Here is a 288,358-nt window from a genome sequence, read left to right as displayed (position 1 = left end):
ACTACCTCCTCAACTGGCCCTCACAGGTACAAAACCAAGTCCTCCAGGGCAACCCCAGGAGCAAACCCCAGTGGACAATTCACATGCAGAGGTGGAAATAAAACCATAAATGAAGCCCGGGGTAAGTGTGGCTAAGGAAGAAGACCCAAAACATTACCACCAGCTATACAAGCTACAGATTAAATCCACATGATCAACTAGCCAGACTCTGTGTCTATGGAATGTATAAAAGGCCATGGAGAGCTCCCCAAAATGAAAACTCACTAGTTCTGATAACTGTGGACATTGGAGGCAAGAATACACAGAAGTAGGACCAGACTAGAATATGAGCTACCCCCACAGCAGGTCCAGAGATCAGCACAGTGTTGGAGGACATCCTAGAGAGGTGAGGTGGACTGTGACTCCCAGCGAGGGAAAGAACTCTGACAGCAGTGACTCAAGGAAAACATTTATTATTCTTATGTTTTGACTTGTTCTGTAGATTCTTTGGAATTATTCCTCCCCCTCCCCCATTGTAGTTGTTGATTTTATTGGCACTATGAAATCTAATTAAGTTATTGAGCTTTTTTTTTCTCCATCACATTTTTTATTGTTATAAACCTCTGCCGCTACATTGGGCTTTTGCAGTTCTGTGGAGTTTCCTTTTGTTTTATTTTCCTTTTGTCTTTTTTTTTGTTTTAATTTTTAAACCTATTACTTTTTCTACATTTTTTCCTTTGCTTGCTTTTCCTACTGTCCTTTTCCCCTTGCGTTTAATCTTTAAGGTATATAAATCTTCATCTACCTCTATTTCACTTTGCATATCTATTCTTTCTTTATTGTCTCTCTTTCCTTTCCTCTCAATATATTTGTTAGTTTTATTTTCATTGCTTTATTCCCCAACTGGCAGCTTGCTTTAGTTCTGTTTTCCAGTTTGTGCTTTAGTTAGCTTTGTTCTGGTAGATATAATTTTTGGTTTCCTTTCTTCTCCAGGTCAATCTATTGTACTTTATTTTTGTTGGGCTGTTTTTATTTTGCTTATGGGTGTGTATTTATATGGGTATATTCAGTCACACTTTTTATTGTTGTTAAAAACTTCTGTCTCTACGTTGGGCTTTTACAGTTCTGTGGAGTTTTCCTGTTTTTTTTTCCCTCTTTTCTTGCTTCCATTTTTTTTCTTTTCTCTTTTTATAATTTTAATTTCTTAAAAACCTATTACATTCTTTCTATGATTATTCATTTGTTTGCCTTCCCTACTGTACTTTTCCCCTTAGAGTTAATCTTTAATGTATATAAATCTTCTTCATCTACCTCTATTTAACTTTGCATATCTATTCTTTTTTTCCTTTCGTTCTTTCCTTTCCTCTAAACATATTTGTCAGTTTTGTTTTCATTGATTTATTTCCCACTTGGCACCTTGTTCTAGGTTCATTTTCCACTTCATGCTTTTGTTAGTTTAGTTCTTAACTGTTAAATATAATTTTTTACTTCCTTTGTTTGCAGGGCCAATCTGCTGTATTTTATTTTTGTTAGATAGTTATGACTTTGCTCATGGGTGTATATGTGCATATTCCATTATTTTAATTACTATTTGCCTGATTTTATAACTGCCATTTGTCTGGGATTCATCTTTGGCTTCCCATTTTTGGATATTTGTTTTCATCTCCCTTAATGCCAGAACAAACCACTTGTTGAATCTTTGTTCCTGACCAGAGATCAAGCCCTGTGCCTTTGGAGTAGGAGCACTGGCTCCAAGAGTCTAGACTACCAAAGAACTAACCCTTGGGAGTATGAAATAGTGAGAAGAAACACAAAGGAAAACAGTTGAATGCAAGACCCAGCATCACCCATCCATCAGTAGGACCCTGTGTAGGACACCTCGTCTAAACAACAAGAAAACAAAAATACAAACCCAATCATCAACAGATAGGATTACCACCTCACTCAGCCTTGCTCATAAGAGGAAAAACAAACAAACAAACAAAACTCAGTACAAATCTCACCCTATAAGAAGCTTACACAAACCACTGGACCAACCTTCAGTTCAGTTCACTTCGGTCACTCAGTCCTGTCCGACTCTTTGCGACCCCATGAATCGCAGCATGCCTGGCCTCCCTGTCCATTGCTAACTCCTGGAGTTTACTTAAACTCATGTCCATCGAGTCAGTGATGCCATCCAGCCATCTCATCCTCTGTCGTCCCCTTCTCCTCCTGCCCCCAATCCCTCCCAGCATCAGGGTCTCTTCCAATGAGTCAACTCTTCTCATGAGATGGCCAAAGTATTGGAGTTTCAGCTTCAGCATCAGTCCTGTCAATGAACACCCAGGACTGATCTCCTTTAGGATGAACTGGTTGGATCCCTTGCAGTCCAAGGGACTCTCATGAGTCTTCTCCAACACCACACTTCAAAACCATCAATTTTTCAGCGCTCAGCTTTCTTCATAGTCCAACTCTCACATCCATACATGACCACTGGAAAAGCCATAGCCTTGACTAGACGGACTTTGTTGGCAAAGTAATGTCTCTGCTTTTTAATATGCTGTCTAGGTTGGTCATAACTTTGCTTCCAAGGAGTAAGTATCTTTTAATTTGATGGCTGCAGTCACCATCTGCAGTGATTTTGGAGTCCAAAAAAATACAGTCTGACACTGTTTCCACTCTTTCCCCATCTATTTCCCATGAAGTGATGGGACAAGATCCATGATCTTAGTTTTCTGAACGTTGAGCTTTAAGCCAACTTTTTCACTCTCCTCTCTCACTTTCATCAAGAGGCTTTTTAGTTCCTCTTCACTTTCCACCATAAGGGTGGTGTCATCTGCATATCTGAGGTTATTGATATTTCTCCTGGCAATCTTGATTCCAGCTTGTGCTTCTTCGAGCCCAACGTTTCTCATGATGTACTCTGCACATAAGTTAAATAAGCAGGCTGACAATATACAGCCTTGACGTACTCCTTTTCCTATTTGGAACCAGTCTGTTGTTCCATGTCCAGTTCTAACTGTTGCTTCCTGACCTGCATACAGGTTTCTCAACAGGCATGTCAGGTGGTCTGGTATTCCCATCTCTTTCAGAATTTTCCACACTTTATTGTGATCCACAAAGTCGAAGGCTTTGGCATAGTCAATAAAGCAGAAATAGATATTTTTCTGGAACTGTCTTGCTTTTTTGATGATCCAGCGGATGTTGGCAATTTGATCTCTGGTTCCTCTGCCTTTCCTAAAACCAGCTTGAACATCTGGAAGTTCACGGTTCACATATCACTGAAGCCTGGCTTGGAGAATTTTGAGCATTACTTAACTAGTGTGTGAGATGAGTGCAGTTGTGCGGTAGTTTGAGCATTCTTTGGGATTGGAATGAAAATGAACCTTTTCCAGTCCTGTGGCCACTGCTGAGTTTTCCAAATTTGCTGGCATATTGAGTGCAGCAGTTTCACAGCATCATCTTTTAGGATTTAAATTAGCTCAACTGGAATTCCATAACCTCCACTGGCTTTGTTCGTGGTGATGCTTCCTAAGGCCCACTTGACTTCACATTCCAGGATGTCTGGCTCTAGCTGAGTGTGAGTGATCACACCATCATGATTATCTGGGTCATGAAGATGTTTTTTATACAGTTCTTCTGTGTATTCTTGCCACCTCTTCTTAATATCATCTGCTTCTGTTAGGTCCATACCATTTCTTTCCTTTATTGAGCCCATCTTTGCATGAAATGTTCCCTTGGTATCTCTAATTTTCTTGAAAAGGTCTCTAGTCTTTCCCATTCTGTGGTTTTCCTCTATTTCTTTGCATTGATCGCTGAGGAAGGCTTTCTTATCTCTCCTTGCTATTCTTTGGAACTCTACATTCAAATGGAATATCTTTCATTTTCTCCTTTGCTTTTCATTTCCCTTCTTTTCACAGCTATTTGTAAGGCCTCTTCAGAGAGCTATTTTGCTTTTTTTCATTTCTTTTCCATGGGGATGGTCTTGATCCCTGTCTCCTATACAGTGTCATGAACCTCTGTCCATAGTTCTTCAGGCATCCTGTCTATCAGATCTAATCCCTTGAATCTATCTGTCACTTCCACTGTATAATCATAAGGGATTTGATTTAGGTCATACCTGAATGGTTTAGTGGTTTTCCCTACTTTCTTCAATTTAAGTCTAAATTGTGCAATAAGGAGTTCATGATCTGATCCACAGTCAGCTTCCAGTCTTGTTTTTGCTGACTGTATAGAGCGTCTCCATCTTTGGGTGGCTCAGATGGAAAGTGTCTGCTTGCAATATAGGAGACCCAGGTTTGATCCTTGGGTCAGGAAAATTCCCTGGAGCAGGAAATGGCAAACCACTTCAGTAATCTTGCCTGGAAAATTCCATGGACTGAGGAGCCTGGTAGGCTCCAGTTCATGGGGTCACAAAGAGTCGGACATGAATGAGTGACTTCACTTTCACTTTCTTTCTTTTTTCCATCCTTGGCAACAAAGTTGATAATCCATCTGATTTTGGTATTGACCATGTGCTGATGTCCATGTGTAGGGTCTTCTCTTGTGTTATTGGGAAAGGGTATTTGATATGACCAGTGAATTTTCTTGGCAAAACTCTGTTAGCCTTTGCCCTGCTTCGTTTTGTATTCTAAGTCCAAATTTGCCTGTTACTCCAGGTGTTTCTTGACTTCCTACTTTTGCATTCCAGTCCCCTATAATGAAAAGGACATGTTTTTTGGGTGTTAGTTCTAGAAGGTCTTGTAGGTTCATAGAACCATTCAACTTCAGTTTCTTCTGCATTACTGGTCCAGGCACAGACTTGGATTATTCTGATATTGAATGGTTTGCCATGGAAACAAAGAGAGTTCATTCAGTTGTTTTTGAGATTGCATCCAAGTACTACATTTCAGACTTTTTTGTTGACTATGAGGGCTACTTCATTTCTTCTAAGGAAGTCTTTGCACACAGGAGTAGATATAATGGTCATCTGAGTTAAGTTCACTCATTCCAGTCCATTTTAGTTCCTTGATTCCTAAAATGTCAATGCTCCCTCTTGCTATCTCCTGTTTGACCACTTCCAATTTACTTTGATTCATGGACCTAACATTCCAGGTCCTATGCAATATTGCTCTTGCAGCATCGGACTTTACTTTCATCACCAGCCACATCCACAACTGGGTGTTGTTTTTGCTTTGGCTCCATCTCTTCATTCTTTCTGGTGTTATTTTTCCACCAATCACCAGTAGCATACTGGGCACCTACCAACCTGGGTAGTTCATCCTCAGAGTCCTATGTTTTTGCCTTTTCATACTGTTCATTGGGTTCTCAAGGCAAGAATATTGAAGTGGTTTGCCGTTCCCTTTTCCAGTGGAGCATGTTTTGTCATAACTCTCCACCATGGCCTGCCATCTTGGGTGACACTACATGGCATGGCTCATAGTTTCATTGAGTTAGACAAGGTTGTGGTCCATGTGATCAGATTGGTTAGGTTTCTGTGGTTGTGGTTTTCTGTCTGTCTGCCCTCTGATGGAGAAGGATAAGAGGCTTATGGAAGTTTCCTGATGAGAAAGACTGATTGAGGGGAAACTGAGTCTTGTTCTGATGGGCAGGGTCATGCTCAGTAAATCTTTAATCCAATTTTCTGTTAATGGGTGGGGCTATGTTCCCTCCCTGTTGTTTGACTTGAGGCCAAACTATGGTGGAGGTAGTGAAGATAATGGTGACCTCCTTCAAAAGGTCCCATGCAGGCACTGCAGCACTTAGTGCCCCCTAGCCTGCAGCAGGCCACTGCTGACCCACATCTCCACCAGAGACTCCTGGATACTCACAGGCAAGTCTGGGTCAGTCTCTTGTGGGGTCACTGCTCCTTTCTCCTGGTCCTGGTGCACACAAGGTTTTGTCTGTGCCCTCCAAGAGTCTATTTCCTCAGTTCTTTTTAAGTTCTCCATTAATATCCTCACCTTATTCCTAAGGATAAGAAGCTGTATTTGGTGGTTTGAAATGGATAAACAGTAATACTTTAAAATTAGTATAATGCATAGTGGTTAGGGCTTCCCTGGTGGCTCAGAGGGTAAAGCATCTGCCCGCAATGTGGGAGACCCGGGTTCAATCCCTGGGTCAGGAAGATCCCCTGGAGAAGGACATGGCAACTCCACTCCAGTATTCCTGCCTGGAGAATCCCATGGACGGAGGAGCCTGGTGGGTTATATATATAGTCCATGGGCTCACATAAAGTTGGACACGACTGAGTGACTACTTTTAGTGGTTAAGGGTACCAATTTCAGAGTTAGGTTTAAATCCAGGCTCCTCCACTTATTAGGCATGTGACATCTAGCAATTTTCTTATAACTTTTGTGCCTATGGAGGATAAGACCTATTTCAGAGGGTTATTATGAAGACTAACTGGATTAATATTTGCAAAGCAATTAAAATAGTGTCTGGTATAGACTAAGTGTTCAATGGAGGACAAATTCTAAATATTAATTAAATAAATAAACAGAAGTATGATACTTTTGCCTTTGACATTTTGCCTTTTGTCTTTGACACCCGAAAATTAATTACTTATTAGGGTTTGGGCCTGAAAACCTGAAATTTTGTCTCCTTATCCAATTTTCATATCCAACAGTTTTATGACACTTAGTCAACAATATAGGTAAGGCCCTACCTATAACATGCAATCCAATGCTTTCCATCTCTTCAACTTATACCTGGCATGTTATGCCATATTTTTAAAATTTATTATTTCTGTTTATTTTGCTTTAAACCAAGACGACAGTCAGCATTATACTCCTAAATGGGTGAACTGCTTTCAAAATAATGTTCTTGGGAATATATCAAATTTTCATCTAAGGTTATTTATTGAGACAGGGAGTAAATTGAAAGCCCAAGAGACATAAAGTGAGGAAAAGATGAAACAACCTAATATATACTATACTTTCTCTCTTTACAGTTTTAAAATCTGTATGCATGAATAGGGTACACTTGGACTCTAAAATCTAGTCTGAGTGCATTTAAACTGTTGATATACAATAAATGTTTACAATACAATAAATTCAATTTAACCTAAGCTCTTCTAAAGTGTCAGTATCTCTCTAGAGTCAGTTTCTGAGCATGTCTTTTCTACATATTTATCATTAGATATAATTTAATTCTAAAGTTAAAATTAGCTAATGAAAGGCAAATGTACAACATTGTCTTCAATGTATAAATAAAGCTATACCATTTTCTTTCTGAGATGATGTGGCACCTGACCATCAGTTATATGTATGTGGAGAATGTGCAAAAGGTAAAAAAACAAAAACAAAAACAAAAAAAAACAAAACAAAATCCATAAAGCCAGTGAATGAGAGTTAGGAAAACTCAAAAAATAACAGAATAACAGTAATCTTCATAGTCTCTAAATGTATAGTTTGTGAAGGCAAAATCATTACAACACTGTATCATTAGGGTAGACCACAAAGGCCAGCTTGAACCAAAGAAAATCTTTCTGATGAGACATAATAGCTTCTCTAAGAACATGTGCAGGTTGGATTTAGAACTGCTACACCAAATTCTCTAGCTGCTGCAAATTCGTGGCTGGAGTCAACCTGTCTAATCATATTGCTTGTCAGATAAACCTCCTTCCTGCAGCTATTCCACAACTGCATGGCAGTATGAATATACTTGCCTCAAATGTTCTGAAAGCAGAAGAGTATCTTATTTCTATCCTCCCTACTCTATAGTCTACAATAAATAGGAAACACAGTAATTTATAATTAGATTACTCTGTTCTATCTCAAATCCTGTATGTCAGAACACACCTTTCTTTATTTAAAAATGTAAGAAAAATTTCAAGATCTGATTGGTGGCAAAAGAGCACCTTCTAACATGTGCTAGGTACTGGTAATTTCACTGATCATGTATAGCTGACACACAAAAAAGTGTAATTACCCATTTCTGTTAATCTTGGCAATTTATTTAGATTTTTTCCTGAACCAATTTTTCCTGAACCAATTTCCTCATGTTCATGAGAATTACTGTTTGATTTTATTTTATTTTTTTAGGTCTTTGTGGGGGCACTAGAGAATCTGATTTTTGTTTGGTGTTTTGCTTAACCCTGCTTTTCTGTCTTTGAGAAACTATAGAACACAGTAAGTCCAAGACTTACAAAGGTTAAAGTTTTATACTATACAATGAGGAATACAGAAGAAGTCAAAAGAATAGCCCTTGAGCTAAGCAAGTTCAGTTGTAAAGACTTTTATATATAAAGCATAACCATAGGGAAGACACAAGGACATAAAGATCATGGATCATTTCACTCATGTATCCATATCACTTAGTACTGGGCTCAGCACATAACTTAACACATATTTGTTGAATGGATTAATTACTATCAGAATGTAAAGAAGAGGTACATTTGACATAGAGGATGTAACATCAGATATAACATTGAATAATTACCCACATGGTACTTAATTTTGTCTTGTGAAATTTTCATGCAAGCTGTGTCAGCTTATCTAAAAGTGAAAGCAGAATGATAAAAAGTAGCATTCTTCAATGTTTTTAAAGGCTTTTAATAAATGTAAAATTTCATCTCTCTGCTTGAAAATTCTGAAATTCATTTCCCTTATGTATACATAGACAATCTTTGCTATTTTTGGCATATTTCCAGTAGCCAAGGAAGTTGTTAAGCTTTGTTTTCCATAGCATTTATGAAAACAATATTTCTATTCAGTCTCCAAAGATAAAATTGTATCAGAGTTTTGAATATGTATTTTGAAATGTCACCACAGGAGTTCATATTCTATATACCTCCTCACCACACACCTTGAGAACTCTAGTAACTGGATCTGTAATCAAGAAATGTATCCAGGTTAAATGCCACTAAATGCAAAGTGAATAACATTTCCTTTGAAAAATATGGAAAGTTCAATAGGAGGCAGTTAACTGTGATCTAATAGAAAAGGCTCTGGACTAGAGTAAGACAGTCTTGAGTTTAAATCTCAGCTCTACAACTTACCAGTTGTTTGATTTTGATGACTAGTTGTTTGATCTATGACTAATTGTTTGATTAAACTGCTTAATCTTTTTAAGTCCATGTATCTATAAAATATAGATAATAATGTTAATTTTCTGTATAAATTACCCGATATTTAGAAGGCACTCAGTAAATAATATTTGAAATTGAATAAAAGAACTGTGCCTCATCAGTGCTTACCCTGGTTCAGCTCTGTAACAAACTATGTAATTCTGACCATGTAAGTTCACTTCTCAAGGTTTAAATTTGTAATAAAACTAACATTTTTTCCATATTGCCTCACAGGGTTATTGCAAGAACTACATGAAATAATTACTCATGATGCATTAGCTTTCCTCTCCTGTATTTCCTGTTTAAATAGAAGTAGCATATCATCTTATCTCTCTTGATTTATAATTACTCTCTCTGTTACAGGCTGACTTTCTTCGGAAGCAGATTATAAACAGTGTTATATGTTATAAAGCATAAGGCAAGATTTAGGGAATGCTTTTAAGATCAACTACCTACAGAAAGGATGAGAAGCAGGAGTGGGCAGTGGGAGAGGTTGAGCAGCCTAGATGGAAGTCATAGCTGACTCCAAAGAGCTCTATGGAGATGCAATGACAAAACAGAAACAGACTCATAGACTTTGAGAATGAACCTGTGGTTCCTGAGGGGAAGGACGGAGGGAAAGGATAGTTAGGGAGTTTTGGATCAATGTGAACACACTTCTGTATTTAAAACGGATCACCAAGGACCTACTGTATAGCACATGGAACTCTGTCTGCTCAGTGTTATGTAACAGCCTGGATGGGAGAGGGATTTGCAGGAGAATGGATGCATGTACATGAATGGCTGAGTCCCTTTGCTATTCATCTGAAACTATCACAATGCTGTTTGTTAATCAATTCTACCACAATACAAAACAAAAAAATTAACCATAACAAAGAAAAACAATAAAAAGTTAATAGATTTTTAACTTTTTATTAAAAAAAAAAAAAGATAGGATGACCTTCCAGAGCCAATCAAAGGTAGGACGGGAGGGTCAGCAGTCATTAGATGTTAACTGCTCAGGAAGAAGATGTGACCTCAAGGAGGGCAACCCACTTCAGCTGAGACAATCCTAAAAGGTAGGTGATAACTGGTAGCTGTCTGCTAAAGGCATTCCCAGCAGCTGGAGTAATAAGATCTTCATTCCCAAAGGGGGATCTAGGTGGTGAATCATGGTGTCTACCACAGTCTATTCCCTGAACTCAGAGCTTTTTCTTGTCAAACTCATAGCTTATAGTTCAATGGAGCTTTTATTGTGTCCCCTAGCAGAGACATTCTCTTTTAGGTAACAGGACCTCTAAACCCCCAGATCCCTGGATTTCATGGATGGGAGGCATAAATTCCCCAAACTGTCCCCTAAGTCTGATGGTAATTGTGCCCAATTGTACTTTCTGACCTTGGTTCCATGACCCAAGTATTCTTCCAGTTGTAACACAGTATCATATAAAGGTATTTCTGCCACAATACCTTTGCTGTAAAATTGATCAGTTGGTCCAATGCAGTTGTTATGTGGTATCTCATGGTGGATCAAACTTTCTGTAAGCCCTTGCATAACAATGATGGTTGAGGCCCTGCAGGCAGGAGAGGCAAATTTATGCCTAAAATATGTATTTATTCCTGTTCCCTTTCTCCTTCACTAGGTCTGTCACATTCTTAACTAGCTTAAGTTGCAACATAACCCAAGTCATAAGTTTAGTGGTCAGGATGAAATGTGGGAGAAGATGAAAGGAACACACATTGTCTTGTAAGGCAGAGGCTTCTGCACTGTCTCCAAACAAGAAGGGAATACCAGGCCTTCGTGGGAAGGAGTGGCCCTCTTCTACATGCTTAAAGGATTCGGGGAAGTCTGTAGATTCAAGACTTTCAGGAGCTTCAATCCAGATCTTCCCATCCCGTGTGTCAAAGTCCCATTCTTTCCCAGTCACAGTCCTTAACTTTTTTTTTTTTTCATTTATTTTTATTAGTTGGAGGCTAATTACTTTACAATATTGTAGTGGTTTTTGTCATACACTGACATGAATCAGCCATGGATGTAGAAGCAGACCTGCCTTGGTTGAAACTTTAACTTCTCTGAAACTCTGTTATTCTTACAATTAAGTCCTAAGCCTGATTCTGAGCTTTCTCTACCCTTCTGCTTAAGGAGAACAGTGTGTCTTTAAACACTGTCAAGGAGGCCTTCTGGCATTCACACTTAGCCTATGATGTTCAATTAATCATGTTAAACTTTTTCTTGTATTTTTCCCCAAAGTATAAATTGAGCTTAACTAAATAACCAAATTTCAATACTCGTCAGTTAGTATCTCCTCCCACTATTCTCAAATACCTGATATATCCCATTAAATCATTTTCTAATAGCATACCATCCCAATTTATCACATGAAAAAGTTTTTAACAATTATATCATTAGCCTGTGCCAGGAGTCACCTGAGCTCCATCTATTATCACTGATAGAGGTCTCATTGCCAGCCAGACAGCAGGTGATACAGTACTAAAATCCCATCCCAGAATTTGCTTTCTAAGACTACTCCTGGCCTTAGCTATACCAGGTTAGCTCTCCAGGAACCAGATGCTTGAAAAACTAGAACCTAGCAGACTTATTAGGGAACGATACTGGGGACAAAAACTGTGGAAGTGAAGGTAAAGAATAAGGATTTGCCAAAAGAAAAAGGTTGAGCTGTGAAACAGCCTCAGTGGAAGCCCCAACCAATCCAGCTGGATGTTGTGAAGATGAAATGGTCCTCTGTAGCTGTTTTGAGCTGGGGCAGGATGATCAAGTCATGATATCTACATCAGTCATTGGAGGCAGGCCACCTAAGGAAGGGAAGATGGTCTTGGGAAAGGTAACCAAAGAAGTTCCCAAAGATGGCTGAAAGCTGAGGGCTGTCATTACCAAAGGGAACTTCGCGGGAGTACGTCACAGCATTTTCTAAACATCCTCATTCCTATCTTTGGATATTTTAAAGAAAACTATTCATGTCAACTTTGCTTTATTACCTACTTCAGTGCCCACTAAATCTAGTCTAAATCTGGTAGAAATCTCTATTTCTAGATAAGTATACCCCTCTGTCTGGAGCAAAACATTTATCTGTAGACCTCCTTGTATGCTTATCTTTGGAGCAAATCTCAGACTGGAGCTTGAGGCAAAAAGAAAGCTCTGAAAACAAGTAAATGAGCTGACACACTTAAGCAGATGGAAGTCCGTTTTTACAAATTCATGAGGATATAGAGGAAATTAGAGGAAAAGAGAAAACTAATTTTGCAGCTACTTTTTGCTTCTGAGCTGACTGGAGAAGCTTCTCTCTGACATTTGAAAAGGATTCAAGCCTCTGCTACATAAACCAAATGGAGGTAGTACTATCTGCCTTGCTTAGGTACATAGGCTTATTGTGAAAATCAAATGAACAAATGAGATAACGTACATAAAAGCACTTCAAAAAGAATAAAGCACAGGGAATTCTGAGTTGTATTATTTAAAATGCACTGTCTAAAACTAAGTTTCATTACAAGTGCCTTTTCAGTTCTCCATCAGGAAACTTCCTTTTGTTCTCTTCCCATCACACTGCATAATTCTCTTTTTGAGACATTATATAAGTGTTAGTTTGACTGACTAACACTGACATGAATTATGAGTCTATGAATTTGAAACATCCATATCATTATTGACAACCCAGATTCTGACCATTCACTTCTATATCCCCTGTCACAAAAACGATGTGCTATGCAATCACATGTTACTGGAAATGAAAGGTAACTGCAGTAATTGCTACTCTGGTAGGTATGCAATAACTATTAATTGACTGAATGCATGAATTTCTAAACCTATAGCCAACTTTAAGATGTATTTTAGGATGTCCACATTGTATGACTTGGTTTGTGGCTATGAGAAATCACTAAGTTTTGCAATTTAGGCTAATTGTTCTTAATCTAATCAGTGCAGACCTTGCAACACTTTGTGAACTTGATGAAAAAGAAATACCTATATGTACAATCTCACACAAGTTTGCATATGATTTCAAGAAAGGTTACAGAGTTCCCAACGTCTATTCACAAGTTCTAAGTTAAAAATTCAGAGTCTAGTCTAATGTGTTATGATTTTCTATCCCAATTCTATCCAGTAATAATGTGACTCATACAGTAAAACAATGTGCTTATTTATTGATATATTAAATAATTAAATTATCTAATTATATCAAGCATCCTAAATAAAATCTATCAGTAAGTATAATAAATGATAATTTCAGTTTAGTGATATAAAAATATTTCAAGATATTTGCAGTATGTATTAATATGAGTTTGACTATTTTACATAACATATGTAGGTAGAATCATGCAGTATCTGTCCTGTAACTGGCTTTTTTCACTTAGCATAATGCCCTCCAGGTTTACTCTTGTCACAATTGTCAGGATTTCCTTCACTTACGAGACTGAATAAGATTCCATTGTGTGTATATAGCACATTTTCTTTATCTGTTCATCTGTTGATGGACCCTTGGTTTGTTTCCATATCATGCTAGCTAGCCACATTTCAGGTGTTCAGTAACCACATGGAGCTAGTGGCTACTGTATTAGACAGCATAAGTCTAGCTCCAACCTCAAATTGCAACAATTAAATAAATAGCTTGAGTATTTAAAATATAGTATTATTTAGTGATCTACAGATACCATTCTAATATTTAATAGATTTCAGGTATACATCTTTGAACATGACTCAGACTGATAACTCAGAGGACTGCCATAAAAATTTTGCTGGTCTCTATTTTCACTATATGTAATAGGATGCAGTAGACAAGAGCTTTGTAAAGAGCCTCTTGATGAAAGTGAAAGAGGAGAGTGAAAAAGTTGGCTTAAAGCTCAACATTCAGAAAACTAACATCATGGCATCCGGTCCCATCACTTCATGCAAAAAGATGGGGAAACAGTGGAAACGTGACTGGCTTTATTTTTTGGGAGCTCCAAAATCACTGCAGATGGTGATTGCAGGCATGAAATTAAAAGACGCTTACTCCTTAGAAGCAAAGTTATGACCAACCTAGACAGCATATTAAAAAACAGAGACATTTCTTTGTCAACAAAGGTCTGTCTAGTCAAGGTTATGGTTTTTCCAGTAGTCATGTATGGATGTGAGAGTTAGACTATAAAGAAAGCTGAGTGCAGAAGAATTGATGCTTTTGAACTGTGATGTTGGAGAAGACTCTTGAGAGTCCCTTGGACTGCAAGGAGATCCAACCAGTCCATCCTAAAGGATATCAGTCCTGGGTGTTCATTGGAAGGACTGATGTTGAAGCTGAAACTCCAATACTTTGTCCACCTGATGCGAAGAGCTGACTCATTTGAAAAGACCCTGATGCTGGGAAAGATTGAAGGCAGGAGGAGAAGGGGATGACAGAGGATGAGATGGTTAGATGGTATCACCGACTCATTGGACATGAGTTTGGATAAACTCTTGGAGTTGGTGATGGACAGGGAGGCCTGGCATGCTGCGGTTGATGGGGTTGCAAAGAGTCAGACACGATTGAGTGATTGAACTGAATTGAACTGAAGGCAAGGGGTGGAACACAGGGAAAGCAGAGCACACATGGAATCCATGGGCTAGCTCATAAATGCAACATTGGTGATGGACTTCTATATTGAGAAGATTTTTACACTGCTTCCAACTTAAGAAGTACCATAACAGATTTAAAATGCCTCCTATGGGCATACACTTTAAGAAAGTAGCTTATTTAGATCATTACTAAAGTCAAAAGTCTAGCAAGAACATCTGCTTCTGGAAAAATACCAAATAAGATATTCTAAATACTACATTTGTATACTAGGTAAATTAAAACAAATGCGTATTATTTAAATATATTTTTGAACCTGAACTAAATGAAATCACCATGGGCCAAACAAACTATAAAAGAAAGAGAAGACCAGTGAGCTAAAATTTGAGAGGTGAATAATAATAGAACATAAAATCTCAGGATGTCCTGGGTATAGATACTGATGCCAAGAGCTAAAATTTGGGAGATGACAAGGATAATAGTAAACTGAGGCATACTAGGAAATACTAACCAAAGGAAAGCTGGAGTAGCTATGTTAATATCAAAATTATAGAGGTGAAAGACATTATTATTAGGGCCAAAGAATACTCATAATGATAACAAGTTTTATTCATCAGGGAGATATAACAAATCTAAACTTGTAATGCCTAATAATATAGCCTTGAATGTATAAAGCCATAATTGATAGAACTAAAGAAAAAATGATACTTGTTTTATCACAGTAGGAGATATCAATAAAACTCTCTCAAATATCAATAGACCAAGAGATGAAATTAAAATAGCAAAAATATAGAAGATTTAAATGACACAATTAATGCACTTAACATATAGAATCCTGTCCCCAACAGTTTCAAACACACCATCTTCTAAATACACATGAAATATTTGGAAAATTGATCATATCACATAGCACACAAAACACTTTAAGATTTTGTATCATACAGATCATGTTCTATAACCACAATGAAATGGTCAAAACCTTATACATTTGGAAATTAAAAAACACGTTGCTAAAATTCTACCAAAGAAGAATTCATAATAAGAATTTTAAAATAAAGCTATAATAAAAATTTTTGCATATGAAAACTTGTGGAATACATCTAAACAGATACTTACAAAAACACTTTAGGTATGATTGGCATGTGAAAACTAAACATAATTAATGTATACAACTCAGTGAATTTGTAGATAAGTATATACCTATGAAACTATTACCACAATGAAGGCCGTAAGCATATCCATCACCACCTATCCACTTTTTAATTTTTTTCATTTGTGATAAGAGCACTTAACATAAAATCTACCTTGACAGAAACATTTTTAAAGTAAATAATACAGTTTCATTAATTATAGGTACCTTTCTTTAGTGATAACAGAAAGCATATTTCCAGGGTATATTAGGTAGTATTTCATTGATAACGAATTGAGGTTTAGAGAAATGAAAGAATAATTAAGGTCAAACTGCGAAAAATGCAGCTAGAAAGAACAAAATCTTTTTCACTGAATCTGTAAAATATTGGTGAGAAACTATAATTTGTCCAAGGCCAAATAGCAATTTAAATGAAGAGATAACATTTGTATTGCAGCAATATAGCTTTAGAATCCATATCTTTTAACAAATATATAATGCTGCTTTCTCTCTTTTTCCTTCCATTGTTTATTTCATTTCTTCTCCGAAAGAGACTTACATGGAAGCTATCTTATGAATCTGTCTGTCAACATCTCTACTTGCAGCAGAAAGAACTGAGGACAGTTGAGATGATGGATCTGAGACTAGTAGGCATAGAACTGTACCAGAGCTGCCATAAATGTTGTCATAGGTTAAAAATTACAAGTGGGCTACTTTTGTTGTTGTTCTATTTAAAAATTAAAGGAAAACAATGTCTTTTAATGTGTTAAATGTGTCATTCAACTGAATGTTCTGTTTCATTTAAAGTATATTTCTAGAGATTAAAGGAGTCCTCTTTTAAATAGCTAATACCTTGACGTAGGCCACTGTTCCAGAAAAACATCTATTTCTGCTTTAATGACTATGCCAAAGCCTTCGACTGTGTGGATCACAATAAACTGTGGAAAATTCTGAAAGAGATGGGAATACAGGACCACCTGACCTACCTCTTGAGAAACCTGTATGCAGGTCGGGAAGCAACAGTTAGAACTGGACATGGAACAACAGACTGGTTCCAAATACGAAAAGTAGTCAAGGCTGTATATTGTCAGCCTGCTTATTTAACTTATGTGCAGAGTACATCATGAGAAACGCTGGGCTGAAGGAAGCACAAGCTGGAATCAAGATTGCCAGGAGAAATATCAATAACCTCAGATATGCAGATGACACCACCCTTATGGCAGAGAGTGAAGAGGAACTAAAAAGCCTCTTGACAAAAGTGAAAGAGGAGAGTGAAAAAGTTGGCTTAAAGCTTAACATTCAGAAAACTAAGATCATGGCATCTGGTCCTGTCACCTCATGGGAAATAGATGGGGAGACAGTGGAAACAGTGGCTGACTTTATTTTGGGGGACTCCAAAATCACTGCAGATGGTGATTGCAGGCATGAAATTAAAAGACGCTTACTCCTTGGAAGGAAAGTTATGACCAACCTAGACAGCATATTAAAAAGCAGAGACATTACTTTGCCAACAAAGGTCCGTCTGGTCAAGGCTATGGCTTTTCCAGTGGTCATGTATGGATATGAAAGTTGGACTGTGAAGAAAGCTGAGCGCCAAAGAATTAATGCTTTTGAACTATGGTGTTGGAGAAGACTCTTGAGCGTCCCTTGGACTGCAAGGAGATCCAACCAGTCCATCCTAAAGGAGATCAGTCCTGTGCGTTCATTGGAAGGACTGATGTTGAAGCTGAAACTCCAATACTTTGGCCACCTCATGCAAAGAGTTGACTCATTGGAAAAGATCCTGATACTGGGAGGGATTGGGGGCAGGAGGAGAAGGGGACGACAGAAGATGAGATGGCTGGATGGCATCACCGACTCAATGGGCATGAGTTTGAGTAAACTCTGGGAGTTGGTGATGGACAGGGAGGCCTGGTGTGCTGCAGTTCATGGGGTCGCAAAGAGTCGGACATGACTGAGCGACTGAACTGAACTGAACTGAACTGATGGACCGCACAGAAGCACGCTGGCTGCGACCGACCGCACAGGAGCATGACCATGAGGAGCTACCCCTCGCCTAAGGTCAGGGGCAGCAGCTGAGAGGAGCTACCTCATGTCCGAGGTCAGGGGTGGCGGCCAAGAGGAGCTATCCCATGCCTGAGACTGGGAAAAGCGATGTATGTTAAGCAGTTAACATCCAAAATATATGAAAAACACATACAAGTCAACATCACAACAACAACAACAACAAACTGACTTAAAAATGAGCAGTGGACCTGAATAAACATTTTTCCAAAGAAGATATACAGATGGCCTACAGGCACGTAAAAAAATGTTCAACATCACTAATTATAAGGGAAATGCAAAACAAAACCACATGAAAAATCACCTTACACCTGTCAGAAAGGCTATCATGGAAAGGAAGGAAATAACAAGTACTAGCAAGGATGTGGAGAAGATGAAATTACAGTACATTATTTCTGAGAATTAAATTAGTACAGCCACTGTGGAAAACAATACAAAGATGCCTCAAAATATTAAAAATAGAACAACCCTATGATCCAGAACTTTCACTCCTGGGTATACATCTGAAGAAAACAAAAACACTAATTTGAAAAAAATATATGCACCCTAATGTTCACAGTAGCATGATTTGCAATGGGTTAGATATGGACGCAACTTAGGTGTCTAGCAACAGATGAGCAGATAAATAAAATGTGATATATGTGATATGTATTGTACATATGTATAAACTGGAATAATGGGTTAATACTCAGACATAAAGAAGAATGAAATTTTTATTCATTATCTGCAATAACATGGATAATTGTAATATTTACTCAATTTTTAACATATCTACTGGATTGTTATTAGATTAGTATTTAGATATTCCTTTACTTTTCTTTTGGTATTTACCCCAAAGATACCAAAATGTATCCTTCACTTATGGGAGTATGATATAAATTAGTACTGTTACTGCTTCTCAACCGTAGAAGGTCCTTTTTTCCTCTCCCACCTCTTATGTTATCATTGTCTTGTACTTTAGATCATTCTGTTTTTCCAACATCACAGAACATTTTTGTTTTTCTCATTTCATAGTCAATATTTGTTAATATTCACTCCAGCTTATTATAAAGAAAATTGCTATTTAATAACTATAGGCAATTTCTCATCTCATTCAGAATAATTTTCACATGGATCTCAGATTTCTCTAGCAAAAAACAACATTTGTGGACCCAAAACTGTTTAAAATCACAAGTAGACAGAAGATGAGTAGCCTTTGTTTTACTCTCATGAAGTTGCAAGTGTGCTTGCTTATGCATTTCCACCCATGAAATATTAAGAAACAAAGCACTTAGAACAACTAGTACATAACACAACATGAAATCCACTGTAATCTCTGTGGTGACATCTGGACATTATAGGATGAAAGTGAATCATGTTGATATACTTGATCTCTCTTGATTATGTTGATCTCCTTATATCTTCCAGCATATTTTGACATATATAATTCTTCCTGCTGTTTGTGCATTAACTGATTCAATTAGGCTCCCTATTTATCTGCTTATGGCACTTTAGTTTATCTAGGCATTATACCTGGACCTCTTTTTATCTGCCAGAGATGATGCCTCATACACCTTAGCTGGGGAAACGGAGCTTATGAGAAAGATAAACATGTGGGACTATAAAAATACATATGTTTTCATACATTATTTACTAAAACCATATAAATATTGTATATATTCAAAAATAGTTAAATAAAGCCATAAACTCTAAAACAAGCCAAGATAAACAAATCTAACTGCATATCAAATTGGTAAAATAACCACATAAAAATAATTGTTTCCAGGGAATTTTGAATATAGTGTTGAGACTATACATATTTAGTAGGAAATATTTTAAGGAAAAAGATAAAGGCAGAGAAAATTAAAAATCCCCTTAGTAACCTCACTCTTAGTAGCAATATTGGCATTGCAATTTTGAAGCTATTGTGTATATTGTGGGGTAAGAAATGGCACAGATGTACAATTTTAAAAATTAAATTGATTTATGTTTAATTTTAATTGAGCTTTCTCCTTGGAAGGAAAGTTATGACCAACCTAGAAAGCATATTAAAAAGCAGAGACATTACTTTGTCAAAAAAGGTCCATCTAGTCAAGGCTATGGTTTTTCCAGTAGTCATGTATGGATGTGAGAGTTAGGCTATAGAGAAAGCTGAGCACAGAAGAATTGATGCTTTTGAACTGTGGTGTTGGAGAAGACTCTTGAGAGTCTCTTGGACTGCAAGGAGATCCAACCAGTCCATCCTAAAGGAAATCAGTCCTGGATGCTCATTGGAAGGACTGATGTTGAAGCTGAAACTCCAATATTTTGTCCACCTGATGCGAAGCGCTGACTCATTTGAAAAGACCCTGATGTTGGGAAAGATTGAAGGCAGGAGGAAGAAAGGACAACAGAGGATGAGATGGTTAGACGGCATCACTGACTCATTGGACATAAGTTTGGGTCAACTCTGGGAGTTTGTGATGAACAGGGAGGCCTGGCATGCTGTAGTTCATGGGGTTGCACAGAGTTGGACACGACTGAGCAACTGAACTGAACTGATATACATGAGAATTTATTTATTTATTTTTCTCTCAAATATATGTCCTAGCTCGCTCCACTGAAGGTGTAGAGGCAATGACATCAGTAACAATGAAATACCTAGCCCCTAGATCTTGGTTTCTAAATAACTATTGCCAATCAAAAAGGACCATCACTCCTTGTTGAAATGGTTTATTCCAGGGCTAGAATAGAGAAGTAAAGATTAGCCATGGACAGCATGTTAGAGCAGAATGCAAGGAGGAGGATCAATAATTTACAAACAACAAGAACTGGCATTTTTTAATTGAGCTGTAATTTGATAACAAAATACAGATTTCAGAGTTGTGGCACCAAATTAAAATAGAGGCAAAGTATAATGTTTCACTTCTGTACTATATGGGGCTTTTTTTCCCCTAGTGATATTTTATTGTGAATCAACTTTCATTATGCTCTTAATGTGTCTCATAACTCCAACATGGTGATTATCTGATCCACCAAGGCATTCATTTAATAGTACTTTTGATATGAGATCTATATTTCCACATTATTGTTGCAGTAACTGTTTATTTAAAGTTGGTAACTCAGAAACATATTACTAATGCTTTAATTAATGTTTTGAATGGTTCTGAGTAATCATATGGTATGCATTACATCCCTCAATTATCCCCTGAATGGTGTAATGGGTGTATTATAAAATCTGTTGATTTCTAATTGCAGAGTAGCATGCACATGCACATATGTAAAAATATGTATTTTAAATAGATAATGCTGCAACTTGTTTTTCTGAAAGCTGGTGCTACTTTATAGTATTTATTTGCCAGTGAATATATCCTGTGCATGAACAAAGTCCCTTTAGTGTAATTTAGTACCACACTAGTATTTCATAAAATTATCTCAGCCGTAAGGGATTGATCTGGTTGAAACTGCATTATTAATTTGTTAAAACATTAACCTTAAAAGAGAATTATACATAACCTTTGCCTTACTTTCACTAATGCCTGCTTTTATGCAATCCATTTTAATAAAGCACATTGACTATTCACTTCATTATTTTATAATATTTTATTGATATATAGTTTACAAAACATAACATTCAACATTTTTAAAGAGTACAATCCAATGGCTTTTAGTATATTCATAAACTTGTGTGACCTCACCACTTTCTAAATTCAGAACTTTTTCATCACTCATAAAGAAACCTCACCAATTATAATCACTCCTTATTCCCTCTGTCTCCAGCCCGTGGCATGTATTAATCTGCTTTCTGTCTCTGAGTATAGTCTTATTCTGGACATTTCATATAAAAGGAATTATACAATAGGCAGTCTTATTTTTTATGAGCTTCTTCCACTTACCATAAGTTCTCAAGGCTTGCCCATGTTATACCATTTTTGCTTGATTTCTTTTTATGAGTGAAAAATATTCCATTGTGCAGATATATCACACTATATCTATCCATTTATCAACTGATAAACATTTGAGTAGTTTCCACTTTTGGGCTACTATGAATATCCATGTACAAAGATTTGTTAGTATATGTTTTCAATTCTCTTGGGTATAATACCATCTGATTTTAACATGAGAAACCGTCAGTTTTCCAAAGTGGTTGCATTATTTTATAATCTCACCAGTGATGCATGAGGGTTCCAATTTCTCATCATCATCACCAACACTTGTTACTATATCTTTTCAATTATAATCATTCTAATGGATATGCAGTGCTATCTCACTGTGGGTATGATTTACATTATTTAATAATTAATGACGCTGAGCATCTTTTCATGTGCTTCTTGGCTATATGTAAATTTTTGAAGAGATGTCTGTTCAGATCTCTGCATGTTTCATTGTCATTCATTGTTGTTCAGTCGCTCAGTCGTGTCTGACTCTGTGACCCCATGGACTACAGTACACCAAGCTTCCCTGTCCTTCACTATCTCCCGGAGTTTGCTCAAACTCATGTCCATTGAGTCGATGATGCCATCCAACTATCCTATCTTCTATTGCCCCCTTCTCCTCCTACCCTTAATATTTCCCAGCATCAGGGTCTTTTCCAGTGAGTCGGGTCTTCACATCAGGTGGCCAAAGTATTGGAGCTTCAGCTTCAGCATCAGTCCTTCCAATGAATATTTAGGGTTGATTTGCTTTAGGACTGACTGGTTTGATTTCCTCACTGTCCAAGGAACTCTCAAGAGTTTTCTACAGCACCACAGTTTGAAAGCATCCGTTATTCGGTTCTCAGCCTTCTTTATGGTCCAGCTCTCACATCTCTCTCCACATGTTTAAAGGGTCTATTCATCTTGTTATCATACAGTTATAAGAGTACTTTACATATACTAATACAAGGTCCTCATCAGATGTAGTATTAACATACTTGTCTCTCATTCTGTATCTTTTTAATTTATAAATGTTGCTCTTTGAAGTATGATCTTAATGTTGGTGCAGTACAATTTATTTATTTTTTATTTGGCTGCATTTGTTTATGATATTGTATGGAAAAATTCATTGCCTTACCCAAGGCCACAAAAATGTACTCCTATGTTCCCTTCTAATAGTTTACAAGCTTTTGTTCTTAAATTTAGATTTATCATCCACTTCAAACTAATGTTATTACATAGTGTGAGGTAAAGGTCCAACTTCATTCTTTTGCATGTGTATATCAGTTGTCACAGCATCAGTTGTTGAAAGATCTATATTCTTCTCCATTGAATTGTTTTGGTAACATTGTCAAAAATCAATTAATGGTAAATGTATTTATTTCTGTATGCTAAACTCTATTCCACTTACCTATATGTTTATCTTTACGCCAGTTCCACATTGTAATTATTTCTGTACTTTCGTAGTCAGTTTTGAAATTGGGAAGTCTTTCAACTTTGTTCTTCTTTTTCAAAATATGTTGCTATTCAGAGGCCTTTATTTTTCTGTATTAATTTGGGGAGCAGCCTGTCAATTTTCTGGGGGAAAAAGCTAGAATTTTGATAAGGTTGCATTGAAATTATGATTCAATACGGGAACTCTTTGCATCTTAACAGTATATTTTCTGGTACATGAACAAGAAGTATTTTCATTTGCTTAATTTATTTAAATGATATTTTGAAGCTTTCAATTTAAAAATACAGTACTTCTTATATTAAGTTTATCCCTGAATATTTTGTTCTTTTTGGTTCTTTGGTAAAGTACAATTTATTTTTTAATTTCACTTCTGATTGTTCACTATCAGGACACAGAAATGCAAATTATTATTTTGAGATATTGATCTGTGTACTGCAATATTGTTGTACCTGTTTATCAGTTCTAATAGTTCTTCTGCGAAATCCCTTTGGATTTTCTACATGTAAGATCATCTCATCAGTAAATACAGATATATTTACTTCTTTTCAAATCTGAATGGATTTATTTCCTTTTCTTGCCCAACTGCCTTGGCTAGAACATCCAGTATAATGCTGAGTAGAAGTGATGAGAGCAGACATCCCTGACTTATCATTTATTCATAATTAATTTTTAGTAAATATTTTGCCAAGCTTAATAACCATTATCTGATACTAGAGATGGATGTGACAGTACATCTCTATTGTCTATATTTGCAATGTTTTTACTGGTAGTGGTGACAGGAAAAAAATATCTGTCTTTTCTTTAAAACATTAATTCTTTGGTGCTCAGGTTTCTTTATGGTCCAAATCTCACATCCATACATGACTACTGGAAAAACCATAGCTTTGACTAGACAGACCTTTGTCCTCAAAGTAATGTCTCTGCTTTTTAATATGCTATCTAGGTTGATCATAGCATTTCTTCTAAGGAACAAGTGTCTTTTAAGTTTATGGCTGCAGTCACCATCTGCAGTGATTTTGGAGCCCAAGAAAATAAAGTCTGTCACTATTTCCATTGTTTCCCCATCTATGTACCATGAACTGATGGGACTGGATGCTATGATCTTAGTTTTTTGAATGTTGAGTTTTAAGCCAACTTTTTCACTCTCTTCTTTCACTTTCATCAAGAGGCTCTTTAGTTCCTCTCCACTTTCTGCCATAAGGGTGGTGGCATCTGCTTATCTGAGGTTATGATATTTTTTCAGGCAATCTTGATTCTAGCTTGTGCTTCATCCAGCCCAAGATTTCACATGATGTACTCTGCATATAAGTTAAATAAACATGGTGACAATATACATCCCTGATATACTCCTTTCCCTATTTGGAACCAGTCCATTGTTCCATGTCTGGTTCTAACTGTTGCTTCTTGATCTGCATACAGATTTCTCAGCAGGTAGATCAAGTGGTCTGGTATTCCCATGTTTAAGAATTTTCCACAGTTTGTTGTGATCCATACAGTCAAAGGCCTTGGCATAGTCAGTAAAGCAAAAGTAGATGTTTTTCTGGAACTCTTGGTTTTTCTATGATCCAACAGATGTTGGCAATTTGATCTCTCATTCCTATTCCTTTTCTAAATCCAGCCTGAACATCTGGAAATTCTTGGTTCACTTACTGTTAAAGTCTAGCTTGAGGAATTTTGAGCATTACTTTGCTAGCGTGTCAGATGAGTATAGTTGTGCAGTTATTTGAACGTTCTTTGGCATTACCTTTCTTTGGGATTGGACTGAAAACTGACCTTTTCCAGTTCTGTGACTACAGCTGAGTATTCCAAATTTGCTGGCCTATTGGGTGCAGCACTTTAACAGCATCATCTTTTAGGATTTGAAATAGTTCAACTGGAATTCTATCACCTCCACTAATTTTGTTTGTAGTGATGCTTCCTAAGGCACATTTGACTTCTCATTCCAGGATGTCTGGCTCTAAGTGAGTGATCACACCATCGTCGTTATCTGGGTCATAAAGATCTTTTTTGTATAGTTCTGTGTATTCTTGCCACCTCTTCTTAATATCTTCTGCTTCTGTTAGGTCCATGCATTTTCTCTCCTTTATTGTGCCCATGTTTACATGAAATGTTCCCTTGGTATCTCTAATTTTCTTGAAGAGATCTCTAGTCTTTCCCATTCTATTGTTTTTGTCTGTTTCTTTGCATTGCTCACTGAGGAAGACTTTCTTATCTCTCCTCACTTTTCTTTGCAACTCTGCCTTCAGATGGATATGTCTTTCCTTTTCTCCTTTGCCTTTAGCTTCTCTTCTTTTCTCAGCTATTTGTAAGGCCTCCTCAGAAAACCATTTTTCTATTTTGCATTCCGTTTTCTTGGGGATGGTCTTGATCCCTGTCTCCTGTACAGTGTCATGAACCTCCATCCATAGTTCTTCAGTCATTCTGTTTATCAGATCTAATCCCTTGAATCTATTTGTTACTTCCACTGTATAATCATAAGGGATATTATTTAGGTCATACCTGAATGGTCTAGTCATTTCCCCTACTTTCTTCAATGTACGTCTGAATTTTGCCATAAGGATCATAAAGAAAGCTGAGAGGCTAAGAACTGATGTGTTTGAACTGTGGTGTTGGAGAAGACTCTTGAGCATCCCTTGGACTGCAAGATCAAACCACTCAATCTTAAAGGAAGTCAGCCCTGAATGTTCACTGGAAGGACTGATGAGGAAGCTGAGGCTCCAATGATGAGAAGAGCTGATTCATTGGAAAAGGCCCTGAAGTTGGGAAAGATTAAGGGTAGGAGGAGAAGGGGGCAACAGAGGATGAGATGGTTGGATGGCATCACAGACTCGATGGACATGAGTTTGAGCAATCTCCGGGATTTGGTGATTGACAGGGAAGCCTGGCGTGCTGCAGTCCATTGGGTCGGGAAAAGTGAGACGCAACTGAGTGACTGAACTTTCTTTTTAAAAAATTTTGGTCAGGACTTCCTTGGATGTCTAGTGGTTAGAACTCTGCATTTCTACAGCAGCAAGCACGAGTTCAATCACTGGTTGGGGAATAGTATGCCACATGTCATGCAATGCAGCCAATAAAGGAAAAGAAAAAAATAAAAAGAATTTTTAAAGTTTGCTCTCTGAGGAGGAAATGATAGTCTAATAAGATGCATAACCTCCATGCTTATTAGTGTTTCCTGTATTTGTCAGGCACAGCTGTTAGTGAAAAGAAAATATTAAAAATTCTTTTTATTCAATCTCTTTCTACATATGTGGTTAAGTTTGAGGGAGGGATAACAGAATACTCACAATATACTAATTTTTGGAACAAAATTTAAACATTTCTATATCCAATATGTAAAGCATTTAATATCCATTTTCTAATAGCTATTTTTGCAAAAAAGCTTATATGGTGGTGCATTTTATTTCAAGGCTTACTTTTCCTATTCTTTCCTTAGTTTGTATGGCTATAAAAATTCAGAATTCAGTTTTAATCCAGCTGCAAATGACTCTTCTCAGTAACATGCTATGGCAGAGATTTCACAGGTCAACTATATCTATTGCAAAGAGTCGGTTCCTTTTATTCATTTCAAATTAACTGCCTTTTAGTTCCATCAACTGTCTCCTGATTTTCAGGAATATGTTCAAGCCACTGAGCAGTGGTGGAAGCCGACATTCACTATGTCCATAATTATTTAGGGAGTTTCAATCAAGGTCTTTTTTTTCAGTCTTAAAAGAATAATTTTCATGCATGCCCTTCTTAGGACTCAGCCAAGGAGCTAGTGTTGCAGTACAGTATGTATATTTTGGAACCTTTTTATGTACAGAGTATTTTCAATACTCTGTATTTGTCAATATAAATTTTCAACAATCAATGTTGGTTCCTTTTTTAAAAGACTTTTTCAAACTTATACATTAAAAATACATTTTTCAACCAAATAGTATGTTTTAATCAAAGAAAAGAGAAAGATTTATTATTAAAACAATCCTAGGCTCTATTCTTCCATGGAGGGAACCATTCTCAAATATTTTAACTTATTATACTTGTCACTTTCATGGCTCTAAATAATATGCTTACACTGTTAAATCTCTACCAATCAATTTTGCACATTATCTTTTGGCTTCCTGATATAGGTTAGGGTTAATATTACTTATATCCTATAAAATTAATACCATGAAAATACAATGACATATCTATTTTCAGTACCTCTATGTAAATAATACACTTATGCCCTAGTATCTTGTTCCATCAAATATAAACAAAGTCTCTCAATTTGCACTTTGTAAGAAAATTTACTACCACTTGTATTTTCACTTCAATTATCCTACCTCTTCCCATTACATTTGCTGTCTATACCTATACTTTGTCATGGCAACTGAAAACATTTGTATAATTTTTAGTAACAGAGTTGAAGTTGTCCAAACTTTGCCTACAGATTATTTGAAAAGTTTAAAGAGAGCTCGTGTTTATATTAGTATGAGAATATAAAGAATATGAACAAAGTTGTATGCTATGATTGCATTTCTTATTTTGTTACAACCTTTTTGCTTGTGCTGGGATTTCTTCTTAAATAGTATTTATTGAGGTACAAATCATACACCATAAAACTCACCCTTTTAAAGTGTACAATTCAGGATTTTAGTATGTTCACAGAGTTTTTGCTGCCATCACCACAATCTAAGATTAGGAAACTTTTATAACTTCAAAAAGAAACCTTGTATTCATCAACACTTGCTCCCAACACTTGACTCCAAGTTCTAAGTAATGAAAAATCTACTTCCTATCTCTTTGGAACTGTCTGTCTTGGGCATTTCACGTTGGTCAAAGGGTATAAACTTGTAGTTAGAAAAAGAATAAGCTCTGGAGATCTAATGCAGAGCACTGTGAGTATAGTTAGTAATACTATATTATATATTTCAAAGTTGCTAAGAGATCAGATCATAGATGTCCTCTCTACAAAATGAAAGGATAATTATGTGACATGATGGAATTGTTAGATAACACCATGGTGATAATCATATTGAAACATATGTGTATCAAATCAACAAGCTGTACGCCTCATACTTACAATAGGTTAATGTCAATTATATTTCAAAAAAAGTAATCATAAAATTTGTGACCTTTTTGACTGGTTTCTTTCACTTAGCATAATGTTTTCAAATTCAGTCAACATTTTATCAAGCTTCAGTACTTCATTCCTGTCTATGGCCAAAGAATAATATTACACTGTATGGATGTATCACATTTTAGTTATCCATTCATCAATTGATGGGTATATAAATTATTCCTATATTTTGGTTATTGTGAATAACATTTCAACAAATATTTGTGTACACATTTCTGTGTGTGCATTTGTATTCACTAATTTGGATATATAGCTAGTAGCCAAACTGCTGGGTCATATGGTAACTCTATGCTTAATTTTACTACTAGTTATATCCAAGAAAAATTGAAGCAAATGTCTACACAAAAAAGTATACACAAATGTTTGTTGCAATGCTATTCGTAAGAGTCAAAATAGAGAAACAACTTATATATGCAAAAATAAACTCAAGATGGATTAAGGACCTAAATGTAAGACTAGAAATCCTAGAACTCCTAGAAGAAAATATAGTCAGAACACTCTTTGAAATAAAATATGGCCCTATTTTTTTGGATCTGCCTCCTAAGCCAAAGAAAACAAAAGCAAAAATAAAGAAATGAAACCTAATTGAGCTTAGAAACTTTTGCACAGCAAAGATAAACCACTGACAAAACAAAAAGACAAACTACTGAATGGGAAAAAATTTGCAAGTGACATAATCAATAAGCAGTTAATATCCAAAATATATAAACAGCTAACACAACTCAATATCAAACAATCAAATTTGAAAATAGAAGACCTGAATAGATATTTTTCCAGTGAAGATACACAAATAGTCAACAGAAACATGAAAAGATATTCAAAACGACTAATCATCAGAGGAATACAAATTAAAACCACAATGAGGTATCATCTCACACCTGTTAGAATGGCTAGCATTAGAAAGATCAAAAATAACAAATGTTGGCAAAATTGTGGAGAAAAGGGAACCCTAGAATATTATTGTTGGGTATGTTACTGGTACAGTCACTGTGGAAAACAGTATGGACATTTCTCAAAAAATTGAAAATAGAACTACCATATGATCCAGCAATTCTGCTCTTGGATATATATCTAAAGAAAATGAAAAAACTAATGCAAAAATATACATGCTCCCCAATGCTCACAGCAGCATTACTTACAATAACCAAGATAGGGAAGCAACCTAAGTATCCATCAACAGATGAATAGATAAAGAAGAGGTGTATATATGTATGTATGTATACGCAATGGAATACTACTCAGCCATAAAAAGAATGAAATTTTGCCATTTGCAACAACATGAATGGGCCTGGAGGGTATTACACTCAGTCAAAAGTCAAAGAAGAAAAAAAAATTAAGTTACCACTTATATGTGGAATCTAAAAAATAAGACAGAATAATGAATATAAGAAACAGAAACAAACTCACAGACAAAGAGAACAAACTAGTGGTTACCAGGCATGAGAGGAAGAGTGGGAAGGACAAGATAGAGGTAAAAGATTGTTGTTGTTGTTGTTGTTGTTGAATAGCTAAGACATGTCCTAGTCTTAGCAACCCCATGAACTGTAGCCCACCAGGCTCCTCTGCTCATGGAATTCCCCAGGCAAGAATATTGGAGTGAATTGCCTTTCCTTTCTCCAAGAGGATTAAGGGGCACCAGCTATTGTATAGAAAATAAGCTACAAGGATATATTGTGTAGCACAGGGAATACAGCCAGTATTTTATAATAACTTGAAATGTGACAAAATTTTTTAAAATGTAGAATCACTATGTTGCAGACCTGAAACTAATGTAATCATGTAAATCAACTATACTTAACAGAAAACAAAAAAAAAACAAACATTTTTTTTGAGGAATTGCCAGATTGTTTTCCAAAGAGCATACCCTATTCACATTTTCATCAGCAGTATAGGAGAGATCCAATTTCTCCACATCCTCTTCAACAAAAATTATTATCTATTTTTTATAGTCACCCAAACTCTTGTTAGTAGTAGTAGTTTAGTCGCTAAGTCATGCCTGACTCTTGCGACCCCATGGACAGAGGAGCCTGGCAGGCTACAGTCCATGGGATTCTCTAGGCAAGAATACTAGAGTGAGTGCATTTCCTTCTCCAGGGGATCTTCCTGACCCAGGAATTGAAACCGGGTCTCCTGCATTGCAGGCAGATTCTTTACCAACTGAGCTATGAGGGAAGCCCAAAAAACTCTTGTTATTACCTATGATTTTATAGTCACCTTAGTAAATGTGAAGTTAAAGCTCATGAAGGTGCTGATATCCATTTCCTGGTTGACCAGTCAAGTTAAGCATCATTTCAAATACTTATTTTCCATTTCTGTATCTTTTTTAGAGAATTGTCAAAGTGCATCATTTGCCCATACATACATAGGTTATTTGTCATCATTTGGTAGAGTTGTGAGAGTTTTTGAGGTAGTCTGTGTACAGGTCTGTTACCAAATTTATGATATGCAACTGTTTTCTCCCATTATGAAGGCTTTCTTCACACTTTTTGATCATGTCATTTGCAACAGAAAAGTTTTTAATTGTGATGCAGTACAATCTGCAAGATTCGTGGCAAGAATGCACAGAAGAACTATACAAAAAAGTTCTTAATGACCCAGATAACCATGATGGTGTGATTACTTACCTAGAGCCAGACATCCTGGATTGTGAAGTCAAGTGGGACTTAGGAAGCATGACTATGAACAAAGCTAGTGGAGGTGATGGAATTCCAGGTGACCTACTTTAAATCCTAAAAGATGGTGCTGTTAACATGCTATACTCAATATGCCAGCATATTTGGAAAACTCAGCTGTACCCACAAGACTGGAAAAGGTCAGTTTTCATTCCAAAAACAAAGAAGGGCAATGCCAAAGAATGTTCAAACTACCACACAATTGCACTCCTTTCACATGCTAGCAAGGTAATGCTCAAAATCCTTCAAGTTAGGCTGCAACAGTATATGAACTGAGAACTTCCAGATGTATGAGCTGGATTTAGAAAAGGCAGAGGAACCAGAGATCAAATTGTCAACATCCATTGGATCATACAAAAAGCAAGAGAATCAAGAAACATCTACTTCTGCTTTATTGACTATGCCAAGCCTTTGACAGTGTAGATCACAACAAACTCTGGAAAATTCTTAAAGAGACGGGAATACCAAACCACCTTACCTACTTCCTGTGAAACCTGTATGCAGGTCAAGAAGCAGCAGTTAGAACCAAACACGGAACAAAAGACTGGTCCAAAATTGGTAAAGGACTATGTCAAGGCTCTATATTGTCACCCTGCTTATTTAACTTATATGCAAAGTACATCATATGAAATGCTGGGCTGGATGAAGCTCAAGATGGAATTAAGATTGCCAAGAGAAATATCAATAACCTCAGATATGCAGATGACACCACCCTTATGGCAGAAAGCTAAGAGGAACTAAAGAGCCTCTTAATGAAAGTGAAAGAGGAGAATGAGAAAGCTGGCTCAAAACTCAACATTCCAAAAACTAAGGTCATGGCATCCAGTTCCACTAGTTCATGGCAAATAGATGGGGAGAAAATGGAAACAGTGACAAACTTTATTTTCTTGGGCTCTAAAATCAGTGCAGATGTTGACTGAAGCCATGAAATTAAAAGACACTTGCTCCTTAGAAGAAAAGCTATGACAAACCTAGACAGTATATCTAAAAGCAGAGACATTACTTTGGTGACAAAAGTCCATATAGTCAAAGCTATGGTTTTTCCAGTAGTCATGTACAGATGTGAAAGCTGGACCATAAAGTAGGCTGAGCACTGAAGAATTGATTCTTTCGAACTCTGGTGCTGTAGAAGACTCTTGAGAGTCCCTTGTACAGCAAGGAGATCAAGCCATTCAATCCTAAAGGAAATCGATATTGAATATTCATTGGAAGGACTGATGCTGAAGCTGAAGCTCCAATATTTTGGCCACCTGATGCGAAGAGCAGACTCATTGGAAAAGACCCTAATGCCCAGAAAGACTGAAGGCAGGAAGAGAAGGAGGCGATAGAGGTTGAGATGTTTGGGTGGCATCATTGACTCAATTGATATGAGTTTGAGCAAACTCCAGGAGATGGGGAAGGACACGGAAGCATGGCAAGCTGCAGTCCATGGGACGGCAAAGAGTTGGACACGACTGAATGACTGAACAACAACAACCTCTAACAATTATATCTATTGTTCTATTCTGTGATGTATATGAAGTGAAGTGAAGTGAAGTCGCTCAGTCGTGTCCGACTCTTTGCAACCCCATGGACTGGAGCATACCAGGTTCCTCCATTCATGGAATTTTCCAGGCAAGAGTACTGGAGTGGGTTGCCATTCCTTTCTCCAGGGGATCTTCCCAACCCAGGGATCGAACCTGGGTCTCCCACATTGCAGGCAGATGCTTTACCATCTGAGCCACCAGGGAATAGATGTGGCTATATCTTTGGTTATTTTAGTTGGAGTTTTCTGTACTTCTTGGAAGTGTATATAAGTATTTTTCATTTCAAACTTGTCAAGTTTTGGTCGTCATTTCTTCAAATATTCTTCCTGGTTCTTTCTCGAAATTCTCTCCTCTCCTTGTATCCCCACTATGCATTCATTGTTGTTTAATCACTCAGTCGTGTCTGACTCTTTGTGATCCTGTGGATTGGAGCATGCCAGGCTTCCCTGTCCCTCACCATCTCCTGGAGTTTGCTCAAACTCATGTCCATTGAATTGGTGATTTCATCCAATCATCTCATCCTCTGTTGCCCCTTTCTCTTCTTGCCCTCAATCTTTCCCAGCATCTGGGTCTTTTCCAATGAATCAGCTCTTCATATCAGGTGGCCCAAGTATTGGAGCTTCAGCTTCAGCATCAGTCCTTCCTCTATGCATATGTCCCACATTTCTTTGAGACCATTTTTTTCATTGTTTTCACACTCAATATTACAGACACTCTTTCTTATGATTTAGTGGATTTTCTTGACTGTTTCACCATTTGTTGTTTGCCTTCAGGACAATTTACAGAGATGTTAAATGATGTTTATAGATATATAAGAGACACAGGTTCAGTCCCTCAGTCAGAAAGATCCACTGCAGTAGGAAATGGCAATCCGCTCCAGTATTCTTGCCTGGAAAATCCTATGGACAGAGGAGCCTGGTGAACTACAGTCCATGTGGTCACAAAGAGTCAGGCACAACTGAGTTTGCACACACAGCACAGCACATATATACACCCATAATTTGCATGTATTATATATGTATGTATTTTCTTCACTTAAATGTTTGTTTCTTGAAAGGGAGAGATTCTACTACACTCCCACACTAGTGACCCCTGCCTGAGATTTTTAATTGCCTTTTTAAAATTTAGGTTTTAAATTAATGGTCCCTCAAAGGTGGTCCCTCAAAGATGTCCTTGTCCTAATAATTTGTGAATGTGATAGGTTCCAGAGAAAAGGGGATTTGAGTTTGCAAACAGAATTAAGTTTACTAATCTGAAGACTTTGAAATAAGGGCATTATCCTGGATTATCTGTTGAAATCAATGTAATCAAAAGGGTCCTTAAAAGTGAAAGTATAAAGCAGAGGAGGAGTCAGTGTCAGATTGTTACAATGTGAGGATTTAACCAGTTATTCCTAGCTTTGAAAATGGAGGAATGGACTATGATCCAAGGAATGTGGGCAGCCCCTACCAGCTGGAAAAAGAAAACAAAATGGATTCTTCCTTAAAGCTTCTAAAAAGGAATATGGTTCTGTATTGATTGACACACTGATTTCAGCCCAGTGTAACCACATCAGACTTCTACACTACAGAACTGAAATATATTAGATTTGTGTCACTTTAAGCAATTGTATTTGTGTTAATTTGACAAAGCAGCAGTAGGAACCAATGAACTTACCAACATGCCATTTATCCCTCTTTGCCTTCCACAGATCTCTATCCAGTTGCTCCAAGCTTTACTAGTTGCAATGTAGGTCTGCCACACATCCACACATAGATCACCTGAAAAAGTAGAGGTAAGATTATAATCCATTTTAGTATATCTTATGTTTTATTAGTTATACATTTGCTGTTACTGTTAAGTCAATAAGTCAAGCCTGACTCTTTGCAACACCATAGTCTGAGCATGCCAGGCTTCTCCACCCTTCACTATCTCCTGGAGTTTGCTCAAACTCATATCCTTTAAATTGGTGATGCCATCCAACCATCTCATCCTCTGTTGACCCTTGCTTTCCTGCCCTCAATCTTACCAAGCATCAGGGTCTTAGTTATGAATAAGTCACCTTAAGTTTTCAATTGTTGAAACAACTAATAGGATTTAACACTGTTTATATTCATCAAATAATTCATAAGCAAAGGATATGATACGGCATCAGAAAAAGAAGGATGTGCATTGACAAATGTCCAAATGTCTCAGATGCCATCTTATTTCTTTCCATCTCTTATATCATGCAGTGATGCACTTTGGCTTCAGATCTCAAATGATTACCAGTGTGGATGCAGTGTTTGGGTACCAGGAAGCTCAAAGTCTATTCATTGAGGAGATATTTTATAATAAACTGATCACATAAGCATACACTGCCTTAATCATTGAAATTTCCCAAGTCTCACAAAAACCCATTGAAAATCATCAATTCAATTATTATTATACAGAGTTGACAAAATGTTAATCTCTGTCCACGAAAGAACTCATGGGCCCATGGTTCAGTTCAGTCGCTCAGTCGTGTCCGACTTTTTGCAACCCCATGAACCACAGCACGCCAGGCCTCCCTGTCCATCACCAACTCCCGGAGTCCACCCAAACCCGTGTCCATGGAGTCAGTGATGCCATCCAACCATCTCATCCTCTGTCGTCCCCTTCTCCTCCTGTCTTCAATCTTTCCCAGCATCAGGGTCTTTTCAAATGAGTCAGCTCTTCCCATCAGGTGGCCAAAGTATTGGAGTTTCAGCTTCAACATCAGTCCTACCAATGAACACCTAGGACTGATCTCCTTTAGGATGGACTGGTTGGATCTCCTTGCAGTCCAAGGGACTCTCAAGAGTCTTCTCCAACACCACAGTTCAAAAGCATCAATTCTTCGGTGCTCAGCTTTCTTTATAATTCAACTCTCACATCCATACATGACCACTGGGAAAACCATAGCCTTGACTAGACTGACCTTTGTTGACAGAGTAATGTCTCTGCTTTTATTTTTTTTCCATTTATTTTTATTAGTTGGAGGCTAATTACTTTACAATATTGTAGTGGTTTTTGCCATACATTGACATGAATCAGCCATGGATTTACATGTGTTCCCCATCCTGATCCCCCCTCCCACCTCCCTCCCCATCCCATCCCTCTGGGTCTTCCCAGTTATGCTGTCTAGGTCGGTCTTAACTTTCCTTCCAAGGGCCCCATGGTTACAGAGCATCATTTATCTTTACTTAATACATTTCGTAGTATTGGCCATTAGTCAATACCATGAAATAAGCAAAAAATCAAATTAGACTAGATGAGATTAATCCATGTGATGTGTGCTTCTGTGTTTGCTCTTTTGTCTAATATACTGTTGTATATTTGAAACTATTTTAATATATTGAATATATATATATTTTTATATATATTGAAACTTTTTTTAATCTTTGCAGCTCCAAATTTTCAGAGCTGTGCTCAGGTATAGATCTTTTGTTTGTTTATATTTGTTTTGCAGTTACTCATTTCTTTCATTTATTATGCTGGGTACACAATGAGCCCTTAATTCATGTTCTTTAGCTTCAAAAAATATTATGATTTTTATAGTTTCCTCTTTTCTATATTATACATTCTCTGTTTTTGGACTCCCATTAGATATTTGGTCATGTGAACTGATACTCTGATCCTCTTAATATTTTCACTTATTTTCTTCTTGAGCTTGTTTAAGTAGTGTGTGTCCTTCTAGAAATTTGTCTTTCATCTACTTAACTGGGTTTTTGACATACAATTGTTCCTAGCATTCTCTTATAATTGTCTTTATTTTCATAAAGTCAGCATCCCATTTGTAGCTGGAGAATATATTTTATATGATTTAAATCATTTAAAATTTGAGTTATGTCTTAATATATCTTCTATCCTAGAGAATATTATATCTTTACTTGAAAAGAATATTTATTCTGCTGTTATTGGATCAAGTGTTTTACAGAGGTCTAGCTGGTTTACAGTGTTGCTCAAGTCTCCTTTTATCTTGTGTCTAGCTGTCTTATCCATTGATCAAAGTTGGTGATTTATAGGCCCTACTATTATTATTGAATTGTCTATTTCTCCCTTAAATTATTTCAGTTTCAACTTTTATTGTGGATTTATGTGATTAGGTAAAGTGGCATTTATAATTGTTATGTCTGTTAGAATAGCCCCCTTATCACTACAAAATTGCCTTTTTTGTCTTTAGAAACATTTTTGCCTTCAAGTCTATTTTATCTCCATTAGTATGCCCACTCCACTGTCTTCTGGTTATTTCTTGCATGATATACTTCTCTACATCCTTTTAGATTAAAACAATTTGTGACTTTAAATCTAAAATGTATCTCCTATAGACAACAAATATTTGGATCATTGTTTTATCTAGTGACAAAAATTCTAAATAAAATTCTAGCAATTGAATCCTGATATATGCAAAAATATGACACATCATAACCAAGTGAGGTTTGTCCTAGGAATACAAGATAGGTTTAACATTTAAAATTCAACAATTATTCAGTAAAACAATCAACAATTACAATCTCTTACACTAGCAAGAAAAAGAAAAACAACACTATAACAAATGCAACTGAAGCAGAACAAATATTTGATAAAATTCAACCTTTATTCATAATAAAAATTATTCAGATAGAGATTGAAGAAAACTTTCTTAAACCTAAAAATTCTGTAAAATTAGCTGCAGGAAACATTAAATTTAGTAATGAGTAATTGAATTCAATTTCCCTAAGAAGAGAAATATTGCATGCATGCTAACTCTTACCACTTCTAGTAATCATTTTACTGAAGATCCTAGTTTGTGTTACTAGGCAAGAAGAAAAACTAAAAGTCACCAGAATTAGAAGGGGAGAAATAAAACTTTCCTTAATTGTATGATTAATTTTACATGGTTGTGTCTGTAGACAATCCAAAATAATTTACAATTACTATTAATAAGTCAATTGAGCCACATAGCTTGTTACAAGGTCAGAACTTTAAAAACTGTATTTATATAACAACTACAAATAGAAAATGAAGTTTAATATAAATAATTTTTAATAACATAAGAATTATTCAATCCCTAAGGTGTGCAAGACCTTTAAAATAAAAATATTTTTGAAAGAAATTAAAGACCCAAATAGAGGAATTTATCATATTCACAAACAGAAAGACATAATATTTTAATCACTTTACCCACAAATTGATCAGTTCAATGAATCAAAATAATAATCCTAGAGGTTTTACTTTTTTGTAAAAGCTGACAATCTGATTATAAATCTACATGGAAATGCATCGGGACAAGAATAGCCAACACAATCCTGAAGAAGAACAAAGCTGGAAGACTTATTTAGACATAAAAATTATTATAAGGCTATAATAATTAAGACAGTACGTTATTAGTAATTTAGAAGTGTGGAACAACATACCAAGTCCAGAAACAGAGCCATGTATACATGGATTGCTGTTGTTGTTTAGTCGCTAAGTCATGTCTGACTGTGACTTTTGTAATCCCATGGACTGAAGCCTGCCAGGCTCCTCTGCCCATGGGAGTTCCCAGGCAAGAAAACTGGAGTGGGTTCACATTTCTTTCTCCAGGGGATCTTTCTGACCCAGGGATCAAATTCACATTTCCTGGTTGGCAGCCAAATTCTTTACCACTGAGCCACCTGGGAAAGTGCAGAAGTGTACACTGGTACAATCACTTTGAAAAACCAATTGGATCCAGTAAGTATGTATACACACACATATTTATATATATACACACACACACTCTATGACACAATTCCATTCTTATGCATATACTCAACAGAAATGCAAATGCATGTTATACAAAAGTTATGCAAGGATGTTCACAGCACTACTCTTCAACCTAACCCAGAGTTGAAAAAGATTCAAATGTCCAAAAGAGTAAAATTGGGAAACAAATTGTGGAATATTCATGCAATGGAATATTACACAACAATAAAAATATACAAACCTTTTGTAACAACATGGATGGATCTCGTAAACATAATGTTGAGTGAAAGAAGCCATACACAAGAGTCCATAATATATTGTTTTATTTCAGTAAAGTTCAAAATTATGTAAAATTCATATGTTTATAGCAGTCATTATAATGATTACTGAGGTGAAGGTGGCAACAACTAGAAATGAACATGAAAGGGGTTTCTGATATGTTGTCAATATTCTGGGGTTTTTAAAATCTGGATTATGACTATAAGGTGTAATCACTTTAAAAATGTACCAGTATATCCTTATTAATTATGCAATTTTCTGTGCTTATTTTAGGTTTTTCTTTAATGAAGCCACAGAAGACTAAGAGGAGGAAATGTCTCAAAATTTGGAGCCACTAACATAGTAAATATTTTAAAACATCCAGAATCAGTCCATTTGTCTCCATCCCAATGATAATGACCTATTACTAGCATTCTCTCTCTTCTGGATTAGTGGTAAACTTCTGCTTCTACCTTTGTCCTCTTCTCATGTGTTCTGCTAAATGCAATTCAGTTCATATCACTTCTCAAAGTCTTAAAAATAAAAGACACAGTCCTTAAAATGGCTTAGAGGGCTGTACATAATATGGATCACTTTATCTTTATGAGCTTGTCTTATACTACTCTTTTCCAAATGACTTCCATTCTTGCCAAAATGGCATTCTTGTTTCTCCTCCAGGCATAGATATGCTTCAGGGCTATCACATTTATTGTTCACTTAGATTGAAGCAGAGTTCTGTCAGATATCCATATAGCTCATTCATTTGCTCCCTTCTTATCTTTGTAGCCTGGGCTTCCCGGGTGGCTCAGATGGTAAAGTGTCTGCATACAATGAGGGATACCCAGGTTCAATCCCTGGGTCCGGAAGATCTCCTGGAGAAGGAAATGGCAACCCACTCCAGTACTTGGGCCTGGAAAATCCCATGGATGGAGGAGCCTGTTAGGCTACAGTCCATGGGGTCGCAAAGAGTAGGACACGACTGAGCAACTTCACTTTCACTTTCACTTTCATTGAGATCTTCTCTGATTCTCTTACTAAAAGTTGCAACAATCTCCTTAACTTCTCAACAGCCTCTATTATTTTGCAACTTACTTTCCTCTGTGGCCCTTAATATCATTTCCTGTATAGCCATTTAATGCCTTTACATGTTTCCTTATACTACAATGGAGAGGGAACTGGCAACCCACTCCAGTTCTCTTGCCTGGAAAATTCCATGGACTGAGGAGCCTGGTAGGCTACAGTCCATGGGGTCGCAAAGAGTTGGGCACGGCTGAGTGACTTTTTACATTTACTTACTAATATACCATTATGGAGAAGGAACTGGCAACCCACTCCAGTATTCTTGCCTAGAGAAACCTGTGCTTGACGGTGCCTGGTGGGCTGCTGTCCATAGGGTTGCACAGAGTCGGACACAACTGAAGCGACTTAGCGTGTATGCATGCGTATACTACAATATATGCTCAAGTAGAAGACAGATTTATGAGGATTTTTTACAACATTTTATTTATTTACTTTCAGCTGTACTGGATCTTCATTGCTGCACAGGATTTCTCTAGTTGTGGTGAGAGGGAGCTACTCTCTAGTAGAGGTATGTGGACTTCTCATTCCAGTGGCTTCCCTTGTTGTGGAGCACAGGCTCTAGGGCAGGTGGGCCTCAGTACCTGGAACACGTGGGCTCAGTAGTTGTGGGTGCATGCTCTAGAACACAGGCTCAATAGTGGTAGTGCATGGGCTTAATTGCTCCATGGTATGTGGGGTCTTCTCAGATCAGGGATAAAACCCGTGTCTCCTGCAGTTGACAGTTGGATTCTTAACCACTGAGGCACCAGTGGTATGAGGACTTTGTGTTGTTATTGACCACTGTATATGTACTTAGATATAAAAGTACAAATAAATGCATTTGAATGAATTAATGTATGGGATTACTTAAAATTAATATAATTTAGTTAAATTAGATTTAAATTAATGTGCAATACTTTTCAGTGCTTTCCCACATCTACTGTCTCATTCATTTCTCTCAGCAACCCCATCAGAGATGTAAGAGTGAGTACATATTACTATCCTATTTTACGGGTGAGGAGTTAGATCTGGAACTCATTAATAGCACAGCCAAGATTGCACTGCTAGTATATGATTAGATTAGAGCCAAGAATTTGACTCTTCTGACTCTTAGTCCTGTGCTCTTCTTACCACATTAATACAGGTATATATCTAAACTTTTAAAATGTAACATCTGATAACTTTTCAGGTACCAGTTAGAGAAAAAAATCAGTCTTGCAAAATTAGAAGCATCCTTCACTTTCTCAGTTTCCTTTGTTTAATATCTTGTTTTTATCATTCAAGAGGAGAGAAATGGTAGGTTACATTATGTCTTGAAATAATTGAATTAGACTTAAGTGCCTATTATTTACATATTTTTCATATTCTTTATAATACAATTTCTTTTTAAAGACATTACAAGCATTAGTCAAAAGAACACCCAGTTTTCTCATTTCAGTGGAATCTTGGTCTTTGCATTAAAAAAAAGAGAAATAGCAGATGTCAGAGGTTTAATTATACATTTTAAAATTTTTTAGAAATCTAAGCTATTGAATCCTGTTGTCATAGATGTCTTTCAATGATTCAGTTGAAAATTTAAAATTCTACATGGAAAAATACTAAAACATTTTAAGACTGTCATTTAATAACAAATTATGAAAAGCCTAACTTAGCAGATGGGGAGAAAAATTTTTGTGGCCTGAAACAATTATATTAACTAGGTATATAAACATTTCAAAGAAAGGAAATGCTGAATGTCTTCTTGAGAGTCAGGGCTTTCAGAACTGAATATGTGTACATCTTACTCAAAAATGTCAAGTAATTGTGTACATGTGTGCATGCATATAGATTTTTATAATTTTTTCTTTGAATATTTCCTCTGCTCCTTTCTATATTTATGGAACTTACTTTTTTTAATTATTCCATGTCAGAACATTTCATTCTTACTTCTCATCTCTTTATCCTTCTGTACTATCATCTTGAAAAATACCTGACTTTGTTGTCCAGGTCATTAAATAATTATAGCCATGTTAATTTTATTAATTATTGTCACTTTACCTGTCATTTTCAAAAACTGTGATTTATTTGGTTGGGGGGAAGAGTGTAGAAGTTTCTCTCCAAGCTACCTCTTCCTATGCTACCATTACCCTATCACATTAAGTTGTATTCTCTAGAGCTTTACATAAATGGAATCATAAAGTATGCAGCCTTTTTGTGTCTGACTATTTTTAATCAGTAGTTTGAGATTCATCCATTTTGTTAAGAATATCAACAGCTTGTGCTTTTTTATTTTGCTGAGTAGTATCCCAATGTATGAATATACTACTTACCAATTGAACTGTTCAATTGTTGGTGGAAATTTGGATTGTTTCCAGTTTAGGGATATTATAAGTAAAGCTTCTGTCAACACTGTATGTGTACAGTGTACAAACCATTGTATGGATATATATACTTTTATTTCTATTTTATAAATATTTAGACTAGGAATATCTGGATATATGATAGTTGTATTTTTTTTTAACTGTAAACTGCACATATGTCAAGTGTGCAATTTGATGTTTTGACATATGTCTCCTCCTAGGTAACCAGGAGATAGTAAAGGACATGGAAGCCTGACGGGCTACAGTCCATGGGGTTGCAAAGAGTCAAACATGACTTAGTGACTAAACAACAACAAAGTAATCATCACCACTATCAAAGCAATGAACATATCTATCATCCTCAAAAGCTTTTTTATACTCCTTTGTAATCTCGCCCTTCTGTACTTACACATATTTCTATCTGAAATATATTTTCTTCTTCCTAAACAACTTTGCTTAATTCTTGTAGTTCAGGTTGGCAATGATAAATTATTATAGATTACATATGAGTTTTTTTCCCCCTTCATTATTTTCAAGTTGTTGCTCCACTGACTTTTCACTTGCGTTGTTTCTGATGAGAAATTTGATGTCATCCTTATATCTGTTCTTTTGCACATATTGTATCTTTTCCCCCCATCTGGTGAATTTTAGGATTTTTCTCTTTATTGTTGATTTTGATTAACTAATTTTGATGTATCTTAGTATGTTTACCTTCATGTTCCTTGCACTTGACTGTCATTGAACTTCTTGGGTATTTGGACATTTTTCAGCCACTTTTCTTTACTTTTTTCCTGTTTCTTCTTCCATTTTTGAAGACTCTAAATACATATACACTAGGCCAGTTGAAGTTGTCCCATAGTTCATCAACACTTTGCTTAACTGTAAAAATTATTTTTTTTCTGAGTTACTTTTAGAATTTCCTATTTCTATTTCCTCAGGTTCACTAATCTGCTAAATTTAACCTGCCATTAATCCCATTCAATATATTTTTCATCTAATATATTGTAGTTTTTATTGCTATAAATTCAATCTGGTATTTTTTTGTATCTTTGATGCAGTAGCTTTATTTTTTTCATTTTTTAAAAATAAACTCTGATTTTAAAATGATTTTACATTTACAGAAAAATATAAAGATAATACAGACTTTTCATACCTCCCCAGCCAATCTCCTGTATTAAGTAACATGTATGTTAGTATATTTGCCATAGTAAGAACCAATATTAATGCATTATTACCAACTAAAATATATATTTTATTAAGATTTCCACATTTTTTACCTAATGTCCTTTTAATAGGCTTCCCTGTTAGCTGAGGCAGTAATGAATCTGTCTGCAATGCAGGAGACCCTGGTTTGATCCCTGGGTCAGGAAGATCCCCTGGAGAAGGGAATGGCCACCCACTCTAGTATTCTTGCTTAGAGAATTCCATGGACAGACCATGGAGTCACAAAGACTCCATGACTGAGCAATTCTCAGATCTCATCCAAGATATCACATTACCTTTAGTAATCATGTGTTTTTTTTTTTTTTTAATTTCCTATAGGCTGTGGCATTTTTTCAGGCTTTCCTAGTTTTTGATGACTTTGTAGTTCCTAGGAGTACTGGTCAGGTATTTTGTAGAATATCCCTCAACTGGGGTTTGTCTGATGTTTCCTCGTGCTTCTGACGGTTAGACTGGGGTTATAGGTTTTTGGTAAGAAGATCACAAAGGCAAATTGCCATTCTCATTTCATCTCATCAAGGTTACATGGCTTATCACTATTGATGTTAATCTTGTTCACCTGGATGAGCTAGTGTTTGTTAGGTTTTCTTCATCCTTTAACACTGGACTCTTTGGAAGGAGGTCACTGTATATAGACTATCACTCCACTGAGGAGTTATGCTCTACTTCCTTGAGGTTGGATTATCTACCTAAATTATTTTAAATTCCTCAGAATGGAATATTTGTCTCTTCTCTCTCATTTATCTAGCATTATATCACTTATTTACATCAGTGTGGACTCAAGGATATCTATTTCATACTTTTGGATATAAGCTAATATTACTTTACTTTATTATTCAAATTTTTCTGCCTTTGGCCATTGGGAGCCCTTAAAGATGGCCTTTGTGTCCTTTTGACAACTTTCATCTTTTCTTTTTCATTTAGCTCTTATTTTCTGGAACTAAAAATTCTCCAGGCTCCTTTTATATATCTCCAGCTCCAGCCCCAGAATCAGCTACTTTTCCAAAGAGCCTTGGTTCCTTTTGTTGCATAATGATATTAGAAACCAAGATCAGGGTGCTAGAAGTGCTTTTATTACTGGGCTACCATTGCTTCCAGGTTCTTTAAGCTGACACAGCAAAGAAATATATGTGTGTATACTAACCCATGGACACACACATAAATACATCTAACCCATGTACATGCACATTTTATATATATATATAAATATATATATATTTATAATGTGTGTGTATAATGCACATGAGTACTCACAAATATAATCTCCATTTGAACATTAAGCTAAATGTGTTCATACTCCTGTATTCAATTCTAATCCATTATCACATGAATCATAGCTTATTCCCACTGCTTATCTTTAACCTCAAACTCCAACAGTAAGAAATCTGGCTCCCAACATCTACCATCAGTTAACTTAACTGTTCAAAGCTTATATGCCTATATGATGGTTTCAGATTATTAACTCATACTCCCATGGGAAACAACTTTACCAACTTCAGTGCACTACTTCTGTACATTTTCCTTTAACTTTAGTCTTACAGACTCATTTCCTAAGTGACTCAAGTCAGTAGCTTATTCTCCCATCCTCTTCAGTGAGATTGTTTCATACACTTGTGGTTCAATTAGATTCTTTTGTCAGTCTGAATTCTTTCCTGGGATTCCTCAACCTCCTAAATGATTTTTAAACTACATTAATACATTAAAGTTTACTCTTTGTGTTATAGTTCTACAGGTTTTGACAAATGCATAATGTCATGAATCCACCATTGCTGTATCATATAGAATAGTTTCACTGCCCTAATGCTTAACATTTTTGAGAAAACAGGATACAATGCTTACATTCCTTACAAGTAATGTCTGGGAAATAATATATTTTTATACTATTTGTTTGCTTTTGCTTAATTTTATTGTTCTAATAGCAACAATGACATTAATCCATTAAAATGCTTCAAATTCTCTATAACACTTTTTCAAGTTTTCAATGATATCCTACATTTTAAAATGTTTGTTATTACATCTGGAGGTCTTTTTTATGTGACCATATCTCATATTTTGACATGTATGTTGGCATAGAAATGGTTTCAATATAGGGATTTTCTTATATTTCAGTTGTGCAATATCTCTTCAATACAGTGAGACAATCAAATTGTTAACTCTCCCTTTAAAGGCATCAATTTTCCTCAAACACTTATATAGAAAATGACAACATTGATAATCAAAAAAAGTATGGGTTTAAGCAAGAAACCCAAATCAACAGGTAATGTGCTCCCCAAAAAATGTTGATTAAACACTTGAGTGAATCAGATGTAGACTATTAGAACATACTAAATGACTCAAGTACTGTATCCTTATATAGTCTAAAGGGCTACAACATTACTTTAAAAACAATCAAATACTTTGAATAAAGCTCAAGAAACATTTTGTTCACTTTATAATCATACAACATGGAATGGTGAAGCTGTTGCACTGAATTAGGAGACATTATTAGCCAGAATATGGTACAATGCTATTTTTTGCCAAGCTATGAATCTGCCCTCAGTTGGAATGTTAATTTTTTCATATAAATATATACACAATGCAGTTTTTTAAAAAATCTGGTAATTAATTATATCACTATTCTATTTGTTTTAGAATGATGTGTTCTGTTGATAGTGAATAAAAATAATATGCATTATCCAAATTATTTCCGTGCACTGAAATAAACTGTGCTAGTATTTGCATATAGCCCCTCTAATATGTTTTCCATAGAAAGCAATCATTTCTAGTAGAGAACATGGCACTTATTAGACTTGATAATAAACACTGAAAAGTGTTTTATTTGCAAATCCACCCATTTCCCATAGTAAATTTCAATTTGCTTTTCACAAAGTACTTTTTAATTTTTTTTACAAACCGTTAATATTGGTGTACACATCATTAGAAAGAAGCAGAAACAGAACTAAACTACAAGAATAATCCATAACAAATTAGATGAATGATATAGAGATCAAATGAATGTATTTGGCAAAGAGATATAAAGTGTTAGAAATAATAATTCATAAATAGTACATTAAATATATAGTCAATGTATTATAAAAAATGTGTGTGGTGACAGATGGTAAGTAGACTTATTATGGTGATCATTTCATAATGTATAAAAGTGCTGAATCACTACAATGTACACTTGAAACTAATTTGATAGTGTAAGTCAATTATACTTCAATAAAATTGTTTAAAAGAATAAATAAAATAGAAAAATCTATTAATTTATGAAGGCCATTATATGGACTTTATGTGTTAAAAGAGAATTAAGATGACAGATTCCAGGTAAAGTGGTTATGTAATCAGAAGTGTTAATTTCTCTCCATCCCATACTCTTCTTCAAACAAATTTGCAAAATATTTTTTAAAAAAGTAAAAACCTATCAGTATCAGTTCAGTCACTCAGTCATGTCTGACTCCATGGACTGCCACATGCCAGGCTTCCCTGTCCACCACCAACTCCCAGAGCTTGCTCATGTCCATCTCGGTGATGCCACCCAACCATCTTATCCTCTGTCATCCCATTCTCCTCCTACCTTCAATCTTTCCTAGCATCAGGGTCTTTTCCAGGGAGTCAGTTCTTCACATCAGGTGGCCAAAATATCGGAGTTTCAGCTTCATCATCAGTCCTTCCAATGAATATACAGGACTGAATTTCCTTTAAGATTGACTGGCTGGATCTCCTTGCTGTCCAAGGGACTCTCAAGAGTCTTCTTCAACACCACAGTTCAAAAGCATCAATTATTCGGTGCTCAGCTTTCTTTATAGTCCACTCTCACATCCATACATGACTACTGGAAAAACCATAGCTTTGACTAGACGGACCTTTTTGACAAAGTAATGTCTCTGCTTTTAAATACATTGTCTAGGCTGGTCACAGCTTTTCTTCCAAGGAGCAAATGTCCTTTAATTTCATGGCTGCAGCCACCATCTGCAGTGATTTTGGAGCCCAAAAAAATAAAGTCTCTCCCTGTTTCCATTGTTTCCCTACCTATTTGCCATGAAGTGATGGAACAGATAATGGCACTGAAATATAGAAAAAGTATCTCAACAAATATAAGAAGATAATCAGAGTTTTTTGCTCTATGAAAGAACATGTTTGGCAAGTAATTGAAGGAGACCCTGATAAATCCTCTAATTCACTGAGGGCAAGTGAAAACAAGATGAAGAAAGTTAATGTGGACACTATCCTTCCTGACAAGTCATATTTCCTTCAAGACGAGAGTGTAGTGAGGGAAAGAGGATAAATAGGCACAACAAACGAAAGCAGGTATACCTGTGTATTTCTCCAACGTGAGAAAATTTTCAATATGGTTGAATTTATGAAGAGATATTGTAGATCAGAAGAAAGGGGCCACTTTAAGAATCAAAGAAAAGGTATTTCTTCTAGCTTTATAATGAGAAACATAAGAATATGTCTAACTTGTTTTTTTAAAGAGATTAGAAAGAATCCTGCATTTATGAAACCAAAGCAAGTAGTTGTGAAAAGAGTAATCTGAGATCAAGAAACACAGCATAGATAAGATTGCTAAATAAAAGCAATAGAGAATAAACTGGAATTTCTGATTTTAAAATCTTTTTTAAAATAAAAGCAAAATATTTCATGCATTACATGATACAATTCTTTATTTCAAAACAACAACCAACTTCATGTATAATGGTGCAAAGCAAAAGCAGTGGTCTTCAAACTTGGTTGTACATTAGAAGCACACAGAGAGATTTAAAAAGAAACATTTTTGATTCCTGAGTCTCACTAGAGATCAATTAACTCAGAATCTTCAGAGGTAGGCTCCAGACGAGTGTTTTTTAAGTACCATGGGTGATTTTATGTGCATCCAATATTGAGAAACACTGTACTCTAGCATCATTTTTCAAAGTGCTTCTTTAATATACTAATATGAATTGTAACTCTGCTGGAGGATGTGATATGTAGCACTTCCACAGAAACTATTTAATTTGAAGCATCTGGTTGGACCACTGTTCTACGATATAATTTGGGAAATACTGAACCAGAGGTATAGTCATTCAAAACAGGAATGATATGAAGGTGTTTTCAGGATCGTTATTTACTATTCTGGGCACACTGGCAACTACAATGAGATAAGAGATGAAATCAGATTCAAATATTGGAGGAAGGGAATAGATTACAATTACAGTATTTTAGTATATATGAGGAAATTCAAGATAATCTAAGAGGAAAAAAAGAAAATTGGATGGGGAACACATGTAAATCCATGACTGATTCATGTCAATGTAGGGCAAAAACCACTACAATATTATAAAGTAATTAGCCTCCAACTAATAAAAATAAATGAAAAAAAAAAGAAAGTTCAGTAAGCTTGCAGTTACAAAATTAATATATTTAAGAAAAAAAAAGCTTTATCTTATACCAAGCTTTCTCAATCTTAATGCAACTGGCATTTTGGATCAGATAATTCTTTGCTATGGAGGGCTGTCCTGTATGTTGTAGGATGTTTGGCAGCACTCCTGGTTTCTACCAATTAGCCAGCATTAGCAACACCCTAATTCTCAAATTTGGGACAATGAATATGTCTCAGTCAGTGCCAATACTCCTTATGACACAAAATCACCTCTGGTTGAGAAGCACTACCTTATGGCAATAATACTGAGGCTATACAACAGAAAACATGAATTCATCAATAAAAGTATCAACAAATACAAAGCAGTTATGAATGAACTTGGCAAGATACCTTCAAGAAAACTATAAGCTTAATCAAAGGATATAAAAGAGGATGTAAATACATGAAAAGATAAATTACATTCTTATATAAAAAATATCAATACTATATAATAATGTGAACTCTCCTCAAATGAATTTATGCATTTAATGCAATTTTAATCAATATCCCAGGGGACTTCATTGTATATCAATATAAAATTGTTTTTAATCTATATGTAAAAGTAGGCCAAAATAGCAAGATATATATTTTTGAAAGGTTACTAATGAATATAAAGATGCACTTTCTGATAATAAGAACTGTTTTATTTAAATTCTTCCTATCTTTATTGGTACTTTGACATATAACATTTTGTAAATTTAAAGTGTATGTATGATGATTTGATATACATATATGGTGAAATCATTACCACATTAGGATTGGCTTAACACATTCCTCACTTCACATAGTCACTGTTTTGTGTATGTGGTGAGAACTTTCAAGATTTACTCTCTTACTAATTTTTAAATATGCATGAATGCATGCATGCACAGTTGGGTCCAACTCTTTTGTGACCCCATGGACTATAACTCGCCAGGCTTCTCTGTCCACGGGATTTCCGAGGCAAGAATACTGGAATGAGTTGCCATTTTCTCCTCCAGGGGATCTTCCCCACCCATGGATCAAACCTGCATCTCCTGCATTGCAAGTGGATTCTTCACCATCTGAGCCACCAGGGAAGCCCAAAAAGCATTATTTTTCTGGAAGGAAAAAAATTTGAAAAGAAAAGGAAACCCCCAAAATGGTTACTATAATGAATGCAGAAGAAATACAGTTTCATATTTAGAAAGCAAAAGTTGTAAAGGAATTTGTATATTTGTCTTTCCAAGTATGTAACAGACTTGGCTATGTCTCTAGTTTCCATTTACATTTCCACGTATCAGCCTTTGAAGCTGCATGTTCCTAACTATAAGAAAATTTCATAGCTCATTTCCTCAAGAATATTCCAAAAATTGTATTTAATAATTGACTTTTTGACAATTGAAACTATGGTAGCTCAGCTGGTAAAAAAACTACCTGCAATGCAGGAGACCCTGGTTTGATTCCTAGAGAAGGAATAGGCTATTCACTCCAGTATTCTGGCCTGGAGAACTCCATGGACTGGATAGTCAGTCCATGAGGTTGCAGAGTTGGACATGACAGAGCGACTTTCACTTTCTTTCACTAAATTATATTCATTACTCAAAAACAAAAAAATAAAAATAGGACTAGCATGACTCAGAAATTCCACTTCTATAGTCACAGAAATTGAAAGCAGAGTATCAAAAAAAGATTTACACACCTTACATTCATAGTATTCACAATTGCCAAAAGATGGAAGCAATCCAAAGTCCATCAGCTGACTAAAATACTGACATACACAAACTACGGAATATCACTCACTCTTTATTTTTTTAATATAAATTTATTTATTTTAATTGGAGGCTAATTACTTTACAATATTGTATTGACTTTGCCATACATTGACATGAGTCTGCCACGGGTGTACTTGTGTTCCCCACTCTCAGCCCTCCTCCCTTCTCCTTCCCCATCCCATTCCTCTGGGTCATCCCCGGGCACCAGCCCCGAGCACCGCATATTATGCATTGAACCTGGACTGGCGAATCATTTCACATATGATAATATACATGTTTCAATGCCGTTTTCCCAAATCATCCCACCCTCGCCCTCTCCCACAAAGTCCAAAAGACTGTTCTATACATCTGTGTCTCTTTTGCTGGCTCGCATACAGGGTTATCGTTACCATCTTTCTAAATTCCATATACATGTGTTAGTATACTGTATTGGTGTTTTTCTTTCTGGCTTACTTCACTCTGTACAATAGGCCTCAGTTTCATCCATCTCATTAGAACTGATTCGAATGTATTCTTTTTAATGGCTGAGTAATACTCCATTGTGTATATGTACCACAGCTTTCTTATCCATTCATCTGCTGATGGGCATGTAGGTTGCTTCCATGTCCTGGCTATTATAAACAGTGCTGTGATGAACATTGGGGTACACGTGTCTCTTTCAATTCTGGTTTCCTCGGGGTGTATCCTCAGCAGTGGTATTGCTGGATCATATGGCATTTCTATTTCCAGATTTTTAAGGAATTGCCACACTGTTTTCCATAGTGGCTGTACTAGTTTGCATTCCCACCAACAGTGTAAGAGGGTTCCCTTTTCTCCACACCCTCTCCAGTATTTATTGCTTGTAGACTTTTGGATAGCAGCCATTCTGACTGCCATGAAATGGTACGTCATTGTAGTTTTGATTTGCATTTCTCTGATGATGAGTGATGTTGAGCATCTTTTCATGTGTTTGTTAGCCATCGGTATGCCTTCTTTGGAGAAATGTCTGTTTAGTTCTTTGGCTTATTTTTTGATTGGGTCGTTTATTTTTCAGGAATTGAGCTGCATGTGTTGCTTGTATATTTTCGAGATTAATTCCTTATCAGTTGCTTCATTTGCCATTATTTTCTCCCATTCTGAAGGCTGTCTTTTCACCTTACTTATAGTTTTCTTTGTTGTGCAGAAGCTTTTAGTTTTAATTAGGTCCCATTTGTTTTTGTTTTTTGCTTTTATTTCCAATATCCTGGGAGGTGGGTCATAGAGGATTCTGCTGCGATTTATGTCGGAGAGTGTTTTGCCTATGTTCTCCTCTAGGAGTTTTATAGTTTCTGATCTTACATTTAGATCTTTAATCCCTTTTGAGTTTATTTTTGTGTATGGTGTTAGAAAGTGTTCTAGTTTCATTCTTTTACAAGTGGTTGACCAGTTCTCCCAGCACCACTTGTTAAAGAGGTTGTCTTTCCTCCATTGTATATTCTTGCCTCCTTTGTCAAAGATAAGGTGTCCATAGGTGTGTGAATTTATCTCTGGACTTTCTATTTTGTTCCAGTGATCTATATTTCTGTATTTGTGCCAGTACCATACTGTCTTGATGACTGTGACTCTGTAGTAGAGGCTGAAGTCACACAGGTTGATTCCCCAGTTCCATTCTTCTTTCTCAAGATTACTTTGGCTATTCGAGGTTTTTTGTATTTCCATACAAATTGTGAAATTATTTCTTCTAGCTCTGTGAAAAATACCATTGGTAGCTTGATAGGGATTGCATTGAGTCTATAGATTCCTTTGAGTAGTATACTCATTTTCACTATATTGATTCTTCTGATCCATGTACACGGTATATTTCTCCATCTGTTTGTGTCCTCTTTGATTTCTTTCACCAGTGTTTTATAGTTTTCTATATATAGGCCTTTTGTTTCTTTAGGTAGATATATTCCTAACTATTGTACTCTTTTCGTTGCAATGGTGAATGAAGTTGTTTCCTTAATTTCTCTTTCTATTTTCTCATAGTTGGTGTATAGGAATGTAAGGGATCTCTGTGTGTTAATTTTATATCCTGCAACTTAATATATTCATTGATTAGCTCTAGTAATTGTCTGGTGGAGTCTTTAGGGTTTTCTATGTAGAGGACCATGCCATCTGCAAACAGTGAGAGTTTTACTTCTTCTTTTCCAATCTTGATTCCTTGTATTTCCTTTACTGCTCTGATTGCTGTGGCAAAAATTTCCAAATCTATATTGTATAGTAGTGGTGAGAGTGGGCACCCTTGTCTTGTTCCTAACTTTAGGGGAAATGCTTTCAATTTTTCACCATTGAGGATAATGTTTTCTGTGGGTTTGTCACATATAGCTTTTATTGTGTTGAGGTATGTTCCTTCTATGCCTGCTTTCTACAGGGGTTTTATTTTTTATCATAAACGGATGTTGAATCTTGTCAAAGGCTTTCTCTGCATCTATTGAGATAATCATATGGTTTTTATTTTTCAACTTATTAATGTGGTGTATTACATTGCTGATTTGTGGATATTGAAGAATCCTTGCATCCCTTGTATAAAGCCCACATGGTCATGATGTGTGATCTTTTTAATATGTTGTTGGATTCTGTTTGCTAGAATTTTGTTAACAATTTTTGCATCTATGTTCATCAGTGATACTGTCCTGTAGCTTTATTTTTTGTGTGTGGCATCTTTGTCTGGTTTTGGTATTAGGGTGATGGTGGCCTCATAGAATGAGTTCAGAAGTTTGCCTTCCTCTGCAATTTTCTGGAAGAGCTTGAATAAGATAGGTGTTGGCTCTTCTCTAAATTTTTGGTAGAATTCAGCTGTGAAGTTGTCTGGTCATGGGCTTTTGCTTGCTAGAAGATTTCTGATTACAGTTTAAATCTCCATGCTTGTGATGGGTCTGTTAAGATTTTCTATTTCTTCCTGATTCAGTTTTGGAAAGTTGTACTTTTCTAGGAATTTGTCCATTTCTTCCAAGTTGTCCATTTTATTGGCATATAGTTGCTGATGGTAGTCTCTTATGATCCTTTGTATTTCTGTATTGTCTGTTGTGATCTCTCCATTTTCTTTTCTAATTTTATTGATTTGATTTTTCTCCCTTCACTTTCATTCTGTATGTGTCCCTTGTTTTGAGGCGGGTCTCTTGTAGACAACATATATAAGGGTCTTGTTTTTGTATCCATTCAGCCAGTCTTTGTCTTTTGGTTGGGGCATTCAACCCATTTACATTTAAGGTAAATATTGATAAGTATGATCCCATTGCCATTTACTTTGTTATTTTGGGTTCCAGTTTATACACCCTTCATGTGTTTCCTGTCTAGAGAAGATCCTTTAGCATTTGTTGGAGAGTTGGTTTGGTGGTGCTGAATTCTCTCAGCTTTTGCTTGTCTGTAGAGCTTTTGATTTCTCCTTCATATTTGAATGAGATCCTTGACTGGGTACAGTAATCTGGGCTATAGTTTATTTTCTTACATCATTTTAAGTATGTCCTGCCATTCCGTTCTGGCCTGAAGAGTTTCTGTTGAAAGATCAGCTGTTATCCTTATGGGAATCCCCTTGTGTGTTATTTGTTGTTTTTCCCTTGCTGCTTTTAATATTTTTTCTTTGTGTTTGACCTTTGTTAATTTGATTAATATGTGTCATGGGGTATTTAGTCTTGGATTTATCTTATTTGGGACTCTCTGGGTTTCTTGGACTTGTGTGATTATTTCCTAGCCCATTTTAGGGAAGTTTTCAACTGTTATCTCCTCAAGTATTTTCTCATGGTCTTTCTTTTTGTCTTCTTCTTCTGGGACTCCTATGATTCAAATGTTGGGGCATTTAACATTGTCCCAGAGGTCTCTGAGGTTGTCCTCATGTCTTTTAATTTTTCTTTTTCCTCTCTATTTCATTTATTTCTACCATTCTATCTTCTACCTCACTTATCCTATCTTCTGCCTCCTTTATTCTACTGTTGGTTCCCTCCAGAGTGTTCTTGATCTCATTTACTGCATTATTCATTATATATTGACTCTTTTTTATTTCTTCTAGGTCCTTGTTACACCTTTCTTGCATCTTCTCAATCCTTGTCTCCAGGCTATTAATCTGTAACGCCATTTTGTTTTCAAGATTTTGGATCATTTTCACTATCATTATTCTGAATTCTTTTTCAGGTAGATTCCCTATCTCTTCGTCTTTTGTTTGGTTTGATGGGCATTTATCCTGTTCCTTTACCTGCTGGGTATTTCTCTGCCTTTTCATCTTGTTTATATTGCCGTCTTTGGGTTGGCCTTTCTGTATTCTGGCAGTTTGTGGTTACGCTTTATTGTAGAGGTTACTCCCTGTGGGTGGGGTTGGACCAGTGTCTTGTCAAGGTTTCCTGGTTAAGAAAGCTTGTGTCAGTGTTCTCATGGGTGGAGCCGGATTTCTTCTCTCTGGAGTGCAATGAAGTGCCCAGTAATGAGTTTTGAGATGTCAATGGGTTTGGTGTGACTTTGGGCAGCCTGTATTTTAATGCTCAGGGTTATGTTCCTGTGTTCCTGGAGAATTTGCATGGTATGTCTTGCTCTGGAGCTTGTTGGCCCTTGGGTGATGCTTGGTTTCAGTGTAGGTATGGAGTCGTTTGATAAGCTCCTATCAATTAATACTCCCTGGAGTCAGGAGTTCTCTGCCATTCTCAGAATTTGGACTTAAACCTCCTGCCTCTGGTTTTCAGTCTTATTCTTACAGTAGCCTCAAGAGTTCTCCATCTGTACAGCACCAATGATAAAACATCTAGGTTAAAGATGAAAAGTTTCTCCACAGTGAGGTACACCCAGAGAGGTACACAGAGTTACATGGAGAAGAGAAGATGGAGGAGGGAGATAGAGGTGACCAGGAGGAGAAGAGGGGGAATCAAAAGGGGAGAGAGCAAGCTAGCCATTAATCACTTCCCTATGTGCTCTTCACAGTCTGGATCCCTCAGTGATGTTCACGGAGTTACACAGAGAAGAGAAGAGGGAGGAAGGAGACAGACGTGACCAGAAGGATAAAAGAGGGAATCAAAAGGAGAGAGACAGATCTAGCCAGTAAGCAGTTCCCTAAGTGTTACTCACAGCTCAGAACACACAAAGAGATTCAGAGTTGGGCAGAGAAGAGAAGGGGGAGGGAGGAGATAGAGGCGACCTGGTGGAGAAGGAGAGTCCAAAGTGGGAAAGAGCAGACAAGCCAGTAATCTTGCTCCCAAGTAAAAATGGGTACTGAAGATTGGGGTCTTAAAGGTACAAAATTGATAACAAATACAAAAAAGCAAAGATTAAAAATCTACAGTAGAGGTTGGATTCTCAAAAATACAATATTAAAGAAAAAAACAAAGTCACAAAAATTATAAAATATATATATTTGAAGCTTGCTTTAAAAAATATGGTGTTTTTTTGAAAGTAATAGTAGGTTATAAAAATGAAAATTAAAGGAGTAATAGAGGACTTAAAAATATTTTTTAATTTAAAAAATGATAATAGTAAAAATATATTTAGGACTTTCTCTGGTGTTATTGTGGACAGTGTGGGGTCAGTTCATTTTCAGATAGTTCCTTGACCTGGCTTATACTTCTCAAGATCTATAGGCCCCTTCCTATGTAGTCAGTGCTAACTACAGGGTTTTAATCTATTGCACATGTCACTTCCAATGCAGTTCCTTGTTTGTTTTAGCTTCTTCTGTTTGCTGGTCTCTTCAGTGTCTATAAACTGTGGAAAATTCTGAAAGAGATGGGAATACCAGACCACCTGATCTGCCTCTTGAGAAACCTGTATGCAGGTCAGGAAGCAACAGTTAGAACTGGACATGGGACAACAGACTGGTTCCAAATAGGAAAAGGTATACATCAAGGCTGTATATTGTCATCCTGCTTATTTAACTTACATGCAGAGTACATCATGAGAAATGCTGGGCTGGAGGAAGCACAAGCTGGAATCAAGATTGCAGGGAGAAATATCAATAACCTCAGATATGCAGATGACACCACCCTTATGGCAGCAAGTGAAGAGGAACTAAAAAGCCTCTTGATGAAAGTGAAAGAGGAGAGTGAAAAAGTTGGTTTGAAGCTCAATATTCAGAAAACTAAGATCATGGCATCTTGTCCCATCACTTCATGGGAAATAGATGGGGAGACAGTGGAAACAATGTCAGACTTTATTTTTTTGGGCTCCACAATCACTGCAGATGGTGACTGCAGCCATGAAATTAAAAGACGCTTACTTCTTGGAAGGGAAGTTATGACCAACCTAGACAGCATATTAAAAAGCAGAGACATTACTTTGCCAACAAAGCTCCGTCTAGTCAAGGCTATGGTTTTTCCAGTGGTCATGTATGGATGTGAGAGTTGGACTGTGAAGACAGCTGAGCACCGAAAAATTGATGCTTTTCAACTGTGGTGTTGGAGAAGACTCGAGAGTCCCTTGGACTGCAAGGAGATCCAACCAGTCCATCCTGAAGAAGATAAGTCCTGGGTGTTCATTGGAAGGACTGATGCTGAAGCTGAAACTCCAATACTTTGGCCACCTCATGCGAAGAGCTGACTCATTGGAAAAGACCCTGATGTTGGGAAAGATTGAAGGCAGGAGGAGAAGGGGACGACAGAGGATGAGATGGCTGGATGGCATCACCAATTTGATGGGCATGAGTTAGAGCAAACTCCGGGAGTTTGTGATGGACAGGGAGGCCTGGCGTGCTGCGATTCATGGGGTCGCAAAGAATTTGACACGACTGAGCGACTGAACTGAACTGAACTCAGTGTCTAATTTCCGCCTTGACACAAGGGGGTGGTGGTGGGCACTTTTTTAGGCTCACTTGTTCAGTCGTGCCCTGAGGAGGGAGGAATACTGCAAAGAAATATCACTGGTGTGTGCTTGCAGTGTCTCAGCCACACTGGTATTGCCCCTGCTCACTGCGTGTGTGCTTTCCCAGTCTACACTGTTTAGGCTCTAGGTTCCTCTGCTGGGAACTGTCTGAGGCAGGCCCTGAGTTGTATCCACTTCCCAGGTCTAAGCCGCTCAGGTTCAGGTTCTTGGGTACTCCACAGAGGTGCAGACTTAGTTGGGCCTGCGTTTTGTGCCCTTCCCAGGTCCAAGCAGCTCAGGTGACCAGATGCTTGGCGAGCACAGTCGCCCCAAGGTAGGGGCTGCGGCTTATCACCTCCTATGTCCCTGCCGCTCGGTTTTCTGGGTGTACAACCGCGGGGACTTCTCAGGTGTGCCGTCTGTCTCTTCTGGGGAGCTGATCTCTGGCTCAACCCTCCTGGCAGATGTCGACAGTCCAGAATCCCAAGAAGTCTTGGTTAGCAATGAAGCCTGCTTGCAGTTTGGTAGAGGATGCCTCTCTTGGGCCACGATTGCCCCCTTCCAGCTCTGGCTGCCCTCGCCTGCCTGTCTCTAGCAGGGGATGGGCCAGTCTTCAGTTGGCTAGCTCTGCTCAGTCCTTTGTTCTGTGAGTGGGCCTGGCAGTGTCTTTTGTTAGGGCTTTTTGCGGGATAGCTATCCCACAGTCTGGATTGCTATCTCAGGTTAGTTCCCTCAGATTGCCCTCAGGGCATTCAGGCCTGGTCCTTACCCTAAGCAATGCAGCCCACACCTCCCTGTCCGGCCCCCACTTGCTAGTGGCGAATGCGAGTGTCTGCATTGCTTCTCCACTGGGAGATGCCATTAGGCATGTAATCTATGAGTTTTAATTATTTATTTATTTTCCCTCCAGGTTATGTTGCCCTCTGAATTTCCAAGGCTCACCACAGACTCGCCAGTGAGAGTGTTTCCTGGTGTTTGGAAACTTCTCTCTTTTTTAAGACTCCCTTCTCAGGATGGATCTCCATCCCTACCTCTTTTGTTTCTCTTTTTATCTTTTATATTTTGTCCTACCTCCTTTTGAAGACAATTGATTGCCTTTCTGGATGCCTGATGTCCTCTGCCAGCATTCAGAAGTTGTTTTGTGGAATTTGCTCAGCGTTCAAATGTTCTTTCGATGAATTTGTGGGGGAGAAAGTGGTCTCCCCGTCCTATTCCTCTGCCATCTTAGGACCGCCCCTCTCACTATGTCTTTAATAAGAAGGAAATCTTGTTTCATGCTACTATGTGGATGTACCTTGAAGACGCGATGTTAAGTGAGATAAGCCAGTCACAAAAAGTCAATTACTATATGATTCCACCCATATGAAGTATCTAAAGTAGTCAGATTAATGGAAACAGAAAAAATGGTGGCTACCTGGAGCTGTGAAGAGGTGAAAGTGGGAAGTTTTCAGTAGGTATAATAAAACTTCAATTTTGCAAGATGGGAAAGGACTGGAGATCTAATGCACAACAAAATGAATACACTTAAGAGTGTTACCCTGGAGAAGGAAATGGCAACCCACCCCAGTATTCTTTCCTGGGAAATCCCATGGAGAGAAGAGCCTGGCAGGCTACAGTGCATGGGGTTGCAAAAGTTGGACAGAACTTAGCGACTAAACCACCACCACCACCAGGAGTACTGAACTATGCATTTTAAAATGGTTAAGATGGTAAATTTTACTTTTTGTGTTTTTGCAACGATTTTGAAAATTTTTAAAAGTATAAAATATAAATATAGATGTATCCAATTGTGATGAGTTGTCATATTTTATAGTAAATCAGGATGATTTCTACCCAAAGGGGTTACTGGGATCAGGAGAAAAAGAACAAGTTAGGTGTACTATTATAATTCTTGGCAGAATTAGCTTGTTTGGCTAACATGAGTTCTGAAAAACAGAATAAATATCTGTTGACTGGAGTTGAGGATGAAATGCTTTCCTTAAAATTATCTACTATATTAATATAATAATGCATATAAGCATTAATAAATAAGACAAATATATAGATACTACTATTGGGATAAGAGTTAATTTATGTAGGGTACACTAATCCTATCAGTAATTTAGTAAGTAGAAACTTGCAGCACATACTAGCTGAAAATATGTCACAAATATGGTAGTCTAGTATAGTTTATGACAGTAAACCAGAAAAGTTATAGACTGATTTTAAAATAAAAACACAGTGCTCTATTCTATAAATAATGCCTTCAGTACTTCAAACACATTTTTAAAGTGAATTTTCTTCTTTTGGAAGAATAATATCAGTTGCATTGAGAATCACTATATTCATTTCATTTTGACAGATCCAGTGTTTGATTTGTGTTTTATATTATATTTGATTTGTTGTGTTATAAGAAAGAGACACATACGACCCTTTCATTGAATCTTCCTATTCTCCCCATATGAGTAATATCCTTGCAATGAGTATGTCAGAAACTGAGAAAGATTTCAAGTTAGTCTTTGCCAGTCATCTATTGAAATGAAATCCAAATATAAGTATGGTCTCATTTTTTAAAAAATTAATAAACAGAAATATAGGTTTATATGACAGGTCAGTAAATCAGTGACTGCTCACTTCACAAAAGGATTCTTCTTAAATTATATAAATTATATACTTCCCATAGAAAAGTTTAAGTGGAATTAAGATTTTTTTACTATAAATTCTCAGTAACAGGTTTGCTATGTGCTAACACACTTGAGCCAAAGCTCACCAGAAACATACTTGTAAGTGAACAAGTTGGTTTTATTACTCATTTAAGTGTCTTCAGTAAGAAAATGGTATTGTTACTGTTCAGTCACTAAGTCATGTCTGACACTTTGAGACCCCATGGACTGCAGCACGCCAGGCTTCCCTGTCCTTCACTATCTCCCAGAGTTTGCTCAAACTTATGTCCATAGCGTCCATGATGCCATATGAACCATCTCATCTTCTGTCACCCCTTTCCTTCCTGGCCTCAATCTTTCTCAGCATCAGGGTTTTGTCCAGTGAGTAGACTCTTTCATTTAGGTGGCAAACGTATTGGGGCTTCAGCTTCAGCATCAGTCCCTCCAATGAATATTCACAGTTAACTTCTTATAGGATTGACTGCTTTGATCTCGCTGCAGTCCAAGGGACTCTCAAGAGTCTTCTCCAGCACCACAGTTTGAAAGCATCAGTTCTTCAGTGCTCAGTCTACTTTATGGTCCAATTCTCACATCCTTACATGATTACTAAAAATACCATAGCTTTGAATATATGGACTTTTGTCAGCAAAGTGATGTCTCTGCTTTTCGATACACTCTCTAGATTTGTCATAATTTCTCTTCCAAGGAGCAAGCGTCTTTTAATTTCATGTCTACAGTAACTGTCCACAGTGATTTTGGAGCCCAAGAAAATAAAATCTGTCATTGTTTTCACTTTTTCCCCATCTATTTGCCATGAAATGATGGAACTGGATGCCATGATTTTAGTTTTTTTAATATTGAAGTTTAAGCCAGCTTTCACTATCCTCTTTCACTTTCATCAAGAGACTCTTTAATTACTCTTTGCTTTCTGCCATATCATCTGCATATCTGAGGCTGTTGATATTTTTCCCAGCAATCTTGATTCCAGCCTGTGGTTCATCCAGCCCAGCATATTGCATGAGATATTTGGCATAGAAGTTAAAGGAGCAGGGTGACAATATACAAACTTGACGTACTCTTTTCCCAATTTTGAACCAATCCATTGTTCCATGTCTAGTTCTAACAGTTGCTTCTTGACTTGCATACAGGTTTCCCAGGAGGCAGATAATGCTGTCTGGTATTCCCATCTCTTTAAGAATTTTCCATAGTTTGTTATGATCCACACAGTCAAAGACTTTAGCATAGTCAATGAAACAGATGATTTTCTGGAATTCCCTTGGTTTTTCTATGATCCAATGGATGAAGGCAATTTGACCTCTGGTTCCTCTGCCTTTTCTAAATCCCAGCTTGCACATCTGGAAATTCTCGATTCACATACTGCTGAAGATTAGCTTGAAGGATCTTGAGCATTACCTTGCAGGTATGTGAACGCATGCAACTGTATGGTAGTTTGAATAACCTTTGACAGTGTCGTTCTTTGGGATTGGAATGAAAACTGACCTTTCCATTCCAATCTAAAAGAAAGTGTTACGAAGAATTTATCATAGGATTTGGCCTTTGGTTGGGTGATATTGTGGAGGGTCAAAGGAAGCAAGGCTTTGCTTTGTGTTGAGTCCTGTTAGGAGGTTGAGACAAATCTATGACTGGGCATCTTAACAAATTTTATCTATAATGAGGGTATACTAGAGTAAGAATAAAGCTGCAATTGCTTAAGAAATAGCAGTCACTCACAGTGGTTTATTTAGAACATGCAAGTTTTGTATAGAAGGTTAAAACCCTTGTATTTTATATTTAAAATGAAGTGTAATTGAAAAGAATTTTAAATAAAGAATGGTATGACCAGATTTTCATTTAAGAAAGATAGTGCTTAGTTGCTCAGTCATGCCTGACTCTTTGCAATGCCATGGACTGTAACCTGCCAGGATTCTCTGTCCATGGGGATTCTCCAGGCAAGAATACTGGAGTGGGTTGCATTCTCTCCTCCAGAGGATCTTCCCAACCCAGGGATCAAACCCAGGTCTCCCACACTGCAGACAGAGTCTTTACCATCTGAGCCACCAGGGAAAGCCAAGAATACTGGAGTGGGTAGCCTATCCCTTCTCCAGAGGAACTTCCCAACCCAGGAATCAAACTGGGGTCTCCTGCATTGCAGGCAGGTTCTTTACCAGCTGAGAGAGGGGATAAATAATAGACACAACAACAGATAAGCATATATCTGTATTAATTCAGATTTTGATGCTCAAATTGACCATAAAGATGAAAAGATACAGATCTGAGAATGATTTTAGAGGTAGAATCTACTAGTTTTGATCAAGAGGTAGAAATACTTGATTTCTAACTGTGTATAGGCATGGAGAGAAGAAAATAAAGGAAAAACCTAAGATTTCTGAACCATTACCTAAAATGAGAATATGATCAAAGGTGCAGGGTTTTTGAAGGAGGGTGGATGGGTAGCGGGATGGAGAAGTTGAGTTAGTTAGAAGTTGAGCATAATTCATGTCCTAGAAGACATCCAAATGGAGATATCTAGATAGAAATTGAAATGTGAGATTCAAGCTATAAATAAGCAAATAAATAAATTGATAAATAAAGGTTTTCCCTGAAGGTAATATTTCAAAGTCATTTCATTGTATAATGTAATGGTTAGTTTCATGTGCCTATTTGGCTGGGCTATAGGATTCTTGTTAAGTCACTTCAGCCATGTCCGACTCTGTGTGACCCCATAGATGGCAGCCCACCAGGCTCCACTGTCCCTGGGATTCTCCAGGCAAGAACACTGGAGTGCGTTGCCATTTCCTTCTCCGATGCGTGAAAGTGAAGTCGCTCAGTCGTGTCCGACTCTTCGTGACCCCATGGACTGTAGCCTACCAGGCTCCTCCATCCACGGGATTTCCCAGGCAAGAGTACTGGAGTGGGGTGCCATTGCCTTCTCTGATAGGATTCTTAGATATTTGAATAAATGTCATTCTGAATGTGTGAAGGTGTTTTGGGATAAGAAAGAAAGTGAAAGTGCTAGTCACTCAGTCGTGTCTGACTTCTTGTGACTCCATGGACTGTATGGACTTTAGCCTGCCAGACTCCTCTGCCCATGGAATTCTCCAGGCAAGAATACTGGAGTGGCTTGCCATTCCCTTCTCCAGGGGGATCTTTCTGACCCAGGGATCAAATCCAGGTCTCCTGCATTGTAGTCCATTTTTTTTTTTTTTTTTTTTTTTACTGTCTGAGCCACCAGGGAAGTCCCAGAGAGTTCATCTTTGGGACAAGATTAATGTTCAAATCAGTGGACTTTGAGTAAAGGAGATTGCCCTGCATAATGTGGGTCAGTGTCATGCAACCAACTGAAGACTTAAGTAGAACAAAAAGACCTCCTCTGAGCAAGAGAGAATCTCCAGCAGATTGCCTTCAGACCTCATCTGCAACATTGGCTCTTACTGGTTGTATGGCAGATGGCCTTCAGACTGGAACTGAAGCATCAGCTTTCTTGGGTCTCCAACCTTCTGGCCCACCCTGCAGATTTGGTCTTGTCAGTCTCCATTATCATGTGAGCCAATTCCTTATAATAAATGTCTTCATTTATTTATATATATATACATACATCCTGTTAGTTCTGTTTCTCTAGAGGACCCTGACTAATGCATATTACATACACACACACACACACACACACACACACACACACTTACATACATACAATGGTTTGCCATCATATAGGGGCAAAATATAAAATAACCAAGAAAAGTAAAAATATCTGGAGCTTGCATGGAGCAAGAAGAGGGATGGAAACAGACTGAGAAGGGGTATTAAGAAATACAGGGAGGGAAGTAGCCAAAAATAGTGTCCAAGAAAAGCTGACAAGAGTTGACAGCTCCTGTCAGGTGAATGGTGAACGGGGTCAAGTGCTGCAAGGTAGTACAGGAAGATAAGGATTAAAAAGTGCCCATGTGGATTCTGTAAGGATGAGGTAGAAGTTAGACCAGTCAGAGCATCATCCTGTCTTTTATGAGATGCTGTGACAGCAGAATATGAGAACAATACCTTATATTTGTAGAGTACTTCATCATCTACACAGCCCCTTCACACATTTATTTATTTGATTTAATCTTCATAACAGCACACTGTGAGAGAATATAGTTATTCTCATTTTAAATTCATGGAACTGAAAACTTAAACTGCTCAAAGGTTTAACATTTAAAAGTCAAAATTGGTAGTAAAAAATCTAGACCTGCTAATTCTTAGTGTAATTCAATTACACTATACTACAAGGGTCTTCTACCAACCTATATAAAATTCTATAGAACCTTGATACAGAGTAGCAAGAAACTTGGTTATCCTTGACATCAACATCAGAAGTTAGATTTCCCAAGCATTCCTGGTATTAGTAAGCCATTATGGAGGTTTCATTCTTTAAACCTCACTTGGGGGTCTCCTCACTTTTTTGTTCTCTACTACCTTATAAGTTAATCGCATTCCATATGTTGATTACTATTTTTCATCTAGTCACACTCTCTTTTAAAATAGTAATAACAATAGCTAATATTTGCATAGTAATTACCATGTTCTGAACAGTCTTCCAAACATCTTGCATATATTAAATCATTTAATACTCACAACAAACTTATGAGGTATGTCTTATTATTATTACTCTGATTTTGTAAAGAAGAAAACAGAGGTACTGATTACTTAAATGACTTGATTAAGGCAATACTGCTAAGAAATGGTGAGACTGGGATTTAAACTTATTCCTTTCCAGTATTTGTTGTTCTTCAGTTGCTCAGTCCTTTCTGACTCTTTGCAACCCCATAGACTGCAGCACACCAGGCTTCCTTGTCCTTCAGTTCCTGGAGCTTGCTCAAACTCATTTCCATTTGAGTCGGTGATGTCATCCAACCACTTTGACCTCTGTCGCCCCCTTCTCCTCCTGTCTGCAGTCTTTCCCAGCATCAGGGTAGTTTCTAATGAGTCAGTTCTTCACATCAGGTGGCCAAAGTACTGGAGCTTCAGCTTCAGCATCAGTCCTCCCAATGAATATTCAGGATTGATTTCCTTTAGGATTGACTGGTTTGATTTCCTTGCAATTCAAGGGACTCTCCAGAGTCTTCTCCAACACTACAGTTCAAAAGCATCAATTTTTTGGCACTCAGCCTTCTTTATGGTCCAACTCTCACATCCATACTATATGGACCTTTGTCAACAAAATGATGTCTCTACTTTTTAATATGCTGTCTAGCTTTGTCATAGTTTTTCTTCCAAGGACCAAGCATATTTTAATTTCATGGCTACAGTCACCATCTGATCCATGTGATTATGGAGCCCAAGAAAATAAAATCTGTCACTGTTTCCATTGTTTCCCCATCTATTTGTCATGAAATGATGGGACCGGATGCCATGATCTCAGTTTTTGAATGTTGAGTTTTAAGCCAGCTTTTTCACTCTCCTCTTTTGTATTTATCAAAGAGGCTCTTTAGTTCCTCTTTGCTTTCTGCCAAAAGGGTGGTGTCATCTGCATATCTGAGGTTATTGATCTTTCTCCCGGAAATCATGATTCCAGCTTACGCTTTATCCACCCAGCATTTCTCATGATATAATCTGCATAGAATTTAAATAAGCAAGGTGACAATATACAGCTTTGATGTACTCCTTTCCCAATTTGGAACCAGTCCATTGTTCCATGCCTGGTTGTAACTGTTGCTTCTTGACCTGCATACAGGTTTCTCAGGAGGCAGGTAAGGTGTTATTGTCTTCTAACTTCAAAGAGACGCATTAACTCTGATATTCTTTTTGTTGGGGGGGAGGGTAACTCTGATATTCTAATATAGGGTTAACAAATTCACATATCTTCAACTTGTCCCCTTATTATCTTACAGACTTAGATTTCAGCTTCTGAGTTTAAAGATGAAATTTTAGTCATCTTAGTCTGTACTCATGTGGCAGCCCCTCTAGTTCTCCTTGTATGGCCCTCTCTTTATCTCTTGTAGGCTTTTTTGGTGCTTTTCTGCATGCTATTCGACACTTTAGCCTCTTTCTTCAAATATAGTACCTGAATCCCAATCAAGTTTTTATAAGTTACAGAGTCTTGTGTTTTCACATAGGCTAAAGATAAAAGTATCAAATGCTCTTAGCAATGTTGTCATAAAATTATATTACCATGTTTATCTTTTGGACTGTGAGTAAAAATTTTTCATTTCTAAAGTCAGTAGGCTTATGAAAATCTATTTCATCTGTTTTAAAATTAAGTAGTATGACAAGAGCAGTGTGCTTATCCAGCTTTTGAAAGGATAATACTCTCTATCTTTGCCTCTTCTCTGCCCCAAAGGAAGATTGCAATATAGTATTTTCATCAATCTTCATTCCAGAATGTTAAAGTCATTAATTCCCTTAATCCATAGAACTAGTAATTAGAGCTGTAGAAAAGACTGTCCTGGACTGTACAGTTTAAGTAGTTTACATAGACACAAGGTGGATAGGTTTTTGAAACCTCTAGCTGCTTAAAGCACATCTTCTACTCCATCATTAATCGACTGGCATTCTTTTGACTGTTTGCTCTACAGTAACAGAGAAAACTTCATTACACATTTCAATGACACTTTAGATAGAATGAATACTGGAGAGACAGTAGATTGCCTGAACTAGAAGAGAGAAGATAAGTAGATTTACAATCTTTTTTTTTTTTTTTTTGCAACTCTGCAAAAACACAAACAGAATTATATAGCCAATCATTAAAACTCCTTTATTTTATTACATAGGCCTAGATCAAGATAATTTATTTTTAACACAACAGTGATGATGTTGCAGTGTTTCTCAAAGCAGTTCTCTTCCTAATGTTTCATTAGCTTTTTAAACTTCTTGCTTTGATCCAGAGTACTTTTTCTTTATTTCATTTGTAAAGCAAGTAAATGTAATAAGCTCCCCTTTGGAAAATCAGCCTGGCTTAAATCATGCATTCTTTATACAATGTTAGGAGGAGAATGGTTAACATTTGTAGCCTCATGACTTGCAAATGAAAGAAAATAATAACGCTTAGCAAGACATTAGAAGAACACATTCACCATGAATCATACTGCCCTTGAAGGTCCAGCTTAAAAAAGCAGAGAAATAGATTTGACACCACTTGGACTTGCAGCTCGGACATGCTGCATTAAACTGTTCAAAATTAATTTAATCTGAGCAAGGAGAATAATAGCCTCTCAGTTCAAGGCTTCTGATAGCAGCAATTTGCACTCGAAAGTACTTCCAAAGGGAAAGAATAAATGAAGGGCGACTCTCCAAAACTGAGTGAGCAAATGTATTCACTAAAATGAAAGCCTCTTGATCACCCTATAAAGATCATGCAAAAAAAAAAAAAAAAAGAGAGAGACACATTCTATATCATTCTCTTGGGTAAGGATTTTCTCTTGCAACTGTTTAGTTGCTCTGCTTTGGGGATAGACTTATCCTTTTTTGAACTGTTGATGGCTCTGGAGGAAGTGTCTAGCTTCAGATGCTACATTAATTTAGTGACCCAAAATCAGTTTGACAAAAGATCATGCAGTTGTGGGCTTTGAGCCAATATTCTCCTTTATGCTCTTGGGGAAGGCATTCCTTGGTGAGTAGGCAAACAAGAGTCATAGCAAGTATTTAGGGTTTGAGACAATTCATGTTACTTTCTTTGGTGTAGGAAATGGCAACCCACTCCAGTATTCTTGCCTGGGAAATCCCATGGACAGAGGAACTTGGTGGGCTACAGTCCACAGGGTCACAAAGAGCTGGGCATAACTGAGTACACATGCCACTTTCTTACAGTCATGAAATTACTCTCACCAAAGCCAGGTGCCAAGGAGCTGAGCAAGGGAAGGACATGTACCCAAAAAAGTGTGTTCACACTAAAAGGCCTGATTCATCAAACCAATCAATGGAGTAACTTGGTGGGGGCAAACTGGTATATGGTCTAATTTGAGGAGAAACACTAGGGTCTCCTTGCTCAAAATTTTCTCTTTCATTGACTTATCACAGAGTCAAAATTTCTGCCCATGTGTCACTCACCTGGGGATAATGCCTTCAGGAATAACTAACATATTTATTTACTGTTTTAGAAATCATCTAGCACTTTCCAGAAATCTGAGAAATTGGGACACCACACAGGCATTGAGAAAATTGGCTTCAATGGTTTTAGACAGGTGAGTCTCTTTGGAAGTAGATGGAAGAGGACTCCTGATAAATGCTTCTTATTTATAACTAGTAAAAAAAAAATAAACACAGACAAAAATAGTGATGCTAAGTACTCTAATAATTACATGCACAGAAAGACAAAACTAACTTCATTTTTGACAATTTTTTCTCCATGATGTTAATCAAGTAGTTTTCTGCATACACTGGGGGAAATTATTTTTCCCTTGATTTGAGATCTAATGACGGTGAGAAAGAACATGCAAGAAAATACAAAGAATGAGTTTTTCCAAATAGCATGAGAATAAATAATATATTAGTATTCAAGTTTCATTTCCACTTCCTTAGTTGCTTTTCTTTTGCAAATTTAGAGGAAGGAAAACCGAAAGGTCTTTTAAAATTCTCTGGTAACACTTAATTTCTCCTGAATAATTTACCTGCCAGTAGTTATTTGTTCTATAATAATTCAAAGAATGCGGGTTATGCCAAAGGCCTTTAAAAAAAAGAAAAAAAAGAACATCTGTAGAATATGTTAAAGGTTTAAAATATATTGAGGACTTTCAGGACATTAAACAACATACTCAGTTCCTGTTGATCTCTGTTACCAATTAAAATGTCATCCTACTCCTGACCCTCACACAAACAAACAAAACAGGAAGGAATATCATTTAAAAGTTGCACACAGTGAGTTGTATACTTTTCTGGTCTTTAATGAACACAAATGAAATTTCTTCCCACAGTTGTATCATTTTCATTGAGTTAGATTGATATTACCAGATTAGTAATTTAAAAACATCTTTAGTTAACAGAAAATTTCAGAAATGGCTAAAATTCTGTTAATCTCTTTATTTAGCCAGTTTCTTCTTTTCACTTCAGAAGAAACAAAGAATTCCACATAATACTATTTGAAAGTGAGCCTGTGAACCATTTATACCAGAATCACTTGTGGTATTAAGAGAATATGAATTCAGGCTCCATCCCTGAGACTCCCACCGTAATCAATTGATTTTTTTTTTTTCATTCTGAAGTTTGAGAGCCACTGTTTTCCATATTTCAGATCAACTATCCAATGCAGGATAGGTTTATAGCCTCTGTTTTAAAATTCGAGTGAAATGGAACTTATGAGGTCACACACATCATTCATTATTAAACAGCCTTAATAGTCAGAAAGTATTCCTTGTACTAAGTCAAAATAGATCATGAAACTTCTACCTGTTGGTTTTAGTTCTTCCCTCTGCAACAACACAAAATAAATGCAATCCATTTTCCACATGACAATTCTTCAAATATTTGGAGACAAGTACTATATTCCCTCTGTTTTTTATCCTGGCCTAAATATCTTCGGTCTCCACAACCATTCCTTCTCTGATCCATTTCCATGTGCTTTACCACTCTTGTTGCCAACCTTAGACACATTCCAGTTTGTCAGTGTTAGTCTTAAAATATGATACCTAGAGCTGAACATAATATAGATGTGATTTGACCATTGTAAAGTGTTGTGACACTATTTTTTCTGTGACATATTTAGAACACTAGACATTAATAAAATACCCTAAACTCGTGCAAGTTTCTGCATCTATGTGTGATTTGTTTTAACATTCATATGTCACTGAAGCAGAATATTGTGCTTATAATGAACAAAAACTTCTAGGTCTTTGTCATGTAGAAGGCTATGAAGCGAGTCCTGCTTCATACTCCATGAATACAGTTGACATTCTCATCTAAGTCCAGGACTTAAATTTATTTCCTTTACATAGACTATATTAACAGTGAAACATCATTGAAGCATATTGATTTTTTGTTATCAAACATAATTTGGTAATATCCATTTCAACCAGCTTTTGTTAATCTGTTAATTTTGAGAAGTCTTATTTCTTACGCCTTCATTCAAGTCACCAACCCAAATATTGAAATTCAAGACAATGCTTATAATCCTGTTATTAAGTCCCTAATGATCTCCTACCAGGCTGATTTAAATCCATTAATTAAAACTTTAATTTTTTTTACTTATATTTGTGAATAAGTTTCTTTCATGCATTTGGTATTTTTATTTAGTTTTTGGTTATGAATTCATACCATTTACCCTTTATCTATTCATCAGTTGCTGTACATTTGAATTGTTTCTAAATTTTGACTCTTATGAATAATATTTCTATGGACATTCCTGTACAAGTTTTTGCATGGACATGTTTTCATTTTCCTTGAGTATACATCCAGGTGTGGAATTCATAGGTCAGATCTTAACCCTATCTTTAATCATTTGATTAATTGTCAGATTGTTTTTAAACATGGCTGCATGATTTTATATTAGCACCAGCAGTGTATAAGGGTTCTAATTTCTCCATATGGTCAGCCACATTTGCTGTTATCTGTTTCTTTTTTTATAGCCATTCTAGTGGATAAGTGGTATCTCATTGTGATTTTTACTTCCATTTTCCTCATATCTAATGTTGTTGAGTCTAGTTTCATGAGTGTATTGTCTACCTTATTTGAAGAAATATTTATTCAGATAATTTGCCCATTTTTTGAAGTTTTTTGTCTTTTCATCAAGTTGTAAGAGTTCTTTATATAATATGGATTATAAGTATGTTCATTATCAGATATCTGATTGACAAATATTTTCACTCATTCTACAGGTTGGCCATGCACTTTCTTGATGATGTCCAATGACATGCACTTTTTTTTTTAAATTTTGATATTGTCCAGTTAATCTATTTTTTCCTTGGCTATTGTATTTTGGGTGTGTGTGCTTAGTTGCTCAGTTGTGTCCAACTTTTTTCATATCTTTATAAAAACACTGTATAATCTAAGGGCATGCTGATTCACACCTATGTCTTCTACTAAGAATCTTATACCTTTAGCTCTTATATTTACATCTGTAATTTTTATAAATAAATGAGTTAGGGATTCACTTTTATTTTTAATTTATTTTTTAATTGAAGGGTGATTGCTTTACAGAATTTTGCTTTCTGTCAGTTTTCTTTTTATGCAGGTAGATTACCAGTTGCTCCAATGCCATTTATTGAAAAGACTATTCTTTCTGTTTTGAATTGTCTTGATATCCTTGGTGAAAATCACTGACCATGGATAAATAGGTTTATTTCTATACTGTCTATTCTACTCAGCTGATATCTATGTTTGTCCTTATGCCAATACTGTCTTGATTACTGCAGCTTTGTAGTAAGTTTTGAAATCAGTAAATGTGAATCCATCAATTTTGTTGTCTGTTTTCAAGATCATTTGGCTGTTGTGAATTCCTTGAGTTTCCATGTGAATATGAGGGTCAGCTTGTCAGATTCTGTAGCAGAGGCAATTGTGGTTCTGATAAGGATTGCACTGAATCTGTAGATCAATTTGGGGAGTATTGCCATCCTAACAATATTAAGTATTCCAATCCACGAACATAGGATATCTTTCAATTTATTTAGATCTTTAATTTCTTCAATGATGCTTCATAGTTTCCAGGTATATGTCTTGCACTTCTTTTTTTAACTTCAGTTCCATATATACCTTGCAAATGCAACTGTTTTCTCAGTTTTAATTTTGGTTTGTTTCTTACTCTATAGGAACACAATTGATTTTTCTATATTAACCATGAATCCTGCAACCTTGCTAAAATTCCGTATTAGTTCTAATTGTTTTTAAATGATTCCTAAGGATTATCTATATACAAAGTCATGTCATTTTCAAGTAAAGATTTTTTTCATTTATTTCCAATATGAAATTCTGTTTCCCTATTTTCCATGACTAGGACGTCAAGCACACTTTCGAATAGAAGTGGTAAAAGTGGATATCCTAGTCTTGTTTTTGATACTAGGGGGTAAGCATTCAATCTTTCACCATTACTTCTGATATTATCTGTGGATTTTTCATAAGAACTCATTAAAAATTCAGGAAGTTTCCTATGATTCCTTGTTTATCCAGTGTCTTCATGATGAAATGGTGTTAAATTTTGCAAAAGCATTTTCTGCATCTGTTGAGATGATCATGTGTTTTTTGTCCCTTCTTCTATTAATGTTGTCTACAGTCATTAAATCATGTCCAACTTTTTGTGACCCCATGCACTACAGCACACCAGGCTTCCCTGTCCTTCACTATCTCCTAGAGTGTGCTCAAACTCATGGTCATTGAGCCAGTGATGCCATTCAACCATCTCATCCTGTCAGCCCATTCTCCCCATGCCCTTAACCCTTCCCAGCATTGGAGTCTTTCCCAATGAGTCAGCTTTTCCATTCAGGTGGCCAAATTATTGGAGCTTGAGCTTCAGCATCAGTCCTTCCATGAATATTTAGGGTTGGTTTCCTTTAAGATTGACTGGTTTGATCTCCTTGCTGTCCAAAGGATTCTCAAGAGTCTTCTCCAGCACAGTTCAAAAGCGTCAGTTCTTTGGTGCTCATCCTTCTTTATGCTCTCTCACATCTGTACTTGACTACTGGAAAAACCACAGCTTTGACTTATATGGACCTTTGTTGGCAAACTGATGTCTCTGCCTTTTTTTTTAATAGTGAAAAGTTTCATATTTGAAATTAGCCAGCTGGACTCAGTTTAGATGATCCCAATTTTATTGGCAACATCCAAAGCATGATCATAGTCAGGAGCCAGTCAAACATATGTCTTCTTTCCATCAGGCCTGATCATGGTATTAACCTTAGCCATGTCAATGTCATAGAGTTTCTTCACAGCCTGTTTAATTTGATGCTTGTTGGCCTTGACAGCCACAATGAATGCCAATGTATTGTTGTCTCCTATTTTATCCATGGCTGACTTGGTGATAAGGGGGAATTTGATGATGGCATAGTGGTCAAGTTTGTTTCTCCTAGGGTTGCTCATTCGAGAATATTGGGGCTGCCTCCTGAGCCACAGTGTTTTCAGCCACCAGAAGGTGGGTGACATATGGAGATATATATATATATATATATATATATATATATATATATATTCTTTTGGTGGCTGTGGACATCTTTCAACACTGCCTTCTTGGCCTTCAATGTCTTCACTTTGTCTTCAGGTTTACAAGGGGCTGTGGCTTCCTTCTTCACGTTCAGTTCCATCGTCATAAAAAGGCATCCCATCTTCATGAAAAGGCTCTGCTTTTCAATCCACTGCCTAAGTGTGTCATAGCTTTTGTTCCATGGAGCAAACATCTTTTAATTTTGTGGCTGCAGTCACCATCCACAGTGCTTTTGGAGCCCAAGAAAATAAAGTCTGTCTCTGTTTCCACTTTTTCCCCAATTATTTGCCATGAAGTGATGGGACCTGATGCCATGATCTTAGATTTTGATTTCTTTTATTTTTAATTAATGTATTTATTTCAATTGGAGGCTAATTACTTTACGATATTGTAGTGGTTTTTGCCATACATTGACATGAATCAGTCATGGTTGTAAATGTGTTCCACATCCTGAACCTCTCTCCCACCTCCCACCTCATCCAATCCCTCAGGGTCATCCCAGTGCACCAGCCCTGAGCACCCTGTCTCATGCATTGAACCTGGACTCATGATCTGTTTCACATATGATAATATACATGTTTCAATGCTATTTTCTCAAATCATCCCACCCAAATATTCTCCCACAGAGTCCAAAAGACTGTTCTATACATCTGTGTCTCTTTTGCTGTCTCGCATATATGGTCATCATTACCATCTTTCTAAATTCCATATATATGCATTAATACACTGTATTGATATTTTTCTTTCTGACTTACTTCACTTTGTATAATAGGCTTCAGTTTCATCCACCTCATTAGAACTGATTCAAATGCATTCTTTTTAATATCTGAGTAATACTCCATTGTGTATATGTACCACTTCTTTCTTACCCATTCATCTGCAGATGGACATCTAGGTTGCTTCCATGTCCTGACTCTTGTCAACAGTGCTGCAATTAACAATGGGGTACATGTGTCTCCTTCAATTTTGGTTTCCTTGGTGAGTATGCCCAGCACTGGGATTGCTGGAACATATGGCAGTTCTATTTCCAGTTTTTCAAGGAATCTCCACACTGTTCTCCATAGGGGCTGTACTAGCTTGCATTCCCATCAATAGTGTAAGAGGATTCCCTTTTCTCCCCACCTTCTCCAACATTTATTGTTTGTAGACTTTTTGATAGCAGCCATTCTGACTGGCATGAGATAGTACCTCATTGTGGTTTTGATTTGCATTTCTTTGATGAGTGATGTTGAGTATCTTTTCATGGGTTTGTTAGCCATCTGATGGCTTCTTTGGAGAAATGTCTGTTTAGTTCTTTGGCCCATTTTTTGCTTAGTTCATTTATTTTTCTGGAATTGAGCTGCATGAGCTGCTTGTATATTTTGGAGATTGATTCTTTGTCAGTTCCTTCTGTTTCTATTATTTTCTCCCATTCTGAAGGCTGTCTTTTCACTTTGCTTATAGTTTCCTTCATTGTGCAAAAGCATGTAAGTTTAATTAGGCCCCATTTGTTTATTTTTATTCATTTCCATTACTCTGGGAGGTGGGTCATAGAGGATCCTGCTGTGGTTTATGTCAGAGAGTGTTTTGCCTATTTTTTCCTCTAAAAGTTTATAGTTTCTGGTCTTACGTTTAGATATTTATTCCATTTTGAGTTTATTTTTATGTATGGTGTTACAAATTGTTCTAGGTTCATTCTTTTACAAGTGGTTGACTAGTTTTCCAAGCACCACTCATTAAGATATTATCTTTTCGCCATTGTATATTCTTCCCTCCTTTGTCAAAGATAAGGTGAGTGAATTTATCTCTGGGCTTTCTATTTTGTTCCGTTGATCTATATTTCTGCCTTTGTGCAAGTACCATACTGTCTTGATGACTGTGGCTTTGTAGTATACTCTGAAGTCAGGCAGATTGATTCCTCCAGTTCCATTCTTCTTTCTTAAGATTGCTTTGGCTATTCGAGTTTTTGGTATTCCTATACAAATTGTGAAATTATTTGTTCTAGTTCTCTGAAAAATACTGTTGGTAGCTTGATAGGGATTGGAATGAATCTATAGATTGCTTTGGGTAGTATACTTATTTTCACTCTATTGATTCTTCTGATTCATAAACATGGCATATTTCTCTATCTATTTGTGTCATCTTTGATTTATTTCATCTGTTTTATAGTTTTCTATATATAGGTCTTTTCTTTCTTTAGGTAGATATATTCCTAAGTATTTTATTCTTTTCGTTGCAATGGTGAATGGAATTGTTTCCTTAATTTCTCTTTCTGTTTTCTCATTGTTAGTGTATAGGAATGTAAGGGATTTCTGTGTGTTAATTTTATATCTTGCAACTTAATATATTCATTGATTAACTCTAGTAATTTTCTGATGGAGTCTTTAGGTTTTTCTGTGTGAGGATCGTGTCATCCGCAAACAGTGAGAGTTTTACTTCTTCTTTTCCAATCTGGATTCCTTTTATTTCTTTTTCTAATCTGATTGCTGTGGCTAAAACTTCCAAAACTATGTTGAATAGTAGTGGTGAGAGTGGGCACCCTTGCCTTGTTCCTGACTTTAGGAGAAATGTTTTCAATGTTCCACCATTGAGGATAATGTTTGCTGTGAGTTTATCATATATGGCTTTTATTATGTTGAGGTATGTTCCTTCTATGCCTGTTTTATGGAAGGTTTTAATCATAAGTGGATGTTGAATTTTGTCAGTCTATCTCTGCATCTATTGAGATAATCATTAGGTTTTTACCTTTAAATTTGTTAATGTGGTGTATCACATTGATTGATTTCCAAATATTAAAGAATCCTTGCATCCTTGGGATAAAGCCCACTTGGTCATGATGTATGATCTTTGAAATATGTTGTTGGATTCTGTTTGCTAGAATTTTGTTAAGGATTTTTGCATCTATGTTCTTTAGTGATGCTGACCTGTAGTTTTCTTTTTTGTGTGTGGCATCTTTGTCTTGTTTTGGTATTAGGGTGATGGTGGCCTCATAGAATGAGTTTGGAAGTTTACCTTCCTCTGCAATTTTCTGGAAGAGTTTGAGTAGGATAGGTGTTAGCTCTTCTCTAAATTTTTGGTAGAATTCAGCTGTGAAGCCGTCTGATCCTGGGCTTTTGTTTGTTGGAAGATTTCTGATTACAGTTTCGATTTTGTGCTTGTGATGAGTCTGTTAAGATTTTCAATTTCTTACTGGTTCAGTTTTGGAAAGTTATACTTTTCTAGTAATTTGTCCATTTCTTCTAAGTTGTCCATTTTACTGGCATATAGTTGCTGATAGTAGTCACTTATGATCCTTTGTATTTCTGTGTTGTCTGTTGTGATCTCTCCATTTTCTTTTTTTTTTTTTTTATTTTTTTCCAGTGGCTTTTGTCATACATTGATATGAATCAGCCATGGATTTACATGTATTCCCCATCCCGATCCCCCCTCCCACCTCCCTCTCCACCCGATTCCTCTGGGTCTTCCCAGTGCACCAGGCCGGAGCACTTGTCTCATGCATCCCACCTGGGCTGGTGATCTGTTTCACCATAGATAGTATACATGCTGTTCTTTTGAAATATCCCACCCTCACATTCTCCCACAAAGTTCAAAAGTCTGTTCTGTATTTCTGTGTCTCTTTTTCTGTTTTGCATATAGGGTTATCGTTATCACCTTTCTAAATTCCATATATATGTGTTAGTATGCTGTAATGTTCTTTATCTTTCTGGCTTACTTCACTCTGTATAATGGGCTCCAGCTTCATCCATCTCATTAGGACTGGTTCAAATGAATTCTTTTTAATGGCTGAGTAATATTCCATGGTGTATATGTACCACAGCTTCCTTATCCATTCATCTGCTGATGGGCATCTAAGTTGCTTCCATGTCCTGGCTATTATAAACAGTGCTGCGATGAACATTGGGGTGCACGTGTCTCTTTCAGATCTGGTTTCCTCAGTGTGTATGCCCAGAAGTGGGATTGCTGGGTCATATGGCAGTTCTATTTCCAGTTTTTTAAGAAATCTCCACACTGTTTTCCATAGCGGCTGTACTAGTTTGCATTCCCACCAACAGTGTAAGAGGGTTCCCTTTTCTCCACACCCTCTCCAGCATTTATTGCTTGTAGACTTTTGGATAGCAGCCATCCTGACTGGCGTGTAATGGTACCTCATTGTGGTTTTGATTTGCATTTCTCTAATAATGAGTGATGTTGAGCATCTTTTCATGTGTTTGTTAGCCATCTGTATGTCTTCTTTGGAGAAATGTCTGTTTAGTTCTTTGGCCCATTTTTTGATTGGGTCATTTATTTTTCTGGAATTGAGCTGTAGGAGTTGCTTGTATATTTTTGAGATTAATCCTTTGTCTGTTTCTTCATTTGCTATTATTTTCTCCCAATCTGAAGGCTGTCTTTTCACCTTGCTTATAGTTTCCTTTGTAGTGCAAAAGCTTTTAAGTTTCATTAGATCCCATTTGTTTAGTTTTGCTTTTATTTCCAATATTCTGGGAGGTGGGTCATAGAGGATCTTGCTGTGATTTATGTCGGAGACTGTTTTGCCTATGTTCTCCTCTAGGAGTTTTATAGTTTCTGGTCTTACATTTAGATCTTTAATCCATTTTGAGTTTATTTTTGTGTATGGTGTTAGAAAGTGTTCTAGTTTCATTCTTTTACAAGTGGTTGACCAGTTTTCCCAGCACCACTTGTTAAAGAGGTTGTCTTTTTTCCATTGTATATCCTTGCCTCCTTTGTCAAAGATAAGGTGTCCATAGGTTCGTGGATTTATCTCTGGGCTTTCTATTCTGTTCCATTGATCTATATTTCTGTCTTTGTGCCAGTACCATACTGTCTTGATGACTGTGGCTTTGTAGTAGAGTCTGAAGTCAGGCAGGTTGATTCCTCCAGTTCCATTCTTCTTTCTCAAGATTACTTTGGCTATTCGAGGTTTTTTGTATTTCCATACAAATTGTGAAATTCTTTGGTCTAGTTCTGTGAAAAATACCGTTGGTAGCTTGATAGGGATTGCATTGAATCTATAGACTGCTTTGGGTAGAATAGCCATTTTGGCAATATTGATTCTTCCAATCCATGAACACGGTATGTTTCGCCATCTGTTTGTGTCCTCTTTGATTTCTTTCATCAGTGTTTTATAGTTTTCTATGTATAGGTCCTTTGTTTCTTTAGGTAGATATACTCCTAAGTATTTTATTCTTTTTGTTGCAATGGTGAATGGTATTGTTTCCTTAATTTCTCTTTCTGTTTTTTCATTGTTAGTATATAGGAATGCAAGGGATTTCTGTGTGTTAATTTTATATCCTGCAACTTTACTATATTCATTGATTAGCTCTAGTAATTTTCTGGTAGAGTCTTTAGGGTTTTCTATATAGAGGATCATGTCATCTGCAAACAGTGAGAGTTTTACTTCTTCTTTTCCTATCTGGATTCCTTTTACTTCTTTTTCTGCTCTGATTGCTGTGGCCAGAACTTCCAACACTATGTTGAATAGTAGTGGTGAGAGTGGGCACCCTTGTCTTGTTCCTGATTTCAGGGGAAATGCCTTCAGTTTTTCACCATTGAGGGTGATGCTTGCTGTGGGTTTGTCATATATAGCTTTTATTATGTTGAGGTATGTTCCTTCTATTCCTGCTTTTTGGAGAGTTTTAATCATAAATGAGTGTTGAATTTTGTCAAAGGCTTTCTCTGCATCTATTGAGATAATCATATGGTTTTTATCTTTCAATTTGTTAATGTGGTGTATTACATTGATTGATTTGCGGATATTAAAGAATCCTTGCATTCCTGGGATAAAGCCCACTTGGTCGTGGTGTATGATTTTTTTAATATGTTGTTGGATTCTGTTTGCTAGAATTTTGTTAAGGATTTTTGCATCTATGTTCATCAGTGATATTGGCCTGCAGTTTTCTTTTTTTGTGGCATCTTTGTCTGGTTTTGGAATTAGGGTGATGGTGGCCTCATAGAATGAGTTTGGAAGCTTACCTTCATCTGCAATTTTCTGGAAGAGTTTGAGTAAGATAGGTGTTAGATCTTCTCTAAATTTTTGGTAGAATTCAGCTGTGAAGCCATCTGGTCCTGGGCTTTTGTTTGCTGGAAGATTTCTGATTACAGTTTCGACTTCCTTGCTTGTGATGGGTCTGTTAAGATCTTTTATTTCTTCCTGGTTCAGTTTTGGAAAGTTATACTTTTCTAAGAATTTGTCCATTTCATCCAAGTTGTCCATTTTATTGGCATAGTGCTGCTGGTAGTAGTCTCTTATGATCCTTTGTATTTCAGTGTTGTCTGTTGTGATCTCTCCATTTTCATTTCTAATTTTGTTAATTTGGTTCTTCTCCCTTTGTTTCTTAATGAGTCTTGCTAATGGTTTGTCAATTTTGTTTATTTTTTCAAAAAACCAGCTTTTAGCTTTGTTGATTTTTGCTATGGTCTCTTTAGTTTCTTTTGCATTTATTTCTGCCCTGATTTTTAAGATTTCTTTCCTTCTGCTAACTCTGGGGTTCTTCATTTCTTCCTTCTCTAATTGCTTTAGGTGTAGAGTTAGGTTATTTATTTGGTTTTTTTCTTGTTTCTTGATGTAAGCCTGTAATGCCATGAACCTTCCCCTTAGCACTGCTTTTACAGTGTCCCATAGGTTTTGGGTTGTTGTGTTTTCATTTTCATTCATTTCTATACATATTTTGATTTCTTTTTTGATTTCTTCTATGATTTGTTGGTTATTCAGAAGCGTGTTATTTAGCCTCCATATGTTTGAAGTTTTAACAATTTTTTTCCTATAATTGAGATCTAATCTTACTGCACTGTGGTCAGAAAAGATGCTTGGAATGATTTCAATTTTTTTGAATTTTCCAAGACCAGATTTATGGCCCAGGATGTGATCTATTCTGGAGAATGTTCCGTGTGCACTTGAGAAAAAGGTGAAGTTGATTGTTTTGGGGTGAAATGTCCTATAGATATCAATTAGGTCTAGCTGGTCCATTGTGTCATTTAAGGTTTGTGTTTCCTTGTTAATTTTCTGTTTAGTTGATCTATCCATAGTTGTGAGTGGGGTATTAAAGTCTCCCACTATTATTGTGTTACTATTAATTTCCTCTTTCATACTCGTTAGTGTTTGCCGTACATATTGCGGTGCTCCTATGTTGGGTGCATATATATTTATAATTGTTATATCTTCTTCTTTGATTGATCCTTTGATCATTATGTAGTGTCCTTCTTTGTCTCTTTTCACATCCTTTATTTGAAAGTCTATTTTATCTGATATGAGTATTGCGACTCCTGCTTTCTTTTGGTCTCCGTTTGCATGAAATATTTTTTTCCAGCCCTTCACTTTTAGTCTGTATGTGTCTCTTGTTTTGAGGTGGGTCTCTTGTAGACAGCATATATAGGGGTCTTGTTTTTGTATCCATTCAGCCAATCTTTGTCTTTTGGTTGGGGCATTCAACCCATTTACATTTAGGGTAATTATTGATAGGTGTGGTCCCGTTGCCATCTACTTTGTTGTTTTCGGTTCACGTTTATACAGCCTTTCTGTATTTCCTGTCTAGAGAAGATCCTTTAGCATTTGTTGAAGAGCTGGTTTGGTGGTGCTGAATTCTCTCAGCTTTTCCTTATCTGTAAAGCTTTTGAATTCTCCTTCATATCTGAATGAGATCCTTGCTGGATACAGTAATCTAGGTTGTAGGTTATTCTCTTTCATTACTTTCAGTACGTCCTGCCATTCCCTTCTGGCCTGGAGGGTTTCTATTGATAGATCAGCTATTTTCCTTATGGGAATCCCTTTGTGTGTTATTTGTTGTTTTTCCCTTGCTGCTTTTAATATTTGTTCTTTGTGTTTGATCTTTGTTAATTTGATTAATATGTGTCTTGGGGTGTTTCGCCTTGGGTTTATCCTGTTTGGGACTCTCTGGGTTTCTTGGATTTGGGTGGCTATTTCCTTCCCCATTTTAGGGAAGTTTTCAGCTATTATCTCCTCGAGTATTTTCTCATGGCCTTTCTTTTTGTCTTCTTCTTCTGGAACTCCTATGATTCGAATGTTGGGGCGTTTCACAGTGTCCCAGAGGTCCCTGAGGTTGTCCTCATTTCTTTTGATCCTTTTTTCTTTTTTCCTCTTTGCTTCATTTATTTCCACCATTTTATCTTCTACCTCACTTATCCTATCTTCTGCCTCCGTTATTCTACTCTTGGTTCCCTCCAAAGTGTTTTTGATCTCATTCATTGCATTATTCATTTTTAATTGACTCTTTTATTTCTTCTAGGTCTTTATTAAACATTTCTTGCATCTTTTCAATCTTTGTTTCCAGGCTATTTATCTGTAACTCCATTTTGTTTTCAAGATTTTGGATCATTTTTATTATCATTATTCTAAATTCTTTTTCAGGTAGATTCCCTATCTCCTCCTCTTTTGTTTGACTTGGTGGGCATTTTTCATGTTCCTTTACCTGTTGGGTATTTCTTTGCCTTTTCATCTTGTTTAGATTGCTGTATCTGGAGTGGGCTTTCTGTATTCTGGAGGTCTGTGGTTCCTTTTTATTGTGGAGGATTAACCCAGTGGGTGGGGTTAGACAATTGGCTTGTCAAGATTTCCTGGTTAGGGGAGCTTGCATCAGTGTTCTGGTGCGTGGAACTTGATTTCTTCTCTTTGGAGAGCAAAGGAGTGCCCAGTAATGAGTTTTGAGATGGGTCTATGTGTTAGGTGTGTCCTTGGGCAGCCTGTATGTTGATGTTCAGGGCTATGTTCCTGCGTTGCTGGAGAATTTGCGTGGTATGTCTTGCTCTAAAACTTATTGGCTCTTGGGTGGTGGTTGGTTTCAGTGTAGGTATGGAGGCTTTTGGACGGTCACTTATTACTTAAAGTTCCATGTAGTCAGGAGTTTTCTGGTGTTCTCAGGTTTTGGGCTTAAGTCTCCTGCCTCTGGATTTCAGTTTTATTCTTCCTGTAGTGTCAGGACTTCTCCAACTATACAGCCCTGATAAGAAAACTTCTAGGTTAATGGCTAAAAGATTCTCCCCCGTTAGGGACACCCAGAGAGATTCACAGAGTTATGTGAAGAAGAGGAGAGGGAGGAGGGAGATAGAGATGAACAGGAGGAGAAAAAGGGGGACTCAAGAGGAGAGAGACAGATCTACGCAGCTGTCTGTTCCCAGAGTGTTCTCCGTAGCCCAGTCACCTACAAGGATTCACAGAATTGGATTGGGAAGAGAAGGGGAAAGGAGGAAATAGAGGTGTTCTGAGGTAGAAAACAGAGAGTCAAGATTGGGAGAGAATAATCTTCGGTTTAAAAATAGGGCTTCTCTTCTTTTTTTTTTTTTGTAAGGTTATAGTGTATTGAAAATGAAAATTAAGGAGTAGTAGAGGAGTACTAGAGGACTTTAAAAGGAATAAGAGAAAAAGAAAAATAGAAAATAGAAGAGAAAAAGGAAAGAAAAAAAGAAAAAAAAAGAAAGAAAAAGAAAAAAAAAAAAAAAAAAAAAAAAATTTTATTTTTTTTCCCCCTAATTAAAAAATCGTAAAAGTCTGTGGAAATGAAAGTTAAGGAGCAATGGGGGAGTAATAGGGGATTTTAAAGGAAAATAAAAGAGAAGAAAGAAAAAAGAAAAAAAAGAAAAAAATAAAAAAAATTAAAAAAATAAAAAATAAAAAAAAAAAAGAGAAAAAAGTAAAATTATATCTAGGAGTTTCTCTGGAGCTGTTGCGGTCAGTGTGGGTTCGGCTCCGTTTCAGATAGCTCCTCGTTCCAGCTTACGCTTCTCGATATCTACAGGCCCCTCCGGTGTAGTCAGTGTTTCCTAGAGGGATTTTAATCTGTTGCACCAGTCCCTTCTGAAGCGGTTCCCTTTGTTTATTTGGCTTCTGTTTTCCGGTCTCTTCAGAGCCTCATTTCCGCCCTGACACAGGCGGGCGGAGGTGGACTCTTATTCAGGTAGCTAGTTCCGTCGCTCTGCGGCGCAGGGAGGGGCTTGCGCTGCAGGGAGAGGCTGGCGCTGTGGGGACAGGCTTGCGCCGCGGGGATGGGCTGGGGCTGCCAGGAGGGGCTGACGCTGCTTTCTCCGTCTGTGCTGCTCAGGCTCCCGCTGTTCTATATGGAGCGCGCCCCGCGCTGCGCGAGGTTCCAGCCCTCGGGTGTTCCACAAAAGCGCGGAAGGAAAAGCTGCGCCTGCTCTCTGTGCCTTCCCCGTCAGAGCGGTCCAGGCAGCCAGGGGCTTGGTGGGCGCACTCTACCCAGGTGTGGCGCGCCCCCTCCCTTCCGCGGACCCAGTCTCAGTTTCCGCTGGCGCCAGTCCGGTGCGTGCGCCTTCTGCCCTCCGCGTCCCCAGCCCCAGTCCCCGCCCGCGCCGGTAGGGTGCCTGTGCCCTGTGTCTCGCCGCGACCTTCCCCTCCCCCCTGCCTCCTGCCTCCGGCGGGGCTGGGCCGGTCCGCAGCCTGCGAGCTCCTCTCTGGACCCTCTCGGTCTCTTTGTTCTGCGAACGGCCGGCAGTGTGTTCGGGCCGGTTAATTTACTCTCTCTCTTTTGGTCTCCCACAGTTCAAGTTGGCAACTCACAGAAGTTCCCTCCGATTGTCCTCAGGGCACTCAGGCCCGGACCCTACCCCAAGCAATGCCGCCTAAGAGCTCCCGGGACGGATCTCGGTCCTTAGCTCTTTTGTCTCACTTTTTATCTTTTATATTTTGTCCTACCTCCTTTCGAAGACAATGGGCTGCTTTTCTGGGCGCCTGATGACCTCAGCTAGCGATCCGAACTTGTTTTGCGAAGTTTGCTCTGCGTTCAGTTATTCTTTTGATGAATTTGTAGGAGAGAAAGTGGTCTCCCCGTCCTACTCCTCCGCCATCTTGGCTCCTCCCCCCTAACTCTTGCTTCTTGAACTGCATATAGGTTTCTCAGGAGACAGGTAAGGTGGTCTAGTATTTCCGTCTCTTTCAGAATTTTGCAGTTTGTTGTGATCCACACAGTCAAAAGTTTTAGTGTAGTCAATGAAGCAGAAGCAGATGTTTTTATGGAATCCTCTTGCTTTCTCTGTTATCTAATGAACGTTGGCAATTTGATCTCTGGTTCCTCTGTCTTTTCTAAATCAAGCTTGTACATCTGTAAGTTCTCGGTTCACATACTGCTGAAGTCTAGCTTGAAGAATTCTAGTATATGAAATAAGTGTGATTGTACAGTAGTTTGAAATCATTGGCATTGCCTTTCTTTGGGATTGGAATGAAAACTTACCTTTTCATGTTCTGTGCCTGATTAGTTTAGTGGTTAACTAATAATTAGAAATTTAAGATTTCCTTAAATACATAGAACCAATATATTTCTCAGTCTTCACCAAAGAGCTCTCTGTATATTTGTTGAGGCCTGCCTTCAGCACTCAAACAAACAATTAAAAACTCTGCCTTAGATCCACGATTGCAGGTGGTGGGATGCAGGGCAGAAGTGCTGCACTAAGCCTTCCCCAACTCGGTCCCTACTCCCTGCTGAAAGCGTGTGTTCAGCAGGCGTGGGTTTCAGCAGGGTTAGGATATGGCTGTGTGTGGAAAAAGATACTAACCTAGAAACAGGCTACCATCAACAACTATAACTGTAGAGATCATCGTCGTGAAGTCGCTCAGTCGTGTCTGACTCTTCGTGACTCCATGGACTATCACCTACCAGGCTCCTCAGGAGACAGTCCATGTAGGTGACAGTCCATGTAGGCGACAGTCCATGGAGTTTTTCAGGCAAGAGTACTGGAGTGGGTTGCCATTTCCTTCTCCAGGGGATCTGTGTCTCTTAACTCCCAGCTTTAAAAGATGAAGACAACAGCATCTATATATGCCCAGCTGGAAAAGTCAGTTTGTGAGTCACTTACATGACTGTGGTCTTGGAAGACAGGACAGATTACAGGAGAGAAAATACAGGGAAGAAGGGAAGTATTAGGACTAAGCTCTGAAGTGCCCCAACATCTAAAGAGGGATCAAACCCTGAGCTTTTGGAGTAGAAGCACTGACTCCAAGACCCTAGACTACCAGAGAACTAACCCTAGGGACTATCAAATAGTGAGAACTCACACAAAGGAAAACACTTGAATATAAGACCCAGCATCACCCAACCACCTGTGCAGGTTGCACACTGCAGGATGCCTCATCTAAACAACAAACAAAACAAAAATACAAGCCCAATCTCCAGCAGAGAGGATTAGCACCTCACTCAGCCTTGCTCATCAGAGGAAAAACAAAGAAACAAAAAAAACAGTACAAGTCACACCTTATAAGAAGCTTACAAAAACCACTGTACCAACCTTAGGAGGGCAGAAACCAAGAGGAAGAAAGAATTCAACCTTGAAGCCTGGGAAAAGGAGACTTCAAAAACAGTAAGTTTAAAAAATTGAAAAGGCAGAGAAATACTACACAAATGAAGGAACAAATTGGAAACACAGAAATCCAAATAAATGAAGAGGAAACAGGCAAACTACCTGAAAAAGATTTCAGAATAATGATAGTAAAGATGATAAAAAAAAACCTTGAAAAAAAAATGGAGAAAATGCAAGAATCAATTAACAAAGACCTAGAAGAATTAAAGAATAAACATACACAGACAAACAACACAGTTACTGAAAGTTAAAATACTCTAGAAGGAATCAATAGCAGAATCTGAAGCAGAAGAACAAACCAGTGAACTGGAAGATAAAATGGTGGAAATAATTTCTGAAGAGCAGAATAAAGTAAAAGGAATGCAAAGAACTGAGGATAGTCTCAGAGACCTCTGGGACAATATCAAATGCACCAACATTCGAATTATAGCGGTCCCAGATGAAGAAGAGAAAAAGAAAAGGTTTGAGAAAATTTTTGAAAAGAATATAGATGAAAATTTTCCCTGCATAGAAAAGGAAATAATCAATCAAGCCCACGAGTCACAATGAGTCCCATACAGGACAACCCCAAGGAGAAACACGCCAAGACATATACTAATCAAACTAACAAAGACTAAACACAAAGAAAGAATATTAAAAGCAACAAGGGAAAAGCAACAAGTAGAATACAAGGGAAGCCTCATATGCTTAACAGCTGATCTTTCAGCAGAAACTCTGCAGTGCAAAAGGGAATGGCAGGATATATTTAAAGTACTGAAAGGGAAAAATCCACAGTCAAGATTACTGTACCTGGCAAGGATCTCATTCAAAATTGATGGAGAAATAAAAAGCTTTTCAGAAAATAAAAGGTTAAGAGAATTCAGTACCACCAAACCAACTTTATAACAAATGTTTAAGGGAATTATATAGTCAAGAAATACAAGAGAAGAAAAAAGATCTACAAAAGCAACCCGAAACAATTAAGAAAGTGACAATAGGAACATATATTTCAACAATTACTTTAAATGTAAATAGACTAAATGCTCCAACCAAAAGACACAAACTGGCTGAATGGATACAAAAACAAGACCCATATATATGTTGTCTACAAGAAACCCACTTCAGACCTCAAGACACATATAGACTGAAAGTGAGAGGATGGAATAATATATTCCCTGCAAATGGGAAGCAAAAGAAAGCTGGAGTACCAATCCTCATATCAGACAAAATAGACCTGAAAATAAAGACGATTACAAGAGATAAGGAAGGACACTACATAATGATCAAGGGATCAGTCCAAGAGGATGACATAACAATTGTAAATATCTATGCACCCAACATAGAAGCACCTCAATACATAAGACAAACACAAACAGACATAAAAGGAGAAATTGACAGTGACACAATAGTAGTAGGAGACTTTAACACCCCACTCACACCAATGGACAGATCATCAAAACAGAAAATTAATAAGGAAACACAAGTCTTATATGACACATTAGATGAGATGAATCTCATTGATATCTTCAGGACATTCCATCCAAATGCAGAAGAAGACACTTTCTTCTCAAGTGCACATGGAACATTCTCCAGGATAGACCACATCTTGGGTCACAAATCAAACCTCAGTAAATTTAAGAAAATTGAAATAGTTTCAAGCATCTTCTCTGACCACAGTGCTATGAGACTAGATATCAATTACAAGGAAAAAAAAAAACATAAGAAACACAAACACATGGAGATTAAGCAGCACATTTCTAAATAACCAACATGTTACTGAAGAGATCAAAAGGGAAATAAAAAAATTTATAGAAACAAGTGACAATAAAAACAAGACAACTCAAAACCTATGTTACTCAGCAAAAGCAGTTCTAAGAGGGAAGTTTATAGCAATACAATCCTACCTCAGGAAACAAGAAAAATATCAAATAAACAACCTAACTTTACACCTAAAAGAAGAACAAAAAATTCCCAAAGTTAGTAGAAGGAAATAAATCATAAAGATCCAGTAGAAATAAATGAAAAATAAATGAAAGAAACAGTAGTAAAGATTAATAAAACTAAAAGCTTGTTCTTTCAGAAGGTAAACAAATTTGTCAAGCCTTTAGCCAGACTCATCAAGAAAAAAAGAGAGAAGAATCAAATCAACAAAATTAGTAATGAAAAAGTAGAGGGTACAACAGACAATTCAGAAATACAAAGGATTATAGGAGCCTATTATGAAAAAGTATATGGCAATAAAATGGATAATCTGGAAGATGGACGGGTTCTTTGAAAAGTTCAACCTTCTGAGACTGAACCAGAAAGAAATACAAATTATGAACAACCCAATTAAGAGCACTGAAGTTGAAGCTGTGATCAAAAATCTCTCAAAAAACAAAATCCCAGGACCAGATTGCTTCACAGGAGAATTCTATCAAACATTTAGAGAAGAGCTAATGCCTATCTTTCTAAAACTCTTTCAAAAAAACTGCAGAGGAAGGAACACTTCCAAACTCATTCTACGAAGCCTTCATCACCCTGATACCAATACCAGACAAAGACAACAGAAAAAAAGAAGACTAAAAGCAGATATCACTGATGAACATAGATGCAAAAATCCTCAAGAAAATGTTAGCGAACAGAATTCAGCAACACATCACAAAGCTCATACGCCATGATCATGTTGGATTTATTCCAAGAATGCAAGGATTCTTCAAGATATGCAAATGAAACAATGTGATACACCATATTAACAAATCAAAAGATAAAATCCATATGATAATCTCAATAGATGCAGAAAAAGCCTTTGAGAAAATTCAGCACCCACTTATGATTAAAACTTCCACAAAATGGATGTAGAAGGAATCTACCTCAACATAGTAAAGGCCATATATGATAAGCCTACAGCAAACATTTTTGTCAATGGTGAAAAACTGAAATAATTTCCCCTAAGATCAGGAACAAGACAAGGGTGTCCACTTTCACCACTATTATTCAACATTGTTCTGGAAGTCCTAGCTACAGCAGTCAGAGAAGAAAAAGAAATAAAAGTAATCCAGATCAGAAAAGAATAAGTAAAGCTCTCACTGCTTGCAGATGACATGATACTCTACATAGAAAACCCTAAAGATATTATCAGAAAATTACTAGAGCAAATCAGTGAATTTAGTAAAGTTGCAAGATACAAAATCAATACACAGAAATCACTTGCATTTCTATATACTAACAATGAAAAATCAGAAAGAGAAATTAAGGAATCACTCCCATTCACCATTGCAAAAAAAGAATTAAATATCTAGGAATAAGCTTACCTAACAAGACAAAAGAACTGTACAGAGAAAATTATGACACTACTGAAAGAAATCAAAGATGACACAAACATATGGAGAGATATTTCATGTTCCTGGATAGGAAGAGTCAATATTGTGAAAATGACTATACTACCAAATGCAATCTGCAGATTCATTGTGATCCCTATCAAAATACCAATGGAATTTTTCACCAAACTAGAACATAAAGTTTCACCATTCATATGGAAACACAAAAGACCCCAAATAGCCAAATCAGTCTTGAGAAAGAAGAATGGAGCTGGAGGAATCAACCGTCCTAAATTCAGATTATACTACAAAGCTACAGTCATTAAGACAGTATGGTATTGGCACAAAAACAGAAACATAGACCAATGGAACAAGATAGAAAGCCCAGAAATAAACCCATGCACCTATGGGTAATTTATTTTTGACAAAGGAGGCAAGAATATACAATGGGGGCAAAGACAGCCTCTTCAATAAATGATGCTGGGAAAACTGGACAGCTAAGTGTAAAAGAATCAAATTAGAACACTTCCTAACACTATACACAAAGATAAGCTCAAAATGGATTAAAGACCTAAATTTAAGACCAGAAACTATTAAACTCTTAGAGGAAAGCATAGGCAGAACACTCAGTGACATAAATCAAAGCAAGATCCTCTATGACCCACCTCCTAGAGTAAAGGGAATAAAAATAATAGTAAACAAGTGGGACCTGATTAAACTTAAAAGCTTTTGCACAGCAAAGGAATCTATAAGCAAGGTGAAAACACAACCCTCAGAATGGGAGAAAATAATAGCAAATGAAACAACTGATGAAGGATTAATTTCCAAAATATAGAAGCAGCTCTTACAACTCAATGGCAGAAAAACAAACAACCTAATCAAAAAGTGGGGAAAAGACCTAAACAGACGTTTCTCCAAAGAAGACATACAGATGGCTAACAAACACATGAAAAGATGCTCAACGTCACTCATTATTACACAAATTCTAATCAAAACTACAATGAGATATCACCTCATACCGGTCAGAATGGCCATCATCAAAATGTCTACAAAGAATAAATGCTGGAAAGGGTGTGGAGAAAAAGGAATGCTCTTGCACTGTTCGTGGGAATATACATTGATACAGCCACTATGGAAGATGGTATGGAGATTCCTTAACAAACGAGGAATAAAACGATCATATGACCCATATGACCCAGCAATTTCACTCCTAGGCATATACCCTGAGGAAAGCAAAATTGAAAAAGACACATATATCCCATTGTTTATTGCAGCACTATTTACAATAGCTTGAATATGGAAGCAACCTAGCTGTCCATCAACAGATGAATGGATAAAGAAGTGTGGTACATATTCACAATGGAATGTTACTCAGGAACACATTTGAGTTAGTTCTAAAGAGGTGGATGAACCTAGAACCTATTACACAGAGAGAAGTGAGTCAGAAAGAGATAAAAATCATATTCTAATGCATATATACGGGATCTAGAAAAATGGTACTGAAGAATTTATTTACAGGGAAGCAAAGGAGAAACAGACATAGAGAATAGACTTATGGATGTTGGGAGAGGGGAGGATAGGGTGACATGTATGGAAAGAGTAACATGGAAACTTACATTACCATATGTAAAATAGATAGCCAATGGGAATTTGCTGTATGGCTCAGGAAACCCAAACATGGGCTCTGTATCAACCTAGGGGTGGGATTGGGAGGGAGAAGGGAGGGAGGTTCAAAAGGGAGGGGGTATATGTATACCTATGGCTGATTCATGTTGAGATTTGACAGAATACAACAAAATTCTGTAAAGCAATTATCCTTCAATGAAAAAAATAAATTACTTAAAAAAAGAGATGTTTAAGGAAAAAAAAACCAAAAACAAAAAACAAACTCTGCCTTTGTCTTTATTTCTTGCTTCTGCAGAGAGCTTCAAGGTCAGCCAGTTTTGAGAAATTAGTGCTTTCTCAGATCTTCCCTGATTATATACACAGCCCCCCACACACCGATTTCTAAATTCCCAGGAATATTCCACAGCTTCTCAAGGCTCCTTAGTTGAGAGTTTTTACTTTTAAACTTTTTGGTTAATCTGTTGTTTGCCTCAGTTGGTATACACTGACGGAGCAGACATAATCACCCCACAGTTGTCTTTGACCAAGGCTCCTGGGCAAAAGGCTTTCACACTTGATAAGTTCCTAAAATAATGACATTTTTGTAAGTGAGATCTTTCCGTGAATAGCCAACAGGTCTAATAATGATAATTCTCTGAGCATGAAGCTTAATAGGATCTCAGACTCCTTATAGCCTCCTCTGGTTCTTGCGAGACTTTTGGTTTTCACCATGATTGTGTGCTGTTGATTTTCAAGTGTACTGCTTATCTGGTAGAGGGGCAGATGGGAATAGGGGAATTTTAAAACTTGCTGTTATTCAGAGATTCAGCTTTTAAAAAAAAAAATACTTCCTAGATTTCTACAAGACTTAATTTAATTTGGTTAATTTCCATGTTTCTGGAAAAACTAATTTCACAACTTTTGGCCGCTGATCTCATTGCTTTTATGGTGGAGCTGTTTTTTAGAAGTTCCTACTGTCATTTTTGCTAATGCCCTGTTACCACATGATCTTGACCTATTAGAGCTGTTAATATATCCAAATGGGCTAACCAGTAATACACTGTGTGAAGATGTTTTATGATGTTTTAAATTTGCCTTACTCTTATGAAATGGATATTAAATATAGAATTGTAATTGGGCTGTTTCTTCACTGTAGAATAAATAATCATCTATTTATTTGAGCTTTGTAAGTGAGAATCAACCTCTAAGGATCTTTTATAAATTAAAATTAAAGTAACACAATTTTCATTATCATAACATCTTAACTGGGTTTCCAAAAGCTAGATTTCCATATGTACAAAATTTAGATTTTTAAGGTTTATAATGAAGCCCCAAGAGCTAATTAGCAGACATTCCACTCATCATCATACCTCAAGATGATTTATTAAGAGTTAGTAGTATCCATATATAGTATCTATAAATGATATTCACATGTACTATCTAGATACCATATATAGTATCTTTATATAGTACTTATTAATCTATTAATATAGTATCTGTATATAGTATCTGTGAGAACTGACTTGATAAAATATGTTCTACATATAATCTAAAAAAGAGGGAGAAGTAATTTCTTTAACATTACAATATAAGATGTCCTTGCCATCCCTTCCAGACCTGTAATTTTCCATTATACCTTCAACTATAATTTTCCAAACCATGAGGAGAAAGTTAAATAAAATTTTATATTGAGGTGGTATTGTTGGAACTGAAGTTGAATGTAAGAGAAATACTCTTTAAGATATTAATAATTAGTGATGAAGCTGATGATTCTCTCCCATTCACAGTAAAAAAAAAAAATTAGTCAGAAATCTAAAATTTATTCAGAAAATCAGATTACACTTCATCTTACTTGATGAGCACAGTAAAGCAAAAACATGGATCTTCAATAAAACTGGTATTTAAGCTATATATACAGCTTCTTAAGGCTAGATCATTACTGTTTACCAATAGTAATATCATTAAAAATGAATACGACCTTAATAGAAAAGTGGCCATATTTCTTACCTTGCTGAAGAGTTAAAGAAAGAAAAAGCTTACCATCAATATTTTTTCCTGTTGTAATACCACACATTGCAGTGTTACAAATAAAAGTAAAGTGTCCTGTATTGAAATTTTTTTTTTTAATTTTGTAAGATGGATGTTCAGTGAATGATATACAGTTACCCATTCTTTCCATTGTGCTCTTGGAATCAGATTGAGTGTGTGAGCTATGAAAGTAAAACTTGATACATAAAGAGGGCAAATGTATGATAGCTGTTAACATCATTTGTACCTTAAAATAAGGATTTTATTGACAACATAAAGGGGAAAAATTGTCATCATTTATGAACTTTGTAGAGATACAGTCACATTTAACCTTCAACAATTAGTACCAGGCAGTATTGTGAAATCAGAAGATTTTCTTCTGTGGGCCAATCTTCTCCTTGATCCTTTCTTCTCACTTTTAGCACCCTCCCTACTGAATGACTAACACTTTGACCACTCTTCCAGGGTATTCAAATTGATTCCTTATTCTTCCTGATAGAGAAAAATAAATTAATATTGTTAACACTAAGATGTTGAGAAATTATTAGTTTTCTCTTCCAAGGGCATTTGCATGTTAAGCAGATGGACTTGCATGTTAAGCAAATGGGATTTCTGATAATCAGTAGCCAACAAGCAGAGAAAATAGGTTTTTTCAGGTAGTTTCTTTCCAGAGCTCTTTGAATTTCAGTGCATAGTTTAGCATCTACTACCCTAATTCATAAGAATCTACAGATTCCAAAGGAAATGTTTATTTTTACCAAAGATATATGCATATGGGCCCAAAGAAATCACAGTATATATTTTCAACCGGACTAAACAAGTCTGTGGGAAGTACTTTTTGAAGTTGATATTGTATAACTGAATATTTATTTTAGCAGACTGAGCTGAGATTTTTTTTGCCTAAGATTTTTGAGAGTAACTTTCAAAAACAAATGACTACTTGTGACACTTATAATTTTCCAAAACTGTAAAGTGAAAGAATAATATTAAAAATAACCCCTTGCTTTCAGTACTAGTGTTAAATATTTTGTACTTTTCACTTTTAGGAAAAGGGAAAAAAGATAATTTTAAAATTATTTCATGATAAACATGATGAACCCAAAACAAAATAATAAAGTTGTGGCTGCTATGTCTGTTTGAGCATTAATATAACCTTCTACTTAGAAATTTATTTTGTAATCTATGGTCTATATACTTGAATATTTCACAAAAAGCAGATTTTCAAATTTCTATCAAATATCTAAATGAAACTCTCTAAATTTATAAAATTTGATACTTTGATGTCTCATTAAACACAGATTTACTAAGGTATTATTTATTTACAGAAACATTCTTCCTATTTAGATGTACAGTGTAATGGGTTTCAGTAACATGTAACCATGTATGTTGTTTATGTAACCATGATGGTCATATAACCACTGTTGAAATTAATTATAGAATATTTTCATCTTTCTAAAAAGTTCCTATTTTCCTCGTTGTAATCAATCACCTCATCTACCCTATACCCTGGACTGATTTTTGTCCCTACAGTTTAACTTTTTCTAGATTATCATGTAAATGAAATGTGGCTCCATTCATTTAACATAATGCTTTTGAGATTCATCATTGTTGTTGCATGTGGTTTGATTTTATTAAGGAGTAGTATTCTCTTTGTTGATGTACCACAAGTTGTGCATCCATTTAGCAACTGACCAACATTTGGATTATTTCTGTTTTTTAAGGAGCTACATAAACATTCAAGCATAGGTCTTTGTGTGTACATGTGGACAAATACTTACAGACAGAAATTGCTGAGTAGAATGGTAAGTATGTGTATGTTTTACAAGTATCTGCCAAACTGTTTTTCCAAATGACTTTATGCATTTCTGCCAACATTATTTGAGAATTTCAGTTGTTCCACACTCTCTCCAACACTTGGTATATTATCAGTTTTATAAAAAAAAATGATTTAACTCTTCTAACAGTTATGCAGTAATATTTTCTTGTGGTTTCAATTTGCATTTTTCCAGTGACCAATGATGTTGACCACGCTTTCATGTGCATTTTGGTCATCTATATATTTTCTTGGGTGAAGTGTCTGTTCAAATCTTTTGTCCATTTTATTGCTGAGTTTTCTGTTTTCTTATTATTAAGTGGTTTGAATTCTTTGTATATTTCAAATATAAGAGCTTTATCAGAAATATATGTCTAAATGTTTTCTCCTAATATGTGCCTTGTCCTTTTGTTTTTAAACATCATCTTTTGAAAAGTTTAAAATTCAACAAATATTTCTTTGGTATTTTTGCTTTTTGTGATTTTACTGAGAGACCTTTGCCTAGCCCAAGGTCACAAAGGTTTGCTCTTATGTTTTCTCTAGAACTTTTGCAGTTTTAAGTCTCATATATAAGTGTATGACACATTTTGTGCTAAATTTAGTAGATGGTGCAAGGGTTGAGTGTTTATTCCCCCATACGGACATTCAATTCTTCTAGTAAGCTTTATTGATAAGCTTCTCCATTCTTCATTATTTGTCAACTTTGTTGAAAAGCAGTTAACCATATATGTATGAGTTTATTTTTGGATTCTCTATTGTGCTCCATTGATTTATGTCTATCCTTATGCCAACACTATATTATTTTGATTAGTCTACCATTTTAATAAGTTTTAAAATCTGGTACTGTAAGTCTTTCAACTTTGTTCTTCATCATTTTTTTAGGGGAAGGGAGTCTATTCTAGATTCTTTGTTTTTCCAAATAAAATTTAGAATTAGCTTTTTCATTTCTACTAGAAAAAGCCTAATGGAATTTTGTTTGGGATTACTCTGGGTATATAGATAATTTGGGAAAAAATTGATATCCCAAACATTGAATTTTAAGAATCATTAACATGATAGATCTTTTCATTTATGTCTTTAATTGTTTTACCTATGTTTCATAGTTTTCAACATAAATATTTTGTTAGATATATCTCTAAATATTTTGTGTTTTTATGTTATTGTAATTTATACTTTTTATTCAATAAACTTATATTATCTTTATTTCATTATTTGTATTTGGACTGCAATAAGTTTTTGAATATTGACCCTGTGTTGACCCAGTCCATTTGGACTTCTATAACAAAAATACTATAAACTGGGTGGTTTATAAACAACAAGAATTTATTTCTTACACTTCTGGGGTCTGGAAGTCCAAGATTAGGGTGCCATCATAGTTAGGGTTCTGATGAAAGCACTTTTTGTTGTTGTACACTGTGGACTTCTCATTGTGTTCATATAGAGTGGAAGGGGCTAGTGTGCTCTGAAGAATCTCATTTATAAAAGCAGTAGTTTCACTTCATGAAACTACTTGAAGTGAAGTAGTTTCTATCGACCCCACCTCCTCATACTATCACAGAGAGCGTTAGGTTTCAGAATATGCATTTGGGGGGGACACAAACATTCACATATCTTGTGACCTTATTAATCTCATTAGTTTTAGTTGCTATTATGTAGATTATTAGGGATATTTTTTAATCCATGTGACCTTAAATAAATAAAGAGATAAATAAAGGGTGTCTGTCCACAAATAAAGAGAATCTTATTCCTTTTTTCCAGCCTGTATCATTTTTAAGCTATTTTTTCTTGCTTGTTGCACTCACTAGAATTTGTAGTTCATTGTTAAATAAAAGTGATGAGAATACATCCTTGCCTTGTTCCCAAACTTAGAGGGAAAACATTCAGTCTTTTTCCACCATGGATGATTTCAACTCTAAATAATATCTTTATCTAATCTAAATCTGTATCTATACCTATATATTTCTCCCAGGAAAATTCTACTTTAGTGTAGGTTATAGTGAAGAAAATTAACAATGATAAGCAAGCTGTCTACCAAAGAAGAAGGAAATATCCATTCTCAATTCTACTAGCTCCAATTTGGAAAATCAACATTTTGTTGTTCAGTACAAAATATTTTTATTTCTATTAAAAGTAGCACAAATTAGCTTTAAAATCCTTTAATAATTTTAAAGTTTATTAAGTATAAAATAAAAATGCTTTTACCAACCTCACCCTCCAAAAAAATTGTACCTCACTGAATAGGAGTTGGCAGGCTAAAACCTGTGGGGCAGATCTAACCTGCCTTCTATTTTTTTTGGTTTACAAACTGAAATGTTTTCACATTTTTAAATTATTTTAAACAATCGAGAAAAGAATACTTTATGCAACACGAAAATTACAGGAAACTCAAATTTTTGGGTCCATAAATATTGTTTGAACACAACCATGACCATTTATTTACATATTGTCTGTGTTGCTTTCATGCTACAATGATAGAGCTGTTTAGTTGTGACAGATGCCATGTGGCTTGCAAATTCTAAAGCACTTTTTATCTGACTCTTCTCAGAAAAAGTTTGCCAACTCCTTGTTAAATGTATAGTGTTTTTCCTTCTGAGCTTTCTCTCTGCATATATAAAGTTTACATATTTATGCACATTTTTGTTTTCTACAAAAATAAGGTTACACTAAACATATTCTTCTGTAGCCAGTTCTTTTCACTTAATGATGTGTATGGAAAACTTCACATGTCAGTTGTAGTCTCATCTTTTAAAATTGATTAAAAGTATTATAATATGTTATAGTATAGCTAGTATTGTGGGCATTTTGTTTTTTCAGATATTTTTATAAACAGTGATGCAAGTATTATCCTTGTACATATATGTGTATACCTATCTGCTTATTTTCTTAGAGTACATTTCCAGAAACGGAATATCTGGGGTTAAGTTTATGTATACTTGGCATTTAAAAGTTTGATACATATTTTGCCCAGCTGAATTTCACTAATGTCTTTCTGATATGCATTTTCATCAATAATGTGTGGAAGCACTGTCTTCTCTGCACTGTCATCATCAATCTATATATCACTAACTTGCTATATACATTAAACATATTTTTATGTATAAAATAATGTTATTGTACATTGAATTATGTATATATCAGCATCTTAAAAGTTTTTGCAATATATACTTTTCTTTTGCAAATTGCTTACATATATCATTCACCATATGAAATGATCTTACTTGTTTGTTTAAGTGGCAATATTGCTGTTATTACTATATAATTGTAACATATAGAGAGGTTAACTATTACATCTATTTATCTAGTTCCCTAAGATGCTTTGAGGTAATTGTTGACATTTAAAGTACCTTTGGATTCATCATAAAGTGTTTCCTAAGGATATCATGCTCACATAATTCTGTAGTCGGAAAGAATAGCCAGTGCTTGGCACCATTCAAAAGGATATAGGACCTATACACATGTAGCCATGTAATTAAAATTAAAAATATTTACAAACCAAGCATTGGCAAGGATGTAGGGCAATCATAATTCTCATTCATTATTGGTCAGAGTCTAAAAATGACAGAAAACTTTGGAAAAGAGTCTGGCAGTTTCTTAAAATGCCAAACATATAATCCAGCAATTTCACTGCTATATATTTATATAAGATAAATTTTTAAAAGTCCACATAAAGATTTTTACATGAATTTCATGCAAACTTTATTTGTAATGCCTCTAACTAAACTATAAATCACTATCTCATAGTAATATCTCTACCCCATGTTCATTGAAGCATTATTTTTTAATAGCCAAGATGTGGAAACAACCTAAGTGTCCATCAATGGATGAATGGATAAAGAAAATGTAATGGTATATATATGGTATATTCAACCTCAAAAAAATAGGACAATCTTGGCATGTGCAGCAACCTGGATGGAAATTAAGAGCATTACACTAAGTGAAATGTCAGACAGAGAAAGACAAATGCTATATGGTCTCACTTACATGTGGAATCTATTGAAAAAGACAGCCTCATAGAAACAAAGAACAGATTGGTGGTTGCAAGAAGCAGGAGTGGATGTGAATTGGTGAAATGTGTGAAGGGAGTCAGAAGGTACAGACTTCCAATTATTAAGGTGAATAAGTTCTGGGGATGTAGTATAAAGTATGGTGACTATAATTATAATGCTGTGCTATATTTCTGGGCTTTCTATCCTGTTCCATTGATATATATGTCTATTTTTGTATAAGTACCATACGTTTTGATTACTGTAGCTTTGTAGTATAGTCTGAAGTCAGAGCTCATGATTCCTCCAACTCCATTCTTCTTTCTTAAGATTGTTTTGGCTATTTGGGGTCTTTTGTGTTTCCATATATATTAAAAAATTTTTTTGTCCCAGGTGTGTGAAAAATGTCATTGGTGATTTGATAAGGATTACATTGAATCTGTAGATTGCCTTGGGAGTATGGTCATTTTAACAATATTGAGTCTTCCAATCCAAGAACACAGTATATCTTTCCATCGTTTGTGTCATTTCAGTTTCTCTTATCAATGTCTTATAGTTTTTGAAGTTTAGGTCTTTCACTTCCTTAGGTAGGGTTATTCCTAGGTATTTTATTCTTTTTGATGTGATGGTAAATGGGATTCTTCCCTTAATTTCTTTCTGGTTTGTTGTTAGTGCATAGAAATGCAACAGATTTCTGTATATTAATTTTGTATCTGTGACTTTACTAAAGTCATGATAATCTCTAGTTTTCTGGTGATGTGTTTAGATCTTCTATGTATAGAGTTGAGTCATCTTCTTTCAAATATGAGAACACTATTGTTAATGATAGTTGCCATTGTGTACATTACATTCCTATGATTTATTTATTTTATAATGGGAGTTTGTGTCTTTTGACCCTCTTCACCCGTTTCATGCCTCCCTACTCCCCAGCTTCTGGCACCCACTAGTCTGTTCTCTGTAATTATGAGCTTGGGTTTTTAAATTTATTTATTTTTCCACATGTAAATGAGACTATGCAGTATTTGTCTTTCTCTGTCTGACTTATTTCAATTAGCATAATGCCTTCAAAGTCCATCCGTAGTTTTGGAAGTAAAAAGACTTTCTTCTTTTTCATGACTGAATAATAATATTCCATTATGTTGGTGGTGGTGGTTTAGTTGCTAAGTCGTATTTGACTCTTGTGACCCCATGGACTGTAGCCCGTCAGGCTCCTCTGTCCACAGGATTTTCCAGGCAAGAATACTGGAGTGGGTTGCCATTTCCTTCTCCTGTGTGTGTGTGTGTGTGTGTGTGTGTGTGTGTGTGTGTGTGTGTGTGTGTGTGTGTATTCAATCTATGAAGCACAAGAGTCCAAAAAAACAAACAAACAAAAAAACCCCACACAAATATGGTAAATTGATTTTCAACAAAATTATCAAGAAATTCAGTGGGGGAAAGGATTATCTTTCCAATAAGTTAATAGTGCTAAATTAACTGAATATTCATATGGAAAAAACTGGACTTTGACCTTTACTTCATAAGATACACAAAACTAAATTTGAAATGGATCATAGGTCTAACTGAAAGAACAAAGAGTATAAATCATTTAAATGAAACTATAGGAGAAAACCTTTGAAACTTTGGGATAGGCAAAAAAAAGCTTAGAGATGATACAAAAGCATTAATCATAAAATTTATAAAAAGATAAATTGGATTTCATAAAAATGAAAGCTCCTGCTCTTTGAAATGTGACATGAAGGAAATGACAAGTCAATTTCCAGACTGGGAGAGAATATTCTTTATATATACAATTATCTATAAAATGTTCTATAAACAGCACTTTTACAACTAAATACTAAGAAGAAAAACAACTCAATGTAATTTGGGAGAAATATTTGAACACAGTTCACCAAAGAAGAGAAATGAATGGCAACTAAGCACATGAAAATATTCTCAACTTCATTAACATTAGGGAACTACAAATGATAATCACATGTGTTACCACTTCACACTGATCTAGGCTGAAATTAAGAGTGACAGTTGTTAACAAGGATTTGGAGCATCCAGGAATTTCATATGTCATTGATGGAAGTATATAATAAAGGTATAACCACTTTGGAAATCAGTGTTCTGCTTTCTCATAAATTAAACTTATACCTACGACATAACCCAGCCATTCTACTCATAGGTATTTATCAAACAGAAGTAAAAACATTATATCTACAAAATGACTTATGCTCAAATTTTAACAGCTATTTTATTCTTAATAGCCCACAACTCGAAATGACTAAAGATCTATCACAGGTCAATGGATAGATTGTAGTATATATGTACAATGAAATACTACTTATAATAAAAAGGAAGAAAAACCTGGTACACAGAAAAAATGGATAAATCTCAAAAACATGCTGAATAAAAGAACTGACAGAAAATAATACTCTAATGATTTCATTTACATGAAGTTGTGGAACAGCCAAGCTAATATTTAATGAGGGAAATCTGATCAGTGGTTGCTTAGGGTTAATCATAAGGATGGCTTTATGTGGAGGAGGTATGGTTGACTGAAAAAGGGGAAGAAGAGGTTTGGAGGGGGTTAGAGGTTTGGAGGAGGTATTGGAGACAGGATAGTGACGTAAATGTTACTGTAAAAGTGGTAGTTAAGTGGGTATATATACATTTGTCAAAACTCTTTAAACTTCACAGTTAAATTGAATGCTTTTAATTTTTCATCAGCTATGTTAAAACAAACTTATTTTTAAATTTTTATTTATTTTTATTTTAATATAAAATTAAATGTTTTAATTGGAGGCTAATTACTTTACAATATTGTAGTGGTTTTGGCATACATTGACATGAATCCACCACGGGTGTACATGTGTTCCCCACCCTGAACCCCCCTCCCAACTCCTTCCTCATCCCATCCCTCTGGGTCATCCCAGTGCACCAGCCCCGAGCACCCTATCTCATGCATCGAACCTGGACTGGCGGTTGATTTCACATATGATAATATACATGTTTCATTGCCTTTCTCCCAAATCATCCCACCCTCGCCCTCTCCCATGGAGTGCAAAAGACTGTTCTATATATCTGTGTCTCTTTTTCTGTCACGCATATAGGGTTATCATTACCATCTTTCTAAATTCCATATATATGCATTAGTATACTGTATTGGTGTTTTCCTTTCTGGCTTATTTCACTCTGTAAAATAGGTTCCAGTTTCATGCACCTCATTAGAACTGATTCAAATGCATTCTTTTTAATGGCTGAGTAATAGTCCATTGTGTATATGTACCACAGCTTTCTTATCCATTTGTCTGCTGATGGACATCTAGGTTGCTTCCATGTCCTGGCTATTATAAACAGTGCTGCAAGGAACATTGGGGTACATGTGTCTCTTTCAGTTCTGATTTCCTCAGTGTGTATGCCCAGTAGTGGGATTGCTCAGTCATATGGCAGTTTCATTTCCAGATTTAAAGGAATCTCCACACTATTCTCCATAGTGGCTGTACTAGCTTGCATTCCCACCAACAGTGTAAGAGGGTTCCCTTTTGTCCACACCCTCTCCAGAACTTATTGCTTGTAGACTTTTGGATAGCATCCATTATGACTGGCATGAATAAGTACATCATGGTGGTTTTGATTTGCATTTCTCTAATAATGAGTGATGTTGAGCATCTTTTCATGTGCTTGTTAGCCATCTGCATGTCTTCTTTGGAGAAATGTCTGTTTAGTTCTTTGGCCCATTTTTTGATTGGGTCATTTATTTTTTTGGAATTGAGCTGCAGGAGTTGCTTGTATATTTTGGAGATTAATCCTTTGTCTGTTGCTTCATTTGCTATTATTTTCTCCCAATCTGAGGGCTGTCTTTTCACCTTACTTATAGTTTCCTTTGTTGTGCAAAAGCTTTTAAGTTTCATTAGGTCCCATTTGTTTATTTTTGCTTTTATTTCCAATATTCTGGGAGGTGGGTCATAGAGGATCCTGCTATGGTTTACGTCAGAGAGTGTTTGCCTAAGTTCTACTCTAGGAGTTTTATAGTTTCTGTTCTTACATTGAGATCTTTAATTCATTTTGAGTTTATTTTTCTGTATGGTGTTAAGAGAGTGTTCTAGTTTCATTCTTTTACAAGTGGTTGACCAGTTTTCCCAGCACCACTTGTTAAAGAGGTTGTCTTTTTTCCATTGTACATCCTTGCCTCTTTTGTCAAAGATAAGGTGTCCATAGGTTCATGGATTTATCTCTGGACTTTCTATTCTGTTCCATTGATCTATATTTCTGTCTTTGTGCCAGTCCCATACTGTCTTGATGACTGTGGCTTTGTAGTATAGTCTGACGTCAGGCAGGTTGATTCCTCCAGTTCCATTCTTCTTTCTCAAGATTGCTTTGGCTATTCGAGGTTTTTTGTATTTCCACACAAATTGTGAAATTATTTGTTCTAGTTCTGTGAAAAATACCGTTGGTAACTTGATAGGGATTGCATTGAATCTATAGATTGCTTTGGGTAGTATAGCCATTTTGACAATATTGATTCTTCCAATCCATGAACATGGTATATTTCTCCATCTGTTTCTGTCCTCTTTGATTTCTTTCATCAGTGTTTTATAGTTTTCTATGTATAGGTCTTTTGTTTCTTTAGGTAGATATACTCCTAAGTATTTTATTCTTTTTGTTGCAATGGTGAATGGTATTGTTTCCTTAATTTCTCTTTCCGTTTTCTCGTTGTTAGTGTATATGAATGCAAGGGATTTCTGTGTGTTAATTTTATATCCTGTGACTTTACCATATTCGTTGATTAGCTCTAGTAATTTTCTGGTAGAGTCTTTAGGGTTTTCTATGTAGAGGATCATGTCATGTCTAAACAGCGAGAGTTTCACTTCTTCTTTTCCTATCTGGATTCCTTTTACTTCTTTTTCTGCTCTGATCGCTGTGGCCAAAACTTCCAAAACTACATTGAATAGTAGTGGTGAGAGTGGGCACCCTTGTCTTGTCCTGATTTTAGGAGAAATGCTTTGAATTTTTCACCATTGAGGGTGATGCTTGCTGTGGGTTTGTCATATATAGCTTTTATTATGTTGAGGTATGTTCCTTCTATTCCTGCTTTCTGGAGAGTTTTAATCATAAATGAGTGTTGAATTTTGTCAAAGGCTTTCTCTGCATCTATTGAGATAATCATATGGTTTTTAATCTTTCAATTTGTTAATGTGGTGTATTACATTGATTGATTTGTGGATATTAAAGAATCCTTGCATTCCTGGGATAAAGCCCACTTGGTCATGATGTATGATTTTTTTAAGATGTTGGATTCTGTTTGCTAGAATTTTGTTAAGGATTTTTGCATCTATGTTCATCAGTGATACTGGCCTGTAGTTTTCTTTTTTTGTGGCATCTTTGTCTGGTTTTGGTGTTAGGGTGATGGTGGCCTCATAGAATGAGTTTGGAAGTTTACCTTCTTCTGCAATTTTCTGGAAGAGTTTGAGTAAGATAGGTGTTAGCTCTTCTCTAAATTTTTGGTAGAATTCAGCTGTGAAGCCATCTGGTCCTGGGCTTTTGTTTGCTGGAAGATTTCTGATTACAGTTTCGATTTCCTTGCTTGTGATGGGTCTGTTAAGATCTTCTATTTCTTCCTGGTTCAGTTTTGGAAAGTTATACTTTTCTAAGAATTTGTCCATTTCTTCCAAGTTGTCCATTTTATTGGCATAGAGCTGCCGGTAGTAGTCTCTTATGATCCTTTGTATTTCAGTGTTGTCTGTTGTGATCTCTCCATTTTCATTGTTAATTTTGTTAATTGGGTTCTTCTCCCTTTGTTTCTTAATGAGTCTTGCTATCAGTTTGTCAATTTTGTTTATTTTTTCAAAAAAACAGCTTTTAGCTTTGTTGATTTTTGCTATGGTCTCTTTAGTTTCTTTTGCATTTATTTCTGCCCTAATTTTTAAGATTTCTTTCCTTCTGCTAACCCTGGGGTTCTTCATTTCTTCCTTCTCTAGTTGCTTTAAGTGTAGAGTTAGGTTATTTATTTGACTTTTTTCTTGTTTCTTGAGGTAAGCCTGTAATGCTATGAACCTTCCCCTTAGCACTGCTTTTACAGTGTCCCATAGGTTTTGGTTTGTTCTGTTTTCATTTTCATTCATTTCTATGCATATTTTGATTTCTTTTTTGATTTCTTCTATGATTTGTTGGTTATTCAGAAGTGTGTTATTTAGCCTCCATATGTTTGAATTTTCAATAATTTTTTTCCTGTAATTGAGATCTAATCTTACTGCACTGTGGTCAAAAAATATGACTGGAATGATTTCAATGTTTTTGAATTTACCAAGGCTAGATTTATGGCCCGGGGTGTGATCTATTCTGGAGAAAGTTCTGTGTGCACTTGAGAAAAAGGTGAAATTGATTGTTTTGTGGTGAAGTGTCCTATAGATATCAGTTAGGTCTAGCTGATCCATTGTGTCATTTAAAGTTTGTGTTTCCTTGTTAACTTTCTGTTTAGTTGATCTATCCATAGTTGTGAGTGGGGTATTAAAGTCTCCCACTATTATTGTGTTATTATTAATTTCCCCTTTCATATTTATTAGCATTTGCCTTACATATTGCTGTCCTCCTATGTTGGGTGCATATATATTTATAATTGTTATATCTTCTTCTTGGATTGATCCTTTGATCTTATGTAGTGTCCTTCTTTGTCTCTTTTCACATCCTTTATTTGAAAGTCTATTTTATCTGATATGAGTATTGTGACTCCTGCTTTCTTTTTGGTCTCCGTTTGTGTGAAATATTTTTTTCCAGCCCTTCACTTTCAGTCTGCATGTGTCCCTTGTTTTGAGGTGGGTCTCTTGTAGACAGCATATATAGGGGTCTTGTTTTTGTATCCATTCAGCCAGTCTTTGTCTTTTGTTTGGGGCATTCAACCCATTTACATTTAAGGTAATTATTGATAGGTATGGCCCCATTGCCATTTACTTTGTTGTTTTGGGTTCACGTTTATACAGCCTTTCTGTGTTTCCTGTCTAGAGAAGATCCTTTAGCATTTGTTGAAGAGCTGGTTTGGTGGTGCTGAATTCTCTCAGCTTTTGCTTGTCTGTAACGCTTTTGAATTCTCCTTCATATCTGAATGAGATCCTTTCTGGGTACAGTAATCTAGGTTGTCCATTATTCTCTTTCATTACTTTAAGTATGTCCTGCCATTCCCTTCTGGCCTGGAGGTTTTCTATTGATAGATCACCTGTTATCCTTATGGGAACCCCTTTGTGTGTTATTTGTTGTTTCTCCCTTGCTGCTTTTAATATTTGTTCTTTGTGTTTGATCTTTGTTAATTTGATTAATATGTGTCTTGGGGTGTTTCACCTTGGGTTTATCCTGTTTTGGACTCTCTGGGTTTCTTGGACTTGTGTGACTATTTCCTCCCCCATTTTAGGGAAGTTTTCAACTATTATCTCCTATAGTGTTTTCTCATGGCCTTTCTTTTTGTCTTCTTCTTCTGGAACTCCTATGATTCGAATGTTGGGTCATTTCACATTGTCCCAGAAGTCCCTGAGGTTGTCCTCATTTCTTTTGATTCTTTTTTCTTTTTTCCTCTCTGCTTCATTTATTTCCACCATTTTATCTTCTACCTCACTTATCCTATCTTCTGCCTCCGTTATTCTACTCTTGGTTCCCTCCAGAGTGTTTTTGATCTCATTTATTGCATTATTTATTTTTAATTGTATCTTTTTATTTCTTCTAGGTCCTTGTTAAACATTTCTTGCGTCTTCTCAATCCTTTTCTCCAGGCTATTTATCTGTAACTCCATTTTGTTTTGAAGATTTTGATCATTTTTATTATCATTATTCTAAATTCTTTTTCAGGTAGATTCCCTATCTCCCCCTCTTTTGTTTGACTTGTGGGCATTTTTCATGTTCCTTTACCTGCTGGGTATTCCTCTGCCTTTTCATCTTGTTTAGATTCCTGTGTTTGGGGTCGCCTTTCTGTATTCTGGTGGTCTGTGGTTCCTTTTTATTGTCTAGTTTTCTCCCAGCAGGTGGAGTTGGACGATTGGCTTGTCAAGGTTTCCTGGTTAGGGAAGCTTGTGTCGGTGTTCTGGTGCGTGGAGCTGGATTTCTTCTCTCTGGAGTGCAATGGAGTGTCCAGTAGTGAGTTTTGAGATGGGTCTATGTGTTTCATGTGACTTTGGGCAGCCTGTGTATTGACTCTCTGGGCTATGTTTCTGCGTTGCTGGAGAATTTGCATGGTATGTCTTGCTCTGGAACTTATTGGCTCTTGGGTGGTGGTTGGTTTCAGTGTAGGTATGGAGGCTTTTGGATGATCTTTTATTACTTAGTGTTCCCTGTAGTCAGGAGTTCTCTGGTGTTCTCAGGTTTTGGGCTTAAGTCTCCTGCTTCTGGATTTCAGTCTTATTCTTCCAGTAGTCTCAAGACTTCTCCAACTATACAGCATTGATAATAAAACTTCTAGGTTATTGGTGAAAAGATTCTCCATAGTGAGGGACACCCAGAGAGGTTCACAGAGTTACATGAAGAAGAGGAGGGGGAAGAAGGAGATAGAGATGAGCAGGAGGAGAAATAGGGGGACTGAAGTGGAGAGAGACAGATCTACGCAGTCCCCTGTTCCTTAAGTGTTCTCCATAGCCAAGGACATCCACAGAGATTCACAGAAGTGGATTGAGAAGAGAAGGGGGAGGGAGGAAATAGAGGTGATCTGGGGGAGAAAAAGGAGTGTCAAAAGTGGGAGAGAGTAATCATCACACTCCTGAGCAAAAATGGGTACTGAATATTGGATTCTTAAATGTCCAAAATTGATATCAAATACTGAAAAACAAAGATTAAAAATAGTGTAGAGGTTAGACTCTTAAAAATACAATATTAAAAACAAAAACAAAAGCAGAGAAAATTCAAGAAATGTATATGAAGTTCACTTTAAAAATAGGGTCCTTTTTGGTTTTTTTGCAAGGTTATAGCGGGTTATGAAAATGAAAAGTAAGGAGTAATAGAGGAGTACTAGAGGACTTTAAAAAATAAAAGAAAAAAATTTTAAAAAGGAAAAAAATTTTTAAATTAAAAAATATATTAAAAATATATCTAGGAATTTTTGTGGAGCTGTTGTGGGCAGTGTTGGTTCGGTTCAGTTTCAGGTAGCTCCTTGTTCCAGCTTACACTTCTCAATATCTATAGGCCCCTTCCAGTGTATTTGGTGTTAACTACAGGGATTTTAATCTGTTGCATCTGTCACTTCTGAAGCGGTTCCCTTTGTTTATTTGGCTTCTGTTTGCAGGTCTCTTCAGTGTCTAATTTCAGCCCTGACACAAGCGGGTGGAGGTGGTCTCTTGTTTAGGTTCACTTGTTCAGTTGTGCTGTGGGGAGGGAGGGGCACTGCAGACAAATATCACTGGCGAGCGTGGGGAGCACTCGCAGTGTTCCGGCCACACTGGGTTTGACCCTGCTCACGACGTGTGTGCTTTCGCCGTCTACACTGCTCAGGTTTCAGGTTGCTCTACAGGGAGCGGGCCCTGAGTTGCATGCACTTCCCAGGCCTAAGCTGCTCAGGTTCCAGTTTTTAGGTACTCCACAAAAGTGCAGACTCCATTGGGCCTGCGTTTTGTGCCTTCCCCGGCCCGAGCAGCTCAGGAAGCCAGGAGCTAGACTAGCACACTCTCCCTGGGTGTGGTGCACCTTATCCCCTCCGTGGTCCCAGCTTCAGTTTCTGCACAAGCCAGTCTGGTGCACCTTGTGTCACTTCTGGAGAGCTGATCTCTAGCTGTGACCCTCCTGGCGGATGTCAACCATCCAGAATCTCAGGAAGTCTTTGGTTAGAGACTGGAAGCCTGTTTGCAGTTTGGTAGGGGATGCCGTCTCTGGGGCCAAGTTTGCCCCTTTCCCCTCCCCACTGCTGCCTGCCTCCAGCGGTGGATGGGCCGGTCCGAAGCTGGCTTGCTCTTCTCTGGAATTGCTCAGTCCTTCCTTTGTTCTGCGAAAGAACCGGCAGTGTCTTTGGTTAGGGCTTTTCACAAGTTAATTTTCTCTCTCTCTCTTGCTATCCCACAGTTTAAGTTGCCATCTCACGTTAGCTCCCTCCGATTGCCCTCAGGGCATTCAGGCCCGGTCCTTACCCTAAGCAATGCCGCCCACTCCTCTCCATTCAGCTCCCACTTGCTGGTGGCGGATGTGAGCGTCTTGGGTACTTTTCTGCTGTGAGTTGCCTTTAGGCATGTAATCTGTGGGTTTTATTTATTTTTCCTCCTGGTTAGGTTGCCCTCTGAGATTTGAAAACTTCTCCCAGACCTGCCAGTGAGAGGGTTTCCTGGTGTTTGGAAACTTCCTCTATTAAGACTCCCTTCCCAGAATGGGTCTCCGTCCCTAACTCTTTTGTCTCTCTTTTTATCTTTTATATTTTGTTCTACCTCCTTTAGAAGACAATGGGCTGCTTTTCTGGGTAACTGATGCCCTCTGCTAGTGATCAGTTGTTTTGTGGAGTTTGCTCAGCGTTTAAATGTTCTTTCAATGAATTTGTAGGGGAGAAAGTGGTCTCCCCATCCTATTCCTCTGCCATCTTAGCTCCTCTCCCTTAATAATAAAATATTTTAAAAGAAACTATTATTACAACAGTTTTATCCTTTTTGTTTTAGATCTGGAATATTTGCAGGTAAATAATTTTTCCCTTTTAAGATGTTTGTATAATTTTTCTTGGTAAGAGTAATTCTATCTTTATTTTGGTGCTAGAGATGTATATGCACAGATGTATAGCATCACTGATAATTGATGGCAAAATTCTCCATCATGCACATATTTTTTTGGTAACTGAAAATTGGCTTGTGGCTCTCTACTGTACTACCTACCACATTACTAGCATTACTTGTCTTGCCTCCCCTAAAGGATGCCTCAGTTACTGAAAGTATTGCATTATCAGATGCTGTTCTACATTTGGACTTATTGAGGCCTTTATATATTTGCCTAGAATATAAATACTTGGTCATAGACTCAGAGGAGTTATGCTATAATTTGTATGTTGAATCCTCTTACTCCTTCTCCTTATTTTTTTCTAGAATTCTTGCCATTAGTTATAAGAGCCACTAAAATGACTCTGTTAGTTATAATTTTAATTGATTCATTAGCACCCACCTCAGGGAAACTGTATTTTCCCTGAAATTGTCACCTTTAAAGTGATGAACATTCTTTCTTTAATTATGTACAAATGTTAGATATTTCAAAATGTAAATACCAGAGTATTTTACTGCATATGTCTAAGCTTCCTGGTTCATACTGGCCATATTCTTTGGATTCAAGTAAAAAAAGATCCGTTTTTCTTGTTGGTCAGAAAAAAACTGTGTAATGGTGAAAATATTATTGTATTTATTGATGGTTTTATAGCTGTTTCAGAATAGCATTCCTCATTGTCTTTTGCAGGAAGGTTTCTACTAGCTTCTGTGTTAATGTTAACATTTTAGGGAATTGTATCAAAGCAAACATTTTGAGAATGCTAAAAAATGAAAACAAATAATTTATGATCTCACGAAAGTCTATGTGCATATTAATTAAAGAATATCTTTTTTTAAGAAGAAGATATTAAATATAATACAGCAGGACAGGGGAATTCTGCAAAACTGAAATAAATATTATAATAATTTATTTTCTAAACAGAGTTTAAAAAAATAGATCCTTATTACATGAAGCTGGGAGGAAAGGCACCGTGAGTTGAAAGAGAATACATTTTTTAAACACGTGCATAATATTCAGAATTTGTCTAATTTTACAGCAACTTTATGGGAAGCAACTGCCAGCCATTTAATTGAAACAGAATGATAAAGGAACTCAAGTGATTCATTTTTGTTCATTTTTATTGTGACTTATAGCACTAGATAAAGTATAACAGAATAAAAACCATCTGTCAGATGAATGTAGACACCATTGGTATACAATTACAGGCATACTTATAAAAAAAACCAATAGAAGTTGCTACCAAAGTAAAATTTATACCAGCACTTAGAACACCCAAAATACTATGATAAATAAAAGCTTATATGTGAAAAAAATACTTTTGTTCATCAAAGAACATTATCAAGAAATTGAAAAAATCTACAGAATGACATAAAATATTTACAAATTATATATATATATATATATATATATATATATATATATATGATAAGGGTCTAATATGCACACCATATTAAAAAAACACTATTCAACAACAAAAAGACAGCCCAATTAAAAAATGGACAAGGGATTTATTTAGACATTCATCCAAAGAAGATATACAAATGGCCAAGAAGCACATATAAAGAAGTAAATCATTATTATCCATTAGGAAAATGCAGATTAAACCACTAAATACCACATTGTACCCAATAGGAGGGCTATGATTTAAAAAACATAAAGGAAATAACATGTGTTGGTGAGGATGTAGAGGATGTAGAACTCTTATGCAATATTGTTGGGAATGCAAAGTGATTCAGTCACTATGAAATACAGTTTGTCAGTTCCTCAGTAAGTTAAGTATAGAATAACTTTATAAGTCAACAGTCTCACTCTCAGGTATGTATTTAAGAGAAATGAAAGCATAAGTCCACACTCCTGTACATAAGATGTATATGAGTGTTCCTACCAGTATGACCCATAATAGCCAAAAATAAATAAATTAATAAATAAATAAAATAAAGCAATTCAAATGTCTATCAACTAATAAATGGATAAAGCAAATATGGTATATCCATACAGTGGAATATTATTTCATCATAAAAAGGGATGGAATACAGTATGTACTATAACATGGATCAACTTTGAAAACATTATGCTAAGTGAAGGCAAGTGAGATTGCTCAGTCTTGTCTGACTCTTTGCAACCCTATGGACTGTAGCCTACCAGTTTCCTCCATCCATGGGATTTTCCAGGTAATAGTACTGGAGTGGGTTGCCATTTCCTTTGCCAAGGTATCTTGGCAGAGACCCAGGGATTGAACGTGGGTCTCCTGCGTTGCAGATAGATGCTTTACCATCTGAAGCACCAGGGAAGTAAGTTAAGGAAGCAAAATACAACTAGTGGCATATTGTTTGATTCCATTTGTATGAAAAATCCAGAATAGGTAGATACAGAAAGCAGATTAGTTTCAGTGGTTGCTGAGAATAGGGAGGAATGGAGAAATGACTGCTCAGTGGGTACAGAGTTTCTTTTGGGAATGATGAAAACATTTTGGAAATAAAGATGGCAGTTGCATAATATTGAGAATGTACTAAATGCCACTGAATTGTACACTTTAAAATGGTCAATTTTTATGTTATGTGAATTTTACCTCAATAAAAACAATGAAAAATATAATTTTATAGGAAGGTCATGAATTAGGTAGAAACATACTGATACTTTGGTTTAATATTTTAGATAAAATTCAGTAACCCTCACTGATCAGATACAAGTGAAAGAATGTTCTTACAATAGAGTTGCTTGATTAAACTAAGTAAGTTTAGAAAACTTGAGTCCTTGACCTGTCACTCTTATCTGTGTGATCTAAGAAAAATGATTTATCTTTTTTCTGCTTTTATAGTTTTACCTGTTAGCCTCAAAGAACTGTAAGGAACACAACTTCTTACCTTATATGAGTGATTTTATGTATATAGGAAAGGGGCTATTGTGGTTTCCACTTGAAAGGATGAGAAATGTGAAGAGCTTCAGAAGATAGTGCAGAAAATCAGTCCACAATGTAGAAGATATAGAAAGCATCCATTTGAAGTATAGTGAAGGAAAAGAGGCAAAAGAGCACAAGCAAATCTGTGTTTCTTTGTATAGGTACTTAATGTGATTGTTATTAGCCCAAATGGGATTAGAGTGTTTCGAGGCTAGGAGGAGCCTGAAGTTTGGAGAAGCATGGTGGAGGGTTGATGCAAAGAAATACTCTAACTACTTAGGTAATCTAAGAAAATACTCTGAGTCCTTGTTGAGGACTCCCTCAGAGATTACTTTTTCTGAATCTTCATTCTCTCAAATTCTAGTGAGAGTCAAATGTTAGAATACTATTTTTTTCCTTTATCATTTGCTATTTTATTAACTTTTCACAGTATTGTTCACTTTGACCTGGCTTAACAAATAACATTAAGATAAAATCACCCCACAAGAGAATTTATTTATTTAATACATGAGCACACTAAAAAGTATACACCCATTTTCACCCAACTGTTTTTCTCTCTTTTTGCAATAGTGTTTAAATTTTCTATGAATGTTGTATATGTGCCCAGAGCTATTTATAGCATTGAGTACATTTATGAATCAGATAATAACTAACTGCTAATTTGAATAGCCACAATCTCATTTCCTATTCTAAACTTGTGGAATGTTGTACTGTGCTTTCAAACAGCTTCCAATCCCAGAGGTGACTATATTTCAGTGGAGGGTGATATGATTAAAGTATATACTCAGAAATGTGATCTTGTAATAGTTTTTAACACAGACTTTCCAATAAAGCTAACAGGAGATGTGTTCACAGACTGTAGATTTTGGCTCATTGTGTAGTTTTTGAAGTGATTTGGGATTCTTTGAGGTGAAAAGTGGTATATAAATATAATACTCTACTTTTTTTATTATGGTATCCTTCAAAGAGATTGCAACATGGAACATTTTACAAAGATGGGAAATAAAACTTTAGTTAAATAATAAGTGTAGGAGAGAAAGAGGAAACAGAATAAAGAAAGGAAATAGAAGGGACAGGCTTGAGCTGCATTGTAAAAGAAGTGGATATATATTAGGATGTAACTATAAATGGTTACTAGCAGTATTAATGATACATTCATTGGGCTTCCCTGGTGGCTCAGGTGGTTAAGAATCTGCCTGCACTGCAGGAGAGCTGAGTTCGATTCCTGGACTGGGAAGATCCCCTGGAGGAGGGCATGTCAACCCACTCCATATTCTTGCCTGGAGAATCCCCATGGACAGAGGAACCTGGTGGGCTATAGTCCATGGGATTACAAAGAGTCAGACACGACTGAAGTGACTAAGCACAATGATACATTAGTTTTATTGAGTTAGGAATTGATTTTGAGATAATTTATAATGGCAAATATTCATATTTAGGTATATTATTTGAAAGAGAAAACATGCAATTTAACCTAAGTAGTGACCCAGGTTACCCAAACTGTTGAAAAAAAAAAAAAGTGTTTCCTTATCTGTACAACCTAGAAAGAAAAATTCAGTCTAGTTTTGCTAAGAGACTTTCCTAGTCTACTTCAAATTGAATTGAACTTTCAAGGAAAACTAGATATGCAGGAATGTTTTTAAAGGGAGAGATTAGACAAATTAGAAAACATGATAAATTCTATGCTGGATTGTTTTGGTTCTGTCGAGAACAAATTTTTAATTGAGCAAAGAAACCCTGTGACCAGAGCAGAATGAACAATGGTACAAAACACATGGGTGGCAGCATGTTTTTTAGAAGTAAAAACCAGATGGAAAAAAAAAAAACTTTAAAGTAAAACTGGCATGAAAGGAAAAACATCCTCCAAGAATGTACTTTACAATTTTCAAAATTTTGTTTCTCTTACATATAAATTGTATCCATCTAATTTTCCACTGGCTAAGGAAGATGGCTAGACTTCAACACTATGTGAACTGAGAACTTCCAGATGTACAAGCTGGATTTAGAAAAGGCAGAGGAACCAGAGATCAAATTGCCAACATCTGTTGGATTATAGTAAAAGCAATATAATTCCAGAAAAACGTTTATTTCTGCTTTATTGACTACACTAAAGCCTTTGACTGCATGGATCACAACACACTGTGGAAAATTCTTCAAGAGATGGGAATACCAGACCAACTTACCTTCCTCCTACGAAACCTGTATCAGGTCAAGAAGCAACAGTTAGAACTGGACATGGAACAATGGACTGGTTCCAAATTGGGAAAGGAGTACGTCAAAACTGTATATTGTCACCCTGCTTATTTAACTTATATTCAGAGTACATCATGTGAAATTCCAGGCACAAGCACAAGCTGGAATCAAGATTGTCAGGAGAAATATCAATAACCTCAGTTATTCAGATGACACCACACTTACGGCAGAAAGTGAAGAACTAAAGAGCCTCTTGATGAAGGTGAAAAAAGAGAGTGAAAAAGCTGGCTTAAAACTCAACATTCAAAAAATGAAGATCATGGCGTCTGGTCCTATTGCTTTATGAAAAATAGATGGGTAAACAATGGAAACATGAAAAACTTTATTTTCTTGGGCTCCAAAATCGCTGCAGATGGTAACTGCAGCCATGAGATTAAAAGGTGCTTGCTCCTTGGAAGAAAAGCTATGACCAACGTAGACAGCATATTAAAAAGCAAAGACATTATTTTGCTGACAAAGGTCCATTTAGTCAAGACTATGGTTTTTCCTGTAGTCATGTATGGATGTGAGAATTGTACCATAAAGAGGGCTGAGCGCTTTCAAAGAATTGATGCTTTTGAACTGTGGTGTTGGAGAAAGACTCTTGAGAGTCCTTTGGACAGCAAGATCAAACCAGTCAATCCTAAAGGAAATTAATCTTGAATATTAATGAAGCTGATGCTGAAGTGCCAATACTTTGGCTACCTGATGCTAAGAGCCGACTTGTTGGAAAAGACCCTGATGCTGGGGAAGATTGAAGGCAGGAGGAGAATGGGACGACAGAGGACGAGATGGTTGGATGGCATCACCAACTTAATGGACATTAGCTTGAGTAAACTCTGGGAGAAGGTGAAGTACAGGGAAGCCTGGTGTGCTGCAATCCAAGGGGTTGCAAAGAGTTGGACATGGCTGAACAACTGAACAACAAGGAAGGTAGCTCAGTGGTAAAGAATTTGCTGCATTGCAGTAGACTCTGGTTTGATCTCTGAGTTGGGAAGATCCCCTGAAGAAGAAAATGCAACCCACTCAAGTATTCTTGCCTGGAAGATTCCATGGACAGAGGAACCTGGTGGGCTATAGTCCATGAGGTGGCAAAAGAGTTGGACATGCCTTAGTGACTAAACAACAACGAAGGAAATAATGCTAAGGTTTGATAAATGAACATAAAATACTCAAGTAACTCACATACATTTTAATGGCATGATTTATTACATAAAAATCTATAGTTTACATTTATTATTAATCCAATAGTGTTTGAAATAATAATCTTAGAAAAATTATAATGAAATGGTGTTAACTTATCTCACTGCTAAAGATTCTGTTATTGGTAAAGCAACGAAATGTTGCGTACTTCGGAACTCCATAGCAATTTTTATTCAAATAGAAACTCATTCAGATTGGATTTGTTTTTGGCTATTTAATAGGTTCAAAGAACTTTTCTTCTTTTTCCAGGTTCATAGACCATTTGCATTTCTATTCAAGACTTCAGTCTTGAGATACACTAAGAGAATCCGTTTTAGATGTATTGGTGAAGATTTAGTCTTATGGAAAATTGCCATAATTGTTAGTTCTGTGCATTCTTAGTATTATCTGTGTGTTGTGTTCTGCCAACATGTATGCTATTACTTTCATCAGGTCAAACATTAGGAGAAAAAGGAACACAAAATAAACATAAAAATGTGACAACCAGTGTATGTCTTTTTTTAAAAAAATTGAAGTATAATTGATTTACAATAGTAAATTAGTTTCAGGTGTGCAAAATAGTGATTAGAAATTTTTATAGATTATACTTCACTTATAACATTATAAAATATTGGCTATATTCCTTCTTCTATAAAATATATCCTTGTAGCTTGTATACTTTAGATGTAGTAGTGTGTGCCTCTTAATTCCCTATTCCTATTTTCCCTTCCCTCTCCTCATTGGTGACAGCTAGTTTGTTCTCTATATCTGTGAGTCTATTTCTATTTTGCTACATTCAATAGTTTATTTTTTTAGATTCTACATATAAGTGAAAACATACAGTGTTTGTCTTTCTCTGCTTGACTTATTTCACTAAGCATAATACCCTCCAGATTCATCCATGTTGCTGTAAATGTCATTATTTCCTTTGATTTTACGGCCAAGTAGTATTCTATTGTATATGTATACCACATCTTCTTTATCCTTTCATCTGTTGGTGGACTCTTAGGTTGCTCCCATAACCTAATTGTTGTAGATAATGCTTCTATGAACATTAGGGAGCATGTATCTTTTTGAATTAGTGTTTTTGTTTTTCAGATAAGTCCCAGCATGAAATTGTAGGGTCATGTGGTAGTTCTATTTTTTTGTTTGTTTTTTGAGGAACTTCTATATCATTTTCCACAGTGGCTACACCAAGTTCCATTCCCACCAACAGTGTAGGGGGGGTTCCCTTTTCTCCACATCTTCACCAGCATTAATTATTCATGTTCTTTTTGATGATAGCCATTTTGACAGGTGTGAGGTGATGGCTCATTTTGGTTTTGATTTTCATTTACCTAAGGATTAGCAATTTTCAGTATCTTTCCATGTGCCTGTTGGACATCTGCACATTCTCTTTGGAAACATGTCCATTCAGTTCTTCTGTTCATTGTCCATTTTTTAACCGGATTTTTTGGATGTTGAGTTGTATTAATACATTTGGAGCATTAACCCCTTATCCATCATGTACTTTGCAAATATTTTCTCCCATACAGTAGGATTTCTTTTCATTTTGCTGTGCAAAAGCTTTTAAGTTTAGTTAGGTCCAATTTATTTATTTTTGCTCTTATTTCCTTTGCCTTAGGTGATAGATCAAAAAAAAAATATTGCTGTGGTTTATGTTAGAATGTTCTGCTTGTGTTTTCCTCTAGGAGTTCTATGGTTTCTGGTCTTACATTTAGGTCTGTAATCCACTTGTTTATTTTTGTGTGGTGGTGGAGGTAGATAATGTTCTAACTTCATTGTTTTACATGTAGCTGTTCAGTATTCCCAGCAGCACTTACTGAAAACATTGTCTTTTCTCTGTTGTATATTCTTGTCTCCTTTGTCATAGATTAATTGTTCATGAATGTGTACATTTTCTTCTGGGTTCTCTATATTGATTCATTGATCTATATGTCTGCCTTGGGCAAGTACCCACACTGTTTGATTACTGTAGTGTTGTAGTGTAGTCTAAAGTCAAGGAACGTGATACCTCCAGCTCTGTTCTTTTTGTCAATATCATTTTGGCTCTTTGGGGTCTTTTGTGTTTCCATAGAAATTTTAAAATTATTTCAGTTCTGTAAAAAAAAATGCCATTGGCATTTTGATAGGAATTGTGCTAAGTCTGTAGATTGCCTTGGTTAGTAAGGTCATTTTAGCAATATTAATTTTTCCAGTTCACAAACAGGATGTATCTTTTCATATGTTTCTGTCATCTTAAATTTTTCTCATCAGTGTTTTATAGTTTTCCAAGTATATATCTTTTACTTCCTTAGGTAGGTTTATTCCTAGGTATTTTATTTTCTTTAATGCAATTATAAATGGGATTGCTTTCTTAATTTCTTGTTTGTTGTTAGTGCATAGAAATGCAGAAAGTTTCTGTATATTAATTTTGTATCCTACAAATTTCCTAATTAATTGATAAGCTCTAGTAGTTTTCTGGTGATGTCTCTAGGATATCCTATGTATAATATCATGCCATCAGCAAACAGAAACAGTTTTACTTCTTCCTTTTCAATTTGGGTTCCTTTTATTTCGTGTGTGTGTGTGTGTGTGTGTGTGTGTGTGTGTGCCTGATTGCTGTGCCTAGGACTTCTAATCTGTGCTGAATGGAAGTGGAGAGTATGGTCATCTTTATCTTGTTTCTGATCCTAGAGGAAATGCTTTCAGGTTTTCACCATTGAGTATGATGTTAGCTGTGGGCTTATTATATATGACCTCTGTTATGTGCAGGTACATTCCCTCTGTATCCCCATTCTGTAGAATTTTTATCACAAATGAACGTTGAACTTTGTTAAAAGATTTTTCTGTATCTATTAAAATGACTTTTATAAAAAGACTTTTATTATTCAAATTGTTAATGTGGTCTATCACATTGTTTCATTTGTGGATATTGAATCATCCTTGTATCCCTGGGATAAATCCCACTTGATCATGGTATATGGTCCTTTTAATGTATTGTGTGAGTTGGTTTGCTAATATTTTGTTCAGCACTTTTGCATCTATATTCATCAATGATATTGCCTGTAATTTTCTTGTGATATGTTTGTCTGGTTTTGGTATCAGTGTGATGCTAGCCTCATAGAATGAATTCAGTATTCCTTTCTTTACAATTTTTTGGAGTTGTTTGAGAAGGGTAAATATTAGTTCTTCTCTAAATGTTTGGTAGAATTCCCCTGTGAAGACATCTGGCCCTGGAATTTTGTTTGTTGGGAGGTTTTTTTAAATCACATGTTCAATTTCATTATTGGTTCTATTCACTGCACATTTCTAGGGATTTGTGCATTTCTTCTAAGCTGTCCATTTTATTGGCATATAGCTATTTGTAGTAACATCTTTTGACCCTTTTTATTTCCGTGGTGTCAGTTGTAACTTCTTTCTCATTTCTGATTTTCTTGATTTGGACACTCTCTTTTTTCTTGATGTGTTTAGCTAAAGGTTTATCATTAAAAAAAAAAATCTTTTCAAAGAACCAACTCTTAGTTTCATTGATCTGTTCTATTTTTTGGGGGGTCTCTATTTATTTATTTCTGCTTTAATCTTTATTATTTCTTTCCTTCTACTACCTTTGTGTTTTGTTTGTTCTTTTTCAAGTTCTTTCAGGTGTACAATTAGGTTGTTTATTTGAAATCTTTCTTGTTTCCTGAGGTAAGATTGTATCACTCTAAGGCTGATAGCCTTATGAGAATTCCCTTGTATGTAACTAGTTACTTTTCTCCTGTGACTTTTAATGTTCTCTCTTTATCTATAATTTTTGCCATTTTAATTACAGTGTGTCTTGGTGTGTTTGTTTTCTGGTTGGTCTTGCTTGGAACTTTCTTTATGTAGACTTGGATGTCTGTTTCCTTTCTCAGATTAGGGATTTTTTTTTTTTTTTTTTTTTTTTTTTGTCAATTATACCTTCATATATACTCTCTGCCCCTTTCTCTCTTCCTTCTCCTTCTGGGAACCCTATAATCTGAATGTTAGTACGTTTAGTGTAGTCTCAGAGGTATCATAAATGCCCCCATTTCTTTTTATTATCTTTTCTGTTCATCTTCTGTGATTTCCACTACTCTGTCTTCCATCTTGCTGATCGTTTCCTCTGTATCATTTAGCCTACTTTTAATTCTTCCTAGTGTATTTTTTCATTTCACTTATTGTATTTTTCATCTTTGTTTGGTTTTCTTTATGTTTTCTAACTCTGTAAACTTCTTTCTTCTCACTCTGTGCATCTATTATTTTCCTGAGTTCTTTCAGTGTCTTTTATGATCTTTATCTTGAACTCTTTCTTAGCTAGATGGGCTATCTACACTTCACTTAGTTCTTCTTTTGGGATTTTATCCTGTTCTTCTGTTTGGAAAATGTTCATCTGTCATCTCATTTCACCTACCTTGCTGTTTTTATTTGTATGTATCTGGCATGTTAACTACATTTCCTGAACTTGGAGAAGTGGCCTTTTTTTAGGAGATATCCTATTAGTTCCAGAATCATGTACTCCTCTCTGGTCACTGGAGGTATATGCTCTAGTTGTGCCTTCTGTGTGGGCTTCTTGGGTCCTTCTGTTGTGGTGGGATGAGTACTCTGGGTGGTCTAGTAGGCTTGACTGGCCCCTGGTCTAATTGGTTACCAGGTCCCACCTGGTGCAGAGACTTCTGGCTGCTGCTTGGTGAGGCTGGGTCACAAGGTGGCTGACTATAGAATTCTGGGTGCTCTGGAGCTAGTGCTGTCTCCTTGGTAGCCGAAGTCAGATTCCAGGATATCCTGCACCTGGTACCTGCACACTGGTGGATGGAGATTGGTCCTAGAGCTAGTGCTGGCCCATTGGCAGGCAGAGCCAGGTCCTGGGGTCTAGCTGCAGAATCTAGGAGTCCCAGAGTTGGTGGTAGGTGGTACTGATTCTTGACACAGCTGTCTGCAGTTTCTGGGGTGTCCCAAAGCCTGTGTTGGCCTGCTGGTGGCCAGTGTTTGGGCCCTGCTGTTCCGGGTCTGGAACTATTCTGCTGGTGGATGGGCTTTGTCCACAGGTTGCAGGACTGAGATGTTCCTGGGGCTGTTGTCTGCCTTCTGGTGGATGAGGCTAGTCACAGGGCTTGAGCAGGCTCATTGGTGGGCAGAGTTAGTGATTCTGGGGCTGGTGTCTGCCTACTCTTGGGTGGAGATGGGTTCTGGGATCTAAATCTAGTGCCTGTGCACTGGTGTGTGGGGCTTGGTGCTGGCCCCTCTGGTGGCCAGGCCCATGTTCAGGGGTTTCTTTGGGCTCAGGATTTCTTAAGAAAAATGATTTGCTGGTTTGTGGATGGGGCTGTGTCTGCACCCAGTTAGTTGCTCGTCTCAGTACTGATGCTGACAGGGTATTGGGTGAGTCTGGGTGCCAGTGCTAATAAGCTAAAGGATGGAATTCCAAAATTATGCTTCCCAGCACGTGTCGTCAAGGTAGAACAAGCTCCCCCAAAAGGCTGCTGCCAGTTTCTATGTCCTTAGGGTGAGCTCCAGATGCTTCCTATCTCTCTAAAAGGCTTATCAAGGTTAGCAGGTAGGTCTGACTCAGGCTCCAATCGAAGTTCTGCTTCTTCCTTGGCACATGTGAGATCATTTTGTGCATACTTTGAGAGTAGAATCTATTTCCCACAGCCCTGTGGGTCTCCCAGATGAAAACCCTACTGGCCTTTTATTCCAAATGGTCTAGGGAGTTGTCTTCCCAGCACAGGACTCTTATGTTGGGAAGCCTGATCTATGGCTTGGGCCTCTTAGTTCTTGGGGAGAATTTCTGAACTTGTAATTATTCTTCCATTTTTGGGTTGCCCACCCAAATATATAGGTCTTGAGTATACCAGAACTCTGCCCCTCCTACCCATCTCATTGTTCTTTCTTTTTATCTTTAGTAGTAGATCTTTTCTGGTAGGTCTAGGTCTCTTTTGCTCATAGGTGTTCTTTCAGTTCAGTTCAGTTCAGTTGTTCAGTTGTGTCCAACTCTTTGCAACCCCATGGACCACAGCATGTCAGCCTCCCTGTCCATCACCAACTCCCGGAATTCACTCAAACTCGTTTCCATTGAGTCGGTGATGCCATCCAACCATCCTCATCCTTCTCCTCCTGTCTTCAATCTTTCCCAGCATCAGGGTCTTTTCAAATGAATCAGCTCTTCTCATCAGGTGGCCAAAATATTGGAGTTTCAGCTTCAACATCAGTCCTTCCAATGAACACCCAGGACTGATCTCCTTTAGGATGGACCGGTTGGATCTCCTTGCAGTCCAAGGGACTCTCAAGAGTCTTTTCCAACACAACAGTTCAAAAGCATCAATTCTTTGGCGCTCAGCTTTCTTTATAGTCCAACTCTCACATCCACACATGACTACTGGAAAACCATAGCCTTGAGGAGATGGACCTTGTTGGCAAAGTAATGTCTCTGCTTTTTAATATGCTGTCTATGCTGGTCATAACTTTTCTTCCAAGGAGTAAGCGTCTTTTGATTTCATGGCTGCAGTCACCATCTGCAGTGATTTTGGAGCCCTATAGTTGTAATTTTGGTTTGTTCATGAGATGAGGTGAGCTTAGTGTTTTTCTACTCCACCATCTTCGCCCATCTCTTTAGTAGTGTGTAAGTCTTTTGTGAATGAAAGTTGCTAAGTCATGCCCAACTCTTTGTGACCCCATGGACTATACAATCCATGGAATTCTCCAGGCCAGAATACTGGGGTGGGTAGCCTTTCCCTTCTCCAGGGGTCTTCTCAACCCAGGGATCGAACCCAGGTCTCCTGCATTGTAGGTGGATTCTTTACAAGCTGAGCCACAAGGGATGCCCAAGAATACAGGAGTGGGTAACCTATCTCTTCTCAAGGGGATCTTCCTGACCCAGGAATCAAACCGAGGTCTCCTGCATTGCAGGTGAATTCTTTACCAACTGAGCTATCAGGGAAGCCCATAAGTCATTTAACAGGCACTATCAAATGAGTAGAGCAGTGAAAATTTCAGACTGTTAAGAGTTAACTAGAAGTATACATGAGTAGATGGACAACATTTACTCTTCATTAATTTTTTTTTGTTCTTTAGCTCTGTCTTTATTTTGATACAAGTCATCTCATCTGGGTAGCATCATACCCTATATACATCATGATTATTTTGAAAAAAGAAAAGAGAAAAACATTGCATTAGCTAATTAATTTACTCATGCCACAGTATAGAACACACAGCTTGTTTAACCTTTTTGGTAATCTCTCTACTATTTGATACTTGTTATTGGAGTAAAAGACAGAAGCTCTTTTCTGAAATGGAAGTAACCTAAGTAAAGCAAAAGTAGAGTAGAGTACTACAGTGCTAGTGTAGTCTTAAGTGACAGCTATGGCTGAATTTAGTGTTGCCTTCTCAGCTTGCATGTTGCCTAAAATAATAACTTCCTAGAGATTACAACACACTTGGGTGTGTGCACTTGCATACACATGCACATGTATGTGTGCACACACACATTCACACGTACACACACACACACACCACATATTTCTGTCTTGCCCCAAGCCTTTAACCAGAAACTCATACTTTAGAACATTTGCTTTGAAACACAAGCATCTGTCTGCTTCTGCTGGAACAGGTCTATTTATAATTACAGAATCATGGCCTTTGCTGGATGAAATATTCAGGTAAACTCTACTGCCAAACTGCACTTATGGCATAGTAAACTGTAAACACTATCATATTAAAAGAAATTTAGCAACATGGTTCATGCCAACTTAAGAAAAATGTCATTTTAAACATTGTTTAAGAACACTAGTTTAACAACTTTTACAACCCTGGACCACCACAATGTATTTATTATCTGCATTATATTTGAAGAAACTAAAATGAAAATGAAAAGACATGATTGAACTCAGTCATATAGTTCCCAAGTAATGACAAGAAATTAGTAAAGGTCTCCACTAATTTCTTTTTTTTTTAAATTTATTTTAATCGGAAGCTAATTACTTTACAATACTGTGGTGGTTTTTGCCATATATTCACATGAGCAATCCTATAACATCAGGGTCATCTGGTCCTTTTGATTTGGCTCCCAAGCTCTAGGCCACTTACTGCCTGGCATATCCATATGCTGTAGTGCCTTGCTGTCTCATAAAGTACACAAAAAGAATAATGGACAATTTGGCCTATTGGGGTGGGAATGTATTTACCAAAGGGTGAATGGCAAAATGTGCTATTCTCCATATAAATTCCCTTAGTCTACTACTGTTTGTTATTCAAAAGGTCAGATCAAAGTGTGCATGCATGTATGTGTGTTGAGAGCTTCAAAATATAGTTTGAATAACCTAGAGATAGGTGTGAAATTTTGGATTTGCTAAAGCAATCTTTAGTGATATTCTACTACTCTTTTATTAGTGCATTGTTAATCTTTCCCTCCTTTTTTCCTTTCTTCGTTTCATTTTCCTTTTATTTTCTTCCCTGGGAGGTATTGAAGGCTATAGTGTACAGAAACATCTATTGGGCAATAATACTTTATAAAGAAATGATAAATTTAAGGCTGCAACTTGAATTTTGAATATAGATAGTATATTTTCCTTTCAGTTTTTTTCACCAGAACATCTTTAAAGGGATTATTTGTGACACAAATATTATAGTTAGAAAGTTTACCTAACTGAATTGCTTCATTAGTGGTAACTGTGACTAAGGAGTATTTGCTGACTCAGTTACCTCATGATGCTCTAGAATGAAAATAAAATAACTAGCTTATTTAGGAGGGAAAGAACTTTTTTTTTTGGAAAAAAATTTTGCTTAAAAAATCCCAAATAAAATGTTATAATATAGAATGTAGTACCAGATGGTCTTTAATATATGGCAGATTGATATAGAAATGTTTTGAGCCAACTGCAAGTATGAGAATTATTGTGTTTCAGTATTGACTCAACAACTCAGGAGCCACTTACAGAAACTGCAATGTTTAATCAATATAGTGAATTATTCTGCTATACAATTCAAATACTATGTCTTTCAACAAGAATCACATGTAACTCTGTCTTAAATCAGTAAAAGCAAAGATGGATTGACCTCCATCACTTTTGCACTAATGTGGAGAGACAATGTGATAGAAAAAGAGATGTCATAACTTCATAAATTTAATAGCACACCATTTCTTGTAATAAAAAAAGAAAACCCAGAAATATAGTAGCCCCTATAATTCTTACCTTTATAATTAAACATTTAGTTGCATTCTGAATATGTAATATTCATCTGAATGAGTTAAGCATTTCTTTTAAAATAACAGCACAATTGCAAAAAACAACAACAAGAAAAAATAAATAAAATAAAATAGTAGCACACTTATTAGGTGTAAGGATAAAATGGTAAAAAGTAGTAGTATCCAAGTTTCCTATTTCCTGTTCTGTCACTAATTAGCTAAGTTACCTTAGTCACTTCATGTCTCTGGGTGTCAACTTCTTTAACTCTGAAAAGAATAATAAGGATTTAAACATCTCAAAGGTCCCTTTCATTTCTTATCAATCTATGATTTAATTTAAATAATCTTAATATTGATAATAACAACCTAAAATTTAGCATTTAATGCTTTTCATAAACAGTGTATAATTACTGAGATGATAACTTGTGACAAGGAGTGGAAAACTGACTTATCTCTTTTTCCAAGTATTTTATAGTATTGTTTTGAGGAAAATAAATACTTAAGTTATCAGTAGTTGGCATTCACATCTCAATTATAGATAGGATATGAAAATTTCAAAATATTATGCAAGACTTAAATTTATTGAGAAAAAAACAGTAAGTAGGATAGGTTAATTTGGGATACATATTTATGTTATCAAAAGGAATTGTATATTCTATGCTACAAAACAAATTACCACAAAATTAATGGCTTAAAGACATACATTTACTACCTCACAATTGCTGTTGGTTAAGAATTTACACTCAGCTTATCTGAGTCCTCAGGAAAGCTCTAATCAAGGTGTCATCAAAAGCTGAATTTTCACATGGAAGTTTGACTGAGTAAGTGTCTGCTTCCAAGCTTTCTGTTGACACAATTCATTTCCTTACGTATGTAGGTCTCATGGCAGCTTGTTTCTTCAAAGCCTGCAAGGAGAACAAGACCCTAGAGTAAGTCTGCTAGTAAGGGAGAGTTTTGTATAACATAACACAGTGATGGAATTGACATCCTATTACCTTTGACATATTTTATTGGTTAAAAGAAAGTCTCACCTACACTTGAAGGGAGGGGAATATATGTAACAATTTGATCCATATCTTTGAGATCTGTAGAAACTATGACTCCTCCGCCTAGACAGATGTTGACTACACACTGACCACAAGCCCGTGGATCCCAGACTGGTTGGAACCATGAGGTTTATGATTAAGATTCCCCCAACACCACACTGTTACCTCATCTACAATCCATAAGAAGAAAGTACATAATCCCAAACTTAAATGTTGCCTTTAAAAACCCTTCCCTGAAAGCCACTGAGGAATTTTGGGGGTCTTTTAAGCAAGAGCTGACTGTTCTCCTTGTTTGTTGTTGTTCAGTCAGTAAGTCATGTCTAAGTCTTTGTGATCCCCATGGACTGCAGCATGTCAGGCTTCCTTATCCTTCACTGTCTCTCAGAGTTAGCTCAAACTCATGTCCATTGAGTCAGTGATGCCATCCAACCATCTTATCCTCTGTCACCCCCTTCTCCTCCTGCTCTCAATCTTTCCCAACATCAGGGTCTTTTCCAGTGCGTCAGCTCTTTGCATCAGGTAGCCAAAGTATTGGAGCTTCAGCTTGGACATCAGTCCTTCCAATGAGTGTTAAGGGTTGTTTTCTTTAAAGATTGGCTGCTTTGATCTCCTTGCTGTCCAAGGAACTCTCAAGAGTCTTCTCCAGCACTATGATTCAAAAGCCTCAATTCTTTAGCCCTCAGCCTTCTTTTGGTCCAATTCTAACATGACCTCTGGAAAAACCATAGCTTTGACTATAATGCACCCTTGTTGGCAAAGTGATGCCTCTGCTTTTTAATATGCTATCTAGATTGGTCACAACTTTTCTTCCAAGGAGCAAGTGTCTTTTAATTTCATGGCTGCAGTCACCATCTGCAGTGATTTTGGAGCCCAAGAAAATAAGCTCTGTCACTGTTTCCACTTCTCCCCCATCTGTTTGCCATGAAGTGATGGAATCAGATGCCAGGATCTTAGTTCTTTGAATGTTGAGCTTTAAGCCAGCTTTTTTACCCCCTTTTTTCACCCTCATCAAGAGGCTCTTTTGTTCTTCTTCACTTTCTGCCATGAGGGTGATATCATCTGCATATCTGAGGTTGTTGCTATTTCTCCTGACAATCTTTATTCCAGCTTGTGATGAGTGCTATACTTTTCACTACATTCTGTGTCAGTAGATTGGCTTTGTTTCATGATGGATGAGTGAACTCAAGTTTGATTTGGTAGCACATTACAATGTCTTCTTTTTCCTCTCTCTCTTTTCACCCTCCCTTTCCTCCTTTCTCCTTCTTACCTTAGTTTTCTCTCTCATCTTTTTCTTTTACTAAAACTGATCATGTAACTGAATTGTGCAGATGTTCTATGTACATGTGAAAGAACACCTTTGTTAGTGGCTGCAAAGCTTTGGTTATAGGTACATATACTAGGAACAAAGAGTTGACTCTCTTATTTGACCAGAATACTAGCTAGTAATGGATTATGTGATAATCTGCCAAATGCTTTTACACTGGCTATGCAATTACGTGAAAAATCACCTGATGAAAAACTGTCTGTGAACTTTAACCAAGTCAAAGTTTCAAGTGAAGATTGATTTATCTTGGCAGGTAGTATAGAGTAATTCACATTTATTTCATGGCCCAATTCTAGTATCAGGAATCTAGCAATCAATATTTTAAAATACTTTATATTTCTAAAAGACAACTTGGGAAAAAAGCATAAGTACAAAGTGAAGCATGATTACTAACACAAGACAAACGAAGAAATCTTTTTCTAGCACCATTCACTATCAGATGTTCCCAATTGGTGATCCAAGTGCTGTTTTGTTTTCTCTTACTCTTCAGGACTAGAGCTATTTAATTTCATCACTTCTACTGCTGGGTGGGCAGGGTGAGGTAAGTAAACTCAAAAATCTTTTTCTTCTTTGCCACTCTTGTAAGGAAGAAAAATATCTGTAGTTAAATCCTCTGCACTCTTTGGTTAAATCTTGGAATTTTCCTTCCATTGAATTCCCCTTAGTGTTTGTTTCCTTTGCAGACTAGAGGTTCTGTGTGACAGTGATTTAGGGTGGGGTTATTCACATTACTTTTTGATCCACTGTTGATGATTCTGATTGTCTTCTGCCTTTATGTTGCTTTTCTAATTCAGCACTGTTGAAAAACTTTAAAACAACATTAAATAAATAGGGCATTAGCTCCATTTACATGTTGTGACTTTTGTATAGAATTAGTCCTTTACTGAATTATACAATAATGTAAAGTGAAAGAAATCTACAATTGTTTATTACAAGGTGAAACTATAAAGAGCATTGACAGAAATTGCTTTTTTTAGGGGGGAGGGGCAGCATATATAAGACATTATACACTTTATTTAAAGCAATTCCAAAGGAGATGAAATAATCATTTTTATGAAACTAATGTAGAAGATTATTAGTTCTTCTAATACATGGAGACATATCTGCTAAGGAGGACAGTGCCGTCTAGTTGACAAGTTTGTTTCAAATGAAATAGAAGTAATTTCCTCTTTATTCCCATATTCTTTAAGAAGTTAACAACCCCAGTTAGAAACATTAATAAATGGAGCTATTAAGAGATTATAAGAAACTCTTGGTTGTAGCTTACCAACTCAATAGTAAATATAGAAAAAAGGGATATTTAGTTGGCACACAATGAATCTATTGAACTGTTAAAAATGAGGCAGGTCTGTTTTTCTCTATCTACTTTCTACAGACCTTTGATGTTTCAGAGTGTATATATAATTTCATGTTAATCAAGTGCCTTAAGGGATGTATTTTCCATTGAGATTATGCCAGATTACATGGTGATATTTTATTATTCAACAAATGCATTTTGATCACCAACAGTGTACAAGTCTCTGGTAATAATTATTCATGATTTTAAGTATTTTCATTATTGAAATAGTTTAATAATTCCTTAAAAGTGTGGTTTTAAATCACTTACACAATTTTTAAATGGTCTTTTTCTCTTTTTTCTGCCAAATAAACCCTCTGGAATAGTTGTTCAGTCTCTGGAATATACCTCTAATTAAAAAAATAATAATCCAGAGGAAAAATTGTGTTGTTGTGGACAGAAATGCATAATCTATTTTTCAAGAATTCATTCATTCTGTTAAAAACATTCACAAGGATAGTACTGGTATACTGCAGTATTAGAATTATATCAGTTATCTATTTTCTTTCCCATACAGTTTCATTTCCCCCCAGTAGTCATTTCTTGGTCAAGTAGCAATGATTATTCAGGTGTTGAAGGTAGTAAAGGATTTTTACAGGTAGTTAAGCAGCTGAATAGAAAGACAGGAACAGAGAATTGTATTTGTAACCCACAGGCCAAAGGCATGAAGTAACTGAATGGGAAAACCTCAGCAAAATAGAATTTTTTTTATTGTTGTTGCAAGGAATCAACTTTTAATTCTGGCTTCTACAATGTGCAATTTTAAAGAAATTGGCTGAGAGGAAAAGACCTCTGAGAAATATAAAGTCTGAACTCTGAATAATTTCTGAGAGGGAATGACAAGTCTACAATTATTGTATCAGAAATTAGTTAAGTCTTGTAGTCCAGCAGAGGCATAAAATAGTGACAGATGTGGAAATACCAGAGACCAGTGAAAAAGGATTTCCTGATATTTGTTTTTTAATGTATAGTTGGCATGAAAAGAGGTAGAGGAAAACAGTAGAATGGGAAAGACTAGAGAGATCTCAAGAAAACTGGAGATATCAAGGGAACATTTCATGCAAGGATGGACACAATAAAAGACAGAAACAGTAAGGACCTAACATAGGCAGAAGAGATTAAAAAGAAGTGGCAAGAATACACAGAAGAACTATGCAAAAAAGGTCTTAATGACCCAGAAAACCATGATGGTGTGATCACGCACATAGAGCCAGACATCCAAGAGTGTGAAGTCAAGTGGACCTTAGAAAGCATTACTACAAACAAAGCTACTGGAAGCGATCAAATTGCAGCTGAGCTATTTAAAATCCTAAAAGATGATGCTGTTAAAGTGCTCCACTCAATATGTCAGCAAATTTGGAAAACTCAGCAGTGACCACAGGACTGGAAAAGGTCAGTTATCATTCCAATCCCAAAGAAGAGCAATGGTAAAGAATGTTCAAACCTACCATACAATTGCTCTCATCTCCCACACTAGTAAAGTAATGCTCAAAATCCTTCAAGCTAGGCTTCAGCAGTATGTGAACTGAGAACTTCCAGATGTACAAGTTGGATTTACAAAAGGCAGAGGAACCACAGATCAAATTGCCAATGTTCTTTATATCATAGAGGAAGCAAGGGAATTCCAGAAAAACATCTACTTCTGTTTCACTGACTATGCCAAAGTCTTTGACTGTGTGGATCACAACAAACTTTGGAAGATTCTTAAAGAGATGGGAATATCAGAGCACCTTACCTGTCTCTTGAGAAATCAGTGTGCGGATCAAGAAGCAACATTTAGAACTTTACATGGAACAACTGACTAGTTCAAAATTGGGAAAGGAGTATGAAAAGATTACATATTGTTACTCTGCTTATTTAACTTCTATGCAGAGTACCTCATGCAAAATGCCAGGCTGGCTGAATCACAAGCTGGAATCAAGATTTCCAGCAGAAATATCAACAACCTCAGATATGCAGAGGATACCACTCTAATGACAGAAAGTGAAGAGAAGAGCCTCTTGATGGGGATGAAAGAGGAGAGTGAAAAAGCTGGCTTAAAACTCAACATTCAAAAAACAAACATGGCATCTGGTCCCATCACTTCACAGCAAATAGAAGGGGAAAAAGTAGAAGCAGTGACAGAGTTTATTTTCTTGGGCTCCAAAATCATTGCAGATGGTGATGGCAGCCATGAAATTAAAAGACACTTGCTCCTTGGAAGGAAAGCTATGACAAACCTAGTGAAAGTGAAAGTGAAAGTGAAGTTGCTCAATCTTGCCGGACTCTTTGCGAGCCCATGGACAGTAGCCTGCACCAAGCTCCTCCGTCCATGGGGTTTTCTAGGCAAGAATACTGGAGCGGGTTGCCATTTCCTTCTCCAAAAGCATTTCTCTTTTTCCTTTCTCTATGACAAACCTAGACAGCATATTAAAAAGCAAAGACATCACTTTGCTGACAAAGGTCCATATTGTTGAAGCTGTGGTTTTTCCAGTAGTCATGCACGGATATGAGAGTTGGACCATAAAGAAGGCTGAGCACCGAAGATTTCATGCTTTTGAATCATGGTGCTGGAGAAGACTCTTGAGAGTCCCTTGGACTGCAGGGAGATCAAAGCAGTCAATCCTAAAGGAAATCAACCCTGAATATTCATTAGATGGACTGATGCCAAAGGTGAAGCTCCAATACTTTGGCCACCTAAAGTAAAGAGCCAACTCATTGAAAAAGACCCTGATGCTGGGAAAGATTGAAGGCAAAAGAAGAGGACAACCGATGATGAAATGGTTGGATGGCATCACGGACTCAATGGATATGAATTTGAGCAAACTCCGGGAGATACTGAAGGACAGGCAAGCCGGGCATGCTGCAGGCCATGGGGTTGCAAAGAGTCAAACAGGATTTAGTGACTGAACAACACAACAATGGCATGCTTAAACTGACACTCAGAAAACTGTGTGTGGGTACGTGCTAAATCGCTTCAGCTGTGTCCAACTTCTTGTGACCCTATGGACTGTAGATTGCCAAGCTCCTCTATCCATGAGATTCTCCAGGCAAGAATAGTGGAGTGGGTTGCCATGCCCTCCTCCAGGGGATCTTCCTGACCCAGGGATGGAACCCAGGTCTCCTTTGTCTCCTGCATTTGCAGGCGGGCTCTTTACCACTAGCGCCACCTGGCAAGCCTGCAGCAAACTGTATATATCTCTTATTCTGCATTGATTTTGTTCTCCTTATATTTTTGTGATATTTTTGAAATTTTGAATTTAAAGTATCAATTTATATTTTAACAAGACATTTGGTTTGGATGGATTCAAATACCATTTTAGTTAAAATCCTATCAATTGTAAGAATAACTTCTAATTAGAGCTGGTTCCTACTTGGATGAACCACTTTTACAAAGCTCTTTGTCAATGAATGATTTAGATAAGAGCTACCTGAAAATGTAAGTACTACAGTGTTCTCATTTGAATAATGAGATGATTAATATTGGCTCATTTGTTGTTGTTCAATTGCTCAGTCATGTCCGACACTTTGGGACCCCATGGACTGCAGCACACCAGGCTTCCCTGTCCTTCACTATCTCCCTGAGCTTGCTCAAACTCATGTCCATTGAGTCAGTTATGCCATCCAGCCATCTCATCTGTCATTGCCTTCTCCTCCTGCCTTCAATCTTTCCCAGCATCAGGGTCTTTTCCAATGAGAAGTTCTAATACTTTGGCCACCTGATGTGAAGAGCTGACTCATTGGCTCATTTAGGTACCTGTGAACAATAATTAATAAATATTATTCTAGGCACTTTGCCCTTATAAAATACTAAGTCTGTACAAATGTTTGTTCAACAGGAAGAAGAACAATGACAACACTTTGTATCCTATCAAATGCCCCTATTTTAAATGAAGTAAGTGCAAAAAGTATCTGAATTTACCTACTTTCTCTGCTGCTAAGATTTAACTCATTAACATGAAAAGTATTTTGAAAGAACTTTGATAACTAAAGGAACTAATTGTCAAATTCAGTTCTCTTTTTTAAATAATTCTTTCACCACTACTCCTTCTCTCTTACTGTTTTTTTTTTAATAAGCTTTTTATTTTGTATTGGGATATAGCCAGTTAACACTGTTGTGATATAGTTTCAGGTGAACAGCGAGGGGATTCAGCCATACATAAACATGTTTCCATTCTCCCCCAAACTCCCTTACCATCCAGGCTGCCACATAACTTTGAGCATAGTTCCATGTGCTAGACCGTAGGTTCTTGTTGGTGATCCATTTTAAATATAGCAATGTGTATATGTCCTGGCTTCCCAGGTAGTGCTAGTGATAAAGAATCCGCCTGCCAATGCAGGAGACATAAGAGACACAGGCTCGATTCCCAGGTCAGGAAGATCCCATGGAGGAGGGCATGGCAACCCACTCCAGTACTCTTGTCTAGAGAATCCCATGGACAGAGGAGCCTGGTAGGTTGCAGTCCATGGGATCTCAAAGAGTTGGACACGACTGAAGTGACGTAGCAGGCATGCATGCACATGTACATGTACATCCCAAACTCCCCTCATCTTCCCTCCTACCCCTTACCCTGACAATCATGTTTTTTTCTCTAAGTCTGTGAATCTTTTGCTTCTCTCTTACTTTCAGTTAAACAGATATTAGTATTTCTGTGAATTCTTCAGAAAGGCTGAAGATAGAGAAAAATATATCTCTTAGACTGTAAATTCCTCTTGCACTTCCACCTCAGTTTCACTTTCACTCTGATCTTAGATAAAACCAGAGCTTTTAATTTTAAAAGAAATTGTAACAGCTGAAATTTATTTTGCATTTCTAAGGAGTCTTTTTCATGACTGATATATTAGCATACATTGTTTAGACTTCACAAAAGAAACCTCTTAACTAGGTAGAATAGTAGGTCAGAGAGGCTGAGTGATTTAAGAGAGGATTAAGAGTAATTCAGTGTCTAAACAAGAGATCCCCTAGGATTTACAGTTCCTTAACCCAAATATCTACCTACAAGCTTCTCTTTTGTTGCCTTTCTTGGAAATTTGTATGCCTCTATAAATTCAACTTCTGTGGAAAAGTTAGGACCAGAGTCACCTTCTTACAAAAAAAATAGATGGGGAATGCCTAGGAATGTAAAATACTAAGCTTTGAAAGAGAGATCCATATTTTGTCTTTGCTCTTCTCGTGAATATGATTTTACAGTTAGAAAATTTGTCTTCAGTTGTTGTCACTGTTTCTTTTTTTCCAATAATTTTTTAAATTGGAATATAGTTGATTTACAATGTTGTGTTAGTTTCAGGTGTATAGCAAAGTGAATCAGTTGTACATATACATGTATGCACTCTTTTTAAGATTATTTTCCTGTATAAGTCATTACAGTATTGAGTAGAGTTCCCTGTGCTATGCAGTACATCCTTATCAGTTATCTGTTATATGTCAATCCCTATCTCAATTTATCACTCCCTTACCCTTACCCCTGCAACCATAAGTTTGTGTTCTATTAATACATCTGTAATTCTATTTCTGTTTTGTAAATAAATTCATTTTTAGCCTTTTTTTAGATTGCACATATAAGTGATATCACATGATGTTTGTCTTTCTCTGTCTAATTTATTTCACTCAGTATGACAAACTCTGGGTCCATCCATGTTGTTGCAAATGATATTATTTCCATTCTTTTTTATGGTTGAGTAATATTCTATTGTATATATGTACCATATCCATTCCTCTGTTGATGGACATTTAGGCTGCTTCCATGTCTTGGCTATTGTAAATAGTGCTGCAGTGAACACAGCATGTTCATGTATCTTTTAGAATTATGGTTTTCTCTGGATATATGCCCAGGAGTGAAAAGAAAAGAACAAATTCTGTTTTAACATAGATGATACAGGAAGGATGCTGCAAATACAAACCAGAGTGATGTGGCCTTTGATACATACCTCACATAAAAGCAGGTTGGTGATATGAAAGCTCTTTTTTAGTTTTTTTTTTTTTTTAAGAAACCTCCATACTGATTTAAATTCCTACCAACAGTGTAGGAGGGTTTCCTTTTCTCCATAGCCTTTCCAGCATTTATTGTTTGTAGATTTTTAATGATCACCATTCTGACTGGTGTGTGGTGATACCTTATTGTAGTTTTGATTTGCATTTCTCTAATAATTAGTGAATTCATCACATCAAATCCCTTATGATTATATAGTAGAGGGGCTTTCGAATTCTGGTGCTGGAGAAGACTCTTGAGATTCCCGTGGACAGCAAGGAGATCAGTCAATCCAAAAGGAAATCAACCCTGAATATTCATTGGAAGGACTGATGATGAAGCTCCAATACTTTGGCTACTTGATGCAAAGAGCCAACTCATTGGAAAAGACCCTAATGCTGGGAAAGAGTGAAGGCAAAAGCAGAAAAGGGCAGCAGAGGATGAGATGGTTGGATAGCATCACCGACTCACTGGACATGAACCTGAGCTGAGCAAACTCCAAGGGACAGTGGAGGACAGAGGAGTCTGGCATGGGGTCACAAAGAGTTGGACATGACTTAGCAACTAAACAAAAACAATAATTAGTGATTTTAAACATATTTTCATGTGCTTTTTACCCATGTCTTCTTTGGAGAAATGTCTATTTAGATCTTCTGTCCATTTTTAAATTTTATTTTATTTATATTGAGTTGCATGAGCTATTTGTAAATTTTGGAGACTAATCCCTTGCCTATCACTTCGTTTGCAAATATTTTCTCCCATCCTGAGGATTGTCTTTTCATTTTGTTTATGATTTCCTTTCCTGTGCAACAGTTTTTAAGTTTAATTAGGTCCCATTTGTTTATTTTTGTTTTTATTTTCATTACTCTCAGAGGTGGATTGAAAAAGATCTTGCTGTGATTTATGTCAAAGGGTGTTCTGCCTATGTTTTCATCTAAGAATTTTATGTATCCATCCTTACATTTAGGTCTTTATTCCGTTTTGAGTTTATTTTTGTGTGTGGGTCACTGCTGTCCTTTCTGTATTCTCTGTATTGGTTGATGGTGATGATGATTTTCATTCTCTTCCTTTTTCTCCTCTTCTTTCTATGGATTTTATAGTAGTAATATCTGTTGCATCACATACCCGTGGATCCCACAGTGGATTGCTATTATTATGTGTGTCTAAAGTAGCTAAAGTATGGGCTTTTCTTCCTTTGCAAAAATTGAGGAGAATTCTCCAGATTTCCCTCCTTTTTTCTGTGACTTGGGTCTTTTATTGTCTTTCAGAAAATTTGGTGCTTTTCTCTTGCTTATAAATAATAAGGGAATTCAGTGATCATTTTGACAATGTTTCATTGACTGGCCCTTCTATGATTGATATGATGTTCCCTTCTAGAAAAAATGCACTTATGAAAAGGGAGAGGAGAACAGAGAACTACTCTGAAGCTATTGTATTATTATGTGCATCCTAAGTCGCTTCAGACGTGTTGAATTCTTTGCGACTCTATGGACCATAGCCCACCAGGTTATTCTGTCCGTGGGATTCTCTAGGCAAGAATACTGGAGTGGGTTGCCATGCCCTCCTCCAGGGGATCTTCCAGACCCAGGGATCAAGCCCGCATCTTAAGTCTCCTGAATTGGCAGACGATTTCTTTGTTACTAGTGCCACTATTCTAAAAATGAGAGCAGCAATAATACTAGTGATAGTAGTAAGAATCTATTAATGCCACTACAATATTGTAAAGTAATTAGCCTCCAACTAATAACAATAACTGGGGGAAAAATAAAAAGGATAGCTCCTTTTCTAATTTTTAGTAACATGATGGGGAAAAATCAATAATAAAAATAATGGCCTTCAAAAAAAAAAAGTACTTAAATAGTATCTATTAAACCATGCTGCAATCTGTGGCCTATTTAGCAACTTCACATACTTTCTTTAATTTTTAAAAGCCTTAAAATGCATATTAATTTAAATGATTTGCAATGTTATTCAAAGTAAATGTACTTTTAGTTAAAAAAAATTAAACTTTAGAACTCATATCCTATTATTTTCAACTAACATTCTTAGTACACATCACAACATACTTTGGTGAGGTAAAATAAGCACACCAGGCACTATACTGTAGTCTTACTGTCTTTCTTGAGGCTACCAGAGACCAAACTGCCTCATAACAAGGTCTTTGGTCTTTTAGTCTGCATTTGGATGGAGGTAGTAGTTCCTGTGCTTTCCAGGTGGCACTAGTGGCAAAGAACCTGCCTGCCAATGCAGGAGGTGTTAAGAGATGCAGGTTTGATCCCTAGGTCTGGGAGATCCCCTGGAGAAGGGCATGGCAACCCACTCCAGTATTCTTGCCTAGAGAATCCTATGGACAGGGGAGCCTGGTTGGCTATAGTCCATGAGGTTGCAAAGAGTTGGGCATGACTGAAGTGACTTAACATGCACACACATGAAAGTAGTTTCTATGTAGCAGATCTTGTTATGGTGATGATTTAGTGTATTAATCAATGAGGAGGACAATGTAAATTTTCAATGTTATTTTTATCTGATAAAAATAAGATAGAGTGGTTCTTCTATTTTGCATGTATAAGAATCAAAGAGTAAAAATGTACAAGACAACAGCATTGGAGATGTTTAAAAGTGAGGTGGGTGAAGGCTGGAGTAGTATTTTATATCATTGCCCAACTGTCACCTTGTCAGTTAAATTTACTTTTTTCCGAGCCTGTATTTTGAAAAAATACAATAGCTGAAGGGAAAGAAAAAGGTCCAGTTTTCTGATTTGTCAGCTTAAAAAATGATGAGGGCAATTGAAATTGATGGGGGAGTGCATTTTAAGTAGCATATGTTCAGGAGAGTGATTATCTACATTTTTTTTCAGGTTTGTTTACAGATAGGTAATGTTAGGCCTCTGTGATATTTAAAAGCATTTTTTTTGTTTGGTTCTAAACTCCTAGCAATGATTATGATTCTCAGTTCAGTTCAGTTAAGTTGCTCAGTTGTGTCTGACTATTGCCACCCCATGGACTGCAGCAAGCCAGGCTTCCCTGTCCATCACCAACTCCCGGAGCTTGCTCAAACTCATGTTGATTGAGTCGGTGATGCCATCCAACCATCTCATTCTGTGTCATCCCCTTCTCCTCCTGCCTGCAGTCTTTCTCAGTATCAGGGTCTTTTCCATGAATCAGTTCTTTGCATCACGTTGCCAAAGTGTTGGAGTTTCAGCTTCAGCATGAGTCCTGCCAATGAATATTCAGGACTGATTTCCTTTACAATTGACTGGTTTTATCTCCTTGCAGTCCAAGGGACTCTCAAGAGTCTTCTCTAACACCACAGTTCAAGAGCATCAATTCTTTGGCACTAAGCTTTCTTTATGGTCCAACTCTCACATCCATACATGACTACTCGGAAAATCAGAGATTTTACTAGACGGATATCTGTCAGCAAAGTAATATTTCTGCTTTTTAATATGCTGTCTAGGTTGGTCATAGCTTTTCTTCCAAGGAGCGAACATCTTTTAATCTGATGGCTGCAGTTACCATCTGTAGTGATTTTGGAACCCAAGAAAATAAAGTCTGTGACTCTTTCCATTGTTGCCCCAACTATTTACCAGGAAGTGATGGGACCAGATGCCATGATCTTTGTTTTTTTGAACATTGAATATTCAATATTGAATTTTTTGAATATTTAAGCCAACTTTTTCATTCTCCTCTTTCACTTTCATCAAGAGGCTCTTTAGGTCCTCTTTACTTTCTGTCATAAGGGTGGTGTCATATGCATATCTGAGGTTACTGATATTTTTCCTGGCAATCTTGATTCCAGCTTCTGCCCCACCCAGCCCAGCATTTCACATGATGTACTCTGCATATAAGTTAATTAAGCAGGGTGACAATATACACCCTGCTTAGTCCTATGTAGTCCTATCCCAATTTGGAAACAGTCTGTTGTTCCATGTCCAGTTCTAATTGTTGCTTCTTGACCTGCATACAGATTTCTCAGGCAATCAGATGGTCTGGTATTCCCATCTGTTTAAGAAATTTCCACAGTCTTTTGTGATCCACACAGTCAAAGGCTTTGGCATAGTCAATAAAGCAGTAGTAGATATTTTTCTGGAATTCTCTTGCTTTTTCTATGACCCAACGAATGTTGGTAATTTGATCTCTAGTTCCTCTGCCTGTTCTAAATCCAGCTTGAACATCTGGACCTTCTCCATTCACATACTGTTGAAGCCTCACTGGAGAATTTTGAGCATTACTTTGCTAGCGTGTGAGTTGAGTGCAACTGTATGGTAGTTTGAACATTCTTTGTCATTGCTTTTCTTTGGGATTGGAATGAAAACTGACCTTTTACAGACCTGTGGCTACTGCTGAGTTTTCCAAATTTGCTGGCAATTTGAGTGCAGCACTTTCACAGCATCATTTTTTAAGATTTGAAATAGCTCAGCTGGAATTCCATCACCTCCACTAGATTTGTTTGTAGTGATGCTTCCTAATGCCCACTTGACTTTGCACTCCTGATGTCTGACTCTAGGTGAATGATCACACCCTCGTGGCTATCTGGGTCATTAATATCTTTTCTTGCATAGTTCTGTGTATTCTTGCCATCTCTTCTTAATATCTTCTGCTTCTGTTAGGTCCATATCATTTCTGTCCTTTATTGTGCCCATCGTTGCATGAAATATTCCCTTGGTAGCTCTAATTTTCTTGAAGAGATCTCTAGTCTTTCCCATTCTATTGTTTTCCTCTATTTCTTTGCACTGGTCACTTAGGAAGGCTTTCTTATCTCTCCTTGCTATTCTTTGGAATTCTGCCTTCAAATGGATATATCTTTCCTTTTCTTGTTTGCCTTTAGCTGCTCTTCTTTTCTCAGTTATTTTTAAGGCCTCCTCAGACAACTATTTTGCCTTTTTGCATTTTTTTCTTCCTGAGGATGGTCTTTATCACTGCCTCCTGTACAATGTCTGGAACCTCTGTCCCTAGTTCTTAAGGCCCTCTGTCTATCGAATCTGATCCCTTGAATCTATTTGTCACTTCCATTCTATCATTGTAAGGGATTTGCTTTAGGTCAAGCCTGAATTTTTCTAGTGGTTTCCCCTACTTTCTTCAATTTAAATCTGAATTTGGCAATAAGTAGTTCATGATCTGAGCCACAGTCAACTCCCGGTCTTATTTTTGCTGACTGTATAGAGCTTCTCCATCTTCAGCTGCAAAGGATATAATCAATCTCATCTTGGTAATGACCATCTAGTGATGTCCAGGTGTAGATTCTTGTCTTGTATTGTTTGGAGAGGGTTTTTGATATGACCGATGTGTTCTCTTGGCAAAACTCTGTTAGCCTTTGCTCTGATTCATTTTGTACTTCAAGGCCAAAATTGCCTGTTACTCCAGGTATCTCTTGACTTCCTACTTTTGCATTCCAATCCTATATGATGAAAAGGACATTTTTTTTTTTTTTTGCTGTTAGTTCTAGAAAGCCTCCTAGGTCTTCATAGAACCATTCAACTTCTTTATTTTCTATTAGTGTTGGGGCATAGATTTGGATTACTATGATATTGAATGGTTTGCCTTGGAAGCAGAGATCATTCTGTTATTTTTGAGATTGCACCGAAGTACTGCATTTCAGACTCTTTTGTTGACTATGAAGGCTATTTCATTTCTTCTAAGGGATTCTTGCCCAAGTAGTAGATGCAATGGTCATCTGAATTAAATTTGCCCGTTCCAGTCCATTTCAATTCACTGATTCCTAAAATGTTGGTGTTCACTCTTGCCATCTCCTGTTTGACCACTTCCAATTTACCTTGATTCACAAACCTAACATTCCAGGTTCTTATGCAATATTGTTCTTTATAGCATGGGGCTTAACTTCCGTCACCAGTCACATCCACAACTGGGCATTGTTTTCTCTTTCCCTCCATCTTGTCATCGTTTCTGTAGTTATTTCTCCACTCTTCTCCAGGAGCATAGTGGTCACCATTATCTTCATTACCCTCTACCGGAGTTTGGCCTCAGATCAAACCACAGGGAGCCCAGGTGGGATGCATTAGACAAGTGCTCGGGCCTGGTGCACTGGGAAGACCCAGAGGAATCGGGTGGAGAGGGAGGTGGGAGGGGGGATCGGGATGGGGAATACGTGTAAATCTATGGCTGATTCATATCAATGTATGACAAAACCCACTGAAATGTTGTGAAGTAATTAGCCTCCAACTAATAAAAAAATTAAAAAAAAAAAAAACCACAGGGAGGGAACACAGCCCCGCCCATCAACAGAAAATTCAATTAAAGATTTACAGAGCATGGCCCCGCCCATAAGAACAAGATCCAGTTTCCCCTACAGTCAGTCTCTCCCATCAGGTAGCTTCCATAAGCCTCTTATCCTTATCCATCAGAGGGCAGACAGAATGAAAACCACAATCACAGCAAACTAACCAAACTGATCACATGGACCATAGCCTTGTCTAACTCAATGAAACTGTGAGCCATGTCATGCAGGGCCACCAAAGACAGACAGGTCATAGTGAGAGTTCTGACAAAACGTGGCCCGCTGGAGAAGGGAACGGCAAACCACTTCAGTATTCTTGCTTTGAGAGCTCCATGAACAGTGTGAAAATGTTATGATTCTAGCAATACTAAAATGCCAAATGCTTTCAAATTGATTACTAGTCTGGTGGCGATTAGTAATAATAACAGTGTCTAAAAAAGAAGGAAAAAGTATGAGAAAGCACCCTGTGTTATATGAACGATGCTTCTTTCATAAGGAGTTTCTTTAGAGTTACTAGTAAAGACATTAAAAAATTAAATTTTTGAAAACTGATTTCAAAATATGTTTTAAAAAACTCTCACACTTGAATAACTTATTACACAGATGACCTTAGGGCTTCCCTGGTGGCTCAGTGGTAACAAATCCACCTGCCAGTGCAGGAGATGTGGGTTTGATACCTGGATTGGGAAGATCTGCTGGATAAGGAGATGACAATCCACTGCAGTATTCTTGCCTGGAAAATTCCATGGACAGAGGAGCCTGGCAAGTTATGGTCCATGGCAGTTACAAATGAGTCAGACATGACTGAACAACTAAACAACAGCAACCTAGATGACCCCACATGCACTGAAACATGAAAGGATAATACATTGTCTGATGTTCTCCAGTATTCACTAACTAATTTCTTTCTCCCTCTTTTCTATGAATTCATATACCCGATATATTAGTATCTCAGTTTGAGATCCTTATTTGTACAAGTTGCACAGTGTTGCATAACAAATTAGCCCCAAACTTGGTGGCTTAAAACAACATTTATTATCTCACAGTTTCATTGGGTCAGGAATTTGGGAGAAGTCTAGCTGAGTGTAACTTCCGTGATGTTACAGCCAAGATGTCAGCCAGGACTGTAGTCTTCCAAATAATTGATTGAGAGGCTAGAGAATTCAATTCCAAGGTCATTTATATGGCTGTTGGTCAGAGTCCTCAAGTTCCTCACTGGCCAAAGGTCTCAGTTCCTTACCACATGGGTCTTGGGTAAGTGAGTATCTTCATGTCTTAGCATCTGGTGCTCTCCAGAAGGAGTGATGAGAGAAAGAGAGAGACAGAGACACAGAGAGATGAAGTGCTTTTTATGAAGTAATCTCTGAAGTCAAGCAACATTTTATTCTATTTGTTAGAAGCATTTCACATTCAAGGGGAGGAAAACTAGGCTCTGCCTCTTAAAGTGAGGAGTATAATAGGATTTTTGTACATTTCTTAAAGCTACCAGATTGGTCACTTATTCCTCTTGATCATTCCTCATAGTCACTAAGAAAAGCACCTGGGTTTATGATTTTATTTCTTTATGGCTTTAATGGCAGCTATAGTAGTTGGTACCTACACACTTTTCCTGCAGTCATTTTAACATCTTAATATTATTGTATACTTTATTAACAGTGCTTCCAAATAGACTTAATCCTCTTTCCTAGATCTTTACAGCCATATTCAAAGCAGCCACCTGTAACTGTTATCCAGAAAATGTTTTATCTGCCCTGTGTTTGGTTCCTAACATGTGTATTGAATAGCCCTACCAGTGGTTTTCTGTTTAACTAACCTAACATCTTTTATGATACCATTGTGAATTGGACCTTGGTATTAAGCAAGAGGCTATTATATATGGCATAAAACGATGAGTAGAGCACTGTGCTTGTCGGAAGTGTTCTGTAAATAAATGTTTAATAAAGTAAATAGTAATTATTACCTTATGACACCATAAAAATACTGTAGATAGTTGTTTGGCTTATATAATCCAGAAAAACTGTGACATCACATAGATTTTGTCTGGAAGGGAACATAGGGAACATGTGGTCCAACCTCTTTAATCTATGGATATGTAATCAAGTAACTTATTTCCTAGAATAAAGAGCTTTGTGAATTGTAGCATAACATTTTGTGCTCATAAGAAACTGATCAATAATTTTTAATTAGATGATGATAACGTCAAATTTCAGATTGTCACCAAGACTTAGGATAAAACCATTTATATTGGCCACAGTATCTTTTTATAGATGACACTGTTTATTTTTAATGTGATTGGGAGATATAATTCTTATTGGACTAATTATTGCACAAATCATCAATTATATTCTACTTGAAAGATTATAATACTATGGTTGTCTTGCAATTAAGTATTAGTCTGCTGTTTAAAGTGTTTTCATATAGACTATCTGATTATTTTTCCCACAAAGATCTTGATCAATAGAAGAAAATATAACTTATTTTTTTAATGTTAGAAAACAGAGGTCTGGTTAAGTGACCTTAGCATTTGTTCTTTCCACTAGTACATGCTTTCCTCTTTGTCCATAATTTATATGTAGCATATTTACTGATTTATGCCCTGTCTTGTTCCAAAAAGGATTTAAGATGGCTTATAAAATTCGTACAGCATAAAGGAGTTGAAGCAAAAAGTGAGAAAGATCAATCAGGGCAAAATAAAGATAAACATAGAAAAATAAAACAAAGCCAAGGGTGATGTAAATACACAGAATTAGTGACATGATATTGGTGCACCTGGAAGAAGTTGACAAAACATTTAACTCTGAGCTTTCTAACATTTAATACAGCCTAAGATGGTGGAGAAATAGGATGGGGAGACTGCTTTCTCTCCCACAAATTCATCAAAATAACATTTGGATGCTGAGAAAATTCCACAAAACAACTTCTGAATGCTGGCAGAGGACATCAGGCACCAGAAAGGCAGCCCATTGTCTTCGAAAGGAGGTAGGAAAAAATATAAAAGATAAAAAGAGAGACAAAAGAGGTAGGGACAGAGATCCGTCCCGGGAAGGGAGTCTTAAAAGAGGAGAAGTTTCCAAACACCAGGAAACACTCTCACCGGTGGGTCTGTGGGGAGTCTTGGAATCTCAGAAGGAAACATATCCCAGAGGAAAAATAAATAAATAAATAATTAAAACCCACAGATTACTTTCCTAACAGCAAATCCCAGCTCTCGCAGCCACCACCAGCAAGCAGGAGCTGAACAAGGAGGCACGGGCTGCATTGCTTAGGGTGAGGACTGGGCTGAATGCCCTGAGGGCAATCTGAGGGAACTAACAAGAGATAGCAACCCCAACTGTGGGATAGCTAGAGAGAGAGAGAAAAAAAAGAGAGAGAGAGAGAGAACTATCCTGCGAAAAGCCCTAACCTAAGACACTGCCAGGCCAGCTCACAGAACAAAGGACTGAGCAGAGCTAGCTGGCTGCGGACTGGCCCATCCCCTACCAGAGAAGGCAGGCGGGAGCAGCCAGAGCCAGAAAGGGGCAATCACAGCCCCAGAGAGGCATCCTTTACCAAATTGCAAGCAGGCTTCATTGCTGACCAAGACTTCTTGGGATTCTGGACAGTTGACATCAGCCGGGAGGGTCACAGCCAGAGATCAGCTCCCCAGAAGAGACACACAGCACACCTGAGAAGGTGCGTCCGTTGTACACCCAAAAACCGAGCGGCTGGGACTTGGGGAGGCGATAAGATGCACCCCAAACACACACACCTGGGGGTGACTGCACTCACCAAGCACCTGGTCACCTGAGCTGCTCCGACCTGGGAAGGGCATAAAATGCAAGCCCAACTGAATCAGTGTCTTTGTGGAGTACCCGAGAACCTGAATCTGAGCAGCTTAGACCTGGAAAATGCGCGCAACCCAGGGGCCTCCTCAGACAGTTCCTGGCAGAGCAACCTAGACCCTGAGAAGTGTAGACCATGAAAGCACACACGCAGTGAGCGGGGGCAAACCCAGTGTGGCTGAAACACTGCGAGCACTCCCCACACACACCAGTGATATTTGATTGCAGTGTTCCTCCCTCCCTATAGCACTACTGAACAAGTGAGCCTAAATAAGTGACCACCACCGCCCCCTCATGTCAGGGTAGAAATTAGACACTGAAGAGACCAGCAAACAGAAGAAGCTAAAATAAACAGAGAGCACTGCTTTGGAAGTGACAGGTGCAACAGATTAAAACCCTGTAGTTAGCAGCGACAACATAGGAAGGAACCTATAGATCTTGACAAATGTAAGCCAGATCAGGGGAGTATCTGAAAATGAACTGACTCCACACTGTCCACAACAGCTCCAGAGAAATTCCTATATATATTTTTAATATCATCATTTTTTAAATTAAAAAAATTATTTTAAGTCCTCTATTACTCCTTTAATTTTCATTTTTATAACAGTATTACCTTGCCAAAAAAAGACTATTTTTAGAGAAAACTTCATATATATTTTTTATAATTTCTGTGACTTTTTTTCTTTAATATTGTATTTTTGAGACTCTAAGCTCTACTCTAGATTTTTAATCTTTGCTTTTTGGTATTTATTATCAATTTTGTGCCATTAAGAATCCAATCTTCAGTACCCATTTTTACTTGGGAGTGTGATTACTGGTTTGATTGCTCTCTTCACCTTTTGACTCTCCTTTTTCTCCACCAGGTCACCTATATCTCTTCCCTCCCCCTACTCTTCTCTATCAAACTCTGTGAATCTCTTTGTGTGTTCCGGGCTGCGGAGAACACTTAGGGAACTGATTACTGGCTGGATCTGTCTCTCTCCTTTGGATTACCCCTTTTCTCCTCCTGGCTCACTCTGTCTCCTTCCTCCCTCTTCTCTTCTCTGTGTAACTCTGTGAACATCTCTGAGGGGTCCAGACTGTGGGGAGCACATAGGGAAGTGATTACTGGCTAGCTTGCTCTCTTCCCTTTTGATTCCCCCTCTTCTCCTCCTGGTCACCTCCATCTCCCACTTCCCTCTTCTCTTCTCCATGTAACTCTGTGAAACTCTCTGGGTGTCCCTCACTGTGGAGAAACTTTTCATCATTAACCTAGATGTTTTATCATTGGTGCTGTTTAGATGGAGAAATCTTGAGGCTACTGTAAGAATAAGATGGAGAAGCAGAGGCAGGAGGCTAAAGTCCAAACCCTGAGAACACCAGACAACTCCTGACTCCAGGGAACATTGATCGATAAGAGCTCATCTAAAAGCCTCCATACCTACACTGAAACCAAGCAACACCCAAGATGCAAGAAGTCCCACAGCAAGACATACCACACAAATTCTCCAGCAACACAGGAACATAGCTCTGAGCTTCAATATACAGGCTGCCCAAAGTCACACCAAACCCACTGACATCTCAAAACTCACTACTGGACACTTGATTGCACTCCAGAGAGAAGAAATTCAGATCCACCCAACAGAACACCGACACGAGCTTCGCTAACCAGGAAAACTTGACAAGCCATCCGTCCAACCCCACTGAAAGTGAGGAACCTCCACAATAAAGAGGAACCACAAACTATCAGAATACAGAAAGGCCACTCCAAATGCAGCAATATAAACAAGATGAAAAGGCAGAGAAATACTAATTGGGTAAAGGAATAGGATAAATGCACACCAAACCAAACAAAAGAGGAAGAGATAGGGAATCTACCTGAAAAAGATTTCAGAATAATGATATTGAAAGTGATACAAAATCTTGAAAACAAAATGGAGTTACAGATAAATAGCCTGGAGACAAGGATTGAGAAGATGCAAGAAATGTTTAACAAGGACTTAGAAGAACTAAAAAAGAGTCAATATATAATGAATAATGCAATAAATGAGATAAAAATCACTCTGGAGGGAACCAACAGTAGAATAACGGGGGCAGAAGATAAGATAAGTGAGGTAGAAGATAGAATGGTAGAAATAAATGAAGCAGAGAGGAAAAAAGAAAAAATAATTAAATGAGGACAACCTCAGGGACCTCTGGGACAATGTGAAATACCCCAACATTCGAATCATAGGAGTCCCAGAAGAAGAAGACCAAAAGAAAAACCATGCAAAAATATTTGAGGAGATAATAGTTGAAAACTTCCCCAAACTGGGGAAGGAAATAGTCACCCATGTCCAAAAAACCCAGAGAGTCCCAAACAGGATAAACCCAAGGCAAAATACACCAAGACACATATTAATCAAATTCACAAAGATCAACACAAAGAACAAATATTAAAAGCAGCAAGGGAAAAACAACAACACACAAGGGGATTCCCATAAGGATAGCAGCTGATGTTTCAATAGAAACTCTTCAGGCCAGAAGGGAATGGCAGGACATACTTAAGGTGATGAATGAGAAAAACCTACAGCCCAGATTACTGTACCCAGCAAGGATCTCATTCAAATATGACGGAGAAATCAAAAGCTTTACAGACAAGCAAAAGCTGAGAGAATTCAGCACCACCAAATCAGCTCTTCAACAAATTCTAAAGGATCTTCTTTAGACAGGAAACACAGAAAGGGTGTATAAACTCGAATCCAAAATAACAAAATAAATGGCAACAGGATCATACTTATCAATAATTACCTTAAATGTAAATGGGTTGAATGCCCCAACCAAAAGACAAAGACTGGCTGAATGGATACAAAAACAAGACCCCTATATATGTTGTCTACAAGAGACCCACCTGAAAACAAGGGACACATACAGACTGAAAGTGAAAGGCTGGAAAAAGATATTCCATGCAAATAGAGACCAATAAATAAATAAATAGGAGTAGCAATACTCATATCAGATAAAATAGACTTTAAAATAAAGGCTGTGAAAAGAGACAAAGAAGGACACTACATAATGATCAAAGGATCAATCCAAGAAGAAGATATAACAATTATAAATATATATGCACCCAACATGGGAGCACTGCAATATGTAAGGCAAATGTTAACAAGTATGAAAGGGGAAATTAACAATAACACAATAATAGTGGGAGACTTTAATACCCTGCTCGCACATATGGATAGATCAACTAAATAGAAAATTAACAAGGAAACACAAACTTTAAATGATAGAATAGACAAGTTAGACCTAATTGATATCTTTAGGACATTTCACCCCAAATCAATGAATTTCACCTTTTTCTCAAGTGCACATGGAACCATCTCCAGGATAGAGCACATCCTGAGCCGTAAATCTAGCCTTGGTAAATTCAAAAAAATTGAAATCACTCCAAGCATCTTTTCTGACCACAGTGCAGTAAAACTAGATGTCAATTACAGGAGAGAAACTATTAAAAATTCCAACATATGGAGGCTGAACAACAAGCTGCTGAATAACCAACAAATCACAGAGGAAATCAAAAAAGAAAGAAAAATATGCATAGGAACGAATGAAAATGAAAACAGAACAACCCCAAACCTATGGGACACTGTAAAAGCAGTGCTAAGGGGAAGGTTCATAGCAATACAGGCTTACCTCAAGAAACAAGAAGAAATTCAAATAAATAACCTAACTCTACACCTAAAGCAACTAGAAAAGGAAGAAATGAAGAACCCTAGGGTTAGCAGAAGGAAAGAAATGTTAAAAATTAGGGCAGAAATAAATGCAAAAGAAATAAAAGAGACCCTAGCAAAAATCATCAAAGATAAATGCTGGTTCTTTGAGAAGATAAATTAAATTGACAAACCATTAGCCAGACTCATCAAGAATCAAAGGGAGAAGAATCAAATCAACAAAATTACAAATGAAAATGGAGAGATCACAACAGACAATACAGAAATACAAAGGATCACAAGAGACTACTACCGGCAGCTCTATGCCAATAAAATGGACAACTTGGAAGAAATGGACAAATTCTTAGAAAAGTATAACTTTCCAAAACTGAACCAGGAAGAAATAGAAAATCTTAACAGACCAATCACAAGCACGGAAATTGAAACAGTAATCAGAAATCTTCCAGAAAAGAAAAGCCCAGGACCAGATGGCTTCACAGCTGAATTCTACCAAAAATTTAGAGAAGAGCTAGCACCTATCCTACTCAGTCTTTCAGAAAATTGCAGAGGCAGGTAAATTTCCAAACTCATTCTATGAGGCCACCATCATCCTAATACCAAAACCAGACAAAGATGCCACACACAAAAAAGAAAACTACAGGCCAGTATCACTGATGAACATAGATGCAAAAATCCTTAACAAAATTCTAGCAAACAGAATCCGACAATGTATTAAAAAGATCATAAATCATGACCAAGTGGACTTTATCCCAGGGATGCAAGGATTCTTCAATATCCATAAATCAATAAACATAATACACCACAATAGCAAATTGAAAGATAAAAACCTAATAATTATCTCAATAGATGCAGAGAAAACCTTTGACAAAATTCAACATCCATTTATGATAAAAAACCTCCAGAAAGAAGGCATAGAAGGAACATACCTCAACATAATAAAAGCTATATATGACAAACCCACAGCAAACATTATCCTCAATGGTGAAAAATTGAAAGCATTTAGCCTAAAGTCAGGAACAAGACAAGGGTGCCCACTCTCACCACTACTATTCAACATAGTTTTGGAAGTTTTGACCACAGCAATCAGAGCAGAAAAAGAAATAAATGAAATCCAGATTGGAAAAGAAGAAGTATATCTCTCGCTGTTTGCAGATGACATGATCCTCTATATAGAAAACCCTAAAGACTCCTCCAGAAAATTACGAGAGCTAATCAACGAATATAGTAAAGTTGAAAGATATAAAATTAACACACAGAAATCCCTTGCATTCCTATACACTAACAATGAGAAAACAGAAATAGAAATTAAGGAAACAAGCTCATTCACCATTGCAATGAAAAGAGTAAGATACTTAGGAATATATCTACCTAAAGAAACAAAAGACCTATATATAGAAAACTATAAAACACTGGTGAAAGAAATCAAAGAGGACACAAATAGATGGAGAAATATACCGTGTCCATGGATTGGAAGAATCAATACAGTGAAAATGAGTATACTACCCAAAGCAGTTTATAGATTCAATGCAATTCCTATCAAGCTACCAACGGTATTTTTTTTTTTTTTTTACAGAACTAGGAAAAATAATTTCACAATTTGTATGGAAATACAAAAACTTCAAATAGCCAAAGCAATCTTGAGAAAGAACAATGGAACTGGAGGAATTAACCTGCCTGACTTCAAGCTATACTACAAAGCCACAGTCATCAAGACAGTATGGTACTGACACAAAGACAGAAATATAGATCAATGGAACAAAATAGAAAGCCCAGAGATAAACCCATGCACCTATGGACACCTTATCTTCGACAAAGGTGGCAAGAATATACAATGTAGAAAAGACAATTTCTTTTACAAGTGGTGCTGGGAAAATTGGTCAACCACTTGTAAAAGAATGAAACTAGAGCACTTTCTAACACCATACACAAAAATAAACTCAAAATGGATTAAAGACCTAAACATAAGATCGGAAACTATAAAACTCCTAGAGGAAAACATAGGCAAAACACTCTCCGACATAAATGACAGCAAGATCCTCTATGACCCACCTCCCAGAGTATTGGAAATAAAAGCAAAAATAAACAAATGGTACCTAATGAAACTTAAAACCTTTTCTACAGTAAAGGAAACGATAAGCAAGGTGAAAAGTCAGCCTTCCAAATGGGAGAAAATTATAGCAAATGAAGCAACTGACTAAGAATTAATCTCCAAAATATACAAGCAGCTCATGCAGCTCTGTTCCTTAAAAATAAATGACCCAATCAAAAAGTGGGCCAAAGAATTAAACAGACATTTCTCCAAAGAAGACATACAGATGGCTAACAAACACATGGAAAAATACTCAACATGACTCATTATCAGAGAAATGCAAATCAAAACCACCATGAAGCACCATTTCACACCAGTCAGAATGGCTGCTATCCAAAAGTCTACAAGCAATAAATGCTGGAGAGGGTGTGGAGAAAAGGGAACCCTCTTACACTATTGGTGGGAATGCAAACTAGTACAGCCACTATGGAGAACAGTGTGGAGATTCCTTAAAAAACTGGAAATAGAACTGCCATATGACCAAGCAGTCCCACTGCTGGGCATACACACCGAGGAAACCAGAATTGAAAGAGACACTTATACCCCAATGTTCATCGCAGCACTGTTTATAATAGCCAGGATGTGGAAGCAACCTAGATGTGCATCAGCAGACGAATGGATAAGAAAACTGTGGTACATATACACAATGGACTATTACTCAGCCATTAAAAAGAATACATTTGAATAAGTTCTAATGAGTGTATGAAACTGGAGCCTATTATAAAGAGTGAAGTAAGCCAGAAAGGAAAACACCAATACAGTATACTAATGCATATATATGAAATTTAGAAAGATAGTAATTGTAACCCTATATGTGAGACAGCAAAAGAGACACAGATGTATGGAGTAGTCTTTTGGACTCTGTGGGAGAGGTCGAGGGTGGGATGATTTGGGAGAATGGCATTGAATCATGTATATTATCATATGTGAAATGGATCACCAGTCTAGGTTTGAGGCATGAGACAGGGTGCTCGGGGCAGGAGCACTGGGATGACCCAGAGGGATGGGATGGGGTGGGAGGTGGGAGGGGGACTCAGGATGAGGATCACATGTACACTCATGGCGGATTCATGTCAATGTATGGCAAAACCACTACAATATTGTAAAGTAATTAGCCTCCAATTAAAATAAATAAATTTATAAAAAAACATTTAATACAAAGTAGACACAAGATTCACAGTAAACAAAATATATAACTAAGCCAGTTTCATAAAAGAAATACAATTATCCTTGGTACTGACACACACTGTTCATAACAAACACCCTCTTCCAACAACCCAAGAGATAACTCTACATGTGTACATCAACAGATGGTCAATACCAACGTCAAATTGATTATATTCTTCACAGCTGAATATGGAGAAGCTCTGTACAGTCACCAAACAACAAGACCTGGAGCTGACTGTGGCTCAGATCATGAGTTCCTTATTGCAAAATTCAGACTGAAATTAAAGAAAGCAGGGGAAACCAATAGGCTGTTCAGGTATGACCTAAATCAAATCCCTTATGATTATACACTGGGTGTGACAAATAGATTCAAGGGATTATATCTGATAGAGTGCCTGAAGAACTATGGATGAAGGTTTGTGACATTGTACAGGAGGTGGTCATCAAGACCATCTGAAAGGGGAAAAAAATGCAAAAACGTAAAATGGCTGTCTGAAGAAGCCTTACAAATAGCTGAAAAAAGAAGAACAGTTAAAGGCAAAGTAGAAAAGGAAAGATATACCCATCTGAATGCAAGTTCCAGAGAATAGCAAGGAGAGATAAGAAAGCCTTCTTAAGTGTACAATGCAAATGAATAGAGGAAAACAATAGAATGGGAAAGACTAGAGATCTCTTCAAGAAAATTAGATATACCAAGAGAACATTTCATGCAAACATGGTCATGATAAAAGACAGAAAAGGCAAGGACTTGACAGAGCATAAGAGATTAAGAAGAGGTGGCCAGAATACACAGAAGAACTATGCTAAAAAGGTCTTAACAACCCAAGTAACCACAATGCTGTGGTTACTCACTTAGAGTCAGTCATACTGGAGTGTGAAATTAACCGGGCCTTAGCAAGCATTACTATGAACAAAGCTAGTGGAGGTGATGGACTTCCAGCTGTGCTATTTCAAATTCTAAAAGATGATGCTATGAATGTGTTGCATTTAATATGTCAGCAATTTTGGAAAACTCAGCAATGGCTACAGGACTGGAAAAGGTCAGTTTTCATTCCAATGGCAGAGAAAGGCAATACCAAAGAATGTTCAAACTACCTTAAAATTGGGGCTTCCATGCTGGCTCAAACGGTAAAGTATCTGCCTGTGATACAGGACACCTGGGTTAATCCCTAGGTCAGAAAGATCTCCACTGTACAATTGAATTCATCTCATATGCTAGCAAGGTCATGCTCAAAATTCTCCAAACAAGGCTTCAAAAATATGTGAACTGAGAACTTCCAGATGTACAAGCTGGATTTAGAAAAGGCAGAGGAATCAGAGATCAAATTGCCAACATTTATTGGATCATTGAAAAAACAAGGGAATTAAAAAAGAAAAAACAAAGTATATACTTCTGGTTCATTGATTATGCTAAAGCCTTTGACTATGTGGATCACAACAAACTGTGGAAAATTCTTAAAGAGATGGGAATAATAGACCACCTTTCCTGCCTCCTGAGAAACCTATATGCAGGTCAAGAAGCAACAGTTAAAGCTGGACATGGAACCAAGGACTGGAACAATGGTTCAAAATTGAGAAAGGAATACTTCAAGGCTGTATATTGTCACCCTGCTTATTTAATGTATATGCAGAATGCATCATGCGAAATGCTGGGCTGGATGAATCACAAGCTAGAATTAAGATTGCCAGGAAAAATATCAACAACTTCAGATATTCCATTCACTTTCTATAGGAAGAAAGCAAAGAGGAACTAAAGGTGAATTTTCATTCCAATCCCACAGAAAGGCAATGCCAAAGAATATTCCAACTACTGCACAATTGCATTCATCTCACACGCTAGCAAAGTAATGCTCAAAATTCTCAAAGGTAAGCTTCAGCAGTACGTGAACAGAGAATTTCCAGATGTTCAAGCTGGATTTAGAAAAGGCAGAGGAACCAGAGATCAAATTGTCAACATCTGTTGTATCATAGAAAAAGCAGGAGAGTTCCATAAAACCATCTACTTCTGCTTTATTTACTATGCCAAACCTTTTTGTGGATCACAACAATGGAAAATTCCTGAACAGATGGGAATAACAGACAGCCTTACCTGCCTCCTGAGAAATCTGTATGCAGGTCAAGAAGCAACAACTAGAACAAGACATGGAACAATGGAGTGGTTCCAAATTGGGAAAGGAGTACATCAAGGCTCTATATTGTCACCTGCTTACTGATCTTATATGCAGAGTACATCATGTGAAATGTTGGGCTGAATGAAGTGAAGCTGGAAGCAACATTGCTGGGAAAAATACCAATAACCTCAGATATGCAGATGACACCACCCTTATGGAAGAAAGCAAAGAGGATTTAAAGAGCCTCTTGATGAAAGTGAAAGAGGAGAATGAAAAAGCTGGCTTAAAACCAAACATTCAAAAACGACGTTCATGGCATCCAGTCTCATCACATCATGGCAAATAGATGGGGAAACAACAGAAAGAGTCTCAGACTTTATTTTCTTGGGCTCCCAAATCACAGCAGATTGTGACTCTAGCCATGAAATTAAAAGATGCTTACTCTTGGAAGAAAAGCTATGACCAGCCTAGACAACATATTAAAAAGCAGAGACATTATTTGCTGACAAAGTTCCATCTAGTCAAAGCTATTGTTTTTCCAATAGTCTTGTATGGATGTTAGAGTTCGACCATAAAGAAAGCTGAGCACCAAAGAGTTGATGCTTTTGAACTGTGGTGTTGGAGAAGACTCTTGAGAGTCCCTTGTACTGCAAGGAGATCAAACCAGTCAATCGTAAAGGAAATCAGTCCTGAATATTCATTGGTAGGACTGATGCTGAAACTGAAGCTCCAAAATTTTGGCCACCTGATGCAAAGCACTGACTCATTAGAAAAGGCACTAATGCTGGGAAAGATGTAAGACAGGAGGTGAAGGGGACAGCAGAGGATGAGATGGTTGGATAGCATCACCGATTTGATGGACATGAGTTTGAGCAAGGTCCAGGAGTTGGCGATGGATAGGGAAACCTGGCATGCTGCAGTGCACGGGGTCCCAAAGAGTTGAACATGACTTAGTGACTGAACTGATGCAGATGGTACCACCCTATGGCAGAAAGTGAAGGGAATTAAAAAGCCTCTTGATTAAGGTGAAAGAAGTGAGTGAAAAAGCTGGCTTAAAACACAACATTCAAAAAACTAAGATCATGACATCTGGTTCCATCAGTTTAGTTCAGTTTAGTCACTCATTCATGGATGCCTCTTTTCTGTATAGTAGCTGGTCCTATTACTTCATGACAGATAGATGGGGAAACAATGGAAACAGTGACTGACTTTATTTTCTTGGGCTCTAAAATTACTATGGGTGGTGACTGAAGCCATGAACTTAAAAGACACTTTCTCCTTGGAAGTAAAGCAATGACAAACCTAGACAGCGTTAAAAAGCAGAGATATCACTTTCCCACAAAGACCTGTATAGTCAAAGCAACGGTTTTCCCAGTAGTCATGAATGCGTGGGAGAGCCGGACAATAAAAAAGGCTGAGTGCCGAAGAATTAATGCCTTTGAACTGTGATGCTGGAGAAGACTCTTGAGTCATTTGGACATCAAGGAGATCAAACCAGTCAATCTTAAAGAAAATCAACCCTGAATATTCATTGGAAGAACTGATGCTGAAGCTAAAGCTCCAATTCTTTGGCCACCTGAGGTGAAGAGCCGACTCATTGGAAAAACCTTGATGCTGAGAAAGATGGAAGGCAGGAGGAGAAGGGGACAACACAGGATGAGATGGTTGGATGGAATCACCAACTCAAAGGACATGAGTTTGGGCAAACTCCAGGAGATGGTGAAGGACAGGGAAGCCTGGCATGCTACAGTCCACGGGGTTGCAAAGAGACGGACATGACTGAGTAACTGAACAACAACAACAAATCTAGTGGAAAGCAGTTTAACTGAAAACAATATGAGAAGCTTGGTTTTAATGGTTATTAGAATTCAAAACTGTGCTAAAAACCTTGAATTTACATCACATTTTTCTATAAAAGAACCCTACCACACCTCTCCCCCTACTTACCTATATCTGATAAGAAAGACCAGGTATTCTCTTCTTTGGGCCAAAAGGTAGTTCAGACCATCCAAGTCCTGACCTATGTGTGGAACTCTCCAGCTTTATCCCCTATATCCACCCCTATATTCGCCAGTCTCCTTCCTCTGTTCTCTTAAGCCATTATTGAACCTGATTGAGAGCTTGCTCTGCTCTCCCCTGCAAAACTCATTATGTGAGTGATGATTATTTTCATACTCTTCTGGGGGTATGTCATATCAGTCTCGACATGGAAACCAAATTTTGGTTGAAGGATCCATGCTGTCTCTGTGGAGTGATGGCAGGAATTGGCCCCAAGAGCAGAATACTGAGATGCTGTCCCATACCACCAGGTGTCTTTTCTCTCTTCTTTGGCTTTTGAACTGGATCTGCTGTATGCTGGTAAACAGGCACTGTGAGCTACTGCCCTCTTGCTAGCTTGTGCTTTAACCTTGTTTCTTTTTGGTGCATTTGAGAGCATCTGCTGAAGTTTGACCAACATATATCAGTTTACACCAACCTGCGTCTCCTGCAGCTCCTGCATTGGCAAGTGCATTCACTAGTATTTTACAAAATGCTCCTGCTGCTGTCACCTATGCCTCATAAGTGCAAATGATCTTGCTCCTCTGGCCAGGAAAAACTGATAGTCCATTCAATAGACAGGATGGTTACTCATGGAGGAAGAGTAGTTGCTATGTGGGATGCTGAAATCATACTTCTAAATGTAAATGACTGGTGTGTGTGTGTGTGTGTGTGTGTGTGTGTGTGTGTTCTTTGCATCAGGTGGCCAAGTATTGGAGCTTCAACTTTAGCATCAGTCCTTCCAATGAATATTCAGGACTGATTTCCTTTAGGATGGATGGGTTGGATCTCCTTGCTGTCCAAGGGACTCTCAAGAGTCTTTGCCAACACCACAGTTCAAAAGCATCAATTCTTCGGTGCTCAGCTTTCTTTATAGTCCACTCTCACATCTATACATGACTACTGGAAAAAACATAGCTTTGACTAGAAGGGCCTTTGTTGACAAAGTATTGTCTCTGCTTTTTAATATGCCATCTAGGTTGGTCATAGCTTTCCTTCCAAGGAGCCAGGGTCTTTTAATCTCATGGCTGCAGTCACCATCTGCAGTGATTGTGGAGCCCCCCAAAATAAAGTCTGTCACTGTTTCCACTGTTTCCCCATCTATTTGCCATGAAATGATGTGACCGGATGCCATGATCTTAGTTTTCTGAATGTTGAGTTTTAAGCCAACTTTTTTATTCTCCTCTTTCACTTTCATCAAGAGGCTCTTTAGTTCCTCTTCGCTTTCTTCCATAAGTGTGGTGTCATCTGCATATCTGAGGTTATTGATATTTCTCCCAGCAATCTTGATTCCAGCTTTTGCTTCATCCAGTCCAGCGTTTCTCATCATGTACTCTGCATATAAGTTAAATAAGCAGGGTGACAATATACAGCCTTGATATACTCCTTTCTCGAGTTGGAACCAGTCTGTTGTTCCATGTCCAGTTCTAACTGTTTCTTCTTAAACTGCATACAGATTTCTCAGGAGGCAAGTCAGATGGTCTGGTATGACAATCTGTTGAAGAATCTTCCACAGGTTTTTGAGACCCACACAGTCAAAGGCTTTGGCATAGTCAATAAACAGAAGTAGATGGTTTTCTGAAACTCTCTTGCTTTTTTGATGATCCAACAGATGTTGGCAATTTGATCTCTTGTTCCTATGCCTTTTCTAAATCCAGCTTGAACATCTGGAAGTTCATGGTTCACACACTGTTGAAGCCTGACTTGGAGAATTTTGAGCATTATTTTGATGGTGTGTGAGATAGTGCAATTATGCAGTAGTTTGAGCATTCTTTGGCATTTCCTTTCTTTGGGATTGAATCAAAACTGACCTTTTCCAGTCCTGTGGCCACTGCTGAGTTTTCCAAATTTGCTGGCATATTGAGTGCCATACTTTCACATCCTCATCTTCTAGGATTTGAAATAGCTCAACTGGAATTCCATCACCTCCACTAGCTTTCTTCATAGTGATGCTTCCTAAGGCCCACTTGACTTCGAATTCCAGGATGTCTGGCTCTAGGTGAGTGATCACACCAGCGTGATTATCTGGGTCATGAAGATCTTTTTTTGTATAGTTCTTCTGCGTTTCTTGCCACTTCTTAATATTGTCTGCTTCTATTAGGTTCATACCATTTCTGTCCTTCATTGTGCCATCTTTGCATAAAATATTCCCTTGCTATCTCTAATTTTCTTGAAGAGATCTGTAGTCTTTCCATTGTATTGTTATCCTCTATTTCTTTGCATTGATCAGTGAGGAAGGCTTTCTTATCTCTCCTTGCTATTCTTTTGAATTCTGCATACAAATGGGTCTATCTTTCCTTTTCTCCTTTGCCTTTCAGTTCTCTTCTTTTCATAACTGTTTGTAAGACCTCCTCAGACAACCATTTAGCCTTTTTGCATTTCTTTTTCTTGGGGATGGTCTTGATCACTGCCTCCTATACAGTGTCATGAACCTCCATCCATAGTTCTTCATGCACTCTTTCAGATCTAATACCTTGAATCTATTTGTCACTTCCTCTGTATAGTCATAAGGGATTTGATTTAAGTCAAATCTGAATGGTCTAGTGGTTTTCCCTACTTTCTTCAATTTAAGTATTAATTTTGCAAAGGGAGTTCATGATCTGAGCCACAGTCAGCTCCTGGTCTTATTTTTTGCTTACTGTACAAAGTTTCTCCATCTTTGGCTGGAAAGAATATAATCAATCTGATTTCGGTATTGACCATCTGGTGATGTCCATTTGTAATTTTCTCTTGTGTTGTTGGAAGAGAGTGTTTGCTATGACCAGTGCATCCTCTTGGCAAAACTCTGTTAGCCTTTGCCCTGCTTCATTCTGTACTCCAAGGCCAAATTTGCCTCTTTTTCCAGGTAACATAATTGGCCCCCCAGTTAAAATAAATAAATAAATTTAAAATTGCATATGTTTAAGCTGTAGAACATGATGTTCTGATTGTATTTATAATCACAATCATTGAATTACCCATCACCTCACAGTTACTATTTTTCCTCTCATTTTTTTCTTTTGGCCTAACTCTATTTTTCATGCATAACTCATTATGTGAGAAATAATCATTTTCATATTTTCTGGTGTATGTGTGGCATCATTAGCCTTGATATTGAGATGAAATTTGGGGTGTTGGGTGTACATTCCACTTGTATGAGATGACTCAAGCTCACATACTTCACAAATGCATATATCTATGTGTGTGTGTGTGTGTGTGTGTGTGTGTATCTACCTATATGTGATCTATGTGTGTATCTACCTATGTGTGTATCTACCTATATGTATCTACCTATATATGAGACACTTTAAGAAAGATACCAGTATTTCAGAAAACAAATATGTCTTGAGTGCCAAGTATGTGTCAAATATTGTTCTTGGCTCTGGACTTATGATGAAGGACATAAAGTCAAAAGTTTCTGTTATCAAGTAATTTCTATTTTCATGTGCGATGGGGTGATTCGTGATTCATGGTATTGGTGTGGGGCAGAGGAGAGCTGCTTTGGCCAAAGGGTAAGGGGAAAGCCTCTCTGAGGAGTTAATATCTGAATCAAGATTTAAAGAATGAGATACAGTCAGTTGTGTTAAGATTTTGAAGAAGAGCATTTTAGGTAGAAGAGCAGGTAGCCATGTCATGAAGCGAGCACAAGAACAGTGTGTTGAGGAACTGCAAAAGACTGAGTGTAACTGGAGTACAGTCAGAGAGGGGCAGAGCAGAGATAAGAGACTGAGGCTGGAGAGGCAGAGATGAGGTCTTGTAGGAACTTGTGGGGTAAGAACCTGGGTTTTTTATTATGTGCAGTGGAGAGCTGCTAGACGGTTTGATAAAGGAAAGTGATGCAGTCTGATTTCTCTTTTAGAAAGTTCACTGAATGTTGTGAACTGTGTAGGATCAAAGGAGTGTCAGGCTCTTAGCACTACATAAGTATGATATGAAGATGACTGAGACTAGGGTTGTAGTAAAGCAAATATAGCAGTATCTAGTTGAGTACTTGAGACCACAGGATTTGATTTATAGCTTCATCACCTAAAAGCTATTTGACCTTGAGTAAGTTTCTTAACTTCTATAACACTTAAGTTTCTCATCTATAAAATGGGAATGATGATAGCATATATCTATATCTTAGCGTCATTCTGGTTTTAAGTGGAACAATGTATGTAAAACACCTGACATTATTTTAGAAAAATAATAAGCACATGATTAAATGGCTTCTATATTTATTTAAAATATAAATATATATGTACATACATATGTACATACATACTTCATTCTTCTTTCTCCCCTACCTCACTCTCCAAACCTAGCATGTCCTCTGTTAGCTGCTGTTAAGACTTGAGTCATGAGCCCTTGTTTTATCCTTGGAGACAGAGTATTTGGGAGTGCCTTCTCTCAGAGATTAGGCATTCTGGTACCTTTAGATAATAAGTGTCTGTCTATGGCTTATGATTAGTTTATTTTACAAGTGACAGTATTATCTGATTTCTAACCTTCTCTTTCTACCTAATGAATCGTTACTGGAATACATACCCCCTTTTCTCCAACTTCTTCCATGCGTCCTAAATGAACAGCAACCCATATTTCTTCCTTACCTGCAAACATGCTGAGCTAAGTCAGACTGCTTTGACAGTTATTTCCTTCCAGCAAATGCAGCTTTAAGTTCTTTCCTTAAAGCAGGTTCTCATTTTATTACTTCCTGATCAGGACTCTTCCAAAGTCCCTTGTTCCCTTGATGCTTTTTTAAAAATTAATTTACTTTTTATTGAAGGATATTTGCTTTACAGAATTTTGTTGCTTTCTGTCAAACCTCAACATGAATCAGCCATAGGTACACATATATCTCCTCCCTTTTGAACCTCCTTCCCATCTTCTGCCCCATCCCACCCCTCTAGATTAATACAGAGCCCATGTTTGATTTCCTGAGCCATACAGCAAATTTCCGTTGGCTATCTATTTTACATATGATAATGTAAGTTTCCATGTTACTCTTTCCATTCATCTCAACCTCTCCTCCCCTCTCCCCATTTCCATAAGTCTATTCTCTATGACTGTTTCTCCTTTGCTGCCCTGTAAATAAATTCTTCAATACCACTTTTCTAGATTCCATATTTATGCATTAGAATGTGATGTTTATCTTTCTCTTTTTCACTCTCCTCACTCTGTATAGTAGGTTCTATGTTCATCCACCTCATCAGAACTGACTCAAATGTGTTCTTTTTTACGGCTGAGTAATATTCCATTGTGTATATATACAAAAACTTCTATATCCATTCATCTGTCAATGGACATCTAGGTTGCTTCCACGTTTTGGCTATTGTAAATAGTGCTGCAATGAAAAATGGGATACATGTGTCTTTTTCAATTTTGGCTTCCTCAGGGTATAGGCCTCAGAGTGGGATTGCTGGGTCATATGGTGGTTTTATTCTTTATTTCTTAATGAATCTCCATACTGCCTTCCATAGTGGCTGTATCAATTTACATTTCCACCAACAGTGCAAAAGCCTTCCCTTTTCTCCACACCCTCTCCAGCATTTATTCTTTGTAGATTTTTTGTTGATGGACATTCTGATCCATGTAAGGTGATATCTCTTTGTAGATTTGATTTGCATTTCTCTAATAATGAGTGATGTCAAGCATCTTTTCATGTGTTTGTTAGCTATCTGTATGTCTTCTTTGGAGATATGTCTGTTTAGATCTTTTCCCCACTTTTTGATTGGGTTGTTTTTCTGTCATTGAGTTGTATGAGCTGCGTGTATGTTTTTGGAAATTAATCCTTTTTCAGTTGTTTCATTTGCTATTATTTTCTCCCATTCTGGGGGTTGTCTTTTCACCTTGCTTATAGTTTTCTTTGCTGTGCAAAATCTTTTAAATTTAATCAGGTCCTGCTTGTTTACTTTTGTTTTTATTTCTGTTACTATAGAAGGTGGATCATAGAGGATCTTGCTTTGATTTATGTCATCAAGTGTTCTGCTTATGTTTTCCTCTAAGAGTTTTATAGTTTCTGGTCTTACATTTAGGTCTTTAACCCATTTTGAGTTTATCTTTGTGTGTGGTGTTAGGAAGTGTTCTAATTTGATTTTTTTACATGTAGCTATCAGTTTTCCAAGGACCTTTTATTGAAGAGGCTGTCTTTTCCCTATTGTATATTCTTGCCTCCTTTGTCAAAAGTAAGTTACCCATAGGTTCATGGGGTTATTTCTGGGTTTTCTAGCTTGTTCCAGTGGTAAATATTTCTGATTTTGTGCCAATATCATACTGTCTTGATGCATGTAGCTTCATAGTAGAATCTGAAGTCAGGAAGGTTGATTCCTCCAGCTCCATTCTTCTTTCTCAAGACTGCTTTGGCTATTTGGGGTCTTTTGTGTTTCCATGTGAATGGTGAAACTTTTTGTTCTAGTCCTATGCAAAATCCCATTGGTAATTTCATAGAGATCACATTGAATCTGTAGGTTGCATTTGGTAGTACAGTCATTTCCATAATATTGATTCCTCCTTCCCAGGAACATGGAATATCTCTCCAGCTGTTTATGTTGTCTTTGATTTCTTTCAGTAGTGTCTTATAATTTTCTATGTACAGTTCTTTTGTCTTTTTAGGTAAGTTTATCCCTAGATATTTAATTCTTTTTGTTGCAGTGGTGAGTGGGAGTGATTCCTTAATTTCTCTTTCTGATTTTTCATTGGTAATATGTAGAAATAAAAGTGATTTCTGTGTATTGATTTGGTATCCTGAAACTTTGCTAAATTCCCTGATTAGCACTGGTAATTTTCAGCTTTATCTTTAGGGTTTTCTACGTAGAGTACCATGTCATCTGAAAACAAGGAGAGCATTACTTCTTTTCTAATCTGGATTCCTTTATTTCTTTTTCTTCTCTGATTGCTGTAGCTAGGATTTCCAGAAATATGTTGAATAATAGTGGTAAAAGTGGACACCCTTGTCTTGTTTCTGATCTTATGGGGCATGCTTTCAGTTTTTCACCACTGAGAATAATGTTTGCTGTAGGCTTATCATATATGGCCTTTACAATGTTGAGGTAGATTCCTTCTATGCCCATATTTTGAAGAATTTTAATCATAAATGCGTGCTGAATTTTGTCAAAAGCTTTTTTTGTATCTATTGGGATTGTCATGTGGATTTTATCTTTCAATTTGTTAATATGGTGTATCACATTGATTCATTTGCATATATTGAAGAATCCTTGCATTCCTGGAATAAACCCAACTTGTTCATGGTGTATGAACTTTTTGATTTGTTGCTGAATTCTGTTTGCTAAAATATTGTTGAGAATTTTTGCATCTATGTTCATCAGTGATATTGGCCTGTAGTGTTTTTTTTTGTGTGTGTTGCCTTTGCCTGGTTTGTTATCAGGGTTATGGTGGCCTCATAGAATGAGTTTGGAAGTGTCCCTTCCTCTGCAATTCTTTGAAAGAATTTTAGAAGGATAGGCATTAGCTCTCCCCTAACCATTTGACAGAATTCTCCTGTGAAGCCATGTGGTCCTGGGCTTTTGTTTTTTGGTAAATTTTTGATCACAGCTTCAATTTCAGTGCTTGTAATTGGGTTGTTCATAATTTATATTTCTGCCTGGTTAGGTCTTAGACGATAGAACTTTTCAAAAACCTGTCCATTTCTTCCAGGTTATCCATTTTATTGCCATATAGTTGTTCATAATAGTCCCATAATCTTTTGTATTGCTGCACTGTTTTTTGTAACCTCTCCTTTTTCATTTCTAATTTTGTTGATTTGATTCTTCTCTTTTTTTTTTTTTTCTTGATGAGTCTGGCTAAAGGCTTGACAATTTGGTTTATCTTCTCAAAGAACCAGCTTTTAGTTTTATTAATCTTTACTATTGTTTCTTTCGTTTCTTTTTCATATATTTCAGCTCAAATCTTTATGATTCCTTTCCTTCTACAATTTTTTTGTTCTTCTTTTTCCAGTTGTTTTAAGTGTAAAGTTAGGTTGTCTATTCGATGTTTTTCTTGTTTCTTAAGGTACACTTGTATTGCTATAAACTTCACTCTTAGAACTGCTTTTGCTGCATAACATAGGTTTTGGGTTGTCATGTTTTCATTGTCATTTGTTTCTAAAATTGTTTTTTTAATTTCCCTTTTGATCTCTTTAGTAACCTGTTGATTATTTAGAAACATGTTGTTTAATCTCCATGCGTTTGTGTTTCTTACAGTTTTTTTTCCTTGTAAATGATATCTAGTCTCATAGTGTTGTTGTCGGAGAAGATGCTTGATACGATTTCAGTTTTCTTAAATTTACTGAGGTTTGATTTGTGACCCAAGATGTGGTCTATCCTGGAGAATGTTCCATGTACATTTGAGAAGAAGCTATATTCTTCTGCATTTGGATTGAATGTCTTGAATATATCAATGAGATTCTTCTCATCTATTGTATCATTTAAGATTTGTGTTTTCTTATTATTTTTTGTTTTGATGATCTGTCCACTGGTGTGAATTGGGTGTTAAAGTCTCCTACTATTATTGTGTTCCTGTCAGTTTCTCCTTTTATATCTGTTAGTGTTTGTCTTATGTATTGAGGTGCTCCTATGTTGGGTGCATAGATATTTACAATTGTTATGTCATCCTCTTGGATTGATCCCTTGATCATTATGTAGTGTTCTTCCTTATCTCTTGTTATCTTCTTTAAGGTCTATTTTGTCTAATATAAGGATTGTTACTTCAGCTTTCTTTTGCTTCCCATTTGCAGGGAATATATTTTTCCATCCTCTCACTTTCAGTCTATATGTGTCTTGAAGTCTAAAGTGGGTTTCTTGTAGACAACATATATATATGGGTCTTGTTTTTGAATCCATTCAGCCAGCCTGTGTCTTTTGGTTGAAGTACTTAGTCCATTTACATTTAAAGTAATTATTGATATATATGTTCCTATTGCCATTTTCTTAGTTGTTTGTGGTTGATTTTGGATGTCTTTTTTCTTCTCATGTATTTCTTGACTATATAAGTCCCTTTAACATTTATTGTAAAGCTTGTTTTGTGGTACTGAATTCTCTTAACTTTTCCTTTTCTGAAAAGCTTTTTATTTCTCTGTCAATTTTGAATGAGATCCTTGCCAGGTACAGTAATCTTGATTGTAGATTTTCCCCTTTCAGTACTTTAAATATGTCCTGCCATTCCCTTCTGGCCTGCAGAGTTTCTGCTGAAAGATCAGCTGTTAAGTGTATGGGGTTTCCCTTGTATGTTACTTGTTGTTTCCCCCTTGCTGCTTTTAATATTCTTTCTTTGTGTTTAGTCTTTGTTATTTTGATTAGTATGTGTCTCAAAGTGTTTCTCCTTGTGTTTATCTTTTATGGGACTCTTGGTGCCTCTTGGACTTGATTGACTATATCCTTTCCCATGCTGGGGAAAATTTCAACTATAATGTCTTCAAAAAGTTTTCTCAGACCCTTTATATTTCTCTTCTCCTTCTGGGACCACTATAATTCGAATGTTGGTGTGTTTGATATTGTCCCAGAGGTCTCTGAGACTATGCTCAGTTCTTTTCATTCTTTTCACTTTATTCTGCTCTTCAGAAACTATTTCCACCATTTTATCTTCAGGCTCACTGCTTCATTCTTCTGCTTCAGATATTCTGCTATTGATTCCTTCTAGAGTAGCTTTAACTTCAATAATTGTTTTGTTTGTCTCTGTATGCTTATTCTTTAATTCTTCTAGGTCTTTATTCATTGATTCTTGCATTTTCTCCATTTTGTTTTTAAGGTTTTTGATCATCTATACTCTCATTATTCTGAATTCTTTTTCAGGTAGTTTGCCTATTTTCTCTTCATTTATTTGCACTTTTGTGTATCAAGTTTGTTCCTTCATTTGTGTAGGATTTCTCTGCCTTTTCATTATTATTTTTTTTTTATTTTATTGTCTTTGAGTCTCCTTTTCCCAGGCTTCAAGGCTGAATTCTTTCTTTCTTTTGGTTTCTGCCCTCCTAAGGTTGGTCTAGTGGTTTGTCTAAGCTTCCTATAGGCTGAGATTTGTGTTGACTTTTTGTTTGTTTGTTTTTTCCTGATGGGCAAGGCTGAGTGAGGTGGTAATCCTGTCTGCTGATGAGTGGGTTTGTATTTTTGTTTTGTTTGTTGTTTAGATGAGGCGTCCTGCACAGTGTCCTACTGGTGGTTGGCTGATACTGGGTCTTATATTCAAGTGGTTTCCATTGTGTGAGTTCTCACAATTTGATACTCCCAAGGGTTAGTTCTTTGGTAATCTAGGGTGTTGGAGCCAGTGTTCCCACTCCAAAGGCTCAGGGCTTGATCTGGTCATGAATGAAGGTTGCACAAGTAGTTTGTTCTGGCATTAAGGGAGATTAAAACAAATATCCAAAAATGAGAAGCCAAAGATGAACCCCAGAGAAATGGCAGTTACAAAATCAGACAAATAATAATTAAAATAATGGAATATGCACATATACATATACACCCATGGGAAAAGTCAAATCTGCCTACAAGAATAAAGCACAGTATATTGACCAAGCAAAGAAAGAAATAAAAAATATATTTGCCAGTTAAGAACAAAAATAATTAAAGCACAAAGTGGAAAACAAAACTAGAGCAAGTTACCAAGTAGGGAATAAAGCAAAGAAAACAAAATTAACAAATATGTTGAGAGGAAAGGAAAGAAAGAAATAATAGATATGCAAAGTTAAATAGAGGTAGATAAAGAAGATTTGTATAAATTATGGAGTAACTTCAAGGGGAAATGAACAGTAGGGAAGGCAAAGAAAGGAATATATGTAGAAAAATATAATAGATTTTTTAAAAATTAGAAATTAAAATTATAGGAAAAAATGGAAGAAGAAAGTAAAAAAGAATAAAGCAGGAAAACTCCACAAACTGCAAAAGCCCAAAGTACAGGCAGAGGTTTATGACAACAATAAAATGTGTGACTGAATATATACATATACATATATACCCATAGGCAAAATCAAAACAGTCCAACAAAAATGAAGTGCCATAGATTGGCCCAGCAAACAAAGGAAACCAAAAATTATATCTACCAGAACAAACTAACTAAAGCACAAACTGGAAAACAAAACTAAAGCAAGGTGCCAATTGGGGAATAAAGCAATGAAAATAAAACTAACAAATATATTGAGAAGAAAGGAAAGAAAGTAAAGAAAGAATGAATAGATATGCAAAGTTAAATAGAGGTAGATGAAGAAGATTTATATACATTAAAGATTAACTGCAAAGAGAAAATACTAGGAAAAGCAAACAAAGGAATAAAGATAGAAAAAGTAATAATAGGTTTAAAAAATTAAAATTAAAAAAAGAGAAAAGAAAAAAAAAAAGGAAACTCCACAGAACTGCAAAAGCCCAACACAGAGGCAGAGGTTTATAAGCACAATAAAAATTGTGACTGAAGAAAAAAGAAAGCTCAAAAGCTTCATTAGATTTCATAGTGCCAATAAAATTGACAGCTACAACAGAGGGGGGAAAAAGGGAAAAAAATCCAAAAGAATCTACAGAACAAGTCAAAGCATAAGAATAATAAATGTTTTCCTTGAGTCACTGCTGTCAGAGTCCTTTCCCTCACTGAGAGTTACAGTCCACCTCACCTCTCTAGGATGCCCTCCAACACTGTGTTGATCTCTGGACCTGCTGTGGGGGTAGCTCATATTCTAGTATGGCCCTACTTCTGTGTGTTCTTGCCTCCAATGTCCACAGTTATCAGAACTAGTGAGTTTTCTTTTTTGGGAGTTCTCAATGACCTTTTATATATTTTATAGATACACAGTCTGGCTAGTTGATCATGTGGATTTAATCTGCAGCTTGTATAGCTGGTGGTAATGTTTTGGGTCTTCTTCCTTAGCCACACTGCCCCTGGGCTTCATTTGTGGTTTTATTTCCACCTCTGCATGTGAGTCATCCACTGGGGTTTGCTCCTGGGGCTGCCCTGGAGGACTTGAGTTTGTGACTGTGAGGGCCAGTTGAGGAGTTGGTGCTCTAGAAGGGTATGGCAGCCAGTATTGGCCAATATGCTCCAGGATTCTTGCCTGGAGGTCACAGTCTACAGAGTCGCAAAGGATTGGACACTACTGAAGCGAACCTGCAGGCACAGCTTTTTTTTTTTTTTTGCCTGTGGCAGCTCTGCCCTAGTGAGAGCTGAGTGTGAAGGTGACAGAGCTGCTTGGCTTGCAGGGACCCTGGTAGCACCAAGTGTGCAGGAACACGGACTGCCTCTGCCACAGGAGATATGGCCCTAACAGAGTCTTTTTTTGAGCCTCTTGTACCAGGCTCTAGGTGAGTGATCACACCATCGTGATTATCTGGGTCATGAAGATCTTTTTTGTATAGTTCTTCTGTGTATTCTTTCCACCTCTTCTTAATCTCTTCTGCTTCTGTTCGGTCCATACCATTTCTGTCCTTTATTGAGCCCATCTTTGCATGAAATGTTCTCTTGGTATCTCTAATTTTCTTGAAGAGATATCTAGTCTTTCCCATTCTATTGTTTTCCTCTATTTCTTTGCACTAATCACTGAGGAAGGCTTTCTTATCTCTCCGTGCTATTCTTTGGAACTCTGCATTCAGATGGGTATATCTTTCCTTTCCTCATTTGCTTTTCGCTTCTCTTCTTTTCAAAGCTATCTGTAAGGCCTCCTCAGACAGCCATTTTGCTTTTTTGCATTTCTTTTTCTTGGGGATGGTCTTGATCACTGTCTCCTGTACAATGTCACGAACCTCCATCCATAGTTCATCAGGCACTCTGTCTCCCAGATCTAGTCCCTTAAATCTATTTCTCACTTTCACCGTATAATCATAAGGGATTTGATTTAGGTCATACCTGAATGGTCTAGTGGTTTTCCCTAGTTTCTTCACTTTAAGTCTGAATTTGGCAATAAGGAGTTCATGATCTGAGCCACAGTCAGCTCCTGGTCTTGTTTTTGCTGACTGTATAGCGCTTCTCCATCTTTGGCTGCAAAGAATATAATCAATCTGATTTTGGTGTTGACCATCTGGTGATGTCCATGTGTAGAGTCTTCTCTTGTGTTGTTGGAAGAGGGTCAGTCCCGGGTGTTCATTGGAAGGACTGATGCTGAAGCTGAAACTCCAGTATTTTGGCTACCTGATGCGAAGAGCTGACTCATTTGAAAAGACCCTGATGTTGGGAAAGATTGAATGTGGGAGGAGAAGGGGACGACAGAGGATGAGATGGTTAGATGGCATCACTGACTCAATGGACATGAGTTTGGGTAGACTCCGGGAGTTAGTGATGGACACGGAGGCCTGGTGTGCTGCGTTCATGGGGTCACAAAGAGTTGGACACGACTGAGTGACTGAAATGAACTGAACTGTACCCGGTGATCAGAAGGCCTCTTTGGCCAGTCTTTCTCTGTAGCTCTGCCCCGTAGCTCTGCCCCTTCAGGCACTTAGAGGCCTCCCTTGCCTGGGGTCCTTCTCTGTTGTTTAGCATGTCAGGCAAATAGAGGGCCCCCCCTGGCTGGGGTCCTACTCCATAGATCAGCGCATCAGGCACTTAAAGGGGCACCTTGAGTGGGGTCCTACTCTGTAGTTCTGTGCATCAGGCATTTGATGGGTCAGCCTTTCTATTGTTCAGCTGCCTATGCCGATGCTGGCATATGTGGAGAGAGAGTCTATGGCGATGGCTTCACCCCCTAACATGACTCAGCAGTATTGCCTTGCTTCCATGGTTGCTCGGCTTTCCTCCACAGGCATTTCCCACCACAATCTTCTCCCTCACACCCCCTCCATCTGTCTCTCTGCAATCAACAGAAGCCCTCATCCTGAGTTTTCTCCACAATTCCTAAACTCCAGGTCCCAGGGGACTTGCATTCCTACCAGGGTATGTATGGCTGTGGCAAGCACTGTCTGATTGCATTTAGGCTGCCACAGATCAGCTGTTTCACTCTTAGCATTAAATGTTTCTCTTCTGACTCAGATAATTGCCCTGATGTGGGGATGGGACCCCTGCTTCAGTTCCCCCACCTGCCGAGGGCAGGTCCAGTCCTAGTGACACTCCTGTTTTTTCCCCTAGACCTTTATCTTACTGAGTTTTTCGAGATTCTATATATTCCTTTCCTCTGGTCAGATACTCCTGTCTGCTCTCAGCTGGTGTTCTGCATGTACTTCTGTGTCTGAAGGTGTATTCCTGATGTATCCATGGAGAGAGAAGTATTCCATGTCCAGCTACTCCTCTGCTATCTTGTTCTCTCTCACCTTGATGGTTTTACTTTCTCTTTTAGGTTTCTCTATTTGCCCACCTTTCCATATTAGCATCATTTAAGATGGCAAGTAAAAAGCTGTTTAGTGCTTTCTCCACAAAATGAAATAGGTCTAGATGTCTCCTTCCTTTTTAAGGAATTGCTTTCCCTTTCCACCTAAAGCTGGGGATTGATGAAAGTGTCCTCATACTTTAAGACTAAACTCAAATGGTGTTTCTGCTCTGCAGCCTCTCAGCCCCCAATGCCAGCAGAGTCCATTGCTCCTGTGGTTTTACAGATACTTATATTCAAGCAATTGCCATTTTGTATTAGAATTTTTTTGTACCTATTTGTCTACCCCAATTTACAATATACAACAAGGACAAACATATGTCATTCATCTCAGTAATCCCAACCACCTGAACACATGAGACACAATATTATGGTCACTGCTCAATACATCATTGATGAGCTCCTGGAGGAGTGAATACTCAAATCATTCTGCATATACTAGATCATGTCCCCTGCTTTATGTCTGCTTTAGAAAATGTTAAGCTTAAAATCATTTAGCATTTTTATTGTTAAAAACTCAAAAGTAGAAGAATGAACATTTAAAAAAAGAACCCTAAGCACTAAAACTGAAAATATCCTGTGATATGCATACTTTTTACAACTATCTTTCTGAACATGGCTCTAAATAGATGGTAAATAGATGAAGGCAGTATTTTATTCTTCACTTGCTAATTTAGACCAAGAGTTTTCATAGTATTAAAATTCTTTGAGAATTTTAGAATAGCCAATATAAAATTGATAAGCTAAACATTATTTTCATTAGATATAATAAATATATCTGACTAGGACAGGTTGAGACGTTTACATGGGACCTTGTTGTATCCAATTACACTAGTATAAGATTATCTGCTGTCAGAGAAAGTAGATCTATCTGGTATATCTGAGAATTCAAATAGAAACTTTAGTATGTTTATTTTATATGCAAATCAGTGGTGAAACAATAATCTGTTTAGTAAACTGCACTGGGAAAACTGGTTTTCCATATGATGGTAAACAGTCAGTTCCAGTCTGAATGTGGCTCAGATCATGAATTCCTTATCTCAAAAAAAAATTCAGACTTAAATTGAAGAAAGGAGGGAAACCACTAAGCTGTTTAGGTATGACCTAAATCAAATCCCTTACAATTATACAGTGGAAATGACAAATCAATTCAAGGGATTAGATATGATACACAGAGTACCTGAAGAACTGTGGATGGAGGTTTGTGACATTTTATAATGATAAAGACCTTGCCCAAGAAAAAGAAAAGCAAAAAGGCAAAGTGGATGTCTGAGGAGGCCTTACAAATAGCTGAGAAAAGAAAAACAGATAACGGCAAAGGAGAAAAGGAAAGATATACCCATCTGAATGCAGAGTTCAAAGAATAGCAAGGAGAGATTAAAAAAAGCCTTCCTAACTGATAAATGCAAAGAAATAGAGGAAAACAATAGAATGGGAAAGACTAGAGATCTCTACAAGAAAATTACAGATACCCGGGTAACATTTTATGCAAAGATGGGCACAATAAATGGCAGAAGTGGTATGGACCTAACAGAAGCAGGAGATATTAAGAGGTGTCAAGAATACACAGAAGAACTGTGCAAGAAAAGATCTTAATGACCCAGATAACCATAAGGGTGTGGTAACTCACCTAGAGTCAACGTCTTGGAATGAGAAGTCAAGTGGGCCTCAGGAAACATCACTACCAACAAAGCTAGTGTAGGTGATGGAATTCCAGCTGAGCTATTTCAGATCCTAAAAGATGATGCTGTGAAAGTACTGAACTAAATATGCCAGAAAATTTGGAAAGCTCAGCAGTGGCCACAGGACTGGAAAAGATCAGTTTGCATTCCAACCCCAAAGGAAGGCAATGCTAAAGAATGTTCAAACTCACACACAAGTGTGCTCATCTCACATGCTGGCAAAGTAATGCTCAAAATTCTTCAAGCTAGGCTTCAGAAGTACGTGAACCAGGATCTTCCACATGTTCAAGCTGGATTTATAAAAGGAAGAGGAATCAGAGGTCAAATTGACAAATCTATTGGTTCATAAAAAAAGCAAGAGGGTTACAGAAAAACATATACTTTTGTTTTATTGGCTACACCAAAGCCTTTGACTCTGTGGATCACAGTAAACAGTGGAAAATTCTTAAATAGATGGGAATACCAGACTACATGACTGTCTGCTCAGAAGCCTGTATGCAGGTCAAGAAGCAATAGTTATAACCAGACATGGAACAACTGACTGGTTCAAAATTGGGAAAGGAGTACGTCAAGGTTGGATATTGTCACCCTGCTTATTTAACTTGTATGCGGAGTACATCACGTCAAATGCCGGGCTGAATGAAGCACAAGCTGGAGTCAAGATTGCCAGGAGAAATATCAATAACCTCAGATATGCAGATGACAACACCCTTATGGCAGAAAGCAAAGAAGAACTAAAAAGCCTCTTGCCAAAAGGGAAAGAGGAGAGTGAAAAAGCTGCCTGAAAACTCAACATTCATAAAACGAAGGTCATGGTATCCTGTCCCATCACTTCAAGGCGAATAGATGAGGAAACAATGGAAACAGTCTCAGATTTTATTTTATTGGACTCCAAAATCATTGCAGATAGTGACTGCATTCATGAAATTTAAAGAGGCTTCCTCCTTGGAAGAAAACCTGTGACCAACCTAGAAAGCATATTAAAAAGCAGAGATATTACTTTGCTGACAAAAGTCCATCTAGTCAAAGCTATGGTTTTTCCAGTAGTCATGTATGGATGTGGCAGTTGGAGTATAATGAAAGATGAATGCCAAAGAATTGATGATTTTGAACCCTGGTGTTGGAGAAGACTCTTCAGAGACCGTTGGACTGCAAGGAGATCCAACCAGTCAATCATAAAGGAAATCAGTCCTGAATATTCATTGGATGGACTGATGCTCAAGCTGAAGCTCCAATACTTTGTCCACCTGATGCAAAAAACTGACTCACTGGAAAATGCCTTGATGCTGAAAAAGACAGAAGGCAGGAGGAGAAGGGGACAACTGAGGATGAGATGGTGGGATGGCATCACTGACTCAAGGGACATGAGTTTGAGCAAACTCCAGGAGATAATGAAGGACAGGGAAGCCTGGCATGCTACAGTCCATGGGGGTGCAAAGAGTCGGACATGACTGAGTGACTGAACAACAATAACAAATCTAGTGAAAAGCAGTTTAACATAAAACAATAGGAGAAGCTTGATTATAATGGTTCTAAGAGTTCAAAACACTGCTAAACACCTTACATTTGCATCACATTTTTCTATAAAACAGCCCTAACACAACTCTTCCCCTACTTACCTATATCTGATGAGAAAACCCAGGTAGTCTCCTGTGGGCCAACAGGAAGTTCAGATCATCCAAGCTCAGATCTATGTGTGGAACTCTCCAGCTTTATTCCCTATTTCCACCATAAAAGTCAAGCCTGTTTCCTTCTCCTGCTCTCTTAGGACAATCTTGAACCTCCTTGAGAGTTTTCTCTGCTCTCCTCAGGTAAATTCATTATGTGAGTAATGGATTTTTCATATTCTCTGGGGGTATGTGTCATTAGTCTTGACATCCCAACCAAATTTTGTTTGAAGGATACATCCTGTCTCTGTAGAGTGATGGAAGCAATTGGCCCCAAGAGCAGAATACTGAGATGCTCTCCCTTATCCCCAGGTTTCTTTGCTCTCTTCTTTGGCTTTCAAAATGTATCTGCTGTTTGCTGGTGAACATGCACTGTGAGCTACTGCCCTGTGGCTAGCTTGTGCTTTGACTTGCTTCTTTGTGCTTCATTTGTGAGCGCCAGCTAAAGTTGACCAAAATATACCAGTTTAACAAGTTGGCTTATAGTGAAAGGATTAGTGGATTGGGACCCTTCTTAAAGCTGTTCTCAATTTTGTATCTCAACCTGGACTTATGTGTGAGTCTCAGGATGAATCATGTGTATCAATTCGAAACTAACTTGTGACTGTTACTAACCTCAAAAAATGATGCTTACCTTGTGAACACTGATTGTGTCTCAACCATATGTTGGCCCCCTTTCTCTTCAGAATTGATGAGAAAAACTGATAGTCTGTTCAATAGACAGGATGTTCACTCATATGGAGGAAGAGCAGTTGCTATGAGGGATGCTGAAATCATACTTCTAAATGTAAATGACTCTGTGTGTGTGTCTGTGTGTATGTGTGGCCAGTCATGTCTGATCCTTTGTGACCTCATGAACTTTAGCCAGCCATGCTCTTCTGTCCATGGAATTTCCCAGGGGAGAATACTGGAGCGGGTTGCCATTTCCTCCTCCAGGGGATCCAACCCACATCTCCTGCATCTCGTGCATTGGAAGGTGGATTCACTAGTACTTTACAAAATGCTCCTGTTGCTGCCACATATGCCTCATAAATACAAATGACCTTGATCCTCTGGGCTCCAGAGAGGAACATGTGTGTCACCATGTGACAAAGCCAAGAGGCTAATTCAACTATTGCCATGGGGAAGTCCACAGCACTAACAGTACTACTTTGATTTGAGGATCCTTGGAAGAAGAATGTCATAAAAATTTTTCATGAAAGACCAATAACAGCTCAGGGTCTAATTGTAAAAGTGAACAATCAAAAATCCCAATTGTCAAGGTCCTCAGAAATAAGAAATCTAAAAAATTGTCACAACAAAGAGGATCCTAAGAAGGCATACCATGGAATGAATAAATTTAGTGTAGTATCTTGGATGGGACACTGGGATAGCAAAAGAACATTAGCTAAAAATCAAGGAAATCTGATCAAGCCCAGACTTTACTTAATAATAAAGTTTCTGTGTTGGCTCACTAAGTTGAACTAATGTTGCATTTTAATGTAGAATGCTGATAAGAGGAATTGGTTGTGTAGTTTATGAATATACTCTTCACCATTAGTCCATAAATCTAAAACTTCTAAAGCAAAAAGTTTTAGTAAAAAAATTAAAACCCACAAAATACTAGGTGATGAGACCTGGAAGACAATAGTATTAAACATTGAATGAGGGTGGCCATGAGAAATGGTTTGCAGGGAACACTCTCTCCTTAAGTTTTTTTTTTTTTTTTTCCGCTCCTTAAGTTTTATGCCACAAGAACTGAACCAGACAAGAGGAAGAAGCATGGAAAGTGACCTTGGGAAGGCTCATTGAGTGTTGACGAAGCACTCCCCTTCTCAAACCAGAGCACCTAGACTCCTCTGCACCCTTCCCCTCCCCCATGAATCTTCAAGGGTGGTGCTTTGTGATGTAAAGCCATGTCAGGGCTACAAATGGTTGGAGGAATTTCTTGCTGACTAATAAAAGTTGATGGTTGTGGCTCTTCATTGTCCTGGGAAGGTATACATAGAGAGGCCAGGAGCCTTGGTGTAGGCCACTGTTGCTTCACCATGGCTGACCTAATTGAGGAAGTGAAGGAGGAAGAGTCAGAGATTGAGAGACAGCATAAGTTTGGAGCAACAAGCATCAATCACTAAACAAAGGAAGAGAAAGATGTCTGATCAATCCAAGGGCTTGGACAGTGAGAAGGTCAGATTACCCTACTCATGTGCCTCCTCTTCATCCCCCCACCCTGCCCTTGCCTGGCACAAAACCCCTCCTCAATGCACACCCGTTCTCTCAAAGTTCTCCTTCCCATCCTCCCTCAGTAATGTCTTTTGGGATGAGGAAGGTAAAATCAACCCTTCAGCAGAATGCGGGAACGAATAAGAAAGGGAAGAAATCAATGATACTAGTCTTCTGCCACCACCCTCAGGGTGAAAATCAGCCGATGGCAGATGAAGAAATCCCGGAGGATTCTTCCAACAGTTCTCCCGACGATTCTCCAAATACCCCCCTGTGCCCACCTGGAACCTGAGACCTTGAGTAATCTGCTCACTTTAGGAAAAGCCGGCACAGAATAGTCATTTGTGCAGGGATCATACAACAGCGATATTCCCCTCTGTAGAGGCCAAAATACTGAGATGTTGGTGATTAAAGTATCAGCAAGTTGTAAAAAGATGTGTGTGTGTATCTGGTTTTTGATGACGGTGAGGGAAGGAAGGGATGGGTCAGGTGTGTGAGAAGGGAGGAAGGTGGCATCCTTTCAGTTTAGGGCCCAGACAAGGCAGTCCATAGTTACTCAGACACAGGGAATGAGGACTATGTGAAGACTGAACACTGAAGACTGAAGATTTCTGAGTACTGAAGGTTTCTTCCTGAATACTTCATCCCACTGGTGAGGAGGAAAAGGACTTGGTATTTCTGGGTATTTCGGAGGTCCCATCTGGGGAGAAGGGTGATGTAGGGGTGGTGGCCCTGTGTAATAATCAGATTCCACTTTGATGTTTGACAATTGAATTTTTAAGCCTCATCAATTTCTGTTCCTCTTCTGGCCCACCTTTGGGCAAGTTGATAAAAACAGCCAGGGAATAAAGGAACATGAAATTGAAACAGATATACCTAACCTTAACCATTGTTACTGCTTTGCCTACATTTCCCATAGCCAAAACATCCATTATCCCCATATTCCCTCTAGTGCACATGAATAATCTGACCCAATGAGTAATAAAATTAAATTTTAGGCCCCTATAATCAGCCTTAAATATATGAGACCCTGTGAACCTTACCCCTTAGTTGCCATCACACTTTTCACCTCAGTTGTTTTTAAAAAGATACAATCTAAATGAAAGCAGGGTCTTCACAGATTGAAACCCATTATAGGAGACCAGGTTAGAGAGGGTGTGGTAATCCCCACTCCTCCTGCACTTAACAGACAAATTTTACTTGATCTTAAATTTGGAAACAAGAACAATGCCTCAGGGTGAACTTGTGCCCTTGGTGCCATGGACCCACTCACTAGGGCTCCATGTATATTATTGAAAATACTGCTTCCACCAAATAACTGGTAAATACTTTGTAGTCCTAGCAAATCATTTGGCTATCATGTGCTTTCCAGTGCCAATTTCAACAGCCTGTCAGTTACACTTGAGCTTCTCCTTAAAAGGGACATGATACACCTTCACCTTCACCTCTATTCAGTGGGCCCAGTGTCCACACCTGCCATCTCACATAGTCCTTTCAGGCAATATTTTCACCAGCTCTCGCTTTATCCAGGTACACAATTATGCCTTCTCACTGATGACATCCTTCTTTGAGGAGATTCCTATGTCACACATAGTAAACGGGACCATCCTTTGGTTAAATCCCTGAAAATTCTATGGTAAGTGGCTGACTGCTCCAATCTTGACAGTGTCAAGAAGCAGCGTTTAGTCTTCTTAGTACCCATACTGTTAAAACAAGCCCAATGTGTTTTAGACATTATTATATTCTGGAGGCAACATTTCCTCATATACATATTTGTTTGCTCGGTAGCTTCCAAATAGGCCCCTTGAATAGTACTCCCTGTGTCAAAAGATTCTAGAATCTGCCTAAATTGCCATATAACAGGCACTCCTATTAGGGCCCCTTGAGACTCCTTCACTGTTCAAACTTTAGCAACCTTCTCTCCTGTATCTTGGAGTCCCTGTCCCATCAGTAATGGCTGTTAGTTTCATGGGCTTCTGAAACAAGAAACTTCCCACCTTGGCCCAGTGCTGTATGCCCTTAGTATAGCCATTGTGGGTACATCCTGGACTTGCCTGGCAATATAGACTATCTTGGGTGTTGAACCTATGACCCTCCATATCCAGCTGCCCGTTTGGCCATTGATTATGGAAGTAGCACTCTGCAAACTCAGCATGGCTAGTGAGGCCTCTTTGCTACAGGGTGGAACTGAACCTGGGCCATCTGCATACCCTTTCTTCAGGAGATGGTACCTTCTCCTGTGCTCAGCCCCCCATCAGATGCCACACTTCTAAAAGTGTTCATCTCTTAGAAGCCTTGAACACCAGTGGATCCCCTCAGGTCAACACAGTGAAAACCAAAGGAAGTAAATTCACTTAACCAATGGAATCATCACTATCACACTTGATGGATCTTTCTTGAAAGTTGCTACTTTTCATCTCTTATTCAGAATGTTCATGATAAAGGACTGAACCAAAGGTCAGATAAAATGCTCAAACTTTAGGCAGTTACTTTAGCAGAGGATGTGTTGGCCAACAATAGGCCTCATTGTCACACCTTTATAGATATTTGGGCCACTGCCAATGGGTTGACCATCTGTTTTGGCCAAGTCAAACCATTCCTATCCAAGGTTGTCTCACTTAGGGTAAAGAACTCACTGAATCTCTTGCCCCCCGAGAGATTATACACAAAATATAAAGCAAGGTCACACATTTTTCTGCACATACTAAAGCCTCAATACAATGTTTGACCATGGCAGACCTTAGCCTCTTTGAAGTTCTACAAATAGAGAGAAACCCAGACACTGATTTTGCTTTTCAGGATATAAAATACTAGTCACTGAACAAGATATTAGATGGAACACTCACCGCCTTTACTGGTCTCATGCTGCAGCTGCCATAATGACTTCCATAAACAAGTCCAAATTAAATTAACCATGCAATGTTTTAAGTATCAAACAAACCATATGGGTAAGTTGTGGTAGAGATTGACCCCATTTTTTTTTATTCTGTTTTTTTTTTACTTATAATGGACTAATAAAAATTCCATATATTTTACAGGGGGTTGGCCAGGTTTCCTAGCACCACTTGTTAAAGAGATTGTCTTTTTTCCATTATACATTTCAGCTTCTTATGTCAAAATAAGTATCTATAGGTGCATGGATTTATTTCTGGGCTTTCTTTTTTGTTCCATTGATCTATATTTCTGTCTTTGTGCCTGTACCATTCTGTCTGGATGAGTGTAGCTTTCTAGGATAGTCTGAAGTCAGGCAGGTTAATTCCTCCAGTTCCATTCTTTTTTCTCAAGATTGCTTTGGCTATTTGAGGTCTTTTGTGTTTCCATACAGATTGTGAAATTATCTGTTCTAGTTCTGTGAAAAATATCGTAGGCAGCTTGATAGGGATTGTATTGAATCTATAGGTTGCTTTGTGTAGTATACTCATTTTCACTATATTTATTTTTCCAATTTATGAATACAGTATATTTCTCCATCTATTTGTGTCATCTTTGATTTCTTTCAGCAGTGTTTTATAGTTTTCTATATATATGTATTTTGTTTCTTTAGGTAATTTTTAAGTGTTTTATTCTTTTTGTTGCAATGTTGAGTGGGATTGTGTCCTTAATATCTCTTTCTGTTTTCTCATTGCTACTGTATAGGGATACAAGGAATTTCTGTATGTTAATTTTGTATCCTGTAATTTTGCTTTATTCATTGATTAACTACTAATTTTACTTTGTTCATTGACTAGCTTTAGTAATTTTCTGGTGGTGTTGTTAGTGTTTTCTATGTAGAGTATCATGACATGTGCAAACAGTGAGTTTTACTTCTTTTCCAAACTGGATTCCTTTGGATTCTTTTTCTTCACTGATTGCTGTGGCTAAAACTTCCAAAACTATGTTGAATAGTAGTGGTTTTATTGGGCACCCATGTCTTGTTTCTGACTTTAGAGGATAGTAGAGCACTTTGTAACACCATACACAAAAATAAACTCAAAATGGAATAAAGATCTAAATGTAAGACCAATATCTATAAAACCCCTAGAGGAAAACATAAGCAGAACACTCCCTGACAGAAATAATGGCAAAATCCTCTATCACCCACCTCCCAGAGTATTGGAAATTAAAGGAAAATTAAGCAAAGGGATCTAATTAAACTTAAAAGCTTTTGCACAACAAAGGAAACTATAAGCAAAGTGTAAAGACAGACTTCAGAATGGGGCAAAATAATAGAAAATGAAACAACTGACAAAAAATTAATCTCCACAATATACAAGCATCTCATGAAGCTCATTCCAGAAAAATCAATGACCCAATCAAAAAGTGGGCCAAAGAACTAAACAGACATTTCTCCAAAGGAGATATACAGATGGCTAACAAACACATGAAAAGATGCTCAACATCACTCATTATCAGAGAAATGCCCATCAAAACCACAATGAGGTGCTATTTCACGCTGGTCAAAATGTCTTCCATCAGAAAGTCTACAAACAATAAATGCTGGAGAGGGTGTGGAGAAAAAGGAACCCTCTTACATTATGGTGGGAAGGCAAACTAGCACAGCCACTATGGAGAACAGCATGGAGATTCCTTGAAAACTGGAAATAGAACTGCCATACAACCCAGCAATCCCACTGTTCAGCATACACACTGAGGAAACCAGAATTGAGACACCAATGTTTCCATTGGAGTACCAAAGTGTACCCCAATGTTCATTGCAGCACTGTTTACAATATCTAGGACATGGAAGCAACCTAGATGTCCACTGGCAGATGAATAAATAAGAAAGCTGTGGTACCTATACACAATGGAATATTACTCAGCTATTAAAAAGAACACATTTGAGTCAATTCTAATGACATGGAGGAAACTGGAGACTATTATATAAAGTGAAGTAAGTCATATAGAAAAACACCAATAATTAATGCATATATATATGGAATCTAAAAAGATGGTACCAGCAACCCTATAGCAGGACAGCAAAAGAGACACAGATGTCAAGAACAGACTTTTGGACTCTATGGGTGAAGGCAAGGGTGGGATGATTTGTGAGAATAGCATTGAAACATGTATATTACCATATGTGAAATAGATGACCAGTGCAAGTTCGATGCATGAAACAGGGCACTCAAAACCCGTGCACTTGTACAACCCAGAGGGACAGGATGGGGAGGAATGTGGGAGGGGCTTCAAGACGGTGAGACACATGTACACCCATGGCTGAAATTCATGCCAATGTATGGCAAAAAAACACCACAATATTGTAAAATATTTAGCCCCCAAATAAAATAAATTAATTAAATACATATTTTGGAAGGGTTTCCCTGGTGGCTCAGAGGTTAAAGCGTCTGCCTGCAATGTGGGAGACCTGGGATCGATCCCTGGGTCGGGAAGATCCCCTGGAGAAGGAAATGGTAACCCACTCCAGTATTCTTGCCTGGAGAATCCCATGGACGGAGGAGCCTGGTGGGCTACAGTCCACGGGGTCGCAAAGATCGGACAAGACTGAGTGACTTAACTTTAAGGTATAGAAAATAATGTTTTGATTGTATCTATATCTATACCTACATCAATATAATGAAAGAATCACAATTATTAAATTACCCATCAACTCACAGTTGCTGTTTTCTCTCTATTTTTTTTTTTTTTTGGCCTAAGTCTACTTTTGATGCATAACTCATTATGTGAATAATAATCATTTTCATATTTTCTTGGTGTATGTGTGGCATTATTAGTCTTGGTATTGAGATGAAATTTGGGATGGGGGGAGCATATTCCACTTGCATGAGATGACATCAATCTCATATATTTCACTAAAGCGTATATATATGTGTGTGTATATATACATATGAGTATGACACTTTAGGAAAGATACCATTATTTCAGGGATCAAATACATCTTGAGTGCCTAGTATATGTCAGATATTGTTCTTGGTTCTGGACTTACACTGAAGGATATAAAGTCAATAGTTCTGGTCATCAAGTAATTTCTATTTTCATGGGCAAAGTGGTGTATCATGGTATTGGTGTAGAGCAGAGGAGAGCTGCTTTAGCTAAAGGGTGTGGGGAAACCTTATCTGAGGAGTTGATATCTCAATCAATATTTGAAGAATGAGATACAGTGAGTTGTGTGAAGATTTTGAAGAAGAGCATTTTAGGTTGAAGAGCAAGCAGTCATGTCATGAGGTGAGAACAAGAACAGTGTGTTGAAGAACGGCTAAAGTTTGAGTGTAACTGGAGTACAGTCAGAGAGGGGAAGAGCAGAGATAAAAGACTGAGGTTGGAGAGGCAGATATGAGGTCTTGTAGGGATTTTGGGGGTAAGAACCTGGATTTTATCTTATGGGCAGTAGAGAGCCGCTGCTGCTGCTGCTGCTGCTAAGTCGCTTCAGTCGTGTCGACTCTGTGCGACCCCATAGACAGCAGCCCACCAGGCTCCACCAATCCCTGGGATTCTCCAGGCAAGAACACTGGAATGAGTTGCCTAGATGGTTTGATAAAGGAAGGTGATAGAGTCTGATTTCTGTTTCAGAAAGTTTGCTGAATGTTGTGAACTGTGTAGGATCAGAGGACTGTCAGGCTCCTGGCACTACACAAGTATGATATGATGATGACTGAGACTCGGGTTGTAGCAGAGGGAATATAGCAGTATCTAGTTGAGCAGTTGGGACCACAGAATTTTGAAATCCAATCTCAATTTCTACCTTCACCACCTAAAAGCTATTTGACCTTAAGTAAGTTTCTTAACTACTGTAACACTTAGTTTTCTGTTTAAAATGGGAATGATGATAGCATGCATCCGTATCTTAGAGTCATTCTGGTATTAAGTGGAACAATTTATGTAAAACATATGACATTATATTAGAACAATAATAAGCATATAATTAAATGGCTTCTGTTTTTATTGATAATGTAAATATGTATATACATACATATGTTCATACATACTTCTTGCTTCTCTCTCCCCTACCGCCCCAAACCTACCATGTCCTATGTTAATTGCTATTAAGCCTTGAGTCATGAGCCCTTGTTTTTTTCCTTGACTACACAGAATTTGGGGATGCCTTCTCTCAGAGGTTAGGCACTATTGTACCTTTAGATAAAAGTGTCTGTGGCTTATGCTTAATTTATTTTATGAGTGGCAGTAGTATCTGATTTCTAACCTTCTCTTTCTACCTAATGAATCATTTATGGCATACCTACCCCCTTTTCTCCAACCTCTTCCATGAGTCCTAAATGAATAGCAACACATTTTTCTTCCTTAGCTGCAAACATAACATGCTGAGCTTAGTCAGACTGCAATCACAGTTGCTTCCTTCCAGTAATTGCAGCTTTGATTTCTTTCCTCAGGAAAATCTTCTTGCAGTTTTCAAAGTGTGGTCTCATTTTATTACATCCTGATCAGACTCTTCCAAAGTCCCTTGTTTCCTTGATGCTTTTACTTTCTCTTTCTGGTCTCTGATATTTGTCCATCTTTCCACATTATCATCATTTTATACTATAAGTAATAAGGTGTTTCCTGCCTTCTTCACATAATGAAATAAGACTAGGTGTTTCCTTCCTTTTTGAAGGAATTGCTTTCACTTCTGCACCTAGAGTTGTGGAGTGATCAAAGTGTCCTCATACTTAGAGGCTAAACTCAAATTGTGCTTCTGCTCTGAAGACTCTCTGCCACCAATGCCAGCAGAGTCCTTTGCTCCTGTGGTCCTACAGATATTTACATTAAAGCAATTGCCATTTTATATTAGAAATTTTCATGTACCTATTCATCTTCCCCAATATGCAATATACAACAAAGGCAAGTATATGTCATTCATCTCTGTAATCCCAACCCCCTGAACACATGAGACACAATATTATGGCCACTGCTCAATTCATCATTGATGAGCTCCTGGAGGAGTGAATACTCAGATGCATCTGCACATAGTAGATCATGTCCCCTACTCTATAATGTTTGCTTTCGAAAAGGTTGAGCTTAAAATCATTCAACATTTTTATTGTTACAGACTCAGAGTACAATGAGCAAGGTTTAAGAAAACAACCCTAAGCAATAGAAGCTGAAAACACTCTGTGATATGCACACTATTTAGAGCTATCTTTCAAAAAATTGATTTAATAGGTGGTAAATAGATGAAGGCAGTATTTTACTATTTTCACTTGCTAATTTAGACCAAGTGGTTTCATAGTTTTAAAACACTATGAGTATTTAGGAACAGCCAATGAAAAATGATAAGCAAAACTTTATGTTCATTGGAAATAATAAATACATCAGAATAGGAAAGGCTGAAAAGTTTACATGGGATCTTGTATCCAATTACAGTAGTATAAGATTACCTGCTTTCAGAGAAGATAGATCTATCTGGTATATCTGAGAATTCAAATAGAAACTTCGGTACCTTTATTGTACATGAAAGCTGAATTTTCAACTCTGGTGAAACAGTGATCTGTTTTGTAAACTGCGCCGGGACAACTGGTTTTCCATAGGATGATAAACAGTCAACACCCAGTCTGACTGTGGCTCAGATCATGAACTCCTTCTTGCAAAATTCATACTTCAGTTGAAGAAAGTAGGGAAAACCATTAGGCCATTCAGGCATCACCTAAATCAAATCCCTTACCATTATACAGTGGAAGTGACAAATAGCTTCAAGGGATGAGATCTCATAGATACAGTGCCTGAAGACCTATGGATGAAGGTTTGTGATACAGTACAGGAGGTGGTCATCAAGAATATCCCCAAGAAAAAGAAATGGAAACTAGCAAAATGGCTGTCTGAGGAGGCCTTACAAATAGCTGACAAAAGAAGAGCAGCTAAAGGCAAAGAAGGAAAAGAAACATATACCCATCTGAATGCAGAGTTCCAAAGAATAGCAAGGAGAGATAAGAAAGCCTTTCTAAGTGATCAATACAAAGAAATAGAAGACAACAATAGAATTGGAAAGACTAGAGATCACTTCAAGAAAACTAGAGATACCACGGGAATATTTCTGCAAAAATGGGCACAATAAAGGACAAAAATGTTCTGTACTTAACAGAAGCAGGTGATAATAAGAGGTGGCAAGAATACACAGAAGAACTCTATATAAAAGATTTTAATGACCCAGAAAACTACGAGGGTGTGATAACTCAGCTAGAGCCAGACATCCTGGAATTCGAAGTCAAGTGGGCCTCAGAAAGCATCTCTACAAACAAAGCTAGTGGCGATGATGGAATTCCAGCTGAGCCATTTCAAATCACAAAAGATGATGCTGTGCAAGTACTGCACTCAATATGCCAGCAAATTTGGGTAACTCAGCAGTGGCCACAAGACTGGAAAAACTCAGTTTTCAGTCTAGTTGCAAAGGAAGGCAATACCAAAGACTTTCAAACTATGGCACGATGGCAATCATCTCACACACTGGCAAAGTAATGCACAAAATTCTCCAAGCTAGGCTTCAGCAGTACATGAACCAGGAGCTTCCATATGCTCAAGCTGGATTTAGAAAAGGCAGAGGAATCACAGATCAAATTTCCAATATCCTTTGGATCATAGACAAAGCAAAAGATTCAGAAAAACATCTGTCTGCATCTGTTGCCTTGGCTACTCCAATGCCTTTGACTGCCTGGATCACAACAAACAGTGGGAAATTCTTAAACAGATTGGAATACCAGACCACCTGAACTTCCTCCTGAGAAATTTGTATGCAGGTCAGTAAGTAACAGTTAAAACTGGACATGGAACAAAGGACTGGTTCCAAATTGAAAGGAGTACATCAAGGGGGCATGTTATCATCCTGCTTTTTTAACTGGTATGCAGGGTACATCATGCGAAATGCTAGGCTGGATGAAGCACAAGCTGGAATCAAGGTTGTTGGGAGAAATGTCAATAACTTCAGATATACATATGATACCACCCTTATGGCAGAAAGTGAGGAGGAACTAAGAAGCCTCTTGATGATATTGAATGAGGAGACAAAGAGAGCTGGCTTAAAACTCAACATTCATAAAACAAAGAACATGGAATCCGGTCCTATCTCTTCATGGCAAATAGATGGGGTAACAATGGAGACAGTCTGACTTTATTCTCTTGATCTCCAAAATAATTGCAGATGGTGACTGAATCTATGATTAAAAGACACCTCCTCCTTGGAAGAAAACCTATGATCAACCAAGACAGCACATTAAAAAGCAGAGATATTACTTTGCTGACAACTGTCCATTTAGTCAAAGCTATGGTTTTTCCAGTAGTCGTAGATGGATGTGAGGTTTGGACCATAAAGAAAACTGAGCGCCAAAGAATTGATGCTTTCAAACTTCTGTATTGGAGAAGGCTCTTGGGAGTCCCTTGAACTGTAAGGAGAGCAAACCAGTCAATCCTAAAGAAAATCAGCCCTGAATATTCGTTGGAAGGACTGAGGCTGAAGCTGACGTACCAGCACTTTGCCCACCTGATGCAAAGAAGTGACTCAGTGGAAAAGACCATGATGCTGGGAAAGATGGAAGGAAGAGGAGAAGGGGAGGTCAGAGGATGACCTGGTTGGGTGGCATCACCTACTCAAGGGACATGAGTTTGAGCAAACTGCAGGAGATGGTGAAGGACAGGCAAGTCTGACAAAGAGTCAGACATGACTGTGCGACTGAACAACCACAGCAAATCTAGTGAAAAGCATTTTAACTGAAAACAAGATGAGAATCTTGGTTATAAAGGTGGTGAGAGCTCAAAACTGTGCTACACTCCTTGCATTTGCATCACATTTTTCTATAAAAGAGCCCTACCACAACTCTTCTCCTACTTACCTATAAGAAATCCCAGGTACACTTTTCTTGGGGTCAAAAGGGAGCTCACATCATCCACGCCCTGACTTATCTGTGGAACTCTCCAGCTTTATCCCCTTTTACCACCATAAAAGTCAAGCCTGTCTCCTTCCTCTTCTCTCTCAAGCCTATCAGGAGCCTGCTTGAGACTTTATCTGCTCTCCCCAGAAAAACTCATTATGTGAGTGATGAATTTTTTCATACTCTCTGGAGGTATGTGTCATTAGTCTCAATATCCCCACCAAATTTTGGTTGAAGGATCCATCCTGTCTCTGTGGAGTGATGGAAGCAATTGGCCCCAAGAGCAGAATACTGAGATGCTGTCCCTTACCGTCAGGTGTCTTTTCTCTCTTCTTTGGCTTTCAAACTGGATCTGCTGTATGCTGATGAACATGCACTGTGAGCTACTGCCCTGTGGCTAGCTTGTGCTTTGACTTGCTTCTTTGTGCTTCATTTGTGAGCGCCAGCTAATGTTGACCAAAATATACCAGTTTAACAAGTTGGCTTATAGTGAAAGTATTACTGGATTGGGACCCTCCTTAAAGCTGTTCTCAATTTTGTATCTCAACGTGGACTTATGTGTGAGTCTCAGGATGAATCATGTGTATCAATTAGAAACTAACTTATGACTGATACTAACCTCAAAAAATGATGCTTAACTTGTGAACACAGGTCTCATCCATATGTTGGCCCCCTTTCTCTACAGAACTGAGGAGAAAAACTGATAGTCTGTTCAATAGACAGGATGTTCACTCATATGGAGGAAGAGCAGTTGCTATGAGGGATGCTGAAATCATAGTTATAAATGTAAATGACTCTGTGTGTGTGTGTGTGCGCCCGTGTGTGTGTGTGTGTGTGTGTGTGTATGTGCCTGTGTGTGGAGGGGCAGTCATATCTGATCCGTTGTGACCTCATGAACTTTAGCCAGTCAGGCTCCTCTGCCCATGGGATTTCCCAGGGGAGAATACTGGAGCAGATTGCCATTTCCTCCTCCAGGAGATCCAACCCACATCTCCTGCTTCTAGTGCATTAGAAGGTGAATTCACTAGTACTTTGCAAAATGGTCCTGCTGCCACCACGTATGCCTCATAAATACAAATGATCTTGATCCTCTGGGCTCCAGAGAGGAACATGTGTGTCACCATGTGATAAAACCAAGTGGCTAATTCAACTATTGACATGGGGAAGTCCATAACACTGACAGAACTAACTTGATTTGAGGTTCCTTGGAAGAAGGATGTTATAAAAATTTTTCATGATAAGACCAATAACAACTCAGGATCTAATGTAAAAGCCAACATGCAAAACTCCCAATTGTCAAGGTCCTCAAAAACAAGAAATCTAAAAAATGATCACAGCAAAGAGGAGCCTAAGAAGGCATAACATGGAATGAATAAATTTAGTCTAGTATCCTGGATTGGAGAAGGCAATGGCACCCCACTCTGGTACCCTTGCCTGGAAAATCCCATGGATGGAGGGTCCTGGTAGACTGCAGTCCATCGGGTCCCTACCGAGGCGGACATGACTGAGCGACTTCACTTTCACTTTTCACTTTTACACATTGGAGAAGGAAATGGCAACCCACTCCAGTGTTCTTGCCTTGTGAATCCCAGGGAGGGGGGAGTCTGGTGGGCTGCCGTCTATGGGGTCGCACAGAGTCGGACACAACTGAAGTGACTTAGCAGCAGCAGTATCCTGGATGGGATACTGGGATGGCAAAAGAACATTAGATAAAAACCAAGGGGATCTAATCAAGTCCAGACTTTACTTAATGAGATAGGGTTTCAGAGTTGGTTCACGAAGTTGAACTAATGTTGCATACTAATGTACAATACTGATAAGGGGAATTGGTTGTGAAGTATATGAATATACTCTTTGCAATTATTCTGTAAATCTAAAACTTCTAAGGTAAAAAGTTTTATTAAAAAAAACACACACACAAAATGCTAGGCGATGAGATCTGGAAGACAGCAGTATTAAACACTGAATGCGGGTGGCCATGACGAATGGTTTGCAAGGAACACTCGCTCCCTAAATTTCATGCCACAAAAACGGAACCAGACAAGAGAAGGAAGCATAGAAAATGAACTTGGGAAGGTTCATTAATGGGTATTGACAAAACACTCCGTTTCTCAGACCAGAGCACCTAGACTCCTCTGCACCCCTCCCCTCCCCCACGGATCTTCAAGCACCCCACGGTGCTCTGTGATGTCAAGCCATGTCAGGGCTATGATTGGTTGGAGGAATTACTTGCTGACCAATCAAAGCTGATGGTTGTGGCTGGGAAGGTATACATAGAGAGGCCAGGAGCGTTGGTGTAGGCCATTGTTACTTCACCATGGCTGACCTAATTGAGGACGTGAAGGAGGAAGATTCAGAGATTGAGATAGACAGCGTGAGTTTGGAGCGACAAGCGTCAATCGCTGTACGAAGGAAGAGAAAGATGTCTGATCACCCCAAGGGCTTGGACAAAGAACAGGTCAGATTACCCTACTCATGCCCCTCCTCTTCATCCCCCAGCCTGCCCTTGCCTGGCACAAAACCCCTCCTCAGTGCACACCCATTCTCTCAAAGTCCTCCTTCCCAACCTCCCTCAATAATGTCTTTCTGGATGACTTTGTTTTCTTACCAGATACAAAAGCTCATGAAGAAAGTAAAATCAACCCTTCAGCAGAATGCGGAAACGAATAAGAAAGGGAAGAAATCAACGATACTAGTCTTCTACCACCACCCTCAGAATGTAAAGAAGAATGAAAAGCAGCCGATGGCAGATGAAGAAATCCCGGAGGACTTTTCCAACAGTTCTCCCGACGATTCTCCAAGTACCCGCCGGTGCCCACCTGGAGCCCGAGACCTTGAGTAATCTGCTGTCACTACAGGAAAAGCCCTGACAGAATAGTCATCTGTTCGGGGATCAAACAACAGCGATGGTCCCCTCTGTAGAGGCCAAAACACTCAGATGTTGGTGATTAAAGTACCAGCAAGTTGTAAGAAGATGTGTGTGTGTGTGTATCTGGTTTTTGATGATGGCGAGGGAAGGAAGGGATGGGTCAGGTATGTGAGAAGAGAGCGAGGGGGCATCCTTTCAGTTTAGGGCCCAGACCAGGCAGTCCATAGTTACTCAGACACTAGGAATGAGGACTGGGTGAAGACTGAACACTGAAGACTGAAGATTTCTGAGCACTGAAAGTTTCTTCCTGAACACTTCATCCCACTGGTGAGGAGGAAAAGGACTTGGTATTTCTGGGTATTTCCGAGGTCCCACCTGGGGAGAAGGGTGATGTAGGGGTGGTGGCCCTGTGTAATAATCAGATTCCACTTTTGATGTTTGACAGTTGAGTTTTTCTGCTCCTCCTTGTGTTCCTCCTCATCAATTTCTGTTCCTCTTCTGGCCCATCTTGGGGCAAGCTGATGAAAACAGCCAGGGAATAAAGGAACATGAAATTGAAACAGATATACCTAACCTTAACCATGAATTACCGCCTTGCCTATATTTTCCATAGCCAAAACATGCATAACCCCCAATACCCTCTAGTGCCCATGGATAATCTGATCCAATGAGTAATAAAATTAAGTCTTTGGCCCCTAAAATCAGCCTGAAGTGTATGAGACCCTGTGAACCTTACCTCTTAGTTTTTACTTGATCTTAATCTTGGAAAACAAGAACAGTGCCTCAGGGCGAACTTGTGCCCTTGTTGTCATGGACCCACTCAACAGGGCTCCATGTATATTATTGAAAATACTGCTTCCACCGAATAACTGGCAAATACTTTGTAGTCCTAGCAAATCATTTGGCTATCATGCGCTTTCCGTGCCAATTTCAACAGCCTGTCAGCTACCCTTAAACTTTGCCTTAAAAGTGGCATGATACACCTTCACCTGTCTATTCAGTGGGCCCAATGTCCACACCTGCCATCTCACATTGGCTTTGCAGCCAATATTTTCACCAGCTCGAGCTTTTTCCAGGTACACAATTAGGACCTCACACTGATGACATCCTCCTTTGAGGAGATTCCTATGACACACATAGTAAATGGGACCACCACTTTGGTTAAGTTCCTGAAAATTCTTTGGTAAGTGGCTGACTGCTCCAATCTTGACAGTGTCAAGAAGCAGCTTTTAGTCTTCTTAGTAACCACACAGTTGAAAAAAAGCCCAATGGGCATCAGAAATTTTTATATTCTGGAGGCAACATTTCCTCATATACATATCTTTTGTGCTCAGTCACTTCCATATAGGTCTCTTGTATAATACTCCCTGCGTCAAAAGATTCTAGAATCTGCCTAAATTGCCATAGAATAGGCACTCCTATTAGGGCCCCCTTGAGACGTCTTCACTGTTCAAGCTTTATCAGCCTTCTCTCCTGTATCTTGGTGTCCCTGTCCCAACAGTGATGCCCATTAGTTTCTTGGGCTTCTGATACAAGGAACTGCCCATCTTGGCCCAATGCTGTATGCCCTTAGTGTAGTGATTTGGGTACATGCTGGACTTACTGGAAATATGGACTATTTGGGGTTTAAACCTATGATCCTCCATATCCAGGTGTCCATTTGACATTTGATTATGGAAGTAGCACTCTGCAAGCTCAGCATGGCTAGTGAGGCCTCCTTGCTACAGGATGGAGCTGAACCTGGGCCCTCTGCATACCCTATCTTCAGGAAAGGGTACTTTCTCCTGTTCTCAGCCCCCTGTCAGATGCCACACTGCTACAAGAGTTCATTTTTTAGATCCCTTAGACACAGGTGGATCACCTTGGAATCAACACAATGAAAACCAAAGGGAGTTCATACAATGAACCAATGGTATCATCACTATCACACTTGATGGAGCTTTCTTGAAAGTTGCACTTTTCATCTCTTAATCAGAATATTCCTGATAAAGGACTGACCCAAAGGTCAGATCAAATGTTCAGATTTAGGCAGTTAATTTAGGAGTGAATGTGTTGATCAACAATTGGCCTCATTGTCACACCTTTATAGATCTTGGGCCACTGCCAATTGGTTGATCATCTGTTCTGGTCAAGTCAAACAATTTCTATACAAGGTTTTCTCACTTAGGGTAAAAAAACTCACAGAACTTCTTTCCTCCTGAGAGATTATACCCAAAATATAAATCAAGGTCACACATTTTCTGCATGTATTAAAGCCACAATACAATGTCTCCCCATAGCACTCTTTATCCTCTTTGGAGTTTTACGCATAGAGAGAAACCCAGACACTCATTTTACTCTAGAGAATGCACAACAGTAGCTGCCGAACAAGATATTCAATGGAACACTCAACTCCTTTACTGGTCTCCCACTGCAGCTGCCATAATGGCTTCCATAAACAAGTCCAAATTAAATTAAACATGCAGAGTTTTAGGTATCAAATAAACAACATGGGTAAACTGTAGTAGACATTGATCCATTTTTTTTGATCAGTTGTTTTGACTTATAATGGAGAAATAAAAATTGCATATGGTTTACACGTGGTTGACCAGTTTTCCCAGCACCACTTATTAAAGAGATTGTCTTTTTTCCAATGTATATTTCTGACTCCTTTGTCAAAGATAAGTATCCATAGGTGCATGGATTCATTCCCGGGCTTTCCTTTTTGTTCCATTGATCTATATTTCTGTCTTTGTGCCAGTACCATACTGTCTGGATGACTGTAGCTTTCTAGTATAGTCTGAAGTCAGGCAAGTTGATTCCTCCAGCTCCATTCTTTCTCTCAAGATTGCTTTGACTTTTCGAGGTCTTTTGTGTTTCCATACAAATTGTGAATTTATCTGTTGTGGTTCTGTGTGAAAAAGCATTGGTAGCTTGATAGGGATTGTAATGAATCTATAGGTTGCTTTGGGTAGTATGATATGATGATGACTGAGACTCGGGTTGTAGCAGAGGGAAAAGAGCAGTATCTAGTTGAGCAGTTGGGACCACAGGGTTTGAAGTCCAATCTCAATTTACAGCTTCACCACCTAAAAGCTCTTTGACCTTGAGTAAGTTTCTTAACTTCTATAACACTTAGTTTTCTCATCTGTAAAATGGGAATGATGATAGCATGTATCTATATCTTAATGTCATTCTGGTATTAAGTGGAACAATTTATGTAAAACATCTGACATTATATTAGAACAATAATAAGCATATGATTAAATGGCTATTGTATTTATTGATAATATAAGTACATTCCTGCATACATATGTACATACACATACATTTCTTGCTCCTTTCTCCCCTGCCCCCCCTCCAAACCTAGCTTGTCCTGTGTTATCTGATGTTAACCCATGAGTCATGAGCCCTTGTTTTATCCCTGAAGACACATTATTTGGGGGTGCCTTCTCTCAGAGGTTAGGCATTCTGGTACCTTTAGATAATGTGTCTCTCTATGGCTTATCATTAATTTATTTAATAAGCAGCAGTAGTATCTGGTGGTTGGATGGCATCGCTGACTCAATGGATATGAGTTTGAATATAAACACCGGGAGCAGGTGATAGACAGGGAGGCCTGGCGTGCTGCAGTCCATGAGGCTGCAAAGAGTTGGACACGACTGAGTGACTGAACTGAGTAGATTCTGATTTCTAACCTTCTCTTTCTACCTAATGAATCGTTTATGGCATACCTACCCCCTTTTCTCCAACCTCTTCCATGGGTCCTGAATGAACAGCAACACATTTTTCTTCCTTAGCTGCAAACATAACATGCTGAGCTTAGTCAGACTGCAATCACAGTTGCTTCCTTCCAGTAATTGCAGCTTTGAGTTCTTTCCTCAGGAAAATCTTCTTGCATCTTTCAAAGTGCGGTCTCATTTTATTACATCCTGATCAGACTCTTCCAAAGTCCCTTGTTCCCTTGATGCCTTTACTTTCTCTTTCTGGTCTCTGATATTTGCCCATCTTTCCGCATTAGCATCATTTGAGATGGCACATAATAAGATGTTTAGTGCCTTCTCCACAAAATGAAATAGGACTGTATGTGTCCTTCTTCTTTGAAGGAATTGCTTTCCCTTCCCCACCTAGAGCTGTGGAGTAATCAAAGTGTCCTCCTTCTAAAGGCTAGACTCAGATGGTGCTCCCACTCTGAAGCCTCTCTGCTGCCAATGCCAGCAGAGTCCATTGCTCCTGTGGTCCTACAGATACTTACATTAAAGCAATTGCCATTTTGTATTAGGAATTTTCATGTACCTATTCATCTTCCCCAATATGCAATATACAACAAGGGCAAGCATATGTCATTCATCTCTGTAATCCCAACCCCCTGAACATATGAGACACAATATTATGGTTACTGTTCAATTCATCAGTGATGAGCTCCTGGAGGAGTGAATACTCAAATCATTCTACATACAGTAGATTATGTCCCCTGCTTTTTAATATTTGCTTTAGAAAAGGTTCAGCTTAAAATCATTTAACCTTTACAAATTTTAAATTTGTTACAAATTGTAAATTTACAAATTGTAAATTTACAAAATTTACATTTTACATTTAACCTTGTTGCAAACTCAGTGTGCAATGATGAAGGTTTAAGAAAAGAACCCTAAGCACGAGAAGCTGAAAACACTCTGTGACATGCACACTTTTTAGAGCTATTTTTCAGTCAGTTCGGTTTAGGTCAGTTGAGTCGCTCAGTCATGTCTGACTCTTTGTGACCCCATGGACTGCAGCACAGCAGGCCTCCCTGTCCATCGCCAGCTCCTGGAGATTTTTCAAACTCACGTCCATTGAGTCAGTGATGCCATCCAACCATCTCATCCTCTGCCGTCCCCTTCTCCTCCCACCTTCAATCTTTCCCAGCATCAGGGTCTTTTCAAATGATTCAGTTCTTCGCATCAGGTGGCCAAATAATTGGAGTTTCAGCTTCAGCATCAGTCCTTCCAATGAATATTCAGGACTGATTTCCTTTAGGATGGACTGGTTGGATTGCCTTGCAGTCCAAGGGACTCTCCAACACAACAGTTCAAAAGCATCAATTCTTCGGGAACCAGTTTTTTTGTGTTTTTTTGGTTTTTTTTTTTTTTTTTTTATAGTCAAACTCTCACATCCATACATGATTACTGGAAAAACCATAGCCTTAACTAGACGGATCTTTGTTAGCAAAGTAATGTCTCTGTTTTTTAATGTGCTGTCTAAGTTGGTCATTCAGTACATGGCTCTTAATAGATGGTAAATAGATGAAGTCAGTATTTTAACTATTTTTCCCTTGCTAATTTAGACCAAGTGGTTTCATAGTTTAAAACACTATGAGTATTTAGGAACAGCCAATGAAAAATTGATAAGCTAAACTTTATGTTCATCAGAAATACTAAATACATCAGACTAGAAACGGCTGAAAAGTTTACATGGGATCTTGTTGTATCCAATTTCAGTCGTATGTGATTACCAGCTTTCAGAGAAAACAGATCTATCTGGTATATCTGAGAATTCAAATGGAAACACTGGTATGTTTATTTTACATGAAAGCTGAATTTTCAACTCAGTGGTGAAACAACGATCTCTTTAGTAAACTGTGCTGGGACAACTGGTTTTCCATAGGATGGTAAACACTCAGCTCCCAGTCTGAATGTGACTCAGATCATGAACTCCATGCAAAATTCATACTTCAGTTGAAGAAAGTAGGTTAAACCATTAGGCCATTCAGGCATCACCTAAATCAAATCCCTTACCATTATACAGTGGAAGTGACAAATAGCTTCAAGGGATTAGATCTCATAGATACAGTGCCTGAAGACCTATGGATGAAGGTTTGTGATATTGTACAGGAGGTGGTCATCAAGAACATCCCCAAGAAAAAGAAATGCGAAAAAGCAAAACGGCTGTCTGAGGAGGCCTTACACATAGCTAAGAAAAGAAGAGCAGCTAAAAGCAAAGGAGAAAAGGAAAGCTATACCCATCTGAATGCAGAGTTCCAAAGAAGAGCAAGGAGAGATAAGAAAGCCTTTTAAGTGATCAATGCAAAGAAATAGAGGGAAAAAAATAGAATGGGAAAGAATAGAGATCACTTCAAGAAAACTAGAGATACCATGGGAATATTTCATGCAAAGATGGGCACAATAAAGGACAGAAATGTTCTGTACTTAACAGAAGCAGGTGATAATAAGAGGTGGCAGGATACACAGAAGAACTCTACATAAAAGATTTTAATGACCCAGATAACCACAAGGGTATGATCACTCATCTAGAGCCAGGCACCCTGGAATGATAAGTTAAATGGGCCTCAGAAGCATCTCTACCAACAAAGCTAGTGGTGGTGATGGAATTCCAGCTGAGCCATTTCAAATCCTAAAAGATGATGCTGTGCAAGTACTGCACTCAATATGCCAGCAAATTTGGGTAACTCAGCAGTGGCCATAATACTGGAAAAGGTCAGTTTTCACTCTAATCCCAAAAAAGGCAATGGCAAAGAATGTTCAAATCAATGAACAATACGTATCATTTCACTCACTGGCAATGTAACGTTGAAAATTCTCTAAGCTAGGCTTTAGCAGTGTGTGAACGAGGAACTTCCACATGTTCAAGATGGATTTACAAAAGGCAGAGGACTCAGAGCTCAAATTGCCATCATCCACTGTATCATACAAAAAGCAAGAGCTCAGAAATACATCTGCAACTACTTCATTGGCTACACTAATGCCTTCGAGTGCATGGGTCACAACAAACGGTGGAAAATTCTTAGACAGATTGGAATACCAGACAGCCTGACCTGCCTCCTGAGAAATCTATATGCAGATCAAGAAGCAACAGTTAAAGCCGGACATGGAACAACGGACTGGTTCCAATATGAAAGGAGTACGTCAAGGCCGCATGTTGTATTTTTACTTATTTAACTGGTATGCACAGTACATCATACAAAATGCATGGCCAGATGAACCACAAGCTGGAATCAAGATTGTTGGGAGAAATATCAATAACTTCAAATATACACATGATACCACCCTTACAGGAGAAAGTGAAGAGGAACTAAAGAGCCTCTTGATGAAATTGAAAGAGGAGAATAAAAAGGCTGGCTTAAAACTCAACATTCATAAAACAAAGAACATGGAATCCGGTCCTATCTCTTCATGGCAAATAGATGGGGCAACAATGGAGACAGTAACAGACTTTATTCTCTTGATCTCCAAAATAATTGCAGATGGTGACTGAATCTATGATTAAAAGACACTTCCTCCTTGGAAGAAAACCTATGATCAACCTAGACAGCACATTAAAAAGCAGAGATATTACTTTGCTGACAACTGTCCATTTAGTCAAAGCTATGGTTTTTCCAGTAGTCGTGGATGGATGTGAGATTTGGACCATAAAGAAAACTGAGCGCCAAAGAATTGATGCTTTCAAACTTCTGTATTGGAGAAGGCTCTTGGGAGTCCCTTGAACTGTAAGGAGAGCAAACCAGTCAATCCTAAAGAAAATCAGCCCTGAATATTCGTTGGAAGGACTGAGGCTGAAGCTGACGTACCAGCACTTTGCCCACCTGATGCAAAGAAGTGACTCAGTGGAAAAGACCATGATGCTGGGAAAGATGGAAGGAAGAGGAGAAGGGGAGGTCAGAGGATGACCTGGTTGGGTGGCATCACCTACTCAAGGGACATGAGTTTGAGCAAACTGCAGGAGATGGTGAAGGACAGGCAAGTCTGACAAAGAGTCAGACATGACTGTGCGACTGAACAACCACAGCAAATCTAGTGAAAAGCATTTTAACTGAAAACAAGATGAGAATCTTGGTTATAAAGGTGGTGAGAGCTCAAAACTGTGCTACACTCCTTGCATTTGCATCACATTTTTCTATAAAAGAGCCCTACCACAACTCTTCTCCTACTTACCTATAAGAAATCCCAGGTACACTTTTCTTGGGGTCAAAAGGGAGCTCACATCATCCACGCCCTGACTTATCTGTGGAACTCTCCAGCTTTATCCCCTTTTACCACCATAAAAGTCAAGCCTGTCTCCTTCCTCTGCTCTCTCAAGCCTATCAGGAGCCTGCTTGAGACTTCATCTGCTCTCCCCAGAAAAAATTATGTGAGTGATGAATTTTTTCATACTCTCTGGAGGTATGTGTCATTAGTCTCAATATCCCCACCAAATTTTGGTTGAAGGATCCATCCTGTCTCTGTGGAGTGATGGAAGCAATTGGCCCCAAGAGCAGAATACTGAGATGCTGTCCCTTACCGCCAGGTGTCTTTTCTCTCTTCTTTGGCTTTCAAACTGGATCTGCTGTATGCTGATGAACATGCACTGTGAGCTACTGCCCTGTGGCTAGCTTGTGCTTTGACTTGCTTCTTTGTGCTTCATTTGTGAGCGCCAGCTAATGTTGACCAAAATATACCAGTTTAACAAGTTGGCTTATAGTGAAAGTATTACTGGATTGGGACCCTCCTTAAAGCTGTTCTCAATTTTGTATCTCAACGTGGACTTATGTATGAGTCTCAGCATGAATCATGTATATCAATTCGAAACTAACTTGTGCTGATACTAACCTCAAAAAATGATGCTTAACTTGTGAACACAGGTCTCATCCATATGTTGGCCCCCTTTCTCTACAGAACTGAGGAGAAAAACTGATAGTCTGTTCAATAGACAGGATGTTCACTCATATGGAGGAAGAGCAGTTGCTATGAGGGATGCTGAAATCATAGTTATAAATGTAAATGACTCTGTGTGTGTGTGTGTGCGCCCGTGTGTGTGTGTGTGTGTGCACCTGTGTGTGTGTGTGTGTATGTGCCCGTGTGTGGGGGGGGGCAGTCATATTTGATCTGTTGTGACCTCATGAACTTTAGCCAGTCAGGCTCCTCTGCCCATGGGATTTCCCAGGGGAGAATACTGGAGCAGATTGCCATTTCCTCCTCCAGGAGATCCAACCCACATCTCCTGCTTCTAGTGCATTAGAAGGTGAATTCACTAGTACTTTGCAAAATGGTCCTGCTGCCACCACGTATGCCTCATAAATACAAATGATCTTGATCCTCTGGGCTCCAGAGAGGAACATGTGTGTCACCATGTGATAAAACCAAGTGGCTAATTCAACTATTGACATGGGGAAGTCCATAACACTGACAGAACTAACTTGATTTGAGGTTCCTTGGAAGAAGGATGTTATAAAAATTTTTCATGATAAGACCAATAACAACTCAGGATCTAATGTAAAAGCCAACATGCAAAACTCCCAATTGTCAAGGTCCTCAAAAACAAGAAATCTAAAAAATGATCACAGCAAAGAGGAGCCTAAGAAGGCATAACATGGAATGAATAAATTTAGTCTAGTATTCCGGATTGGAGAAGGCAATGGCACCCCACTCTGGTACCCTTGCCTGGAAAATCCCATGGATGGAGGGTCCTGGTAGACTGCAGTCCATCGGGTCCCTACCGAGGCGGACATGACTGAGCGACTTCACTTTCACTTTTCACTTTTACACATTGGAGAAGGAAATGGCAACCCACTCCAGTGTTCTTGCCTTGTGAATCCCAGGGAGGGGGGAGTCTGGTGGGCTGCCGTCTATGGGGTCGCACAGAGTCGGACACAACTGAAGTGACTTAGCAGCAGCAGTATCCTGAATGGGATACTGGGATGGCAAAAGAACATTAGATAAAAACCAAGGGGATCTAATCAAGTCCAGACTTGGGTTTCAGAGTTGGTTCACGAAGTTGAACTAATGTTGCATACTAATGTACAATACTGATAAGGGGAATTGGTTGTGAAGTATATGAATATACTCTTTGCAATTATTCTGTAAATCTAAAACTTCTAAGGTAAAAAGTTTTATTAAAAAAAACACACACACAAAATGCTAGGCGATGAGATCTGGAAGACAGCAGTATTAAACACTGAATGCGGGTGGCCATGACGAATGGTTTGCAAGGAACACTCGCTCCCTAAATTTCATGCCACAAAAACGGAACCAGACAAGAGAAGGAAGCATAGAAAATGAACTTGGGAAGGTTCATTAATGGGAATTGACAAAACACTCCGTTTCTCAGACCAGAGCACCTAGACTCCTCTGCACCCTTCCCCTCCCCCACGGATCTTCAAGCACCCCACGGTGCTCTGTGATGTCAAGCCATGTCAGGGCTATGATTGGTTGGAGGAATTACTTGCTGACCAATCAAAGCTGATGGTTGTGGCTGGGAAGGTATACATAGAGAGGCCAGGAGCGTTGGTGTAGGCCATTGTTACTTCACCATGGCTGACCTAATTGAGGACGTGAAGGAGGAAGATTCAGAGATTGAGATAGACAGCGTGAGTTTGGAGCGACAAGCGTCAATCGCTGTACGAAGGAAGAGAAAGATGTCTGATCACCCCAAGGGCTTGGACAAAGAACAGGTCAGATTACCCTACTCATGCCCCTCCTCTTCATCCCCCAGCCTGCCCTTGCCTGGCACAAAACCCCTCCTCAGTGCACACCCATTCTCTCAAAGTCCTCCTTCCCAACCTCCCTCAATAATGTCTTTCTGGATGACTTTGTTTTCTTACCAGATACAAAAGCTCATGAAGAAAGTAAAATCAACCCTTCAGCAGAATGCGGAAACGAATAAGAAAGGGAAGAAATCAACGATACTAGTCTTCTACCACCACCCTCAGAATGTAAAGAAGAATGAAAAGCAGCCGATGGCAGATGAAGAAATCCCGGAGGACTTTTCCAACAGTTCTCCCGACGATTCTCCAAGTACCCCCCGGTGCCCACCTGGAGCCCGAGACCTTGAGTAATCTGCTGTCACTACAGGAAAAGCCCTGACAGAATAGTCATCTGTTCGGGGATCAAACAACAGCGATGGTCCCCTCTGTAGAGGCCAAAACACTCAGATGTTGGTGATTAAAGTACCAGCAAGTTGTAAGAAGATGTGTGTGTATCTGGTTTTTGATGATGGCGAGGGAAGGAAGGGATGGGTCAGGTATGTGAGAAGAGAGGGAGGGGGCATCCTTTCAGTTTAGGGCCCAGACCAGGCAGTCCATAGTTACTCAGACACTAGGAATGAGGACTGGGTGAAGACTGAACACTGAAGCCTGAAGATTTCTGAGCACTGAAGTTTTCTTCCTGAACACTTCATCCCACTGGTGAGGAGGAAAAGGACTTGATATTTCTGGGTGTTTTGAAGGTCCATTCTGGGGAGAAGGGTGATGTAGGGGTGGTGGCCCTGTGTAATAACCAGATTCCACCTTTGATGTTTGACAATTGAATTTTTAAGCCTCATCAATTTCTGTTCCTCCTCTGGACCACCTTTAGGCAAGCTGATGAAAACAGCCAGGGAATAAAGGAACATGAAATTGAAACAGATATACCTAACCTTAACCATTGTTACTGCTTTGCCTACATTTCCCATAGCCAAAACTTCCATTATCCCCAAATACCCTCTAGTGCACATGAATAATCTGACCCAATGAGTAATAAAATTAAGTCTTTGGCCCCTATAATCAGCCTTAAATATATGAGACCCTGTGAACCTTACCCCTTAGTTGCCATCACACTTTTCACCTCAGTTGTTTTTAAAAAGATCAATCTAAATGAAAGTAGGGTCTTCACAGTTTGAAACCCATTATAGGAGGCCAGTTTAGAGAGGGTGAGGTTATCTCCATGCCTCCTGCACTTAAGGGACAAATGTTACTTGATCTTAAACCTGGGAAACAAGAACAATGCCTCAGGGTGAACTTGTGCCCTTGGTGCCATGGACTCACTCACTAGGGCTCCATGGATATTGTTGAAGATACTGCTTCCACCGAATAGCTGGTAAATATTTTGTAGTCCTAGCAAATCATTTGGCTATCATGTGCTTTCCAGTGCCAATTTCAACAACCTGTCAGCTTAAACTTAAACTTCTTAACTTAAACACTTAAACTTCTCCTTAAAAGGGACATGATACACCTTCACCTGTCTGTTCAGTGGGCCCAGTGTCCACATCTGCCATCTCACATAGTTTTTGCAGGCAATATTTTCACCAGCTCTAGCTTCTTCCAGGTACACAATTAGGACCTCACACTGATGACATCCTCCTTTCAGGAGATTCCTATGACACACAGAGTAAACGGGACCACCACTTTAGTTAAGTTTCTGAAAATTCTCTGGTAAGTGGAGGACTGCTCCAATCTTGACAGTGTCACAAAGCAGCTTTTAGTCTTCTTAGTCCCCATACTGTTAAAAAAAAAAAAAGCCCAACGTGTTTCAGACATGTTTATATTCAGTGGCAACATTTCCTCATATACACTTTTATTTGCTCAGTAACTTCCAAATAGACCCCTTGAATAATACTCTCTGTGTCAAAAGATTCTAGAATCTGCCTAAAATGCCATAGAACAGGCACTCCTCTTAGGGCTTCCTTGAGACTCCTTCACTGTGCAAGGTTTAGCAACCTTCTCTCCTGTATCTTGGAGTCCCTGTCCCAACAGTGATGGCCGTTAGTTTCATGGGCTTCTAATGCAAGGAACTGCTACCCTTGCCCAGTGCTGCATGCCCTTAGTGCAGTAATTTGGGTGCATGTTGGACTTGCCTGGAAATGTATACTATCTTGGGTGTTGAAACTATGACTCTCCATGTTCAGCTGCCCATTTGGCCTTTAATTATGGAAGTAGCACTCTGTAAGCTCAGCATAGCTAGTGAGGCCTTCTTGCTACAAGATAGAGCTGAGCCTGGGCACTCTGCATACCCTATCTTTAGGAGAGGGTACCTTTCTCTGTGCTCAGCCCCCTGTCAGATGTCACACTGTTACAAGTGTTTCTCTCGTAAAACCTTTAGACACAGGTGGATCCCCTTAGGATCAACACAGTGAAAACCAAAGAGAGTTCATTCACTGAACCAATGGTATCGTCACTATCACATTTAATGGAGCTTGCTTGAGAGTTGCCAGTTTTCATATCTTAATCAGAATGATTCTGATAAAGTACTGAAGCAAAGGTCAGACATAATGTTGAAAATTTTGGCAGTTAATTTAGCAGAGAATGTGTTGGCCAACAATAGGCCTCATTGTCACACCTTTATAGATCTTTGGGCCACTGCCAATGGGTTGACCATCTGTTCTGGCCAAGTCAAACAATTCCTATCCAAGGTTGTCTCACTTAGGGTAAAGAACTCACAGAATCTGTTGCCTCCTGAGAGATTATACCCAAAATATAAATCAAGGTCACACATTTTTTGTACATATTAAAGCCACAATACTATGCTTCACCATGTCACTCCTTATCCTTTTTGGAGTTCTACACATAGACAGAAACCTACACACTCATTTTACTTTTGAGAACACAATACTAGTTGATGAACAAGGTATTCAGTGGAACACTTACCTCCTTTACTGGTCTTATGCTGCAGCTGCCATAAAGGCTTCCATAAACAAGTCCAAATTAAATTAAACATGCAATGTTTTAGTTATCAAACAAACATCATGGGTAAATTGTAGTAGAGATTGACCCCATTTTTTTGTTTTTTTTTTTTCTTGTGATGTACAAATAAAATATGCATATGTTTCATAGATGGTTGGCCAGTTTTCCAGCACCACTTGTTAAAGTAATTGTCTTCACTCCATTGTATATTTCTGCCTCCTTTGAGAAAGATAACTATCCATAGGTATGTGGATTCATTTCTGGGCTTTCTTTTTTGTTCCATTGATCTATATTTCTGTCTTTGTGCCAGTACCATACTGTCTGGATGACTGTAGCTTTCTAGTATAGTCTGAAGTCAGGCAGTTTGATTCCTCCAATTTCATTCTTTTTTCTCAAGATTGTTTTGGCTATTTGAGGTCTTTTGTATTCCCATACAAATTGTGAAATTATCTGTTCTATGGGTCCTAAATGGACAACTGGCAAAGAATTAATCTTCAAAATATACAAGCAGCTCATACAGCTTGATACCAAAAAATTAAACGACCCAATCATAAAATGGGCCAAAGAACTAAACACACATTTCTCCAAAGAAGACATACAGACAGCTAACAAACACATGAAAAGATGTTCAACATCACAGATTATCAGAGAAATGCAAATCAAAACCACAATGAGGTGCCATCTCATGCCAGTCAGAATGGCAGCCATCAGAATGTCTACAAACAGTAAATCCTGGAGAGGCTGTGGAGCAAAGGGAACCCTCTTACACTGTTCATGGGAAGGCAAACTAATACAGCCACTCTGGACAACAGCGTGGAGATTCCTTAAAAAAAAAAACAAAACTGGAAATAGAAGTGCCATATGACCCGGCAGTCCCACTGCTGGGCATACACACTGAGAAAACCAGAACTGAAAGAGACACATGTACCCCAATGTTCATTGCAGCACTCTTCGCAATAGCTGGGACTTGTAAGCAACCTAGATGTTGGCAGATGAATGGATTAGAAAGTGGCGGTACATATATGTAATGGAATATTATTCAACTATTAAAAAGAACACATTTGAGTCAGTTCTATGACATGGAGGAAACTGGAGACTATTTTCCAGAGTGAAGTAAGTCAGAAAAAAAGTACTAATATAGTATATTAATACATATACGCAAAATTTAGAAAGATGGTAACAATGAACCTATATGCAAGAGAGCAAAAGAGACACAGATGTAAAGAACAGACATTTGGACTCTACAGGAAAAGGCAAGGGTGGGATGATTTGTGAGAATAGCATTGAAACATGTATAATACCATATGTGAAATAGATGACCAGTCCAAGTTCGATGCATGAAACAGGGCATTCAAAGCTGTTGCAGTTAGTTGTACAACCCAGAGTGATGGGATGGAGAGGGATGTGGGAGGGGGTTTGGGACAGGGAGACACGTGTACACCCGTGGCTGATTCATGTCAATGTATGCTAAAAACCACCACAAAATTGTAAAGCAATTATCCCCAAATTAAAGTAAATTAATCAATTTTAAATGTGCATATATTTAAGGTGTTAAACTTGATGTTTTGATTGAATCTGTATCTATACCTACACCTATAGAATGAAAGAATCACAATCATTAAATTACCAATCACCTCACAGTTACTATTTTCTCTCTTTTTTTTCTGGCCTCACTCTATTTTACATGCATAATTCATTATGTGAGGAATAATAATTTTAATGTTTTCTGGGTGTATGTGTGGCATCATTAGTCTTGACATTAAGATGAAATTTGGTGTGCGGGGTGTATATTCCACTTGTATGAGATGACAACAATCTCATATATTTCACAAAAGCATATATCTATATGTGTGTGTGAATATATGTATATATACATATGAGGGGACTGGAATGCAAAAGTAGGAAGTCAAGAAAACACCTGGAGTAACAGGCAAATTTGGCCTTGGAGTATGGAATGAAGCAGGGCAAAGACTAATAGAGTTTTGTCAAGAGAACGCACTGGTCATGGCAAACACCCTTTTCCAACAACACAAGAGAAGACTCTACACATGGACATCACCAGATGGTCAACACCGAAATCAGACTGATTATATTCTTTGTAGCCAAAGATGGAGAAGCTCTATACAGTCAGCAAAAACAAGACTGGGAGCTGACTGTGGCTCAGATCATGAACTCCTTATTGCCAAATTCTGATTTAAGGGGAAGAAAGGAGGGAAAACCACTAGACCATTCATGTATGACCTAAATCAAATCCCTTATGGTTATACGGTGGAAGTGAGAAATAGATTTAAGGGACTAGATCTGATAGACAGAGAGCTTGATGAACTATGGACAGAGGTTCATGACATTGTATAGGAGACAGGGATCAAGACCATCTCCATGGAAAAGAAATGCAAAAAGGCAAAATGGTTGCCTCAGGAGGGCTTACAAATAGCTGTGAAAAGAAGAGAAGCAAAAAGCAAAGGAGAAAAGGAAAGATATTCCTATTTGAATGCAGAGTTCCAAAGAATAGCAAGGAGAGGTAAGAAAGCCTTCCTCAGCGATCAATGCAAAGAAATAGAGGAAAACAATAGAATGGGAAAGACTAGAAATCTCTTCAAGAAAATTAGAGATAACAAGGGAACATTTCAGGCAAAGATGGGTTTGATAAAGGACAGAAATGGTATGGACCTAACAGAAGCAGAAGATATTAAGGAGAGGTGGCAAGAATACACAGAAGAACTATACAAAAAAGATCTTCATGACCCAGATAATCACAATGGTGTGATCACTCACCTAGAGCCAGACATCCTGGAATGTGAAGTCAAGTGGGCCTTAGAAAGCATTACTACAAAGCTAGTGGATGTGATGGAATTCCAGTTGAGCTATTTCAAATCCTGAAAGATGACACTGTGAAAGTGCTGCACTCAATATGCCAGCAAATTTGAAAAACTCATCAGTGACCACAGGACTGGAAAAGGTCAGTTTTCATTCCAATCCCAAAGAAAGGCAATCCCAAAGAATGCTCAAACTACCACACAATTGCACTCATCTCCCACACTAGTAAAGTAATGCTCAAAATTCTCCAAGCCGGGCTTCAGCAATACATGAACCATGAACTTCCAGATGGTCAAGCTGGTTTTAGAAAAGACATAGGGACCAGAGATCAAATTGCCAGTATCCTCTGGATCATCAAAAAAGCAAGAGAGTTCCAGAAAGACATCTATTTCTGCTTTGTTGACTACACCAAAGCCTTTGACTGTGTGTATCACAATAAACTGTGGAAAATTCTGAAAGAGATGGGAATACCAGGCCACCTGATCTGCCTCTTGAGAAACCTGTATGCAAGTCAGGAAGCAACAGTTAGAACTGGCCATGGAACATCATACTGGTTCCAAATAGGAAAAGGAGTATGTCAAGGTTGTATAATGTCACCCTGCTTATTTAATTTCTATGCAGAGTACATCATGAGAAATGCTGGGCTGGATGAAACACAAGCTAGAATCAAGATTGCCGGGAGAAATATAAATAATTTCAGGTATGCAGATGACACCACCCTTATGGCAGAAAGTGAAGAGGAACTAAAAAGCCTCTTGATGAAAGTGAAAGATGAGAGTGAAAAAGTTGGCTTAAAGCTCAACTTTCAGAAAACTAGCATCATGGCATCTGGTTTCATCACCTCATGGGAAATAGATGGGGAGACAGTGGAAACTGTCAGACTTTATTTTTGGGGGCTCCAAAATCACTGCAGATGGTGATTGCAGCCATGAAATTAAAAGATTCTTACTCCTTGGAAGGAAAGTTATGACCAACCTAGACAGCATATTAAAAAGCAGAGACATTACTTTGCCAACAAAGGTTGGCATGTTCTAGCTGTTGTAAATAGTGCTACAATGAATAGTGGGATACATGTGTCTTTTTCAATTTTGGCTTCCTCAAGGTATAGACCTCAGATTGGGATTGCTGGGTCATATGGTGCTTTTATTCCTCGTTTTTAAAGGAATCTCTGTACCGTCTTTCATAGTGGCTGTATCAATTTACCTTTCCACCAACAGTGCAAGAGCTTTCCCTTTTCTCCACACCCTCTCCAGCATTTATTCTTTGTAGACCTTTTGATGATGGACTTTCTGATCTGTGTGAGGTGATATCTCATTGTAGTTTTGATTTGCATTTCTCATTCTCTAATAATGAGCAATGTTGAATATCTTTTCGTGTGTTTGTTAGCTGTCTGTTTAGGTCTTTTCCCACTCTTTGATTAGGTTGTTTGTTTTTCTGTCATTGAGTTGTATGAGCTGCTTGTATATTTTGGAAATTAATCCTTTGTCAGTTGTTTCATTTGCTATTATTTTCTCCCATTCTGCGGGTTCTTTTCACCTTGCTTACAGTTTCCTTTGCTGTGCAAAAACTTTTAAGTTTAATGAGGTTCGGCTTCTTTTGTTTTTATTTCCATTATTCTAGGAGGTGGGTCATAGAGGATCTTGCTTTGATTGATGCCATCGAGTGTTCTGCCTATGTTTGCCTCTAAAAGTTTAATAGTTTCTGGTCTTACATTTAGGTCTTTAACCCATTTTGAATTTATCTTTATGTATGGCGTTAAGAAGTGTTCTAATTTCATTCTTTTACATGTAGCTGTCCAGTTTTCCCAGCGCCATTTATTGAAGAGGCTGACTGTGTCTTATTGTATATTCTTGCCTCCTTCGCCAAAAATAAGGTACCCATAGTTCCATGGGTTTATTTCTGGACTTTCTATCTTTTTGCATTGGTGTATATTTCTGTTTTTGTGCCATTACCATACTGTCTTGATGGCTGCAGCTTTGTAGTATAACCTGATGTCAGGGAGGTAGATTCCTCCAGCTCCATTCTTCTTTCTCAAGACTGCATTGGTTATTTGGGGTCTTACGTGTTTCCATATGAATTGTGAAACTTTTTGTTCTAGTTATGTGAAAAATGCCATTGGTAACTTGATAGGGATCTCATTGAATCTGTAGATTGCATTTGGTAGTACAGTCATTTTCACAATATTGATTCTTCTTACCCAGAAACATGGAATATCTCTCCACATCTGTTTATGTAATCTTTGATTTCTTTCATTAGTGTCTTATAATTTTTTCTGTACAGTTCTTTTGTCTCCATAGGTAAGTTTCTTCCTAGATATTTGATTATTTTTGTTGCAATGGTGAATTGGATTGATTCTTTAATTTCTCTTTCTGATTTTTCATTGTTAGTATATAGAAATGCAAGTGATTTCTGTGTATTGATTTTGTATCCTGCAACTTTGCTAAATTCACTGATTAGTGCTAGCAATTTTCTGATATTATCTTTAGGGTTTTCTATGTACAGTATCATGTCATCTGCAAACAGTGAGAGCTTTACTTATTCTTTTCTAATCTGGATTCTTTTATTTCTTTTTCTTCTCTGATTGCTGTAGTTAGGACTTCCAGAACTATGGTGAATAATAATGGTGAATGTGGACACCCTTGTCTTCTTCCTGATCTTAGGGGGAGTGCTTTCAGTTTTCCACCACTGAGAATAATGTTTGTTGTAGGCTTATCATATATGGCCTTTACTATGTTGAGGTAGGTTCCTTGTATGCCCATTTTTTGGAAGAGTTTTAATCATAAATGGGTGCTGAATTGTCAATAGGCTTTTTCTGCATCTATTGAAATTATCATATGGACTTTATCTTTCAGTTTGTTAGTATGGTGCATCTCATTGATTCATTTGCATATATTGAAGAATCCTTGCATTCCTGGAATAAACCCAACTTGTTCATGGTGTCTGAGCTTTTTGATATGTTGTTGAATTCTATTTGCTAAAATTTTGTTGAGAATTTTTGCATCTGTGTTCTTCAGTGATATTGGCCTATGGTTTTCTTTTTTTGTGTATTGTCTTTGTCTGGCTTTGTTATCAGGGTGATGGGGCCTCATAGAATGAGTTTGGAAGTGTCTCTTCCTCTGTTATTTTTTGAAAGAGTTTTAGAAGGATAGGCATTAGCTTTTCTCTAAACGTTTTACAAAATTCTCCTGTGAAGCTATCTGGTCCTGGGCTTTTATTTTTTGGGAGATTTTTGATCACAACTTCCATTTCAGTGTTTGTAATTGGGTTGCTCATAGTGTATATTTCTTCCTGGTTCAGTCTTGAAAGATGGAACTTTTCGAAAATCTGTCCATTTCTTCCAGGTTATCAATTTTATTGCTATAGAGTTGTTCATAATACTCATAATCCATTGTATTGCTGCACTGTCTTTTGTAACCTCTCCCTTTTCATTTCTAATTTTGTTGATTTGATTCTTCTCTCTTTTATCTTGATGAGTCTGGCTAAAGGCTTGACAATTTTGTTTATCTTCTCAAAGAACCAGCTTATAGTTTTATTAATCTTTACTATTGTTTCTTTCATTTATTTTTCATTTATTTCTGCTTGGATCTTTATGATCTCTTTCCTTACACAAATTTTGAGGTCTTTTCATTCTTCGTTTTCCAGTTGTTTTAGGTGTAAAGTAAGGTTGTCTATTGGATGTTTTTCTTGTTTGTTGGGTAGGCTTGTATCACTATAAACTTCTCTCTTAGAACTGCTTTTGCTGCATAACAGGTTTTGGGTTGTCATGTTTTCATTGTCATTTGTTTCTAGAAAATTTTTGATTTCTTTGATTTCTTCAGTAACCTGTTGTTTGTTAGAAACGTGTTGTATAATTTCTATGTGTTTGTGTTTTTTACAGTACTTTTTATAATAGATATCTAGTCCCATAGTGTTGTGGTTGGAGAAGATGCTTCATAAGGTCCATATTTTCATAAATTTACTGATTTTTTGTGTGTCAAGATGTGATCTACACTGGAGAATAGTTCATGTGCATTTGAGAAGAAGGTGTATTCTTCTGCATTTGGATTGAGTGTCCTGAATATATCAATGACATCCATCTCATCTATTGTATCATTTAAGACTTGTGTTTTCTTATTAATTTTCTGTTTTAATGATCTGTCCATTGGTGAGAATGGGGTGCTAAAGTCTCCTACTATTATTGTGTGACTGTCAGTTTCTCCTTTTATGTCTGTTAGTGTTTGTCTTATGTATTGAGGTGCTCCTTTGTTGGGTGCATAGATATTTACAATTGTTATGTCTTCCTCTTGGATTGATCCCTTAATCATTATGTAGTGTCCTTCCTTATCTCTTATAATATTCTTTATTTTCAGGTCTATTTTGTCTGATATGAGGATTGTTACTACAGCCTTCTTTTGCTTCCCATTTGCATAGAATATATTTTTCCATCCTCTCACTTTCAGTCTATATGTGTCTTGAGGTCTGAAGCAGGTTTCTTGTAGACAGCATATATATGGGTCTTGTTTTTGTATCCATTCAGCCAGCCTGTGTCTTTTGGTTGGAGTACTTAGTCCATTTACATTTAAAGTAATTATTGATATATGTATATGTATATATGTTCCTATTGCCATTATCTTAATGGTTTGGTGTTGATTTTGTAGATCTTTTTTCTTCTCATGTATTTCTTGACTATATAAGCTTCTTTAACATTTATTGTAAAGCTTGTTTTATGGTACCGAATTCTCTTAACTTTTTCTTTTCTGAAAAGCTTTTTATTTCTCTGTCAATTTTGAATGAGATCCTTGCCAGGTACAGTAATCCTGACTGTAGATTTTCCCCTTTCAGTACTTTAAATATATCCTGCCATTCCCTTCTGGCCTGCAGAGTTTCTGCTGAATGATCAGCTGTTAAGCGTATGGGGTTTCCCTTGTATGTTACTTGTTGCTTCCCCCTTTTTGCTTTTAATATTAATTCTTTGTGTTCTGTCTTTGTAACTTTGATTAGTATGTGTCTTGGCTTGTTTCTCCTTGGGGTTATCCTGTATGGAACTCTCTGTGCCTCGTGGACTTGATTGACTATATCCTTTCCCATGCTGGGGAAATTTTTATCTATAATCTCTTCAAAAAATTTTCTCAAACCCTTTCTTTTCCTCTTCTTCTTCTGGGACCACTATAATTCAAATTTGGGTGTGTTTGATATTGTCCCAGAGGTCTCTGAGACTATCCTCAGTTCTTCTCATTCTTTTTACTTTATTCTGCTCTTCAGAAGTTCTTTCCATCATTTTATCTTCCAGCTCACTGATTCAATCTTCTGCTTCAGATATTCTGCTATTGATTCCTTCTAGAGTATTTTTAATTTCAATAATTGTGTTGTTTGTCTCTGTATGATTGTTCTTTAATTTTTCTCGGTTTTTGTTTTTTGTTTTCAAGGTTTTTGATCATCTTTACTCTCATTATTCTGAATTATTTTTCAGGTAGTTTGCCTATTTCCTCTTGATTTATTTGCACTTTTGTCTTTCGAGTTTGTTCCTTCATATTTATAGTATTTCTTTGCCTTTTCATTTTTTTTTAACTTACTGTGTTTCAGGTCTCCTTTACCAAGCTTCACGGTTGAATTCTTTCTTCCTTTCATTTTCTACCCTCCTAAGGTTTGTCCTTGCTTCTATCACCAGTCACATCCACAACTGGGTATTGTTTTTGCTTTGGCTCCATCCCTTCATTCTTTCTGGAGTTATTTCTCCACTGATCTCCAGTAGCATATTTTGCACCTACCAACCTGGGGAGTTCCTCTTTCAGTATCCTATCATTTTGCCTTCTCATACTGTTCATGGGGTTCTCAAGGCAAGAATACTAAAGTGGTTTGCCATTCCCTTCTCCAGTGGACCACATTTTGTCAGAACTCTCCACCATGACCTGTCCGCCTTGGGTGGCCCCACACGACATGGCTTGAATTGGAATATTAGGTGCATGAATCAAGGCAAATTGGATGTGGTCAAACAGGAGATGGCAAGAGCGAAAGTGGAGATTCTAGGAATCAGCAAACTAAAAAGGACTGGAATGGGCGAATTTAACTCAGATGACCATTATATCTACTACTGTGGGCAGGAATTCCTTAGAAGAAATGGAGTAGCCATCATGGTCAACAAAAGAGCATGAAATGCAGTACTTGGCTGCAATATCAAAAACGACAGCATGATCTATGTTCGTTTCCAAGGCAAACCATTCAATATCACTGTAATCCAAGCCTATGCCCCAACCAGCAACACTGAAGAAGCTGAAGTTGAACAGTTCTATGAAGACTTGAAAGACCTTTTAGAACTAACACCCAAAAAAGATGTCCTTTTCATTATAGGGGACTGGAATGCAAAAGTAGGAAGTCAAGAAACACCTGGAGTAACAGGCAAATTTGGCCTTGGAGTACGGAAGGAAGCAGGGCAAAGGCTAATAGAGTTTTGACAGGAGAATGCACTGGTCATAGCAAACCCCCTCTTCCAACAGCACAAGAGAAGACTCTGCACATGGACATCACCAGATGGTCAACACCGAAATCAGATTGATTATATTCTTTGCAGCCAAAGATGGAGAAGCTCTATACAGTCAGCAAAAACAAGACTGGAAGCTGACTGTGGCTCAGATCATGAACTCCTTATTGCCAAATTCAGACTTAAACTGAAGAAAGTAGGGAAAGCCACTAGACCATTCAGGTATGACCTCAATCAAATCCCTTATGGTTATATGGTGGAAGTGAGAAATAGATTTAAGGGACTAGATCTGATAGAGTGACTGATGAACTATGGATGGAGGTTCGTGACACTGTACAGCATACAGGGATCAGGACCATTCCCATGGAAAAGAAATGCAAAAAAGCAAAATAGCTATCTGAGGAGGCCTTACAAATAGCTGTGAAATGAAGGGAAATGAAAAGCAAAAGGGAAAAGGCAAGATATTCCCATTTGAATGCAGAGTTCCAAAGAATAGCAAGGAGAGGTAAACAAGCTTTCCTCAGTGATCAGTGCAAAGAAATAGATGAAAACAACAGAATGGGAAAGACTAGAGATCTCTTCAAGAAAATTAGAGATACCAAGGGAACATTTCATGCAAAGATGGGCTCGATAAAGGACAGAAATGGTATGGACCTAAGAGAAGCAGAATATATTAAGAAGAGGTAGCAAGAATACACTGAAGAACTGTACAAAAAAGTTCTTCACGACCCAGATGACCACAGTGGTGTGGTCGCTCACCTAGAGCCAGACATCCTGGAATGTGAAGTCACCTGGGCCTTAGAAAGCATCAGTATGAACAAAGCTAGTGGAGGTGATGGAATTCCAGTTGAGCTATTGGAAATCCTGAGAGATGATGCTGTGAAAGTGCTATACTCAAAATGCCAGCAAATTTGGAAAACTCAGCAGTGGCCACAGGACTGGAAAAGGTCAGTTTTCATTCCAATCCCAAAGAAAGGCAATCCCAAAGAATGCTCAAACTTTTGCACAGTTGCACTCATCTCACACACTAGTAAAGTAATGCTCAAAATAAGCCAAACCAGGCTCAGCAATACGTGAACTGTGAACCTCCAGATGTTCAAGTTGGCTTTAGGAAAGGCAGAGGAACCAGAGATCAAATTGCCAACATCCACTGGATCATTGAAAAAGCAAGAGAGTTCAGAAAAACATCTACTTCTGCTTTATTGACTGTGCCAAAGCCTTTGACTATGTGGATCACAATAAACTGTGGAAAATTCTGAAGGAGATGGGAATACCAGACCACCTGACCTGCCACTTGAGAAACCTGTATGCAGGTCAGGAAGCAACAGTTACAACTGGACGTGAAACAACAGACTGGTTCCAAATGGGAAATGGAGTACTTCAAGGCTGTATATTGTTACCCTGCTTATTTAAATTCTATGCAGAGTACATCATGAGAAATGCTGGGCTGGAAGAAGCACAAGCTGGAATCAAGATTGCCAGGAGAAATAGCAATAACCTCAGATATGCAGATGACACCACCCTTATGGCAGAAAGTGAAGAGGAACTAAAAAGCCTCTTGATGAAAGTGAAAGAGGAGAGTGAAAGAGTTGGCTTAAAGCTCAACTTTCAGAAAACTAAGATCATGGCATCTGGTCCCATCACTTCATGGGAAATAGATGGGGGAACAGTGGAAACAGTGTCAGACTTTATTTTTTTGGGCTCCAAAATCACTGCAGATGGTGATTGCAGCCATGAAATTAAAAGACGCTTACTCCTTGGAGGGAAAGTTATGACCAACGTAGACAGCATATTAAAAAGCAGAGACATTACTTTGCCAACAAAGGTCCGTCTAGTCAAGGCTATGGTTTTTCCAGTGGTCATGTATGGATGTGAGAGTTGGACTGTGAAGAAAGCTGAGCGCTGAAAAATTGATGCTTTTGAACTGTGGTGTTGGAGAAGACTCTTGAGAGTCCCTTGGACTGTAAGGAGATCCAACCAGTCCATCCTAAAGGAGATCAGTCCTGTGTGTTCACTGGAAGGACTGATGCTGAAGCTGAAATTCCAATATTTTGGCCACCTCATGTGAAGAGTTGACTCGTTGGAAAAGACCCTGATGGTGGGAGGAATTGGGGGCAGGAGGAGAAGGGGATGACAGAGGATGAGATGGCTGGATGGCATCACCGACTCAATGGACACAAGTTTGAGTAAACTCCGGGAGTTGGTGATGGACAGGGAGGTCTGGCATGCTGCGATTCATGGGGTCACAAAAAATCGGACAGGGTGAGTGACCGAAGTGAACTGAAGTGAAGGTTGGTCCGGTTGTTTGTGTAAGCTTCTTATAGGGTGAGATTTGTACTGAGTTTTGTTTGTTTGTTTGCTTTTCCTCTGTTGGGCAAGGCTGAGTGAGATGGTAATCCTATCTGTTGATGATTGGGTTTGTATTTTTGTTTTCTTGTTGTTTAGATGAGGTGTCCTACACAGGGTCCTACTGGTGGATGAGTGATGCTGGGTCTTGCATTCAACTGTTTTCCTTTGTGTTTCTTCTCACTATTTCATACTCCCAAGGGTTAGTTCTTTGGTAGTCTAGACTCTTGGAGCCAGTGCTCCTACTCCAAAGGCACAGGGCTTGATCTCTGGTCAGGAACAAAGATTCAACAAGTGGTTTGTTCTGGCATTAAGGGAGATGAAAACAAATATCCAAAAATAAGAAGCCAAAGATGAACCCCAGACAAATGGCAGTTACAAAATCAGGCAAAGAGTAATTAAAATAATAGAATATACATATACATATACATCCATGAGCAAAGTCATAACTATCAAACAAAAATAAAATACAGCAGATTGGCCCTGCAAACAATGCAAATGAAAAATTATATTTAACAATTAAGAACAAAACTAACGAAAGCATAAAGTGAAAAATGAACCTAGAACAAGGTGCCAAGTGGGAAATAAAGCAATGAAAACAAAACTAACAAATATGTTTAGAGGAAAGGAAATAAAATAAAGAAAAAAGAATAGATGTGCAAAGTTAAATAGAGGTAGATGAAGAAGATTTATATACATTAAAGATTAACTCTAAGGGGAAAAGTACAGTAGGGAAGGCAAACAAATGAATAATCATAGAAAGAGTGTAATAGGTTTTTAAGAAATTAAAATTATAAAAAGAGAAAAGAAAAAAAATGGAAGAAGAAAGAACAAAGGAAAAAAACAGGAAAATTCCACAGAACTGCAAAAGCCCAACGTAGAGACAGAGGTTTTTAACAACAATAAAAACTGTGACTGAATATACCCATATAAATACACACCCATAAGCAAAATCAAAACAGCCCAACAAAAATAAAGTACAATAGATTGACCTGGAGAAGAAAGGAAACCAAAAATTATATCTACCAGAACAAAGCTAACTAAAGCACAAACTGGAAAACAAAACTAAAGCAAGCTGCCAATTGGGGAATAAAGCAATGAAAATAAAACTAACAAATATATTGAGAGGAAAGGAAAGAGAGACAATAAAGAAAGAATAGATACGCAAAGTGAAATAGAGGTAGATGAAGATTTATATACCTTAAAGATTAAATGCAAGGGGAAAAGAACAGTAGGAAAAGCAAGCAAAGGAATAAAAATAGAAAAAGTAATAGGTTTAAAAATTAAAATAAAAAAAAAGACAAAAGGAAAATAAAACAAAAGGAAACTCCACAGAACTGCCAAAGCCCAATGTAGAGGCAGAGGTTTATAACAACAATAAAAAATGTGATTGAGGAAAAAAAAAAAGCTCAATAATTTAATTAGATTTCATAGTGCCAATAAAATCAACAACTACAATGGGGGAGGGGGAGGAATAATTCCAAAGAATCTACAGAACAAGTCAAAACATAAGAATAATAAATGTTTTCCTTGAGTCACTGCTGTCAGAGTTCTTTCCCTCGCTGGGAGTCACAGTCCACCTCACCTCTCTAGGATGTCCTCCAATACTGTGCTGATCTCTGGACCTGCTATGGGGGTAGCTCATATTCTAGTCTGGTCCTACTTCTGTGTATTCTTGCCTCCAACGTCCACAGTTATCAGAACTAGTGAGTTTTCATTTTGGGGAGCTCTCCATGGCCTTTTATACATTCCATAGACACAGAGTCTGGCTAGTTGATCATGTGGATTTAATCTGCAGCTTGTATAGCTGGTGGTAATGTTTTGGGTCTTCTTCCTTAGCCACATTGCCCCTGGGCTTCATTTATGGTTTTATTTCCACCTCTGCATGTGAATTGTCCACTGGGGTTTGCTCCTGGGGTTGCCCTGGAGGACTTGGTTTTGTACCTGTGAGGGCCAGTTGAGGAGGTGGTGCAGCTGCTTGGGTCACAGGGGTTCTGGCAGCACCAGATACTCAGGGGAGTTGGTGGTGCTCTAGAAAGGTATGGCAAACAGTATTGACCAGTACTCTCCAGTATTCTTGCCTGGAGAAACCCCCTCCCTGACAGAGAGCCTGGCAAGCCACAGTCTAAAGAGTCGCAAAGAGTCAGACACTGCTGAAGTGACTCTGTGCACATAGACACAAGACATTTTTGGCCCTGTTTCATGCATCGAACTTGGACAGGTCATCTATTTCACGTATGTAATATATATGTTTCAATGCCATTCTCTCAAATCGTCTCAACCTTGCCTTCTCCCATAGAATCCAAAAGTCTATTCTTTGCATCTGTTTCTTTTTCTGTCTTACATATAGGGTCGTCATTACTATCTTTCTAAATTCTGCAAACATGCATTAGTATATTCTACTGGTGTTCTTTTATCTGACCTCCTTCACTTTGTGTAATAGTCTCCAGTTTCATCCGTCACATTAGAATTGACTAATATATGTTCTTTTAAATAGCTGAGTAATATTCCATTGTGTATATGTACCACGACTTTCTTATCCATTCATCTGCCAGTGGACATCTAGGTTGCTTCCATGTCCTAGCTTTTGTAAACAGCACTGCAATGAACACTGGGGTATGTATGTCTCTTTCAATTCTGGTTTCCTCAGTGTGTATGTCCAGCAGTGGATTTCTGGGTCTTATGGCAGTTCTATTTCCAGTTTTTTAAGGACTCTCCACACCGTTCTCCATAGTGGCCGTACTAGTTTGCATTGCCACAAACAGTGAAAGGGGGTTCCCTTTTCTCCACACCCTGTCCAACATTCACTGTTTGTAGACTTTCTGATGGCAGCTATTCTGACCTGCATGAGATGGCACCTCATTGTGGTTTTGATTTGCATTTCTCTACTAAGGAGTGATGTTAAGCATCTTTTCATGTGTTTGTTAGCCACCTGATGTCTTCTTTGGAGAAATGTCTGTATAGTTCTTTGGCCCGTTTTTTGATTGGGTCGTTTGATTTTCTGGAATTGAGCTGCATGAGCTGCTTGTATATTTTGGAGATTAATGCTTTGTCAGTTCTTTCATTTGCTATTGTTTTGTGCCATTCTGAAGGCTGTCTTTTTACCTTGCTTATAGTCTTCTTCATTGTGCAAAAGCTTTTAAGTTTAATTAGATCCCATTTGTTTAATTTTCCTTTAATTTCCATTACTCTGGGAGGTAGGTCATAGAGGATCTTGCTGTGATTTCTGTCAGAGAGTGTTCTGTGTATGCTTTCCTCTAGGAGTTTTATAGATTTTGGTCTTACATTTAGATCTTTAATGATTTTGAGTTTATGTTTCTGCATGGTATTAGGAACTGTTCTAAGTTAGTTAAGTTAATTAAGTCACTCAGTCATGTCCGAATCGTTGTGACCCCATGGACTGTAGCCCACCAGGCCCCTCCATCCATGGGATTCTCCAGGCAAGAATACTGCAGTGGGTTGCCATTTCCTTCTCCAGGGGATCTTCCTGACCCAGGGATGGAACCGAAGTTTCCCGCATTGCAGGCAGACGCTTTTAACCTCTGAGCCACCAGGGAAGCCTGGTAAAACATCTGCCTACAAAGTGGTTAGACCTGGGTTCAATCCCTGGGTGGGGAAGATCTCCTGGAGAAGGGAATGGCAACCCACTCTAGTATTCTTGTCCCTCCCCCCCAAAAAAAAACGGGCTCGAAGAAACTGTTCTAGTTTCCTCTAAAGTCAGAAACGACACGGGTGGACACTCTTACCACTACTGTTCAACCTAGTTTTGGAAGTTTTAGCCTTTTAGCCACAGAAAGCAGTGAAGAATCCAAAAGGAATACAAAAAAAGAATCAAAAGGAATCCAGATTGGAAAAGAATAAATAAAACTCTCACTGTTTGCACATGTCATGATCCTCAACAGAGAAAACCCTAAAGACTCCACCAGAAAATTACTAGAGCTAACCAATGAATAAAGTAAAGTTACAGGATATAAAATTAGCACACAGAAATTCCTTGCATTCCTATACAATAACAATGAGAAAACAAAGAGATATAAAGGAAACTATCCCATTCACCATTGCAATGAAAAGAATAAAATACTTATGAAAAAATTTACTTAAAGAAACAAAAGACACACACACACACACACACATAACTATAAAACATGGCTGAAAGAAATCAAAGATGACAAAAATATATGGAGAAATATGCTGTGTTCATGGATTGGAAGAATCAATATAGTAGAAATGAGTATACTACACAAAACAATCTATAGATTCAATACATTCCCTATCAAGCTGCCAACGGTATTTTTAATGGAACTAGAACAGAAAATTTCACAATTAGTATGGAAACACAGAAGACCTCAAATAGCCAAAACAATCTTGAGAAAGAAGAATGGAACTGGAGAAATCAACCTGCCTGACTTCAGAATATACGAGAAAGCTACAGTCAGACAGTACAGTACAGGCACAAAGACAGAAATATAGATCAATGGAACAAAAAAGAAAGCCCATAAATGGGCTTGCACCTATGGATACTTATCTTTGACAAAAGAGGCAGAAATATACAATGGAGAAAAGACAATCTCTTTAACAAGTGGTGATGGGAAAACTCACCAACCCCTTGTGAAACATACGCAAATTTTATTTGTCCACTAGAAATGAAAAAAAAAAAAAAACAAAAACAAAACTGAGTAAGACAATGGGGTCAATCTCTTTTACAATGTACCAATATAGTTTCTTTGATAATTAAAACATTTCATGGTTAACTTAATTTGGACTTGTTTATGGAAGCCATTATGGCAGCTGCAACATCAGACCAGTAAAGGAGGTGAGTGTTTCACTGAAAGTCTTGTTCAGCACCTAGTGTTGTGTATTCTGAAAAGTAAAATGAGTGTCTGGATTTCTCTCTATGTGTAGCACTCCGAAGAGGATAAGGAGTGCCATGGTGAAACTTTGAATTATGGCTTTAGTATGTGCAGAAACTGTATGACCTTGATTTATATTTTGGGTATAATCTCTCAGGAGGCAAGAGGTTCTGTGAGTTCTTTACTCTAATTGAGACAACATTGGATAGGAGCTGTATGATTTGGCCAGAACAGACGATCAACCCATTGGCAGTGGCCCAAAGATCTATAAAGGTGTGACAATGAGGTCAATTGTTGGCAAACACATCCTCCGCTAAAGTAACTGCCTAAAGTTTAAACATTTGATCTGACCTTTAGGTCAGTTCTTTATTAGGAACATTCTGATTAAGAGATGAAAAAGAGCAACTTTCTAGAAAGCTCCATCAAGCATGACAGTGACTATTCCATTGGTTCAGTGAATGAACTCACTTTGGTTTTCTCTGTGTTGATCCTAAGGGGATCCGCTGGTGTCAAAGTCTTCTAAGAGATGAAATCATGTAGCAGTGAGGCATCTGACAGAGGGCTGAGCACAGGGGAAGGTACCCTCTCCTGAAGATAGGGTATGCAGAGGGCCCAGGTTCAGCTCCATCCTGTAGCAAGGAGGCCTCACTAGCCATGCTGAGCTTGCAGAGTGCTACTTCCATAATCAATAGCCATGTGGGCAACGTGATACAGAAGGTCATAGGTTCAACACCTGAGATAGTCTACATTTCCAAGCAAGTTCAGCATGTACCCACGATTGCTATACTAAGGACATACAGCACTGGGCCAAGGTGTGCAGTTCCTCGTATCAGAAGCCCAAGAAACTAATGGCTGTCACTGAAAAGTCAGGGAATATAAGATACAGGAGAGAAGGTTGATAAAGCTTGAACAGTGAAGGAGTCTCAAGTGGCCATATACAAGTGCCTGTTCTATGGCAATTTAGGCAGGCTCTAGAATCTTTTGACACAGGGAGTATTATTCAAGGGGCCTATTTGGAAGCTACCAAGCCAAGAAAAAAATGTGTATATGAGGAAAAATTGCCTCCAGAATATAAAGATGTTTCAAACACGTTCAGCTTCTTTTAACAGTATGGATATTAGGAGGACTAAAAGCTGCTTCTTGACACTGTCAAGATTGGAACAGTCAGCCACTTACCAAAGAATTTTCGGAAACTTCACTAAAGTGGTGGTCCAATTAATTATGTGTGTCACAGTACCTCCTCAAAGGAGGATGTCATCAGTGTGAGGTCCTAATTGTGTACCTGGAAAAAGCTCGAGCTGGTGAAAATATTGGCTGAAAATCCTATGTGATATGGCAGGTGTGGACACTGGGCCCACTGAATAGACAGGTGAAGGTGTATCATGTGCCTTTAAGGCGAAGTTTAAGTGTAGCTGACAAGCTGTTGAAATTGGCACTGGAAAGCACATGATAGCCAAATGATTTGCTATGACTACAAAGTATTTGCCAGTTATTTGGTGGAAGCAGTATTTTCAACAATATACATGGAGCCCTAGTGAGTGGTTCCATGACACCAAGGGCACAACTTCACCCTGAGGCATTGTTCTTTTTTTTCCAGGTTTAAGACCAAGTAAAAGTTATCCCTTAAGTGCAGGAAGCATGGGGATAAACCCACCTTTCTCAACTGGTCTCCTACAATGGGTTTCAATCTATGAAGACCCTGCTTTCATTTAGATTGTATTTTTTTTAAAACAACTGAGGTGAAAAGTGTGATTGCAACTAAGGGGAAATGTTCACAGGGTCTCATATTTTTAAGGCTGATTTGAGGGGCAAAAGACTTAATTTTATTACTCATTAGGTCAGATTATCCATGGGCACTAGAGGGTATTGGGGGTTATGCATGTTTTGGCTATGGGAAATACAGTCAAGGCAGCAATTAATGGTTAAGGTTAGGTATATCTGTTTCAATTTCACGTTTTTATGCCCTGGTTGTTTTTATCAGCTTGCCCAAAGGTGGGCCAGAGGAGGAACAGAAATTGATGAGGCTTAAAAATTCAATTATTAAACATCAAAAGTGGAATCTGATTATTACACAGGGCCACCACCCCTACATCACCCATCTTCCCAGATGGGACCTCAAAAATATCCAGAAATACCAAGTCCTTTTCCTCCTCACCAGTGGGATGAAGTGTTCAGGAAGAAACTTTCAGTGCTCAGAAATCTTCAGTCTTCAGTGTTCAGTCTTCACCCAGTCCTCATTCCTAGTGTCTGAGTAACTATGGACTGCCTGGCCTGGGCCCTAAACTGAAAGAATGCCACCTCCCTCCCTTCTCACATACATGACCCATCCCTTCCTTCCCTCGCCATCATCAAAAACCAGATACACACACATCTTCTTACAACTTGCTGGTACTTTAATCACCAACATCTGAGTGTTTTGGCCTCTACAGAGGGGACCATCGCTGTTGTTTGATCCCCGAACAGATGACTATTCTGTCAGGGCTTTTCCTGTAGTGACAGCAGATTACTCAAGGTCTCGGGCTCCAGGTGGGCACTGGGGGGTACTTAGAGAATCATCAGGAGAACTGTTGGAAAAGTCCTCCGGGATTTCTTCATCTGCCATCGGCTGCTTTTCATTCTTCTTTACATTCTGAGGGTGGTGGTAGAAGACTAGTATCGTTGATTTCTTCCCTTTCTTATTCGTTTCCGCATTCTGCTGAAGGGTTGATTTTACTTTCTTCATGAGCTTTTGTATCTGGTAAGAAAACAAAGTCATCCAGAAAGACATTATTGAGGGAGGTTGGGAAGGAGGACTTTGAGAGAATGGGTGTGCACTGAGGAGGGTTTTTGTGCCAGGCAAGGGCAGGCTGGGGGATGAAGAGGAGGGGCATGAGTAGGGTAATCTGACCTGTTCTTTGTCCAAGCCCTTGGGGTGATCAGACATCTTTCTCTTCCTTCGTACAGCGATTGACGCTTGTCGCTCCAAACTCACGCTGTCTATCTCAATCTCTGAATCTTCCTCCTTCACGTCCTCAATTAGGTCAGCCATGGTGAAGTAACAATGGCCTACACCAACGCTCCTGGCCTCTCTATGTATACCTTCCCAGCCACAACCATCAGCTTTGATTGGTCAGCAAGTAATTCCTCCAACCAATCATAGCCCTGACATGGCTTGACATCACAAAGCACCGTGGGGTGCTTGAAGATCCGTGGGGGAGGGGAAGGGTGCAGAGGAGTCTAGGTGCTCTGGTCTGAGAAACGGAGTGTTTTGTCAATACCCATTAATGAACCTTCACAAGTTCATTTTCTATGCTTCCTTCTCTTGTCTGGTTCCGTTTTTGTGGCATGAAATTTAGGGAGCGAGTGTTCCTTGCAAACCATTCGTCATGGCCACCCGCATTCAGTGTTTAATACTGCTGTCTTCCAGATCTCATCGCCTAGCATTTTGTGTGTGTGTTTTTTTTTAATAAAACTTTTTACCTTAGAAGTTTTAGATTTACAGAATAATTGCAAAGAGTATATTCATATACTTCACAACCAATTCCCCTTATCAGTATTGTACATTAGTATGCAACATTAGTTCAACTTCGTGAACCAACTCTGAAACCCAAGTCTGGACTTGATTAGATCCCCTTGGTTTTTATCTAATGTTCTTTTGCCATCCCAGTATCCCATTCAGGATACTGCTGCTGCTAAGTCACTTCAGTTGTGTCCGACTCTGTGCGACCCCATAGACGGCAGCCCACCAGACTCCCCCCTCCCTGGGATTCACAAGGCAAGAACACTGGAGTGGGTTGCCATTTCCTTCTCCAATGTGTAAAAGTGAAAAGTGAAAGTGAAGTCGCTCAGTCATGTCCGCCTCGGTAGGGACCCGATGGACTGCAGTCTACCAGGACCCTCCATCCATGGGATTTTCCAGGCAAGGGTACCAGAGTGGGGTGCCATTGCCTTCTCCAATCCGGAATACTAGACTAAATTTATTCATTCCATGTTATGCCTTCTTAGGCTCCTCTTTGCTGTGATCATTTTTTAGATTTCTTGTTTTTGAGGACCTTGACAATTGGGAGTTTTGCATGTTGGCTTTTACATTAGATCCTGAGTTGTTATTGGTCTTATCATGAAAAATTTTTATAACATCCTTCTTCCAAGGAACCTCAAATCAAGTTAGTTCTGTCAGTGTTATGGACTTCCCCATGTCAATAGTTGAATTAGCCACTTGGTTTTATCACATGGTGACACACATGTTCCTCTCTGGAGCCCAGAGGATCAAGATCATTTGTATTTATGAGGCATACGTGGTGGCAGCAGGACCATTTTGTAAAGTATTGGTGATTTCACCTTCTAATGCACTAGAAGCAGGAGATGTGGGTTGGATCTCCTGGAGGAGGAAATGGCAATCTGCTCCAGTATTCTCCCCTGGGAAATCCCATGGGCAGAGGAGCCTGACTGGCTAAAGTTCATGAGGTCACAACAGATCAAATATGCCTGCCCCCCCCCCCACACACGGGCACATACACACACACACACACAGGTGCACACACACACACACACACGGGCGCACACACACACACACAGAGTCATTTACATTTATAACTATGATTTCAGCATCCCTCATAGCAACTGCTCTTCCTCCATATGAGTGAACATCCTGTCTATTGAACAGACTATCAGTTTTTCTCCTCAGTTCTGTAGAGAAAGGGGGCCAACATATGGATGAGACCTGTGTTCACAAGTTAAGCATCATTTTTTGAGGTTAGTATCAGCACAAGTTAGTTTCGAATTGATACACATGATTCATGCTGAGACTCATACATAAGTCCACGTTGAGATACAAAATTGAGAACAGCTTTAAGGAGGGTCCCAATCCAGTAATACTTTCACTATAAGCCAACTTGTTAAACTGGTATATTTTGGTCAACATTAGCTGGCGCTCACAAATGAAGCACAAAGAAGCAAGTCAAAGCACAAGCTAGCCACAGGGCAGTAGCTCACAGTGCATGTTCATCAGCATACAGCAGATCCAGTTTGAAAGCCAAAGAAGAGAGAAAAGACACCTGACGGTAAGGGACAGCATCTCAGTATTCTGCTCTTGGGGCCAATTGCTTCCATCACTCCACAGAGACAGGATGGATCCTTCAACCAAAATTTGGTGGGGATATTGAGACTAATGACACATACCTCCAGAGAGTATGAAAAAATTCATCACTCACATAATTTTTTCTGGGGAGAGCAGATGAAGTCTCAAGCAGGCTCCTGATAGGCTTGAGAGAGCAGAGGAAGGAGACAGGCTTGACTTTTATGGTGGTAAAAGGGGATAAAGCTGGAGAGTTCCACAGATAAGTCAGGGCGTGGATGATGTGAGCTCCCTTTTGACCCCAAGAAAAGTGTACCTGGGATTTCTTATAGGTAAGTAGGAGAAGAGTTGTGGTAGGGCTCTTTTATAGAAAAATGTGATGCAAATGCAAGGAGTGTAGCACAGTTTTGAGCTCTCACCACCTTTATAACCAAGATTCTCATCTTGTTTTCAGTTAAAATGCTTTTCACTAGATTTGCTGTGGTTGTTCAGTCGCACAGTCATGTCTGACTCTTTGTCAGACTTGCCTGTCCTTCACCATCTCCTGCAGTTTGCTCAAACTCATGTCCCTTGAGTAGGTGATGCCACCCAACCAGGTCATCCTCTGACCTCCCCTTCTCCTCTTCCTTCCATCTTTCCCAGCATCATGGTCTTTTCCACTGAGTCACTTCTTTGCATCAGGTGGGCAAAGTGCTGGTACGTCAGCTTCAGCCTCAGTCCTTCCAACGAATATTCAGGGCTGATTTTCTTTAGGATTGACTGGTTTGCTCTCCTTACAGTTCAAGGGACTCCCAAGAGCCTTCTCCAATACAGAAGTTTGAAAGCATCAATTCTTTGGCGCTCAGTTTTCTTTATGGTCCAAATCTCACATCCATCCATGACTACTGGAAAAACCATAGCTTTGACTAAATGGACAGTTGTCAGCAAAGTAATATCTCTGCTTTTTAATGTGCTGTCTAGGTTGATCATAGGTTTTCTTCCAAGGAGGAAGTGTCTTTTAATCATAGATTCAGTCACCATCTGCAATTATTTTGGAGATCAAGAGAATAAAGTCTGTTACTGTCTCCATTGTTGCCCCATCTATTTGCCATGAAGAGATAGGACCGGATTCCATGTTCTTTGTTTTATGAATGTTGAGTTTTAAGCCAGCTTTTTTATTCTCCTCTTTCAATTTCATCAAGAGGCTCTTTAGTTCCTCTTCACTTTCTCCTATAAGGGTGGTAGCATGTGTATATCTGAAGTTATTGATATTTCTCCCAACAATCTTGATTCCAGCTTGTGGTTCATCTGGCCATGCATTTTGTATGATGTACTGTGCATACCAGTTAAATAAGTAAGAATACAACATGCGGCCTTGACGTACTCCTTTCATATTGGAACCAGTCCGTTGTTCCATGTCCGGCTTTAACTGTTGCTTCTTGATCTGCATATAGATTTCTCAGGAGGCAGGTCAGGCTGTCTGGTATTCCAATCTGTCTAAGAATTTTCCACCGTTTGTTGTGACCCATGCACTCGAAGGCATTAGTGTAGCCAATGAAGTAGTTGCAGATGTATTTCTGAGCTCTTGCTTTTTGTATGATACAGTGGATGATGGCAATTTGAGCTCTGAGTCCTCTGCCTTTTGTAAATCCATCTTGAACATGTGGAAGTTCCTCGTTCACACACTGCTAAAGCCTAGCTTAGAGAATTTTCAACGTTACATTGCCAGTGAGTGAAATGATACGTATTGTTCATTGATTTGAACATTCTTTGCCATTGCCTTTTTTGGGATTAGAGTGAAAACTGACCTTTTCCAGTATTATGGCCACTGCTGAGTTACCCAAATTTGCTGGCATATTGAGTGCAGTACTTGCACAGCATCATCTTTTAGGATTTGAAATGGCTCAGCTGGAATTCCATCACCACCACTAGCTTTGTTGGTAGAGATGCTTCTGAGGCCCATTTAACTTATCATTCCAGGACGTCTGGCTCTAGGTGAGTGATCATACCATCGTGGTTATCTGGGTCATTAAAATCTCTTATGTAGAGTTCTTCTGTGTATCCTGCCACCTCTTATTATCACCTGCTTCTGTTAAGTACAGAACATTTCTGTCCTTTATTGTGCCCATCTTTGCATGAAATATTCCCATGGTATCTCTAGTTTTCTTGAAGTGATCTCTATTCTTTCCCATTCTATTTTTTTCCCTCTATTTCTTTGCATTGATCACTTAAAAGGCTTTCTTATCTCTCCTTGCTCTTCTTTGGAACTCTGCATTCAGATGGGTATAGCTTTCCTTTTCTCCTTTGCTTTTAGCTGCTCTTCTTTTCTTAGCTATGTGTAAGGCCTCCTCAGACAGCCGTTTTGCTTTTTCGCATTTCTTTTTCTTGGGGATGTTCTTGATGACCACCTCCTGTACAATATCACAAACCTTCATCCATAGGTCTTCAGGCACTGTATCTATGAGATCTAATCCCTTGAAGCTATTTGTCACTTCCACTGTATAATGGTAAGGGATTTGATTTAGGTGATGCCTGAATGGCCTAATGGTTTAACCTACTTTCTTCAACTGAAGTATGAATTTTGCATGAAGGTGTTCATGATCTGAGTCACATTCAGACTGGGAGCTGAGTGTTTACCATCCTATGGAAAACCAGTTGTCCCAGCACAGTTTACTAAAGAGATCGTTGTTTCACCACTGAGTTGAAAATTCAGCTTTCATGTAAAATAAACATACCAGTGTTTCCATTTGAATTCTCAGATATACCAGATAGATCTGTTTTCTCTGAAAGCTGGTAATCACATACGACTGAAATTGGATACAACAAGATCCCATGTAAATTTTCAGCCGTTTCTAGTCTGATGTATTTAGTATCTCTGATGAACATAAAGTTTAGTTTATCAATTTTTCATTGGCTGTTCCTAAATACTCATAGTGTTTTAAAACTATGAAACCTCTTGGTCTAAAGTAGCAAGTGAAAAATAGTTAAAATACTAACTTCATCTATTTACCATCTATTAAGAGCCATGTACTGAATGACCAACTTAGACAGCATATTGAAAAACAAAGACATTACTTTGCTAACAAAGATCCGTCTAGTTAAGGCTATGGTTTTTCCAGTAATCATGTATGGATGTGAGAGTTCGACTATAAAAAAAACCAAAAAAAAAACAAAAAACTGGTTGCCGAAGAATTGATGCTTTTGAACTGTTGTGTTGGAGAGTCCCTTGGACTGCAAGGCAATCCAACCAGTCCATCCTAAAGGAAATCAGTCCTGAATATTCATTGGAAGGACTGATGCTGAAGCTGAAACTCCAATTATTTGGCCACCTGATGCGAAGAACTGAATCATTTGAAAAGACCCTGATGCTGGGAAAGATGAAGGTGGGAGGAGAAGGGGATGACAGAGGATGAGAATGTTGGATGGCATCACCAACTCAGTGGATGTGAGTTTGAGTAAACTCCAGGAGATGGCGATGGACAGGGAGGCCTGCTGTGTTGCAGTCCGTGGGATCACAAAGAGCCAGACATGACTGAGCGATTCAACTGACCTAAACTGAACTGACTGAAAAATAGCTCTAAAAAGTGTGCATGTCACAGAGTGTTTTCAGCTTCTAGTGCTTAGGGTTCTTTTCTTAAACCTTCATCATTGCACATTGAGTTTGTAACAATAAAAATGTTAAATGATTTTAAGCTGAACCTTTTCTAAAGCAAATATTAAAAAGCAGGGGACATAATCTACTGTATGTAGAATGATTTGAGTATTCACTCCTCCAGGAGCTCACCAATGACGAATTGAACAGTAACCATAATACTGTGTCTCATATGTTCAGGGGGTTGGGATTACAGAGATGAATGACATATGCTTGCCCTTGTTGTATATTGCATATTGGGGAAGATGAATAGGTACATGAAAATTTCTAATACAAAATGGCAAATGCTTTAATGTAAGTATCTGTAAGACCACAGGAGCAATGGACTCTGCTGGCATTGGCAGCAGAGAGGCTTCAGAGTGGGAGCACCATCTGAGTCTAGCCTTTAGAAGGAGGACACTTTGATTACTCCACAGCTCTAGGTGGGGAAGGGAAAGCAATTCCTTCAAAGAAGAAGGACACATACAGTCCTATTTCATTTTGTGGAGAAGGCACTAAACATCTTATTATGTGCCATCTTAAATGATGCTAATGCGGAAAGATGGGCAAATATCAGAGACCAGAAAGAGAAAGTAAAGGCATCAAGGGAACAAGGGACTTTGGAAGAGTCTGATCAGGATGTAGTAACATGAGACCGCACTTTGAAAAATGCAAGAAGATTTTTCTGAGGAAAGAACTCAAAGCTGCATTTACTGGAAGGAAGCAACTGTGATTGCAGTCTGACTAAGCTCAGCATGTTATGTTTGCAGCTAAGGAAGAAAAATGTGTTGCTGTTCATTCAGGACCCATGGAAGAGGTTGGAGAAAAGGGGGTAGGTATGCCATAAACGATTCATTAGGTAGAAAGAGAAGGTTAGAAATCAGAATCTACTCAGTTCAGTCACTCAGTCGTGTCCAACTCTTTGCAGCCTCATGGACTGCAGCACGCCAGGCCTCCCTGTTTATCACCTGCTCCTGGTGTTTATTCAAACTCATGTCCATTGAGTCAGTGATGCTATCCAACCACCAGATACTATTGCTGCTAATTAAATCAATTATTGATAAGCCATAGAGAGACACATTATCTAAAGGTACCAGAATGCCTAACCTCTAAGAGAAGGCACCCCCAAATAATGTGTCTTCAGGGATAAAACAAGGGCTCATGACTCATGGGTTAACATCAGATAACACAGGACAAGCTAGGTTTGGAGGGGGGCAGGGGAGAAAGGAGCAAGAAATGTATGTGTATGTACATATGTATGCAGGAATGTATTTATATTATTAATAAATACAGAAGCCATTTAATCATATGCTTATTATTGTTCTAATATAACGTCAGATGTTTTACATAAATTGTTCCACTTAATACCAGAATGACACTAAGATATAGATACATGCTATCATCATTCCCATTTTACAGATGAGAAAACTAAGTGTTATAGAAGTTAAGAAACTTACTCAAGGTCAAAGAGCTTTTAGGTGGTGAAGCTGTAAATTGAGATTGGACTTCAAACCCTGTGGTCCCAACTGCTCAACTAGATACTGCTCTTTTCCCTCTGCTACAACCCGAGTCTCAGTCATCATCATATCATACTACCCAAAGCAACCTATAGATTCATTACAATCCCTATCAAGCTACCAATGCTTTTTCACACAGAACCACAACAGATAAATTCACAATTTGTATGGAAACACAAAAGACCTCGAAAAGTCAAAGCAATCTTGAGAGAAAGAATGGAGCTGGAGGAATCAACTTGCCTGACTTCAGACTATACTAGAAAGCTACAGTCATCCAGACAGCATGGTACTGGCAGAAAGACAGAAATATAGATCAATGGAACAAAAAGGAAAGCCCGGGAATGAATCCATGCACCTATGGATACTTATCTTTGACAAAGGAGTCAGAAATATACATTGGAGAAAAGACAATCTCTTTAATAAGTGGTGCTGGGAAAACTGGTCAACCACGTGTAAACCATATGCAATTTTTATTTGTCCATTATAAGTCAAAACGACTGATTAAAACAATGGATCAGTCTCTACTAGTTTACCCATGATGTTTGTTGATACCTAAAACTCTGCATGTTTAATTTAATTTGGACTTGTTTATGGAAGCCATTATGGCAGCTGCAGTGAGAGACCAGTAAAGGAGTTGAGTGTTCCATTGAATATCTTGTTCGGCAGCTACTGTTGTGCATTCTCTAGAGCAAAATGAGTGTCTGGGTTTCTCTCTATGTGTAAAACTCCAAAGAGGATAAAGAGTGCTATGGGGAGACATTGTATTGTGGCTTTAATACATGCAGAAAATGTGTGACCTTGATTTATATTTTGGGTATAATCTCTCAGGAGGAAAGAAGTTCTGTGAGTTTTTTACCTTAAGTGAGAAAACCTTGTATAGAAATTGTTTGACTTGACCAGAACAGATGATCAACCAATTGGCAGTGGCCCAAGATCTATAAAGGTGTGACAATGAGGCCAATTGTTGATCAACACATTCACTCCTAAATTAACTGCCTAAATCTGAACATTTGATCTGACCTTTGGGTCAGTCCTTTATCAGGAATATTCTGATTAAGAGATGAAAAGTGCAACTTTCAAGAAAGCTCCATCAAGTGTGATAGTGATGATACCATTGGTTCATTGTATGAACTCCCTTTGGTTTTCATTGTGTTGATTCCAAGGTGATCCACCTGTGTCTAAGGGTTCTAAAAAATGAACTCTTGTAGCAGTGTGGCATCTGACAGGGGGCTGAGAACAGGAGAATGTACCCTTTCCTGAAGATAGGGTATGCAGAGGGCCCAGGTTCAGCTCCATCCTGTAGCAAGGAGGCCTCACTAGCCATGCTGAGCTTGCAGAGTGCTACTTCCATAATCAAATGTCAAATGGACACCTGGATATGGAGGATCATAGGTTTAAACCCCAAATAGTCCATATTTCCAGTAAGTCCAGCATGTACCCAAATCACTACACTAAGGGCATACAGCATTGGGCCAAGATGGGCAGTTCCTTGTATCAGAAGCCCAAGAAACTAATGGGCATCACTGTTGGGACAGGGACACCAAGATACAGGAGAGAAGGCTGATAAAGCTCGAACAGTGAAGACGTCTCAAGGGGGCCCTAATAGGAGTGCCTATTCTATGGCAATTTAGGCAGATTCTAGAATCTTTTGACACAGGGAGTATTATACAAGAGACCTATATGGAAGTGACTGAGCACAAAAGATATGTATATGAGGAAATGTTGCCTCCAGAATATAAAAATTTCTGATACCCATTGGGCTTTTTTTCAACAGTGTGGGTACTAAGAAGACTAAAAGCTGCTTCTTGACACTGTCAAGATTGGAGCAGTCAGCCACTTACCAAAGAATTTTCAGGAACTTAACCAAAGTGGTGGTCCCATTTACTATGTGTGTCATAGGAATCTCCTCAAAGGAGGATGTCATCAGTGTGAGGTCCTAATTGTGTACCTGGAAAAAGCTCGAGCTGGTGAAAATATTGGCTGCAAAGCCAATGTGAGATGGCAGGTGTGGACATTGGGCCCACTGAATAGACAGGTGAAGGTGTATCATGCCACTTTTAAGGCAAAGTTTAAGGGTAGCTGACAGGCTGTTGAAATTGGCACGGAAAGCGCATGATAGCCAAATGATTTGCTAGGACTACAAAGTATTTGCCAGTTATTCGGTGGAAGCAGTATTTTCAATAATATACATGGAGCCCTGTTGAGTGGGTCCATGACACCAAGGGCACAACTTCACCCTGAGGCACTGTTCTTGTTTTCCAAGATTAAGATCAAGTAAAATTTGTCTATTAAGTGCAGGAAGAGTCGGGATAACCACACCCTCTCTAAGCTGGTCTCCTACAATGGGTTTCAATCTGTGAGGACCCTGCTTTCATTTAGATTATATCTTTTTAAAAACAACTGAGGTAAAAAGTGTGATTGTAACTAAGAGGTAAGGTTCACAGGGTCTCATACACTTCAGGCTGATTTTAGGGGCCAAAGACTTAATTTTATTACTCATTGGATCAGATTATGCATGGGCACTAGAGGGTATTGGGGGTTATGCATGTTTTGGCTATGGGAAATATAGGCAAGGCGGTAATTCATGGTTAAGGTTAGGTATATCTGTTTCAATTTCATGTTCCTTTATTCCCTGGCTGTTTTCATCAGCTTGCACCAAGATGGGCCAGAAGAGGAACAGAAATTGATGAGGAGGAACACAAGGAGGAGCAGAAAAACTCAACTGTCAAACATCAAAAGTGGAATCTGATTATTACACAGGGCCACCACCCCTACATCACCCTTCTCCCCAGGTGGGACCTCGGAAATACCCAGAAATACCAAGTCCTTTTCCTCCTCACCAGTGGGATGAAGTGTTCAGGAAGAAACTTTCAGTGCTCAGAAATCTTCAGTCTTCAGTGTTCAGTCTTCACCCAGTCCTCATTCCTAGTGTCTGAGTAACTATGGACTGCCTGGTCTGGGCCCTAAACTGAAAGGATGCCCCCTCGCTCTCTTCTCACATACCTGACCCATCCCTTCCTTCCCTCGCCATCATCAAAAACCAGATACACGCACACATCTTCTTACAACTTGCTGGTACTTTAATCACCAACATCTGAGTGTTTTGGCCTCTACAGAGGGGACCATCGCTGTTGTTTGATCCCCGAACAGATGACTATTCTGTCAGGGCTTTTCCTGTAGTGACAGCAGATTACTCAAGGTCTCGGGCTCCAGGTGGGCACCGGGGGGTACTTGGAGAATCGTCGGGAGAACTGTTGGAAAAGTCCTCCGGGATTTCTTCATCTGCCATCGGCTGCTTTTCATTCTTCTTTACATTCTGAGGGTGGTGGTAGAAGACTAGTATCGTTGATTTCTTCCCTTTCTTATTCGTTTCCGCATTCTGCTGAAGGGTTGATTTTACTTTCTTCATGAGCTTTTGTATCTGGTAAGAAAACAAAGTCATCCAGAAAGACATTATTGAGGGAGGTTGGGAAGGAGGACTTTGAGAGAATGGGTGTGCACTGAGGAGGGTTTTTGTGCCAGGCAAGGGCAGGCTGGGGGATGAAGAGGAGGGGCATGAGTAGGGTAATCCGACCTGTTCTTTGTCCAAGCCCTTGGGGTGATCAGACATCTTTCTCTTCCTTTGTACAGCGATTGACGCTTGTCGCTCCAAACTCACGCTGTCTATCTCAATCTCTGAATCTTCCTCCTTCACGTCCTCAATTAGGTCAGCCATAGTGAAGTAACAGTGGCTTACACCAACGCTCCTGGCCTCTGTATGTATACCTTCCCAGGACAATAAAGAGCCACAACCATCAGCTTTGATTGGTCAGCAAGAAATTCCTCCAACCAATCATAGCCCTGACATGGCTTGACATCACAAAGCACCACCCTTGAAGGTCCATGCGGGAGGGGAAGGGTGCAGAGGAGTCTAGGTGCTCTGGTTTGAGAAAGGGAGTCCTTCATCAACACGCATTAATGAGCCTTCCCAAGTTCACTTTCCATGCTTCCTTCTCTTGTCTGGTTCAGTTCTTGTGGTGTAAAATTTAGGGAGCGAGTGTTCCTTGCCAACCATTCGTCATGGCCACCCGCATTCAGTGTTTAATACTGCTGTCTTCTAGATCTCATCACCTAGTATTTTGTGGTTTTTTTTTTTTTAATAACACTTTTCGCCTTAGAAGTTTTAAATTTAAAGAATAATTGTAAAGATTATATTCATATACTCTGCAACCAATTCCCCTTTTGAGCACTGTACATTTTTATGGAACATTAGTTCAAATTCATGAACGAACCCTTAATCAGTATTATCAACTAAGGTCTGGAGTTTTAGATTTCCTTGGTTTTTAGCTAATATTCTTTTCCATCCCTGTAACCCATCCAGGATGTTACACTAAATTTAGTCATTCCATCTTCTGCCTTCTTATGCTCCTCTTTGCTGTGACAATATTTTAGCTTTCTTGTTTCTGACGACCTTGACAATTGGCAGTTTTGCATGTTGGCTTTTACATTAGATCCTGAGATGTTATTGACCTTATCCTGAAAAGTTTTTATAATTTTCTTCTTCTGGAGAACCTCAAATCTCCTTAGTACTATCAGTCTTGTGGACTTCCCCATGGCAGTGTTGGAATACATCTCTTGGCTTTTTCACTGAGGTGGCACACATGTTTCTTTCTTGAGCCCAAAAGGATAATATCATTTGTATTTATGAAGCATAGATGGCAGCAGCAAGAGCATTTTGTAACTTTCTAGTGAATGCACCTGCCAATGCAGTAGATGCAGGAGACCTGGTTGTATGCCCTGGAGGAGGACATGGCAACCCAGTCCAGTATTCTTGCCTGGGAAATTCCATGGACAGAGGAGCCTGGGTGGCTACAGTTCCTGGGGTCACAAAGAGTCAGACAGGACTGACCACACACACACACACACAGTGAGTCATTTACTTTTAGAAGTATGACTTCGGCATCCCACATAGTAACTGCTCTTCCTCCATATTAGCGACCATCCTGTCTATTGAATTGACTATCAGTTTTTGTTGTGAGTTCTGTAGAGAAAGAGGCCAACATATGGTTGAGATACAAACAGTGTTCACAAGGTAAGCATCATTTCCTTGAAGTCAGTATCAGTCATGAGTAAGTTTCGAATTGATACACATGATTCAACCTGAGACTCACACATGAGTCCAGGGTGAGATACACATTTCAGAACTGCTTTAAGGAGGGTCCCAATACAGAAATCCTTTCACTATATGCCGACTCACTAAACTGATATATATTGGTAACAGCTGTAGCAGGAACCCACAAATGCAGAACAAAGAAGCAAGGTCAAAGTACAAGCTAGCCAGAGGGCAGTAGCTCAAAATGCATGTACACCAGCATACAGTAAATCCAGTTTGAGAGCCAAGGAAGAGAGAAAAGACACGTGGCAGTAAGGGACAGCATCTCAGTATTTCACTCTTGAGGCTAACTGCTGCCATCACCCCACAGAGACAGGATGGATCCCTCAAAATTTGGTTTGGATGTTGAGACTAAAGACACATACCCCCAGAGAATATGAAAAAATTCACCACTCACATAATGAGTTTTTCTGGGGAGAGCAAAGCAAGCTCTCAAGCAGGTTCAAGAATCACTTAAGAGAGCAGAGGAAGGAGACAGGCTTGACTTTTATGGTGGAAATAGTGGATGAAGCTGGAGAGTTCCACACATAGGTCAGGGCATGGATGGTCTGAACTTCCTCTTGGCCCACATAAGGGTGTACCTGGGATTTCTTATCAGATATAGGTAAGTTGGGGAAGAGGTGTGGTAGGGCCCTTTTATGGAAAAATGTGATGTAAATATAAGATGTTTAGCAGTGTTTTGAACTCCCACACCCATTATAACTAAGCGTCTCCTATTGTTTTCAATTAAATTGCTTTTCACTAGATTTGTTGTTGTTGTTCAGTTGCTCAGTCATGTTTGATTCTTTGCAACCCCATGGACTGTAGCACGCCAGTCTTGCCTGTCCTTCACCATCTGCTGGATTTTGCTCAAACTCATGTCCCTTGAGTCAGTGATGCCATCCCACCATCTCATCCTCTGTTGTCCAGTTCTCCTCCTGCCTTCCATCTTTCCCAGCATCAGGGTCTTTTCCAATGCATTGGTTCTCTGCATGAGGTGGCCAAAGTATTGGAGCTTAAGCTTGAGCATCAGTCCATCCAATGAATATTCAGGACTGATTTCCTTTAAGATTGACTCTTTTGATCTCCTTGCAGACCAAGGGCCTCTCAAAAGTCTTCTCCAACACCAAGGTTCAAAAGCATCAATTAAAAAAAAAAGCATCAATTATTCGGTACTCACTTTCATTATAGTCCAACTCTCATGTAGGAGACAGGAAGAATAAAAGAAAAGCAGGCCCCAGCAAGGGCCACAAAAGGAATTTTTAATTATTGATAAACTGGATGCTATAAGGCATTAGACTCTTGGAACAAGTCCAGAGGGAATAGTTCATAATCTTAAAAACAAGATATGATCCTGGGGTTGGAAAACCGACCAACTGTTTCCCAAGTGGCGTCTCAAAGTCACATGTTTTACATATCTGGAGGAAAATCTATAGATAAGAATATGAGTCTTAGTTACTGATATGTTATTGATTACTGTTTCTTAGTTACTCAGTGGTTAATGATCACTTTGTTCTTTGGCCCTGACCACATGAGTTATAATTTAACTCCCTGCACATTCTTTCCTTCACAGCTGAAAGTACAATAAAGCTGGCCTGGATTCAGTTTTGGCACCTTCACCTTGGAGTGGTATTGGTCCCCTGATCCTCACTTTTCACTGAATTCTTGTGTCTTGTTTCTTGTTCTCCCACCACGTCATGCGTTCAGAAACCCTGCTTGTAGAGCTGGTCTTGACACTGTCACATCCATCCATGACTATTGGAAAAACCATAGCTTTGACTAGGTGGGCTTTTGTCAGCAAAGTAACATCTCTCTGCTTTTTAATATGCTGTCTAGGTTGGGCATAGGTTTTCTTCCAAGGAGGAAGCCTCTTTAAATTTCATGGATGCAGTCACCATCTGCAATGATTTTGGAGTCCAATAAAGTAAAGTCTGAGGCTGTTTTCATTGTTTTCCCATCTATTTGACATGGAGTGATGGGACATGATGCCATGACCTTCGTTTTTTGAATGTTGAGTTTTAAGCCAGTTTTTTCACTCTCCTCTTTCACTTTCATCAAGAGGCATTTTAGTCCCTTTTTGCTTTCTGCCAAAAGGTTGGTGTCATCTGCATATCTGAGGTTATTGATATTTCTCCCAGCAATCTTGATTTCAGCTTGTACTTCATCAAGTTTGGCATTTCTCATGATGTACTCTGTGTATAATTTAAATAAGCAGGATGACACTATACAGTCTTGATGTAATCCTTTCCCAATTTGGAACCAATCTGTTGTTCCATGTATATTTCTAACTGTTGCATCTTGACCTGCATACAGATTTCTCAGGAGGAAAGTCAGGTGGTCTGGTATCTCTTTAAGAATTTTCCAGTTTGTTGTGACCCACACAGTCAAAAGGCTTTGGCTTAGTCCGTAAAGCAAAAGTAGATGTTTTTCTGGAACTCTCTTGCTTTTTCTATGATCCAGTGGATGTTAGCAATTTGATGTTGGGTTCCTCTGCCTTTTCTAAATCCAGTTTGAACATCTGGAATGTCATGGTTCACATACTGTTGAAGCCAGATGCCAGAAGGTCCCCTCTGTAGAGATCAACATACTCAGATGTTGATGATTAAAATATCAACAAATTGTAAAAAGATGTGTGTGTTTTTTGATGCTGGGAAAGGAAGGAAGGGAATGGTCAGGTATGTAAGAAGGGAGGGAGGTGGCGTCCTTTCAGTTTAGGGCCCAGACCAGGCAGTCCATATTTACTCAGAAACTGGGAATGAGAACTGGGTGAATGAAGCCTGAGCACTGAAGACTGAAGATTTCTGAGCATTGAAGATTTCTTCCTGAACACTTTATCCCACTGGTGAGGAGGAAAAGATTGGTGTTCTGGGTGTTTTGGAGGTCCCTTCTGGGGAGAGGGGTTATGTAGGGGTGGTGGCCCTGTTTAATAATCAGGTTCCACTTATGATGTTTAACAATTGAGTTTTTAAGCCTCATCAGTTTCTGTTCCTGTTCTGGCCCACCTTTGGTCAAGCTGATAAAAACAGCCATGGAATAAAGGAACATGAAATAGAAGCAGATATACCTGATCTTATACATTGGAATTACTGCCTTGCCTACATTTCCCACAGCCAAAAGATCCATTACTCCCAAATATCCTCAAGGGCACGTGGATATTCTGACAAAATGAATAATAAAATTAAGGTTTTGGCCCCTATAATCAGCTTTAAAAATATGAGACCCTGTGGGCTTTTCCCCTTAGTTACAATCACACTTTTCACCTCAGTTGTTTTTAAAAAGATACAATCTATTTTTTCAAAAGACCAGCTTTTAGCTTTGTTGATTTTTGCTATGGTCTCTTTAATTTCTTTTGTATTTATTTCTGCCCTGATTTTTAAGATTTCTTTCCTTTTGCTAACCATGGGGTTCTTCATTTCTTCCTTCTCTAATTGCTTTAGGTGTAGAGTTAGGTTATTTATTTGACTTTTTTCTTGTTTCTTGATGTAAGCCTGTAATGCTATGAACCTTCCCCTTAGCACTGCTTTTACAGTGTCCCATAGGTTTTGGGTTGTTGTGTTTTCATTTTCATTCATTTCTATACATATTTTGATTTCTTTTTTGATTTCTTCTATGATTTGTTGGTTATTCAGAAGTGTGTTATTTAGCCTCCATATGTTTGAATTTTTAATAATTTTTTTCCTGTAATTGAGAGATCTAATCTTACTGCACTGTGGTCAGAAAAGATGACTGGAATGATTTCAATTTTTTTGAATTTTCCAAGACCAGATTTATGGCCCAGGATGTGATCTATTCTGGAGAAGGTTCTGTGTGCACTTGAGAAAAAGGTGAAGTTGATTGTTTTGGGGTGAAATGTCCTATAGATATCAATTAGGTCTAGCTGGTCCATTGTGTCATTTAAGGTTTGTGTTTCCTTGTTAATTTTCTGTTTAGTTGATCTATCCATAGTTGTGAGTGGGGTATTAAAGTCTCCCACTATTATTGTGTTACTATTAATTTCTTCTTTCATACTCGTTAGTGTTTGCCGTACATATTGCGGTGCTCCTATGTTGGGTGCATATATATTTATAATTGTTATATCTTCTTCTTGGATTGATCCTTTGATCATTATGTAGTGTCCTTCTTTGTCTCTTTTCACATCCTTTATTTGAAAGTCTATTTTATCTGATATGAGTATTGCGACTCCTGCTTTCTTTTGGTCTCCTTTTGCATGAAATATTTTTTTCCAGAAACCATTAACAAGACTCATTAAGAAACAAAGAGAGAAGAACCAAATTAACAAAATTAGAAATGAAAATGGAGAGATCACAACAGACAACACTGAAATACAAAGGATCATAAGAGACTACTACCAGCAGCATAGACTACTACTATGCCAATAAAATGGACAACTTGGATGAAATGGACAAATTCTTAGAAAAGTATAACTTTCCAAAACTGAACCAGGAAGAAATAGAAAATCTTAACAGACCCATCACAAGCAAGGAAATCGAAACTGTAATCAAAAATCTTCCAGCAAACAAAAGCCCAGGACCAGATGGCTTCACAGCTGAATTCTACTAAAAATTTAGAGAAGAGCTAACACCTATCTTACTCAAACTCTTCCAGAAAATTGCAGATGAAGGTAAGCTTCCAAACTCATTCTATGAGGCCACCATCACCCTAATTCCAAAACCAGACAAAGATGCCACAAAAAAAGAAAACTGCAGGCCAATATCACTGATGAACATAGATGCAAAAATCCTTAACAAAATTCTAGCAAACAGAATCCAACAACATATTAAAAAAATCATACACCATGACCAAGTGGGCTTTATCCCAGGAATGCAAGGATTCTTTAATATCCGCAAATCAATCAATGTAAGACACCACATTAACAAATTGAAAGATAAAAACCATATGATTATCTCAATAGATGCAGAGAAATCCTTTGACAAAATTCAACACTCATTTATGATTAAAACTCTCCAAAAAGCAGGAATAGAAGGAACATACCTCAACATAATAAAAGCTATATATGACAAACCCACAGCAAGCATCACCCTCAGTGGTGAAAAATTGAAAGCATTTCCCCTGAAATCAGGAATAAGACAAGGGTGCCCACTCTCACCACTACTATTCAATGTAGTTTTGGAAGTTTTGGCCACAGCAATCAGAGCAGAAAAAGAAGTAAAAGGAATCCAGATAGGAAAAGAAGAAGTAAAACTCTCACTGTTTGCAGATGACATGATCCTCTACATAGAAAACCCTAAAGACTCTACCAGAAAATTACTAGAGCTAATCAGTGAATATAGTAAAGTTGCAGGGTATAAAATTAACACACAGAAATTCCTTGCATTCCTATATACTAACAATGAAAAAACAGAAAGAGAAACTAAGGAAACAATACCATTCACCATTGCAACAAAAAGAATAAAATACTTAGGAGTACATCTACCTATAGAAACAAAAGACCTATACATAGAAAACTATAAAACACTGATGAAAGAAATCAAAGAGGACACAAACAGATGGAGAAACATACCATGCTCATGGATTGGAAGAATGAATATTGTCAAAATGGCTATTCTACCCAAAGCAATCTATAGATTCAATGCAATCCCTATCAAGCTACCAACAGTATTTTTCACAGAACTAGACCAAAGAATTTCACAATTTGTATGGAAATACAAAAAACCTCGAATAGCCAAAGTAATCTTGAGAAAGAAGAATGGAACTGGAGGAATCAACCTGCCTGACTTCAGACTCTACTACAAAGCCACAGTCATCAAGACAGTATGGTACTGGCACAAAGACAGAAATATAGATCAATGGAACAGAATAGAAAGCCCAGAGATAAATCCATGGACCTATGGACACCTTATCTTTGACAAAGGAGGCAAGGATATACAATGGAAAAAAGACAACCTCTTTAACAAGTGGTGCTGGGATAACTGGTCAACCACTTGTAAAAGAATGAAACTAGAACACTTTCTAACACCATACACAAAAATAAACTCAAAATGGATTAAAGATCTAAATGTAAGACCAGAAACTATAAAACTCCTAGAGGAGAACATAGGCAAAACACTCTCCGACATAAATCACAGCAAGATCCTCTATGACCCACCTCCCAGAATATTGGAAATAAAAGCAAAACTAAACAAATGGGACCTAATGAAACTTAAAAGCTTTTGCACTACAAAGGAAACTATAAGTAAGGTGAAAAGACAGCCCTCAGATTGGGAGAAAATAATAGCAAATGAAGAAACAGACAAAGGATTAATCTCAAAAATATACAAGCAACTCCTGCAGCTCAATTCCAGAAAAATAAATGACCCAATCAAAAAATGGGCCAAAGAACTAAACAGACATTTCTCCAAAGAAGACATACAGATGGCTAACAAACACACGAAAAGATGCTCAACATCACTCATTATCAGAGAAATGCAAATCAAAACCACAATGAGGTACCATTACACGCCAGTCAGGATGGCTGCTATCCAAAAGTCTACAAGCAATAAATGCTGGAGAGGGTGTGGAGAAAAGGGAACCCTCTTACACTGTTGGTGGGAATGCAAACTAGTACAGCCACTATGGAAAACAGTGTGGAGATTTCTTAAAAAACTGGAAATAGAACTGCCATATGACCCAGCAATCCCACTTCTGGGCATACACACTGAGGAAACCAGATCTGAAAGAGACACGTGCACCCCAATGTTCATCGCAGCACTGTTTATAATAGCCAGGACATGGAAGCAACCTAGATGCCCATCAGCAGATGAATGGATAAGGAAGCTGTGGTACATATACACCATGGAATATTACTCAGCCGTTAAAAAGAATTCATTTGAATCAGTCCTAATGAGATGGATGAAACTGGAGCCCATTTTACAGAGTGAAGTAAGCCAGAAAGATAAAGAACATTACAGCATACTAACACATATATATGGAATTTAGAAAGATGGTAATGATAACCCTATATGCAAAACAGAAAAAGAGACACAGAAATACAGAACAGACTTTTGAACTCTGTGGGAGAAGGTGAGGGTGGGATGTTTCAAAAGAACAGCATGTATACTATCTATGGTGAAACAGATCACCAGCCTAGGTTGGATGCATGAGACAAGTGCTCGGGCCTGGTGCACTGGGAAGACCCAGAGGAATCGGGTGGAGAGGGAGGTGGGAGGGGGGATCGGGATGGGGAATACGTGTAAATCCATGGCTGATTCATATCAATGTATGACAAAACCCACTGAAATGTTGTGAAGTAATTAGCCTCCAACTAATAATAATAAAAAAAAAAAGATACAATCTAAATGAACGCAGGGTCTTCAGAGCTTGATATCCATTATAGGAGACCAGTTTAGAGAGGGTGCGGTTATCCACACCCCTACTGCACATAACAACTAACTTAACAGTCAAATTTTACTTGATCTTAAACCTGGAAAACAAGAACAGTGCCTCAGTGTGAACATGTACCCTTGGTGTCATGTCCCCACTCACTAAGGCTCTAGGTATTTTATTGAAAATACTGCTTCCACTAAATAACTGGTAAATACTTTGTAGTCATAGCAAATCATTTGGCTATCATGTTCTTTCCAGTGCCTATTTCAACAACCTCTCAACTATACTTAACCTTCACCTTAAAAGGGACCCAATATACCTTCACCTGTCTATTCAGTGGGCCCAGTATCCAAACCTGCCATCTCACATAGTCTTTGCAGGCAATATTTTCACCATCTCTACCTTTTTTCCAGGTACACAATTATGACCTCACAGTGATGACATCCTGCTTTGAAGCAATTCCTATGACACACATAGTACATGGTCCAACTTTAGTTAATTTCCTGAACATTCTTTGGTAAGTGGAGGACTGTTCCAATCTTTAGAGTGTCGAGAAACAGCTTTTAGTCTTCTCAGTACCCATACTGCTAAAGAAGACCAACAGGGTTTAGACATTTTTATATTCTGGAGGCAACATTTCCTCATATATACATTTTTTTTGCTTGGTAGGCTCCTAATTGGCTCACCTTGAATAATACTCCCTGTGTCAAAAGATTCTAGAATCTGCCTAAATTGCCATAGAACACACATTCCTTTTAGGACCCCTGAGACTTCTTCAGTGTGCAAGCTTTAGAAACCTTCTCTCATGTATCTTAGAGTCCCTGTCCCATCAATGATGGCCCTTAGTTTCATGGGCTTCTAATACAAGGAACTGCACACCTTGGCCCAGTGCTGTATGCCCTTAGTGTAGCAACTGTGGGTACATGCTGGACTTGCCTGGAAATATAGACTATCTCAGGTCTTGAACCTATGACCCTCCATATCCAGCTGCCCATTTGGCCTTTGATTACAGAAGTAGCACTCTGCAAGCTCAGCGTAGCTAGTGAGGCCTCCTTGCTACAGGATGGAGCTGAAGCTGGGCCCTCTGCATACCCTATCTTCAGGAGAGGGTAACTTCTCCTGTGCTCAGACCCCTGTCAGATGCCACACTGCTACAAGAGTTCATCTCTTAGACGCCTTGGACACCAGTGGATCCCCTCAGGATCAACACAGTAAAAACCAAAGGGAGTTCATTCGCTGAACCAATGGTATTGTCACTATCACAGTTGATGGAGCTTGTTTGAGAGTTGCCAGTTTTCATCTCTTCATCAGAATGTTCCTGATAAAGGACTGACTCAAAGGTCAGATCAAATGTTCAAACTTTAAGCAGTTACTTTAGCAGAGAATGTATTGGCCAAGAATTGGCTTCATCTTCACACCTTTATAGATATTTGGGCCACTGCCAGTGGTTGACCGTCTGTTCTGGCCAATTCAAACAATTTCTATCCAGGGTTGTCTCATTTAGGGTAATGAACTCACAGAACTTCTTTCCTCCAGAGAGATTATGCCCAAAATATAAATCAAGATGACACATTTTCTGCACATATTAAAGCCAGAATACAACGTCTCACCATGGCACTCCTTATCCTCTTTGGAGTTCTACACATTGAGAGAACCCAGACATTCATTTTGCTTTTGAGAGTACACAACACTATTTCCTGAACCAGATATTCAGTGGAACACTCACCTCCTTTTCTTGTCTCATGCTGAAGTTGCCGTAACGGCTTCCATAAACAAGTCCAAATTAAGTTAACCATGCAATGTTTTAGTTAACAAACAAACATAATGGGTAAATTGTAAAAGAGAGTAATCTCATTTTTATTCAGTTTTATTGACTTATAGTGGACAAAAAAAATTGCATATGTTTAAGGTATAGAACTTGATGTTTTGAGTGTATCTATTACTATACCTATATTTATAGAATGAAAGAATCACAATCATCTAATTACCCATCACCTCACAGTTGCTATTTTCGCTCTCTCTCTCTTTTTTTGTTTTTGCCTCACTATATTTTTGATGCACAATTCATTATGTGAGGAATAATCATTTTCATATTTTCCTGGTGTATGTGTGGCATCATTAGTCTTGACATTGAGATGACATTTGTGGTGTTGGTTGTACATTCTACTTGTGTGAGATAACATTAAGCTCACATATTTCACAAAAGCATGTGTGTGTGTCTGTATACTTATATATACATGTGAGTATGACACTTTAAGATAGATACCAGTATTTCAGTAAACAAATGTCTTGAGTGCCTAGTATGTGCCAGATATTGTTCTTTGTTCTGGACTTATAGTGAAAGACATAAAGTTAATAGTTCCTGTCATCAAGTTATTTCTCTTTTTATGGCGAAAGGGTGGTTCATGGTATTGGTGTGGGGCAGAGGAGAGCTGCTTTGGCTAAAGGGTGTGGGAAAACCTTCTCTGAGGAGTTGATATCTGAATAAAGATTTGAAAAATGAGATACAGTCAGTTGTGTGAAGATTTTGAAGAAGAGCATTTTAAGTTGAAGAGCAAGCAGTCATGTCATGAGGTGAGAACAAGAACAGTGTGTTGAGGAACTGCAAAGGGTTGAGTGTAACCGGAGTACAGTCAGAGAGGGGCAGAGTAGAGGTAAAAGACTGAGGCTGGAGAGGCAGAGATGAGGTCTTCTAGGGACTTGTGGGGTAAGAACCTGAATTTTTTCTTATGTCTAATGGAGAGCTGCTACATGGTTTGAAAAAGGAAAGTGATGTAGTCTGATTTCTGTTTTAGAAATTTCATTGAATGTTGTTAACAGTGTAGGATCAGAGCAGTGTCAGGCTCTTGGCACTACTCAGGTATGATATGATGATGACTTACAGTAGGGTTGTAACAGAGGGAATGTCAACACTATCCAGTTGAGCAGTTTGGACTACAGGATTTGAAGTCCAATCTCAATTTATAGCTTCACCACCTAAAAGCTATTTGACCTTGAGTAAGTTTCTTAACTTCTATAACACTTAGTTTTCTCATGTTTAAAATGGGAATGATGATAGCATATATCTATATCTTAGAGTCTTCTAGGATTGAATGGAGCAATATATGTAAAACACCTGACATTATACTAGAACAATAATAAACATATGATTAAATTGTCTTCTGTTTTTATTGATAATGTAAATATGTATATATGTACATATGTTCATACATAGTCTTGTTTCTCTCTCCCCTACTGCCCCAAACCTATCATGTCCTATGTTAACTGCTATTAAGCCTTGAGTCATGAGCCCTTATTTTTTTCTTTGACTACACAGAATTTGGGGATGCCTTCTCTCAGAGGTTAGGCATTATTGTAGCTTTAGATAAAAGTGTCTATGGCTTATGCTTAATTTATTTTATGAGTGGCAGTAGTATCTGATTTCTAACCTTCTCTTTCTACCTATTGAATCATTTCTGGAATACCTACCCCCTTTTCTCAAATCTCCTCCATAGGTCCTAAATGTACAGCAACCCATATTTCTTACATAACTGCCAACATAACAAGCTGATCTTAGTCAGACTGCTTTGACAGTTGCTTCCTTCCAGTAAATGCAGCTCTGAGTTCTTCTTTCCTCAGAAGAATCTTGCATTTTTCAAAGCAGTTTCTCATGTTATTACTTCCTGATCAGCACTTGTCCAAAGTCCCTTGTTCCCTTGATGCTTTTGCTTTCTGTTTTTGGTCTCTGATGTTTGCCCATCTTTCCACATTAGCATCATTTAAGACTGCAAGTAATAAGCTGTTAGGTGCCTTTTCCACAAAATAAAATAGGACTAGATGTTTTTTTCCTCTTTGTAGGAATTGCTTTCCCTTCCCCACCTAGAGCTGCAGAGTGATGAAAGTGTCCTCATTCTTTAAGGCTAAACTCAAATGGTTCTTCTTCTCTGAAGCCTCTCTGCCACCAGTGCCAGCAGAGTTTGTGGCTTCTGTTTTCCTACAGATACTTATAAAAAGCAATTGCCAATTTGTATTAGGTATTTTTATGTACCTATTCATCTATCCCAATATACAATATACAACATGGACAAGCATATGTCATTCCATCTCTATAATCCCAACCACCTGAACACATGAGACACAATATTATGTTTACTGCTCAATGCATTGTTGATGAGCTACTAGAGGAGTGAATACTCAAATCATTATGCATATACTAGATCATGTCCCCTGCTTTATGATGTTTGCTTTAGAAAATGTTAAGCTTAAAATCAGTGGATATTTTTATTGTTACAAACTCAAGTATATGAATGAATGTTTTAAAAAAAAGAACCCTAAGCACTAAAGACTGAAAACACCCTGTGACATGCACACTTTTTACAACTATCTTTCTGAACATGTCTTTAAATAGACGGTAAATAGATGAAGGCAGTATTTTCACTATTTTTCACTTGCTAATTTAGACCAACAATTTTCATCGTTTTAAATTCTTTGAGTATTTTAGAATACTCAATGAAAAATTGATAAACTAAACATTATGTTCATCTGAAATAATAAATACATCAGACTAGGATAGGCTGGGAAGTTTACATGTGATCTTGTTGTATTCAATTATAGTAGTATCAGATTATCTGCTTTCAGAGAAAATAGATCTATCTAGTATATCAGAATTCAAATAGAAACTTTGGTATGTTTATTTTTCATAAAAGTTGAATTTTCAAATCAGTGGTGAAACAATGATCTGTATAGTAAACTGAGCTGGGATAACTGGTTTTCCATATGATTGGTAAACTGTCAGCTCCCAGTTATAATGGCTCAGATCATGAACTCCTTATTGCAAAATTCAGACTTAAATTGAAGGAAGTAGGGAAAACCATTAGGCTGTTCAGGTATGACCTAAATCAAACCCCTTACAATTATTCAGTGGAAGTGACAAATAGATTCAAAGGATTAGATCTGATAGAGTGCCTGAAGAATTATGGACAGAAGTTTATGACATTGTATAGGAGGTGGTGATCAAGACCATCCCCAAGAAAAAGAAATGCAGATAGGCAAAATGGCAGTCTGAGGAGGCCTTGCAAATAGCTGAGAAAAAAAGAGCAGCTAAAGGCAAAGAAGGAAAAGAAAGATATATCCATCTGAATGCAGAGTTCTGAAGAATAGCAAGGAGAGATAAGAAAGCCTTTCTAAATGCTCAGTGCAAAGAAATAGAAGAAAAGAATAGAATTGGAAAGACTAGAGAGCTCTTCAAGAAAACTAGAGATACCAAGGGAATATTTCATGCAAAGATAGGCACAATAAGGACAGAAATATTATGTACTTAACAGAAGCAGGTGATAATAAGAGGTGGCAAGAATACACAAAAGAACTCTACGTAAAAGATTTTAATGACCCAGATAACCATGAGGGTGTGATAACTCACCTAGAGCCAGACATCCTGGAATGAGAAGTCAAGTGGGCCTCAGGAAATGTCACTATAAACAAAGCTAGTGGAGGTGATGGAATTTCAGCTGAGCTATTTCAAATCCTAGAAGATGGGGCTGTGAAAGTACTGCACCCAATATGCCAGGAAATTTGGAAAACTCATCAGTGGCCACAGGACTGGGAAGGGTCAGTTTCATTCCAGTCCCAAAGAAATTCAATGCCAATGAATGTTCAAACTACCACACAACTGCACTCATCTCACACGCTAGCAAAGTAATGGTCAAAATTCTCAATGATAGGCTTCAGCCGTATGTGAACCAAGAACTGTAAGATACTCAAGGTGGGTTTAGAAAAGTCAGAGGAACTAGAGATCAACCTTCAGCATCCATTAGATCATAGAAAAAGCATGAAACTTCCAGAAAAGCATCTACGTATTCTTTACAGACTAGGCCAAAGCCTTTGACAGTGTGGATCACAACAAACTGTGGAAATTTCTTCAACAAATGGAACTAACAGACCATCTTACCTGCCTCCTGAAAAATCTGTATGCAGGTCAAGAAGCAACAGTTAGAACCAGACATGGAACAATGGACTGGTTCCAAATTGGGACAGGAGTACATCAAAGTTTATATTTTCACTCTGCTTATTAAAATTATTTTCAGAGTACATCATGTGAAATGCCGGGCTGAATGAATCACAATCTGGAATCAAGAGTGCAGGGAGAAATAGCAATAACTTCAGATGTGCAGATGACACCATCCTTATGGCACAAAGAGAAGAGGAACTAAAAAGCTTCTTGATGAAAGTGAAAGAGGAGAGTGAAAAAGCTGGCTTGAATCTCAACCTTCAGAAAACGAAGATCATGGGAAGCAGTCCGATCACTTCATGGCAAATAGATGGGGCAACATCGGAAACAGCAACAGACTTTATTTTCTTGGGCTTCAAAATCACTGCAGATGTTGACTGCAACCATGATGAAAAGATGCTTGCCCCTTGGAAGAAAAGCTATGACCAACCTAGACAACATATAAAAAGCATAAACATTAGTTTAACAACAAAGGTCCGCCTAGTCAAAGCTGTGGTTTTTCCAGTAGTCATGCATGGATGTGAGAGTTAGACCATACAGAAAGTTGAATGCTGAAAAATTGATGCTTTTGAAATGTGGTGTTGGAGAAAACTCTTGAGATTCCCTTGGACTGCAACAAGATCCAACCAGTCCATCCTAAAGGAAATCAGTCCTGAATATTCATTGAAAGGACTGATGCTGAAGCTGAAACTCCAATACTCTGGCCGCTTGACACGAAGAACAGACTCATTGGAAAAGACCCTGATGCTGGCAAAGATTGAAGGCAGGAAGAGAAGGGGATGACAGAGAATGTGATGGTTGGGTGGCATCACCAACTCGATGGACATGAGTGTGAGCAACCTCTGGGAGTTGTTGATGGACAGGAAAGCCTGGTGTGCTGCAGTCCATGGGGTCACAAAGAGTTGGACACAAATTAAGTGACTGAACTGATACAGATGGCACCACCCTATTGCAGAAAGCAAAGAGGAATTAAAGAGCCTCTTGATGAAGGTGAATGAAGAGGGTAAAAAAAAATTGGCTTTAACTCAACATTCAAGAAACTAAGATCATGGCATCGTGTCCATTCAGTTGAATTCAGTTCAGTAGCTCAGTCATGTCCAACTCTATTCTGTAGAGCCACTTGTCCCAACACTTCATAGCAGATAGATGGTGAAACAATGGAAACAGTGACATACTTTATCTTGTTGAGCTCCAAAATCACTATGGGTGGTGACTGTAGCCACGACATTAAATGACATTTTCTCTTGGAAGTAAAGCTATGACAAACCTAGACAGCATATTAAAAAGCAGAGATATCACTTTCCTACAAATATGTGTATAGTCAAAGCAATGGTTTTTCCAGTACTCCTGAATGGATGTAAGAATAGGACAATAAAAAAGGCTGAGCACTGAAGAACTGTTGCCTTTGAAATGTGGTGCTGTAGAAGACTCTTGAGAGTCTCTTGGACATCAAAGGGATCAAACCAGTCAATGCTAAATGATATCAAGTCTCAATTTTCATTGGAAGGACTGATGCTGAAGCTCCAATACTTTGGCCACAGGAGGCCAAGTGTGGACTCTTTGGAAAAGACCCTGATGCTGAGAAAGATGGAAGGCTTGAGGAGCAGGGGACGACAGAGGATGAGATGGTTGGATGGCATCACCGACTCAAAGGACATCAGTTTGATCACACTCCAGGAGATGGTGAAGGACAGGGAAGCCTGGTGTGCTACAGTCCATGGGGTCACAAACAGTCGGACATGACTGAGTGACTGAAGTTCAATTCAGTACAGTTCAGTTCAGTCGCTCAGTCGTGTCCAACTCTTTGCAACCCCATGAATCACAGCACGCCAGGCCTCCCTGTCCATCACCAACTCCCGGAGTTTACTCAAACTCATGCCCATTGAGTCAGTGATGCCATCCAGCCTTCTAATTCTCTGTCGTCTCCTTCTCCTCCTGACCCCAATCCCTCCCACCATCAGGGTCTTTTCAAATGAGCCAACTCTTCAAATGAGGTGGCCAAACTACTGGAGTTTCAGATTCAACATCAGTCCTTCCAATGAACACACAGGACTGATCTCATTTAGGATGGACTGGTTGGATCTCCTTGCAGTCCAAGGGACTCTCAAGAGTCTTCTCCAACACCACAGTTCAAAAGCATCAATTTTTCAGCGCTTAGCTTTCTTCACAGTCCAACTTTCACATCCATACATGACCACTGGAAAAACCATAGCCTTGACCAGACGGACATTTGTTGGCAAAGTAATGTCTCTGCTGTTTAATATGCTGTCTAGGTTGGTAATAACTTTCCTTCCTAGGAGTAAGCATCTTTTAATTTCATGGCTGCAATCACCATCTTCAGTGATTTTGGAGCCCAAAAAAATAAAGTCTGACACTGTTTCCACTGTTCCCCCATCTATTTCCCATGAAGTGATGGGACCAGATGCCATGATCTTAGTTTTCTGAACATTAATCTTTAAGCCAACTTTTTCACTCTCCTCTTTCACTTTCATCAAGAGGCTTTTTAGTTCCTCTTCACTTGCTGCCATAAGGGTGGTGTCATCTGCATATCTGAGGTTATTGATATTCCTCCCGGCAATCCTGATTCCAGCTTGTGCTTCTTCCAGCCCAGCATGTCTCATGATGTACTCTGAATAGAATTTAAATAAGCAGGGTGACAATATACAGCCTTGACGTATTCCTTTTTCTATTTGGAACCAGTCTGTTGTTCCGTGTCCAGTTCTAACTGTTGCTTCCTGACCTGCATACAGGTTTCTCAAGAGGCAGATCGGGTGGTCTGGTATTCCCATCTCTTTCAGAATTTTCCACAGTTTATTGTGATCCACATAGTCAAAGGCTTTGGCATAGTCAATAAAGCAGAAGTAGATGTTTTTCTGAAACTCTCTTGCTTTTTCGATGATTCAGCGGATGTTGGCCATTTGATCTCTGGTTCCTCTGCCTTTCTTAAAACAGCTTGAACATCTGGAAGTTCTCGGTTCATGTATTGCTGAAGCCTGGCTTGGAGAATTTTAAGCATTACTTTACTAGTGTGGGAGATGAGTGCAATTGTGCAGTAGTTTGAGCATTCTTTGGGATTGTCTTCTTTGGGATTGGAATGAAAACGGACCTTTTCCAGTCCTGTGGCCACTGCTGAGTTTTCCAAATTTGCTGGCTTATTGAGTGCAGCACTTTCACAGCATTATCTTTCAGGATTTGAAATAGTTCAATTGGAATTCCATCACCTCCACTAGCTTTGTTCATGGTGATGCTTTCTAAGGCCCACTTGACTTCACATTCCAGGATGTCTGGCTCTAGGTGAGTGATCACACCATCGTGATTATCTGGAGAAGTTAGATGCCCCTGGTGGAGAGGGCTGACAGAATGTGGTCCACCGGAGAAGGGAATGGCAAACCACTTCAGTATTCTTGTCTTGAGAACTCCATGAACAGTATGAAAAGGCAAAATGATAGGCTACTGAAAGAGGAACTCCTCAGTTTGGCAGGTGCCCAATATGCTACTGGAGATCAGTGGAGAAATGACTCCAGAAAGAATAAGGGATGCAGCCAAAACAAAAACAATACACAGTTGTGGATTTGACTTGTGATAGAAGCAATGTCCGATGCTGTAAAGAGCAATATTTCATAGGAACCTGGAATGTTAGGTCCACGAATCAAGGCAAATTGGAAGTGGTGAAACAGGAGATGGCAAGAGTGAATGTCAACATTCTACGAATCAGTGAACTAAAATGGACAGGAATGGGTGAATTTAATTCAGATGACCTTTATATCTACTACTGTGGGCAGGAATCCCTTAGAAGAAATGGAATAGCCATTGTGGTCAATAAAAGAGTCCAAAATACAGTACTTGGATGCAATCTCAGAAATGACAGAATGATCTTTCTTCGTTTCCAAGGCAAACCATTCAATATCACGGTAATCCAAGCCTATGCCCCAACCAGCAACACTGAAGAAGCTGAAGTTGAATGGTTCTATGAAGACCTGGAAGACCTTTTAGAACTAACACCCAAAAAAGATGTCCTTTTCATTATAGGGGACTGGAATGCAAAAGTAGGAAGTCAAGAAACCCCTGGAGTAACAGGCAAATTTGGCCTTGGAGTATGGAATGAAGCAGGGGAAAGGCTAAAGAGTTCTGCCAAGCAAAGGCACTGGGCATAGCAAACACCCTCTTCCAACAGCACAAGAGAAGACTCTACACATGGACATCACCAGATGGTCAACACCGAAATCAGGTTGATTATATTCTTTGCAGCCAAAGATGGAGACGCTCTATACAGTCAGCAAAAACAAGACCGGGAGCTGACTGTGGCTCAGATCATGAACTCCTTATTGCCAAATTCAGACTTAGATTGAAGAAAGTATGGAAAACCACTAGACCATTCAGGTATGACCTAAATCAAATCCATTATGACTATACAGTGGAAGTGAGAAACAGATTTAAGGGACTAGATCTGATAGACAGAGTGCCTGATGAACTATGGACGGAGGTCATGACATTGTACAGGAAACAGGGATTAAGTCCATCTGCATGGGAAAGGAATGCAAAAAGGCAAAATGGTTGTGTGAGGAGGCCTTACTGTGAAATAAGCTGTGAAAACAAATAGCTGTGAAAAGAACGGAAGAGAAAGCAAAGGAGAAAAGGAAAGATATTCCCATTTGAATGCAGAGTTCCAAAGAATAGCAAGGAGAGATAAGAAAGCCTTCCTCAGTGATCAATGCAAAGAAATAGAGGAAAACAACAGAATGGGAAAGACTAGAGATCTCTTCAAGAAAATTAGAGATACCAAGGGAACATCTCCTGGAAAGGTGGATTTGATAAAGGACAGAAATGGTATGGACCTAACAGAAGCAGAAGATATTAAGAAGAGGTGGCAAGAACACACAGAAGAACTGTACAAAAAAATCTTCACGACCCAGATAATCACGATGGTGTGATAATTTCTAGGTCCATCCATATTGCTGTGAATTGCATTATTTCATTCTTTTCAATGTCTGAGTAATATCCCATTGTATATATTTGCTACATCTTATTTACCCATTTATCTGTTGATGAACATTTAGGTTGTTTCTGTGTCTTGGCTGTTGAAAATAGTGCAATTATGAATGTAGGGGAGCATGTATCTTTTAGAATTATTAATATGTTTTGTCTCATTATCTGCCCAGAAGTGGGATTTCTGAGTCATATGGCAACTCTGCTTTTAGTTTTTTGAGGAACCTCCATGATGTTTTTCATAGTGGTTGCATGAGTTTACACTCTTACCGTGTTAAGAGGGTTCCCTTTTCTTCATACCCTTTCCAACATTTAGTATTTGTAGGCTTTTTAATGATGGCTATTCTGAACAGTGTGAAGTGGTACCTCATTGTTGATTTTATTTGTATTTCTAATAACTAGCTATGATGAGCATAGTTTCACATCTTTTTTGGCCCTGTGTATGTCTTCTTTGCAGAAATGTCTATTTAAATCTCTTATCCATTTTTCATTTGGTTTTTTTTTTTTTTTTTTTTGGTTATTGAGTTGTATGAGCTGTTTGTATATTTTGGAGACTCAGCCCTTATCATTTGTATCATTTGCAAATATTTTCTCCCAGAAAATAGGTTATCTTTACATTTTATTTATGGTTTCCTTTGATATGCAAAAGCTTATAACTTGATTAGGCCCCATTTGTCTATTTTAACTTTTATTTTTATTGTCTCGGGAGACTTGATCTTTCTATTTTTATTTGTGAAAATTTGGGCAATTTACTCCCCTGTTAAGTCTCTAGTTTTTTTCATCTGAAAATGGGAACACTAAATGTGCCTTTCTTATAGCGTTGCTGTAAGAGCTAAATGAGAAAAAAGAAAAAGATACATATAGTATCTGACACAGTAAGCAATGAATATAGGCTAATTATTATTTTCTAATATGGACTCTTTGTGACCGCATGGACTGTGGCCCACCAGACTTCTCTGTCCATGGAATTCTCCAGGCAAGAATATTGGAGTTGGTTGCCATTTCCTTCTCCAGGGTATCTTCCCAACCCAGAGATTGAACCTGTGTCTCCTGCATTGGCTTGCATGTTCTTTACCCCCGAGCCACCTGGGAAGCCTTCCAATATGGTTAAAGCAAGTCTAAAATGAACACCAGTCTTACTAAGTGGGCAAAAAGTCACCATTGGATAATATTTCTTCTTATTTTAGAGAATTAGTGTGGAGGACGTTGGGCTCTAAGTCTAATAAATAAGTTGTCTGCAGCATTTAAGTGATATTTTCTTTATTCCATAATAAATATTGTTACTGTTGTGCCACTGATTTACTTTGTGACTTTTCTTGAATTTTATCAGTCTTGACCTCATTCTCTTCATTTTCAAAATTATGGAGACTGATGAGATGCTTTCTGTGCTTCATTCTAAAGCCTATATGTTGTTGTGGTAATTCTTTAAAAAACATATTTCAGTGATAAGTAATTGTAGCATTTTATTAAATTTTTCTTTTTTTCTTCCTTTTTTCTTATTAGTTTTTTCTCTCTTGGCAATTCATTATTTTACGACCCTTCCTACATACTACTCTATCATGTTATATCTTTTACTCCTACAGTGAAATTTTCTCTCTTCCTTTGGTGTAATCATTATTTTCAGTCTATCATTTCACTTAATGTTCTTAACAGTAACATCTAGACTTATTCCTTCCCAGCTTTTACAGTTTGCCATTGTAACATGTGCCTTAACCTCCCTCTCAAACTGTAGGAGTTCAGCCATTATTTGTCTATGTTTTCTTGAATTTTGGATGATAATTGAGAGGAATACCACACTCATTTGTAAGTGTCACAGAAAATAGACTTCAAGCCAAATGATATACAGTCCTAGTCTAATAGAATCCCTGTATTTCTGTATCCCCTTGTTGTATTTTATTCATTTGTAAAATGTAATAGTTGACTTTTGCTAGAATTATTATTAAAATAAGCTGGCAGATGTGTGTGTACTGTTTATCTTATGATGAGCACTTATACAGTTGTTGACTCAGTATTCTTTTGTTTGTTTTAAATAAAAATAACCTGAAAATGACAACTGCAACAAATACATTATTTTTAGAATAGTATTTTATACTAATATTTATCAAAAATGAACAAACTTCAGATTCTACAGTCGATATTCTAAAAGTATATTATTACTAGACAGGATTGTTTTCTTTTCTACAATCACTGAATATGCCTGTGTATATTTTATTATGATCAGGATCACTTTCTATCAGAGACACCCATCTCTCAATTACTTCATATTTTATTTTCTTAGTTCTTTGAATTCATCATTTCAATTATCATTTGGTTACGTTGCACCTTTCACATATTAACAAATCTATTAAGCCAGAAATGCAATCAATATGGTAATTAACTAGTGTTGCTTTGGAATCACCGCTTTTATGTAAGACATTATATTTCTAAAAGGCTCATATTAACATGCAGATGTAGTATCTTGGAGAAATTATACTTTGTCAATGATTTACTAATCATTTGTTATTTGGATTGGTTATTTTGATTACCTGTCCATGGTTAAATGGAACATTTGCTGAGAGAAGCAGGGCCACATAGGTTCTGGCTATGGAATTTTACCCTAGCAAGGGAGGGAAAAATGAAAACATCGTGGTAAAGAATGCTGGGAATTGAGGAGCATTATGGATGCACCAAGATTCCAGAGGCAGTTAGGATTTACTATATGAGCTATACTCAAATATTTTACTAAAATCTGTTTTCCATTCTGAATTTACCTGTCTAATACAAAAGCTCAGGACATTGTTTAATACTTCTTGCTAAAGGGCATTTTTTTTCATTTATTTTTATTAGTTGGAGGCTAATTACTTTACAATATTGTAGTGTGTTTTGTCATACATTGACATGAATCAGCCATGGATTTACATGTATTCCCCATCCCGATTCCCCCTCCCACCTCCTCTCTACCCAATCCCTCTGGGTCTTCCCAGTGTACAAGGCCCGAGCACTTGTCTCATGCATCCAACCTGGGCTGGTGATCTGTTTCACTATAGATAATATACATGTTTCGATGCTGTTCTCTCACAACATCCCACCCTCGCCTTCTCCCACAGAGTCCAAAAGTCTGTTCTGTACATCTGTGTCTCTTTTTCTGTTTTGCATGTAGGGTTATCATTACTATCTTTCTAAATTCCATATATATGTGTTAGTATGCTGTAATGTTCTTTATCTTTCTGGCTTACTTCACTCTGTATAATGGGCTCCAGTTTAATCCATCTCATTAGAACTGATTCAAATGAATTCTTTTTAATGGTTGAGTGATATTCCATGGTGTATATGTACCACAGCTTCCTTATCCATTCATCTGCTGATGGGCATCTAGGTTGTTTCCATGTCCTGGCTATTATAAACAGTGCTGCAATGAACATTAGGGTGCACGTGTCTCTTTCAGATCTGGTTTCCTCGGTGTGTATGCCCAGAAGTGGGATTGCTGGGTCATATGGCAGCAATAGAACTGCTAAAGGGCATTTGAAAATCATATCTCAACTGCTCAGATGAACGAATAGGAAATGAAGTCCCGAAATTTTTAAGCCATTCCTGAGATTCTTGTATTTCTTTTAGAACACAAATCAAAGAGCCTATAAAAACTTAGCCAAAGACACTGAGAACTGAGACCATCATATTTGAGATATTTTCACTCATAAACTGGGTACTTTTCACTGACAAAAGTGAGAGATAAATGTTTTCCTTATAAAGAGAATTTCATTATACCAAGTTTCAAACTATTCCTACTCATAATGATTCTCACTATATGTTAAAAAAGAAAACTTTGATGAGAGAAATGAGGAAATAAACTGAGGTCTTACATTAGTATCCTGCCCTCTCTAAGAGGCAAAAGCACTAGAGCAAAGAGTGCCATTTAAAATAAAAATCATCAATGCTAATTATATGCCTTATGGTCATTATGAATAGTTTTATTTTTTTACCCTTCACGATAAGACATTTTTTAATAGCGGTCATTAACTCTTTGCTGATTTCATTGTTCCCCTTTTTTGAAAATTTTAAAGCACCATGGAAAATCAAGTAGTCTTATCTCATATCCTAACAAATGATAATATTTGTTTACATTCACCACTAAAATCATTTTGATGTATAAGGGTCAAGTGTCATTACATTAAAGTAGGGAGATAGACTTAGATCACATAATTTTTAAAGCAATTTGTGCATTCAAATATTGATTGCTTTAGTGCAAAGTTAGTAACCTAATACTGTGGGAAGATGATGAAAATTGAACAAGAATACCATGAATTTGTCTTACCAGAACTTAGTTTAGGGTTTCTCAATCTCAGCACTACTGATATTTTTTTGCCACCTTCTTTCTTGTGGGGAACTATCTTGTGCATTGTAGGATGCTTAGCATTATTTGTGGTGTTTATCCAGTAAATTCTAGTAGCATACCCCCAATTGTGACTACCAGAATTGTTCACAGATATTATTGAATGTCTCCTGGAGGCAATGTCTCCCCCAGTTGAGAAGCATTGACTTAGCTGATCCATTCTGAACCACCATCCTAATCCTTCCTTCACTATGTCCTCTGCATATTATTTCTTCTGGGTATTTAAATTTATATGTTTTTATCACAGTGTTTTTAGGTGGTCTTAGACTGAGTCACACATGACTGTTTTCTCTCTCTATGTGAATAATATGGGTTTTAGATACTTGTTCAGGCGCTAAGTCATGTCCGACTCTTTGCAAACCCCTCAAAAAAAATTGCCCTCTGCTCTTCCCCAGTAGCATATTGGATATCTCCCAACCTGGGACTCATCTTCTGGTGTCAAACCTTTGTGTCTTTTCATTCTGTTCCTGGGATTCTCCTGACAAGAATACTGGCGTGGCTTGCCATTCCCTCCTCCAGTGGACAACGTTTCATCAGAACTCTCCACTATGATCCGTCCTCTTGAGTGGCCCTGCACAGCTTGGCTCATAGCTTCATTGAGTTACACAAGCCCCTTTGCCACAACAAGGCTGTGATCCATGAAGGGGTACTTAGAAGACTTATTTTATAACTCCTTCAAGAAACATAATACAATGCTTTGTGTAAAATGGGATCATCAAAAATGTTGATTGACATTGCCAACAGCTAGTCTTGGAAAATGTAGTTTATTTCTCTCTACTTAGTTCAGGGCATTTTACTATTCTGTTTGTTTAATAAAAGAAAAAAAAAAGATACTTCCTAAAGATGTGACTCAGGCTGTAGTTCTATATAGAAGTTTTAGTTTATGGGGTCTCAAAACAGAAATATACCTTAAATTGAGTTCAAAGCCTTTACTGAGAAAACCCTGTGTCCAACTTGCATTTAAAAAAATGAATAAGTGAGGTGTCATGAGATAGGCACTAATCAATTTTTGTCATTTTCATCTTGTAAAAATAAAATAAAATAAAAAATCTTGCTCTGCTTTCTCTACTGATATAGTCTGACCTTATCGTGGATCCTTTAGCCATTTTAAAAGCTTTCAGTGCAAAGGGCTTGACTCACTGTCTGGAGAGTAGAAAGCTGACAAGTTAATCAAGCAGAGTAATGATGTGGTGGCTACAATAAAAAAAGGTCAAAATCATGTATTATTTCTTGAGACGTATCTACTGATTTGATGATAATGTCAAGTTCAAATCTTAAAAGGCCATTTAATAAAGTACAAAAAGAATTTTTCTAGGGGCAAAGAAATTTTGACCTCATAAAGTGAAGTCTCTGATCTATTGTAGCTGTTGATTAAAAGTCATTTTATTCATTTGTTAATTCATTCCCTCTTTCATCCATCCATCTAGCCATCCTTTGTCCTATCATTCATTCAACATTTTCAGCACGTATTAGACACTTAGCACTGAACTACATACCAGGGAAATTGCATTGAAAACTAAATCATGGTCACTATCCTTGAGCAGCATACTGTCTAGATCCATATTTTGCAATAAATATTTAGAACAATGCTTCTATAAAATAATAATTATTTACCCAATGTTATTATTTTTGTTTCTGTTCTGAGTTTTCTGTAATAATTTAAAAAAATATCCATTTTCTAATATGCAAACTAGTTTTTTCACGTGAAGAGATCTTAATGGAAAACATCTTAAAATTGGCCTTGGAAACTGGAAAGGTCAAAAATATCTGGTATACAACTATAAAGTTATAATTCAAATCTGGTGAGACTACTAATTTTGTTGGATGTTGTCTCCCTCGTATAGGGTACAAAATTCACTTAGTATGAATTAGTAAGGAAACAGGACCTTACTGAGACAATCTGGGAAATTAATTTCCCAGAACTGACACATGTGTGGATGAATATAGGAAAATGGACTTTAAAAGAAATCTACTTTCTTTCTGCAAAGAAGGGCAAAGTTTGTCATTTGTAATTTAAAGTCCGATTTCAAAGATTACTTACACTTCTGAAAGTGGGAAAATGGATGAAATTTTAATCAGTGACAGTTATAATAAACATACTACTTTACAAAAAATAGTAGAGTGAGATAAATATTAGAAAATATATAGTTCTTTGCGTGAAGACTATTATTCAGTAAGTGTTATCAACTAGCATAGAGCTTGAGGTAAAGTCATAATTTTGTCTTTGCATAAGGTCAGTAGTCCACTTCCATTTGTGTATGTTTGTTGAGGTACACAAAAGAACTTAGCAGATTATTTCAGTGTAATTTTAAGGATAAATTCACGCTTCACACAGGTACATGCACAAACTACTAAATTGTTAATATTGTGCTGGCTAAACTTCAAAAGTTCAGAAATTCCTTTCTGATTAGCAATTAGATGAGCCTGATATTGATTAGGAGTTTATCTAAATGGTTTCTTATCTAGAAATGTTGTAAACTTAGAATTTTATTTATATAAAGTGAATTAAAATAGAAAGTTTCCAATTTTATAGCATTCTATTGATGTTGGAGGAAAAGCTAATGTTTGCAAACATATTCATTGACAATGTTAAGTGTTTCTGTCACATTAGGCACTTCAAAAATAATACTAAATAAATCATTTCTGTTATGCTAGTGCTTATGGTGATTAAAATAAATTTGTCTATCTTCAGTGATATCATAAAGTATACCTGGTTGATAAGTGTCTCATGGTTTAATTGTGTTCCTACTTTCTAATTTGTAAAACCACTCCAACTTAAGAGTTCATGGCTCTAAACACTGAACAGTTAAATGCCATGTATCATAAGACTTTAAGATAATATAATAAATGACATGAAATTATGAATAATCTTCATATTGGAATATTTAAGTTTTTACCTCTGACTGACAAATGGCCTTACTAAATAAAATGGAAATAAAGCAGATGTTATTATATTCTTATGATTCTTCCCAAAATATTAGTTTAGTGTTTTAATATTCGTATGTGATCATCTTTAGGTATAATCTGTTTTTCTTTAAGATTTCAAATTTATCATATTGTGAATTATACTTGTAGTGATATTTTTGCACCAAAATCAATATGTATAGGGTAAGAGAAATAAGACAATGCTGGAATTGTCCTCGAAAAATCTAGGACCTGTTTATTTATAATATATATATTATCATTATAGTGGGCTACAATATAATGAAAGCTGCACACATCGATTGAGGGTTTACTCTATGTCAAACACTGCACTTTTATGCATTATCTTTCTTAATGCTCAGAAGAAATCTATGAGGTAGATACCATTTTTATTTCCTTTTCACGTGGAGATGTAAAACACTTAGCCCCAAGTCTCAAAGATAATAAGTGGTAAAGATGGTTTTGAACTCTTGTTCTGACTTCAAACCTTAAGCTCTTCACTCCTGGGTAACAGGGCCTCTTTGAGAATCTTTTACCTAATGTGGATTGAAAAAGTGTATTGGAATCTTAAAATTGTTTAGACTCTAAGTCCAGAAGGAAACTTCGTTAGCTGGTCGGTCATTACTAACACTACTCATGAACATTCTAAGTTGAGGCAGTATGATCTTGTGGAAGGGAACAAAACAAGTGTTTTGTAGCAGACATACAAATGTCCAACAAAGTCTCTGATTTTCTTCTCCTTTTGGGCACTTTCCACCTTTAAGTTGGACACAGTCATATGACTTGCTTTATCCAATGGGATGAAAGAAGTGACCTGTGCCATTTCTGGTTAGAAGTATCTAAGGACTGGTGTGATTTTCTCCATGTTCTCTTTCTTTGCCATAGTAATTCTGGAAGCATGTGTTTATTGTATTGAAGATGAGGAAGATAGACCAAAGCAGCCTGGAATATTAAATGACTAAATAGATGTCATATACCCTGGAGATTCTCCCCAACTCAGAGTGGATTTTTTGTGTGTGAGAAATAAACTGTTGATGTGTTAAGCTACTGAGATGTTGGTTCACAGTCTAAACTCATCTAATCAGATTGAAAGATATACATACTATATGATGCTAATTTTCAAGAGCAGTAAGGGCAAGCCTTTGACTTCTATGTGTCTTAGTTTTTTCGTTTTAAAATGATGATTTCTAGTCTATGCCTTCTTCCTGAGATTTTGGGGACAAATCATATGATCACATGAGAAAACATATATGAAAGCCCTCTATAAACTGCAAGGCAATATTACTATTAAAGTAGGAATCATAGTTTCTCTTCACCTTCATTATTTAGTGAGCAATGTTCAGTGATGTTGCTGATTTTTCAAAAAGAAGGGTTAGAAGACAAAAGGTAATTTTTGGATTGGAATCAAAGTGTTATTCCAATGTACACATTGATGCATTTCAGGAGAAAAAATAGTTGCTTAATACAATGTAGAGAATAATAGGATATGCTCAACTGTGATGGTTATCATTGTTATTGTTTAGTTGCCAAGTTGTGTCTGACTGTTTCGTGACCACCTTGGACTGTGGCCCGCCAGGCACCTTCTGTCCATGGGATTTCCCAGGCAAGAATACTGGAGTGGGCTGCTGCTTCCTTCTCCAGTGGGTCTTCCTGACCAAAGGATCAAACCCATGTTTACTGCATTGTCAGGCAGGTTCTTCACCACTGAGCCACCAGGGAAGCTCCTCAACTGTGATAAAAATTGGAAAAGGATTTAAAAGTGGAACCTATAAAAAACAAAATCCAAGGATGACCACAATGAGAAATATTTGTTTCAAAAACTATCATATTTTTTAAATAGCTAGAGCTAAATAAATGCATGAGACTTTTAGTAACTTTCACAATGTGTTCAGCATTTATGAGATTTCATATTAGTTCCCATTGTCAAGGACATCAAATCCACACTTTAAGTTACTGTTGATAGCAAAAGGACCAGTATTGGCAGAAACTGAAATGAAGTTTCATTGCAGAAACTGAAATGAAGAGACAGGAGTTAAATTTCAGTCTATGTTTCTCTGAGCTATCTTCCACCAGTATGAGGCACATAAAAACATCTCCTAATGAAGACAAAAATGGTCTTTAATGATTTATTCCCCATAAACCTCTGAAGTGTCACTATGAACCTGATGCGATGTATAATCAAGATGAATCACAAGCTCTATACTTTGAATTTCTATAGGTGAGCATCATATATTTAGTCTCTTGATGCAATCTCTTCTATTGAGGAATAAAAATATCTTAAATATGTAATTCTCAAAGTTCCAAATAAAATATACAGATACTTCTACCTCCCAGAAGTGGAGTTTACTCTCTTCACCCCTCCTCATATGAAATGGAAATAGTGACTTGTTTCACAGGAATAGAATACAGAAAGTGAGAAATGCTGACATTATAGTAGAACAACCTGGCAAATATTCCCTAAAAAATGATTTGTGTTACTATCATGAATGATATCATTTAGATATCATGCACCACATGTTATGATGGCATGAGAAGAGCACTTTACCTCTGTGGTATCCTCCCAAATTCATAATCCCAGTCTAATCTTGAATAAAGAAAACATTTGAAATAACCAAATAGGGATTCATGCTACAAAATGCATCACTAGTTCTCCTCAAAACTGTCAAAGTCATGAAGAACAAGGAAAGAATCTGAGAAACTCTGAAACTATTTAGAATAGTTTGAGAGGATAGGTGTTAATTCTTATCTAAATGTTTGATAGAAATTGCCTGTGAAGCCATCTTGTCCTGGACTTTTGTTAGCTGGAAGTTGTTACATCACAGTTTCAATTTCAGTACTTGTGATTTGTCTGTTCGTATTTTCTTTTTCTTCCTGGTTCAGTCTTGGAAGGTTGTACCTTTTAAAGAATTCATCTCTTCTAGGCTGTCCATTTTACTGGTGTATAAGTGTTTGTAGTAGTCTCTTATGATCTTCTGTATTTCTGTGGTGTCAGTTGCAACTTCTACTTTTTCATTTCTAATTTTATTGATTTGATCATTTATCCTTTTTGTTTTTTTAATGAGTCTGGTTAAAGGTTTATCAATTTTGTTGATCTTTCCAAAGAACCAGATTTCAGATCTGTTCATTTTTGCAATTGTTTACTTTGTCTCTATTTCATTTATTTCTGCTCTGATTTTTATGATTTCTTTCATTCTATTAACATTGGATTTTGTTTGTTCCTTTTCTAATTGCTTTTGGTATAAGGTTAGGTTTTTATTTGAGATTTTTTCTTGTTTCTTGAGACATGATTGTGTTGTTATAAACTTCCCTTTCAGAACTGCTTTTGCTGAGTCCCAAAGGTTTTGGATCATCATCCTATTGTTTTCATTTGTCTCTAGGTGTTCTTTGATTTCTTTGGTAATTCATTGGTTGTGTAGTAACATATTGTTTAGCCTCCCACATGCTGGTATTTCTTCAGTTATTTTTTTTATTGTAGTTGATTTTAAATCTTATAGCATTGTGGTTGGAAAATATGCTTGATAAGATTTCAATTTTCTTAAATTTACTGAGGTTTGCTTTGTGGCCCAACATGTGATCTATCCTGGAGAATGTTCCTTGTGCACTTAGAAAAATGTGTACTCTTCTGCTTTCATATGGAATGTTATATAGGTATCAATTAAGTCCATCTGCTCTAATGTGTCATTTAAGATCTGTGTTTCCTTATTGATTTTCTGTCTGAGGTGTTAAAGTCCTTCACTATTATTTGTTGCCGCTGATTTCTTCTTTTATGTCTATTAGTATTTGCCTTATATATTGAGGTACTCCTGTGTTGGGTGCATATATAACATTTTATATCTTCTTGGATTGATCCTTTGATCATTACGTAGTGTCCTTTGTCTCCTGTAATATTCTTTATTTTAAAGTCTATTTTGTCTGATATGAGTATTTCTACTCAAGATTTCTTTCAAATTCCATTTGCATGGAATATCCTTTTCCCCTTCACTCACTTTCAATCTGCGTTAATCCCTAGATCTGAAATGGGTCTCTTGTAGATAGCATATACATGGGTCTTGTGCTTGTATTCATTCAGCCAGTCTACGTATTTTGGGTTGATCATTTAATCCACTTGCATTTACGTTGATTATCCATATGAATTTTCTTATTGTCATTTTATTAACTGTTTAGGATTTGATTTTGTAGGTCTTTTTTCTTCCCTTCTTTATTGTTCTCTTCTCTTGTGATTTGATGACTGTCTTTAGTGTTGAATTTGGATTCATTTTTCTTTTTTTGCATGTACACCCATTGTAGATTTTTGGTTTGATGTTACCATGAGTTTTTCTTATAACAGTCTATGTTTATGACACACACACCAGATTATTTTAAATTGCTGGTCTCTTAGTTTCAAATGCATTTCTAACATCCTGTATTTGTACTGTCCTTGTGATTGCTGGTTGTGATAATATATTTATGTGTAGATGATGTCCTACCTTTACTATATGTTTGCCTTTACTGGTGAGCTTTCCTGTTTGTTATTTCCTTGTTACTAGTCATGCCCTTTTCTTTTCCACCTAGGGAAGTTCCTTTAGAATTTGTTGTAAAGCTGGTTTGGTGGTGCTGAATTCTGTTAATTTTGCTTGCCTTTAAAGCTTTTTATTTCTCCATTGAATATGAATTAGACTCTTGATAGGTAGAGTATTCTTGGTTGTTGTTTTTTCCCTTTCATCACTTTAAATATATCCCTTCTGGTCTGCAGAGTTTCTGCTGAGAATTCAGTTGATAACTGTATGAAAATTCCCTTGAATGTTCTTTGCTGTTTTTCCCTCATTGTTTTTATTTTTTTATTTTTTTTTTTTAATTTTTTTATTAGTTGGAGGCTAATTACTTCACAACATTTCAGTGGGTTTTGTCATACATTGATATGAATCAGCCATAGATTTACACTTATTCCCCATCCCGATCCCCCCTCCCACCTCCCTCTTCACCCGACTCCTCTGGGTCTTCCCAGTGCACCAGGCCCGAGCACTTGTCTCATGCATCCCACCTGGGCTGGTGATCTGTTTCACCATATATAGTATACATGCTGTTCTTTTGAAACATCCCACCCTCACCTTCTCCCACAGAGTTCAAAAGTCTGTTCTGTATTTCTGTGTCTCTTTTTCTGTTTTGCATATAGGGTTATCATTACCATCTTTCTAAATTCCATATATATGTGTTAGTATGCTGTAATGTTCTTTATCTTTCTGGCTTACTTCACTCTGTATAATGGGCTCCAGTTTCATCCATCTCATTAGGACTGATTCAAATGAATTCTTTTTGACAGCTGAGTAATATTCCATGGTGTATATGTACCACAGCTTCCTTATCCATTCATCTGCTGATGGGCATCTAGGTTGCTTCCATGTCCTGGCTATTATAAACAGTGCTGCGATGAACATTGGGGTGCACGTGTCTCTTTCAGATCTGGTTTCCTCAGTGTGTATGCCCAGAAGTGGGATTGCTGGGTCATATGGCAGTTCTATTTCCAGTTTTTTAAGGAATCTCCACACTGTTTTCCATAGTGGCTGTACTAGTTTGCATTCCCACCAACAGTGTAAGAGGGTTCCCTTTTCTCCACACCCTCTCCAGCATTTATTGCTTGTAGTCTTTTGGATAGCAGCCATCCTGACTGGCGTGTAATGGTACCTCATTGTGGTTTTGATTTGCATTTCTCTAATAATGAGTGATGTTGAGCATCTTTTCATGTGTTTGTTAGCCATCTGTATGTCTTCTTTGGAGAAATGTCTGTTTAGTTCTTTGGCCCATTTTTTGATTGGGTCATTTATTTTTCTGGAATTGAGCTTCAGGAGTTGCTTGTATATTTTTGAGATTAATCCTTTGTCTGTTTCTTCATTTGCTATTATTTTCTCCCAATCTGACGGCTGTCTTTTCACCTTACTTATAGTTTCCTTTGTAGTGCAAAAGCTTTTAAGTTTCATTAGATCCCATTTGTTTAGTTTTGCTTTTATTTCCAATATTCTGGGAGGTGGGTCATAGAGGATCTTGCTGTGATTTATGTCAGAGAGTGTTTTGCCTATGTTCTCCTCTAGGAGTTTTATAGTTTCTGGTCTTACATTTAGATCTTTAATCCATTTTGAGTTTATTTTTGTGTATGGTGTTAGAAAGTGTTCTAGTTTCATTCTTTTACAAGTGGTTGACCAGTTTTCCCAGCACCACTTGTTAAAGAGGTTGTCTTTTTTCCATTGTATATCCTTGCCTCCTTTGTCAAAGATAAGGTGTCCATAGGTTCGTGGATTTATCTCTGGGCTTTCTATTCTGTTCCATTGATCTATATTTCTGTCTTTGTGCCAGTACCATACTGTCTTGATGACTGTGGCTTTGTAGTAGAGTCTGAAGTCAGGCAGGTTGATTCCTCCAGTTCCATTCTTCTTTCTCAAGATTACTTTGGCTATTCGAGGTTTTTTGTATTTCCATACAAATTGTGAAATTCTTTGGTCTAGTTCTGTGAAAAATACCGTTGGTAGCTTGATAGGGATTGCATTGAATCTATAGATTGCTTTGGGTAGAATAGCCATTTTGACAATATTGATTCTTCCAATCCATGAACACGGTATGTTTCTCCATCTGTTTGTGTCCTCTTTGATTTCTTTCATCAGTGTTTTATAGTTTTCTATGTATAGGTCTTTTGTTTCTTTAGGTAGATATACTCCTAAGTATTTTATTCTTTTTGTTGCAATGGTGAATGGTATTGTTTCCTTAGTTTCTCTTTCTGTTTTTTCATTGTTAGTATATAGGAATGCAAGGGATTTCTGTGTGTTAATTTTATATCCTGCAACTTTACTATATTCATTGATTAGTTCTAGTAATTTTCTGGTAGAGTCTTTAGGGTTTTCTATGTAGAGGATCATGTCATCTGCAAACAGTGAGAGTTTCACTTCTTCTTTTCCTATCTGGATTCCTTTTACTTCTTTTTCTGCTCTGATTGCTGTGGCCAAAACTTCCAACACTATGTTGAACAGTAGTGGTGACAGTGGGCACCCTTGTCTTGTTCCTGATTTCAGGGGGAATGCTTTCAATTTTTCACCATTGAGGGTGATGCTTGCTGTGGGTTTGTCATATATGGCTTTTATAATGTTGAGGTATGTTCCTTCTATTCCTGCTTTTTGGAGAGTTTTAATCATAAATGAGTGTTGAATTTTGTCAAAGGATTTCTCTGCATCTATTGAGATAATCATATGGTTTTTATCTTTCAATTTGTTAATGTGGTGTATTACGTTGATTGATTTGCGGATATTGAAGAATCCTTGCATTCCTGGGATAAAGCCCACTTGGTCGTGGTGTATGATTTTTTTAATATGTTGTTGGATTCTGTTTGCTAGAATTTTGTTAAGGTTCCCTCATTGTTTTTAATATTTTAACTTTGTCTTTAATTTTTGTCAATTTGATTAATAGGTGTCTTGGAGTGTTCTTCCTTGGGTTTATCCTATATGGGATTCATTAAGATTCATGGACTTGAGTCAGCATTGCCTTTCCCATGTTAGAGAAGTTTTTAGCTATTATCTCTTTAGATATTTTATCAGACCCTTTCTCTCTCTTATCTCCATTTCACTTAGTTGTTCTTGTGGGGTTTTATATTGTTCTTTCAGCTGGAACATATTTCTCTGCCATCTTATTTTGTCTAGCTTTCTGTGTTTGTGTTCTTCATTTCTCAGGCTGCAGGGTCATAATTGCTCTTGCTTCTAGTGTCTGCTGTCTGGTAGGTGTGGTTGGTCTAGGGGATTGTTCAGTGGGAGGAACTTGTGCCTGTCCAGTGGAGGGTGGACCTGGGTCTTGTTCCTCTGGTGAGCAGGGCCATGTCAAGGGATATGTTTAGAGGCAGCTATGTGCTCAGAAAGACTTTAGGCAGCTTGTCTCCTAATGTGTGAGTCTGTGTTCTCACACTGTTGGTTGTTTGACCTGAGACATCTCAGCACTGGAATCTGCAGACTGTACGGTGTGGCCAGATCTAGTTGCCAAAATGGGGGTCCCTGGGAGAGCTCACACCAATGAGTATTCTCCAGTGACTCTGCCACCAGTGTCCTTACTCCTACAATGAGCCACAGCCAACCCCCATCTCCCCAGGAAACCCCCTAAAACCTGCAATTAGGTCTGGCCTAGACTCCTATGGAGTCACCACTTTTCCCTCAGTCCCAGTGCACATGAACACTTGTGTGAACTCTCCAAAAATGGAGTAGCTTTTCCCCCAGTCCTATGCAGCTCTTGCATTCAAGCCCCGCTGGCCTTCAATGCCAAATGCTGTGAGGGCTCCTCCATTTTGTTCTATTTAGGACTTAAAATGATTATATGGGGCCCACCCACATAATGGAGGGCAATATGGAAGGGCAATATGTTTTATTCAGTATACCAGTTCAGATGTTAATCTCATCCAGAAACACCCTCACAGACACACAATAAATAATGTTTGACTAAATGTCTGGACACCATTACCTAGTCAAGATGGCTTATAAAATATCTTCATATCTCCACACTAACTTTTCAAGTTTCCTATACATCTAAAATTATGGCCAAACAAAAATGCATCTAAAACTATCTATCTAGAATGTTTGATGTGTGGTTATTCAGGAGCCAAACTGAACAATAGCTACAAATGCCTTTTTGGTGGGGCTTTGGTACAAATTAGTGATAACTGCACACAAATCACTGTAAGTTCCTTCAGGTGAATACTTGATGGTCTCCTTCTCTGTATCTCTAACACCTACCACAGTCCTTGGCAAATATTTTTTGAATGAATAAGCATTGACATGCCATGATAAAATGTTTCAAACTGTATTTTTATGGAAATAGGCCAGGAAACCTCTCCAAGTTTTCTCACAGATTAAAAAAAAATTCTCAGGTGAGGCTCTTAGAAAGGTTAAAAAACATACCCTCTGTATATCAAGTGCAGCAATGGAGAAGCAAGTAGCTACAAATCACTTGTGGGGGTCTCCCAACATACAAAACCTATTCAAGCTGTGCTCCCATGTCTTATTATGTAAGCAAGGGCCTTCTCAGTGAATGATTACAACCTTGTATTTATTCACTATCCATTTTTATCTTCTAATGCAATTGCTGTTCCAAGTTGTAAATTTGAACGTTCTTATTTGGATCTTTCAAAGCATACAACCTAGAATCCTGTGGATGTATGATTATCCATGTTACTGCAGGATCTTATCAAAAATATATTCTTTAACATTCTCACATTTGAGTTCATAGGTGTATATGCATGAAGTATGTACATTGAGATTAAAATGTGCAAGAATATTCAGCTTCTCTCTTGCTTTAATCTGAAGCCAAAAATAAACATTAAATGAACATTTATAAGAAATACAGAATGTGTACTCTTAAGCCCAGAGTTTAAGGAATATATAGCATGAATTGTTTCAATGTTTTCCTATGATTTTATCTTAATTTGAAATAGTTTTAAATGTGCAAAATCAACACCTTTAATACAAAGTAATTTTGGGAACCATTGGTGATGTCCATGTGTAGAGTCATCTCTTGTGTTGTTGGAAGGGGGTGTTTGCTATGACCAGTGTGTTCTCTTGGAAAAATTCTGTTAGCCTTTGCCCTGCTTCATTTCGTACTCCAAGATCAAACTTGCCTGTTATTCCAGGTATCTCTTGACTTCCTACTTTGACATTCCAGTCCCCAGTGATGAAAAGGACATCTTTTGATGTTAGCTTTAGAAGGTCTTGTAGGTCTTCGTAGAAATGTTCAACTTCAGCTTCTTCAGCATTAGTGATTGTGGCACAGACTTGGATTACTGTGATATTGAATGGTTTGCCTTGGAAACGAACAGAGATCATTCTGTCATTTTTGAGATTGGACCCAAGTACTGCATTTCAGACTCTTTTGTTGACTATGAGAGCGACTCCATTTCTTCTAAGGGATTCTTGTTCACAGAAGTAGATATAATGGTCATCTGAATTAAATTCACCCATTCTAGTCCATTTTAGTTCACTGATTCCTAAAATGTCAATGTTCACTCTTGCCATCTCCTGTTTGACCACTTCCAATTTACCTTGATTCAGGGACCTAACATTCTAGGTTCCTATGCAATATTGTTCTTTACAGCATTGGACTTAACTTTCACCACCAGACACACCCACAACTTGGTGGTGTTTCCAGTTTCACTCAGCCTCTTCATTCCTTCTGGAGCTATTTCTTAACTCTTCTCCAGTAGCATATTGGGCACCTACTGACCTGTGGAGAAAGACGGACTTTTTTTCCTTTTATTTTTTTAGAAAATCTTTTTGCCTTTTCATACTGTTCAAGAGGAGAGTGAAAAAGCTGGCTTACAGCTCAACATTCAAAAAAAGAAGATCATGGCATCTGGTCCCATCACTTTATGGCAAATAGATGGGGAAACAATGGAAACAGTGACAGACTTTATTTTCTTGGGCTCCAAAGTCACTGCAGATGGTGACTGCAGCCATTAAATTAAAAGACACTTGCTCCTTGGAAAAAAGCTATGACAAACCTAGACCTCACATTAAAAAGCAGAGACATTACTTTGCAAACAAATGTTCATATAGTTAAAGCTATGGTTTTTCCAATAGCCAGGCATGGATGTGGAAGTTGGACCATAAAGAAGGCTAAACACTGAAGAATTGATGCTTTTGAACTGTGGTGTTGGAGAGGACTCTTGAAAGTCCCTTGGACTGCAAAGAGATCAAACCAGTCAATCCTAAAGGAAACCAATCCTGAATATTCATTGGAAGGACTGATGCTGAAGCTGAAGCTCCAATATTTTGGTCACCTGATGCAAAGAGCTGACTCATTAGAAAAGACCCTGATACTGGTAAAGATTGAAGGCAGGAGGAGAAGGGGACAACAGAGGATGAGATGATTGGATGACATCACTGACTCAATGGACATGAGTTTGGAGAAGCTTTGGGAGATGGTGAAGGTGAGGGAAACCTGGCGTTCTGCAGTCCATGGGATGGCAAAGAGTCAGAGATGACTGAGCAACTGAACAACAACAACAACTTTTTCAGAATACATTGTTTAAAGTTTTTATTTAGGAAGTTGATCTACATTTAAGTTTTTGAAATAAATTGAGGTTGGAGCAATGGAAGAAAAGGAAGGAGGCTGAGAAGAAGCTCAGTAGTTGTAGGAACAAGTATCAAGTTGAGAGGAAAGAGGGCAGGATACAGGTGAGTAGTGTAATATTCACTGAGTTTTAACATAGAAAATAAATAAAAACTCACCCCACCACTCTTTTGGAAATAGTTTTCAAGATAAGGGCAGAAAACTGCAGACAATTCACCAAAGTTGAAAAGAATGGATATCCTTGCAATTTACCCATTTAATCACACTGATGAAGAATCTCTTATGGTCATTATCATAACAAGGGCTGCTTAGTCTTTCACCCATATGTGAAGTGGTAGACAGAAATTCTTACAGGGACCAGAGCGCAATTTGGCTATGGAAAAAGACCTCCCTCCTACTCCAGTCCCGTTTTAGAGAACTCAGATGACCTCATCACCATGTGATGGTTAACTTTGTGTCAAGCTTGACTCAGTTCAGTTCAGTCACTCAGTCATATCTTACTCTTTGCCACCCCATGGACTGCAGCACGCCAGGCTTCCCTGTCCATCACCAGCTCCTGGAGCTTGCCTAAACTTATGTCCATTGAGTCAGTGATGCCATCCAACCATCTCGTCCTCTGTCATCCCCTTCTCCTCCTGCCTTCAATCTCTCCCAGCATCAGAGTCTTTTCTAATAAGTTGACTCTTCGCATGGTGGCCAAAATATTGGAGTTTCAGCTTCAGCATCAGTCCTTGCAATGACTATTCAGGACTGATTTCCTTTAGGATTGACTGGTTTGATCTCCTTGCAGTCCAAGGGACTTCTCCAACACCACAGTTCAAAAGCATCAATACTTCAGTGCTCAACTTTCTTTATAGTCCAACTCTCACACCCATACATGACTACTGGAAAAACCATAGCTTTGACTAGACAAACATTTTCCATCAAAATAACATCACTGCTTCTTGTCAACTAGACTAGGGCCAGTTATTTAACCAAGCACTAATCTAGGTGTTCCTGTGAAGGTAATTTTTCCATGTATTAACATCTATAATCATTGTCTTTATTACCTTTAACAGTGTGAATAGGCCTTATCCACTCAGTTTAAGGCTTTAAGAGCAAAAATTGAGGTTTCCAAAAGAGAAAGAAATTCTGCCTCAAGATTGCAAAACTAATGCTTGCCTGAGTTTTCCATCTATTAGACTGCCTAACAGCTTTCATACTTACCTTCTCCCACAATTCTGTGAGCCACTTCCTTAGACATAAATCATATATATGCATGTATATGTGTATGTGTGTGCATGCGTGCAAATTTGCTTCCATTGTGTTTGATTCTTTGCAACACTATGGACTGTATCCCACCAGGCTCCTCTGTCCATGGAATTCTCCAGGCAAGAATACTGGAGTGGGTTGCCATTTCCTTCTCCAGGCGATCTTTCTTACCCAGGGATCAAACCTGGGTCTCATGTCTCCTGCATTGGCAGGTGAATTCTTTACCACTAGCGCCACTTGGGAAGCCCATTCATATTCTTGTTAGTTTAGTTTCTTTGGAGAATCCTTACTGATATGCCATTCTTATCCTGAGGTTTTTAAATAAAATTAAAAATAAGTAGAAAATAATGATAATAATGGGGACAAGCAGTCAAATTACATGTAATACTTTTCTCTTTATACTCTTCACCCTTGTCATCAATGTGGTGGATAACTGGTCAGTGAAATTAGGAAAGTTATTTTCAAAAGAGCATGAAGTAGAAAAATCTTAATTTAATATTAAGGTTCTAGCTAGAATGATTGATAGAAGTGTTTCACAATTAGTTAGAATTGGTTAGTGTTTTGAAATGCCTTACTTTTGAAAGTTGAGTGCTTTGTAAAGGGGAAAATATAAATTCTCTAGAAATTCTTAACTATTTTCAAGATACATATATTTTCAATGTAATTATCTATACCATGTATAGCCAAATTGACAATAACAGTCTCTGTAATGATGAGTATGTGGCTATTCAGCACTCGGGATGTGAGTAGCATGATGGAGAAACTAAATTTTATGCATTTTTGATTAGTTAAAATCTTAACATAAAAGACACATGTGATTAGTGGCTACCACACTGAATGGTGTAGACTTTATTATGTATATTTCAAATTGCACTTAAGTTTAAGTAAAAAATAACTATTTGCATGGTAACTGTAAACTGAATAATATAATTATGTAATTTAATCTATTTCTTGGAGCTTCCTTAGTAGCTCAGCTAGTAAAGTATACGCCTGCAATGCAGGAGACCCCAGTTCGATTATGGGTCAGGAAGATCCCAAGGAGGAAGGCATTGCTCCCCACTCCAGTATTCTTGCCTGGAGAATCCCCACAGACAGAGGTGCCTGGTGGGCTACAGTCTATAAGGGTCACGAAGAGTTGGACATGACTAAGTGACTAAGCATAGCACAACAATTTCTTAGGTCTTCCCTGGTGGCTCAGTGGTAAAGAATCTGCCTGCCAATGCAGGAAACCAAGGTTTCATCCCTGGATCAGGAAGATCCTCTGGAGAAAGAAATGGCAACCTACTCCAGTATTCTTGCCTGGGAAATCCCATGGACAGAGGAGCATGGTGGTCTACAGTCTATGGGGTCACAAAAGAGTCGGACACAACTTAGCAACTAAACAACAGTCTCTTTCTTGTGTTTCTTTAAATGTAAATTTCCATGATTATGTCTCTGAATATAGTATGAGGTATGGGTATCATTTTAAATAAGACTTCATTCAAATGTGAATATTTTAAATGTACTGTTAGTGCTAAGAAGTAGATTTTATCATTTAATAATTTTACATTGCTGGTGTCTCTTGTCATTGATTTATGGTATGGTCTCCCTATAGAGTATCTCTTTGAGGTATATATATAAGGTTAGTTTTTTTAGTTTGAGTTGAGTAGAACTTTTATTTTTAGTAACTTTTTATGCCTGATATAATATCCATCTAAAATTAAAGAGTGTATCTTGTCACTATATCTAGTGTTTACAAAGAATTATGATATGCATAACAGTTTCAAGGCTAAGTATCATTTTCATAGATTTTTTTTGGAACTATTTAGTACAAAATAATGAACCTTTATTTATGCTAGATAACCACTTCATGGCAAATAGATGGGGAAAAAGTGGAAACAGTGACAGATTTTATTTTCTTGGACTCCAAAATCACTGTACATGGTGACTGCAGCCCCAAAATTAAAAGATGCTAAATGAGGCTTGTTCCTTGGAAGGAAAAGCCATGACAAACATAGACAGTGTATTAAAAAGCAGAGACATTACTTTGCAAACAAAGGTCCGTATAGTAAAAGCTGTGTTTTTTTTTTTTTCCAGTAGTCATGTATGGGTGTGAGAGTTGGACCATAAGGAAGGCTGAGTGCTGAGGAACTGATGCTTTTTGAACTTTGGTGTTGAAGAAGACTCTTGAGAGTCCCTCATACAGCAAGGAGATCAAACTAGTCAATCCTAAACGAAATCAACCCTGAATATTCATTGGAAGGACCGAAGCTGAAGCTGAAGCTCCAATACATTGGCCTCCTGATGAGAAGAGCCGACTCATTGGAAAAGACCCTGATGCTGGAAAGATTGAGGGCAAGAGGAGAAGGGGGCAACAGAGGAAGAAATAGTTGGATGGCATCACTAACTTGATGGACATGAGTTTGAGGAAACTCTGGGAGATGGAAAAGGACAGAGAAGCCTGACTTCCTGCAGTCCATGGGGTCACAAAGAGTAGGACACAATTTAGCAACTGAACAACAAAACAAGGTGGCTTAAGCATGTTGAGTCACTCAAACTGAGTGATATTACTCTTTTGCTAAGGAGAAAAAGGCAGTCTTGAGAGCAACTTCTTACAAGATATGCTTTGTGCCTTGAGGTCAATCATAAACTCTCTCCTTTCATATATTCTCATTTGGAAGTGTGTCTCCTAGGTTAACCATATTGCCACAGTGGGGATGTTGAACATTTATAAAGAAATAGCTCCCCCCCACCCCAGAAAACTTGTTTGTATAAGTGCAACTGCAAATTAATTATAGAGGAACATATACACAAAATACTTTGAACTAACACCAAAGCCACAGCTGTGTGTATGCCTTGGGATTTGCATTTAAGAATAAGGTACCTATTTTGAGCAAACTTCCGGTATGAAAGATTTGGACAACTGTGTATGAATTAATTGGTTTAATGGACTCTTGCAGAATTTCTGAGATGTTTGGTGGCTGCAAATATCATGCTTTCTCAACTTGTTTGTTAGCCCAAGCTACACATTTTGAATAATCAAACAGAGTTTCTTGAGATTTCCTGAAACTTTCCTGAAGAGAATTTTAAGAATTTGAGGTCATTTATAAGTCTCCCTAGAACAATTCAGTCTGCTTTCTAACTCTTATAACGTCTTTCAGTTTAGTTTCATTCAACATTGATTGAATATATTTTGTATGTTCAGGGGAAAAGATAAAACATAATAAAATAATAAAGATAAAACATAACATGTACTTCTAGCAGTTGCCTGCATCTCTGACCTAACTACCTTCAGTAGACTAACACAAGCTCTTTGAAGGCAATGACTGGATCCATTATTTAATGGATAACCTGGCTCATCCATAAACTGCAATGTTTTTTTGACAAAGGAAGGCTGAAAGTAAATGCATCATTTGATGATAATCATAAGATTTTCTTGGCTAAATGTATAAGGCTTCATTGGTATCAGTTCACCATATGGAATGGGAATTAACCTTGTCCTTTTTTAGATTCAGCTCCTGTGGCTTCATATACAGTTATCATTGAATAAAAAAATTCAGAATTATACTTTTGTTATTAATTTTTGTTTGGGAAAAATCACATCATAAAACCTACCTTCCTATGTACCATTTCTTCTTTCCATTTTGTGGGACAAGAAGGGTTGAGTTAATGATACTGTTGTGACTAAATAAACTGGATAATTAATGCTCTTCACTTTATTTCAAATGACCCTTCAAATGTCTGCTTTGGGAATGAAACTCATCATTCTGTAAGAGTAATACCAGAAACATTTTTTAAAGTTGCAAACAAAGTTCCCCTGGTATGAGATTTTTTAAATCTTTGGCATTAAACCTAAAACCCATCTGTGTTGAAAATTAATTTTTTGCTTTGGGGTATATTATATTTACATATTTTCTTTTTATTTCACAATATTTAATCTAGTGAGAAAATAACTTCATGGGCCAAGAGCAGAATCTAACTCACGTTAGCACAAGGTAGGGTAACCGCGGCAAGGTATAACCACAACTGAGAATATTATTTGTGATAGTAATAATTTTAAAAACACAGAATACATGGTGATTTCTTCATAGTTTTCAGGGTTTATCATCTATAGGGAATTTAGTAAAATACTTTAAAATTTAATGAAAATAAACTATGCCTATGATTGTGTATTCAAAACCTTTTCAGTAGTCAGCTCTATAACTCTCAAGCTGGTCAGAAAAGCAATGTCTATGATTCTGCTTTTTATCTGAGTTGAATAAAGTTACAATGAATAATGCTTATCTGTTCTCTATTTCTTTTGTGGTATTGTCACAAACCTGTGGTTTTCAGCAGAAAGTGCCCTTGTCCCTGAAGGGATTTTTTTTTTTTTTTGGACATTTTCTGAAGTAATTTTTAGTTGTCGTTTTTGAAGACGGAGTTGCTACTGGCATCTACTAGGCAGAGATCAAGGATGCTGATAAACATCTTAAAATGTACAGGACATCCCCACAGAACAGAGAATTGTCTGGTGCAAAATGTCAATAGTGCTAAGGGTGAGAAAAGAAAGAGAAAGAAAGAAAGGTTCAAGGTAGAAAACCTCATTCAAAAGGAAATTGAAAGTGAAAGTGTTAATCGATCAATCATGTCCAACTCTTTGTGACCCCATAGACTATAGACTGCCAGGCTTCTCTGTCCATGGAATTCTCCAAGCAAGAATACTTGTGTGGGTTGCCATTTCCTTCTCCAGGGGATCTTCCCAACCCAAGGATTGAACCTGGGTTTCCAGCACTGCAGGCAGATTATTTACCATCTGAGCCACCAAGGAAGCTTGGAAATTGAGCTTATGTCAAATAATTATACCACATACATCTGTATTCAAATGCTAGGTCTTCTCATAACTGACCCATAGGCTTGTTTATCCAAAATGATAAAAGTGCTAATTATTTCTACAATGTCAATCATTTTGTGATGTACATACATATGAAGTCAACACATTGTACAACTTAAATTTATACAATATGTATGTCAAACATTTTTCAAAATAAGGTCAAAATAAATATTAACTAAAAAGTATAAAGAAAAATTAGAGAAAATAAATTTCTTTTTAAGAAATTAAAAGGAAACCCAAATCTGTCATCCAATTGAAACACATGAAACATGAGCCCAGAAGAATATAGAGCTGTTTGAAACTCTGATATGTTACATCTATACGTCTATTGGCTAAGGATGATTTGTATCATGATGATTATGAAGGAAAGGTTAAAATAGATGATTTGTATTTAGCTTTTTACTTCAAAGGCCACAGAAAGAGCATAGGCTATATTTAATCTCATTCAAATTCTAGCTAAGCCATTAATTAGTTATGTGATTATAGGGAACTTACTTACCTGGCTAAACCTCAAATTCCTCATCTGTAAAATGGGATACTGATAATTGCTGAATAGAGTCATTGTAGGGCTTCCCTGGCAGCTCAGCTGGTAAAGAATCCAACTGCAATGTAGGAGACCCCAGTTCAATTCCTGGGTCAGGAAGATCCCCTTCAGAAAGGACAGACTACCCCTTCCAGTATTCTTGGGCTTCTCTGGTGGCCTAGATGGTAAAAAATCTACTTGCAATGCAGGAGACCTGAGTTTGATCCCTGGGTTGGGAAGATTCTCCTGGAGGAGGGCATGGAAACCCAATCCAGTATTCTTGCTTGGAGAATCCTCATGGACAGAGGAGCCTGGCAGGCTACAGTTCATGGGGTTGCAAAGAGTCAGACATGACTGAGCAACTAAGCACAGCATAACACAGAGTCTTTGTAAAGATTAAATGAAATAACAAGTGTAGAAGCAGCAAAAGAATACTTGCACATATTTATAATATTTTTAACTTTATTATATATTTTACTGACTGGAAATTCATATATATAGAACATAGTAAATTAATTAGTATAATATAATAATATATTAACTGGAATATATGACTAATGAATACCCACTACCCTACACTGTGCCAGAAACAGTTATTTCTCTCAATGGAGAGATTGAGGTATTTGTAGATCTACTATAGGCAGCATTTTAGGCTGGATAGAAGAGTTCAGTGTGAACATCTTAATGATATAATTTCTCTATATATGAAATAAACTCAAAATGGATGATGATTTTAAAAGTGAAAACATCAGTACTATCTTCTTTCTCAGTATCTCATTGTCTTCTTCTGAACCTAGGATGAAACTCTTGTGATTTCTGAAAGCATGAAATCTAGATTTATTCCGTGCATAGAAAGTAGACACAACATGAATTAACTACTTTTTACTGTGATGTATTGTTAAGGATTTTCATCACCTAATGTAGAATTACATAATATTATAAATAGCTTTGTGAAGATTTAGAAAAATTAATAGATTAGATATCTCTTACAGAATGATTGAAGGAAGTAGGAGTCTGTAAAACATAATCCACCTTTTTCAAATCAATGTAATAGAGGCAACTATGAGTCTCTCTTTCCTAGTATGACCATCCTTACAAATGTTTTAGCCACAGAAAAGCTATTAATGAGCTTTGTTATAGTAGCCCAAATGGACTAAGAAATATTTTCAAATTACAGTGACATTAATGAACATTAGAAGTCACAGTATGTGAAAAGTTACTTAAAATTGAAAATGTCTATGTAATAGTGATAATGATAATAACAATAATAAATATTAAATCAGTAGCATAGCTCATATTCAGTCACAGCCACCACTTTAGTTATGGGAAGGAAGCAATTGCCCTGCATTTGACCATCACACTGAAAAAAAAATGAAGTGTTACAGCTACAGTTAGCTAAGCTACATCATTAGATTAGCTTTCACGTGCTGATTACTGTAAAATGCTTTCAAGAACATTGAATAGGGATGTAGTTGTTAAACTAAAAAGGAAGAATTGACAGAATTAAAGCTGTTTGATCTTTGAAGTTTCTAAAATCTCTCAAAATTCTTGTACATGTGAAAGAAAAAATGAAAAGCCTGAGCAACAGAATAGCCTTTATGCAAAAATTCTATATCATGTTGATATACACACTACTATATATAAAGTAGATAACCAACAAGGACCTAACTGTATGGCACAGGGAACTATACTCAATATTTTGTAATAAACTATTATGGAAAAGAATCTGAAAAACAATATAACTGAATCACTGTGCTGTATACTTGAAACTAACATGACGATGTAGGTCAACTATATTTCAATAAATACAGAAATTCAGTTCAGTTCAGTTGCTCAGTCATGTCAGACTCTTTGCGACCCCATGGACTGCAGCACACCAGGCTTCCCTGTCCATCACAAACTCCCAGAGCTTGCTCAAACTCATGTCCACTGAGTCAGTGATGCCATCCAACCATCTCATCCTCCGTTGTCCCCTTCTCCCCCCTGCCTTCAATCTTTCCCAGCATCAGGGTCTTTTCCAGTGAATCAGTTTTTTGCATCAGGTGGCCAAAGTATTGGATCTTCAACTTCAATATCAGTCCTTTCAATGAATATTCAGAACTGATTTCTTTTACGATTGACTGGTTTGATCTCCTTACAGGCCAAGGGAATCTCAAGAGTCTTCTCCAACACCACAGTTCAAAAGCATCAATTCTTTGGCGCTCAGCTTTCTTTATAGTCCAACTCTCACATCCATACATGACTATGGGAAAAAAACCACAGCTTTGATCGAATGGACCTTTGTCAGCAAAGTAATGTCTCTGCTTTTTAACATGCTGTCTAGTTTGGTCATAGCTTTTCTTCCAAGGAGCAAGCACCTTTTAATTTCATGGCTGCAGTCACCATCTGCAGTGATTTTGGAGCCCAAGAAAATAAAGTCTGTCACTGTTTCCATTGTTTTCCCATCTATTTGCCATGAAGTTATGGGACTGTATGCCAAGATCTTAATTTTTTGAATGTTGAATTTTAAACTAGCTTTTTTACTCTCCTCTTTTACTTTCAAATTACCTAGCCAAAAAAAAATATGTTGAAATGTTTTGTGTTAGTAAAATTTGATTTAAAAATATGCTTTAATATTTTATGCAATTGGGAAGTGGACACTATTGGTCCTAGATCAAGCATATACTTAATAAAGGCATTGTACTGTTTAAATCAGAAGAGGCTTTTGTGCTTACTCTTGCTCTTTTGATCTCTATTTGGCGTAGGAACCAGGAAGCACAATTTTCTCTCTAGAGGCTATAATTTTTTGTAGAGATATTTCACCTACATAGTTCCTTTATGTTAACAGGATCCATGCATTGTTGAAGTTATAGATGTGCATAATGAGAGAGCATGACCTATGCAGTCTATTTCTTCTGCTAAATGCCTATGATATTGTATCTGCCGTGAATATAATGGAAAAAATATACAACTCTATGTGGGCTGAAGCAGATCTTTAAGTATGTACCATGGATTTAATTTACCTGCAGTTTCCAATTTGCAAAGATATAAAAGCAGCTCTTAGTGACATAGATAGTATTTAGAAAAACATATATTTGTTGCATTATCCAGATTGTTAAAATTACACTAGGTCAAGCCTTAAATACAGTACAAAATTTTAACTCCAAGTGGAGGAGAATAGCAAAACTGTTTATCTTAGGAAGTAATTTGCCTCTCTTTTGTTTCTTTAAAAGTCAGAGAAGTTTGAGGACTAGAGAATATTTAACTTAACTGTGGTTTTTATCACATTTTCTTTGGACCTTTTCTCAGAAAAACAAATGATCTCAATATGTTAAAATTACAGAATTTAATTCCAGAATTATTTTAATATTTAATTCCTAATTTAAATTTATCTCATGATCTCTAAATCTTTGTAAATGCACACCTTTCTCTTTCAGTATACTGTTTAGGAAAGAATATGAAAGACCAAGTGTGAACTTTTCTAATCTGTTGTATATTTTTGTCAAACAGTAATTTACAAGAATAACCAAACTAGCTATAATGTATAGGAACAATAAACATATAATTCACATATAAATAAACAAGATTTTAGCATCAGGTATATTCATAGGATAGACTTTAAAAATTATTTTTAATTGAAGGATAATTGCTTTACAATATTGCATTGATTAGTGCCATACATCAACACAAATAGAATTAAGGAGGCTCTCTTCCATCATGAAAATGCTGTGGTAATTTTGAAACTTGAAACTCCACATGTCTTGGCATCATAGGTCTGTCTTCATCTACCTCTCTAGATTCATTATGTACATATTTTCTTGCTTTTGTCACACTGGTCTTTTTTCATACTCTTTATTGCTTGCTCTTGCCAGAGGGCATAGGGCATTATTCCGTCCCTTTTTTACTTGGTTAACTCCTATTCACTCTTTATCCTTCCATCAGTGAAGGCTTTCCTGAGCTTCCTGTCCAGGTAAAATTCTCTTGTTAACTGATTTCCATGGCACTTGTTCACAGTTGAAATTTTTCTATTTTTAAAATACCTTTCTTTGTGTCTATATCTTCCCTACTGTTTTCATATATATCGTCACACTGGAATTGCAAGAGGTTATGTGAATCATTTAATCCCCAGTTCCTAGCATAATGCTTCACACATAGCAGGTGCTTAGTATGTATTTTTGAATGAGTGGATTGAACTTGAAGCTGGATGTGTCAATACTACGCTCACTTCCCTGCCAATTCTCATGGACATTTTTGTGTTATCCAGCAGATGCCAGAAATCTCTAAGAGCTAGAATTGTGTAGTATTCAGTTTTTTAAAACTCTCACAGTGCAAAATACAGTACATTGTACATAGATGCTCTCTGGTAAATGTTTATTACCTGTGTAGATGGTGTAAATAAGTAAAAATTGTGTGGCTTAAAGTTTATTTAACTCACTTCATGCCATTTAAAGATGAAGATCAAGAAAAATAATAATCTTTATACAAATTCTCCCCCCTTATTTTGATTTCAAGTGTCACCTTGTTTTTAAAAAAAATGATAACTGTCATTGGAGTGCCTAGTAAGGGTAAGTGAAAAGAAATTCTCATCATTTCATACTCACTGGAGTGAGTAGTATATCAACATGTCTGTGTATGTGTACCCAAAGCTTACTCTTGAAGAAGGCACACAGTCTGTAGCTATCTAGGGACATATGTGCAAATGGCCTCCAAAAATGTCTAAATACATTATTATGCTCCCTCTCTAGTATGGGCCCAGTATAAAACATTGTCAAAGTGATTTCTCATTTTATTAGATAGCCAAAGATTCCTGTTAACAGGATGTCAATCTTGTTATGTAAAGTCACCACACTAAGCTGTAGCAGTCATTTACCCTTGATTTGGGTTAGTGGAACAATAAGCCAACAATGGGGTAAGTTTTGATGAAGGTGAAGAGGCTGGCTATAGTGTGACTAATAGCTCACTTCTCAGGATGTGACATGTTTTAGAGAATGAAAGATGGAGTAGACAGAGGCAATAACTAGGAAACATGTGGCTAGAGAAGAAACAATGAAAAGGGGAAGTACAGCACAGAATTTGGAACCATGAGTGAAAGAATTAGAATTCTAGTTATGTAATATCTTAGATCTATAACTTTAGGAGAGTTACTTAAATCTGAAAATCAATTTATCTAATATTAAATGTTATACAAAAACACTTAAAATTCTTTGTGTTATGTAGGAAGCACAGTAAGTATTAGCTGAACCTGAAAAATAATAAACAAGTTTATCTATTTTACAATTTATCAAATGCATTAGCTATTCCTGTAACATCAATTCAAGATAATGTTAGACATCAGCATTTCCTAGCTAATTTTAATCCTAACTAGGCTTGTTGGACAGTATTTCAAGTATGCAAAATCCAATCAAGAATCTTTGAATGTTTAATATTTACCTCATATAAGGTACTATGAAAAGAATGAGGTAAGATTCCTCCTTATGGAGAACTTAAAATGTGATCCAGGAGGTGGACTTGGTTGGCGTGGAAGGATAATCCATGTTTATTCATTCAACAAGGGTTTATATAGTTCTCATTATACCAAGCATAATTTGAGCTGTAGGGATAGCCATATGAGAAAATCAGACACTCTTGAAGAGTGAATGTTATGGAGAAGGCAGACAATGAATTAAAACGTAAATATTTAACAGCCAAGTGGATGTATGTAGTATGAATAAAAATAAGATAGGGAAAGGGGAATAGAGAGTGACGGGAGTGACTTTATATAAGATGATCAAAGACCGTGCATGTGTGCTCAGTCATGTTCAACTCTTTGCAACCCCATGGACTATATCTCACCAGGCTCCTCTCTCCATGGGATTTCCCAGGCAAGAATACTGGAGTGGGTTGCCATTTTCTACTCCAGGGGATCTTCCTGACCCAGGGATCAAACTCATGTCTCCTGCATTGGCAGGCAGGTTCTTTACCACTGAGCCATCTGGGAAGCCATTTAGCCAAAGACTACCTCAATGTTAAGAAAGCATTTGAGCTGACATCTGAAGAAGTGAGCAAGCAAACCCCATGGATATCTGTTGTGAAAAAAAGAAACCAGGCAGAGGAAATAACAGTACAAATGTCCTAAAGGCAGGTGCATACTTGGTATGTTCAGGGAACAACAAAGATGTCTCTTTGGGTGAAATGAAGTAAAACAAAGATGAGTGGTAGGAAACAAGGTCAGAATGGTAGCAAAGAGGCAAGATCATATAGTGTCTTATACCAGTTATTTTATAGGCCTGGAGCCATCAGGGTTCATTAGGTACTGAATACATGATATATTTTACAAGCATCAATTTGGCTGTTGTGTGGAGAATAAAACTGATGGTTGAGCAAGAATGGAAGCATAGAAACCAGTTGATAAGCTATTGACTAGTCCAGGCAAGAGAATGATGGTGGCTTGGATTGGGATACTTATGAAAGTAGTGAGCAGAGTAAGTTTATAAGTATATTAAAATATAGGGCAAATTCAATTTGCTACTGTATTTCCTGAGGGATGTGACAGAACTAACAATGATTTCAAGGTTCATGGGGATGAGAGGCAGCATCATATATTTGGATTTACATATGCTGTTTTTGATGCTTATCAAGCACCCAAAAGACATGTGGATGGCAAATAAGCACTTGAAAAATTCTCAGCATTATTATCAAAAGAAATGTAGACAAAAACCACAAGGTTTTACTACATAACCACTAAAATTTAAAATACTGATAAAAAATTTATAGCAAAAATGTGCAACAACTAGGACACATATATTGTTTGTAGGAATGTAAAATAGTACAACTACTTTGGAAAGTAATTTGCCAGTTTTCCGTAAACTTAAACATATATTTATCTTATGACCTAGAGAATTACTGCTATTTACTGAAGAGAAATTGAAACATATGTTCACAAAAATATCTGTGTATCAATTTGTGTAACAGTATTTTTCACAACTAAGAACGAGATCCACCCAAACATCCATCAATAGGTAAATGAATGAACAAATTGTGGTATACCCAGAGAATATAATACTATTCAGTCTTTTTTTTAAATGAATTGCTATTGCATGCAACCACAAGGATGAACCTTAAAATTATTATGCTGAGATGTGAAAGCACACATATTGCATGATTCCATTTGTATGAAACTCTAAAACAGGCAATACTAATCTATAATGACAGAAAACAGATCAGTAGTCCACCATCTTGCTTTATCTGCTACTGAGACGTTTCCCCAGGATGTAGGAATTTTAGTGCAAATCTTGGGACAATCCCTGGCCAGCCAAAAGAGGTAGTCAATGTTTAGGGGTGATTTGACTAAAATAATTGACTGAGAAGGAGGACACGGGAAACTTTTGGGGATGAAAAAATGTTTCATACGTTTACTGTGGTGGTGGTAACATGAGTGGATGGGTGACTGCAGCCATGAAATTAAAAGACATTTGCTCCTTGGAAGAAAAGCCATGATAAACCTAGAAAGCATATCAGAAAGCAGGGACATCACTTTACCAACTAAGGTCCATATAGTCAAAGCTATGGTTTTTCCAGTAGTCATGCACATATGTGAGAGTTGGACCATAAAGAAGGTTAAATGCCAAAGAGTTGATGCTTTTGTACTGTGGTGCTGGAGAAGACTCTCGAGAGTTGCATGGACAGCAAGGAGATCAAACCAGTCAATCCTAAAGGAAATCAACTCTGAATATTTCATTGGAAGGACTGATGCCAAAGCTGAAGATCCAATACTTTGGCCACCTGATAAGAAGAGCTAAATTATTGGAAAAAATCCTGATGCTGGTAAAGATTGAGGGCAGGAGGAGGAGGGGATGACAGAGGATGCTGTGGTTGGATGGCATCACTGATTCAATGGACATGAGTTTAAGAAAACTCCGGGAGATACTGAAGGACAGGGAAGCCTGGTGTGCTGCAGTCCATGGAGTTGCAAGAGTTGGACAAGACTTAGTGACTGAACAACAACATGGGTATATTCATTTCTCAAAGTTCAACAAAATATATACTTAACTGTGAGCATTTTATTAGACATAAGGCATCTATCAATGGAGCTTATTAAAAATAAAAACATTTAGTCAATGTTATATAAAGTGTAACTTTTAAAACCCATGCACTGGTATTTTCATTGTTTTTTGTCTCAAAGGAAGTGGTCAAATAGATAGTGTTGTAACAGAATGTTACTGAAGTGATGCTGATGCTTGGTACTTATAAAATCACAAGATATATGTTAATTTAAACACCTGAATGATTGTTGGAAGTGCCATAGAGACTTAGACTGACTGAAGACCATTAATCTTTTTATCATGTTGATGATAAAATCATATTCAATCCATATTTTCAAATTTGGATAAATTAAAATTGCCTATAGAGTATAGAAAAGACTGGTTTAGTGTGCACGTGCTTAATTATGTCTGAGTCTTTGTGATCCCACAGACTGTAGCCCGCCAGGCTCTTCCATCCTTGGGATTTTCCAGGCAAGAATACTGGAGTGGGTTGCCATGTCCTTCTTCAGGAGATCTTCCTGACTCAGGGATTGAACCTTGATCTCTTGCATTGCAGGTAGACTCTTTACCATCTGAGCCACCAGGGAAAATCTTATATTAACTCATGTATTTTTCATTTTGTTTCACGCAAAACATGTCAATGCTAGTGTTCAGAAAATAGAAATATTGGGATTTAAGTGTGAACAAAATATCGCCCTAGTAGCCCTTTATCTCTTCATCAAGAGAGGTGCAGTTTTGAGTTAAGTTAAACTTAATATTATGCCTTTTTGGTCACATCATTTTGAAGCATATGTACTTACTCTGCATAACCTGTCATTGTTTACTTTAGAGTTAGGGCTATAACCCTAAGATGTAAGGGCTTCTCTTCATGCCCTGCAAACATATCTCTGTGCAAAACCTTTACCTGTTTGTCTTCTGTGTGGAAATGAGAATAATATAATCTAACATTTAGTGTTGTCATGGGGATTGAACAAATATGCTAATTTGAAAGTGGCTGCTGCATAATTTCCTGTGAGTTTCTTTATCACTCCTCCCTTTCTAGACATATGATATATCCCTCTGTCACAAAAAAAAACTATATCTCACAATCTATATGCCTTCACCTTTATCTATATATTATTTCCCTTTTTAAATTTTTTAATATTTTTTAATTTTTTAAATATAGATTTATTTATTTTAATTAGAGGCTAATTACTTTACAATATTTTAGTGGTTTTGACATACTTAGACATGGATCTGCCACAGGTGTACATGTGTTCCCCATCCTGAACCCCCCTTCCCACCTCCCTCCCCATCCTATCTCTCTGGGTCATCCCAGTGCACAAGCCCTGAGCACCCTGTCTCATGCATCGAATCTGGACTGGTGATCCGTTTCACATATGATAATACACATATGTCAATGCTATTCTCCCAAATTATCCCACCCTCGCCCTCTCCCACAGAATCCAAAAGACTGTTCCATACATCTGTGTCTCTTTTGCTATCTCACATATAGGGTTATCGTTACCATCTTTATAGAGTCTATATATATGTGTTAGTATACTATATTGGTGTTTTCTTTTCTGGCTTACTTCACTCTGTATAATAGGCTTCAGTTTCATCCACCTCATTAGAATTGATTCAAATACATTTTTTTTTAGTGGCTGAGTAATACTCCATTGTGTATATGTACCACAGCTTTCTTATCCATTCATCTGTTGATGGACATCTAGGTTGCTTCCATGTCCTGGCTATTATAAACAGTGCTGTGATGAACATTGGGGTACATGTGTCTCTTTCAATTCTGGTTTCCTCAGTGTGTATGCCCAGCAGTGGGATTGCTGTGTAATATGGCAGTTCTATTTCCAGTTTTTTTAGGAATCTCCACACGGTTCTCCACAGGGGCTGTACTAGTTTACATTCCCACAAACAGTGTAAGAGGGTTCCCTTTTCTACACACCCTTTCCAGAATTTATTGCTTGTAGATATTTGGATAGCAGCCATTCTGACTGGTGTAATGGTACCTCACTGTGGTTTTGATTTGCATTTCTCTGATAATAAGTGATGTTGAGCATCTTTTCATGTGCTGTTAGCCATCTGTATGCCTTCTTTGGAGGAATGTATGTTTAGTTCTTTGGACCATCTTTTGATTGGGTCGTTTATTTTTCTGGAATTGAGCTGCATGTGCTGCTTGTATATTTTTGAGATTAATTCTTGGTCCATTGCTTTGTTTGCTCTTATTTTCTTCCATTCTGAAGGCTGTCCTTTCACCTTGCTTATAGTTTCCTTTGTTGTGCAAAAGCTTTTAAGTTTAATTAGATCCCATTTGTTTATTATTGCTTTTATTTCCAATATTCTGGGAGGGGGGTCATAGAGAATCCTGCTGTGATTTATGTCAGAGAGTGTTTTGCCTATGTTTTCCTCTAGGAATTTTATAGTTTCTGATCTTACATTTAGGTCTTTAATCCATTTTAAGTTTATTTTAGAAAGTGTTAGAAAGTGTTCTAGTTTCATTCTTTTACAAGTGGTTGACCAGTTTTCCCAGCACCACTTGTTAAAGAGGTTGTCTTTTCTCCATTGTATATTCTTGCCTCCTTTGTCAAAGATAAGGTGTCCATAGGTGTGTGGATTTATCCCTGGGCTTTCTATTTTGTTCCATTGATCTATATTTCTGTCTTTGTGCCAGTACCATACTGTCTTGATGACTGTAGCTTTGTAGTAGAGCCTGAAGTCAGGCAGGTTGATTCCTCCAGTTCCATTCTACCTTCTCAAGATTGCTTTGACTGTTTGAGGTTTTTTTGCATTTCCATACAATTTGTGAAATTTTTTGTTCTAGTTCTGTGAAAAATACCATTGGTAGCTTGATAGGGATTGCATTGAATCTATAGATTGTTTTGGGTAGTATACTCATTTTCACTGAATTGATTCTTCCAATCTATAAACATGGTATATTTCTCGATCTATTTGTGTGCTCTTTGATTTCTTTCATCAGTGTTTTATAGTTTTCAGTATATAGATCTTTTGTTTCTTTAGGTAGATTTATTCTTAAGTATTTTATTCTTTTTGTTGCAATGGTGAATGGACTTGTATCCTTAATTTCTCTTTCTGTTTTCTCATTGTTAATGTATAGGAATGCAAGGGATTTCTGTGTGTTAATTTTATATCCTGCAACTTTACTATATTCATTGATTAGCTCTAGTAATTTTCTGGTGGAGTCTTTAGGGTTTTCTATGTAGAGGATCATGCCATCTGCAAACAGTGAGTGTTTTACTTTTTTTTCAATCTCTATTCCTTTTATTTATTTTTCTTCTCTGATTTCTGTGGCTATAACTTACAAAACAATGTTGAATAGTAGTGGTGAGAGTGGGCACCCTTGTCTTGTTCCTAACTTTAGGAGAAATGCTTTCAATTTTTCACCATTAAGGATAATGTTTACTGTGGGTTTGTCATATATAGCTTTTATTATATTGAGGTATGTTCCTTCTATTCCTGCTTTCTGGTTTTTTTTTTTTTAATCATAAATGGAGGTTGAATTTTGTCAAAGGCTTTCTCTGCATCTATTGAGATAATTGAATGGTTTTTATCTTTCAGTTTGTTAATATGGTGTATTACATTAATTGATTTGTGTATATTAAAGAATCCTTACATCCCTCAGATAAAGCCTAATTGGTCATGATATATGATCTTTTTAGTATGTTGTTGCATTCTGTTTGCTAGGATTTTGTTAAGGTTTTTTGCATCTATGTTCATCAGTGATATTGGCCTGTAGTCTTCTTTTTTTGTGGCATCTTTGTCTAGTTTTGGGATTAGGGTGATGGTGGCCTTATAGAATGAGTTTGGAACTTTACCTTCCTCTGCAGTTTTCTGGAAGAGTTTGAGTAGGATAGGTGTTAGCTCTTCTCTAAATTTTTGGTAGAATTCAGCTGTGAGGCCGTCTGGTCTTGGGCTTTTGTTTGCTGGAAGATTTCTGATTGCAGTTTCAATTTCCATGCTTGTGATTTGACTGTTAA

Source organism: Cervus elaphus, chromosome X (genome assembly GCF_910594005.1).
Source record: "Cervus elaphus chromosome X, mCerEla1.1, whole genome shotgun sequence".
In the NCBI taxonomy this organism is placed as follows: Eukaryota; Metazoa; Chordata; class Mammalia; order Artiodactyla; family Cervidae; genus Cervus; species Cervus elaphus.
Note: the sequence above shows the minus strand (reverse complement) of the source record.